We start from the raw sequence: 272,605 nt of genomic DNA on the forward strand, positions 1-272,605 counted from the left end.
AACAGAAAGAAAGGGGACAAATTTAGATCTGAGGAAAACTATTATCAACATTGTAACTGAATTTCAATCGGTCGTATTTGGATCGTGCCAGGGATCTTAGTGGTGCACCTCGTACTCAACAAGTGCAACTTTTAACAAAAATGAAATAAAGTGAACTCAAAGGTAGGGCGTTTGGCCCGTCATACGGGTGTATATGAAGAGATTGGTAGTCTGGTTGGGGTACCTACAGCTCGGCTACACCAGCGACAGCACCGCAGCTGCTCTATTGTCAGTGTCTCAGCACACCAGATGGCTTCACTCAGCCTTATAACCCACACCTCAATCACAATCTGTGCACACCAACAGCAACTGGCCATGCAAACCCAGAGTATTCCAGGTTATAGCCAGTGGGACACAAGAAACAAATGACATCCTTCTATCATTAAACTAGGTGTGAAGATCAGCAGAGGTTCAATTAAAAGTATTATCATTCTAAAGTGCTCAAATAACTTTACACTTAAAGTTAATTTAAAGTTGTACAGATAAATGATAAGGTCTTTTTGTTCAACAATCCTTGAAAATAAAGTCTTGGTCTAGATTAGGGTCATTTAAACTAAATTCTGATGACATGACAGAAGGAACCAAACAGTCTGAGGACCGCTGTCCTGCACAGGTGGACAAACAGAAAGGTGCGTTTACCTGCTACGTAAAGTTCATCCAGCTTCTCGGCCACGTTCTGAGGTAATCCAGCTTCCAGTAAGGCTGGAAAGTGTTCCGAACGGGTCACGGCCGCTGTAGTGTCCATCGGCTCTTCGGTGCCGTTCCCGTTAACGTGATCGGTGGCCATGTCTCCGGACATCTATGTGGACCATAGTGACAGTCATGTAATAAAGCTATTATTACAACAACAGTGTCAAATTGTGGAAGTGATGTTTATTTTGGCGCCATCCTTCAGAACGCCACTTCAGAACTGTAAACTTGGGCCACCGTATTGCGTGTCCACACACGAAAATTAGACAAATAATTGCCAAACGCCAGACTGAGCTGTCGTTTTAAAGGAAAACTGAGCACAGAAATTCCCGGAAACGTATTGCAGTGTCACAAAACAAATGATCAGTCATGTAGAAAAACAGGTATTTACAACAACACCACGCCTCTGGGGGCTAACGGCAGCTAGCTACAGGGTTCGTGTGTATTAAAGGCCGCACTTTGTGGAATCTGGCTGTTATAGGATGTGGTCGGGAGCTACTTTACCAGAACAAAATCCTGGTGGGCATTGTCCTGTAATCAGTCCGAATCATTAACCCTCCCACTAAGCCTAACCAATCTGTTAAATCCATACTCAATGAAGTCGGGCCCATCTATCAAAGTGCCGGCTAACCACATTCACGAGCACCTTAGAGGCTAGCACAGATCTCTCCGGGAACACACTAAACATTAGCAAATGTTGTCTCAACGGGACGAAGGCCCGGTCGGCTTGCTACACACTCACCACGTGAAGCTAAATTTGGAAGCACGGTGTAAGTCCGCCGTGGTGAATGTGGTTTATATAAAAGAAACGTCCACACCGGTGCTTTTCGGGATGGTTTCTGTGCTCCCGGTCAAACAAAATGGCGGCGACGTAACATCGCTAGCTCCGCTTGTCGACTGCTTCTACGGGGTTACCCGAAAGCTCCATCACGGGCTCCTCGGATTTCTTACATCCGGTCAGAATGAAAACAAATTATTTTAATTTTAATATACTGATTTGGCAACAACACAGTTATGAACACAACATCACTTGCAACTTTACTACTGTTTTAACCAGAGCAATTATTTCATTATTTGCTGTGCTGGTGGGTCTTGGCACTTTCTTTGATGTTAGATTTTTCCAAATCGGGACGTGTTTTAAAATGTGACAACAAATGCATTATGCACAAAAAAACCAAAACACAGTACATATTTCAAAATAAATGTGAATCTGGGGAGAATTATAATTGCAACCAACTCTTCATTTGTAAAACCACCACTCGGACACTAGGGGGCGAAATAACACCCACACACCGGAAAAGAAGAAGAGTTGAACGACCCCATTGGCTGAGCGGGAAAATTTAAACGTAACACCGTCGAGAGGAGGCGCATCGAAGCAAAATTAGAATCCTCCCGATAACCAGGTTGGGGACAAATTATATGTAACCACTGATTAAATTTGTCAATGCCACTTTTGTAAAGCACTGTAAAATGGATATCAACGCCTGGGTCGAGTAAGTCAACACTAGCTTGTTATCAATAATAGCCGGTCTGCTACCTTGACTACAACTGTTGCTTAACAATACTTTCGTTTAAACTAGATGTTTTGAAAAAAGGTTGAGCACGTATACGGGAGATGATCCACTGGATCAATGGGATAAGTGAGTACTTTGGCGTCACCGAGGCAGCCGGTGTTTTTACCCCGATGCCATGTCAATGCATTTTAACATAACTTATTCCATGGTTGAGACAATATTTACGCGCGTTGCTTCATTGCCAGGTTTGTAGATTATCTTGAGCAGAGGATACCTGAGGACGACCGTCGTGAGATGTCTCAGGTGTTTGACAGCCTTGTGCAGAGGTTTTTGACTGTTGAGAGATACTCGGACGACATCAGATATGTGAAGTACTGCATCAAATGTGTAAGTGATTGAAATACTGCACCATTGTGCACAGCCGGTTTGCAGAACCATAAACATATATTGTGTTCTGTCCTATAGGCGAGTTTTTACCAGGACCCCACTGCTCTGTACACCCATGTTTACAGTAAAGGGGTTGGCCACAGGACTGCTGCCCTCTACGTGACCTGGGCACAGCACTTTGAACACAGAGGGATGTATGAAGAGGCAGATGCCGTCTACCAGAAAGCTGTGAAGAACCAAGCCCAGCCAGCTGAGACTGTTCTCAATGAATACAGGTAACAGATAAATGTGAATGACAAGAGCTTTAAGCTGATGTTTTCAGCCCATATTGGCATTGAAATGTGGTATTGGATACTTTTTTGGTACTTTGTTATGGTTTAAGAGATATTTATCTTTATGGCACACGACTGTTAATGATTTAGTTTTGGGGGGAAATTCCAGATACATCATTATTGGCTGATATTAGTATCGGAACTTAAGGGTTAGACGTCAGATAAAAAAGGCAATATTGTATCGATCATTCCTACTTTAAATGATCATTTCAGTGCAGCATGGGCCCATACAACTCCACAATCATACTCCAGGTCCAATGAGGAGCAAACATGTTATTTTGTCCCCTTATTTTAGCTACACTGAAAATGGTGACTGACCTAAAAGTAAAAACACATGTCTGTTGCATGAGCTCTAAAGCACCTTTCTGTTCCACGTTACTGTGGTTATGCTAAAATTATTTTTATTTTTAAATGATTTTCTTTAAAGAATACTACTTTCTAAATCACAAACAGTGTCCTGCTATTTCCTGCCGTGATTAATGTTGTTCTGCATTGAAATGTTAATCCGATGCAAAAATCTGATCTGCAGGCAGTTTCAAACAAGAACCAAACCCAAGACTTCAATCTCTGGTAAATGAACTTTTGTTTCTATTCTCTTCTGTGTTGGCCCTATCAAAGTATTTTTCAATCATTCTTTATTAATTTTTCTTAGCAGAAAGCAGAAACCCTTTACAAAATTCTCATGTAACCAATCAGCTGATGTCTCACCAAGAGCAACATAACAAGGTGTTGTTTTGATTTTATTTAAACCATTACATATTCTCTATTGTAATTTTCAATAAATTACTAATTCATGTCCTGTTTCAGGCCTCTGGGGACTGTTCTTTCAAACATCCCACCATTGAAACCATTGTCACGTAAGTAAGATTAATCATTATAGTACCTGGGTCGCCAGTAGATGTGTGATGTGATGACAAGTAACAATAAAAAAGTCGGTGCTTTAATGTACATCAACCGTTTGAGATTTTTCTTCTCCCGAGCTTGGTCTGACTGTTTTTTTTGTCTGTAGAGTTTCCCGCTCTGAGACTTCTGGGACCATTAACTCCAGCCAGAGCTCCAACGTTCAGTTTGTGTCCGAGTACCTGAAGGATGAGCTGCTCTGTGAGGGGTCCGAGTTGTGTTTCGAGGAGGTCCGAGCGGCGAAATACTTCCGTAAACTGGAGGAGCAACAGGATGATCAGACAGTAGATGTTTTGTTTGCAGAAGAGCAGTTTATGAGGGTGGAGGAGGAGAACTTCATGAGCATGAGAGATGCACTGGGGACAATCAAGCAGGCTCTGGGGGGTGTAAAGAGCCACATGGGGCAGACAGCTGTAGTGGAAACATCTGCTGCCATGAACATTAATCCTACTCAGCATTCCACCGGGCCTCCTCAGTTATCCAGTCGGCGCAGCAGCCGGCGCTCGCTCGGTTTGAGGCTGCTCACTGAGCCCACCTTCATCCACGAGGCCCTTGCTGTCGTCCCTGACCAATATCAGGAGGAGAGAAAGGTCACATCCTCTGACCCTGATGAGAGACTGTGTCATCCAGCTCTAACTGACAGGAGTGTCCGGTCACCCACATCTGCACCGACGTCTGCATCTACGGAACCGTCACCTGTTCTTCAGGCAGCTGCGGCAGAACAGATGGCTCCGTCACTGCGGGGGGTCTCATCTACTGAGAAAGTTCTCCTTCAGGAGGACCCAGAGATCAACACTGCTGCAGCCCAGTGAGTCATTATCCTGGTTATACCGTGACAGGGAGGAGAAAGAATCTGGTTATCCTGGGACATGGAGTTTTATATTCTAATTTCTCCTCTCCATCCCCACCCCTCTCTTTAGGGATGTGGCATGTCTCCCTGAACCCGACGACAGACTCAACAGTAAGTACACCAGGTGATCAGATTGTCGTAACAAAAGAATGCAGGCGTGATCAATCGGTCTGTGTGTCTCAGTGTCACAGGGTGGGACCGGTAACCTTTCTCACATTACTCCCAACACATCACTGGGTTTTGTTCAGGCCACACCATCACGGGTGCTGCCGTCTCCCACAGTCAACACACGGGAAGCTCTGGGTGAGTGTCGCCCACTCGCCACCCTCCACGCCCACTTTCTTTTCTCACTGGTTTCTCCTCAGTGCCACCCTGTCTAGATGCTGTGTGTCTCTTCAGTTTTCTCAGTCAAGAACCTTTCTGGTTTTGTGTCATCCAGATGTTATCATGGACATGTTCCAGGCGCCAACCCTCCTCGAGGACCCGTTCAACAAAACATCGGCTTTTCCCTCGTCAGAGGTGGAGGCAGAACCGGCCCCACTTAAACATGGTGATGATACACCTTCTTGTTTATCGGCTAAAATAAAGACCGCTTTTCATTTCATTTGTTCCACCTGTCGATGTACAAACAGACATTTCTGAGCTTTTCTTCAACCAGCCACTGGGAAAACTCAGTGTCTGTAAAAGATTCTTTGTTCCTCCTCAGAAAATTCTGCTCTGTCTTAGGGGAACAAGATAAGCTGAAAAAGTTGAACTGTAAGTTTAATGAAATTGTTCTGTTTTCTGAAGGAGGGGACTCGTATTTCACTAAGCCCCGCGCTGCTGCCTCGTTTACTATCTTCCAGGATGAACAAGACAAAGAAAACATCAGGTAGACTCAATCTTTTAGGACTTCTTTTAGCTTCATCATGAGTGATTCCCCTAAAATCTACCTAGATAACAAAGGTGGAGGTGATGTTATTCTACCACCTCTTACTCCGGTTTATGTCTTCTCCTGATCTTCTAATGTGTTTGTCTCTCTTCAGTGCCGCTGCTCCTCATCCTTCACTCAGCAAATCTAAACCAATCAAAGCTCTGGCTGAGATACGGCAGGTTAAAAAATCAAACGTGAGTGTGAAGAAAGCAGCTGTCTGCTAGTCTTCCTCTGTCACTGCACAGATTAGATGGAGATTTCTAGATCTGGGAGCAATATTTTTGTTTCTGCGATTGATTGAATTTAGGAGACGCCTCCTGAGCTGATGCCGGACGAGAGCACCATGTGGGGGGCCCGCTACAACTCCCTCAACTCCCTGGCGGCGTGTCCCAACAGCACCACCGACTTCGCCATGTTGGCCCAGTGTGTGTCCACACCGTTCGCATTCAAGACGCCTCACAGCAGCAACTTCTTCCAGGATGAAGGTACAACAGGTGATCACACACACACGTGCGTGTGCGAACACGTGCATGTTCTTCATTTCTGACAACTCTTCTCTGTTTTCTGTCTGAACAGAGAACAGCGGTGGTGGTGACGGTGATGACGACGAATTTATGAGACGTCAACCGAAAAAACTCAGGTGGGTGACCTGGCCTCAACCTTACCTGACCCCAGACTCCTTGTAATGGAATGATTGGATATTGCACTCGTGTTTTTACCTTTTTCCTGTTGGTGTTTAATAAAAGGTTAATCTTCCAGTTTAAGAGTATTTTGATGCTGAGCCTGTTTTTGTTTATACGTCACTGCTATTTTCTGATCAATAATAATGGATTTGTGTCCTTCAGCCCCATCATGGAGCAGAGTCCAGCTGAAGAAACTGCCATCAGTCACATGGCCCTGCCCTCTGACAGGCTCGGGACCATTGTAGGTGAGGGTCTTGCCTCAGCCCAGCTCTGCTCGACCTCCTCCACCACCCTGGTGCAGGCTCCGCCCCCTGGTGTGTTGTCCTTCAGAGACCAGACCATCTCCACCAGGACTACATTGGACACAGACCAAGAGCAGCCCCCCAAGTCCAAGAGTCCATTTTCAATCAAGAGAGAACCATTCAAGATACTGGAGGATCTGGATGAACCGGCCCAGAATCCAGTCGGTGATGTTCCCATGAGTCCAGAGGGGACCCTCAAACCTGACTGGCTGAGCATCGGGAGCCCTGAGGTTCCACCGGAAACTGACCTGGATGCTTTCCTGAGCCCATGTCGGCCAAAGCGCGCTGATGTGCCCATGACCCCAGAACCACCGCTCTGCACAGCTGTACCCATGAGCCCAGCAACGGCGCCGCAGTCAGACGGAGGCCGGTGCTTGGACGTGTCCATGAATTCACCAACGCCGGCACGTGCGGCCGGCCCACCACTGGTGTCTGACCCATGGGACAATGATCTGATCTCAGATTTGCTGTCGGCACTCACTCCGCCGCTACCCTCTCACCCTCATTACATCACCTGGTCCTGCAACATGCCCGCCATCAGCCCGCGGATGACCATCACCATGGGTACGCCGGCTCTCGCTGTGAAATCATTCCTGTCGGTTTCCAGTTTAATCATTTTCTTGGTTATAGGTAAAGCATCTCTAAGAGTCGACTGCATCCTTGGAGAAGGAGCCTTCGCCACCGTGTATCAGGCCACCAACCCTGCGACCTTAGAGAAGGTGGTGTTGAAGGTATGAGGGGGCGGAGTCACATGTGTGCATCCAGCTGCAGCAGAGACCTACCTTCAGCGTCTTTGTCCCCTGTCCCTGCAGGTCCAGAAACCGGCCAATCCCTGGGAGTTTTACATCAACACCCAGCTGGACGCTCGGCTGCAGCCCCACACACGTCACCTCTTCAGCAACATCCGTTCAGCTCACCTGTTCAATAACGGCAGCGTTCTGCTTGCTCAGCTCCACAATTACGGCACCTTGCTGGTTGGTATCTGCCGCTACGTCACGTTAATGACAGAACGTTTACTGACTTCAACATGAAATGGGTGCAGAAAAGTTCTGACATCACAGTTTCCACATTGCTTTGATGTGGTGTTCTGGCTTTTTGACTCCGCCCCCAGAATGCAGTGAACATCTACAAAACCCTGAGTGAGAAGCTGATGCCGCAGCCGCTTGTTATGTACCTGGCTACCTGCATCCTGACCATGGTGGAGCAGCTGCACGCCATCCACATCATCCACGCTGACATCAAACCTGACAACTTCCTACTGGGAGAGAGGTCGGCGCCATGTCTCTGTCACCCCCACCGTACAAACCAGCATGAGCTCCCACAGAGGCCGTCATCGTGTTCTGTGTGCTTCAGGTTCCTGGAGAACAGGTGCTTTGAGCCAGAGAACTTGGACCACGGCCTCGTCCTCATTGACCTCGGCCAGAGCATCGACCTGGATCTTTTCCCAGAGGGCACCGCGTTCACTGCCAAGTGCCTGACATCAGGCTTCCAGTGCACTGAGATGCTGAGTGGGAAACCATGGAATTACCAGGTGAAAGCACCCTCCCCCCTGCTAACAGCACCTGTCAGGGAACTGTCAGTCAAGTGTGTGTGTGTGTGTGTGTGTGTGTTTCAGTCGGATTACTTTGGAGTTGCAGGGACGGTTCACTGCATGCTGTTTGGGACCTACATGCAGGTGACAAATGATGGCGGCGTGTGGAAGACCAACGGTGTCTTCAGAAGGTACAACGCATCGCCGACAACAAAACAGCCTCCAAAAATCAAATTATATATAAAGTTTAAAAGGAGTACAAACTGAGTCCTTAAGGTTGTTTATAATTGAGGATGATGAAAATATACTGCTTCTGCAGAATTCCTCACAGCGACCTGTGGCAGGAGTTCTTCCACGTTCTTCTGAACGTTCCGGACTGTTCCGGGCTGCCAAGCCTGCGGGGCCTGCGTGGGAAGCTGACGTCGGTCCTGCAGCAGGACTACAGCAACAAACTCGGCACGTTGAAGAGTCGTCTGGTGGTTCAGCTGCTGGAGCGCCGGAAAGCAGCCGCAAAATGAGCCACACACACATCAACTCAGACTTGTCAGCGGGTCCAAAATAAACTGTCTTTTTGTTTTTTTTATCGGCTTTAAAAGTTTTAGATTCCAGAATGATGAACAGTTTTGTTCTCTTTCAGAAAGAATAAAATGGCTAATTTTCACACATTTAAGTGCATGAACTTTCAGTACATCCCAGCTCTGACACGAATGTTCCAAACACAAAAGGAGGAACTTCATGTTCATGTTTTCTCTCCAACATGTTCAGACCTGCAGCTCCCGCTGAGGCATTCCTCCACGTGAAAGTTCAGTCTCTATTTAAATGCTTTTTAAAGTGTTTTCGTTTTGGTTTTAATGATGAAACCGAACACCTACAAGCATCAGCCATAAAATCACCTCGCGACAACCAACAGATGGTCAGTTTCAGACAGGAGAATGCTCTCTGGTAGCCACGCCCCCTGACAAAAACACCTGGCTTGATGCCTTCACGTGCTGTCGTAAACGTCAACAGCAGGGAGCTACCTGTACGAGATTACGGCACAAATACGTTTGATTTGTTATTTTGGCGTCAGAAAATTAATATTCTTTTCTTATTTATCTGAACGCCAGACCTGGATTGTCTCATTTAATGTGTATCTGGCGTTTTCTTTGGGTTTAGAATATGAATATTAGAATAATATATTCTAAGTAATGACACGCTACTAATCTGCATTGAAATCGTAAAAATTCGTCGACATTATGTAAAATGGGGCTATGAACTATTGAACATATTTATATGCGATCAATTTGGAAATAATCTACAGATTCCACAGGATTTGATCCGAAAAGCATTTTTACGGACAAAACGTGAAGGCAGCCTGGAGGTTTCGATCGGGCCGGTCTCAGAATCATGGCCAGCGGAGATCGACCGACGGACGAGGAGGTGGTCGCTGCCTGTAAAGAAGGAAACCCCGTTACTAAGGTAACGATGGTGCTTTTTACCATCCAAGAGGGTTTGTCAGCTGCTGTTGCTGTTAGAAGCGACACAAGCATTTTGTCTGATGCCTGCGGGCCAGACCTCTGAGGGAATGCAGACATGGCGGCCTGAAGAGCCAAAATAGACATTTGACATTTTAAGATTCAAAATTCTGCTGTCAAGTGATAAAAAGGTCTATTGTGGTGTCAAAGATACTGCCAGTAACAGAAAATAATCTCTGATCTTTGAATTAAAAGGAAGTTTGAGAAAAGTGGAATTCTTTTTTTTTTTTTTTTTTTTTTTTACAAAACTTCATATTTTCTATTGTGATGAGTGTTTTCATGTTGGATTATTGATCAACGATGTCTTTATTGGTTAAACTGATTTATTATGAAGCTCATCAAATGATGGAAAATCTCAAAGAAATAGAATTTTGTCATTTTTCCATTCTTATGGTTCCATTGAATTTTGCATTTATCTGACCGATACTTATTGGTGTCATTGCAGGACTACATGATGCAGCAGACGATGTTGAGGGTTAAAAATCCGGCCGCATCTCTGGACTTCTACACTCGAGTCCTCGGCATGACGTCCGTAATCTCTCAATTTTTCCTCTTTTTTCAGGCATTTCTGTGTGATTTTCTGGGATCAAACCACCTCCAGATTACAGATATAATCTGATATCATCTGAGAACAACCGAACATCTGTTTTCCAGCTTGTTGCAGAAGATCGACTTCCCATCGATGCGATTCACCCTGTACTTCCTGGGTTACGAGGAAAGATCAGACATCCCAGCTGATATCAAAGAAAGGACGGCGTGGACGTTTTCCCGACGAGCAACGTTGGAGCTGACGCAGTGCGTACGAGCACGGAGAAGCCGTGTGATTCTCTACGCTGATGATCAATGCTTTTATTTCTGTGTCTGACAGCAACTGGGGCTCCGAGCTGGATCAATCCTTGTCGTACCACAACGGCAACAAACAACCGCTGGGCTTCGGTGAGACGCTGACAACAACTTTAACTGTCAGGACATGGCTTTTCTGTCAGATGTTTATATTTTTTTTAACATGGAAAGAGCTTTTACTAGTTCTACTACTATTATCAGTGAGGAGGAAAATGATTTAACCATTGTCAAATCAACTGGAGCTCCTCTAAACCTGTGGTTCATGCTGAAATGTTATTTGTTTCAGGTCATATCGGTATTTCTGTTCCTGATGTTGATGATGCCTGTAAATACTTTGAGAAAGAAAAAGTTACATTTGTGAAGAGACCAGATTCAGGTAAGACAACAAAGTTGGCCTCGTAAGTAACTGTTGAATATCATATTTTATTTGCTGGTTTGCCAGAAATGAAAAGAGATTAATAAAGCGCAGTAAAAAGAATCAGAACCAGTGAAGATCAGATTGAACAGAACCCCGCAGAGGTGATACAGGCCTGAGCCAGCAGGGGGAGCTATGGTGCACATGGTGATTGGCTGATGTGGCGCCATCTTCGTTGAGAAAATCACGGAGGGAAACCTTTGTTGACAGCTGCACCTAGTAAAGATGTTGTGTTCGTGTTCTGGTCTCACGCCTAAACTATACAGAGCTGTGGTCATGACATCATTGCTTATGATCTCTCTCAGGGAAAATGAAGAATCTGGCCTTCATTCAGGATCCTGATGGATACTGGATTGAGATCTTAAGTCCTGGCAACATGTTCCCTTTAATGTCGCCATGAGTCGGGCGACCTGACCAGCCGCCCTGAAGCGCGCAGCCATCGCAGCCATCTTGTCTTTTTTCAACAATGCTGTTTCTCTTAAAATGCAAAAACATTTGGATCAAACACTCAATCCCTCGATAAACAAATGATAAACAATAAAGACCCTGCGCAACAGGAACAGCCATCTCCTCTTCCTGCCATGACAACAGACAATTGTTTCGAATTAAGATCAGCATTCCACAGCAAAAAAAAACACATCCTATTAAATAATAACTTCATCCAAACCTGTTGGTTAATAAAGAGGAAGCATAAAAAGACAAAAATTGAGCAAAATTGAGACAAGTCAAAATCATAAACACGTTGTTCGGTGGCGTTTTGACAGCAGGCGTGAAAATGCCGTCTGATTTCAACAATCACAAACCGGTGAACCCTAAAAGTGTTCCAGTACCATGTTAACTTTAGCTTTAGCAACCTGTGCACAATGTTAGCGGAGTAATCAGATTTGAGCTAATTCATGCAGAAACGCACTGATGAGGAGCTGTCAAATACTGGCTAAGCTCCGCCTCCCTCCGTAATCTTTGGCACCATTTGGACCAGTCAGAACGCTCCCACCTCTGTTCCCAAGGGTCTGTAAGGTCTACTGGTGGAGGGGGAAGGGAAGATGGGTAATCCACTCAGGCTGACAGGAAGCGATGTTGTGGGAGAGAGGACGGAGGTGGATGGAGAAGGAGAAGAGGAGGAGGACACAGTGGAGCTGGGCTGGCACAACTCTATCAGCCTATAGGGGGCGCCACCTGCATCAGGAGCAGGAGACAACACATTGGGTCCATACAGAGGGCGAATGACAGCAGCAGCCCAGTGATGTGGGTGGAAGGGGGGAGGCTGGGGGGGAAGCCGGTGGGACGTGATGGTGAGGGCGGCAGAGGTGAGGTGTGAGAGGAGGCGGGCCTGAAGGGGATCACACGCATCCAGGCCTTCCACCGCACTCAGGTAACGTGACACCTCCGTCATACACTCCCGGAATCCCAGAGACAGGAAGTCCAGTGCCAGAGTTTGGACATCCAAGAAACCTGAGGACAGAGAGGAATTACTTGAAATAGTAAACATGAGAAATGACGTAAAGCTTCAGCCCAGCCAAGTCAGAACCAGTTAAGGCCGAAGGAGGCTGGTGAGGCCACCTGGGGGTGCGGTGTGCTGACGCTTTACCTCCTGAGGCCTGCAGAACCTTCAGGTGATCCACAGTCATCTGCAGAATCTCAGCCTTCTCCAGTTTAGCAGAACCCTTCAAATCAATCCAGTTTAACAAAACAATTCAGTGGAACCAGTCAACTTCTCCCCTCTGTCCCAGTATGACCAGTTTCTCCCCTCTGTCCCAGTCTGTCTCACCTGTTTCTCTACCGCTGTGGGGACCAGTCGTCGCAGCTCTGACAGGCTGTTATTGATTCTGTCTCTGCGTCTTTTCTCAATAATCTGACCAGAAATCAAAGGTTAATCACGTGACCAGGCTTGCGCGTTAATGGTGCGGTCATGGACAAACTGACTCCTCTGCGTTTCTTCCTCTCCTTCATCTGTGAGGTGGGAGAACCACATCTGAGGTACGGAGCTTTGATATGGCTGAAAAGAAATAATAATGTTATTCAGCCTTTCCCAAGTTATAATCACGATCTTCATCAATCTACTCAGAAAAGTTTAGCTGAAAGTGTCTGCTACTGAATTTTAATGATATAAAAAGTAGAAAACTTTTTTACTTTTCCGCTGACTGCTTTTGGAAAAAAAACAAACCTAACTTGTGATTTAAATGAAAGCCAGACCTTTGTGTTTCTGGTAAAAGTTGCCGTGTTTGTCTCGGACTGACCCGGGATAAACGCTCTCTCGGCCCACATCGATGTCCTCCACGTCGCTCTCGGCGGAGCTGCTGTCCTCACTGGGCCGCTTCATGGTGCGCGAAGAGCGGCCACGCAGCCTGGAACCCCGGCTGGAGGTTTAAAAACCTAAAAACGTTTATTTTGTCAGAACAATGAAAACCTGAATTTATAGATGCTGAAAATAAAAACAAAAATGCTCAACAATAATCGACTTTCAGTTTCTGCCTCAAAAACGTTTTTCAAAAGTCTTTTCCGCTTGAAAAAGACGTCGGAAGACGAACAAACTGGCCAAAATGATGCATTGAATTAAAAGTTTGTCTGGATGAGCCACAGGTTGTTTCTCAGCGCCGCGTGTCCGGTAAGTCCTGCGGGGCAGGTGGCCCGACAGAGCGCACTGCTCACCCCAAGAGGAGGGCTCCTCTGCTGGAGCTTTCCCCAAGGAGCGCGCACACACGCGCGTGCGCGCACAAGCACAGTGGAAACGCCCACGTGCCTTCACAAAAACTAGAGATGAATTTTGGAACAATGATTTAAAATAACATAGTTTCTTATAAAAAAAAAATTAAAGGCAAGAATATTCAATACAGTGATCCCTCGCTATATCGCGTTTCATCTTTCACGGCTTCGCTGCTTCACGGATTTTTTTTGCGAGTCGTTCATTGCAGTTCTCAAATATAATCGAAGGTGGCATATCCGTTTATAAAAATCTTCTTGCTCAGAAAAAGAAAGAGCGCCAACAACTACCCAAAACAATGTTCTTCTCTCGGAGAAAGACTCCTGCGCCTTCAGTAGAAACAGACGCTCCAGCGGAGCGGAGTCAGGACGAAGAGGCACAGCTGGGACTGAAATACGCCAGTGACAATGTTTCCAACCTTGTATTACTAGATTAAAATTATTGTTTTAAAACAGGCTTTAAAACAGGTTTTGATTTTTGGTTTCATTCTATAGTTCAGTATTGCATTGTAAAATAATTAAAAAAAATAAAGCTGACTACTTCACGGATTTCACTTTTCGCGTGTTATTTTTGGAACGCAACTCCCGCGATAAACGAGGGATCACTGTATATGAAAAAGTTGATTTGTCCATGAACAGACCGATGGATGGATGGATGGATGGATGGATACGTGGATGGATGGATGGATGGGTGAATGGATGGATGGATGGATGGATGGATGGATGGATGGATGGATGGATGGATGGATAAACGGGTGGATGGATGGATGGATGGATGGATGGATGGATGGATGGATGGATGGATGGATGGATGGGTGGGTGAGTAAGAGAGTGGGTGGAGGGATGGATGAATGGATGGGTGGGTGGGTAAGTGGGTGGGTGGATGGATGGATGGATGGATGGAGGGATGGATGGATGGATGGATGGATGGATGGATGGGTGGGTGGATGGATGGATGGATGGATGGATGGAGGGATGGATGGATGGATGGATGGTTGGATGGATGGATGGGTGGATGGAAGGATGGATGGATGGATGGATGGATGGATGGATGGATGGATGGATGGATGGATGGATGGGTGGGTGGATGGAGGGATGGATGGATGGGTGGAACAGAAAACAAAGCAAAAATCACACACAGACAGATTATGGTGTCACTTTGATGCTGACCTTGTATCATAGCAACCATAGCATGCTTACGTTACGTTACGAGTCTTTTCACACATCATGTGACCTCTGACCTTTCTCTCTCTATAAAGAGTCTAGTAGCTCATCAAACCCCCTGAACACCAACAACCAGATTATAATAGTTGAGAGTCATTTCTGCAAACATGAACATGATATAATATGACAATTAAACGTGAAATAAACACAGGGACAGTTATACATTACACCATTAATCCTAATGACATCAGATTTATATCTGTCAACATACACTCCACAGCTTACAGGAAACACTCGTGGTGTGTGTGTGTGTGTGTGTGTGTGTGTTAGATATATCTGTCACCAGTTTTACCCTCTCACATACTTGTCTCACCCACCAACACATTAAGAGTTCTGTCATCTGTCGTCATGCCAACCTGTATTCACCGTCCTGGTCTGTGTGATTCTGCAGCTCTGATTGGTCGAGACCTGTCAGAGGGCCAGTCTGGCTCCACCCACTGTTACCTGGATTTTTCCCCTCTCCTGGTTAGGGTTTTTTTTTCACAAGTGTGTGAATCTGAGACTTGTTTGTGTTGAAAGACATGTTCGTGTTCTTCATCAGCGTCACACACACACTTGTGGCCTCTCCTCACGTCAGGGCTGCTGTTCCTCACCGCAGAGCTCCCACATGTTCTGGTCAGCATCAGCATCACCTCAGGAGGGTTTCTATCAGCTCACACATTCCTGCAGCTTCAGCACACAGACCCACATCAGAAGGTGGGCGGTGACATCACACTCAGGGGGAGGAGCTTAATCAATCACAACCCTGGTTCTATTTAAATGTCAGGGGGATCTGATAATAGTCCTCACACATGCACTCACACATGCATTCACACAAACGCCCTTACAATTGTGCTCACTCATGCTGTTTGTCACTGTTTTAATTTGAGGGGTCACCACTAGTCCAATAGTTTTTATAGTCTGAGAGTGACGTCAAACCTCTGAATTATTAACTGTTTGATAAAAACTGTGGTTGAATTATCTGACAACGTGCTTCTGTTTCTGTCTGCTCCTAGTTCTGGAACTTGACCCTGGCTTTGTGACCTCCCGACCCCACACGTTCCACTGATGTTTTTGTGTATCTCGGTGTGTGTGTCTATGTCTGTGTTTTTGTGGGACATTCTAAAGAGAGAAGGTGGGTGTGGGAAAGACCTGGTCAGCCATCTCCAACCCTCCAGGACACACGCGGTCAGCTGATATCTAACTCCCCCAACTCTCCCAGCACTTCAGCTTTATCTGTATGTGAGCGTGTGTGTGTGTGCGTGTGTGTATGCACGCGTGTGTGTTTTACAATATTTACAGTTTAGCTGTAGCTCTGCGAACTACGGGGGATTATTCCTCCCTTGTTCCCAGGCTGGCTCTCCCAGGACGTTTGACCTGACATCATGCCCTCTTTTGCCCTCCTTCTGCCCCTCTTGATGCTTCCTGCCCCCTTCAGAAGTTACAACAGACTCCTATTGTGATGGAGCCTATGCCTCACACACACACACACACACACACACACACACACACACACACACACACACACACACACACACACACACACACACACACACACACACACACTCATATAGGGCACAAAGTAATCTTTTGATCAGAGTCATTTTGGCAGGTGAGTGCAGGTGTTTCACAGACATTCTTTTTGATTTAGTGGTCCTGTAACAATGAAAGTGGGGGAGAAGCACAAAAAAGGAAGTTGGACAAAAGGAGGAAGAGAATGAAGGAAAGAAACACAAAAAAGTGAGATTTAAGGATGATGGATGTCCAACGCAGAGAAAAGAAGGAAGGAAAGAAGTGTGTGTGCATTCATTTACACGAACAAGCTGGCTGGTTCAGAGAGAGTGAAGGAAGAAAGAGTGTTAGGCCAGTGCTAATGGAGGAGATGGAGAAGTTGAGGAGCGACCAAGACGGACAGGATCAGAATGAGAACATCAGTTGGACATTAGAGGAGGAAAAGCCAGAACTGCCAGTCATACGTGGGTAGAGAGGCCATAAATTCGAGAAGAGGATTGATAACATCTGCAACATCAGGATTGATAACATCTGCAACATCAGGAAGAAATCAAAAGTCATCCTTCAATACATTTTGTAACTGACAAAAGTTTTTGAACGGAGAAACGTTCTTTTTTATCAGCTGCAGCTTGCAGGATCCTAGAAAATAATTGGCAGCGAGCGCCCCCTGTCGACACGCTCTGAGCCCTGCAGTGCCGCTGCCGTCCATTCCTGTCTACCATCCAAGAGGCAGGCTCAGCTTGGCTGCTTTTCACCGGAAGCGGAAGTGCCTTCTGAGTTCGCCGTTGTTTTCCGGAGCGATTGTTTTCCTCTGTTTTAACATGGAGTACAGGCTCATCACGGCGGTCTCCGGGTTCCCGTGTCTGTACGACCGCAGCTCGCCGACGTACCGAGACTTGAACATGCGGGGCGACGCCTGGAGGGAGGTTTCCCAGCTGGTCGGAGTCAACGGTGAGCGGATCGCTGCTGCTCGCAGCCCGGCCGTGTGGTTCCGATCGCTCCAAAAGCAAATATTAAACACGCGTGGCCTTTCATTCACTGCTGAATCCCCTTTTAATTGTATAAAACACTATTTTTAACGGTGCTGCTGCGTTCGTTTATACGTGGTCTGTACATGGTATGTGGTATATACACGGTATAAACACGGTATATACGTGGTGTAGACATGGTATATACAGTATGTGGTGTATATATAGTAAACACACAGTGTATATGTAGTATATACGTGTTATAAACACGGTACATATGTGGTATATACATGGTGTATACGTGGTGTATGTGTGGTATATACAGTATGTGTGTGTGTCCACCGAGTATATGCCATGTTTAAACACTGTATATACACAGGTATATATGTGTTAGAGAGTCCACTTGACTGTCTGCTGGACCTTAATGGATTACTATGACTCGGTTGGACAAGAACGTACATGCACTTTGTGTACGTGCATTAAACAGATTGTGTCAATTGAAATTCCTATAGAAATCTAACCACAGGATATTGTCGTTCCTTTGTATTTTTATAATGAAAACAAATGTGCTATATGACACCGTTGGCTTGATTAAAGTGGCGTCCGTTTTCTGTTCAGAGACGGACTGCAGGAGGAAGTGGAAGATGCTTCGGGACCAGCACCGCCGCGAACGCTACAGGGAGCGAGAGCGACGTGAGAGTGGCGTGGGTCTCCTGAACTATCGTCCATGGAGATACGCAGCCATCTTGTCCTTCCTGAACCCCTTCATTGATGCCAGGGCAGCTGGAACCAACGGCTGGGCTCTGGATCCGCGAACTCCTCAGCAGGACATGGTGGGCTGCAGCATGAACATGGAGATGCGCAGCGACGATGACGACAGCTATGGTGGGACAGGATCCAGCTGTGTTATATTCACAAGCTTCCTCTGGGATCTCAGTTTAAACGCTTCTCTTTTTTGTTGTAGAACATTTGTTTTAGAGGATATGTTAAAACCGGCTCCAGATTCTGAGATTCTGGCTCATTTCCATTACCCTCCTCTCTGCAGGGATTGCAGTCGCCGATGCTACAACCACGACAGCGTCGTGCTCGCCGGGGTCGATGTCAGAGTTTGTGCAGAGGAAGCGTTCATCATCTGTTGGTGCTGAAGATGCCAGACAGAAAGAAGCACGGTTGGATCAGGGCGCCGTGGCCCCTGTGGTACAGCACATGCAGCAGGTTAATGTGAGGGAGCTGTGTGAGACCATGATGCAGGCGGTGACGTCTCTCGCCACATCATTAGCCTCGTCACAATCAGATACGACTGCACTCCACCCCTCGCAGCTGCTTAAGACCGAAGAGCTGGAGGTCACAGATGCCGAGCTGTTGGACCCGACCGATGACGAATACGAGTCGCCCAGGTCAGTTCGATACGGCAGGAAGAACACTGAGGGTCTGCTGGAGGACTGTCCGAAGAGGGGGGACGCCCAGAGGGAGCAGGATGTGGAGCAGAGGGATCACGTGACCCTGTTCTTATTGAGCCTGGCGCCGGCCATCAGGAGGCTTCCTGCTGAGAAACAGTCATGGGTCAAAACCAAGGTTCAGCAGATTGTTCATGAGGCCGAGTTTGGACCCACCAGCTTCCAGTGAGATGCTGTTATGCAGAATTAGTAGAGTCACGCAGAATTTCAAGTTTAGATCATTTAGTTTGTTTGTAAACTATGTGCATACACTTTAGTTTAAAAAGCTTTTTTCTGGTTTACTGACCTGTACCTGAGTAATGGAAGTTGGGGAACAAACATCTGTATTGAACGGCACCAAAGCCTATTTTTAATGGGTCTTAAAGAAGCCCTGTTCCCCCTTTAATTTTGATGTGGAAGAGATGTTACCATATATGTAAGTTACCATAGTGACAAGATTTATGCTGTTTAATGGTGAACTACAGTTATTACAGTCAATGCTTAAATCACTCTTTAACTTCTTTTTACTGTATGTATAAAAAAATAAAAATATTCCATACAGTGTAAGCTTTTTTCTTTGTGTACAGAAGAACACTGACGTGGTCTGAGCAGTACCTCTTTGTATAAGTATGAAATGTTTTTATCAAGTCTATAGATATGCCATTTCTTTTGGGACAATCTTTTCCTCCCGGCAAAGATTTTGAAGCCGACTTCATTTAAATTTCGCTGTAAAGATGTATAATAAAGAATAATCAAAAGCGAATCTCTGCCTCCTGCTGTACTCGCGCAGTGGTGCAGCTCAACATCCGGGTCATGTTGGTCAGCTGATGAAAACACGGAAGTGTTTGGGTTGAAGTGGTCCGCGGGATGCTGGGGCTGCTGGAGCAGACTGGAACCACCTGTGTCAACTGTGAGTTCGTGGACCGAGTCAGAACCTTTGTGACATCACCGTGACAGTGACGTTTGACGCACAGTCGTCAGCTGTGAGTCCTCTTATCTCACTTTCAGTCGGTTCTGTCTGTTCGTCCGTCCAACCTTTAGAGCAGTCTACACTTGATTAACGCAAATGAGCAGAAGTTACAGAGAATTCTGGAAATGTAGTCAGGAGATGGTTGGGAAACGGGCCACTCGGGAGATAGGCCTTCGAGGCATATACAGTATACCTGCACAGGCCCTGAGCACCAGAGCAATAGAGGCCAGGGTCCACCATACCAGACAAGACCCCAGGTGCAGACTGTGTGGAGATACCCCTGAGACAGTCCAGCACATCACAGCAGGGTGCAAGATGTTGGCAGGCAAGGCATTCATGGAGCGGCATAACCAGGTGGCTGGCATAGTGGACAGGAACATCTGCACTGAGTATGGGCTGGAGGTCCCAGGGACCAGGTGGGAGACCCCCCCGAAAGTGCTGGAGAACAAGCAAGATCCTGTGGGACTTCCAGATCCAGACTGACAAGATGGTGGTGGCCAACCAGCCTGACATCGTGGTGGTGGATAAACACCAGGAGACAGTGGTGGTGATAGATGTAGCAATCCCAAGTGATAGCAACATCAGGAAGAAGGAACACGAGAAGCTGGAGAAGTACCAAGGGCTGAAGGAGGAGATGGAGAGAATGTGGGGCATGAAGGCAACAGTGGTCCCAGTAGTGATTGGGACACTAGGGGCAGTAACACCCAACCTGAGTAGATGGCTCCAACAGATACCAGGAACCACACCAGAGATCTCTGTCCAGAAGAGCACAGTCCTAGGAACAGCTAAGATCCTGCGTAGGACCCTCAGACTCCCAGGCCTCTGGTAGAGGACCCGAGTCTGAAGGAAGGAGGCGCCGCCCAGGAGGGCGAAGAGGATTTAAAAAAAATATAAATTGTATTATGTTATTGAATAATAGCATAAAAGTATTGTGAAGCTAGTTGACTTATAGGTTAATAGACTTATAGCTATTAATAGCTATTATAGCTACTTATAGCTAATAGGGCTTATAGCTAGTTGACTTTAAGTTATAAAGTCAAGAATCAATAAAGTACTCTTGAATCTTGACTTTATAACTTCTGAATAAGGTCATTCTGAATTTGTTTTTTACTTTCAGCCTTAAACAGACTTCATTATCGATCATAACTTGAATATTGATCATCGTGGATGATTACTTTTGATTAAAGAAAGAGACCTCGTTACAATTAAAGTGGAGCATTTATCCGTTTATTTATTTACTGTATTTACTGATTTTACTTGTGTTGGCCCAGAGGTTCAGTTGACCGAGTCCTGTCCTGTTACTGTCCAACTGTTGTAGTGACTCTATATTTCCAGCAGGCGGCGCTGCAGCCCGCTGACCATGGTGAAGGTTTTCCGCTGTCCAGCACGTCACGGCTACGCTGTGGAAGTTTCTCCATTCATTGCTAACAGGCTGGCCTGCTCTGCCTCACAGTACTACGGCATCGTAGGTGAGGAAGAGAATGGAATAATCCAGATTAAATTAGATTAGAACTTTTCGCCATAATAAACAGAATGAATGTGGATTTTTAGGCTGCGGCTCCTTGTTGGTTCTTGACGTGACAGAAACAGACATTCATCTGTTGAGACGGTACGATTCTATTATTTCCTCTGATCTGTCATTTGATCTCTTTTCCTCCTTTTCATCACTGTTGCCTCAGATGAGTGTGTTTTGTTGTCTTTGTTAAAGATTTCACTGAGCGTGTGTGTTTGTTTGTGACACCTTAGCTGGGAATGGGGCGACGGTCTCTTCGATGTATCTTGGAGTGAAACCAATGAGCACGTTTTGGTGGCTGGGGGCGGAGACGGAAGTCTGCAGCTGTGGGACACAACCAATCAGAACGCTCCGCTGAGGGTCGTCAAAGAACACACTCAAGAGGTGCATCTCACACACACGCACACACACACACAGGATGTAGAGACTATGTGTGTGTGTGTGTGTGTGTGTGCAGGTGTATTCTGTGGACTGGAGTCAGACCAGAGGAGAAAACTTGATTGTTTCAGGATCATGGGATCAAACCATTAAAGTGGTGAGTATAGTTTATATGGTTTATTTAGGTGTTGGTGGTGACTTCCATTGGTTTATTATTTTCATTTTTAATTGTTTTGTGTGTTTGGCCGTCTGACGCCATGGTGGTTGGTGGTGGGGACCAGGAGGTGGCCCTGGTGACCCATGTCCAATTAGTCCTTTAATTTGGCCGCCCGGATGAACATTGTTTTGTTTGTGGCGAAGGCAGAGCAGGTGAACCGGCTGGTGGAGGCCGGTGTCAGTGTTGGTGGAAGGTTCGAGGCGGTGCTGCCTCTGAGCCAGCCGGCCACCAAAGTCTCCCTGTCCAACGTGCCCCCGTTCATCATGGACGAGCTTCTGTGTCGGAGTTGTCCAGACGTGGCAGGATCGTTTCTCATGTCTGGATGTAAATCTCCACTACTGAAACACAGCTTAAATGATCCTGAATAACAATGAGGATCTAAATGTGTGTTTCAAAATGTGTGTTTGATTATGTCCTGTTCGCCTCATTGATGCACAAGAAGTGTTTTGGCTGTGGTGAAGCGGGACATTTAAATAAAATGTCTCCGTATGGAGCCAAATCGGCTCCGTAGGGCTTGGGAGAGCGGCCCGGGGCCACTGCTGATGGACCTGTCACCAGAGCCGAGGGTCCGTGGGTAGACAGGGCAGCCCCGGTGAATAGTGGCAGGTGAGGGTGAACAGGTGGGGGAGACTGGTGATGTGTGTGTGTGTGTACAGGTGGGTGAGATACAGTAAGTGGCGTACCTGGCAGGTCCGTGGTAGACAATGTCTGCCTCATTCGGGATGTTTTGGTCTCCGGTTCAGTGGGGGGGGGGTGAGTGTTGGTCTACTTTCTTTAGATCAAGAAAAGGCTTTTGACCGTGTTGAACACTGCTTCCTGTGGAGAACCATGGACAGGTTTGGGTTCAGAGCTGGTCTGATAGCCAAGATCCAGGTGCTGTACAGTGACATTGAGAATGTGCTGAAGGTCAATGGCAGCGTGTGCGCTCCTTTTAGAGCAGGGGTCGGCAACCTAAAATGTTGGAAGAGCCATACTGGACCAAAAAAACAAGAAACAAATCTGTCTGGAGCCGCAAAAAATTAAAAGCCTTATATAGGGCTTATAATAAAGGCAACACATGCTGTAAGTGTCTATATTAGCTGTATTAGCCTACTTTCCAAATGATAAGTGGGCTACAAATACATAATGAGCATTCATGATGAAATGTTTATTTTCCCTGCAGCGCATCCTGGAGAGAATGACGCGCCACGTGGCCACTCTGCTGTAGATGGAGCTTTAAGTTTAACTTCCATTATAATGAGATGTTGAAATTAAATATTTACTATACACATTTATACAGCATTGGAAAACTTTAAGAATGTTTGTCACGTTTTTCCTCCTACAGAAATTATATTAAAACAATTACCATTTTCATATTTTTGAAAAAGCTCCAGGGAGCCACTAGGGCGGCGACAAAGAACCGCATGCGGCTCCAGAGCCGCGGGTTGCCGACCCGTTTTAGAGTGTGTAGAGGTGTCCGACATGCTCTGTGCGCTCTCCCTGGAACCCCTCCTCCATAAACTACATTTGAGTGTTGTTTTTACCTCTTTTTAATAGTGATGTGGTTTTATCTGCCTACGTTGATGATAGAAGAACTGGGAGAATGTTGTTGACAAGGTTGAGGAAAAATGAAAGAAATGGAGCTGGCTGCACTCGGAGATGTCGTACAGAGGAAGGGTGCTGGTTATAAACAGCCTGGCAGGCTCGCTGCTGTGGCTCCGTTTGGCCTGCTTAGAGCTGCCACCAGGCCGGCTGTCCCAGATCCAGGCTAAACTGGTTAACTTTTTCTGGGACAGCTACCACTGGGTGGACCCTGGGTTCCATGCTGGGACTACGATCGCTGGTGGAGAGAAGTCAGGAGCTCTGTGGAGGCTCTCTGTGAACCGAGTTCGACCCCAGGGACACCTTCCCTGACCTCCAGCGGAGCCCTGGCCCCGTGGCCCTTTCCTGAACGTCTGCTACAAGTATAAACTGGGCCCCCCTGGAGCAGACAACAAGACTTTTTACTTAAATTAATGCCTGGGGCTGCTCAGCAGAGCTGCCCCTGGGTGGACAGACAGCCTCGGGGGGACCCAGTAGCGGGCTCTGTACCAACCCCCCATCAAAAAAAAGACTTGTGACCTTCAGTGGAGGATCCTGAATGCTTTTATCTGTTTTAAACCGCAGCGTCTCCAACGTGTGTCCGTTCTTTGGTCTGTCTGAGACAGGCTTTCAAGTTTTTACAGAGTGTAGCCGACTCAGGTTTTTTTTTAGTGTTTTATCAGAGCTTTTTAGCCGTTTCAGGACGTGTTCTCTGCTCCAGGTTTTATTGGTGGGACTGTCTCCAAAAAACTGAACGCACCAGGTGTCAGGTCCTAAAGTTTGTAATTGGACAGGCTAAACTCTTACCTGACACATAGGGACCAGATACAGGACGAGTGACGTGGTGGCCATGCGGAGGCAGAACATTAGAGCCAGACTGAGCCCGAGTTCTGCTTCTACAAGGCCACCATGAACCTGGAGGTGTCCCAGCAGCTGTCATGAAGGTGTCCTGTGTTCAGTGTCAGGCAGAGAGAACTGGAACTCACAACCTACACTGATTGAGTGATTCTTTTGATACATGTTTTATTCTGTTCATTATTGTAAATAAAAGTGGTGTCATAAGTCACAAAGTCACTCTCTGTCTCTCTAATCATCTTCCTGCTCCTCTCTCAGTGGGACGCTGCACTCGGCCAATCGCTGACCACGCTCAGAGGTCACGAAGGGGTCGTCTACAGCACCATTTGGTCCCCTCATATCCCAGGATGCTTTGCTTCAGTCTCAGGTGAGCCAATACCCAGACTGAGAGTTCACTCATACCTCTGGACACTTGGTGGCGCTGTTGGTGTGTTTCATTGCTGCAGCAGGAGCTCAGAGGGACTTTGAGCATCAGGTTGAGTCTCAGTAAACTTCAGTGTTTGTTTCAGTTTCATGTTAATAAGTAAACAAATCAGATAAAATATCTGATGTTTGTTCATTTATGTGCACAAAGTCTAATTTTCAGAGGGTCTTTGTAGATTTGCAGATTTATTTTCAGTTTAAATGATGCTTTTTAGAATATATTTCCAAATGTGAATTTTTAAAAAGCATGTGTAGCATCAGTGTTATAACAGTAAAATCAATCAGAACTTTAAACGCTGCTCAGAACACTGAAGGTGGAGATAAAAATCTGACTAAAGAGCTCATTGGGTCGAAATCCTGATGTGATTATTACTGCACTCGAGCTGCTAACATGGTAACATGCTAACTGTTAGCTTGCGGTTCACCTTCATCGTCTCACTCATCATCTGGAATAGTTCTGGAGATCATCCATCATCCACATTCATTCCTCCTCCACTAATTCTCTACAACTCTGATGTGCATCATTTCATTAAATCCATCATTTCCCACCATTCTTCAGTGGACCGTCATTGTGCCTTTAAGCAAAAGGAGACAGAATGATGGCGTTTGGAGAAGGTGTTGGTGATGATCGATTGGTCCCGTCTCACATCTGATTGCTGCTGAAGGCAGAGAAGATGATCAATAATTCTGCTGTGATTGAAGTTTCCTGTGGTGTCAACAGCAAAGTTACACCTACATGCCTGTGTTGGCCGTGGATGGAGCTGGGTTTGAGCTGAGAGGTCAGCTGTTGGCCATGGGGGGGGGTCTGCTATACTGAACTCAACCACCAGGGGGTGAAAACTAGAGAGCAGAGAACCCATCCCTGAGGAGCACCTTTAGACCTTTCTTCTCTGCAAAAGCTGTGTTTTAACATATGAAGCAGCTTTGCCAGAGGAAAAAAAGGTGTGTGTGTGTGTGTGTGTGTGTGTGTGTGTGTGTGTGTGTGTGTGTGTGTGTGTGTGTGTGTGTGTGTGTGTGAGTGTGTGACAGAGAGAGAGAGAGTGAGTAAAGGCTCCTTGCAACACCTGCTGCCGTCAGCAAGTTTAGCTGGTACACACACACACACACACACACACACACACACACTCCTCCACACTTGGCTGGGAAGTCAAGTGTGCGGGTAAAAGAACGAGTGAGGAGGAGGATGAATGAGAGAAGCGGAGGAGGAGGCAGGGTGAATGAGCGAAGCAGGAGAATCTGCTGCAGACAGATTCAGATGTGTTCTCAGATGTTGACACGATTTCACCCTTTCACAGTTCCTGCTGCTCAGAGAGGATTTTAATCCTGTTAATCTCACCGAGGTTGGAGTTCCCCACACCTTCATCTCACACAAAATGTTAGCGTAAGAACTGCTGAGTTTCTGAAATGAGATGTTTGCCTGAAGACTCAACCCGTCTGCCTCTTTCTCCACTCTCATTTTGATATTAGTACATTTAATTTTTGTGTGCGTTCTTCTCTTCCTGGTTTGGGTCCAGACTTCTGAAAGAGGTGATGGATAGTTGGGAGGAAAGCGGTGGAAAAACTGCTGCCAGTGGAATAAAAGAGGAGAGAAGGAGGAGAGAGTGAAGGTTCTGTTTGTCGCAGTGTTGGCACAACCTCAAACATCATCCACGAACACACACTGACTCCAATATCTCCATCTTTACGGGGACTCTGCACCTTTTTCTGAAGGCATGAAAAAGTTGAAAAAAGCTTAAATGTTTCTAACACGATTTACATAAATTTACTGTAAAAATGCGCAAATCTTATCTGCAGGTCGGCTAATGTTAGCATGCTAAACAGCTAGCTGTGTGTATGTGGTCCTGTCGCAGCATTTTGTGTGTGTGTGTTCCTCTCTTCTCTCTCTTTCTTCCCCTCCACTCAGCTCTCCACCAGCTGGAGGCTCCATCCAGTTGAGCCTTAAAAAACCTCTAAAATTTACGGAAGCTAATCGTTGGTCACCACTGGCGGTCCAGTTGGTTCTAGCTGTGGTTACAGGGTGGAACAGGATTATATTATATCTGTAGAACTGTCTCCATAGCTAATGGTTGCCATGACTACAAGATAAGACAGAACAAAAAGCAGCACTTTTGACCTCTGTAGAACCTCTGGACAGTCATTAGTTTGGTTTCTATTTTTTTAGGTGACGGGACGCTCAGAGTTTGGGACGTGAAGAGAGCCGCGTGTCGATTGGCCGTCCCTGCGCACCAAGCTGAAATACTAACCTGTGATTGGTGCAAATATGACCAGGTAACGTCACCGTGAGAAACTGATATGGATTATTCTAATCTCAGAAAATTCGCATAATTCTCTAGAAGTGTGTGTGTGTGTGTGTCTGTGTGTGTGTGTGTGTGTGTCTGTGTGTGTGTTCAGAATATTATCGCCACAGGATCAGTGGACTGCAGTGTGTATATCTGGGACCTGAGGAACGTTCGACATCCTGTCAATCAACTGCTTGGCCACACCTACGCCATCCGCAGACTCAAGGTATACACACACTCACACACACTCACACTCACACACTCACACACACACACACTTACACACAAACAATACTATAAAGGACACTTTCTTCCTGGAATTTAGCTCAGACAGTGTGTTGCAGGGTTGACAGCATCAAAACACCCACTGAAATGGTTCTAATAAGATTTTACACACACACACACACACACACACACACACACACACGCACACACACACACACACACAAACCCTCATAGATTTATTGTTTGTGTTTAAGGTCAGTGATCAGATATCTGTCCCAGTCTAACCATCACATGTCTCTCCTGTCCCAGTCTAACCATCACATGTCTCTCCTGTCCCTTTATAACCATCACATGTCTCTCCTGTCCCTTTATAACCATCACATGTCTCTCCTGTCCCTTTATAACCATCACATGTCTCTCCTGTCCCTTTATAACCATCACATGTCTCTCCTGTCCCAGTCTAACCATCACATGTCTCTCCTGTCCCTTTATAACCATCACATGTCTCTCCTGTCCCTTTATAACCATCACATGTCTCTCCCGTCCCAGTCTAACCATCACATGTCTCTCCTGTCCCTTTATAACCATCACATGTCTCTCCTGTCCCAGTCTAACCATCACATGTCTCTCCTGTCCCAGTCTAACATCACATGTCTCTCCTGTCCCAGTCTAACCATCGCATGTCTCTCCTGTCCCAGTCTAACATCACATGTCTCTCCTGTCCCTTTATAACCATCACATGTCTCTCCTGTCCCAGTCTAACCATCGCATGTCTCTCCTGTCCCAGTCTAACATCACATGTCTCTCCTGTCCCTTTATAACCATCACATGTCTCTCCTGTCCCAGTCTAACATCACATGTCTCTCCTGTCCCTTTATAACCATCACATGTCTCTCCTGTCCCAGTCTAACCATCACATGTCTCTCCTGTCCCTTTATAACCATCACATGTCTCTCCTGTCCCCGTCTAACCATCACATGTCTCTCCTGTCCCTTTATAACCATCACATGTCTCTCCTGTCCCCGTCTAACCATCACATGTCTCTCCTGTCCCCGTCTAACCATCACATGTCTCTCCTGTCCCTTTATAACCATCACATGTCTCTCCTGTCCCAGTCTAACCAGCGCTCTGATTGTTTCCTGTCTTTTGAGCTGTACTGATTATTGATCAGCTGCTGTCCTCAGTTCTGTCCCTTCAGCAGGTCTCTGGTGGCCTCCTGCTCCTACGACTTCACTGTCAGGTGAGTCCAGACTCTGATCAGACCTTCAGGTCATTCCTTTGCTGACTGCAGATTGAAGTCATCAACAGGATTAAATTTGTTTTCTTACTCAACTTCAAAGATAAATGAGAATTATTTTAATATTATTGAGCCTTGAAAAGAAAAGACTCTTCAGTGAGTTTTTAATGTCGAGAACAAACACTCTTCTGATATTCTGTCATCACACTCACACAGGAGGTAAATAAGGGATGGGTGATGGACAGATGGCTGGATGGTGGACAGTTGGATGGAAGGCTGGTGGACAGATATATGGATGGTGGACAGTTGGATGGAAGGCTGGTGGACAAATAGATGGATGGATGGTGGACAGTTGGATGGAAGGCTGGTGGACAAATAGATGGATGGATGGTGGACAGTTGGATGGATGGATGGTGGACAGATGGCTGGATGGTGGACAGTTGGATGGAAGGCTGGTGGACAGATATATGGATGGTGGACAGTTGGATGGAAGGCTGGTGGACAAATAGATGGATGGAGGGTGGACAGTTGGATGGATGGATGGTGGACAGATAGATGGATGGATGGTGGACAGTTGGATGGATGGATGGTGGACAGATAGATGGATGGATGGTGGACAGTTGGATGGATGGAAGGCTGGTGGACAGATAGATGGATGGATGGTGGACAGTTGGATGGATGGATGGTGGACAGTTGGATGGATGGAAGGCTGGTGGACAGATAGATGGATGGATGGTGGACAGTTGGATGGATGGAAGGCTGGTGGACAGATAGATGGATGGATGGTGGACAGTTGGATGGGTGGAAGGCTGGTGGACAGATAGATGGATGGATGGTGGACAGTTGGATGGATGGATGGTGGACAGTTGGATGGATGGAAGGCTGGTGGACAGATAGATGGATGGATGGTGGACAGTTGGATGGATGGAAGGCTGGTGGACAGATAGATGGATGGATGGTGGACAGTTGGATGGGTGGAAGGCTGGTGGACAGATAGATGGATGGATGGTGGACAGTTGGATGGGTGGAAGGCTGGTGGACAGATAGATGGATGGATGGTGGACAGTTGGCTGGTGGACAGATGAACAGTGCAGTGGTGCTTGTGAGAAACGTCTTGCTCCATTGATCTTAATTGACCCGTCCTGTTAATAACAGGATGGTGCTGAGGGGGTCCTGCTTCATTTCTCTGTGATGTTGGACATAATCTCTGAAACTGCTGATCAGGCTGTTGTTCACCATCACTTGGTAATGAGGGAGGGATGATGGAGGGAGGGAGGGATGATGGAGGGAATAATGATGGAGGGAGGATGGAGGGAGGATGGTGGAGGGATGAGGGAGGGAGAGATGGTGGAGGGATGAGGGAGGGAGAGATGATGGAGGGATGAGGGAGGGAAGGATGATGGAGGGAGGATGGAGGGAGGATGGTGGAGGGATGAGGGAGGGAGAGATGATGGAGGGATGAGGGAGGGAAGGAGGATGGAGGGAGGATGGTGGAGGGATGAGGGAGGGAGAGATGATGGAGGGATGAGGGAGGGAAGGATGAGGGAGGGAAGGATGATGGAGGGAGGATGATGGAGGGAATAATGGTGGAGGGGATGTGCTGCCTGTCTCACTGCTCTAACCCTGAATCAGGTCTTTCTGAACCAGACTTGAACCAGTCACATGATGATATGTGACTCTTGTCCTCTCTGATGGGCGGTGCTGTCAGTCATAAACATTCACACCGGCTAAGCTAATGCTGCTATTTAAGTCATCAAACCAGCCAATAATACCAGAGCGGTGAACATACGGCAGCGCCATGGCGACCAGGCCGAGCAGAACAGTTTGAAAACAGCAGCTTTACCGATAATTTCTTCTCCTGAGAATTCAGAAATCACTTTTCAGCTAATTTAAAGATAACGTGATGCTCGTGGCATCTTTAATTTAATCTCACGTTTCCTTTATTGGCTGCTTTACTGTCCAAGATAATCCTTAATCCGTTATTGCCAGGGCGATAAGACCGTTTCAGTGGATTTACTTAAAATTAGCTTGTCTTAAACACCTATTGTGGTGTGTGTGTGTGTGTTTGTGTGTGTGTGTGTGTGTGTGTGTGTGTGTGAGTGTGTGCCATTGATCATCACTGACAGCAGCTCTAATAACGTTATTAGCTGGAGTCTCGGGTCGTTAACGTTAGCATCTTTTCACTCCGTTGATCAGCAGCTTCTCTCCAACTCGTCGTCTCGGCGACTCGGGCGATCCAGATTTGTCTGGATGCACCTGTGGGTGTGGAAACACACACCTGCTGCCGTCGGTCACAGGTCCACATTCAGCTGGAATCCACCTGCACACACAAAGAACATGACTCTTATGCAAATGTGTGTGTGTTCTAGCTGTCAGTGACGCACATTAATCCCTTTCATTCCCCATTTCCGCTCACGGCTGTGGTCATAATCTCTTGCGAGACCAGCTCTTTGAACTCTTCATGTCTTTGTCCTGGTGGAGCAGCAGTCCTCTCCACATTTCCGTGTGACCTTTGACCTTTCCTGGGCCCGCTGCAGGGACGTATCCCCTCAGCCCCTGGTGATGCCACCTCAATCATGTGTGTTCTGGTGCCCTCTGGTGGCAGTTTTCATAAAGCGAGGAAGAACCAGTGCAACAGCTCTTATCTGGGGAGCCTTCCGCTCCTTCACAGCTGTCCCAGGTGTCTTGTTGGCCTCCCTCTTCTTCTGAAGGGACCTTCAGAGACGCTTCATCATCAAGTAACTGTGACTGAATTAGAATTCAGCTTCAAAGGTCCAAACGTTCCAGCGGCGCCTCCGTTTCCATGATGGAAGAACAGCCTTTGTTATCAGCTCCGTGTTCATGTTTGAACTGTGGAGGCTGAAGGTGCACCCAGACCCGTGTTTCCTGTGTGAACCAGCAGCCTTCGTGCGCCGTGTTTGCTTTAGATACGATGTTCTTCCCTCCACATGGTCGTGTTTGTGAGTCTTCACACTCATTTCCTGTGAAGATTAGAACCATCAGTGACGTCCAATCACGGCAGGTCACATCTCTGCACGCCTCTTTATGTTCTCTTCTGTCACTATTCTGCAGCTCCGACTGTCTCCCACTCCTTTATCACACACACACACACACACACACACACACACACACACACACACACACACACACACACACACACACACACACACACACACACACACACACACACACACAGCTGACAGGTGAATGGACCGTTCCACAGAATGAAACACAATAGAACTAAATAATTACCTACCATGGAAACTCCAGACAAAAGAGTGCAGCCTTCATTTCTAGAAATAATGTGGTGTGTTTGTCTAACTGGGACACTCACCCCCCCCCACTACACACACACACACACTCATTCACACACACATACTCATTAAAGTGTAATCAGAGTCACACAGACGTTCGCTCCTTCATGTACACGTTTTTTTGAATTTGTCTAAATTAAACCTGTGACGTTCTGATCGGCTAACGTTCATCACGCTAATCCGCACGTTATTGGAGTGGGTCAGTGTTGTTGCCGCTACTCTCCAGCGTGACCGGAAGAACATTCTTTCCTTGCTGAATGTTTTTATTTTTTATTTTGTTGCTTCTGAAGCAGCAACTGGTTTAAAAATGGCTGCGAGACGATTTCAGCCAAAGCAGCCTGAGCGTGTCGGCAGTAAATCACCTCGTGAAGCTAATCAAGGCTAGCAGCTCGTAGCTGCGGGATTATTGCTGCAGCCTTTCAATGCATCGATGTGACGCGACGCAGATGCCTTCGTTCCAGACGAGACTTTTTATCACTGCTGCATTTCATTAGCTGAGACGCTGCAGGAGAACGATCAGTCCCTTCAGGTGTCACAAACATCCTGAGCTTTGGCTTCTGTTATCTTTGGAACATTTGAAATCGAGTTGGCCCCCCCAGAATCAGTGTGTCCAAAATAAAACCTAATGAATGAGCTGATTTGGTAACTTTTATGTCGAGCAAGCAGCCGCCTTCGTTAGCCAGTTACAGCAACGCTGCAAAGAAAACTACAGTAAAACTGTAATTACATCCACTAACAGTTATTACACAGCAGTGTGTGTTTAGGCTGTTATTGTCTTCTGCCGGGTCTAATCAGTCCTGCCAGGATATTAATATTTAAGTCCACAGCTCCAATGTTAATGAAGCTTCTCCCCACAGAGTTCAGCTAGTTTGAAAACACGTTGGTTTCCCTCTCAAACGTCTCGGCAGAAGTTAAGGAATCAGAATTAAACCGGTTCTGCTAATTAAAATAAACACACACTGAATATGAGCAGTTATTTACTCTAACAACTCGCTCAATACACAATCTCTCGCGATGCACGTCTCTCCCATAACTCACTCCTTGAGTGTGTGCATGCGTGCGTGTGTGCGTGTGTGTGTGCGTGTGTGCAAGAGTCAGAGTCTGCGGTGTTCCCTTCGAAAGTGATTTAATTACTTTTGTAAAGTGGATGAAACTGGTGGGAGTGTTTGCTGCGTCAGGACGTCACACACACGCGCACACACACACACACACACACACACAGGTCTCCGTCAGGAGCAGGAAAAGAAACAGTCATTCAATTAGTCTGATTGGCTGCTGCTGCCTGAAGTCTGCAGGCTTTTATTTTATTGGTTCATTCTGTCTCTCTCTCTCTCTCCCTCTCTCTCTCTCTCTCTCTCTCTCCCTCGCTCTCTCTCTCCCTCACTTTCTCTCTCCCCGCTCTCTCTCTCTCTCATTTCATCCAAATCTCTTTCTGCCGGTTCTCATCCCTCCATCCTCAAACATTTCTCATCTCTCTGGTGTTAAATGGTTTGAGATCATTTGATGTCTTTGAAGGTTTCTTTTATCTGCAAATCTCGTTAGCGTGTAACGAGGGGGCGTTCCTCAGATCAGAGCTAGAATAAAATCCACTCAGGCGTTTTTAAGGTCTGAATGAGATTATTAACAGCTCAGGTTTCAGATGATTGATTATTTTATTCTCTTTGATCAACATGTTCTCAGAGAAACCGTCTCAGGACATCTGGAATAGTGCTACACCTTTTTTGTTAAAGCTTACAGAGGTGTGTGTGTGTGTGTGTGTGTGTGTGTGTGTGTGTGTGTGTGCGTGTGTGCGTGCGTGTGTGTGTGTGTTCTGCAGGTTCTGGGACTACAGCAGGGATCCACCTCTCCTGGACACTGTGGAACATCACTCAGAGTTCGTCTGTGGACTCGACTTTAACCTGCACATCCCCAACCAGGTAACACACACACCTGCATGTTTGTACTTCTATCTTTGTGAGGACTCATTTTCAGAACGAGTTCTTCAGCTCCTCCCCCTCTCACGCGTTGTGAGGCCCAGATGAAGCGTCCCTTCATGTTATCTCTCATGAAAATATAAAACTAACTGGTTAATTAGTCTTTTGACCCGGGGAACGACCCCTCCCGACGCCAATCGCCTCCATCTTCTTCTGCACTTCTTGAAATGAGGCCATCCGTCAATCCGTCTGCAGGCCGACCCACGCGGCCGCGGCGCTGTCCACGCTGACGAAGCGGCGAGCAGAAAAGGGCACTCATCTCTAATTTCTTTAATTCTGCTGATTGTGGACGGGAAGGAACAGGAAGTGTCGACCACGCCGGTCAGGCAGAGTTCAGCTTAATGTCATCAGACCAACGCGTGGGGGACGAGGGACGAAAACATCAGGACACTAGATCAGAAGGAGGAGACGTCCCGGTCGTCCAGGATGTCTCTTCAGGACGTTACCTCTGGTTTGAGCTGTCTTTGGAGGAGGACCGAGAACAGAGCCCTGTGGGACGCCACTCCAGGCTGAATGCAGAGTGGAGGACATCACGTCCCCATGGCTGTCCTGTACGTCACATGTTATTTCTCACGTAAACGCTGCAGAACAAGGGAATCAGCTGTTCTCATCCTCGATCTTTCCATCATTTAAACGGCCGAACAGAACCAGACGTACGCTTGCTGCGCTACGACTTTTCGCCCGCGGTGCCAGAGCGTGTTTCCAGGACGCTGATAATGGCGAGGTGGAAATGTGTACGTGATAACGTCCACGCGCTCGCGGCGTCGCGACAAACACGACAGCAACCAATCAGGCTGATGCAGTAGTGACCTGCAGCTGTGTGTGTGTGTGTGGGGGGTGTGGGGGGGTGGGGGGGGCTCTAACATATCTGATAAAGACAAACACTGACAATACAGCTCATTACCACTGCACACACACGTTCGGGACATTTCCTGTGATGTCACAGATCAGATCTCTCAGTTTCATCTCCACATCATCAGCCGTTTGAGTCAGGACAGTTTTGTGTGCGTGCGTACGTGTGTGTGTGTGTGTGTGTGTGTGCGCATGTGTGTGTGTGTGCGGGCGGACAACTGACAGCTGTGATCTACGGTTACTTTCTCATTGCCGTGATTGGCCGATTCAGCTCTTTCTTCTCCATGGAGACCTCTGGGCCGTGTCAGTGGGCGGTCACACGTGTGCACGAGGCGTGCATGTGTTGAGTTTAAGTTGCTATTGCTGGTTTTTGTTTCACTTGCAGCTGTGTTACCACGGTAACAGTGATAACGGCACTTGAAGGCCATCCCGTCTGGTGACAGACAGTATTAATGTTCAGTCCCTTCCTTCTCCTCTTCCTCCTTCTCCTCCTCCTCCTCCTCTTCTTCATCTTCTCATCATCTTTCTGGCTCTTTGCACTTTACTGCAGTCTTGGCTGCTGTTCGCCATTTTCCATTAAAGTTCGGCTGTTAAAGTTAATCAAAGGCACGTTCGTCGTCTGGGACGCTGACGCACTTTCTCAACGATTTGCTGACTCATCCTGAAGTTCTGTTTGGCTCAAAGGTCCAATCAGCAGTCCAGAATCAGGCTAACACATTTGTGTACGACGTTCCTCGCGTCACCTGTGTGTCCATGGACACCTGTGACAATGCTAACGCTAAACCCTGGAGCAGATGGAGGCAGTGTGTCCTTCAGGTGGGAGCCAGGTCTCCTTCAGCCACCTGACCTGTGGCATGTAGATGGAGCCCCAGCTGGATGTGAGCTTCTGTTCTCTGCTGAAACCCATCAGACCTCTAATCTCAGGGAGGTGACGAAACCATCAGGAGCACCACGTTCTCACCTTCCAGCCTGAAAGTCCCGCAGAGGAAAAAGAAGAAAAACAGAAATAAAGGAGCAGGTTGCAGCTTTTACGACTGGTGGATCGGAGGCTTTTACCTGGATGGGCGGTGAGAGATGAAAGCTGGAGGTCAGATTGCAGAAAATGACGCTCTCCATCTCCCAGTCAACAGTCATCTACTGTTCTTGTTCCTGAAATCTGCCATAAAAAGCAGAAACTGGGCAGTTTGCAGTAATTGAAGTCAAACTCTTTGATCCCCGTCTGGAATGGGACGGCCTGTCTCACCGCCCAGTGTCAGCACTTCACCGCCGGTGACCGTTGGCATGGGAACCGTAGAGAACATCTGGGTGGCTGGTGGAGACCAGAGCTCCAGCTCTGTGAGAAACGGATAATCCCAGAGTCCTGGGTTATTGCAGTACACAACTGGAACCTCGCTGTAGGGGGCAGCACCAAGTTCAGTCTATATAAACTAGTTTCCATGACAACCAGACATTCTAGAATGCAAGATGCAATACTCTTAAGGAACAAGGTAACAATGGTTAGGGGATCCACTTTCTGGTGGTGTGAGAACACGTTTAGAACGTATGAAGAACCCGGTTCTGGTTAAGGTCTTTGTCTTTGTCCTGCAGGTGGTTGACTGTTCGTGGGACGAGACGGTGAAGATCTACACGCCGCCATGTTTGTCTGCTGCCACGCCGTAGAGGCGCTCCCTGTCATCAAAGCGCTTCCAATGGCGACGCGAGGACCGTCCGCAACCTTCACGGGACACACGCCGAGGCTTTTGTTTTGAAGGATGGCGGGACTTCCTGTTTCACTGTCAAGCTAACATTTAAATAAAGTTATTTTCATTGTGTTTCAAAAATTGGTTGACTTAAATTTGGGAGTAAACACACAGACACACACACATAGTAAACTGAAACATGAGGGGAAATAACTCATCTGTCAGTTCTGTTCATCACTGTCTCCTCATGGAATTCTACAAATGAACCCGAATCCCAGTCTGGTCCATAAATTACCAGTTTAATCTATAGAAGCTATATAATGGACGCATGCGTTCGTGTCTTCATGCCTTCCCTCCTGCTGCTGGTTTAATTCCTCCGCTCTTAATCTGCCATGTTAATTGGAAGCTAACGGTCTGAGCTGGATAAGACCTGATCATCGTCCCTGCAGGCCTGGAAACTGATTTCCTGACGAACATTTCAATTAAAATGTTGTTGAGCCATTTTCACGGCCATTAGTGCAGATTCTGAAGTCCCCGATAAGGGACCCCAAAGGAAAAAAAGGGAGGAAGCAGATTTATTTTCACAAACATCTTAAAATAACGACTGGTTAGCCAGTCAGGACTGTTGTTGATATTTACAGAGACAAATAAAATCAGTGGGTTTAATCGGGTTGTTTGTTTTACAATCTGATTACAGCTAATCTGGTCACACATTGCAGGAGATGCAGCTGAGTATCATCTGAGGTACAGATGAGAGGAGACTTGTGGGAGGCCTAAAGTGGAGCTCAGAACCTTCCGGATCAGAACCATCAGCCAATGAACAGCTTCGTTCCTCACAGATAGGATGAGGAACAAACCAGCTGAGTGGCTTTAACTTCCTGTCAACAGAAAATGGAACTTTAACATTTTAACGGTGAAAATCAGAGCAACAAAAAACCTCCCCCCCTCCTCCATCTCTCTCTCCCTCCCTCCCCCCTCTCCCCTGCCCCCCTCTCTCTCCTCCCCTCTCTCTCCTCCCCCTCCTCTCTTCCCCCTCCCTCCCCCTCTCTCCTCCCTCTCCCCTCTCCCCCCTCTCCTCCCCCCTCTCCTCCCTCTCCCTCCCCCCTCTCCTCACCCCCCCTCTCCTCCCTCTCCCTCCCCCTCTCCTCCCTCCCTCTCTCTCATCCCTCTCCCCCCCTCTCCCTCCCCCTCCCTCCCCCTCTCCTCCCTCCCTCTCTCTCCTCCCTCTCCCCCCCCTCTCCCTCCCCCTCTCCTCCCTCCCTCTCTCTCGTCCCTCTCGTCCCTCTCTCCTCCCTCTCTCCCCCCTCTCCCTCCCCCCCTCTCCTCCCCCTCCCTCCCCCCTCTCTCCTCCCCTCTCCCCCCTCCCTCCCCCTCCCTCCCCCCTCTCTCCTGCCTCTCTCCCTCCTGCAGCAGACTCACAGTCTCTTCTGGAGCTCCCTCAGAGGTCGACTTCTCTCTCTTCTTCTCTCTCTTCTTCTTCTTCTTCTCTTTTATCTTTACATTATAATAAAAGTTAGGTCTGAACTCAGTGAGACAGTGAGATATTTTCTTTATTTTGCCCAGCTCATTCGATTTTTTCTCCCCGTGGGGAGCTGAAGTCCCGGGACTCTTCTCTCTGCTTTGTCCGGTTTGTGGAGCTCGTTTCCCGGCCACGGACCTCCGTCCCCGGCGTCCCCTCCTCTCGGACCCTCCGGCCGGAGCGCAACGACCCTCTGTGCCTGAACTGCCGGCTGCTGGAGGCGTGCCGCGGCGGCATGGACGTGTTCCGGAGCCGCCTGTTGGGGATCTCCGTGGCCGTGGCGCACGGGGTCTTCTCCGGGTCCCTGAACATCCTGCTGAAGTTCCTCATCACTAATTATCACTTTAACTTCCTGACTCTGATCCAGCTGCTCACCAGCAGCACCGCCGCCATCAGCCTGGAGATCCTGCGGAGGGTCGGAAAGATCCAGGTCCCGGCGTTCAGCGTGCAGCTGTGCAAGGTTGAGACACTTTGACTCTTTTCTCTGTTCTGATCTCATCTCTCCTTTAAAATATACGTTTAATGCAGAAAATATGTTTGGGTCAACTTTACATTTAGTTTTGATCCGTTTAGAATATTCAACATACACGTCTCTCTCTCCCCCAGTATAACCAGTCATTTACCCTCTCTGTCCCAGTATAACCAGACATTTACCCCCACTGTCCCAGTATAACCAGTCATTTACCCTCTCTGTCCCAGTATAACCAGTCATTTACTCTCTCTGTCCCAGTGTAACCAGTCATTACCCTCTCTGTCCCAGTATAACCAGACATTTACCCCCACTGTCCCAGTATAACCAGTCATTTACCCTCTCTGTCCCAGTATAACCAGTCATTTACCCCCACTGTCCCAGTGTAACCAGTCATTACCCTCTCTGTCCCAGTATAACCAGTCATTTACCCTCTCTGTCCCAGTGTAACCAGTCATTTACTCTCTCTGTCCCAGTATAACCAGTCATTTACCCCCACTGTCCCAGTGTAACCAGTCATTTACCCTCTCTGTCCCGGTATAACCAGTCATTTACCCTCTCTGTCCCAGTATAACCAGTCATTTACCCTCTCTGTCCCAGTATAACCAGTCATTTACTCTCTCTGTCCCAGTATAACCAGTCATTTTCCCCCACTGTCCCAGTATAACCAGTCATTTACCCCCACTGTCCCAGTGTAACCAGTCATTTACCCTCTCTGTCCCGGTATAACCAGTCATTTACTCTCTCTGTCCCAGTATAACCAGTCATTTACCCTCTCTGTCCCAGTATAACCAGTCATTTACCCTCTCTGTCCCGGTATAACCAGTCATTTACCCTCTCTGTCCCGGTATAACCAGTCATTTACCCTCTCTGTCCCAGTATAACCAGTCATCCACCCCTCTCCCAGTATAACCAGTCATTTACCCCTCTCCCAGTATAACCAGTCATTTACCCCTCTCCCAGTATAACCAGTATAATTATGTGTCCCCAGGAGTTCGCTCCCGTCTGCATCTTGTCCACTCTCCAGTCCACCTTGACGCTCTGGTCCCTGCGGGGTCTCAGCCTGCCCATGTACGTGGTCTTCAAGCGCTGCCTGCCGCTCTTCACGCTCAGCATCGGCGTCTGCGTGCTCAGGAACGGCATGCCCTCCATCGGTGTGGTCATCGCCGTGGCGATCACCTCTGCTGGAGCAGCGCTGGCAGGTAAAGATCACCATCATCACCATCATCATCATCATCATCATCATCATCATTGTTCTGTTTAATCCTGGTGTTCCCCTCCTCCATTAATCCGTCAGTCATTCAGACTAAAATCTAATCACCTGAAGTTCAGTTTGGGAATTCTGATGTTCCAGAATGTTTCTGGATCAAAGCTGGTGTCCCATGTGGTTCCTCAGCCAGATTATCAGTGCAGATCTAATGTGATCTGACAGATCTGGATCAGGTGAAAGCTCACAGGTTCATCAGCAGGTACCAGCTCGTTGGGCTCACCTGGGCAGGTGATAAAAGGGGGCGGGGTTAAACTTCATCTGGGAGTTTGTGGTTGGAACCTTTTGTTGTTTCTCTGCTTCCCTTTTGTGGGGTTTCTGTCCTCAGATCAGAAATATTCTGAAGGTTGAACATATTCACATTCATCTGAATGAAACAGGTTTTAAAAGACTTGCTGGCCCCGCCCACCAATGTCGAGAGGGCGGGGCCACTGAGGGTCACCTGGTCTCTGGGGGTCTTCAAACACCTCTGATGTGTTGCAAAATTCAACAGCGTCACAGCAACAGATGAGACACTTGACACTGCTGCTGTTTAAAACTACAGGTGGAGCACTGCACTCTGGGAAATGTAGGCCGGGCAGAACAGTGAAGCATGGTGGGAAATGACAGGCAGAAGGGTCATAAATGAGACAGAAGTGACGCCAGCAGATAATAATCAGGTTGTTGGTCCTGTTCCAGGTGCTGGTGACCTCACAGGGGACCCGTTTGGTTACGTCACCGGCGTGTTGGCGGTCATCATCCACGCCTCCTACCTGGTCCTGATCCAGAAGAGCAGTCTGGACAGCGAACACGGACCGCTGACGGCGCAGTACGCCATCGCCACCATGGCCTCGCCGGTCTGGATCAGTGCAGATGATCAGAGGGGGATGTTGGAGGAACGGTTCTAACCAGTTCTGACGTTGTTCCTTCAGGTTCTCCTGGTGTGCTCCTTCATCTCCATGGACACCATCACCATGTGGTCCTATGAGGGCTGGAAGGACCCCCACATCACCGTCATCTTCGTCTGCTGCATCCTCATCGGCTGCGCCATGAACTTCACCACGCTGCACTGCACCTACATCAACTCCGCTGTCACCACCAGCTTTGTGGGCGTGGTCAAGAGCATCGCCACCATCACGGTGGGGATGCTGGCGTTCAACGACGTAGCGCCGACGGGGCTGTTTATCGGTGGGGTGGTGGTCAACACGGTGGGCTCCATCACCTACTGCGTGGTCAAATACCACGAGATGAAGAAGAAGAGCTTGTATGAAGACCTGGAGGAGGTGGGGAAGGACGGAGCGCTACCTGGTGAGCCCTACACAGAGAAGCCTCCTCTGCCCCAGGATGGACCCTCTCCAGGCAAAAGCGGCGAGTTGAGCGCCGACAGGGAACCAGACGGCGCTCGCTGACGGAGACGTTTGGACAGGAGACCCTGGGGTCAGCTCTCAGGTTATGACAGAACAGGAAGTCCTGGAGATGCAGAGGGAACACCTGCAGAAGGAGAACTGCACCTCCGCTCAGTCCGCCAGCGACAGCTACGTGGGCGTGTGGAGGTCCATCAGACACCTGCAGTTCCTGAAGAAGGAGCCCCTGATCGACAACATGGAGCAGCAGAGTCCGTAGGGACGCTAGAGGAGCCAGCAGGACCAGAACACGGGCAGCATGAAACCAGACCGGCGCTCCGGGTTCTTTCCTTAGTTATGCTTTGATTTTGGACGCATTAACGCGGAACAGCGCTCTGTTCCCGATGAGACTAAAAGAGGAGAAAACGGGATGAAGGGTTTGTGAGAACCTGCCTCCCACCACAAACTCTGCCTCATGGCGTCCAGCGGGGATGAAACCAAGCTCCATTTGTTCCGGTCTGCATCCCAGCTGATTAGCCAGCTATCACAGGGAAGCAGAGCTCGCGGACAAACGCTGGGGCCCGTGTGACCTCAGCAGCCAATCAGGGAAGAGCGTTTATTCCTGCGTGAAGGTGGGGCTGGAGGGAACGTGGAGGCTCTGGTTAAGTATCCTTCCCAACTGGTGGCCGAACTGGTTTCTGCTCCTCTGAGCTTAAACGTGTGATTAGCATGATACAACGGTGGGATTTAAGAATAGCAGCTCTTTAAAAACGGAGGCTGCAATTACAGGTCCTGGCCCACAGGGGGCAGTCACACGACATGACCTTTGACCCCGCGACCCCCACCTCCATGCTCACATTCGTCTTTGCTCTTTAATGGTTTCTAGACTGGCTGTTTGGGACGGGGTCAAAGTTCAATGGGGTCAATTTGATGTCAAACAAGTAAATGTGTCTGACTGTGACAGAATCGAGGTCAAAGTTTCAGTGTCAGAGTAGAAACTATGCGGAGATTCAGATGGGCAATTTACTTTCTGATTAAATCGACCATCTGCGGACTTCCTGTTTAAACACGTTAACGTTTGCTGAAGTTGAAATGTTGCTTTTCTGAACAGAAAACTGTTGTGATTGGAAGAAAGGTTTGTGGTTAGCATGCTAGCTGTCCTGGTAGCTCGCTGTGGAAGCGCTGCCTTTCATTCCCATGTAAAATGTAAAGCTTTTCAGTTTTCCACCCCTAATCTCATGACTTTGCTTAGCCAGTGTTAGCTTAGCTTGTGTCTGCCTCCTCTGTCTCGCTCCCCCACCCGTGTCTCCCCCCACCTGTGCCTTGTCTCCGCCCCTTCCAGGTGTATTTACCTGTGTTTGAGGGTTTATTCTACTGATCTGGTTGTTTGTTCTCATAAATGTGTTAAAGATTAAAAGAGAGAAACTCCGGATATCTGAGGAAGATGAAGCAAATCAGCTCTTCCTCTTCAGAAGCTTCAGGCGGTCCCACTGAGGAGGAGGAGCTGTCAACAGGTGATATCGATGACTATTGATTTTTCTTCTCGCCCTCAAAACTTCATTTAACGCTGCAAAGATCTGACGTCGCCTCAGGAAACCAGAGCTGAGCCGTCGTTAGCTGGGTCGGTTAAAGCGTGAGGTGAGGTCACCAGATGAAAGCACGTTTCTGGAAAACGGGACAAACGTGTCGACGTTTAGGTCCAACTTGGCCATTTCTGGCTGTTGACTGATGCCAAATGTGCATGATTGTGTTTGAATCTATATCGTTTGTGCTTGTTAAGAACCTCTGAGTGAAAAAGGTGGCTTTGATGTTTAACGGCAGCTGACAAAATTTGCTTTGAGTTTTTTACCGGTACTAACAGCAGACTTTTTACAGATTTCCACACAAACACAATAATGTCCATAAATGTTCAGTGTGTGTGTTTAATGTGAGGTGTTGTCTGAATCATGTCAATAAAACTGTTTTCATTTCTACTTCCTGTGTTTTTACCTGTGTGACTCGTGTTGATTCTCAGGTTATTTTGTGTGTGTGTGTGTGTGTGTGTGTGTGTGTGTGTGTGTGTGTGTGTGTGTGTGTGTGTGTGTGTGTGAGTTCAGTTAACGCCATCACAGTCGCGCAAAAAATAAAACCAAAACCGTGCGAAGATGCACTTCAACAAAACTAAATGATATTTTGATTTAAAGATTCAGAAATCAAAACAAGGCAACAATATTCACACATGCTGACATCGAAGGTGTTCAACAAGCCCAGACGTGCTAAAAATGAACCGTATAACGATGGTAACCTTTAAATGGGGTGGTCGCTCAGCCTGTTGGGCGCTGGGCTGTTCTGGTAGGTGCCAGAACGCCTTCAGAGCACTGCCAAGGCACCTTTGAGCAAGGTACCACACCCACAGTTGCTAATATAAGGCCCTGCGAGGACCTGGCGGCTCATCCAGGTGTGGACCAGCCTTCGTCCACTGTGTACCCTCCCTTTTAATTTTTAAACATTCCTTAATTAATCTGTCACAGATTCAAGAAGAAATATATCTCTTCAATCATCAAATTATTAGTATTAATATACACTAAGTATTAATAAACACTCCCCCAATGTGAAATTTTTGACCTGTCAATCATCAAATAACATTTTAATCAACGTGACAACAATGTACCTTTATCTTAATGTTTTTAAAAGTGCAGCATTCTGTGATCGTGTGAAGATGTCTTCTGCCATCTAGTGGACACCTGTAGTACTGCATACACGAAAATGTTTGGTGGGCAGCGACACCATGTGGACAATATTTGTAATGTCCTCAGAAACGACTTCTGTGGACACGAATGATTAAGAAAATTGTTAAAAATTTGTCAAAACGAGCTATAATTTAGTTTTACAAATTTATTACCGGTTTAATGTCTTACTCTATTCACCTTAAAGAAAATAGAAAAATAAACTTGTGCCGTTGATGATAATTAAAGGTCACATTCTTATGTTTAGGACAGAAGAACTGAATTTTCTTTACACGTAAGCAGCAGAGATGTGATGAAAATCTAAACATGAAGAAGAAAAATACTCTAAGTCCAAATTAACTTGATCTCTCCACGAAATCTTCACGAAAAAACTTTATTTGGTTTTTATCTGGATCAAAGCTTCACTAGAAAGTCTCTCTCTCTCTCTCTCTCACACACACACACACACACACACACACACACAGGCTCTAGCTAACGTTCTTGGTGTTTCTCTTCTTCTTCTTCTTGGACGTTTGCTTCTTAGCGGAGGTGTCAGTGGGCGGAGCCACAGTTACGTTTCCCTCTCTTGGCTCTGCTGCTTCCGGGACCTGAACTGGGTCACTGTTCTGGATGGAGACCTCAGGTTCTGCCTCTGGTTTCATGTCAGCTGAGGGATCGGAGGCTGGTTCTGGCTCTACAGGGGGCTGCTGGGTCGCTGCCTTGTCGTCGAGACCTTTTTCCTCCTCAGGCGGGTTCTCCACCTTCTCCGGAACCGAGTCCGTCCTGGTCTGGGTTCTGGTTTTGAACTGCATGAATGCAGAGGAGACCTCATCTTCTTCCAGATCCAGTGTTTCTTCCCGCTCCTCCTCGTGGGCAGGCGTGGAGAACAGGGAGGCAGCGAACTCCTGCAGCTTGGTCTGCTCCTCCCTCAGGCGGCTCATGTCCTCGGTCAGGACCGGGTCCTCCTCCTGGATCTCCTGGATCTCTGTGGGCGTCAGCAGGGCGGACTGGTCGGGCTCAGCGCTGCCCAGAACCTTGGCGTGGGCGTCAGTGTTAGCTTTGCGGACGTCTTTGATTTTGTCGTAGAGGACGACTCTCTCCTCCTGCAGCACCCGACACAACTTCTCCAGCTTCTGGATCTTCAGCACGAACAGGTCGTACTCCTTCCCCTTCTCCGTCCTCTGGAACACAACAAACCCATCAAACGGGTCGTCCCTCTACCGGAGAGGATCCCAGATCCCCCGATCTGGATCGTACCTCCTCCATCATGTCGGTCAGAGCTTTGTTGCAGTTCTCGAACCTGCTCTTCCACAGATTCGTCTCTTTTTCCATTTTCTTCATCTTCTCGGTCATCTGAAACGGGAGCAGAACGTGAGTCTCCAGAGGGAACGCTGCCCCCCCAGGCCTCCGCACCCACCTGGTCCATCTCCGCCTTGAAGCGGGCGTAGATCTCGTTGCTCTTCGCTAGCGTCCCCTGAAACTCGTCGAACTTCTGAGCGTAGAGCGTCAGCTGTGGCGAAGAAGGCAGCGAAATCAGGAGCGAAACAGGAAGTGGCTGTCGACACGCTGCAGTTAGCCGCTGGAGTTAGCATGCTGCGCTAACGGCAAACAAGCAGCTGCTGTATTGAATTGTTGACGTCATTATTAAAGATCCGATTCTCTAATTTCGCAGTCGGCCATTTTGTATAAAATGTGACGATGCAGCACTTTGATCTTCCCCAACAGCCGCACAACAGTAGCAACGAGCTAACGTGTGCGCGATAAAACCATCGACAATTTCACCCAAGTCCGAGATTTTCATCATTTCATCTCAGGAACGTTTGTTTTTTCCCCCACATTTGCTTGGAAACCGAGAATGTTCCGGAAGCGTCCGCCGGCGCTAGCACTAGCCGCAGGCGTTAGCCGCTGAGTATTCACCTGTGCCTGCATGACAGCGGCCTGATCTCTGAGAGTCTGAGCCTGCAGCTTCCACTCTGCGGCCTGAAGCAGTAACTGGTTAAAGAGACACACAGACAGTCGTTAGCCACGCCACAACGCCGTTACCTTCTTCTTCATGGACAGCTCCTGCTCCTTCATAGCGCAGCATTTCTTTGTTTTCTCAATGGCCTCCCTAAGCAGCTACGGCAACAGAGACAGAGGCGATCAGACACAATCTGACGGGGTCTCAGGGTTTGGCTGGATGTAAGGGTCATGTTTCTGCTTCTCTCTCCACATCTGGAGGTCAGAGGTCGGTGCTCGGCCTCGGTGGGGGCGGCGGACTCACGTATTCCTTCTCCCTCTTGTGCTTCTCCTGGGCCTCCGTCAGCAGGGCGTCGGCCTGCTGCAGTTTGGCCTCCGACAGCTTCAGCTGGAGCTCGTGATGCCTGTTGATCTTCTCCAAGCTCTGCAGACACACCGACACGCTGGTTGGCGCCGCTCGCTCGGACTCAAAGAGTCCGTGTTCGCCAAACCTCTGCGGAACGCGGCCCCCCGTCGTCCTGGCTCCTCCCACACGCCCTCTCGCCCCTCCCCCCTCACCTCGTCTCTCACTTCGCTCTGGTTGACCAGCAGCTCCAGTTTGTCGGTCAGGTTGGCGTTCTCGCGGCACAGTTTGTCGTTCCGGGCGCTGTGCTGCTCGATCTGAGCCTGGATGTCCGTCAGCTTGGCCTGGAAGTGGCTCGCCATCTCCGTCCGCCGCTCCTCGTCCTCCCTGCAGCGCTGCACCGTCTCCTCCTGCGGGCAGGGGGCGCTAGCTCACGTCGCCTTTGTGTCATGTGATCGCGCGGGCGTGTCCGTACTCACCCACAGACGTCTGCTGTGCGTCTGCACGTCTTTGCACAGAGTCTCCAGCTTAGAGAGGGTGGCGGCGCCGCGGCGAGTTTCAGCCTGAAGGACGAAGATCTGCTGCTGGTCACGGCGGCGCACAACTACCTGAAAACACACACACACACACACACACACGGGTGTGACCTGGCGCTCCTCAGGGCACTGTTCCCAGGCCCTTCGTTAAGGGAATGTTAATTAAACTATTAATGTCCCACCAGTTCAGCGTGTCTCTGGACCAGTTCCTCCAGTTTGTCCTGTGGTGAAGGGAACCGGTCCAGACTCTCTTTGATCTGGCTGGTTTCTGTGGAGAAACGGGAACTTTAACATCTTCAGCTCAGCTTTTTGATTGGGAGGTTAATGATGATGCTCACCCATCTCCATGGCAACTGCCAGGTCACCTGGTGCCCCCTGCTGGTTCTCCATCTCCAGGTTCTGAGGTGAGAACAGGTGAATGACTACATGGCGACTGACTGAGGCTGCGTCTGGTCGTCCTCCCCCTCACCTGGACGCCGGCGTTGCCGTGCGCGCCGATGATGTCACTCAGCCGTGAGCTGAACTCCTCCAGGTGAACCAGGGAACCAGGGGTCGGGGGAGGGGAGGCCGCGGTCTCCGCCTCGGCGCCGTCTTCCTCGCTGGCGGAGGAGGCGGATGCCGCGGCGGGCTGGGCGAGCACCATCACATCAGCTGACGTGTCCATGGTCAGGGCTCTGGAGAACCAGGAAGTGATCTTTACAGTGACCACATCTGATCATGTGACCGTGTTGCTAACAGTTAGCAGGGGCAGAAACATGGCCGACGGGCCACAGGGGCAGATGTTAGCAGCCCTTTAGAGAAGTAATGTCAAAGTAGTTTAGTAGCTTTTATGTCAGAAAGGAATGTGTGTGTGTGTGTGTGTGGTGTGTGTGTGTGTGTGTGCGTGCGTGTGCGTGGCGTGTGTGTGTGTGTGTGTGTGTGTGTGTGTGTGTCCTACAGCTGTTTCTGCTCTCTACAGCAACATGGCAACTGTTGTTGTGACAAAGTTAAAAATATCATGGAAGCACTCTCTCTCTCTCTCTCTCTCTCTCTCTCTCTCACACACACACACACACACACACACACACACACCTGTTATCACCATTTCTATTCTGAAGACATCCAAATATGGCCACTGTCTCTCTGACTCCACCCACAAATGTACCCCCAACAGCCACACAAGAAATAAACAACAACAATAATAATAATAAGAATAACATGATTGTGACAAGTACTAGTCCTGAAGCAGTAGACCTGTAGCCCAGTACCAGTACCAGTACCAGTACCAGTACCAGTACCAGTACCAGTACCAGTACCAGTAGTACAGCAGGTCAGTCAGGCAATAAAATGTCACATGAAATGACGACGCGCTAAAGTTAAGATAACCTGTTACTTTAAATCAAGAATGTGAGTGAAAACAAACATTTTTAAAAGTTCTTTGTCTTTCGGGTTGATTTTAACTTCTGGAACCGACTTAAAACACGTTGCTTTGATCTGTTGAAGGAATCAAAGCAGCCAGTGAGGGAACGTGTGAGGAGGCCTCGAGGAGCTCAAATCAGAGTAGAAACGTCCTCGAAATAAAAGAAGTTTCATGGTTTAGTGAAGGAAGAGAGGAAGAATCTTACCAGGACGAGTGGAGAGGAGGTGAAGAAGAGACACCAGCAAAAAGTAGAGAGGAGGAGGAGGAGGAGGAGGAGGAGGAGGAAGGTCCAGTGACAGCTGACCCTCAAAATAACCTGTGACTGTGTGTGTGTGTGTGTGTGTGTGTGTGTGTGTGTGTGTGTGTGATTGAAATGATAAAGTGCTGATCATGTGTTGTTGAACACAATAGGAAACAGATTTGATCAGAATCAAACTTTCCAACACTTTAAATCTGTTCAACAAATAATCAATGAAATAAAATCAGAGTTTGACTGAAAACAAATAGAGAAACAAAGTTTCATGAGCAGAAACAGCCTGAGGGGGGCAGCAGAGAGCCGCCAAAGTATCCGACGTGTGTGTGTGTGTGTGTGTGTGTGTGTGTGTGTGTGTGTGTGTGTGTGTGTGTGTGTGTGTTTTCTATCCCTTCAGGTACCAACGATGGTTCCACGCAGCAGAAAATGTTGCTGCAACATTTATGGTCCTGGTCTGGAACCAAGAGTTCTAAAAGTCGACAGAGCAATCTTTCAACCTTGACGTTAGCCAAATATCTTCCGTCATTGCTTTTGTTAGCATCTACTGCAAGAGGCTAATGGACATATTGGTAGATTAATGAGCACAATGAGCTATCAAGCTAATTAAAAGCACTTGGTGAAAGATGGTGCATTGATGATCCACAAAATTCTGCTTAGTAAGTCAAGTGTTATAACATGCTAGCTGTGCACGTGGCTTAGCATTGCAATGTTTGAGGCTATTAAGAGCACTAGCTGACTGTGCCAGTCCGTGCTTATCAACCAGAGTAGCTCGTAGCTTAGCTGATCTACGTAAGTTTTTTGGAGCAATGTTACTTTTTGCTCTCCAACGACAGCCTTGGCAATAAGCTAACATTTTTTGGTTGGCTAATTCCCTCTAGCACTATTCGCTCTGAGAGCAACAGAACTTGCAAACAGATTTCCTGTAGACTGATGAAAAGCTAATTAAATACATTCCAAATGTTACGGAACAATTGTGTCTGGTTTAGCCTAATGCTAACATCAGACGGATGAAGATAATAAGTCTTGTTTGACACTTACAACACAAACGAGGGTAAACTGAGTTTTTTTTAATGACATCATTTGTCTCGCTGTAGATTAGCTGTGTTGCTAACATTTCTCACTGTCGGTTAGTCTCAGAAGAGAATCTGCGAAAGAAAACCTCGTAAATAAATCCTTAAAGACAGACAAATATCGTGAGCTAGGTTTTATAATGACGGATGAGCCGCGGCGGTGTCGCAGCATGCCGGAATATTCCGGCAACTGAAATAAAGCTCATTTTCCTCCAGTAATAGCGGATCGGGAGGCAGTTGCAGGTTCTGACTCAGGTCGGCTCAAGGGCTCTCCCAGATGAGGCCGCAGGGCGGGAAGAGGAAGGGAAACAAAAACCATCTTGGCTCAATCACACCTCTCCCCTCCTCTGACATCCTTCGCTCTCCTCCCTCCACATGCTACGAGCCCCCAGCTACAGTCGTATCCATCATTACTGTAGATTAACTCAGCTAAGCATTAGCGGTGGCTGTCTCTGCAGGCTAACGAGCCACGTTCACGTCTTTATCTCCCACCAGCAGATGCTGCCGCGCCAGCGTCAACCGGGCTAAATAAAGCGCAGGCAGGACGAGTGCGAACGCCGATACTGAAAATTAGCACTTAGCATTTAAAGTGTTTATTAGGAACAAGTGTGCTCCCTGCAGAAATGGATGTTCTCATTCAAAATAAGCAGGTCTGCCATGTGGAAAAGTGCACACGTGCGACGGAACTCAGGCCTGGTGCAGTACCACAGGTGGCCACTGGGGGCGACAGCGAGTCAATATGTAAACCAGTTTGTGGATTTGATGTAGCTAGCAGTTGCTTTTGTCTGCGACCTTTAGCATCAGGGAGGGTTGATGACATGTTATTGATGGTTCCGTCTCTTGCTTCTCTTCAGAGGTCATGAAAAAACTGTCCGAATCTCCCGCCTTAAATAAAGATGATGGATGTTGACGTGGCGCCGCGGCGGCCGAGCAAATCCGGTTAAAACTGGAGCTTGAGCTCTAAAATGTGATTGATTGGAAAGTAAATCGTTGATGAGTCAGGAGGAGGAACCATAAATCAGAGCTGGCCCGCGGCGACAAACAGGAAGTTAAATGGTCAGCGCGACATCTACCAGGTAATTGATTAGCAGCGTTAGCAATGTTAGCTGATCGATTGTGATGGACACTGAACCTCAAAAAGGCCCAAAAAACGACCGCCGACTGACCACGTTTGCTTTGATGGCGACGTTTTCATGGGTTTAACTGGTCTTTGATGTTCAGCCACTAAACTGTGTTGGAGCTCAGACGCTCTTTAGTTGCTGTGATGCCATCAAAGACGTTTGGTTGTCGAGGCAACCACGGTGTTTCTGTTCTGTCAACAGGCCTTGATGACCCTGACATGTTGTTCTGACCAGAACTCGGCGCCTCGCTCTGATCTGCTAAATGTGGCGTTGATGTGAAGAGAGTAATGACGGTGGAGCGTCTGATTGCTTCAGCAAATCAAAGCGAGTGGTTGCGCTCCTGATTAGCTCCGCCCACTGCAGGTCGTCCTGGGGTCCAACAGAGCACAAATAACAGATCAGACAATAGTGATGTCATGAGCGATGTGCCCCCCCCAGCAGCCGACTGGTTCCAGGTGTGAAGAACAAACTCGCTCGTTTCTTCTCCTCTGTGAGAACAAAGAGGTTGAGGTGGGAAGCTGACCTGTGACCTTTGACCCCAGAACAGACAGATGTGACTCAGGTGACTCTTCAGGTGACCCCTCCTCCCCTCAGGTGACTCCTCCTCCCTTCAGATGGCCCCTCCTCCCCTCAGGTGACAGCTCCTCCCCTCAGGTGACCACTCCCTCTCAGGTGTCCCCTCCTCCCCTCAGATGACCCCTCCTCCCCTCAGGTGACAGCCCCTCCCCTCAGATGACCCCTCCTCCCCTCAGGTGACAGCTCCTCCCCTCAGGTGACAGCTCCTCCCCTCAGATGACAGCCCCTCCCCTCAGGTGACAGCCCCTCCCCTCAGGTGGCCCCTCCCCTCCAGTGACTGCCACTCCCCTCAGATGACCCCTCCTCCCCTCAGGTGACAGCTCCTCCCCTCAGATGACAGCTCCTCCCCTCCGGTGACAGCCCCTCCCCTCCGGTGACAGCCCCTCCCCTCAGGTGACCACTCCCTCTCAGGTGACCCCTCCTCCCCTCTGCATTATTCCTTCCACCTCCTTGTTTCCTACAGGTGTCACAAGTGTCGGAGCGGCGCTGCATATTGAAGCGTCTCTTCCTGCCGTTTCCGAACACCTGTAGAATTCATCTGTTTTCCATCAACGTGAAACATGAAACATGAACCATGATGAGGAAATGCTGCATTTATTCACAACAAACGCTGAGTCATGGTCACGAACATGGACGTGGAGCTCCGCCCATTTTCTGATGTGCTGTCTGAGGGTCGTCTGAAGGACCCTCAGAGGTGACACACACACACACACACACACACACACACACACACACACACACACACACACACACACACACACACTGCTACATCTTCAACCCTCTCAAGATCCCTCAGAGGCACCAGAGCACTTTTCACCAGGCAGCGTGAAGAGCGTCAGGAAACCGAGGTCTGGTCCCAGTGTGAGGCCTCAGCTAGCAGATGCTACTGAAGCTGTTTAGCATGCTAAGGTCTTCAGCTCAAATAGATGAAGAGTCGTTGAGTCGCTGGTTGAATCCTGATTGACAGCTGTGACCTCCAGACTGATGAGCAAGGCAGCAGGAGGGTGGAGCGTCTCCTCCGGATTTTCTCCTTTAAATGTTCATATTTTACAAGGTTGGCTGCTGCAGCAGAAGCTAACGCTGCTCTGATGCTAATGAGGGATCTGTTACCATGGTGACCAAACAAGTCATCAAGGTCTCCAAACACTAGAGGATTTTGTCTGTCGCCACGTCACAAAAAGAGAACCTCAGAGAACGGAACACTGCTTAGGAACTGAGAAGGTTCTACAACCCAGAACACATGAGAACCCAGGAGAACATGTAAGAACCCAGGAGAACACATGAGAACCCAGGAGAACATGTGAGAACCCAGGAGAACACATGAGAACCCAGGAGAACATGTGAGAACCCAGGAGAACATGTAAGAACCCAGGAGAACACATGAGAACCCAGGAGAACATGTGAGAACCCAGGAGAACACATGAGAACCCAGGAGAACATGTGAGAACCCAGGAGAACACATGAGAACCCAGGAGAACATGTGAGAACCCAGGAGAACACATGAGAACCCAGGAGAACATGTGAGAACCCAGGAGAACCCATGAGAACCCAGGAGAACCCAGGAGAACATGTGAGAACCCACTCAGACGTGTTAATTGGAGGATTAAACTTATCTGAGATCCAATTTCACAGAGGTGTTGATCCCAATTTTCCTGGTTCTGATCCCAGACTGGCAGGAGCAAGACGCCGTGAGCCTTTAGTCATCGCGCTGACTCTGAAGGCTACAGCGGCGTTCATTAGCGCTGCTGAGCGTCAGCGTGTCGCTGGTTTTAACACCATTTCAGTCAGGCAGCCATGTGGACCAACAGGGGTCCTGAGGCTCTGGTCCAGGGGCGCCAGCACTCCGCCCAGCACGCCTCCCGTAATTGCTCGTTAAGGAACAATTGGTTGAACACGTTCCGGTCTTACATGGCTTTAATGATGTAAACGTGTCTTCAGTGGACCCATGAACATCTCAAGTTCTTTAACTGGGACCAGTAACTGGTCCGGTATTGGTACCGTTTGTCTTTTAGCTCGTCAAAGGCTGAAACATGTAAACAACAGGTAAACTGGGGCGTATGTTAGCTTGGCTGCTAGCATTAGCAAAGGCAGCCAACAGGAACCTCCCCTGTGGGGTCGGACTTGGGTCACGTTTGGAACATCGTTGTAACATTAACGGGCCCGGGTTCCCTGAGCGCTCCCTGGTCCGGACAGCTGATGCTAACACGAGTTAGCTGGAAACATCCGAAAACAGGAGTTGAGTGGCTCCGGCGTTGACATCTCCTCCCGAGTGAGTGTGACGCATCTGAGCCGAGGCCAGCGTGAAACATCTCGTTAGGTTCTGGTTCTGTTCTGAAGGTGTGAGGCGCGTCGTAGCCGTTAGCCCAGCGGCAATCCTCCTCCCCACGGCGGAGCCTCTGATGGAGCTCCAGCTCCACTCTGAAGCTTTAACCTTCACGTACGTGCAGCTACACGCGTGTTCACGTGTTGCTTCCTGGTTCTTCTGCCGGATTTGGTTTTCCTTTCAAGTATCCACCTGAGACTCGGCAGAACCCTGACAGCTGTCCAACTAATGGATCCTGACGTCCTCTGGGTACCGGCGGCAGATTTAAACGTGACATTTAGAGATGCAAACATTCATTAGGAACATCATTTGGAGGGGGAATAAACATCAGCAGCCTGTGGGGAGCTGAGAGGAACTACGCATTATCTTCAGAGATGAGACCAGCTGCCGCCACCATTAAACTGGTGCTGATCCAGAGTCAGCAGGAGGAGCCCAGTCTGACATCTGGATCATCTAATTTCATTGGTGGACACCCCCTAAAGGGATCAATAAAGTACTCTTGAATCTTGAATCTTGAATCTTGAATCTTGAATCTCAACGCCGCCACGTTTCTAACGGATGTTTGGTTCATGCTAAACACGCTGGAACCCCGGAGAACGAGAGGAGGAACAAAAGGGAGACGGGACCGTTTTCACGCCTCTCATGTGATCCGACACATCGGGACCCCAGATTTTCCGATTATGTGTCTGGATCGGCCAAAGCGGCTCCGTCAGAACCTGTCAGAACTTGTTGAAAGGATGAACCGACAGCTGAGGTTAGCTGGAGCTCTTAGCATTAGCGGTGAAGCTGCTGGCCCCAAACGCAGAGGGAACCATCTCCAATAAACCAAACCAAAGGTCACATGACCGAGGATCACATGACTGATTCAACAGTAACCACGACGTCCACGAGAGGTTCTTTAAATGCTCTCAATGATCCAATTAACCTGTTTTTTTTAGCAGAAGTTAGCAGAAATGTAGCAGAGAACATCCTGGACGAGTCCATCAGCAGGAGATCAGCTTCCAGCTTCGTCTCCTCCTCTTCCTCCTCCTCCTCTTCCTCACTGCAACATGAGTGATTTTCTCTACTTGTTGTTCTTCTATCTTTGTGAGGACCCCCCCCACTGCTGACCCTGACCTCAACCTTCAAACCGAGTCCGACCCTCAGAGGGACGGACGTCTCAGGTGAGACGGAGCGCCTGGCGAGCTGAGAACATCCGTCCATAAACATCGTCAGGAGAGGACGCCTCCAGAAACTGGAGAAGGTGGAACGAAATCCTCCAGCTTCCGTTGCTGAATATTCACAGAAAACCACCTCAGAAGGAGAAGACACACACACACACACACACACACATACACACACACACACACGCACATACACACACACATACACACACACACACACACACACACACACACACAGTCCTCTTTTAGATGCTTTGGTTCTAATGAGAAATTCATGAATAAATTAGCATGTCAATGATGAGAGAAGCAACAAAAATCTTGCTATGGATTCTGAAAATGACGTGTGTGTGTCTGTGTGTGTGTGTGTGTGTGTGTGTGTGTGTGTGTGTGTGTGTGTGTGTGTGATACCAGATTTAATTTCGAGCTTCTCAACACCAGGTTTAATTCATAGGGATGCGTTTGTGTGGTCTAATTGATCTGGTCGTAACAAACGTCATTACGGGAGAAAACGAGCTGCCTCCATTTTTAAACTGATGGATCCAAGCTGGAAAATCGTCCGATTCCTGATCGAGGCCTCAGGAGCCAGACTTTGTCCTTGGTGGACGCCAACGACGAAGGTGTGGACACGTGTGAAGGGCCGGTTGGGCTCAATCATGCTTCATACGCGCGGCTGCAGATCAATAGCGTTCCATCTGCACGTAATGGTCATCATCTTCCTCGCCGGCGTTCCTAAACGCCTCATCAGTGACATTCTGGCCTGATCTCCAGGAAAATCTCATCTCTGGGAGATCTCCAGCAGGAAAGCTTCTCTGCCCACAGATGCCACTTAACTGCATAGATGGGGAGCAGATTGGTTCTCTCTCTCTCTCTCTCTCTCTCTCTCACACACACACACACACACATACACACACACACACACACATTCCATTAACGTATTTCACTTCTGCCGGCTGCTTGAGCGAGCATGAAGATGTGGAGGAGCAGCTTTATTAGGCTGCTGCTGATGGAAACATGAATCAGACGGAAAAGAACATCCTTTATCTTTATTGAAGATCATAAAAATATAATCAGCGGTGACGTCGACCAATCATAACAAAGGTCCAAAACAAGAGAGCTGCTTTCCCGTGAATCTTCCGGGGGCGACATAGCGATGCTAGCGCTGATGCTAACGTCGGCTTTCTCAATCAATGCTGACCCAAGTCGGTCATTTTTCGTCTCACGTGTTGATTTGCACCCACAATTATGGGGTGGATGTTAGAGAGGACAGGAAGTCGCGCTGGAGGCGTTAGCATAAATGTTGTTACGTTGCAGCTGCGCACCGCAGTGACAGAAAATCGTTATTTACGTTCATATTTGATGCATTTCAGGACAGTGAAGTGAAGGACGCGGCGACCGTGCTAGCTGCTGGGTGCGACAGCGTGCAATATTAACACAGATCTGTGTAAATAATAGAGCAACTCAGGCAAATATCACACCCTCCTCGTGACAGCAGTTTCATGGATATTAGTGAGCTATGTGGCTAAACTGTCCACCTTGGATGTCCTGAGGTGGTAGCTGCCTGCTGGGGGGGACTGGTTGTACATCAGCATGCTAACAGCTAACATTTGAATGTAGAGGATCCTCCGGGATGGACATTTCTGCAATTTTAATCTCATTATTCCGTAACTTCAGTGAAAGGAACCAAAGTGATGTCATCAGCAAACGTTCTCTTAAGTGTCGGCCGTGCTGGCGGCACCGTTTCTCCTGCTGACAGGTTCAACCTCCTACAGATTAGCTGAGATGCTTTCAGTCTTTCAAGCCACGGATCATTTTGGCTGCAGTTATGCTCAATTACCTCTGAAGAGTGTTGAAAAGGAGAAAGCCAGCGATTAGCCTGATCACAAATATCCACACATCAACACGTGTTCAGCAAACATGTGCAAAAACATGAACCATGAAGCAAAAACACCCAACATGGACCCGCTGAGAAGGTCCACGTGACCAGAACATCACAACAATCACAGGAACACCGAGAAAAAAGTGGCAACAAGCAAGAAAGTGAAGCAGCATCGGGACTGCCGGGGAGGGGAGGATTCTTCCTGCTGACCGGGCTCCGCCCACTCACCTCCAGGTCAACAACCATCGCCTCCGTTGAGGCAACACAAACGTTAACGTTAGCATGCAGCACGCCATGTCTGACGCTACAGGAGTGGCGTGAACGTTGACAAACGTGACATTTACAGACGTCTGTGCTCAGACCAGGTGGACAAATAAAACAGTCCCACGTGTTTTGTTAAAGTTTCTCGAAAATGGCGCGACCCCTGCTGACCTTTGGTCTGAGCGAGCTTCTTCTTGGGTTGGCAGGTTGAAACTGATTTGAGGGGACAGGAGAGCAACAGTCATTCAATCGGCAGAGGCGTAGCCGACCCCCTCCGGCCGCTCCCTGTGCACCTTCATAAAGCCACTTCCTGCCTGGTGGTGCTACCGTTGGCCGCCGAAGCCACGATGGCGGCGGTGGGCGTGGCCTTCTTGATAGACGTGAGGCGGATATGGGAGGTGCTGTGCAGATAGCTGGCCTGGCGCTCTTGGCGAGCGCCCCGGCCGCATCGCAGCTGACTGGAAAAGAAGGAAGCCCCACGTTAGCCATCCCATAATCTGCTGTTAAAGACCATCAGTCAGAAAACGAGAGCATCGACAACAGAAAAAAGCCAACAAAAGCCTCTCTGCATTCAAGCTAACGAGCTAACGTGGGATTTACAGGGAGTTCCGACCTGTTGAAGTGGCGCCGGAAACTCTCGCTGAGCAGGTAAAGAGCGAAGGGGTTGACGCAGGAGGAGGAGAAGCTGAGGACCCGGGCCAGCAGGGTGATGACCAGGTGGGCCAGCGACAGGTCCATCTGGTGGTAGTGGAAGGAACGGTACATGTAGAGAACGTGGTTGGGGAACCAGCACAGGGCAAAGAGACCCACGAACACCAGGACGATCTTGGCCAGACGCTTCCTGGTCTCGATCTGGAGGAGAGAAAGGGGATCGGGATCAGGGTTTGGAGCTGTCCTCGGCCGCTCCAGACATCCTCTGGAGGAACCATTAGATGAGCTTCTTGTTCCAGCAAAGAACAGCTGTTCTGAAAGGAATGGTCACAGGCGCTCGGGTACCTCAGCTACAAGCTAAAAGGTTCCTCTGATGGACGGATGCTCGTCCTCATCAGGAGGATGAATAAGGTCGCAAACACCAGTGGAAACGTCAGCCATGTTCCGCAGAGTGTTTCTCCATGTCCACAACGGCACAGCTTTGACCCTTTGACGTGCGTTTGGACGGATGGAGGCTCCTGGAGGAACCGTGTGATGCAGACAGCAGAACCAGTGAGGCGGAACAAACGTGTTTGTGTCTCCGTGGACCCGACTTCTCCAAACTAAACACACAGTGACGTTACAAACCCTCGTTTATCTCATGTGAACCTTCTTTTAAGCTAAACATGGAACAGCACGGAACGTAGTCAGAGAACAGCACGGAACGTAGTCAGAGAACAGAACGGAACGTAGTCAGAGAACAGCACGGAACGTAGTCAGAGAACAGCACGGAACGTAGTCAGAGAACAGAACGGAACGTAGTCAGAGAACAGCACGGAACGTAGTCAGAGAACAGCACGGAACGTAGTCAGAGAACAGAACGGAAAGTAGTCAGAGAACAGAACGGAACGTAGTCAGAGAACAGCACGGAAAGTAGTCAGAGAACAGAACGGAACGTAGTCAGAGAACAGCACGGAACGTAGTCAGAGAACAGCACGGAACGTAGTCAGAGAACAGCACGGAACGTAGTCAGAGAACAGCACGGAACGTAGTCAGAGAACAGAACGGAACGTAGTCAGAGAACAGCACGGAACGTAGTCAGAGAACAGAACGGAACGTAGTCAGAGAACAGCACGGAAAGTAGTCAGAGAACAGCACGGAACATAGTCAGAGAACAGCACGGAACATAGTCAGAGAACAGAACAGAACGTAGTCTGACTGCACAAACAGACCAGCCAAAGGGGTCCGGTGATCCTGCTCTCTGATTGGCTGCCAGGCTCTGGTGTTTTTCTGAGGACACCGCTCCAGGCTAGTCTGTGTGTGTGTGTGTGTGTGTGTGTGTGTATGTGTGTGTGTGTGTGTGTGTGTGTGTGTGTATGTGTGTGTGTGTGTGAGCTGCTGACTACAGCAAAGCCTCCTGGGAGTTGGAGGCAGCCAGAGACCGTTGAGGTGTCACAGGTGCTGGACCTCCCGGGTCTTCGCTGTCCTTCATTTACAAACAATGTTTTATTTTAATCACAACAACAACAAATCAGCCGGTCTCATGAGGATCGTGGTCTCCACGCGAGCGGCGGCGGTCGGACTGTAACACCCGTGTGTCGGCACGTCTGACTGTTGCCGTGGTTCCACGTGGCGGCGGCCTGACCTGTGTGGAGATTATGTGATCTACTGCTGGGCTGCTGATTGGTGGACGGCTGCTGCAGCCCTGATGCAGGTTCTGTGGGGGGGTTCTGCTCTGGTGTCACGGGTTCGCTCCATAAACGGGGACTGGGGATTCTGCTGCTGTCCCTCCCTGGCTTTGGTCTGATTTCCACTGCAGCAGCATTCATCACCTAAACGTGGGAGAAGAACGTCTCTTTCTGACGTCGGCAGCGAGCGTTGGACCGGCTGAACGTCAGCACACCGTCGCCGTGGCAGCAGAGGGACGAGGAGCAGATGTCAATTACCATCATTTGATTTGTTCTGTTGAATTTTTCTTTCTTGAGCAGATAAAACAGGATGAGACGGGTTTGAGCCTCAGGACAGAGAAATCCTGGTCTCCATAAACGGATCAAGCGCCCCACTGGGTCGTGGTGCATCTGATCCCTCTTCTTTCCTCTTTGATCCTTTGATCTTTAGGATGTTTGTGATTTAAAGCAGAAAATGAGCAGGAATGCTTATTTCTGCCGCTCCCCTCCATCATTTCCACACATTTGACCTCTTCCCGCCCTCGTTTCTTTAAATGCTTCTGAAATCGGGACCATTTTGAGTCCTTTTGCGTTGCAGTTCCTCCCGTCACATCTGATTACGGATCATCTTCTAATCTGACTGTGAGTGCAGCAGATGTTGACGGCGTTCCCGGTGGGACATTTTCCCTCCCTCAGCAGGAGGAATCAGCCGATCTCCGCAGGCGCATCGATGCCGCGCCTGCAGCCGCTGCAATAATTGACTTCTGACCTTCGATGTCATGACAGTTTGATTCTGTGTTGAGAAGGCAGGAACACGGAGCAGGAAGAGGAAGCTGATCCAGGCTGCTCATCACAGACCCTGCTTATTGATCATTTATTGATTTGTCCTCTGCTGATTAACCTGGAAAAGTCAAATCAATTAGCTGGTGATAACTTGCTAATGGCGTTAGCACGTTTTCACAGATGAAGATGTTAACACTCCTCAGAAGAACTTATAAGTGACGCTCAATAACGGCAGGGGTCGGCGCTGTTATCCTGATATCGGCTCTGACTGTTCTGATGGAGATCTCTGAGATCAGGAAGTGCTTCCTAGCTCTTCCCCTATGGGATGAGAACAACAATCAGTCCAGGGGGCGACGCCGGCTCACCTGTCTCCTGGTGTGCTCCTGGACTTCACCCGGCATGTCGTGGGCGCTCTTCATGAGCGTTCGAGCGATGTGGTAATAATACACCGAGATGATGACCAGAGGAATCAGGAAGTAAACCAGGAAGATCATGACTGAGTGGATCTTTGGGTGCATCTGATTGGACATAGGATACGGCACACAGTTCATGAAGGTGGCGTTAGCGCCGTGACCCTGAGAGGGGAGAAGAAAGAAGGTTAACGACTCCTCTGTGGAGGTAGCGAATCACGATTAACCAGGCTAAACTAGGAGAGAAACGCTTCACCTGCATGGAGACAACCTGAGAGAAAACGGCCTCGGGGATGGCGAGCAGGACCGACAGCAGCCAGATGGAAACGGCCTTCAAGCAAGTCCAAAAAACAGCGCTGGAGGTCTGGATGTCCATCGGGTTCACAATGGCCTTGTACCTGATGGACAAACGGAGACAGAAGACCAGACGAGTCACAGAAGAACAGCCGGATCAAGTATCAAACTGCCCATCATTATTTCAAAGGTTAAACTGTGGAATCTGCAATGCATCATGGGTCCATGAACGAAGACGAAGATGAAGATGAGAGGTCTTCTTGTCCTGCAGGTTCTCGCCATGACAAACAGGAAACAGACGGAGTCTTCATGGAGGCATCAAAGCAGGACTGAAGGTCCCTAGAACAGCGTTCTGATTGAATTCGTCCCTGTGATGAAGCGGAAAAAGTGTCCAACGACGTTGTTATTGAAACATTTTCTCTCTTTTCCTTAATGTCCTCAGGACAAAAATAGGGTGACCTCCTTTTTTCTTTCAGAACCTTTGAGGTTCTCCTTCAGGCGATGCTTCTGCGGCCAAGAGCTGAAAAGAAAATCAATGTTGGGTGAAAAGCTCCATTCTTCTGCTCCGCCTCTGCTTTGATTACTACTTTTGCTATTTGGAGACATCTGATCCTCAGCATTCGAGTGGATCTCAGACTGGAAGATCCTTCTGGTTTCTTGTTACGTCCCTGATCCGTTCTTCATGACGAGACGTCTGAGGATTATTCGTCAGTAGTTTGTTTTCACATCACGTGAAGACAGACGGTCTGGTTCTGACCCAAACCTCCAGTTTTCATCAGAATCTTGGCTCAGACATTTGAAAAAAGTTCCCCTTTTAGTGATTATGACAAAAGAACCTTCAGCTCTTTGTCCTGATGGAACATTCATCCTCTCCAGCCGACTGAATCACACTGATTGCAGGATCTGTTTACTTTCATCCCCACCTTGTGTGTGTGTGTGTATTTGTGTGTGTGTGTGTGTGTGTGTGTGTGTGTGTGTGTGTGTGTGTGTATGTGTGTGCGTGCTGCTCTTTCCGCGTGTGTTTTAGTGCCCTCTGGTGGAGATGTCCCTTCTCTTCATGTCCCGCCACAAACTGATGAAGACCCACTGAGGCTGAAACCAAATTTGAACCCTTTTTTGAAAACACCCCCTAAGAAACGAGACACCGCACTCATCACCCGACGATGTCAGCCGGCTGCTACGTCAAAGAGTCAACAGCTGTCGTCAGTAGCGATAGTTGCCATGGTTCTGGTGTTATTCCTGGACCCGTGGCATTCATAAAACGCTGGGTTGTGTAATAATTTTAGCTACGGATGAATTAAATTCTTGTCACGAACAATTTTAAATACCCCTGATGATTCCAATCATGGCTAAATGTTGGCGTGTCGTTGCCGATTATTTAATATATTTGATATTTGATATTTTCAACGACGTTCCAAGATAACTCGCTGACATGAGAAAGCTTGGAAAGTTTCTCTACCCCTTTGGCTTAAGCGAGGTCCTGGTTTGCCTTCATTCCAAGGGCTGTGTGGCCCCGCCCCCCAACCTGAGGGAGAATTATGAACATCAAGAACGTGCAAAACCAGGATCTGACTGGTAGAACTGGGATCAGTCTCAGCCGCTGAAGCTCTCAGCACAGATGTTTCCCTCACTCAGCTCCTCCAACTCATCCTGGACTGAGGAGAACTCCAGAGGTTCTTCAGTCACTCTCAGATGTTTCTGCATCAATCCTTCATGCTGTCTCACACACACACCCACCCACGCACACACACACACACACACACACACACACACACACACACACACACACACACACACACACACACAAACACCTGCTCACTGCTCAGATCAATACTTCAGCCATTATAAGGTCATCAATATTTGCCAAACCACCTCTCAGGCACAGTGACAACAAGGATCTTTTAACACAACAGATCCGTTTGGACCCAAACACAAACTGAATCAAGCTCAGGTGACCTGATCACCAATCAGCACCTGGACTCTTCTGATGAACAGCTGAAGGTCAGAAGATCCATGTGGGGTTTGATGGGCTGAAGTCTTCCTTCGTGCTGTGGTGCTTTGCATTAGCTAAGGTTTGTGCTCAGGTTCCTTCCTGCTGCCTCCAGAGTGAAGCTGCTTCTCCGTTAGTAAAGTCTTTCCTGAGAAAATCCCAACTGTCTGCTCTGCTCAGTCAGACTGAGAAACTCCAACATTTCTCCCTCGTCTTGACTCTCAGGATTGATGAGCTCTGTCTGTTGGGCTCACCAGGAGGCTCAATACTTCACGGAGAATTAGCCCGTTAATTGCTAATTAAAGCGCCATTTTGTGCCTCAGTAGAGAGTTTGAATGGACGGGACGGACAGGTTTCCTGTCTCCACGGCAATGGACACGCGACGATGGCTGGTTCATTAGCATTATGACAGGTTGGACAAACAAACAGCACGTCAGGACCTCAGACCTCCACATCCACCTCAGGTCCTCTGTGTCAGTGTTTTTGATTAAGTCCCCTGTAGGCAATAAAGATGAGCGTAGTGACACACTTGACTGGTCTGACCTTCTGATCATCTTCACGGTGAGATCAGCTCCTGATGGCTTGCGTCCCACCCAGGAAGAGCTAATACATTCATTCTGATCTCCTCAGCTACAATTCTTCTTCTTCTTACAAGATAAAAGAAAATTGAAGATGATGTTTGACTTATTCCTTTGGAGAAGGTCTGACATCAGGTTCCAGCTGAGAACAGATTTATTGCTGATCCAGCACCTTCAGACACAGTAATAACCCACAGAGACGATCGACGCCTCAGGCACCAACTACCGCTGCTCACGCTGACCTTTGACCCCGACCCAGACGACTCTGCCCACATTCTTACCTCAATCAAGGTGACCTCAACACTCGCCTGATGGAGCCAACAACCAACGCTGGTCACACTTACTGATTGAGCGATTTATACCTGTTCCGCCTCTAAACAGGAGGAGACGCTGTTGCGGAGGCGCCCATTAACGCACAATTGATGCATTAATTAAAATTCACCGATTTAAATAATTGTGCTTTGAAGTAATTCAATCACATGCAGAATAATTCACATTTATATGTTTTGTAAATTAAATTTAAGGTTTTTCTGAATTGTTAGAAATTAAACTCAAATTTGAAAATCACAAAAAAAAAAATTACAATTTTTTTTGGTTGAAATGATTTTTTTTCTGGTTTCTTTCTGTAGATCGTTATTCAATTGAATTTTATCTCGTCTCCAGTAATTTAGATATGAAATGTTTGCTGTCATCACAACCTAAAATGTCCGATGATTTATTGATTAAATAGCTCCATATATACTTTCGAAACTCAAAACTGGAGTTGTCCCAACTCCAACATTAACATGAATGTTCTGCTGATTAACAGGGACGCGCGTACCTGTCCGCGCTGAGCGCCGTGAGCGTGAACACCGACACGCCGACCGAGGTGAGCTGAATGACGGGGATGAGTTTGCACGCCGCCTCGCCGAACACCCACTCCTCGGAGAAGAAGCGGAAGGCGTCCACGGGGACGCAGGTGACGAGCAGCAGCAGGTCCCCCACCGCCAGGCTGGAGATGAAGATGTTGGGCACGCTGCGCATGGCGCTGTTGGTGATGAAGATCTTCACCAGCGTGATGTTGCCCAGCAGACCCACGGTGATGATCAGGATGTACACCGAGGTCATGACGCAGCGCACCACCAGGTGCACCGTTTCCGTGCCGCCCGAGGTCGCCCACCAGCCGGGATCCTCCGTGGAGTTCCCCGGGTCCCCGCTCAGGAATGGAGATAAGTCGGACAGCAGCTCGTCGTCCATCGCGGCGCAGCGAAGAGCGGAGCTCCGTGCGTAAAGACGCAGAGAGAGCGGAGGGTTTCAGAGAGGGGCACGGAAAGTTCCTGTGACTGCTCAGACTGTCTGTCTGTCTGTCTGTCTGTCTGTCTACCTACCTGCCTGTCTGCCTGCCTGCCTGTCTGTCTGTCTACCTGTCTGTCTGCCTGCCTGCCTGTCTGCCTGCCTGCCTGTCTGCCTGCCTGTCTGTCTGTCTACCTGTCTGTCTGCCTGCCTGCCTGCCTGTCTGCCTGCCTGCCTGCCTGCCTGTCTGTCTGCCTGCCTGTCTACCTGTCTGTCTGCCTGCCTGCCTGTCTGCCTGCCTGTCTGTCTGTCTGCCTGCCTGCCTGCCTGCCTGCCTGCCTGTCTGTCTGTCTGTCTGTCTGTCTCTCTGCCTGCCTGTCTGTCTGCCTGCCTGCCTGCCTGTCCGTCCGTCCGAGTGTCTGTCTGTTGCCTGACCCACTGTTATCTGTTTATGAGCCTGACTGAGACTGACGCTCAAAAAAGCAAAGAGGCTCTGGTAATGCTACAGTGTGTGTGCGCGCGCGCGTGTGTGTAAGAGAGAGAGAGAGAGAGAGTGATAGAGAGAAAAAGAATATTGACACAGTAACTGATTTAAAATTATTCTGAACTGTGATAACGGATGGATAGGTGGATGATGGATGGATGATGGGTGGATGGATGGATGGATGGATGGATGGATGGATGGATGGATGGATGGATGGATGGATGGATGGGTGGATGATGGATGGATGGATGGATGGATGGATGGATGGATGGATGGATGGATGGACGGACGGATAGATGGGTAGATGGTGTTCAAACATATTTAGCTGTATATGGGGGACAGACAGACAGGCAGACAGACAGACAGACAGGCAGGCAGAGAGAGAGACAGACAGGCAGGCAGAGAGAGAGACAGACAGGCAGGCAGAGAGAGAGACAGACAGGCAGACAGAGAGACAGACAGGCAGAGAGGCAGGCAGAAAGACAGGCAGGCAGAGAGAGAGACAGGCAGACAGACAGACAGACAGACATTGGTTGATGGGGGTTGATGTTGGAGCTGAATAAAAACTTGTCACTATTATTGTCAAATGTGAGCATTAAATGAAATGAGTGTGTTTTTGTTTACCTGATTGTTTGTGTTCTTCTACAGTTCCAGACATCTGTTAAATGTGTTTAAATAAAACACAGTTCTGATCTGTATTTTTTGAGTTTCCTCATTTTCAGAACTTTTGACACCTGTCAGGACGAGACCTTTGGGGGCGTGGCTACAACCCCTGCCGACCAATCAGAACAAACAGATCCTGACCTGGGGGTGGAGCCGTATAGTGGTTAGAAACAATTAATCGTAACGATGACGGGGTTTCCATGGGTGGATACTGTAGACGGTCACCATGGTACCATACCGGGCGTTAATCACCCGCCACGTGGAAGGAAATGACCCTTGTGTTCTTGGTCTTTGGTGCGTTTCTCCAACAGCTGTTTCCAGATGAAAGCAGTTGTTTTGAAACCGTTCTGCTTGTCATTTTTTCACTGACTTAACATTCTGGGATGGAGCCATCTGGAGCTCGTGGTTCTGCTGGTCCAGGAAGAGAAGCAGCCTTCGGAGCCTGACTGATCCGATGGACTTGTGCCTATTCTTCAGTAGCATTTCCTGTTTCATCCAGCTGGAACATGATCAGCAACTTCGGAGTTAAATAAAATCACATCTGAATGTTTTTTTTTTTACTACAGAAAAACTAAAGTTGGAGATTCAGTTCTGGTTGCAAGTTCGTCAGTCATTTATTCAAACAGGAGACCTCCCCAAGGTGCCCACCAGGGGGCGTGTCCGGGCATTTACAGAACAGAACAGTAATAAAAGGGTCGGAAACATTCTCTGGGGAACATCAAAGTGCTGAACTAATGAAACAAAATGGTGGTCACAGACTTTTTCCCCTCCTTTAATCTTTAAAATCAAAGTCAGAGCAAGAGCAGAGATGCCAGAGCTCTGTTCTGATGGTCAGAAACACCTTCATGTTCTGTAAATGTCAATAAATAAAACAGTCAAAGGAACACTGAAAGAGTTAGTTTTATCCATCGCAACAAACCAGTTAAACAGGAAAATCAAAACTGGATTCTAGAAATGCAACGTTGATTTTTATTGTTGGACTTTTCTCAGACCGTCCCAGTGACACCTCATCCTGGGAAACCTCTTGGACGCAGCTCCAGTTTGGGATTTAATTCTTAAAACATGGCGCAGAGCTAACTCACCATAGTCTTCCAACCTGATTACAGAGAAGCACTTTTGCATACAAAATTTCTCTTTATCTTTTTAAAAACGGAACCCCCCTAGTGACTCAAATTGACATCAAATGTTATAACCACATAAAGCACAGACTTAACTCTTAGTTGACAGTGTAGCAAGAAAAACTGGGGATGTGGTGACACATTTTAAATGCAAAGATCTAAATATGCAGTTTATTATCCACAGATTGCTATTACTAACCTGTAAACGGTGATCAGTGACAAAAGCTCCGCAGGCCTGGTCACTAAGCTAACACGAATACTAGCTAGTTTATGTGTTGACCCTGAGGAGCTGGTGGGCTATGGATCATGCTATTCTGATGGTAAAATCACAAAGGATTCCTCAGATTATTGTTTTGAATCGACTGAACTCAATTAAATTAGCATCGACTTGAGAGCTTCTATGGTTTCTGCGTGCGTAAGGAATAAAGTACACAACAAATTGCATCAGAGCAGGAAAACAGGAGGTAATCAGCGACAGTTGATGTATTTCACCAGCAGAAAGTAAAGTTTAGCATTTTTATTCTATAAACGAGACAAAACAGTTGCAGGAAAAGTTAAAACGACAGTATCAGAACACAAAGTCCAAGCACAGGAGTCACACACCTATCTCAGACCTTCTGAAGGCCTTCAACGGTCTTTCTTTGCCTCTGAGATCAGAAGGTCTACAGAAAAACCTTAAAGTCTCCAAGGATCTGAAATAAGGTTTTGATCCACTTTTGTCTGCAATGTATGCATTTTAGTACCTGAGATGATAAACACATTGCTGAAAACTTGGTAACAAAAGTTGGATGGATGTCTGATAAGAAGTACAACTTCACAAACATGAGAGGTAATCTTCGTTAACCACGGTGACATTTTGTGTATCGCGTGTGAAGCTACGAGCTAACATGCTAACGCCCTGATGAAGGACCCGACGTGGACAAAAACTCATGTTAAAAGCAAAGTGAATGTTTCCAGACTCAATCAGCAGCTATGGTTACTGTTCATCCACAAAAGAATAGCTAGAAAATAAACCGAACTGGGCTCCGAAATGAAAAAAAAAACTATCAGATTTTTCATCCATCTGTTAAAATAATCAATAACGAAGCGATCTTGCTAGCCTGACCTCTGAATAACATGCTACAATCGTTGATAGCTGGTAATTATCGACAGTTTTCCTCAACATTCCCTTCGTTAAGTATTAGTCCTGATTCCACCAGTTTTATTGATTGGTTGATTTTGGATCTCCTCCCTCAAAGTCACAGACGATACCTGAACCTTCACAAGCTTATCGCCTCCTTCTCGAGGCTCTGACCCAGTTGGGCTCTGACCCGGTCGGGTTCGACCCCGGGGCCGGCGCCAGCGAGGGCCAGCGGCGGAGAGCAGGACGTTGTGTTTGGAGGCAGCAGCACACGCAGATCAGGAGCAGGAGCGTCAGGAGCAGGTCACGCGTGCTCGGGTCCAGTTTGTGGGTCACATGTGAGTAGCACCTGTACAGAGTCTGGGGTCCACCTGTACCTCACACACCACCATGTGATCATACTGCACTGATGAAATCACGTGTTAAAACTCCAGTTCTTCCAGAAGATTATCCCATCACGGGACGAAGGTCAACCTCCAGGAACATGGATTTGATAAACCATCTATGAACCAGACTTACCTGAACTCTAAATCATCATAGTTACAATAAGTCTTTCAGCCATATTGTAGAAAAAAAATCTGATTAAACTTTGTCCACCATGTTCATACAACACTTGCTGACACGGCCAATTAAGACCTTCTGACACCTGAAATACAACCAGAGATGATCCGTCAGGAATATTTCAGACTGTTAGCTGGAGCCACAGACTCATGGTGGACCAAAGGTGAAGTTCTGCTCTGACGTTAGCCTCCTCTTTGGTAAAAGTTCAGCGTTAGCTAACCGTGAGCCGAGTAAAGTGTCATGTTTTCACCTTTTTCGCACGTGTCCGTTCGTGTTGTCACTGGTTGTTGAGATAACCGAGCCGCCGACAGAGTATCTCAAAGATCTCAGCGACACAGAGAAGTATGGTGATGACAGTGAAGGTGTACATGGCACTGAGGAAGATGGTCTTCTCAAAGTGTTCAGGAACCATGCACTTGGTCACATTAAAGGTCTTTTCCAGAGCACTCGCGTCACACATGTACAGAGGGTGGACCTGGTGGAGAAAACACAGGCGCAGGGGTGAAGGCACGTCTCAACAATGGTGAGGTTTGGATGGAACCAAATGAAGGTTCTTTAAATCTAAGTCAGGACAGTTGCTGTCTCCTGGAATCTCTACCAACCTGGAAGCCAAAAAGGTGGCTCTGCAGCCAGAAGGCAATGACTTCCAGAATGATACGCAGAAGAACAGAAATTATGTAGAAGACGGTGTAGATGGGCCGTTCCAGGATCTCCTCCTGGTCAATGTTCTTACAGGCTGCATAGAGGTGAAACACAGCTCCAGGAACCAATACTGTCACTAACTGTAGAGCCCAGAACACCTGGAGAAGGAGAAGAAAGACTGGGGTTATGACGGAATAAAATGGAACATTTACAGATGATTAAGAGCAACGGGGTCTGAAAACAGCAGATCTTCTCAGTGGACATCTTCCACAACACTGAGAGGGACTCATCTGCCTCCAAGCATCCACATATATATCTTTTTCTGGGTGGAGCTTTAGGGTTCTTTGCTGTATCTTGACAGCTCCCAGGGCTGGACTCTCCTGGGTCTAGATCTTTGTTCCTGGGTTCTGCTGGAGCCACTCGTCCAGCTTGGGGGTAACAGCGCCAAGTGTCACTGACTGTCTTCACAGCTCTTTCAGGTTCTCCAGTTTCCTCCAGGTTGTTCCATCTTCCTGATGGTGGTGTCCTTCAGGACGACCACCTCTATCCCTGCAGCCATGTTCTCCTCGTTCTCCACCACTACGATGTTCACCTGGATCACCATCACCAGTTTGTCTGTATCTGGAAGTCCCACCAGGATCTTAACGCCCTTGTTCTCCACCGTTTCCAGTCCAAATTCGTCATTTCTGTTTCACCCATCTCTGGTGAACGTTAGGGTCCGACTCTTTATTTTCCTGTAATTCTGTCGCTGAAAATTCTGCCAAGTTCTGCCGTTTCCTCACAGAGTTCTAAAGCAGAGTGACACTTCGCTAACTAACGTTCTTTTAATGACCTCCTTCTTCTCTGCTTCTTCATCATTTAGCAGCGAGCAGCTCATTACTGCCCCCTGACGACTGTCAGCTGCCGTTAAAGAGCATTTTCTGGCTCCCGAAACACAAAAAGCTGATTCCAGAACCGGCCCCCGGGCCCAGGGGTGCTGCGTACCTGAGGCGTGATGGGTCTGAACTGGTTGTAGCAGTACAAGTTGAGTTCTCGGCGGTCAGGGTCACAGCTGAAGTGCAGCGCCTCATTCCCGTAGACGGCAAAGCCGAGAACGCCCAGGAAGAACATCCGTACTGAGCCGAAGAACAAGGTGTGGAACTGGCCTATCACAGTAGGAGGCCTGAGCTGGAACACACACACACACACACACACACACACACACACAGAGAAAACAGCTTTTGTCAGTCAGATAAATGCAGCAGCTCTGAGCTCCAAAGCAAAACCCCATCAGGTGAAACATCTCCGTGTTTTCCGCTCCCCGCCGACACCGACCAAAGCTCCAGACTCTCCCGACTGTCCCGAGTGGAAACAGATCACACTCGTTTGCGTTGGCGCCGCCGGACTGTCAGGAAAGTCTGAAGGTCAAACAGGGTCAGCAACGGCGAGCGTCTCCGCTCAGGTCTACTCACGCATCCTTCATAGAAGTTTTTGATGTAGTTTAAGGACATGTCTGGCTTCTCGCTGTCCCCTGTTTAATTCCGGGGCTGTTCTGGGCCCTCATGGCTGGTCGGCTGCTGGCACCAGTTAAAGGCCACCGACGGGAGAGCTACTGGATCTCCAGCTGACCCCCCCTCCCCCCCCCTCCCCATCTATCCTCAAAGCCTGTGTCAATGCATATTTTTGCCTTTTATCCCTCCATCAATTGACGTGCTCAGTAGAAAAAGGACAACAGAGCTGTCTCTGGGCGGCAACAATGGCCTGGTGGGGGACATGTGGTCAGTGCATTATAATCCCTGTAGAACTGTGTCAGCAAAAAAAACAACCTCCAGTTACACACAATGCAGAGAGGGAGATCACAAACATGCAACAAAATACAATGCTGCCAGCCGGGTTAGGGAGGACTATCGGCTTCTCCGCTCTGTTAGCTGAACTTGAGAGATTTTATTGTCAACAGAATCCATCAAATCCAATCAAATCACCTGTTTGTCAAGGTAAATAGAATCGCAGTTTCGAGCTCACACTTTGTTCACACATGAATAAATAAATAAAAAAGAAACGTGAAAAGTGGAAAAGAGTGATGACAACACACCCTGCACTGCAAATACTTCTGGAAGAGCATTGACGGAGCTGCTGTTGTCCCAAAATACAGTCAGTCCCGTTGGCCAGCAACACAGACAGAAAGCCCGAGAGTAACGAGTCAAACTCCAACAGCCAAAAATCGGACAAAGTCAAAGAAAATCAAGTCCACACACCAACCGTAATCCAGGCGGCGTGTTGTTCATTCCCCCCTCTTTTTCCACTCAGGGATCCTAAACTCATGCCAGTTTGCGGTACCTTGCGGGACAGAGTGCAGCGATTAAGATACAGAAAATGCAACTGGATCACCTCCTGTCGCACCTTTCAAAATAAACCCAGAGAGGAGCTGAGGGCAGAATGAACCTGTTTCTGAGAGGCTGTCAGCACACAGACAAAAAGTGAAAGTGACCTCAGAGGACCTCGTAAAAGTGTAAAACAGATAGTAAAAATAGACTTTAAACAATGGGTGACATCATCTCCTCTCATCACAGACAAACCCTCCGACAGCAATTTGGAAAGCTCTCGTCTCGTTGTCGTACTCCGCTGCTTTTATTTTGAAGGCTCGGTGCCGGAGCTTCCTGTGTCAGTGGTGTGGAACTCCTCTTACTTGACGAAACCTGATGGCAATGCGTGTCCTGGGAATGTCAGTGTTCGTCTTATTCAAACGTCAGTCACAGTGATCACGCATATCACACACACACACACACACACACACACACACACACACACACACGCACACACACACACACACACACAGTGTGCATGCATACATGCATTCGAGATGAAGCCAATTTACCAAACCAAAGCAAAACTTTAAATTGGAAGGATTTTGTGAAAACAGTTTTGTAATAAAAAGAATAAAAACGTTAAATCAGCTTCTCATTTCTACTGCTACAACAGAAATAAACTTTGCTAATAAATAATGTGCTTGGATTATTTAAACATAACAACATATGAATATCAATTTCAAAGCTTGATGTAACCACGAGGAAGGGCCGTGACGTCACCCGCACGTATATCCGGCCACCTCTATTGGCTGCTAATGCGGAAGTGGAGAGAAAGACTCGCTAACAACAACAGTGTAGTTTTAGCCGGTGTGTTTTTTGGCTACCTGTAGAATTGTTGAGGCCGACATGTCTTTACCGCCTCAGTTCAAACCCATACAGCACCACCTGCGAACGGCCCAGGAACACGAAACGCGTGACCCGGTGGTCGCGTACTACTGTAAGTCTCAATGCTCTCGGCAGTGTTAGCCGCGGCTAGCATGTAGCGTTAGCTTTGTTTACCTGAGCTTGTTAATTTGTGAGTCCAAGTTAAATCGCTCCAGCAGTGAACTGCTTTAGGTTGACACCAGTCAGCCCACTGCTGTTATCTCTCTGTGGTTAGCTTTGGCTACCTTTAGAATACTCTGGAATTTGTTGACTTTAGTTTGGGCACATGTTCACATGTCCTGATGGTTTTCCAGCAGAAGCAGATGTGCTTAAGTAACTTCAGTATCATTGTTACTGGGGTGACACGGTGGTCCAGCCTGTTCTTCAGGATCTTGAAGTCATTGATCAGTCAGACTGACTCAGCCGTGAAGGAATGAGCTCCACCCTGCTGCCCTCTCCCAGCCTCTGATGTCACCGTATCCATGGCTACGTCATAAACCATGACGACACAGCTCACAATATCGGGTAGACTTGGTGATTAGGACTTTGGACCAGGACCAACAGCTGCAAAGAACAATTAATGTTTAATAATTGTGTTGTGTTGATGATGTTTGACACCCTTTGGTGGTTTTGTGTTACCGAGCTAGAAGCTTTGCGGTTTTGCTGTCTTTACTATTTTGAAACTGGTGCTATAATCTTTCATCAAAAACTGTTTAATAAAAACTGCATGGTACAAGTCAAAGTTGGAAGATGGAGTCTGAAGTCAGACACTTGTCGCCTATAGATGAATAACTATAAAACAGTGGACATTTGTTTGTCACTAAATACCGTAGTAATTAATAACGACCGTCTTGCTTCTCGACTGCAACTGCAAAGCATGATGGGATACATTGCTTAGTTAGGGGCATGGGTTGAAGCACCTTGCAGAGTGCATCATGGGATGCATCGAGTACATTAGAGGTTATAGGAACGCAGTTGTGGATTAAAGAAACAAACCTCTGACAAATTCTGTATCTGTGAAGACACACGGACAGAGATGGGGGACAGAGTTCCGGCTGTGGGAGCAGACCAGTGGGGGGGGCACGCTAGGACAGGGTACAAAATTATTACGACTCCACAATAGTGAAACTGGTTTCATTGTGCTTTCGAGTCCCCGACTCCCACTGACCCCACAGAATCTGGCTTTATAAGCCATTTGTTGCCTTTTGCCCGTATTTCCTGGTTTTTCCAGGCATATACATGCAGCCCTGTGTGAATGTGAAGTGGAGCTGTGGGACTTGAGTGCAGCAGGGCGGACGTAGTGACCCAGTTGAGGTCTGACATTGTGGATCCACATAAAGAGACAAACCTGTCAAATCCAACCTGGTTTCAAAGGGACCCGACAGCTGACTGGGACTTTGATTCCAGGCAACGCTGGAATAAAGGCGGCCACCACATCTCTGCTGACAGCATACGGCCTTACCCGGCTGCTGTCGAGGCCTGTTGTCAACCCTGACGTTAGTGGGTCGTTAGTGGGTTTCTTCTCAGGGAGGAATCCAAGAGCCAGGTCCAGACTCCACACCTGAGTTTTCAGGCAATTCACGAGAGAGGGACCTCAGTCCTTCTAGAGCTTTAGTTCCGGAGCCGTATTGCTGTGAATAAGAGTGCAGCACATTTGCCCAAACATGTAACACACGCCCCCTTTCTCAGCCAGCAGCATGTCTAAGGCCATTCTATTCTGCATCGCTACCATAGAGGCTGCTGACAGTTGCTCAGCAGGTCCTACCGCATCCCTGGTCAGATTTGCTAATCTTTGAACATTATAGTGCACATAACTTATCCGGTCCACATTCGGTGGCATTGGGAAGAGCATTTGGATTGCAATGATTGGAAGATTTTCAAATCCAGCCACCACTTGATTAGCTAATTTATACTCCTCTGGAACTCCCCTAGGGACTCTTATTGCATCTATATACATGGGACAGATTCCAACGCAGATGAGCTCCTCCTCCGTAGGACGTGTCGTCGGCGTTAGGCCTGCTGATGTTGGTCTATTCGTACTCATTGTTTGGTTGCATCAATCCTCCGCAATCTCCCCATATTTCCCCAACTTTCCTGTGAAATCAAAGCACACATACCGGTTTGGTGCGCCCCTCCGTGGTTTGAAAAGTCCTGCAGTGGATTTGTTGCTAATTGGTGGGTAAATAGTAGCCAATTATGTCCAGTTTATGGGAGTGCTTTCTCTAGTTAATGCCATCATGCACTGACATCCCCAACTGTCATCAAAATGCAGAGGAGCCGGCTCGGTGAAAAAATGTGCTCTCCGCTAATTTTATCCTTTGCCTCCCTCACCAACCAATCTAGGCAAATATTGTCAGTCCCCGTTCCCGTGCTCAGTTGTATCATGTCTATTGGTTTTAGAGCCGAATAGTCAAGAGTTCTTACCTGCTGGGAGGAGTTACCCGATAGAGTACTCCTTCTTTTCTGGTATTGTGGTGGTGACATTAAGTGTATTTTGATCAACCCCATTGTGCGAGCATGAGAATTGAATAGGACCAGGTTCATAACGCAAGTAGACATCATACCTTCTCCACGACAGTCGATGACGTCACGTAAATCGAATTGAAAAGAGGTAGGGGCCCCCATCGTGTATTTCAATGTGATCGCTGCGGGGCATTCTCGTGGTGTGTCTCGCTTGGCTCGTGGATGACCCCAGAGGTTACTAGCACTTCCCCTGTTGCATGTTGGGGGTTTCTGACCTCGCAGACCCCTTGCTGCTCCCTTTCATGTCTGCGGTTTTCGGTACCTTGGCCCACTGCGAGAGGTGGTACCAAGTGTCGCCCTTCCTTCAAACCGGACCGCTGTGTCAGTGCGCGTTGTCACTCCACGTGGGCCCGTCCACCTCGGTTCCTGCCACTTCCTCTCACGGACCTTCAATGGCAGGTACTCCTCCCCTGTGAGGTCTGGTCTCTCCTGCGGTTCTGGTGGGATCTGGAGGGAAAAACTTGAACACATATCATTAAGTATTTTAAACAACACCTTGTTTGTTCTTAAAACGAGATCCATTATCGGACTGGATTGTTTTGCCCATTCTGCCTGCGCTTGCGCGTGCCCCCACTCTTGGAGTGTGCGGGGTCTTAAGTCCTCCATTTGTTCAGTCTCCACTGTCTTCATTATGTACATCCCAGCAGATCCAGTCCTGCTGCCTCTTTTGCAGCGTTATCTGCAACCGCATTTCCCCTGGAGTGAATGGTCCCATCACACTTTAATTACTGCCTAGTTAGAGGGGATCCGATCCACAAATTTTCATCTATTTCCTCATGTCTAGGTGGGACCCCTGTTACTGTTCGCCATCCGTTTCTCTTCCATGAACCCAGATCTCTATGTACAACAAAATAACCAAAAGCAGAATCAGAATAAATATTTACCGGTCTGCCTGGCGCCGCTGCCAGCGCCTTTTGCAACGCCACCACCTCCGCTCGCTGTGCTGATGCCGGCTCAACTTTCCCTGAGACCATCTTGATAACGTTCTCGCCTTCTCTCATCACAACTGCAAATCCTGCTCACAATCCCTCGTCCGCTTTGTGACAGCTTCCATCTCTGTACAAGTCTCCGGCACCTTGGATTGGACTTGCTTTTGGGTCCGACCTTGCTTTCGCCACTTGGGTCAAGAATGATGCTGTAATAACCTGGTACCATCCTTTCCCCCTGTTCAGCAGTGGACGTCAGATGTAGCTTATTTCTAGGAACAAACATCACTTTTTGGCTTTCAAGACATGCTTTCTATTACAGGGGAGCATTAAAATACGGCAGGTGATGGAATATTTTTAAAAAAAAACAGTAAAAGTGGTGACGCGGTGACGCTGGTGATTGATCACACACAGCATCGTCGGGGGATCTGTTCCACTGGAACATCAAGAAGGTCAGACTCTTGTTTGTGTTCTCATACTTAGTTCCTTATTAAGACGTGTCCTGGGAAGGGGCGATGAAAGAAACCGAAGATAGCCACAGGCAGGACAGGAAGTAAACACACACATAAACACAAAAGCTCCACAGGAAAACACGCGTTGCTACTGGGCCCTGCTCAGATTTTCCTTCTATAGCTATCAGAGATGATCACAAGGGTCTGACGTGAACGATGTTGTCATGACGGCCTTGCTCACGTACTTGACTACAGCAGCTAAAATATTCAGTTATGATCACCATGTAATGCAACACCACTTCACCACTGACCCACCATTGTTCTGATGACTACATCCGGACCAATCGGTCCAGAACCAAGACAATAGTCTACCACATCCGGACCAATCTGTCCAGAACCAAGACAATAGTCTACCACATCCGGACCAATCTGTCCAGAACCAAGACAATAGTCTACCACATCCGGACCAATCTGTCCAGAACCAAGACAATAGTCTACCACATCCGGACCAATCTGTCCAGAACCAAGACAATAATCTACCACATCCGGACCAATATGTCCAGAACCAAGACAATAGCCTACCACATCCGGACCAATCTGTCCAGAACCAAGACAATAGTCTACCACAGCCGGACCAATCTGTCCAGAACCACGACAATAGTCTACCACATCCGGACCAATCTGTCCAGAACCAAGACAATAGTCTACCACATCCGGACCAATCTGTCCAGAACCACGACAAAAGTCTACCACATTTGTCAACTTGTGGTCACTTCTCGGTCATAACGGCCAAACGCCTCTCTTTACTCGTTTTTTTTCAAATTTAACGATCAACACGGTTCACTTGACATCATTCAGCACTTTCGATTTAACAGGCAGCGCTCCCCTCTTTAGTCAGGCCTTTTCCGGATGATGCCAAGGACTGGTCGATCTGGACCTTCGACGTGCGCGCCCGTCCTACTCTCCTCTGGAGCAGATCACGTCGGGGTCACCAAATTGTCCGTTACAGACACGCCTGCTGTCGCGCTGTCCCGGGGGCTCCCTCCCCACCCCAGCATTGTCTCTTTTATTGAAACCGGCATGATTACATGGCAGGAGGCGTTTCTTTAGTTCCATAGTTTGCATCAGCCGAGTCACATTGCCCATATTTGACCATATTGAAGCGGCTCTCGGCCTGCGCACAGGTGCACAGCCGTGAGAACCCTAACCCAAGCAGATATCACACATTATTGTTTTGTCCTCCTCACAAACACGCTCACATACAGTTCCCCCAGTCCACTTTACCCCAGTTAATCCTTCTCACATTATCCATGACACTCCTCTACTTTTATTAAAATAGCTATAGCATAAAATGCAATTTCACAACAGGAAACATCGACTGCAACCGTCAAGGCCACTGGAGGTCAGCATCATCATGTGTTTAGACCGTGTCTGGGTGAGTGAGTGTGTACCTGGTGTGTGTACCTCCCAGCAGCAGCTGGCACACACAGAACTTTATTGATCGTTGTTGGATCTTCAGTAGCCACTCTGGGATTTTGGTAAACTGGGGCTCATGTTGAATTAAAACAATTCCAGATTATTCCCTCATGTCGGATGCAGATGAATTAATTAAAACTGAACATACGAGTGGGGATGATGGGGGGGGCTCTCTCTGGGAGCTTTTCTGATACACAAGGACTGAGGGTTATTACCCATGATGCCTGGGTGACTGAGACGGTCTGCTGGATTAATGTTTCAGCCCGTGTTCCGTTTCAGACTAAATAACAGGAACGTTTGATTTGGATCTGCTTGTCAGCCTTCTATTGGGGGCTGGTGGGGTCGAGCTGTTCGAGGGGTCTGCAGCCTGCAGTACCACTGTTGGACAGAAGGGGGCCCGTGTTGTCCTCTCTGCCCCCAATGCTTGTGTGTTGCAGTTTATTGTGCCAAAAAACACAACCGCTCTTTGTCTGTGGGCTCACTGACCGACTGTTTTACTGGTTTGGCTGCGTACATGTTCACATGTGTGTGACGCCAAGTTGCCTGCGTTGTGTTGATCGTTTTAGTCGGTCAAACTGTGAGCCGCAAACACTCAGTAAACAGCTTTCGAGACAAGCTGGATTTAAATGGAACACAAACCTGTCCCCGGGGTGCCTGCATTACCCGGATCACATTAGTGGAGACGCCCCAGGAAGAGTCACAATCTGCTCCTTTGATAAACTCACCAGGACCTTCCAAACTCAGGGCTTCTCCTCCAATTCTGATTAATAATGCAGACGTGAGTCGCACCTGTAACCTGCTGGTCTGTTGTGTCAGTGCTGAAGGAACTAAGCAGTGAGGGATTGTGGGAGTTGGAGTTCATCAGAATCCTGGCTTTTATTACATCTCAGAGACTACCGTATTTTCTGGACTATATGTCGCTCCGGAGTTTAAGTCGCACTAGCCAAAAAATGCATAATAAAGAAGAAAAATAGAAATAGAAGTCGCACTGGACTATAAGTCGCATTTTGGGGGAACATTTATTGATAAAATCTGAGACCAAGAACATACATTTCATCTTCAAAGGCAATTAGCATGGATTAGCAATAGGGTTACGGTATGCTAACGTAACAAATTCAGCTACATGACCCACAACGAACGAGTGAGTACGTGTCTGCTTTGTTAACGTAACATATTAACAGTTATTCAGATAACTATAGCATAAAGAACATCCGAGCAAGTTGACCAAACAATCAAGTCTAAGTCCATAGACGAAGCACCGCTTCTTCTTCTGCATCGCTAGAGGAACTCGCTCCTCAGGTACACATGCCTAGAGCGCCCTCCTGTGGTTGTCAGTGTGAAAATAACGAACATGTGAAATTCTGTAATAACGTATTTATTTAAGTCGCTCTGGAGTACAAGTCGCACCCCCTGACAACTATGAAAAAAAGTGCAACTTATAGTCCGGAAATTACGGTAATTGATGAGGATTTTTGTAGAATGAAGGTGTTAATGTGAAGCTCTGCCCCCCCCCCCCCCCCCCGGCAGGTCGACTCTATGCCATGCAGGCGGGCATGAAGCTGGACAGCAAAAGTCCAGAGTGCCGCAAGTTCTTGGTGAAACTCATGGACCAGCTGGAGTCGGTGAGTGAACGGCAGCCGTGAGGCCGTCTTTGTGTTTCCCAATTCATGACCCTCCTCTGTTTGATGATGATGATGATGATGATGATGGTCGAACATGTTACATGTTGAGGAGTCGGAGTTTACTGTTTACTGTTTTGATCTGTTATTTCACTCTCGACTGGACAAGCACACCACCCTGTTACACACTGTTACATGACGGGAGCTGCTTGTCAACAGGAGCCAAACTAATGAGCTTTTATGGAGTTGTTATGATGGGGAGGGGGGGGCAGCGTCTCAGTGGGGGTCACATAATGAGCTGGACATCACTGTCCAATCACAGTCCTTCAAAGTGTTCTCAGGTGAAAACAAGCAGGGGATGCTTAATGAATTGACCTGAGATCAGTTTGACATGGTGACGACAACACACACACACACACACACACACACACACACACACACACACACACACACACACACACACACACACACACACACCAGAGCTGTGGTTTTAACAGTAGCTTCAGGGATCTTCATTACTGTCACACACTCGTATCCGCTGCTTTGAAGTGTGTGTTCCTGTCATTTACACACACACCCCCACACACACTCTTCATGTTACTGTTGCTGACTTTTAACCCACATGTTTTTTTGTCTTTGCTAATTTGAAGTCATCAACCCACCGACCAACCAACCGACGTCTAATGAACATAATGAATCTCACTGTTGTGATGATTTCTGGAAATGTTTGCTTTATTTATTCTTTGTTCCTGCAGAATTTATACCGCAGTAAATCTGTGGTTGGGACTATAAACAAGCTTTAGGGGAATTTTCGGACACGTTTCAAGATGTTTTGGGGGAGGGTCACCTTCCTGCGCTGCTGTCTTCATCAGCCCAGGTTGACATGTGAAGGAAAGTATAATATTTAAATGTTTTCACGTGATTAGACGGGAGCTTTTATTCCCCGATGAGACAGAAAGGAGTATTTCTGTTGAACCTTGAGGTTTCCGTCCTGTTTCTTTATGAACTGCTGCTGTGACTCATTTCCACTGATCGAGCGAGTCAGCACACAAACCACAGCAGATTCTCTCTCTCTCCCTGATGACCTGGCTCGTACACATCGTGCATGTTGGACTCATTAATTCTATTTTCCAGCGCTGGCTCTGCTCTCTGAGGCTTCCCTCTCTCTGGGATGGTGGAAAATCTCTGCTTTAAAAGCAGTCGCAGGAGACCAGCAGCTCCACGAGCCGCTGCTCCGCTCAGCTCAGACGTTCTTTAATGAACTGGATTTTTGACATTCCTGTTTTAGCTTCTGTCACAAACGTGCACGCTGTTTCCTGAAGGTCATCTTTTTACCCGCCGTCATCATGTCGCGTTTTGTTGCCATGTGTGTAAGCAGGTTTGGGTTTGAAAATTCAGTTTTTCCAAATCCTTCAAAGGTCGACGTTCAAACTTGAAAACAAGACAACATAAATCTATAAAACCAGTAAATCAAGAAAACAAACATGTACTTCAACATTTCTAAAGTAATAAGCAACAACATCAGCTATAGTTTCTCAGGATCTCACCATGTTTCCATAGTTTGACTTTGGTTAAAATCACTTTTCTTTTGGTTATGTTGAAAGTCATTAAAAGTCATTAAAAGTTTGGGCTTAAGTCAGACGGAGATTCGTTTTGATCCCAGATTCTTTTTATTCCCTCTGTACATGTGATTCTGTGGTTTTACATTACACACACACACACACACACACACACACCACACACAGACAGTGAACAGTGTGTCTATTCAGTTTGGTCAGTTTCCACCTGCTGGAGGTAACCACGTGTTTGCTTTAGTGGGTTTTTACCAGAAACCTGAATCCCTGTAATAGACACACACACACACACACACACACACACACACACACACACAGTTGTCATCTTCGCTGCCGTCCTGCAGTAAACACAGATGGATGTTGCTTCTTTCCATTGTCTGATAAATGGAGCCAAAATAAGCTGAAATTAGGTTTTTGTCATCCAGATGACCCTCCGCTGACCGGCTGCGGCGGAGTTCAGAAGCTCCGCCCACTCTCTTAGAATAGAAAGCATAAAACCTGAAAGTACATTCGATTAACCTTTTACCATTCTCCCCCCAAACAGAGCCAACGTTTTTATTCTCTTGAACGGGACGTACGGCGACCATCTTTGTCTGACAGCCATATTTAAACATCGTGTTAAAGATTTGGTCACGTTTGCTTTGCAGATGAAGAAAGAGATGTCTGACAACGAGTCCATCACCCAGGAGGTGGTTGGCAACGCCCACATCGAAAACTACGCCATCAAGATGTTTCTGTACGCCGACAACGAGGACCGTTCGGGACGCTTCCACAAGTAAGAGTCTCTGCTCTCTTTATTCTCCTCCATCCGCTCCTGAAGCACCTGATCTGGTCTGTGGTGCTCCTGTACCAACATCTTCTATACATGTTGGTACAGGATCTTCTCTTAGCAACAGGTGATGAGCAACTGTTGCTAAATCTGAGCGACAGAAGCTCTGATGTTCTTTAAAACGTGACAGCGATTAACTTGAGACAGAGACAACGCCACGGTCACGTGTCACACGTCTGTGGAGCCTTTCCAAAGCCGTCTGTGTCACCTCTGTGTGCTTCAGCGTTACCATAGAAGCAGGTTCAGACAGCATGATGGACAGAAGTGGACAGTTGGCTCTCTGACCAAGGTTGCTGTCAGGGTTCTGCTTCTTCTGTCCCATGACTGTGTTACTGAGCCTGAGGTCTGCAGACGTCCTGCTGCCTTTAAACGGACTCATCTGGAAAAGTTGGCAGGTTCCAGGTCAACGTCGGTCCGTGTTTTTCCCGTCTTCAGCAGCTCGGAGCCTCCTCCACAGGCGTCCTCATATCGTCAACATGTGATCCGACCGTATTCTGGAATGTTCCCCCTCTAGACTGGGTGTGGATTTAATCCTGTTGAGGACTTTCGTTTAGTGATCCAGACTTCATTAAGCTGAATGTTTGAGTGTGAACGTCACAGCCAGAGGCACAACACAAAACACATTTTCATGTTTCATGCAGCTGAACTCCTGACTCATCACACCTCAGGAATAAACAGGAGTGAGTGTGTCTGTCTGTGTGTGCATGTGTGTGTCTGTGTGTGCATGTGTGTGTCTGTGTGTGCGCGAGAGCAAGAAAATAACCAGCCTGAAGATAAACAAATCTGCATTTTTCCAGTAGCTTCATAAAACTGAAAGTAAACAGTTAGCATGGCTAAACACCTATAAATACACATTAAATACACACATGCACACAAAGGTACACACAAGTATGCGCAGGTACTTAGAAGTATCCATATGTACACAGAAGGTCCCATGTGTATACAAGTGCACACACCTACCTAAGTGTGTGTTTGTTGGAATAAGAAACTTCCTCCAACATGTGGAGGCTCCTGCTGACACATTGTGCAACAAGGAGCCTATTCATCATCCTTACGTGTGTGTGCGCGCGCGTGTGTGTGTGTGTGTGGGTGGGTGGGTGTGTGTGTGTGTGTGAGAATCTGGACTGTGTCTTTTGGTTCTCATTTGCGCCCAGGTTTGTTTATTTATTTACTTGTGTAACCTTTATTTATGTTTCTCATTTACACTGACCCTGCCTGGCACAGAGGCATTACAGGTCGTCAGTAAGGACACGGAGACAGTCGGACCCCTACGACGTGTCCTCCGCTCCTGGACACACTAACAGTGACATATGTTGATACTGTTGATTACTGAAGCAGAAGCAGGACTAACGGCAGTAAGGAGACACTCGTCTGTCAGAGCCAACTAATAACAATGTTTTCCTCTCCTCCTCCTCCCCTTCTTCTCCATCCAGGAACATGATCAAGTCCTTCTACACGGCCAGTCTTCTGATGGACGTGCTGTCAGTGTTTGGAGAGTTATCAGAGGAGGTAAGATCAACTCTGTCAACACCTCTGACACTGCAGTCAGTCAGTCAGTCGCTCTCTCTCCTGGTGTGTGTGTGTGTGTGTGTGTGGTTGGAAACAACCTCGGCAGTCTTGTCTGGTTCAGACAGAAGATGGAGAAACACTGGTGGACCCGCGCAGCTCAAAGTTCTGCTGAAAACACCAAACTGGTCCGAACAGAGTCGAGTCTTGACCCGACCAAACATCTGCTGCATCATGGCTGATCCACATCCCCTGGAGCCCCGCCCCTTTTCACCTGCTCAACACGTTTATTAGATGCTGTTTCCTGTTTACTTGGTTAACTGGGAGTTCAGTGTGTGTGTTGGGGGGGGTATTATCACCAAAATGTTTCAACCCCAGCTCGAGGGTGAAATTTACATTAGTCCTAACACTGAGCTGACCTTTGTCCTGGACAATTAACAGCAGAGTTGAGGAGGGAAATGCTCTCACAGAGACGCCGTTTATCTCAATAAGCTGGAGCTGGTCAATAGTGCTATTGATCAGAGCCCTCAGTGTCGTGTGTGTGTGTGTGTGTTAATAAAGTTGTAAAGCCTCTTTTTGTGTCTGCAGAACATCCAGCACAGGAAGTACGCCCGCTGGAAGGCCACCTACATCCACAACTGCCTGAAGAGCGGCGAGACGCCGGAGTCTGGGCCCATCGGCATGGAGCTGGACATGGAAGCAGGTGGGGCGCGCTGATACGGCCCCGCTGCCATCCGCTTCCTCTGTTGCCATGGTTTCTTTGTCCACTTGTAGCTGCCAGTGTGAGAAGTCTGCATTGTTTCTTATCGGCTGTGCTGGTGTCGCAGGAAGAGCTGGAGGAGCGGCGCCAATAATGTTATTGATGTTCGATCGGGTTCAGCTACACCAGGGCAGAACTTTATTGATCAGTAGTTTGAAATGATCTTTCCAATGTCCTCAGCTGGTTGGAGGGAAATGATTGGTGAAGGATTTGGTATTTGAGTCTCCTGGTGGTGGTGTCACCTCTACGTCTCTGACCTTTTCCACATCGCGCAGCTCCCACTTCTCGCCGGCGTCCAGCCATAAAACACTAACCTTTGGAGAAAGAAAGCAGGAGGAAGTTCTTCAGAGCCTGAACGACCCAGATGTTTAAAGTTCAGCCCGAACAGGAAACAACCTTTTTGTTCGGTGTTTCATCCCGGGGTTCAGGGTTTAGCCGCCCGCCGCCAGCTTTTGTGACGGCTGCTGACCTTCTGAGGGCTCGTTTCTGCCCGAGTGGTCCGTAAAGAGCTTCAATCTGGATGATTTCAGAGGGTGAGGCACTTCTTCTGACAGGCGCTTCTTGATTTTGATGTTTGCCTCCCTCCATGATGGCTTTATAATCGTAGGAGTCACTTTTTCTGTTCCCGAGAGGCTGAAGAACAGATCTCCTGATGTGCGGAGCTCTTCCTGCCTGCACTGTTTTGTTGTCTATATTTCTGAGCAATACACAGAGATCTGACACCCATTTTACTGCCTCCTGCGGCTCCCAAGGGCGACGCCTCACGATCTTTGGTGGTTTTACATTTGAGCCTCACCCACCAGAGGGAATCAGCTCAGGTCTGATCATTATCAGAAACAACAACAGATTGATCTGAGGTGATCGGCCTAAACTGTATTGATCGTATCTGCTGACGTCCTGGCGTCTGTCAGGACCGGCAGAGCCAGATGGATCTCTATGCTCGCCAAATGCTGTAATAACATCCAGCTGTTGGCCACACCCACTCACACACATCTGGGCGTGTCTTTGACCCAAATGTCACCCAGCGCACGCACGCACGCACAGTGTGACTCTGGCGGTGATGACCTCATCAGGGATTATCCCCATGAATGGAAGGAACCAGCAGATATCGCTCACTCAGCGGGTGTGTGTGTGTGTGTGTGTGTGTGTGTGTGTGTGTGTGTGTGTGTGTGTGTGTGTGAGTGAGTGAGTGTGTGTGGGAGATATTACAGGTGTTTGTTTTTGGAGGCGTTATCACTCTGGCGGAGAACGTTTCTCTCCGATACGATCGTTGAAGCTCGATTTTGTCACTTGTGTTGACACAACATGATTACTGAAGCTGGAGACAAAGATTGGATTTTCCCACCTCTGTGGCGTCCGCGGCTTTACCGCCACGGTGGACGCACAATCGTCCGGCGGCACACTGGTCTGCCGTTAATCTTAATCTGACAGCAGAAAAACCTCCAAACCACTGAGAGAACCTTCGTCGTCCAGCTGATGTTTACATCTGGGCGAGATGTGATTGAATGAATATAGACTCAGCCGTGTTCCCTGAATGCATCATCCAAGTAAACCAGACTGGTTTCACACCAGTTAGCTGCGGCAGGTCTGAGGCCAAAGGTCACGTGATACCAGCATTTGTTATTCCGCAGAAGGGAAATTAGACTTGATTCATTACAGTAATGGACCATCCTGCCCTCAGTAGCACTCCCCTCAGGCCTGAAGTCTGGCTTCACTTTTTATTTAGAGTACACACACACACACACACACACACACACACACAGCAGTGCAGAAAGCTAGACATGGAACATACAGAAGAGCATTGTCTGGCAGCGCTGCGGTCTGATTTTCCATTGGTCAGGAGGAGACGCGTTTAGCAAAAGGAAAGGTGTGGGGGCGGGGCTTAGAGAGGAGCGGGCGAGCCCATCCAGCATCGGTGTTTGATGGCAAGTCAATTGGATCCTCGGACGTATTTCTACAGCGTAAATCAAAGGCACTAGAGAGGACATCAAAGCAGAGTGGACTGTAAATGCTCAGAAACACTAGCAGACTCCAGCTAGAGCTGGTTTGAGCAACTGGGATGTTTCAGTCAGTAAATGTCACCACTGATGTAGCGAACCAACAAAGCTGATGCAATTTATCTTCTCTTTGATAAGATAAGCTCCACATTTGGATGAGACAGGCTGCTGACAGCGGCTCTGGAGCGTGTCGGGTCAGAACCGGCAGACACGTTGTGAGGTGATCCAGGGTAGGAAGACGGCAACGGCCCAGGCAGAACAATGTGTTGGAGCGGGTCGGGGAGCACCGAGTGTTTAACATGTGTCCCAGTCACATGACGTAAGGGGGGAGGAGCCTCCAGTTCAGAACCGAGAACATTCCACCGTCGTCTCAGCAGAACCGTCTTTACATCTGGTTTGAATGTAGAATTCAGCTGTGTGTAACCTGACCCGGTTTTATTCACTTTCCTCTGAGGTAAACTTTGTTTCTCTGAGATTCTGCTGTTTACTGGTTCCTTTTAGTGCAGGTGGTGCCGGAAGGTCCAGTTTCAGGAAGGCTGACCACGGGTTTTCTTTAGGAGGAAGCTGCAGGTTCTGGTTGAGTCTGGGTGAGAGTGAAGCTAAGCTGTACCGTCTGAACGTCTGTGCAGATGTGGAGGGAGCTGAAGGTTACTCAGGTCTCGCTCATGGAGGCTCCTTCAGAGCTGGGCCGGACTTGTACACTCACCCGGACCAGGGTCAGAACCCCGCCCCGGGAATCGGCTTCACACCCGGTCCAGAATCAGGACCATCAGGTGCTCCGCCCACTACCAACTTCAACAACATCCACATCCCACCAGGGGCTCACGCGCCGGCCAACACCCCTGCCGAGCTGGCTCCGCCCACAGGTACTGACCCAGGTGGTCCCGATCAATAATCTCTTCAATAGTTAACGTGTGTGTCATTATTAGGTCATGATCAATCAGAATATTTGAGTTCTTCTTCAAATCCGCTTTATATTGATGCTGTGTTGACCTGTGTTCTCTCGGACCTCTGTAACCAGCAGAACCAGTGAAACCAGTGCCTCTGCCCCGCTCGGCGCCCACCGTGGACCCGTCACTGCTCAGCGCTCAGCAGCAGGGTGAGTCTCATCCTGACCTTGGTTCTGACCCGCGAAGAAGCTTCTCCTTCACTAATAAAGTTATGGAGTCGGGGTGTTTGGATAGAAGCGATTTGATTAGCGGAACCAGTCCGTTTGGATCCTCACATCTGCCTCAGGGGGAGCTGCTGAGCAAACGGTTGAAGGACCACAGGTTCTGACCGCGTTTGGTCCTCAGTCCGGCTAATGTGCTGCTCTTACCCCAGCTCCTCCTGGTTCCTGGGGCTCCTGCTCCCCCCTCTCTTCCTGCCTCTCCTCTCAGCTTTGGACATTCTGTCACTTCTGCCTCTGTGGAACCAAATGGGTTTGATAGGGGGTGAAGTCCTGGTGGAGCGAGGAAGACGATGGACCGACACCGAGAAGAAGAGTCGCATCAGTGTTTCATTACTGGCGAAGAACGGACCCGGATAAAAAACAGGAAGTGAGAAGTCTTTGGCTTCCTCCAGGAAATGCTTCAGTTGAATGTCAGAGGTCCGTAATGACCTGATGGACAGATAGAAGAACGAGTGGAAAACAGCGGAATGTAAATGAGCCCGGAGGGTTTGACCCACGGCCGTCTGAGAAGATGTTGGACTTCCTCCGGGGAGCTGGACGGCTGGACACCACAAACACACACCTGCCGCCAGCTGCACGCCAGCGGCGGTTTAGAGGGATTCTCAACCTAAAGGTGTTGCTGGGGCAGGTCTGGAGAACAGATGTTTGACGTGTCACATGACTTTTTTCCCACCGTGTGACCGTAACCGTGGTGATTTCCCTCTTGGTTCAGATCATTTTGATGACCATCTTCTTCTGTCCTCGCCGCAGGTGGCGTGCAACTCTCAGCAGAGGACTTCACTAAGGCGCAGAAGTTCTGCAAGTACGCCAGCAGCGCCCTGCAGTACGAAGACGTAGGCACGGCCATCCAGAACCTCCAGAAAGCCCTGAAGCTCCTCACCACCGGCAAAGAATGAAGCCTTTTGTCCCCTGGCCCTTCCCCCTCCTTCCTCCTCAGCACCGACAACAATGGCCGCCTCTGTCCAAGGAACCGGCCAATTCTTCATATTAAAGGAACGCTTCACCACAAGTGACAATCCAGTCATCATCTGCTCGTGTCGACGGAAAGTCCAGGCCGACCTTTCTCTGTTGCTAACACTGCTAACGCCGCTAATGCTGTGCTCTCTGAGGCTACAGTGAAACTTGTTTGAATTCACGTTAAATAAAATTTCTTGTCCTTTTCATTTAAAATCTCTGTGTTGGTCAAAGCCACAAAGTTTTTTTGGAACGTTTTTAAACTTTTCCTGGTGAAAGTTCATCATCAGAACTTTTGCTCTTTTGAGACGACACTCCGCTGGGGGGTCAACAGGGGGCGCTACTTTATCTCTGGCACGACACGTCACTTTCTTTAGCGGGATTCTTAATTTCTCGTTTCTCACAATTTGTTTCACTGGAAATTTTTAATGCAAATTCTGTCACTGATTAAACAGTTTGAATAAAATATGTGAAATAACATCTGTTTCATCCGTATGTTTTGTTTTTTAAGCGAATGTAAATGACCTGATACACCTGATGTCTGCTAGCGCTGATGTCGTTAGCTGCACCCGAAGCTACATTTTAGCACCTGTTTAAGCTGCTGCCGTGTCATTGTTTCCTCCTGCTGTCTCATCACAGCCGATCTTCACGATGCAAATCCGACCGCTATTCTCGGAACGTCAGTCCATGTTCCTGCTGATAAAGCAAATGAGACGCCCAGCATTCATCAGGAAGTTGAGGAACATCTCACCTCTCCAGAGGAACACGTGGTCCTTCTCATGTTCCTCCCATAGCTGTTAGCCTGTGATCATTCCTCATTTCTGCCAGTTTACCACCATCTTTCCTTTATAGGTGTTTGGGACGGTTTTCCTGACAACAGGCCCGTCTTCGAGGTGCCAATCAGGCCGGGTTCTGTTAGGAATAAACTTTATTTTGGGGTTGGTGGGGCAAATGTTTCAGGGGCGGGGCTCTAACTTTTAACAATTTATGACCAGAAAGTGTTGAATTATGGCCAAAAGAGGGAGGTGGTAAAACAAACACGCCCCTGCTCCTCTCTCTCTCTTTCTTACTCCCTCTCTTCTTCCTCTCTCTCCCTCTGTCCTCTTGTCTTTCTCTCTCTCTCTTCTCTCTGCCCCCCCCCCCCCCCCCCCCCCATCTCTCTGTCTCTCCTCTCTCCCTTTCTCTCCTCCCCTCTCTCCCCCTCCCTCTTCCCCCCTCTTTCCAAACTTTGGGCCACTTCCGGCCCGCAGTCACTCGTCTTTAGTCGGAACTTTAGCTCGGGACTCTGGCCGGACCGTCGAGGACCTGACCCAGCGGGGGGTCCGACCGCGGCTCCACTGAGACATGTGAGTGCTCTTGCTGAAGATGTTGATGATGATGATGAAGGTTTTATCTCTCCTTTACTCCCTGAAGTCAACTTTCATCAACTTTAAACTTGTTCCTTCTTTTATTGACTAACATCGCAGTCTCGTGAGGATCCAGTGCGCTTAAATAAAAGTAACGAATTGGCCCGTGACGTCATCGGGAGAGAAGGCTAACTCAAACTTCTAATTCTAAAATCATTCTGTATAATCAATGCTGCAGAAGTGTGCGCGCGTGGGTGCGCGCGTCGCTGCTGATTTCAATGGAACAAGTTTTGTGGGTTTTTTTCAGATTTTTTTCTTCTGATTTCGAGTTTTTGATTTACATGACGTCATCTCACAGATATATGATTCGATTACCGATAAGGTTAACTGGTTAAGACGGAAGATATTCATACACAATCACTAAAATGATCAGTTTAACGTTCACCAGGAGACTGAATGTACCGGTAATTGGTCAGATTTGTCTGGATAATGACTATTTTAGGAATATTTCTCCGTGTTTCTTGAGTAGTTTTAGGAACAAAAGTTTTATTGACAGAAATTAATATAGTCTTTCGTATAGAACCAAAACTTTTGCAAAACAGTTGAAACGTTTTATCAAAGTGAACGGACAGAAAGTAAATGAAAATGTTCTCATCATTTGTTACTGTTAAATTATTTATTCTAATTGTTTTTAACACAAAAAAGTGAGTCATGATCATGGAACAAGTGTAATGATTAGATTTAGTAGACATTTTTTATTGTATTTAACGTAATATTAGCAGTAAACTCGAGCTTATCGTTAATAAATAACCACATTTAATTTTATACGCATTTGTTTATTGAAACTTAGCGCCGCTTACAGGAGTCCGGGTGGAACAGAACCTTTACGTTATGAAAAGTCCCACGTTCTTCCAGAACAAACAAAAATCTTTTTTCCATCCTGTTTCTCTGCTGCTGTAGGAGTTTGTTTCCAGCAGAAATTTAATATTTCATGGCTCCGCATTTTCCACCGAAAGCTTCGGGTTCTTTAATGGAAAGACTCCCTGCAGAGCGAAACGTTCCTGTAAACAGAAACAGACTCCCCATTCCAGATAGAACAAAAAATACCAACTGATCCCAGTTCTGATGGAAGAAGCGCTGTTGAGCAATACTGCAGCCAACCACTGGGGCAGACGGGAGAGGTTTGCTCATTTGGGCAATCACCTGTGTGACTGATGCTCCGCCCCCTCGTTCCTGCAGGGACTCCAACACCGACGGATCAGGAGGAGGGTGGAGACACCTTCACATCGTCTCTGTGGTTCTGCTGTGGACAAGTGTGCAGAGGAACGGTGAGATGCTAAAAACAGTCTTAAAACGGAAGCAGATTAAAGTAAAATCATCTCAGATCCTTCAGGGGAACCAGAAGGTTCCACCTGCAACCTCAAATAGATCATCTGGAATAGCCGAGTATTTCAGAGTTTTAATAAAACAAAACGGGAGCAACCCGAGTTTTCAGCACATCTTGTTTTTAAAAATCTTTACAGTTTAAAAACTTCATTCAAAGGTGACGTTAAAATAAACATTACAGAAAACAAACATCTGACTTCAGACTGGCTCATTGTTAGCTCTGCTGCTAACCTCACCTTTAAATGAAAGTCTTTGTTCATCTTTGATTCCTTTCATGTCTCATCCTTCTCCTGTCTTCATCTGCCCATTAACATGAACATCATGCAGCAGAAAAAGTCTCATCAAAGCTCTTTCATCATTTTCATCCATTTTGATTCAATTGTTCATTTTGCTTTGATGATTTGATGCTTTGATCTGGGAATTCTTTTCTTTTGCTTTGATTAATGTCGATTGACTTCGTAATGAAGCTACGATCAAAATTTCCAAAAAACTCCAATATTTGTTTGCGGCGTCATATCTGTATGTGTAAAAGTGATGGAATATTTCTGTTCAAATTGAAAAATATTGTTGCGCTGAGACGTCATCGGGCAGATTTGGGGTCAGAGGTCACAGCTTTGAACAGACCAGAGGGGGTCTAACTGGTCAACTGGTCAAGTTTCCGGAACCGGTTTTGTTGGGTCACACAAGAATCTGATGGGAGACAGGCCAAAGTCCCATAAAACTGAAGACTGTGTGTGTGTGTGTGTGTGTGTGTGTGTGTGTGTGTGTGTGTGTGTGTGTGTGTGTGTGTGTGTGGTTTCATACCGCTGTCAACTTTACGAGCATGTGTGGACCGCTAGCTTTGGCCTGAGGCTGCTGGTAGGGTATGGAAAATGCATTAACCCCCCAACACACACACACACATACACACACATTCTGCTAACACACACACATGCACGCACACACACAAACACACTGCTAAGAGTGAATGTGATGGGTTTGAGTTTTTGCTTCAGTCCAGCTGCTAACATGCAGTGGGCAGAGCTTCTTTGTCCAGATGTTTGTGTTGTCCTCATGGCGGCCATCTTAAGAGAGTCTCAAACCTCAGTAGGACGACGGAGATTTTAGTGATATCATCGGGGCGCGTCCTAGCTGGCCTATCTCTGCACAGACTAATGATGTCATAAGTCAGTATTGATATATTGAACCTGGTCTGAAGCGTTTAACCGTTCACTTTGTAGTTATTTTTTTACGCGCTGGTTGAATGTAGGGAGAAGGAAAATTGTTAAAAAAAACCCCAGCATCTAACATTTTCATCACCTGATGCTTTCCTCATTCCTTCATTCACATACCAACATCATTAATCTGTTGGTGACAGACACAGAGAGGGAGGGGCTTAAACACCTGCGTGATCACCTGGGGGGGGCGGGGGGGGGGGGGGGGTTGAATCAAATGTCTGAGCTGTTTATTACCTTCAGTTATGTTTATGTGACAATCTGTGTTTGTTTGCAAAATAACTAAAAGAAATAAAGTAGTTTTAATGAAATTTTCAAGAAATGTTGACGTGAAGGAAGCTCCCATTAAATTCAGTGATGTTCTGAAATCCAGGACTTGGAAGATCAAAGAACAACCTCCATTTTGTTCAAGACAAAGATAGATAATAAACAGGAACTCTGGATCTTATCAGTCAAACCTTGATACCAAAGCAGCAGCTGGTGATTCGTGTGTGACTGATCCTCAAACTTCTGGTTCTTGTTGATGTTTTTCGTTGTCACAAACTTGAATAATAAATGTGAAAAAGTCAGTTTGCTGCAGTTGAATGTTGGGATTATTTTGCCAATTCTGAACAAACATTCGCTGTAAACAAACAATAAAGCAGCTGATTAAGAAACTCCTATTTCCCTTTGATGGGAATCTGTCTCTGGGCTGTGAGGACTTTCTCTACAGTGGAGATGATGCTAAGCCAGATGTGAATTCAGTCACATTTTACGATGGAAGAATCACAGAATTTCTTCGAGAATGCGTCTTTGTCCTCACACAGGCCACAAAGAAATTCTTCCATCTCATCAAAAGCAGAGAAAAAACTGTTTATTCCCTCAGAGAAAGGAAAAACAAACTAGGATGAAGAGAGTGGTGGAGATAAGGACAGTTGAGTGAGAGGAAGAGAAGAAGTCATCATGTTTCACTTTAAACCTTGAATCAATTCGCTAACACAAAATATGGTTTACCTTCTCAAACGCAACCAACAAATGTTCTCATTTTCTCATATAGAATAAAGATTTTTGTCGTTTTCTTAATTAAAGTTCGGTTTAGAGACCTTTTAGCTTTATGCTAAGACTTTAGCTACATTGTGGCAACCAAATGTTGCTGTTGGACCCCCTAAATGGGTTTTAAATCCATTTTCACTGAATCATCTCACAAAACATGCAAGAATCAAGGAAGGCTAGCCTGAAGGTCTTGTTGATCGCCACCTGCTGGTGTGGAGGATAAATAAATGAAGGCCTGAGGTCTGTTTTGTGGAGTCAGAAAGTCAGCAGAAACACGTTGGGATGGGATGGTGGGAGCCTCAGCTCGCTCTTTAAGCGTTGCTGCTGCATTTTAAACCTGACGCTGTGGCTGACGCGCTGCGAGCTCCCACGTCAGCTGAGCACAAAGAGGTTCTGTTTCCCCTCAATGGCACAAACGCACGTCTGGCTCGTTGCCGCTGCATCAGCATGTTGACGTTCTGAACCTCTGCTGCAGAAGCAAACGTCTGCTGCTCTTCTTCACGAGCTGCACATATAGAACGTCTGCCATGGACCACTCACTCCTCTTTAGATCCTCCGTTTGCTTCAAATCCAGGTCGGACGTGTCAGAGGTCAGGAGAAGTACGAGTGTGTGACCGTTCCTCATCCAGGAAACTGACCTTTCACTTCCTGTCTACCTACAAGGGGTCAGAGTTTGAGGAGCCCACCGAAGATCCTCCTCAGATTGGTCCTTTGACCTCTGAGGTCACAAGCAGAAGTTTTGATGTTTGCTGTGAATCTGTCACTGTTGGATCGTCAGGTTGAGGCTGGAGATTAGATGTTGTGCCGTTGTTGTCAGGACCGTCCAGTAGGGGGCGCTGTTGGCAGCTCCGTTTCTGCTGGTTTGCTGTGGTCCAGCTAATGTTGGGTCATTGTGAGTTTCACTTCTTGACGTTCCGTGTTTGTGGGAAAAGGTTCTGTTCACATACGTCCGCTAAAATATCGTCCTCTCTGTCTTCTTTTATTCGGCGTTGTCTTCACGTTCTAGCTTCATGACCCAGAATGCAGCTGTGGGGGAATATAAATACACGTTAATAAACACGTTTCATTAGCGTGCTGTAATTCGACACCTCATAAAAATAATTAACTTTAATTAAATTCAATTTGACTCGGCTTCGATTTCCACTGAAATCCGATTAAGGAGCAGGAGACGAGTTCCTGTCCTGGGAGGAAACGCACAAATTCCGCCGCTGCTAATCGACAGGATCCAGGAGCTGCGAGCTAATGAATTAGCACAGTGCTGCTGCTCAGGGCAGAGGGGGATTGTGGGTAATGTTGTCGGGTGAAGCTGATCTGCTGCTGGACTCTTTGTGTTCTGTTGATTGTTATGAGGGTTGTGTGTAAAATTCTGTGAGACCAGAACATCATGAGTGGGACCTTTGAGATCTAACAGGGAACCTCTGAGTTCTGCTGGAGAACCTTCAGGTTCTGCTGATGGGTGTGGGAAAATACTGAGGTTCTTGTGGGAAATGTTGATGTTTCTAGGCTGGTTCTGGTGGAGGCGGAGCCTCGAATGAACACGGGCCATTGTTGCTGGGAGAACCGCCATTTGTTCCGCTTTTCATTCAGCTGTTGTCTGTTCATCTTCAGCAAATTTAGTTCTTTTTGACAAAAAATGGGACAGAACCATAAAACAAAAAGCATTCCTTTGATCCATTCAGCCAAAATCAAAGAACTTCGGGGTTTCACCTCCTAAAAATCGAAACTTTCCTCCACGACTTTTTCTGCTGAGCACATGATCTCTGAAACTTTGTTCACCTTCGGTTCTGGTGACATCAGCCCCACCAACGTGGGCCCACATCAGTCGTAACAAACCAATCGCCTCTTTCTGACTGGCTGACAGGGTCTTGGGCTAACTGCATGACTTGTCCTGTCCTGGAGTGCTTCTAAACTTCTTGCATTCTTCTTCCAATTAAACCTCTTCTGAAATTCCTCTGTTCTTCAGAACTTTCTGTGTTCTGTAAATCCTCTGCTGGTCTCCAGGGGCCAGCAGCCATCTTGGATGCTCTTATTGTGAACAGAATCTTCTTGTCCTCTTTAAAGTTCTTTTGTCTCCATCTTTTGCTTCCTTGGTCCTTGTCTCTCAGACCTGCTGAGCTCCTGGTTCTGACCTTGTCTGGTATCCAGCCCCTTTTTCGTGGGTTGGGTCTCCTCAGCTGCTCTGCACTGTCCCCTCACATCCTGGTCCTCCCTTTAACAAGCTTCTCGTCCTGCCGTCACATTCAGCTCTGGCCTGCAGCTTCTCCAGCTGTGACCTGGTGCTGACGGAGGCCCAGGGTAGCTTCACGTCGCCCTGTTACCCGCAGTTGTACCCCAACTCCCAGTCCTGCACGTGGATCTTGCAGGCTCCAGCTGGCTTCATCATCCAGCTCACCTTTCTGGACTTTTACCTGGAGGAGGCTCAGGGATGCATCTACGACCGGGTGGTGGTGAACACCGGCAGCGCCGACGTTAAGTTCTGCGGCCCGACGGCTAAGGGGCTGACCCTGAACTCGACGGGGAACGTGATGGAACTGCTCTTTACCTCCGACTTCAGCGTGCAGAAGAAAGGGTTCTCTGTTAGCTTCAAGCACGGTAGGTCTAGGCCGACTGTGGCTTTAACCGGCTCTCCACAGGTTCCTCCTCAAACATCAGCCTGGGCTTGAGCTCGTTCCCGTTAAACTGATAACGAACGAGTTTTCTGGTTAATCAGTTATTGATACATGAGCAATAACAGGGCAGTGGTGCGGAGCTTCTGCTCCTGTGTGGGACCTCTGCTTCCTGGAGCTCCCAGGCCTGGATCTGTCCTGTGGTCCCTGTTCTGGGGATGGTCAGGGAACCGGAGGAGAACCTCCTTACTGGGCAGCCACAGATGGAGCAGCTGAACTTGCTCCTGTGATCTGGGTTTGGGTTCAGGCGAAGTTTCAGTGACGTGTGAAAGACAAAATCCATCTTTTTCGTCCATTTCTTTGCTTTTCCATCTTTTATCACCTCTGCTTCATTTGCTCATTTTAAAATCTCTGACTTTTCTTTCTTTCTCTTTATTTTCTCAAGTCGAGTCCGGTTTTCCTCTTTTTCCTGTTGTTCCAGTGGCTGTAGCTCTCAGGAACCAGAAGGTCCTCATCAGCGGAGGGAATAGTCACATCACCGAGGTTTCAGACTCTGTTTCCTTGCCGACGCTCAGCCAGTTTACGTTGTGTTTTGAGGTGGAACGTATCACCCAGAAACAGGTGAGAGCTCTGAGGAACCATCCACACCTCCTGGTTCTTGTGCTGTTACCCACCACCGTTCCCTGGGTTCTCCATCAGAAAGAGTGGATCTTCACATACTACGACAGCGGCAACAACGAGGCGTTAAGCTTTGGCGCCGATAAGAGCGGGATGCAAATGATCATTGATGGCGTTTCCTGTTCCATTGACTCCATCATCTCCACCGCTGACATCACTTCCTCCATGAAGCTGTTGTGCTTCCTCTGGACTTCAGCTGACGGTCAGGTGGCCGTTTACAGTGACGGGAGCTACGAGGCCAAGACCTGCTCCACCTCTACCGGTCACACGGTGCCCCCTGGTGGACGGTTCAGGTTAGGAGGTCAGTGTCACATCACGGAACAACCTCCTTTAAATGGCATTTCCTGTTATAAGATAAAGGTTTATCAGATTAAACCGGATTCACATTTGATCTGAACTTTGAGGCAACTTTGTTGCTGCGCCTAACAGCTAATTTCACCAAACTGATGTGGAATCAGGACCTGTGTTGGTTTGTGTGTTGCGTTCAGGCCAGCACAGCTTTGACGGGAACATCTACAACCTGCGGCTGTGGGACTACGCCATGACGGTGCAGCAGCTCAGTGCCTTGAGCTGCGACTCGGTGGGAAACGTCATCGACTGGGACAACGGCCATTGGGACATTCCCAGCAGTCTGGCCCAGACTGATGCCACGCTCAGCTGCAGTGAGAAAAGTTTAACCCAGAGGCGATTTTTGAACGTAAAAAATGAGCCAACGTTGACATTATGATTTTTTTTACATGCTATTGTTATGTCATTGCATGCTAACAGACTTTTTAGGTAACGTTCTGTTCCTATAAGTTGTTGGTTTGTATCTATAACTTGTGGACGAACCAGCGACAAATGACAGCTAAAGTTGTTTTGCCATAGCCGATGTTAGCTAGTTGTGGCTAATGATGATCCTTAATGCAAACGGTAGCTTTGAGATCAAGATGCCAACAGTGCTAAGCTAACCCTCAAAAACTCCTGACTACTATAACAGTTTTGTTGGATTTCAGCTCTGAAAGTTTCTCAGGGTGGAAATTTGTCTTTAGTTTCATCACATTTTGGCTGCAGCTGCTGAAACTGAGCTTTGTGATTAAATCCCTGCAGGAAAACACACAAACACACAACACACACACAAACACACTCAAGGCACACAAATACACACTAACACTCAACACTTTATAGCTCATTTGTGCAAAACATCTGAAATATATTAAATGACCACAGACTCTGTGTGAGTGTGTGTGTGCGCGCACACGAGCGTGCACACGTGCATATGTCTGTTCAGACACTAGTTCTGCTGTACTTTTTTTTTTTTTAAAGAAAAGCTCTAAATCATTGTGTGACCACAGGAGGGCCACAGTGGTTTCACTGAAAACTCTTGCCAATGCCACACACACACACACACACACACACACACACACACACACACACACACGTGCTCACACTCAGACACAGACACCACACATGCTCACACATTCACACACTCACAGACACACGAACACACATGCATCCTTCCATCTTTGTGAGGACATAAGCCAGTCCTAACTATCCCAACCAATACTATGGCGCCGACCTTGTGTTAAACGCAGCTTCCACGTTAACTCACGCAGGGGTTGTCAGGACCAGACAGAATCCCCTCAAATGAAAATCAAACCTTAAACTTTCATGTTTTCCGATATTTGTTGCTTTACCATATTTTTGCTTAAATGTCTGGAGCTGCGCTGATGAATGTATTTCTGTGGCTAACCTGTCCTTCTCTTCACAGTCTGCTCCCCTCATTGCATTCGCTTTACTACTGCTGCGCCATCTAGTGGTGAGTGCTGCTAACAGCCGGCTGAACTTTAGCTTCCGCTAACAACGCATGAACTCTGACGTGTTGGTCAGACTGACCAGCCGGTTGTCTACCCGCGACCTCACCTGCCAATTGCGACATTTTAGCTGGTTCATGAAGCTAAACTCATCGTTTATTTGCTGCTTTAAGTTTGTCCAAAACATTAATTTCACATTTGCTAACATGTTAGCTCACCGCCGCACATGTTGACTTTTGCTAATCGGAAGATAAAACCGCATGTAAAGAGAAACGACATAAACGGCTGAAGCCTCTTTCCTTCCGACGGTGGTTGTTTTCATCCATGCGTCTCCACAAGGTCACCAAAGTTTTTATAGTCGGCTCTAATAGCCTCGCTGCCTGTGTGATTGAGGGCTTAGCTGGGGGAACTGATTGGTGGCTACATCTTTAAACGAGTGCTGCACTCATTTTTTAATTCAGCCCCTCTTTGTCACTGAAACTGGTCTTTGTTTTCAACTGTGGTCACAGCGTTCCCAAGGCAACGCTGTCATGCACACGTGAAATATGGAACGGGTCCTTTCATTTACATTGAAAACTCATAAAGGTGGCAAGTGATGGGGGACGGAGGGATGGAGGGAGTGAAGGAGGGGAGGAGCGATGGAGGATGGAGGGAGTGAAGGAGGGGAGGAGTGAAGGAGGATGGAGGGATGGAGGGAGTGAAGGAGGGGAGGAGCGATGGAGGATGGAGGGAGTGAAGGAGGGGAGGAGTGAAGGAGGACGGAGGGATGGAGGGAGTGAAGGAGGGGAGGAGCGATGGAGGATGGAGGGAGTGAAGGAGGGGAGGAGTGAAGGAGGACGGAGGGATGGAGGGAGTAAAGGAGGGAGGAGTGATGGAGGGCGGAGGGATGGAGGGAGTGAAGGAGGGGAGGAGTGATGGAGGACGGAGGGATGGAGGGAGTGAAGGAGGGGAGGAGTGATGGAGGACGGAGGGATGGAGGGAGTGAAGGAGGGGAGGAGTGATGGAGGACGGAGGGATGGAGGGAGTGAAGGAGGGGAGGAGTGATGGAGGACGGAGGGATGGAGAGAGTGAAGGAGGGGAGGAGTGATGGAGGGCGGAGGGATGGAGGGAGTGAAGGAGGGGAGGAGTGATGGAGGACGGAGGGATGGAGGGAGTGAAGGAGGGGAGGAGGTGAAAGATGGTCTTGTTTTTTTCATCTGCTTTTATCTTCCTGCCAGCTGGTATCACTCACCTGAACACCATGACAAACATTCCTTACTCTGTGTGTGTGTGTGTGTGTGTGTGTGTGTGTGTGTGTGAGTGTGTGTGTGTGTGTGTGTGTGTGTGTGAGAGAGAGAGAGAGAGAGAGAGAGAGGGGTTGTAGAAATCAAGCTTGGGTCATTTTGACCGAGCGGCATCAGAAACATATGATCTATCTATCTATCTATCTATCTATCTATCTATCTATCTATCTATCTATCTATCTATCTATCTATCTATCTATCATCCGTCAGCCACAGTAGCTGAATAAGCCCCGCCTCCTGTGGTGGAATGTCATGATTGACAGCTGGAATTATTAACTTCCTGCTCCCGACTGTGTTTCATCCTCATTTCTTACTGACGTTAGCATCCATCTGAGTAATTAGCATAGCTGTAGCAGACTTTTACACAATAATTATTTTTATTTTACGCCATGTGCACGCTGCCCAGATGCTGACATGCTGAATTCAGAATTACAAAAGATTCCGGCATAGTAAACCAAAACGATTGGCTCTTTTTTAAGCTCTAAAAAGTCTTTACATTGTTCGGAGACTTTGTTGATTTTTTTTTATATAACAAAGAGTCCATGCTAACCGACCCATTAATGAAGCCCCGCCCCCTGATCATCTAACCTAATGACTCCATCTTTAACTCTTCCCTCCTGAAGGTGTCTCCCCACCCACCAACACTCCAGTACCCACCAGCTGTGACCCCCCCGGAGTGGGTTGTCCAGGTAGGAACAATAACACGTCGTCTGTCCGCTGGTCAGCTGTCGGGAACGTTCAGACTAGCTTCCGTCGACACGTCTGAAAAAAGGGTGGTGTTGACCTTGTGTTCCGATTCCTTTGATCTTCTGTATGGGAACATGACAGTTGTAGATCAAAGCAGCTATACAAAAAGCTAACACCCAATTGGTCCTCTAGCTAGCCAAATAGGTTAGGATATTGGAGTCTCCGACCACTTCTGCTTAGCTGATTGTCCCAACTATCCCAGTACTGTCATCCTACCCGCTGAGTCATGTCTCCCGGAACCAGAGGTTGCATTGTGATAATGGTAAGACTGTGGCTCCGCCCCCTTTAAAGGTCAGAAGCCCCAGAATGACATTCTTCTAAAGGTCATCGTTGTAGAACTAAATCTGCCTCAGCATGTTAGTCAGAATATAAAGTAGGACATGGTGGTCATAGGCCCCTCCCACATGCCCGGAGCCCCCTCCCATAGGCCCACAGGCCCCTCCCACAGCGGTGGATCTATGCTTGGATTTGATTGGTTGATCTGAAGCCCAGAGTGAAGCAGCTCTGATGCTGTGGTGCACACCTTTGAAGATCTGTGGAGATCAGGATGTTTTACTGTGTGGAAACATTGGTCCACTGAAGACGCTTCATCATAACAGTCATCCTCATCTTCATCCTTGTCTCCCATCCCTCTATCCACCCTGCAGCTGCTTCATCCGCTGCTCCCACTAACACCATCCATGCTACTAACACCAGTGGCCACGGTAAGAAGCCTCCTCATCATCATCCTCCACCTTCATTCCTCCAAATTCCACCCTTCCTTCTACTCATCTGTCCTCGTACCCTTACTTTCTTCCCTCCTTCCTGCCATTGAGCTTTAGAAGTTCATTTAATTATATTCTATTTTTAAGCTCAGGTTGCTTCTCTAAACAACAAATAAACCAGCAAAAGTTTCCATCTCATGATGCTAAAACACAACTTTCTTAGCTCATCGTGTTTTTCCATCTCCATCTTTGATTTGTCTTCAGTCCATCCCTCTATCATGTCTCCTATCACCTCCACCATGTCACTAACCTCATTCATCAGCACCAGCATCACCAGCACAACCAGTAGCACAACCAGCTCCCCTTCCTCTGGTAAGCGCTCACTAGCCTCCCCGCTATGAGCTCGGAGCTTTTCCCAGCCCTTCCTCTGTGGTTGTGTTTGTGTTACTGACACGCTAACATTGTGCTCATCAGTTGTGCCTCTCATTACCACCGCCAGCAGCACTGCTTCCTCCACCCCCCTCGCCGCTAACGCTTCTCCATTCAGCTTTTCTGGTAAGATTCATGTTTGTTGCGCTAAAATTCCATTTAGCATCTCAGCCCGCGGAAAAGTCAAAATGTTAGTGATTTGGCCACCCCAGCCGTTAGCTCTCAATGCTCCGGTTTAAACTTCTCCATGTGTTGAGAGGCTGTTTGTCTTTCCTGCTGTTTAATCTGACACCCGTTAATCCATCATCTGTGATTGTTTAACCCTCTTTTAGCTCCGCAGACCTCCGGCTGCTGCACGGCTCCATCCAACACTACTGACCTCGCTACTAACCTCAGCACGCATGGTAAAGCCAGCAGCATCTAACGTCCACATCACCCATCCATCCATCATCCATCCATCATACATCCATCCATCCATCCATCCATCCATCCATCCACCATCCATCCATCCATCCATCCATTCATCCATCATCCATCCATCCATTCATCCATTCATCCCTCATCCATCCATACACCCACCCATCCATCCACCCATCCATCCATCCATCATCCATCCATCCATCCCTCATCCATCCGTACACCCACCCATCCATCCATCCGTCCATCCATCCATCCATCCATCCATCCATCATCCATCCATCATCCTTCCACCATCCATCCATCCATCCATTCATCCATCATCCATCCATCCATTCATCCATTCATCCCTCATCCATCCATACACCCACCCATCCATCCACCCATCCATCCACCCATCCATCCATCCATCATCCATCCATCCATTCATCCATCCATCCCTCATCCATCCATACACCCACCCATCCATCCACCCATCCATCCATCCACCCATCCATCCATCCATCCACCCATTCATCCATCATCCATCCATCATCCATCCACCCATCCATCCATCCATCCACCCATCCATCCACCCACCCATCCATCCATCCATCCATCCATCCATCCATCCATCCTCTTCTTGTTGTGGTCTCATTACAAACATCTTTCTACTATCTCGGCTGTCTGCAGTGAAGAACCCAATTCATCTGAAACTTGATTTAATTCCTTATTATTTCCACCAATCAGAACAGATCAAATTGGATTAGATCCGATTAGATTGGATTAAAAAGTGTCTGCGTCCAGTGAAAGGATCCTTTAATGATGTTAAACCTTTAACACGAGACGGGAGTGAACACTAATGACATTTTAATCTTTTCATTAAATCTCAGGTTTCATCTGTATTTTACTTTTTTTAATCAAATCTGTTTTACCCAAAATGGCGTCTGTGTGGATGTGGGCGGGGCCATCAACAGCGATAGGCCATATTCCTGAGACACGAAGGACTCTTCAGAAATCTGCGTCCAAACCCGCAGGCGCTGATCCAGTTGCAGTGACTTTGAAACCTTGGGATACTCCTGTATCTCCAAATATTTGGATGTCCAGACCTGTAGCCACCATCAGAACAACCAGGACAAAATTCCTGCCTGTAAAATCCTCACGGCACACAGGCTTCTCACCCAAGGACCCTGGATCCAAACCCAGACCCCTTGCTCCAGATTCCCCAGGTCCTCCAGTACCTCTCCTTGACCCTCTCCGTGGGTCCTCGAGCTCTCGTAGCACCAAGTCCTCATTAGGATTCATCTCCACCCCGTTGATCTGGCCGGGGAGGAAAAGGCCGAGTAGAGGGAGTCACCTGTTGACCACCAGAGTACCGGTCAGGCAGGTGGACAACATCACAAAACCCACCAGAAAGCCAACCGTCGCACCACATAAACACTTGGCTGTCCTTGCTATGCAGGGGTTTGCATATACCCCTCAAACCACTGAAGACCCCTCGGTCTCAGGTCAGGGGTTCGAGCAGGTGGCACCACCTCTACCATCATCATCTGCAGTCAGCAACCGAAAGAACAAACCGGCTCTACCAAAGTGGCTCCTTGAGAACCAAACAGTTGACGGTGGGATTGTGGATGATGATTACTCGTCTCTGCTGGAGCAATTGGTCCACAACATGAGCAGGTTCAGTGATGGGGAGTTCAGCACCACCTTCTCTACAGAAGAACCCGCCAGTGTGAGCTCAGGATATACCGACCCAGGAACCAGTAGGCTGCCCTTCAGCAGACCAAACGAAGGAACCCGACACATCCTCCATGGTTTGGGGGTCCTCTTTCTGGACTCTGGTGTAGTTAGTCAGAACCTTGCATCCGTCATGGAGATGTCTATGTCCTCAGATCTTCAAAATACCTTTGAGGTGACAGGAGATGCCGGGGTGTTACTTGCTGTGTCCATGACTCAATCACACGCGTCCGTTGTTGACAGGCTGCTGTCTTCTGACGGGTCCTCTGACACCAACACGGAACTGCAGATGTTCTCAAGAACTGTTGAGCACCTTCAGATCTCCTCAGAACCCCCTGTCTACTCAGAGGCCGTGTCAGACACTTTGTTTGAGGGATTGCCAGCAGAGTCAGTCAACATCAGCATTGGCGATGGGACCAAAGACCCGTTGCCTTTGGTAGGTGAAACCACAGTGAGCTCTTTTGCAGGTGAGGCCTCTGAGGTCCTCTCAGAAACCCCAGCAGTCTCAGCTGTGGGTGTGACCCCGACTCTGACGAGGTTTGACCGCCCTGACACTTCAGGCTGGGATCCTTCCTTTATGTCGACATGGTTTCACACAGGTGGCCCCCAGCCTTCCACGGGTGTGCACCCATCAGAGCGGACCCTTCCTGATCATGTGATCCAGACCCACCCAGTTCCTCTGTGTCCAGGTTCTTTCTGTCTCCCTCAGATGCTCCTCACTCCTTCCATTGAGCCTTCTTTTCCCCTCCCTCTCTCCGCCCCGCCTCTCTTGTCTTTCATCCCTTCTCTCCATCTCACTCATCATCACATGTCTCTGGACGCCCCCAACGGTACTCCATCCCTTCCTGACGTCCGTTCCTCCGCCCCTTCGTTTCCTTCAAACCAAATTTCTGGCCTGGATTTATCTCCTCCCACTCCAAGATCCAGATTCTCCTGTAGCTCCACAACCCGTGATCTTTTCGTGGTTAAGCTCCTCCCACCTGCTGAGAGCACCAAGCAATCCACTGACACTGTGGACTTTAAAAAGGTCCCCGTGTCCAACAGAACTAGCTGGACAACCTTCAAAGACTTGACAAAAGCTAAAAACGCTACCGCAGAAGCTGCACATATGGAGGAGCCTCCGGTGGCCACGAGAGAGAGCGAAGCAGCGGTACATCCCGCCATGAACGTGGGAACAGCTGAGCGTCCAACACCATCCAGGCTGGACTCAAGACCTGGTCAAAGTCAGGACTCATGGACCGGGTCTACAGACCCACCTGATGGTCTTGTCAGAGACCTTTTCCTGACCTTAGCGGCACTTTTTGACGAGCCCCATTTTACCGCCACGACAAAATCCAGGTTCCCAGCGGTTCCTATCAAAACAGTTGGTGATGATAGCGGCTCCATAAAGGACACGGCACCCCCTGTGCCTGGATCTGGAACAGCTAAGCACTCGCTGAAGTGCCCATGTAAACAACGCTCTCAGTGTCAATGCGGACTGTCGCCAGGCAACAGTACGTGTGACAAGCCACCAAAATAACCAGTAGAATGGTAGAAGTAGAGTCAGCCGTCTGTTAGCATGCACTGTAAAAAATCATTCAGCTTAAATCTGGCCTAAAGTATGTGGACACCCTCCTCGCCATCGCCATGGTTTACAAATAGCGTCAGATGTATTGAGGTTGTACCCACAGAAGGTGGATACGGGCGGAACCCTTTACCAGAAAGCCTCTCGGTTTCAGTGTCCTCAGACTTTTGGCCACATGGATTTTGACTCGTTTATCTGAGGTCTGAGATGATTCTCATGGTTCTGTGGTGATCACGTGCCCGTGGTGGTGGTTTTAGCGTTCAGAGTTGTAAATACTATAGCTGTAGGTATCGTCTGTCAATCACGTTGGTAGTGTGGTTCTAGAGGGTTCTGGAAGTATGATGCTGATTTTTCTTTCTTCTCTCCATCATTAGAGGATCTGCTCTAAATGTTTCATGTGGACTGTCTTCTTAATCATGGTTTTCGGTGGAGATTCTTTGGTGTTCTGGACTTGCAGGGTCGAAACGACTGGAGCCCATCAGAAGGCACCTGACTGACATCTAGTGGTCAGTCTGATGTAGTGCAGGAGAACTGAGAGCCCCTGACTGCTGCAGGACCCCAGAAACCAGAAGTCTGTCACATTGTGACCAAAATTCCCATTTTACCCAGAATTCAGCAGAAAACACCCAAATTCTCCTGTTTCAGATGTACAAAGGTCATTTTTGGTGCATCTGAGGAGGAAATGTGAGGTTTCTGTCCGCAGACGCTCAGAACCGGCTCAGTGTTCCTCCTGCCCTGGTTCTGACCTCAACACTGACTATTTCCTCTTCCCCTGCAGAGGGGTTTTTCTACCGCATATTCTTCATGATGGATGAGGTCAGCGCGGCGCTGACCCATGCTGATGTGGAGCGAGCCGCGGCCGTCTGGGTGAGAAGAACTGACAGGTTTAATATAAAGATGAGAAAAGAAGAGAAGAACCTTCCATGATCCGACTTTTAACCTGAGATTTCTGGAATTCTGCTTCCAGCTGAATCAAACCTTCCAGAACTGGACTCATGCCGTCACCCTGGACCACATCAGGTAACACCAGGAGTCTGTGTTACTTGTTATTGCTGTTTTATAACAGCTTGTTTAGGTGTGTTTTGACGTGTGTGTTTTGTCCTGGTGTCACTGACGTTTTTGACTCCTCAGGGTCCAGTTGGCGTCACAGAATCCGACCCGGTAAGTTTGTTTTCCCATGTTTTCTTCTCTCTTTTATTGTCTGACCTCTGACCTCTGTCTGGTCTCCAGTTATCGCTGCCAGGCTCTACTGGTTTATTACTACACCACCAATCAGACTCTGAGCGCCACCGCTGTTTCCGCCAGAATGGCCGCCAGCGAGGGGCAGATGGGGTCCGGTCTGCAGGTTCAGCCCGCCTCCACTGATGTCACGCTGATTGGTGAGAACCTGGTACAAAGCAAACATCTCAAAATCTGAGGCGCCCCCTGCAGGCCAGAGCCCCGCAGCACAGGAGCTTCACATGTTCTCCTCACCTTGTTGACGACTGAAGCAGAAATCCAGACAACTTTAGCAGGATTTTAAACCCTTCTGGTTTTTAACTGGGTTTTTTTTGTTGTTGTTCTGAACAGAAAATTGTCCAGAGGAGAATCCGCTGCATTACCGCTGGCCAGAGAGTCGACCCACAGTCACTCAGAACCTGCCCTGTTTCCCCAACAAGGATCAGAGTGCCTCCAGAACCTGGTAACCAACTCCTACCAGAACCAGCACCATCCACCGGCATCTAAGATGTTTCCAGTTTGAGCCAATTAATCAGCTGACTGAATACTAACAAAGCCAGCTAATGTCTGCTATTGCAAACGTTAGCATTCGGAGTTCGCTAATTACCAGCCATTTCCTGTTGTGCCATGTGCCAGTGCTAGCAAACTTCTCCTTCTTCAAGCTAATGTCTTTACGTTTGTCTTTATTATTGCTACAGTTTGATCGACTCCCTGAATCTGTCATCCTATTGGTCGCCAGCAGACCTCAGTAACTGCACAGACATTGACACCATCAAGGTGTCCGCAGGTATGTTCCATCAGCAGCCAATCAGGCGCTGCGGTTCATCCCAGCTGAGGTGAGAGTGAAAACGATGCTGACTGGTTGTTTCCATGTGTAGAAAACGCAGCTGAAGTGGCCGATCAGCTCGCTGACATCACCAATAATGAGCTGACCAATGAGGAGGTTTGGACACGAGAATGTGTACGTGTTCGTCTGTGGTGATGAAGGTAACTCCTCGCCCTCATCTTCCTCCCTCACAGGTCTCGAAAGTGGTGATGAAGGTGAAGCAGCTGGTGAACGTTGCTAACATTAGCAGCTCGTTAGCCTCCACGGTGGTCACCATCATCTCCAACGTGCTGAGCAGCTCTGAGACGGCGCTGGCCCCCACCTCAGAGACGTACGTTCCTCTCTGCTTGGTTGTGGTTCTGTTGGAGGTTCTTGGTTGCTGATTCTGCTCGTGTGTTCCACCTGTCACCCTCAGTGCTCTGAAGACCGTTGACGAGCTGGTCCAGAAACTGGAGTTCGAGGGTCCGTCCATCAGCATCACATCCAGACACCTGTCGGTGGGCGTGTCCTCCTTCAACACCTCCACCTTCAACGGATCGTCCTTCAGTGCCTTTTTGGTGCCCAACACCTCTGAGCCTCAGGTACCAGCAGGTTTCCTCTCCAGGCAAAGAACGTTAGCTGGGTCTGGGTCCACCTGAACCCATCTTCTCGTCCCTGCAGATCCATTTTGAGTCGGACCAGATGAACCCGCTGGCCCAGGTCACCCTGCCAGCCTCTCTGCTGTCTGCCTTCACCCTGACAGAAGCTGAGCTCTCCTCTATGTCCAGGATCAACTTCATGTTCTTCAGCAGCACCAACCTGTTCCAGGTGGGTCCACACGTCCCCGCAGAACCAGGTCCTGATGAGGACCCAGACTATACTGACTGTCTCTTGCTTTCAGAGCGAGCAGGCTGGACACCCATTGATCAGCTATGTGGTTGCGAGCAGCGTGGGGAACATCTCCATCAGTGACCTGACAGAACCGATCCAGATTGAGATCGCTCACCTGTCTGATCAGGTGGACGCTCGCCTCCAGTCTTTGGTTCTCATTTGATCAAGTATGGGTCATTTTATAAACCGGGATTTGTTTTTGTCTGACAGGCGGTTCTGAGTCCAGTCTGCGTGTTCTGGGACTTCAGTCTGAGTGGTGAGTCTCTTCATCTGCTTTTAGAGGTCAATTATTGATGAGCGACTTTATGTTTTTAAACTGTCCTCAAATCGTGAACGCGAAATTCGAATGTTTCACCGCTAGATGGAGCCGGTGGCTGGAACGGAGCCGGCTGCCGCGTCTCCAAGGAGTCCAGTTCCAACAGAACCATCTGCTTGTGTGACCACCTAACCCACTTTGGGATCCTCTTGGTACGGCGTCACAATGATGTCTTCTCGCTCTTCCAGACAAAAATTTTAGATGTTTCAGAAACTTAAACATTAGCCTGAGTGAACCAGACGGCCAGAAGAGGGCGCCAGATGTTCAGTCTTGATGTTGTTTAGCTTGATATACTGGAACATCTGGGTGTTGCTCTGGTTCACCAGCTCCTGGACCTGCAGGTCAATGAAGGTTCTATTTCTCCATCTGTTCAGGACGTTTCTGGGGCTTCTACCCTCTTCGACCCAAAGAACAACAAGATTCTCACCTTCATCACGTACATCGGTTGTGGGATCTCCTCCATCTTCTCCGCCGCGACGCTGCTCACCTACATCGCCTTCGAGTGAGTCTGCGATCTTCATCGTGTCAACGATATCAACGTCCGGTCCCAGTTGAAGGTCTCTCTGATCCGTCCCACAGGAAGCTGCGGCGTGACTACCCATCCAAGATCCTGATGAACCTGAGCACATCGCTGCTGTTCCTCAACATGGTGTTCCTGCTGGATGGATGGTTGGCCAGCCTGGACCTCAACTGGCTGTGCCTGGCCGTGGCCGTGCTGCTGCACTACTTCCTGTTGACCTCCTTCACCTGGATGGGCCTGGAGTCCATCCACATGTACATCGCTCTGGTCAAGGTCTTCAACACCTACATACGCAGATACATCCTCAAGTTCTGCATCGTCGGCTGGGGTAAAACCGCCGCGTTGAAGCTACCGTCAACAAAATTCTCCCGTTTGTTTAATGCTGAACACGAATAAGTGAACGTCTGAAGGTTGAGCGGAAGTGAAGAAGGATGTTTGTTCCAGGACTTCCTGCCGTGCTGGTCGGGATCGTGGTGGCTTCGGATAAAAACTCCTACGGTCTTCAGAAATACGGCACAGCGCCATCTGCAGCCTCGGAGTTGTAAGTACAACCAGCATGTTGATGTTTCTGCCACATGTATTACAATCTCTTCACCCATCTGAGGTTGAGTTGCTAATCTGCTAATCAGATTATAATCTGGTGTCCGTCTGCAGCTGCTGGATCCAGGCGCCGCTGGTCTTCTACACCACCTGCGTCGGTTACTTCTGCCTGGTATTCCTCCTCAACGTTGCCATGTTTATCGTGGTGATGCTGCAGATCTGCGGGCGCAACGGCAAACGCAGCAACCGCACGCTGCGCGAGGAGGTCAGAGCCTTCGTATTCCGGAAGCGTGTATATACTTTAGTTTAGCTACCGTGTCTCACACACAGCAGCGGTCGTGGCGGTCGTGGCGTTCCTCCTTGTAGACAGGTTCTTCTCTGGCTCCTCTACCGCTGCTGAACCTACTGCTGAACGGATCAAAAACAGGTTTCACGCATTCTGACAGAGGCTAACTAATGTTAGCGTTGATGCTAAACTGTGACAGGTGCTGCGGAACCTTCGGAGCGTCGTCAGCCTGACCTTCCTCCTGGGGATGACGTGGGGCTTCGCTCTCTTTGCCTGGGGGCCCGTCAGCCTCGCCTTCATGTACCTGTTCACCATCTTTAACTCACTGCAGGGTAAGCCCACCTCTCAGGAGCAAAACCTCTGTGAGCGGAGGAAAGATCAAAGGTGTCTCTTTGATCTTCCTGTGCAGGTCTCTTCATCTTCATCTTCCACTGTGCCCTGAAGGAGAACGTGCAGAAGCAGTGGAGGAGGTTCCTCTGCTGTGGACGCTTCCGTCTGTCGGAGAACTCAGGTAGGGTCCTGCTGCCTCCCGTCCGGTCCACAGGCTCGGAGCACAACAGCAAACTGGTTCCAGTTTGTCTGCGGGAATCTGGCCAGGTTCCCACATCAGCAGAAAAAAAGCTTTATTAAAACATAAACCGCGGAAATCTCCGCTTACTGCTTCATAAACTTAATTGTCTCTGATTGGCCGGAGAGCCCGTGTGCTGTTCATTCCTGGCGTTCCAGGTGAAAGCGGGTTCCAGTTCTTCAGTACAGACCTGTGGAACATCTGTGAGGTGGATTCCTATGTGAACCCGGATCACGTTCCGAACGCTCCCCCTGTAATCACACGTGATGCAGGTTGGATTGGATTTAATTCAGGGAAAATTCCGTCAGCGCTGAGGTAGAATCTGTCCGACCCTCATTTGGGATTATTGATTTTTTGGAACTTTGGAATTCTGGAACTCCTGAAGAACAGTGGTGTGTGACCTGAGTCAGAGGCCCCGCCCCCTTTTCCCTGCCAGATACCTTCCCAGTTTTCCACATCATTAAACTGGGCCTTGTTGCGTGGGAAGACGAGGGTGTTCATGTCCAGCTGGAGCCTCACGGGAACAGAGAACCAACAGAACATCAGGAACAGCTTCTCCAGGTCGCACCGGAGGTCAGAGTTTCCATCAGGAGACCCCGACATGAAACGGATTCCGTGCGGCTGAACGAACAGCCAAATTGTGTTGGAGCTGCGGCAGGTATCAGATTACAGTTCAAACACACCTGCGTCTCCGCAGACCTCCTGGATTATAATTGATTTAATCCCAGCAGCGTTCCCACACACGTCTGTGTCCACCACACTTCCACAGAGAAAAATAAAGTTTGACCCGTTGGAACCTCAGTTTATCCACCCCAGAACAATAAGCTCCTGAGCGGCGCCGCCAAGGCTGATCTGGATCTGCAGCTGGGCACAGGAGCAGGCCAGGTCTTCTCTGGCAGCGGCTCCCTCAGGAAAACAAGCTGCAGGGAAGAATCTGGGAGAGGAGACGGGAGGTGAGTGGGAACTGGTGCCACCAGGAGCACCAGCTGGAGAGGTGAGAAGAAGGGACACCAAGAGGAAACAAACGCTCAGAAAATCTGAGGAGCAATGACCTGGTCTGGTTCTGGATCTGGATCTGGATCTGGATCTGGTTCTGGTTCTGGTTCTGGTTCTGGTTCTGGTTCTGGTTCTGGTTCTGGTTCTGGTTCTGAGAGATCCAAAAAGGATTCAAAACAGGTGAATCGCTGGGACTGAGGAAACCCAACGATTGGAAACTGGCTGGTTATACTGGGACAGACGGGATTAACTGATTATTGATCCAACCATTTTGTTTTAAGGAATTCTACAAGAAGTTCATAACATTTTAATTATTAATGTCAAATTAAATAATTCCGTTTCTGAACCTTTGATTGATCAGCCTGCTGACTGGCTGTTGCTGTGTTGCAGACTGGAGTAAAACAGCCACCAACAACACCAAGAAAGTCAGCTCTGACAACCTGGGCAAGTCGGTGTCCTCCAGCTCCTGTGGGTCCAGCGCCACCAACTGGACCAGCAAAGCCAAAGCAACCCTCAACCCGTTCAGCAAGAGACACAGCACCACAGGTGAGGAGGTGGAGCTTCCCGTCTGTCACATGACTCTGCCATTAGTTTGAAAAACTGGATACAGAGATGGCTGACATGAAGCGAACCCTGGCCCTCTAGTGGCGGGTTACTGCATGTGTCGATGCCCCTCCCCCGTATCTGTACTGTCCTTCGCACAGCCTCGGTTTGTCAAAGAAATACATAATTGATAATGTCTTTGTAAATATGTTTATAGTATCTTTATTACCCGGTTTATTACTGGCCACACTTCATATATCTACCTCTTTGTTTGATGTGTAGAGAACTCCTCCAACCAATAGCAAGAGGGGACACCTGACGGAGGTAATGCTGACTGGGTGCTTTAGCGTCGTGTGTTCCTCTCTGTTTTTCCCAACATGTCTGCAACAAACTAAAATCCTTCAAACCAAAAGCTAAACTAAAGATTTCACAATTAAAAAAATTTCCAGCAGACATTTTGGGAGAACAGCCGCTGCGTGTTGTGATCGGCCGGGTCACTATGGCGTACAACATTCACACCCTGCCCAGCCTGAAGCCCGCTGAGTGGGCGGAGCATCCCTATTCAACCATTGGCGTGACTAAATCTGTGTCTCCACCCACTCAGCAAACAGCAGCACAGCAGCACCCAAGCTAACATGTAACGGCTAAGCTAACGCTGATCCATTCCTCATTCATGAAGGCTGGAGCTCTCGCAGCCTCCATCTACCGAACACTGAATATTTATGCCTCCAGCTCCAGTGAGGAATAATCATCTGGAATTGTATCTCCTGGTCCATTAACTTCTAAAGGAAAACATGTGTGCAAAAGCTCCTCCAGATTTCTGATGTCATTGTGTTGTTTGGGACATGTGGGTCCAGTTGGGAAAGCTATGAGCCTGACACTCCTCTCCTGTGACCACCAATATTCATTTTTCTAGGCCCCTTGCTTTTCTTTTCTGCAACTTTGTGGAAGCAGTTTTTCAGTTCTGAAAGTATCTGAACATTCAGGCAGGTTGAATCCCGCATGGTCGAGGGAAGAGAGCCAAGGATCCCATCTTTTGAACAGTCAGAATTATACCACAGTTCCTAAAAAAGACGTGACGGAATGTTGGGCTGAGCCGTGAGCCTCAGGTCAAAGACACCTGAGATGAACTATGACTTTTGAGAAGAAGGCATCATCTGATGTTAAACATCTGGAAGTGATTCCACGAGATCCCAATAATGTTCCTGACTGATGGGAAGAGAATGAATTCCTTTTTGTGGGAAGTATCCGTCCAACAATATATATATATATATATATATATATATATATATATACACACACACACACACACACACACACACAGAGTTTGCAGGGATCCTCGGGGGGGTGCTTACAGGATTAAATAAGATTAGATCTGGTCTGTGATGTTCTGGGCAGGAACATCGTAAACAGCCAGAACTGCAACAACGTCCTCAAAATTCAGCCTGTTCAAACAGGGAATAGAATCTCCATGATTCCAAATTCTCTTCCTGCCTGGTTTCCTCTCTAGAGGGTCGATTTGGCTGCTAGCATGACTGAGCTCTGTGGCTAACTCCCTATAGCATTCTGATTTACTGTTACATGGCGCCGCCATGGCTCAGTGGTCCACACCGTCTTCTCATAACAGCTGACTTTGATTTCCTTTGGAGGTGTTCTGGAGTTCCTATATTCTCCACGTGCCTGTGAGTGTTTGTGGAGCTGGTTGGCAGAACTCCTCCAGAAAGTGGCAGTGTTGTTTTTTACCGATAAACTGTTCTGATTAATCCACCTGAACACACCTCAGATCATCATCCTCACCGTCCTCGCCGTTGAATCCAGAGCCAGTAAACATCTGAGAAGCTCAACATCAAACTGGCCAAGCTAGCATTAAAACTGGAGACCAGGTGAAACTCTCCCGTGGGCAGAAACTCTGGAGCTGATGATCAGGAAAGGTCATGTTGCTAGCATCAGCTAGCTTTATTGATAAGCTTGGACCTAGGACCAGGAAGCTACTGAAAGGATTTTTAGATATGCTTGTTGTTCCAGCTTTCATCCTCTGAGGAATGATTCCAGGATCTGGAAGCTTTTATTTAAGCGTTCCTGAGTGTATATTATATTATATTGTTGCTATTCTTTGATCTCTTCCAACTTCTGCTTTTGGCGCTTTCTCGCCATTCCAGGGATAATTCTGTTCTTTCCTCATTGGCAGATCAGAACCTTCCAAAGAAAACTGATCAGAAAACATGAGGATTGAATATTTTTGATTGATTTCCGCTGTCATTTGGGCTTAATGGATGGCAACAATTGAAGTCAATGCTTTGAAATTGTCATTGTTATGGCCAGTTCTCATGACAACAGGGCGGTAACTCTGATGGTTGCAAAAGTACCCATGATGCACTTATACACCCTCCCACCGTCGATGCTTCAGGATTAGAAACAAACTTCTTTAAAGAGATGTTTTTGCATTTTTCTTTTGATTAATTTTGTCTCTTTGATTTGTTTGATCTTTCCTTTTAAATCCGAGAAGATGCAGATCAAAGATTTATATTGCAGCACCTCTGATGAGTCCAGGAGGAGATGGAGAGCCTGGAGATTAGAGGCTAGCTGAGTCAATGCTAGTTAACTAGCTGATTCTGCTGATGTAACTGTTCTTCTCTGTCTGTTGCCTGGTTACAGATAAACGGTTTTCCAGCCAAACAAACCCGAAATCCTCGTCCACGTCCTCTGAGGTCCAGCCCAACTCCTCCTCCTCCTCCATCCTTCCTGTCAGCCAGATGATTGACAAGGTGAAGGATTACTGTTCCACTCGCTCTGACAACTTCTACAAGAACATCATCATGTCGGACAGCTTCACCCACAGCACCAAGTTCTAGAACTTGTCATGAACGCTTGCATTTATGGAACTTCAGCCAGTCATTTTTCTCCTTGAACTGAACCGAATGATGGAGAACCCTTCCAGAACCCGACTTTCACACCAGAGAACCAAACTTCTGCTTCATCACTGTTCCTTTAACATTTTAGAACATCTAGAAAGGAGAACCTTCCAATCTGCGATTATGTTTTTGCTCAACAGTAGACACTGTTGTTGTTCCGGATCTTTCCCAGCTGGGAACGGTAATTCCGCCACATTCCGCCTCGTGGCTCCTGTTGGAATTCCAGACGGCAGAATCCAGGCGGCACTGAATCATCTCTTGGACTAAAGAAACAGGAAGTGGGACGGAGAAGGGAACGATTCTGAGGCATTTTGAACTTTCCTGAAACTGTGATGTGCGTGTAACGGTGTGTCCGGCAGTTTCCTGTGTAAATATCGTCTGTACTCTCACGTGTGGTTTTCTGGACCGTCTTCAGAAGCTCTGCAAACACTCCAGCACAGGTTCACTGAAACGCTACGGATCCAATCTACAGTCTCCCAGTTGAAAATCCTGCTTAAACTCAAAAAGAGGAACGAAATCTAATGGTTCTTGAAAGACGAAGAGTTCCTGACAATCTGGAAAATATGGAATTATTAGCACAGAAACTGAGGCTAGGTTTTGGGGGTTTCTTGGGTTTTTCCGAACGCTCTTGTCTGCCTTTCCATAAAGCTGCAGCAGACCTTCCTTTAATCTGCGGAAATCTGGATTTGACTTTTACAGGTTTGGTGTCCGTGTTGCACGTTTGCAGCATGGATGTAAATGATCCCAAAACAGATCGACGAGCGCGCCCAGATTCTGAACTGTAACTATTTTATTAGTTTCTTTAGTTTAGACTCAAATGTTTAATCTTATTTAATAAAGTGGATGTTTGTTGTCAATAATCTGCTGTTTCCGGCTGGTTGTTGCATCATCACAGCTGACTCACCTGTCAGCAGGTATCAGCTACTCACACCTCAAACGTGTCGGGGACTTAACACCCCCCTAGTATCTGGTCATGCCTTTGGTTAAACCATTTCCAGGTCAACATTGTGCTGCGATACTCAATAGTTCCTCTTTGCGTACAGCGATATTCTCATCTTTTCCGAAAAGGCGAGAGGAACGCATTCACCAGTTCCGACTGGTTCTCCAACAATTGCTAGAGAACAAGCTCAGACCTCATCAGTCCCTTGTCTCGGCTTCATCATTCAGCAGGGAAAACTGTCTCTGGCCCACTTCTTCCTCCCGGAAGCAGCTTCAGTGTTTCCGTGACTTTGCAAACTGCCTCCAAGACTACTGCAAGGTGATATCCCCTCCTACCAGTCTGACATCCACTCTCAAGCCTGGTCTGAGAAGGTCGAAGCAGCATTCAGATGTCTGAAGTCCCGGTTCACCCCCGCCCCCATCCTGTCCCATCCTGATCCCAGTCGCAGTTCATTATGGAGCTAGATGCCCCTGTCATTGGGGTCAGTGCCTTTCTTTCTCACCTGTGTCTTGTTCAATCGGTGACTGGCACCGGCCGAGGTAAATTACCACGTGGGAAATCAAGAACTTCTCGCTGTTGTTCTGGCCTTTCAGGACTGGAGACCCAGCCTCACCCTCACCTACCAACCAGGCTTGTCCTGTCAGTTCTCTCCCAACCCTTCCTGTCCAGAACCTGGTCTCATCCTGCCTTCTTTCTGTATTGCTGGTGCTGCCTCTTCACTGGTCAAGAAGAAGGTCTGAAAGGCGCAGTTGACTGAACCGAGTCCACCGGGAGTGAGCAGATTTTTTCTGCCCTAACTGGACTACACTCACGATTCACTGGTGTCAGCCTCCAGCAGGATGTCCCTTTTATGGCCTGCCTTGGATATCAGCCTCCTTTATTTGATTTCAAGGAGGACGAGGGGGTGGGGCCTTGTGTGAAGGCTAATCAATGGCGCTGCAGAAGTCACGCCAGGCTCAGAGGCAGGCCAATTGGTGCAGAACTCCAACTCCATCCTATTGGCCAGGCCAAAGGGTGTGGCTGTCCTCAATGGACCGTCCTCTCCAAATGAATTTTCGACAGCGTGCACTGTCTGACACATCCTGGATGTCCGTTGGCTGGTTCCTGGTTGACTGGGGGGACCCTTTGAGGGGTAGGTACTGTCATAATTCTGTATTAGGGGATGTCCAGATCACCACTGCACGTCTAAGCCACACCTGGACTTCTTGCTTCAGAGAGGGGGTGGGTGGTCTAGTTACACCCGGACAAAGGGGGAGATAACTGGTTATACTGGTGCAGAGGTGGTAGTTAGACTGGTTTTACTGGGAGAGAGGGTAGGTGGTCTAGTTATATCTGGACAAATGGGGAGATAACTGGTTATACTGGTGCAGAGGGGGTAGATGGTCCTGCCACTCATGCCTACATCTTAGGACATGAATAACTGGTTTATAGAGCCTGCATACTTCCTTTTCTTCCTCTGGATCAGCTATCCTGAGGATGGAGGCTCATCTGATCTTAGGTCAGTGAGAACAGATGTCTGAGATGATGTTTTTTGGAAGCAGCAGTTCCAAAAAGTTGTAAATTACTCTTCTATTTCCATCCAGAGCTTGAACAGACGTGTAACATTCCTCCTCAGGTTGTTCTTCCCACAGTTTGATCAGCTTCATCCTGCCTTCACGTCTCCTAAAACAAATCCCAAAAAAAACAATCATCGAGGAAGCATCAGTCTGGGATCATCAGCAGCCGTTACTCTTCTGCTCTCAACCAGAATAAAATCAGCTGAACTCTTCACCCTGACTGTGGATCCCCCAAAATCCCCAAATTGTAAGAGCGGAGTTCCTAATCTTTAATAAAGGATTGGGATTACAGACGGGATATTTGTCTGGACCCCTTTTGATCCGATGAATCATGGACCAATGTGGGTAGTTGAGGTTGATCAAACCGGTGCCATCTCACAGAGGTCCGGAGCCGTCAGGGTCACATGACAAAAGTTTCATTTCCTTCAGAGGGAAATCACTAAGCAAATTCACAGAGAAGATCTGAAATATCCTGACTGGAGCCTCCGACATCTCCCTAACTTCTGACCAGCTGCTTCATCTCCTAATTTGAAGCCTAAAGCTAATTAGCCTAGCTCAGAACCCTGACAGTGAATGTTTGCCTGGTTTGTCTGGACTTAGGTTGACGGGTTGCAGATCAATGCCATGTGGCTTCTCTACATTAGGAATGAAGATTTTCCATCTTTGCATAATAAATGTCAGATTTAAGGTTTGTTGGTCTGAGCAGCCATTCGATATCCTAGCGTGATCAGGCCTGCCAATGTTCAGGATGTATAAGTGAAGTTACCGACCAGTTTTTTGCTGCCTCTCATCAAAACTTTCAAAGATCCTTCAGCCCCCAGAAACAGCATAATTCAGTGAGAGAACCTGTGAACCCGATGATATGACCTGATAGGAGAACAATGTGCAAGAGCGGAGCATCTGTGGATGGCAGCTGCCTGACCGATGCTGGAAGGAAGACACATAAAGACTTCGTAAAGACAAAAGAAAAGAAGATGAGAAGAGAGAAAAACAGATGCAAATGAAAATTAACTGTCCAAAACCTTTGATCTGTAACACTGGCTAAGAATTCTGGGTTGTTCCTTTGATGTGTAGAATCCTCTCTCCTCCCAAGACAGAGAGCTCAGCTTTTCAAGCTGATGGTCAAACAGGTGATGTCGGGATCAGACGGTCATGTGACACCCCTGCTTTTCCCTCTGTGTTCTTTATTTTCAACTCCTCTGTGTCAGTGTTCAAACCGACACTGAGGTGCCATAAAAGAGGGAGGAAGGGTGAGGTTCAGAGAACGCCACACTCATAAAACCTAAAACCTGTGGTCGGAAGGAAGCGGATCCACGTGGAGCTGAGGCCGAGGGGCCACGGGAGGTGACGGAAGTCTACGGGACAAAGATCTGGTAAAACTTTTCAGTTCAACTCTTGCACGGTGCTGCTGTGCACCCCTTTGGTTAGCAGCTTCCTTTAGCTTTAGCAGACATTAGAATGCAGCTTTTGGAGTTCAGCTGTGAACCTTCCTCATGGAACAAACACACGTGTCGACCTCGACAACAAACAAGGTGCTATGGGGATGATGGAGGAACAAAATACTTTCAATTTAGTCTGAAATAGCTTAAATACAGATGTCTAACATCAAAGTTATTTACACAATAACAGCACACTTTAAATGGAGGTCCCAGCAGCTGCTTGTCGCTCTTGTTTGGGGAAGTCTGTTTTTGTGGGATTGTGACTTCAGACCAGCAGCCATCGTGTGATGTGGTGGCTTCTCCGGCGGAATCCCCTCGCCTCAAAACACCAGTAGCCAGAAAACGGGAAGGAGCACTTCCTGGATCAGCACGGGATCATTCGAATGCTTGAGGCTAATTACAAAAGTCCAGATGGAACGAGACGACCGCAGATCTGTTTTGAATTTTTGCTAACATGTGTTGCAGATGTGATCTGCACGCTGCTGGGTGAGAAAAGGCTGTGAGGACCTTCAGTGAGGAGACCTGAGTCCCTGGACCTCCATGTCACCTGGAACACCTGGTGATCCATGCCGAACTGCTCTTGTATGCATCTATGAGATCTGTTTCCTACAGGTTTTCATGAATGAATGAGAGGTGGTTTTGTTTATCATATGTGAAGTAAAAGATTTCACGTTTTCATCAGAGGGGCTCAGGAACGCTGGTCCAGACTGGACAGTAAATTTGGTTGGATTTATGGAGGACTGAGCATACTTGCCAGTGCTTCCCTACTTTATTAGAAAAGTATTTCTGCAACATATAGCGTTAGGAGCCTTAAAGATAAAAGAAGAGGTCATCAGTGAATATATACCGTATTTTCACGACTATAAGGCGCACCTAAAACACTGAGATTTTCTCAAAAATCGACGGTGCGCCTTATAATATGGAGCGCCTTGTGTGTGGACTGAGTTCCAAAATCTGCTGTGCACCTTTGGTGGGTGCACTACGGTAAACGCTCCGCCCATCGATTAGCGACACATCTACGTGTAAGGATCCCCTAAAATGGCGCCGGTCAAGGGAGACGCGTATGAATGAGGCTTACTTTAAACTGCAGGCCATCGAATATGCGGCTGAAAATGGCAATCGAACAATCTTAGTGTTTTCGCTTTATGAGGAGGCGGCATCTCTCCATACGCGCGAGGGCAACTGTTGCGCAGCGGCTGCCCGCGGATTACCAGGACTGGGTGGCAATCTTCCGCACCTACACCGCGACAAGATAACCGTGGCGATACGCACAACGGGGCACGAGAAGTTGTCGTTCACCGCGGTTCTCGGCTGCCACAGAAGCGGACAGAGCGCTGGATGACGGAAGGCGAACACTCCTTCACAAAGACTATGAGGCAGCGGCGGGCAAGTTATGCCACCATATGCGGGTGGATTGTAGACGCATGGGCTATGATACCGTCTTCATGTATTGTAAGAGCTTTCACAAAATCAACGCTGAACCGGAACCGGTCGGTGAGTCTGATTCAGATGATTAAGAAGAGGAATTCGGGATGTTGGACATTGAAATAGTGCAGCTGTTTAATTTAGATACAGAAGATGAAAACTTTGATGGTTTTGTGGCGGAAGAATGAATATTTTGTTCAATAAATGTGTCGAAACTCATCGTTTTACTTCCGTTGTCATTTTTACTGCATGTTTCAGCATGCGACTAATAATACGGTGCGCCTTATGGATGTTTTAAATACAGAACTAGCACCCATAACTGAGACTGCGCCTTTTAATACAGTGCGCCTTATGGTCGTGAAAATACGGTAGTTTGTTTGTTTATTTGCACAGATTTTATCAAGACAAGAAGAATCTATAAAAACACCAAATATTTGAGCCCTAAAAGTAAGAAGCCAGATATTTTATTTGGAATTATTTTACTAATGATACATCAACAATGACTGTTCAATAAAAAGCAAAAATAATTGGACCTTTAAAGATGACAACAATGTAACTGACAGAAGGTAATTTGGATTTAAATGTCTCCCTAAATAGGCAAACGTGACTTTACTGTTGCATGTAAAGGGTTCCACATCAGCCTGACGTAACGTCAACAATATTTGCTGATTTGGTCGAGTTGATTTGGAGTCCAGTGACAGCGTCTGCTCAACTGCACAAGTTCTTCCCCTCCAGATACTTCCACCAATCTAGAAAAATCAGATTTAACCCAATTGTCTTCTGGCGGCTCCAGAAGCACAAACATGTCCCCAAATACTGCAGACAAGAAAATATTGTGAAAAGAGTTTACTCCGCAGTAGAACTGCAGCAAGACGGAGGCCTGAGTCAATCAGGGTCCGTCCCTGGATCCCCCTGGATCCCCCCAGGATCCCCTCCATCACTGGGCTCCCTTTAGTTAAGTCAATTGATAGCTGCTTTGCTGGGGTCAGGTCCTGGTTCCTGGGGAGTCAAAATTAATGAGACCAGAAAGGAAACCAACACGTCCAACAGTCAACAAAAGTGGCAGTTTGTGTTTAAACACCTGAAGTGATGAAGATGGAAGTTTAAGGGAGTTCCTGCCTGGGACCAAGGGCAAAGCAGATGGCTGAATGGTGGAGAATATCCAGTCTAAGGGCACGTTTGGAGGATATTTCATAGATGACGTAACCATAATCAAGGATATAGAACATGATCGTCTTCAGACTGTGTTTGGCCTTATCATGGTGGAGAAACCCCAGTCTGGCCTTAACTGGTTATTAATGTGAAACTTCAGAGAAACCACAGACCCCGAGTGGTACAACCAGAGATCCGGAGTGGTCCAACCAGAGACCCCGAGTGGTCCAACCAGAGACCCGGAGTGGTCCAACCAGAGACCCCGAGTGGTCCAACCAGAGACCCGGAGTGGTCCAACCAGAGACCCCGAGTGGTCTAACCAGAGACCCCGAGTGGTCCAACCAGTGACCCGGAGTGGTCCAACCAGTGACCCAGGTCTTTGTATGAGCTGACCAACTCCAGGTCTGAGCCGTCAGGACTGGTAAACTTGGGGGGGCGTGTCAGTCAGAGTGATGGGCTACAGCCAATTAGGTGGCCGTGATGATCTGCATAGACCTGACCTGCTACGTTAAATGATTAAGTAACTCCACTTCCAAACACGTCATCTGGTCGTCCAAGTCTGACAAAGAGAAATTAGATTGTGTGCTCCACCTGACCTGGTCTGGTCCTCCTGATGATTTAACGGGTTTGTTGTGGGCTTCTGGTCACTTGCGTCTTCTAAGGGATGTTGGAGGAAGTTTCTGTTAAGACTCAAACCTGACGTGTAAACCAGCTAGCAGGTGTAGGGAGTGTTGACATCAGTTCATCATGGAGGAAGTGGTGATGGTTTCATGATGCAGGAATCTGCTCAGGTTGATTCAGTGTTGGGATCAAATCCAGGTTCAGACAGATTGTGTAGGTCCAAAGGAGGCCTTCTGGCAGCCAGTCAGTCATTCCTGTCTGGACCTCCTGACATCCGTTAGCATTTGCTTTTCTTCCTTTGGGTCCTATCATGACACCTTTAAAAACACCAGATGGTTTTGCTGTCCTTGTGAGGTCTCTGCAATGTCTCACTGGACTGAGTGACTAATGTGAACAAGACACCATCTTCTTCAGACACTTTACCAGGCGATCAAAGACCTTTTTAGTGCTCATAACGTGAGAAAGCACCACAAAGAGGGTGACGACCAAATAAAACACAAACATGTCAACAGGTCCAGTCAGGGTTCTTTTGTCAGTTTGGGACTGAGTGCTAGAACGTTGGTCATGAGGCACCTGGTCGAGGAACAGGTCAGTTAAAATGGTCAACCTGTTCAACCTCTTCAGTTGACTTTGTTGATGGTACAAGATGAGAACAATTAGCTTAATCCCAACTGTAGCCATAGCAACAGTTGTTGAAAATCATTTTGAAGAGGTGGAGGAAAATTGGGACTACGAGCCTGAGTACAAATTGAGGTTTGACTTCCAACAAGTCAATACGTGTAACTGTAAAATCTGCTCCACGTCCCCTTTAGCAGTGTGTGTGTGTGTGCGTGTGTGTGTGTGTGTGTGGGGGGGGGGCAGTCTGTTTTCATGAGCTCACATTCTATAATTCAGCAGTCATGCATTCCACAGATTTGGAGCGTCTCAACCACTTGACGGTGTCCAATTCCCTCGTCCGCTGCCGAACCTGCCAGTGTTCACACAGCTTCCTGTGTGCCCGGCCCATCGCCATGGATACGATGAATGGATCTTCCTCCGCAAACCTGCCTCTCCTCGTCTTGTCTGACCTCCGTCTGTGCTTCTGTGGGTTCCTTTTCCCAGTCAGATGTGTTTCTGCCCCCTCGACGGAGCGTCGCTCATCGCCTGACTCCAGATTCCATCCAGGTTCCAACATCCCCCCCGTTATTTAACGTTCAAGGCTTTTCCATAACTCAGCAGCAACATTTCACCTCGAATCTGTAGCTTGTGCTTCAATGTTAAATTTGATGTCTGTGAAAACTTCAGTTCCCGTCCAACTTTGGATCCAGAGAAGAACCAGATGGATGAGATCAAAGGACAGATCAAAGCACAAGATGCCAAAGTGTGGAAGGTCGGAGCGCCTTCACTGTCTCATTGCCAGCGTTCTCCTCACCCTCCCCAACATTACAACAGCCTTGCTATATTTCTGGGGATCAGCAGGATAGGTTTTCTTTTCCTTTTTTATGTCCTCCGTCCATGCCCATCCATTATAGATGTTATGGGATTAAGTCTCAGTTGCCACGTGTTTCCTAATTTCCCAGCATGCACTCTGCAGCAGATGTTCCCTGTGGAACTTCTAAAACCAGCCTTGTTCCTGTGAAAGGGAACCTCTGCTGCTCCTGGAGGGTCTCCTGGTGGAGCCCCAGCTCAACCATCATTTCCTCTTTTCTTCCACTATTTCTCCATTCATTCGTGTGTGTGTGTGTGTGTGTGTGTGTGTGTGTGTGTGTGTGCGTGTGTTTATGTGTGAACTTGACTTTTAATCCTCCGTTGACTTTTCACCTAATTGCATCGACTAATTGATTAGGGAATAATTGCTTAGGTCTATTGGGGGAAGCTGATGAAGGATCTCCATCCAGGTTCCTTCAGCACTGGGATCCAACTGGACTCTCATCTTTCAGGAGTTTTTTGTACTGGTTCAGACGGGACATCTGGGTCAGGGCAGTCCTTCCATTCTGGGCCTCCCTGATATCAGCAAACATTCCCGTCTTCCTCCAGGTCCTATTTTATAAAGACCAGATGGTTCAGCTGTTCTTGTGAGGTCTCTGCAGGGTCCGACTGGGCTGTGCGACTAATGTAAACAGGACAACATCTCCTGAGTCTCGCTGCACCAGAGGATCCGACACGAGGCCTCCGGTTCCACAGCAGCGTCCCCTCCAGCAGGTGACCTCTGAGGAACGTTTCCTGTCTTTCACACATGTTTTGGCAGATCTCAGTACTTTGTGTCAGACGCCCCAAACGGAAATTCCGGAGACGAATCTGGAACCAGCAGCACCGGGACAGTACTCCACCACCGGTGCACGTGGCCGATTATTATATATCAACAATTATAATAATGACCAAAACCCTCTTCAGAGTCAGACCGGAAGGTGGTGAAGGTTTGCCAGGGTTTAGTTTGTAGCGGAGGAGGCGTGATGCGGTGTCCCCCCGTGTCCTCCTCCGCTGGCTCCGCCCTCGCTCTGCGCTGCTCACCGCGTTCTCCAGCCGCGCTCGGCGCACTCTCCCCGGACACCGACTCTGCACCTGCCGGCCTGGACCATGAGCTGCTGAGCTCATCCGGATCGCAGCCAAAGAGTTTTTGACTTTCGAACCGCTCACCAGGACGCCAGGATGGACGCCAACTACGTTTGCTTCCTCGCCGCGACTCTCTTGTTAATCCATCTGCATCAAGGTAATCCGACTAGAACTGCCGGTACAGGCGGATTACATCTAGATTTAAAAAGGTTTCATAACGAAACGAGTTAGAAATGTATTTGAATAGCGACATGTAAAAGAAAAAGTCAATATCAAATAACGAAAATGTGGGGTTTTTTTTATTTCAACATTTATTTCCTAATCAATCAATTAGTCGATCAGGTGAAAAGTCAGGAGAGGATTAAAAGTCATGGCTGGCACACACACGCACACATGCACATACGCACGCACACACACGCACACATGCACACAAGTTGGGGGTTATGTTGGTTTTAATGTCCCTTAAAATTGAATTATCTGTCCAACTTTTAGTTTAGTTTGGTCCTGGTCGGTTTCACATGTTTTTCCTTAATAAGGTTGATTAAACTGCGCTTTGATCATTTCCAACATTCTTTATCCAAAAATAGGACAAATTAACAGCAATGGGACATTTTTCATCAGGCTGCATCAACTGTGAGTTTTGATCCTTTGGTTATTAGGGGAAACTGTTTCGGTTCTGTTTCCCCCAGTAATCCCACCTGCGTTTAGTGCCCCCTACTGGCAGAATTTAGCCTGCCAGTTCTCCCACTTTCACCAGTCCAAAACCCACATGTGTCCAAAAAGAGAGAAGATCCAAACATTTTCATGACTAAAACTGCGTTATTTTCCTTCTGCTCCTCCTCCTCTTCCTCTCTTAGGCCTCTTTATTAGACCACACCCAGTACAGGACCAGTACAGTCCAGTACAAGACCAGTACAGGACCAGTACAGTACCAGTACAGTACCAGTACAGTACCAGTACAGTCCAGTACAGTACCAGTACAGTTCCAGTACAGGACCAGTTCAGGACCAGTCCAGTCCAGTACAGGACCAGTTCAGGACCAGTACAGTACCAGTACAGTCCAGTACAGTACCAGTACAGGACCAGTTCAGGACTACTAAGCACATTCAAACTGTTGGTGAAAAGTATCTGCATGTTGTGATTGCAGAAGTTCGGAAATTTGCGATCTCTTTTCGTGGCTAATCCGTCTGAGCTAACAGGAGTCATTCTTCATTTTATGTCGTCCAGTCCCAGTCTCACATCTGAAGACTATTAGCGCTCGCGCTGAAGACAACATCACATTATCTTTCCCCAAACAACCCCAAATAAAAGCTAATAGCCTGTGGAATTACAGGAACGGCTCACTGGGCTGGAAATGTGGCTACAAACATGCCTGTTTTCTCGATCTCATCCTCTTCTTTAAACAACAGACATCAAAGCACTTCGTCCCCTGGAGATCAAAGCAACCACGCCTGCACCTCATGAAACCTTAAGAAGCATCACCTCATTTTTCTGACCTATCTGAGCAGCGCTGTCAGTTATTAAATATCCTTGTTTCCAACCATTTTTTGGCTTTTCCCCCTGTGTCACAAAGTCTTTAAAAGATGAAATTGTGATCCAACAGTGATGAATCCACTTTCTCGCCGCTCTTTTCACGGCTCTGAATTTGCATAACTGTATGTGACAGACTGCCAGCTAGCTGTGGGAGGTATTAGCTAGCTCGGACCTTCGTTGGCTAGCAGGGACGGAATGTGTTTGTAAGCTTCCAAGCTGAAGTATTGAAAAAACCTTTAAGGGAATTATTATTGAGAAAGTTTCCTGAGCTGTCTGTGATGTCCCCCAGTCCCAGAGAGCCCTAGCTTGGCTGCTGAGGCGCTGAAATTCAACAAACCCCACCGGAATCTGAGAAATGATTGAAAACGGTTCTTGAACGGCGATTTGAGCCTGCTCAGATTTACTCCTTGTTTGTATGGTGAAACTCTTCATCGTCCCCAGTTTGGTTTGACCAGTTTCCCGCTCCTCCTCATCGGGGCGATGGTTAGCGCTACAGTTTGGGATTAGCATAAGCACGAGAATTCCGGCTGGATCTGGTCTGCTGCTGTGAAAAAAAGAATTAAAAACAAACTCCAGCTCGGATTAATGTGTTTTTGAGTTGGAGCGCCACCGAGACGCTCAGGACGTCACAGGGAACTCAAACAACCAACAAAAGTAGAGTTTGAGGAAACGGTCCTCCTGTTCTGGATCCCATCAGGACCAGGCAGGGCCGTTGGGATGTGGGTGTGGCCAAGCGCGTGACCTGTGACATGTTGAAGGTGAACTTCTCCGTTCTGTCACGCTCCCGATGTGTTTGTCTTGTCCTGCGCTGACGTCTCGACCAACTACACAAGAACTGGACCCACAAATCAGAACTGGACCCGTTCAGGATCTTAAATCCTGTCGTGACGGTAACATGAGCGGGCCTCCGGGGTTAAGGTGCGTGTTGGGAAAACACACGTGAGGGAGGCAGGATTCTGCAGAACTCCCAACCGGAGCGACTCCCTGATCCGGTTCCTGACCGCGCAGGAATTAATTATCGATTATTTTAGGTTAACATTTAGCAGATGACTCCTCTGGCGGTGACCTTCTCCCTCAGAGGTCAGCAGAAGATCTCACGGAACAGTCTGGATCTACCTGCTCGCTGACACGGACCAACCCAAACAGCAGCTCAGCGTTCCTCAACTGGTCCAGGACAACCGATCAGGCCTGAGCCGGAGTCTCCAAACATGGACGTCAGCTCTTCTTTGGCTCTTCTGGCACCCAGAGTCACCTCCATCGTGTGTGTGTGTGTCAGTGTGTGTCAGTGTGTGTATGTGTGTGCGTGCGTGTGTGTGTGTGTGTGTGTGTGTGTGTCAGTGTGTGTATTGTGTGTGTGTCAGTGTGTGTCAGTGTGTGTCAGTGTGTGCGTGCGTGTGTGTGTGTGTGTGTGTCAGTGTGTGTGTGTCAGTGTGTGCGTGTGTGTGTGTGTACGTATCAACATAAAGCAAATCCAAGGAATTCTGGGAGTCAAGAAGTTGGAATATTGCCGTAAAAACCTGTTTTTGGCATCTGAGCGGTCCATTTTGTGCCAAGTTCTCTGTGGTGTGTTTCAGTTTGGGTCTGATATTTTTCACTCTCATCTCTGGACGCTCTGGACTCGCCTGTCTGTGGATTATGGATCTTCATACCTCCTGTCCCCCCGTGAACACCGGAGCACCACAGGGTTGTGTGTCGAGCTCCATCCACATTCACACCTCCGACTCGGTCTCAAACATTCGTACATTCTGGGACCAGCTTGATTACACTCGTAAGAATTTCCTCAGGAGGAGGACTCCCTTCAACATCTGGACCTGCTGTCAGTGAGATGATGTTTGTTCTCCTGAGGGACCTCCTTCCAGACCTGCAGCAGGACGTCAGTCATCACCTGGTCATGCATCATAGTCCCAGTTGTGGATGTCAGGCACTCGGGGAGTCTGTGTCCGACAAAGGTCACAGGTCAGATCCAGCCTGGGACCGTCAACCTTCTCTAGTGGATCAGTTCTCCAGGCCAGATGAACAATTATCGTACATAATTGATCCAGAACAGCTGAGCTCTTCGCGGTCTCGTCGCCTCCAAACACAGAAGCAACCTGTCAAACGTTGTTTGAGGGTCCACAATGCTCTCCTGGCTTCAGCTTCGACAAATGCTTCCACGAGTGAATTTCCAGGATCACATCAGAGGAGTCGTGTTGCGTTAGTTCCACGGGTGAAGCGTTAAGATCTCACTCATATTCATGCGTGTTCAGCTGTGGCGCGTTAGCATGGTTGTTCAGCTGTGGCGCGTTAGCATGGTTGTTCAGCTGTGGCGCGTTAGCATGGTTGTTCAGCCATCCACAGGTTCGGCTGAAGCACGTGAGGTCAAAAACCAGGTTCAGATCAGGAAGTCACCAGACTGCATGAATCGCAGCACCAACGCTGCCCCCTGGTGGTGGTTGCAGTTTGCCTCCCAGGCTTCGCCCCTTTGGCGTGTTTTTATTGTTTTAAATAAATGTTTCTTCTTCTGTCTCCAGCCCCCTGCGTCTCCATCATGAGTCCCACAGCGAGGGACGACCGACCAGAGCTGGCCCACGTGGGCCAGCGGCGAGAGAAGCGCTGCTCCTGTGAAAACCAGAAGGACAAAGAGTGTATTTTCTTCTGCCACATCGGCATCGTCTGGGTCAACACGCCGAGGTTTGTCCCCCCCCAAAAACCTGCGTTTACAGGAAAAAGCACGAACGAGAAATAGAGCGAAAAGCTTTTCTTTGATTTTCTGATTCAGGACTTCCTGCTTGCACCTTCATTCACAATGAAGGAGCCCAGTTAGCATACCCGGGTTTTAACTGGGTTTGGGTTATTTTGGTTTGTGGTGGCGCTAATAAGAAAGAGCACCTTTCCTAACGAGGGGTAATTTCTGCCACCTTTGCTGCAAATTCCTCTTTTAACCCTTTAAAAAAGCCAGAATGACTGTGGTTCCCCACAGAATCTGAGTCTAGTTCTGCTGGATCCAACCAGGAAGACGAACCCACATGAACTTCTGTTATTAAATATTCACCAGGACCAAAATCTGTTCCTGAACACCTCGTCAACGTTTCTTCATGATCACAGATATTTCTGCTAAATCTGGAAACTTGGGGGTGATTCTGAAATTGGTTCCAGGCATGAACTAAAAATATCTCCTGTGGTTCTGGAAGTGTCTCACCTACCTCCAGATTGTTGGTTTAGTCTAAAGTTAGCAGTCTGGTCCTGCCTCCATCGTAAAAACTGCTTCCCGCCATCAGCACCAACCGCAGCAACAACGCAGCGGGTGCCTAAATGCTGTGGGTTCCTGAACGCATCTGGTCCCTCGTACACTGTGGGTTCTTGAACGCATAAGGCCCCTGGTACACTGTGGGTTCCTGAACGCATCATGCCCCTCGTAGGCTGTGGGTTCTTGAACGCATAAGGCCCCTGGTACACTGTGGGTTCCTGAACGCATCATGCCCCTCGTACACTGTGGGTTCCTGAACGCATAAGGCCCCTGAACCCTGTAGGTTCTTGAACGCATCAGGCCCCTGAACCCTGTGGGTTCTTGAACGCATCAGGCCCCTGAACCCTGTGGGTTCCTGAACGCATCAGGCCCCTGAACCCTGTAGGTTCTTGAACGCGTCAGGCGCCTGAACCGTGTGGGTTCTTGAACGCATAAGGCCCCTGATACACTGTGGGTTCCTGAACGCATCAGGTCCCTCGTACGCTGTGGGTTCCTGAACGCATCAGACCCCTCGTACGCTGTGGGTTCCTGAACGCATCAGGTCCCAAATGATATGGGTTCCTGAACGCATCAGACCCCTCGTACGCTGTGGGTTCCTGAACGCATCAGGCCCCAAATGATATGGGTTCCTGAACGCATCAGGCCCCTGTATGCTGTGGGACCCCCTGAATGCTGAAAGCATTCGCAATAAAATCTGAACTGAAAGTATTTTATCGGTCAGAAATCAAACTTCTGAATTAAAATGTATTTTAATGCAAATATAATAACAACTGCTGCCTGCTGGTGTCACAGTGGTCAGATTTTATCGGCAGATAAGTTCCAGATGTTTCACCTTTCAGTGAGGTCTTTAAACAATTCATCACGTTAAGCCGAGACAAAGTCAACACGGGGCTCTGACAGTGGCCCCTGGGGGCCCGTTACTTTGAAATGTGCCTTAAAAAAGATCCTTCACTGAAAAACTGTCGACTTCTGAAATCGAAAAACCCTGATTTCAAACATTCCTGTGTTCAGCCACTTGGTTCCTTATGGCTTTGGTTCGGTCCGACTCAGGAGGAACCTCAGCCGCTGCCTGTGCACACAGACCGAGGACGCCAAGTGTTTGAGCTTCTGCTCCTTCCAGTCAGAGTGAGGACATGCGCACGCACACACACGCACACACACACACACACACACACACACACACTTACCTGGGGACGACAGACTATTGTCCTATGTTTTATTGGGTTATTCTCATTTGTAATTTAGTATTTTATCTTTATAGTTTGTTTTTTTATTGTGCCTATTTTACTGGAAAGCACTTTGGACACCTTAAAATTGTGCTTTATTAATAAAGTTTAAACATTGGTCAATCAAACTGGATCAAACCGGATCCGATTCTTTTTCTTCTCAGTGGAGAAAACGACGCGGTGAAGAAGAGGACGGCCGACAGGTGGAAGAGGAGGTACCGAGGTGCATTCTGGGAAAAGGGAGCTGGGACAAGCTGAAGGTGAGGAGCTGAGGCCGAGGGAGAGGAGCAACGTGTAGGGCCATGATGGACGGTGTTCACCTGAGGATGCAGCCCATCAGAGGCCTGGTCACAGCTTTTTGCTCTTTTAATTCCAGAATGTTCCAGTTCACTGTCGCTCAGCTCAGAACCGAAGATGCTGGGCCACATTTGAGTCACTAAACAAAAGAAAACCTCTGAAGCTGTAACTCCACAACAGACGAGAACAAATGTGACGTGAGATGAGTTTACCTCAGACAAGCAGACAGTTAATGCTTCAAACTGAAGTTTAGCTCCACAACATTAAAAAGACCTTTAGCACTGTACTTTATCTGCTACAAACAAAAGATTTTAGAACTTATTTGATGCTCCACCATCTAATCTGAGACCTAAACAAAGAAGGGAGCTGCATCCCCGCTTCCTCTGCAGAACGGAAGCTCAAGCTTGTTGGGTTGATGAAGATGATGACGATCAACATGTCGATCCATAAAAGCAGATCTTTATTTCCTCCAGACAGGTTTGGGTGGAACAAAAATCTCAGTTTGGCCACGAAAAGCAATTTACTCACAAAAGTAATGACGAATCTAAGATATTATTTTAACTTTGACCTGCGCTGATGGAAAAATCACAGTTGTTCGCCAAAAGTGATCATTTATGTAAGTTTAAACTTTCCAGTTTTAAAGTCTCATTGGATATATTTTGAATGTCTACAGCCCAGATCAGATGTGTCACGGTTTGGATCGTCTCATGCAGCAATAAATCCCCGTTTAGCTTGTTCACACCGCACTTCAGTTTCACTCACACAGATGTATAGCAACGTGTATTTTATTGTATTTATTTTATTAAATATTTTAATTACCCGAACAGCTCAGCGTGTGTTTTATTGCGTTATTGTTGGCTTAGTGTTTTATTTCACAACTTTAATTTTTATTTTGTTTCTCTTCAAGTCCAAGGTAGTTTTCTATGTCAACTGGACTGGGTTTCTTCTCTTGATGACGTTTCGCCTTCTATCCAGAAGGCTTCTTCAGTTCTGGATAGAAGGTGAAACGTCTTCAAGAGAAGAAACCCAGTCCAGTTGACATAGAAAACTACCTTGGATACAATGACCTGGATGACTGAGAATCTACACAGACTTCTCTTCAAGTCGTAACTGATGTCAAGATGAGCAATCATTTTCCAACACTGCCCCCTGGTGGAACAACTGCATTACCAGTTCATATCATTTTTTAAAAATTTACTTTAATTCTTCTTTGTTCAATTTCTCCTGTACAGGTTCTAATGTTGTAACTCTAAACTGTACATGTACTTGAATATTTATCTGTACTGTGAATACTAATGGTTAGACGTTAGTGAAGCTGCAAAAACGTCAAAAGGATGAAGTTAAAGTAGATGGTCAGCAATCGCTTTAGAATTGTGATATAATCTATATTACATTTTAAATACTACGTATGTTTTCACAATTTTTTATAGCGACATCTATGGCGTATTACAAGTAACATTTCGCGCCAAACCAGCTTTCACGTTTGCACTTCCGGGGCACAAACATGTATTTCCGGTATGAACTTCCCGTGTAAACAATGCGCCTAATTAGCGTTAGGATAAACACGCACGAACACATTGGTGTGTCGGGCTGTTCCACGTTGTAAACGCTGGTTTATAGCGATGGTAACAAATTAGTCCGAACACGCGAAACCTTTTCTCGTTATCCGAAGACGAAGCTGGAGTCTCGGAACCAGAGGGTAAAGAGTGTTTAGATTCCCTAAAGATCCAGACAGAGTTCTGCAAATAATAATGCTTGGCTGGTCTATACAGGCAGTGTTTTTAACGTTATTTCAGCAGACAGTTATATAACAGGTATCTAATTCTCCATGACTCTTCCTGATGGATCATTGGTTGCTCAGGTGTTGCTGGCTGTGCAGAGGGAGATGGACAGAGGTGAATCCCAGTTTATTGGGGACTGCTTCTTGCCAGTGGACATCTCTGTTGGTCAAGTCCGTCCTGATGCCACTCCTGTCATCAGGTTTGAGTCCACTGATGAAGAGGAGGAGAATGATATCAAAGACGAAGAGGGCATGTCATCTGAACCAGAGGTTTGTGTTTTCCCACAAGTCTATCTTTGATAACAGGCGTCACACACATGGGTACTGTTCTCTGCCGAGAACCCAGAAATGTTCGGGCGAATGTCAGGGAGGAAAAAACAAGCCAAAGTGTTTTGTTTGTCTCCTTCAGGGTCTCAGCAAAGCCCCAAGAAAAGGGTAAGAAACAGCGCCACGTGGAAGACGTCCACGTCTGTCCTGCTAATCTGTGTTTTTAATCTCAGTTTTCCTCTGACTGACAGGACTACGATCAAGCGGTACTCCAGATCAAGTGAGAACATTAACAGTGGAGTCAGTTTCAGACGCATCAGCATGCTTCAAATCTTCTTTTAATAACAAAGTGTTGCCTCATCGTTCACTAATGTGCTTGGATGTCACCATTGGCCGATCACAAGCTCCCAATTCTCAATTTAGCTTTACTACACATTGTTGTGTCAAATATGCTGTGATGGTTTCGCTGACTATAAAATCCAAACGCTAACTTGGTTGTCCAGAAATGTCTCTGCACCTGCTGACCCGCCGGTTCCTGCAGCTGATGCAGGAGGCCCCCGGTTGCTCAGTGGATCTCACCCACGTGACCAGAAGGCTTCAGACCCACCGCCGAAGACTTTATGACATCACCAGTACGCTGTACGGCATTCAGGTCATCGAGAAAGAGTCCAAAAACAGGGTCCGCTGGATGTACGTCAGGGAAAAGGGCGTTTCTGTGTGCACGTTGAGCCGCCTGTTACTTGTTCATTGTGTTAGCAGAGATGTTGGTTTGAAGCTGTTCTGATTCTCCTTCTTTTGCCTCCACAGAGGAAAACATCCAATCTCAGTGTTCCTCTCAAACAAGTGTACAGAGCTGCAAAGGCTAAAGCAGGTGGAGTCCACCTTAGATGGCCTCATCAAGCGTTGTGCCCAGCAGCTGTTCGACATGACGGATAACTTGAAATACTCCACATATCCTTGGGGACGCTTGTCATCCCTCTTCATTCATTGGAAGAGCATGAAAATTTTCCTTTACCTTTTATTCACGTGGGCCTACGTGACCCATGAGGACATCAGGCTCCTCCAGACCTTCCAGGAACAGACAGTGATAGCGGTCAGAGCTCCAGAGGAAAGCAAACTGGAGATCCCAGTTCCAACTGAGGTACGCAGCCCCACGCAGGCCACGAGAGCCCAACACATGCCCCGCCCCTTCCTGTAGCCCCCCTCCATGTTCTCTTGCGTCTGGGGCGTATTGTCTACGCTAATACTTGCTACGCTTGCTCGCACATCGATATTTGCTTGATCTACTTCTATATGAAGTGATTTTATATCAGTTGAATTTGTGATGGTGCTAATGGAGGAAGTGACATCATTCCTCTGATGCTGTGCTGCAGGACAGCATTCAGGTCCACCTGACGGCGAATCGGCAACCCTTCATTGTCCTGACCTGTGAGCTGGGTTCAGGTCATGACGCAGACGGCAGCGCCTGCTTCTTGGATCTGGAGGAGAGTCGGATCAGGACAAAAATACAGTCAACAGGTGTGAAACTGCTACTCTGGTTATTTAGCAACACCTTGCTAACTAAGCTAAAGTCTGCAATTGCCACTTCCTCTGGTGTCATCTTGAGTCTGGAGGTGTGCAGGAGTCGCCCCACAGTTTCAGTCCCCTCCTCACCTGTTCTCAGTCTACTTTAATCTGATCTGAAACTATCAGATAACAATTAAAAAGCCCTCACAAAGTTAGTTTGAACAACTGTTGCCGTGGTGACGACACAAATCATCGTCTCTGCTGACTTCATGAGGACGCTGTTTATAACACGTGTTAATAAATGTGTTATTTCCTAGATTCTCGCGGGTCTACGCAGGATATGTTGCCACTCCGCCACCAGGAGGCCCCGCACATCCTCACTTAGAATCAGCAAACTGCTTGAGCTGGTTTGCAGGTATGGATCACATGACTAAAACAATGCGCCACATCCTGTCAGGATGGTCCTATTGGGAGGGGGTGATCCGCTCTCTGCCAACCTCCGGGTGAATTGCTCGGCCTGATGGGAAATGCCCGCACGAGCCTTCGCAGTGAGGCATGGAGAAACTTGTCTCCATCTTCACATCTCACAGAGGGAGGATCTAATGCTCTAAATCAATCTTTATTTATATAGCGTCTTATACAATCAAAATTGTTTCAAGGCGCTTTCCAGAATCCCAGGGCCTGACCCCAGACAAGCAACAGTGGCAGGAAAAACTCCCCTTTAACAGGAAGAAACCTTGAGCAGGACCAGGCTCATGTAGGGGGGCCCTCCTGCTGATGGGGGGGCTGGGTAGAGAGGAGAGGAGAGGGAGAGGAGAGGGAGAGGAGAGGAGAGGAGAGGAGAGGAGAGGAGAGGAGAGGAGAGGAGAGGAGAGGAAACCATGACCCAGTGGGGTGACAGAGGCCTGTCAGGTGATCATGTTTCTGGACCCAAGCAGCCTTGGCCTATAACAGCATAGCTAAGATGTGACCTAACGATTAGTCGACCCCCTAAGTATGATAATTTGGCTGTCTATGATAGTAACTGGAACTAATGAATTAGTGATAATAAGCTTTTTCAAAGAGGAAGGTTTTAAGTCTGATCTTAAAAGTAGCAATGGAGTCAGCCTCCCGTACCTGGACAGGGAGCTGGTTCCATAGCAGGGGGCCTGGTAGCTAAATGCTCAGCCCCCCATTCTACTCCTAGAGACTCTGGGGACTACAAGTAGACCAGCATTCTGAGAGCGGAGCGGTCTATTGGGCTGGTAAGGTGTCACTAGCTCCTCCAGGTAGGATGGAGCTAGGCCTTTACAGGAGTTATGTGATCTCTTTTGTCAATACCTGTCAGAACTCTGGCTGCAGCATTTTGGATCAGCTGGAGGCTTCTTAAAGAGTTGTTTGGACGCCCTGATAATAAAGAGTTACAGTAGTCCAGCCTGGAAGTAACAAATGCATGAACTAACGTTTCAGCATCAGGCCGCGTCAGTAGCTTCCTGATCTTTGTGATGTTCCTCAGGTGAAAAAAGGCACTTCTAGAGACTAATTTAATGTGTGAGTTGAAGGAGAGATTTTGATCTAGATTCCCTTCCCTTCAACAGTTGGACTCGGACCTGATACAGCCATCAAAGCTCAGATCCAGACCACAGGATTTGGACACGTGGTCCTGATTGAGTTTGGGGAAATTCCATTTTTGCCCCGAAGCCCAGCATTTATTGGCTGAATGTAAAGGGTTGAAGAACTGATCCCTGAAGAATGCCATCTTACAGCCACAGGACTGGATCTGAAGCTTCAGATGATCACAGCACCAGTTGAAGCTACTGACCTGTGTTGAATCTTCTGACATTTGAGTCGTTCCCAGGTGGGGTTTTTATTCTGGCTCTGTGGTTTCTGTCTGACATTGGTTTGAATTAGATTAAAAGAGGTTTTTTAAGGATGTAGCGAGCGTTTGTGTTCCTGCTGATGCTGCCGCTCTGGCTCTGCTCAGAGGTGCCGCCGAGGCACACCTGCATTCACCAGCGCCTCCTCTGTGCCCGTTCATCCACCTGGCAGGTGTTTCATCTCCAGATGCAGATTAAGCCTGATGAGACACGTGCACGTGCGCAGAACAAACACTCAACCGTGCAGTTTTATCTGTGGAGGCCCTGCGGCTGCACGCTCTCAGATAATCCTGCACGTTCTGCCGGTTTCATCCCCCTTTTTGTTTAATCAGAGCGTTTAAATTCCCTCTAAAAAATGATGATTTCTCCAAATGTGAAATTAGTCTTTTATTCAGCTCCATGAAAAACAAAAGGAGGAAAAGAGAAAAGTGCCACCCAAAGAAAACAGTTCCACCAGTCCCTTCCTGAAGGTTCCCTTCTGAAACTCCAAAGTCTTAAACCCAGCACACACAATAACTTAACTGTATAATTTAAGGTCATTCGATAGTATATGGTTGTATAGATTCTATAGGCACTCAGAACCAACATAATGAGGAGTTTCCCAGTGTGAGACGACTGGCAGCAGGACATCAGGTTATTCATGGTCTCCACCTTCAGCCCCTGGTTGGGCAGGAGACCCCCGTCCCCTTCAGACCACAGTACCCATCAGGGATTTTGTTCAGGTACTGCTGGTGATAATCCTCAGCGTAGTAGAACGGTTTGGCTTCTGCGATCTCGGTGGTGATGGGTCCGAAACCGCTCTCTGACAGAACCTGAGGGAAGAACAAAGTTCCGTTTATCTCAGCATGAGCTCAAATGAGCTGAGCAAACCCGGGGCGGCTGCTTTGTCTCTGCTCGTATATTCAGACGAAGCTTTAGGCTGCTGCACATGTTCTGGCGCCGCCGTCCTTGTTTAGAAGCTATTAAAGTTTCATGCCGCTTTATTTACTGCCTGCGCGGCTTCAATATTGAATGCGCCATGTAATTTTTATGACTGCGGCTCTGCAGGAGACGACGACCCAGAACAGGATGTAAAGACTCAGTCTTTCCTTCTTCTTGCCTGCAGTGATACAATATTTATCCGTGCACGTATTTTGTGTTTGTGGCTCGCAGTTGTCCTTCTGCGCCCTCACTCCACTGCACTGCGGTTTCCAGCCACCAGAGGGCGCTGCTACGGCCAGACCGGCTTAACGTTCAGTTTTCCATCTCATACAGAAGCAAAAAGAAGCCAGCAGCTCTTCCTCCTCTGACGTGGTGTCCATGGTGCCCAGTTAAGCTCCCAGCATCCCCGGCGCTACAGCGATGTCCAGGAGTTATGGATGTGTGTTATTGTGACGTTATCACCATCTAAATGCTGCCTTTGTAGGTTCTTAAGGGGAATTTAAAAATGTCTGCACACTAAATGGGGTGACGGTTCTGTTTAAAGGTGCCTTCCAGTAAAATTAAAGTGGTGCTGATGTTAATTCAACCCATTCAATCAAATGTGAATCCATCTTTTTAATTTAAGCTGCGTTTACCGGCTGTTTCAGCTGCAGTCATGAACGCCGCTGACAGGTTCAGTACAAACTGCACATTAAGGGCAGAGCAGCACCGTTGAGATCCACGCGCTACCGTCAGCCGTGGTTATTAATATAGCTGCTGCTGCTGCTGCTGCTGCTGCGAACACATCCCCAGTTTGAGTTGAAATACAAGAAAGCTTTGGTTTATTTATAGAAAGACGAAGAGACCGGAGGTGGTGCTGTGTAATTTCACACACTGATGCCTCCAACAGTTAGAGGGGTAATTGTTGCCAAACCATTTTAACTTCATTGACGTTGGCGCTCGAAACTCGTTAAAGGAAATGTCAGCAAACAAACCTGATGAGTCAGAGATGCTGTGTAAGAAAACACAAGAGCAACATAAAACAGCTAATATTAGAGACTTAATGGGCAGTGGTCGCTCACTCACACACACACACACACACACCTAACGTCCTGTGTCAACATCACAAGGACAAGAATCTGATCCACCAAGAATTTTAAACCGGCATTTGGACCCATGTTATGACCCCAACGACTCTTTCCAACATCAGAACCTCATTAAAGGTCAGTAAACTGGTGAAATCCTTCCAGAACCACCTTCAAAACATCCCAGATAATAAATGCTCCATATTTCTCCCAGATTCCACCCCAAACGGCTGGTTTTCCAGCGTCTCCTCGGTCTTCCAGAGTGGCCACGTTAGCAGCCTGCTAAAAATGCATAATTTACATCCTTTCATTTGCATGTCAGAGACGGAGATTTCTCATTTGAAATGCAAAATACCTTGACTGCACTGGTAAAGCAAAGAAATGTGAACAATGCTGATAAGCTGCCATGAGAGGAGAGGAAATATTTAAACAGGGAAGAAACTGACACGTTCAGAAATACTGGAGCCAATGGTTCCAGACAGCAGAGACAGGAAACAGTAGACAGACATGAATGTTTGAAAAGAATGTTTATCAGGAAGAAAAGATGCCAGAGAAATGAGCACTCTCTCTCTCACACACACACGCACACACGCACACACGCACACAGTGTTTTACCTCCACCTGCCATTTTGATGCAGTGCTCATCCTAATGATGGGCCGAAGGCAAAAGAAGAGTAGGGTGGAAACCACTGACATCAACAAGATAATGTTCTGTTGTACCTTAGACACACACACACGCGCGCACACACACCCTGAAGATCACTCCCTGTGTGAACAACACAATCAAGCCAGGCAGCTCAGTGAAGCTCATCAATACTCTGACACCACCTTAATCTCTCTCTCATCACTTCACCTCTTTCTCATCTGCTTTTTTAACATATCAAATTTGTCTGGAATGGAAAGAAAAACATAAACAGCGCGTTGACGCGACAACAAAGAAGAGCTACAGAGGAAGGTAATAAGAGTTGGTCCCAGAGGACAACGTCACAGTCCAGGCTAATGGTGAAGACAGCTTGGTGTAAGATCATCCATCCATCATCCCACCCACCCACACACACCCACCCACACACACACACACGCAGAACCAGAGAAACGGACTCCAGTGAACACACTGACAGTTGCAGTGTGAAGACGTTAGCAGGAACAGAAAACCTTGTCTCCACAGGAAGGTTTATGGGAGCAGGTTTACACACGTTAAAGCTTCAGCGCAAACAGTGTTAGAAATGTGAGGGGACGGACGTTTAATCTGAACACCAGTGAGGCCCAGTTTGCAACTAAAGCGATTTCAGCAGAGGACAGATTTAAGGCCCAGATGGTTTGGCATAGATTGTGTTTGCTATAGGCCAATGGCACACACACACACACACACACACACACTCACACAGATGGGAGAGGGTGGGGAGAGACAATCTGGTGAGAAAAAAAAGATGACGAAGGAAAGCAAACCTAGAAAGATTGAAGGAAAGATAAAGAGAAACAGTATCGACTGTATCTGTTGAGCAGAAAAACACAGATTAAAGAGGCGAAGAGCAAAAACACACACACACTCACACACACTCACACACAGCTACATGTCATCATCTCTGGGAGCAGAGCAGCTGCTCTGGTCTCAGTCAGGAGGCTTTGCTGCATCTCTGAGGTATGGAACATCTCATCAGAAATATCAGTTTGGCCTCATTTAAATCGGTGAGATGAGACGTTGATTGTTGTCTTCCTGCATCCCACCACCGGGGGGCGGCTCACAGCCAACCTTTGGTTGCCTTAGGTGCCTAATTATAAATATTCAGATGATGAATGAACAGTTTTCAGATCAAGGAGATAAAGATGCTTCCCAAGCTGATGGTGTAACTTTTTTAAAATGTCTGTGTTAAATTATTAATTTCTATGCATTCTAATATATTTAAAATGTATAAAACCAAATAAATGTTTGTTCTATCCGATCATTTGTTCCAGTTTGAGGCTGAAGAAACGATGGATGTGAAATAGAGAGAGCGAGAGAGAGAGACTTCAGGATTCTGATAACAGGAACAAATATTTGGACGGATAAGGAGGGACGAACAAAGGGAAAAAACTGGAAACTAGAGAATAAAAGAGAAACCTCGTTCTCAGTTTCTATGGTAACGGCTCTGTTGGTGGGTTGGTGGTGCAGAAGTCTCAGCAGGCGAGAAGTGAGCAGAGCGAACGTATGAACGTTTGTTTGCACGTGTAGACTTTTAAACATATGGGCACGACTGAGCAAAAGAGGCATGCTGGGAAACGTAGTCAAAGAAGGGAGGAAGGAAAGGAGAGCACCTTCTGGTATTGATCTTTGGAGGCCAGAGCTTCCTCCAGCTGCTGCTGCGTGTAGGTGTAGATGGCGGAGCGATATGTGGTCCCCATATCGTTGCCCTGCCGCATCCCTGAACACACACACACACACACACACACACACACAAACAAAGGCTTTAGTCCTTTGCTGGCAGGAGAACATCTACAGCTGACGATGCTTCCAAACACATTCTGCATCTCTGTTGGCAGAACAGTGGCTGCATTTTCAGCAAGTGTCCTGGTGTTTTTATTATCCGTGTCTGCTCGTCAGCCTGTCAGCCACCATGTTTGCTAAACTCAAAGATCTGAGAGCCAAAATCTGCATCTGTTAATCCTTCTCTCGGGAGCTTATCTGCTTTTGATCACAGCCTCGGTGCTTCTGCTCACGGCTGCGTTTCAGCTTCAGCTTACATTCATTCCTGTCTCTTCTTCCCACACTTGCACGGTGGATACATGCTAACGTCATTCACCCATCGTGTTTTATACGTCACCGTTTTGGTCCGATATCCTGTAAACGTAGATCTGATACTGAGGGGTCAGAGGTCATTGTGGAGCCCCCCTCTCCTCTATCAGTGCAGGCTGACCTCTGACCCCTCAGTTTGGGATCAACATCCTCAGGGTAGTGGACCAATAACATGGGAGGGCTGTACCTTGAGTCGGGTCGTGACTCTCCCAGAAAACCTTCAGCAGGTTGGCAAAGCTGATCTTGTCGGGGTAGAAGACGACTCTGACCACCTCCGTGTGTCCTGTCATGCCTGCAACATACAACATCTGTGGGTTCTCCTGTGTCCGCCGGCGGTGGGTTTGTCGGTGAACCCCGCGGCAGCCACAGAGCTCGTCTGGGCCGCCGAGCGTCGGGACCAGAACATTTTTCTTTTCAGCTTCAGTTTTAACCGTGAATCCAAACATCCGTCCTCAGTCAGCAAACAGTCTGCAGCAGGCCTCAGTAATGAGCGTGACCCGTTCCTTCACCTCGACGTCTCCCTCTGTGACTTATTCCTTTTTTAATATAAATAGTTCTGGATTCTTACAGCAGATATTGCTGAGCGGAGCCAAAGCTGCGCTCGATATTAAACAAATGCCTCAGTGAGCCGATCTCAGAGGAATAAATTGATCCAGGACAGGACGAGGCATGAAGACGATGCTGGAGGCAGAACAGAGACATGAAGACCTGCGACGTGTCAGCCAGAAGAACCTACTCAGAGGAGGGTTTTTATGTTGAGACTGTAAAGCTGTATATTTCATCTTGGAGTTCCTCCATCTTGTGGTGTGTGGAACGTTTAGCAGCTTTAGCTTTAGCATTGTTCGGCTCGCTGTGATGGCGTCCCTGCTAATCTAGGATCTTTCAGAGATGTTAAACGGGCGGCGCTGCAGGTAGGACAGCATCACTTTGTGCTGACCAGCTGGAGGAATCACTGGGAGGTCTGGACACTCATCACACCCCATCACACCATCAGGGCCTGCTCCATAGTCTTACAACAATAGGACCTGGGGGAAATTATTCAATCTCTTTATTAGGTCTTGATTTTCCACACTGTACCGGCTCTCTGTGGGCAACACGCAGCCAATATTACTCTTTTTTTAAAGCAGAAAAAAAAGTCTTAATTTATCCCACCGTGCAGAAATCTGCTGCATCAAACTGGCCTCCGGTAAAACGCATCACTAAATCGGTGATTTAAATTAAACACAATCAGCAGCTGCATTGTAACAGTTGCGGTTTTATAGACCTGGGTGGATCCGCAGCGTGAGGTATGCATGTTGTTACTTGCTGGTACCGTTCATGATCAGTGAATGAATAAATGCTAACAGCTTAGCTGACTATGTTACTCAGAGAAACATTGTGGCTCTCCAGGACAAATGATTCTCTACCAGCCCTGGAACTGCTAATGAACTGCATCCCTCTCATTACATATGCATGAATTCAGCATATTTCAGGTAATAAATCATTAAGGAGGAGCAGAAGTGGTGTGTAGTGTTGGCCTCACTATCTCACTACTGACTTGGTTTTTATGCTGCTGCCATAATCCAGAGTTGGTACTGTTCTGATCAAAGGAAACTGAAACAGCGTATAAAGTTAAAGCCATATTCAACAACCAGTTTACCTTTGTAGCTACAGCACCTACCTGTACAGACTTCTTTGTAGGTGGGATTAGGTGTGTACCCTCCTGAGTAGCCCACCTGGGTGGAATAAACTCCCTTCTCTCTCCAGAGTTTCCTCTCTGCACCCCAGAAACAGCCCATACCTTCAAAAACCATGAGAAGACTGTTTTTATAATGCACACACTGACACCAGTCCAGAGCTTTCAAACGCGCTGATGTGCACGGGCTGTGGCCGCAGCATGCAGAAGGCCCGAACATGCACAGGAGGAAGAGTCCAACGTACCAAACATGACCATCTCTGTTCCCTCTGGGAAAGGCGGAAGAGTCTTGTTGCCGTTCACGTCATGTTTGGCTGCGAGGGGATGACAAACGAGGAGGAGAATTTAAGATCTGCAGTCAGTCATGAGAGACGACCCCAGATAGATCAGCTCACAGTTGAGGGCAGTCAAAGCTTCCGTATTTAGCTCCAAACATGAGCTTAATCAACCTGACACCAGGTGTAGATGAAGACAAGTATGTGTGTGTGTGTGTGTGTGTGTGTGTGTGTGTGTGAGAGAGAGAGAGAGAGAGTGTGTGTGAGCGTGCTTACAGATGGCTGGATCTACAATGAATCTGTGGGGGAGGGAAATGATTTCAACTAAATGAGATGAGGTGGAATGAGAATGAACCCAACAGCTGGAATCCTCCAGCCCCCTCTGCAACCCCCCCACATGCATCACCACAGACGTGCACACGTGCACACTGGTGTGGCCTTCACTAACTAAGCCTACATATCTGAATCTGCCCAGATCAAATCCTACAGATTATTAGAAAAGGATGAGACCGTCCCGGCGCTCTACCTGCGCAGGTGTCTCCATTAGCTTTAGCTCTGGGGTGCACCTGATGGCGCTACAGCACCAACCTGCTCAGGCACCACCGCTATCACCGTTTGTGAGCGCACGAGGCCCGGCAACACGCTACTGAATAATACAAAAATAAATGCTGAAAAAAAAAGGGTTCCGTTCTTGTAGGTTTCGTCTCTGAAGTCAGAGCAGAACTGAGGACAAGCATTTAAATATGTATTCAGTTAAGACGAAGAACTATATTTGACACCTTTTCAGAAGCGCTCATTAATATCCTGTGGTTATCTTCGCTTTCACACAAACCCTTTCTGACGCTCGGGACGTGTGGAGTCATTATTAAAGTTCTGACACACCTTCTCTCTGAAGCTCTTATCACCCCGCAAGCAGACAAACACCTTCTGTTGATTAATTGAAATCATATTCTTACACACAGTCCAATAGAGCCGCTAGAGGATCGGTCGGTCGCTCGGTCGGTCGGTCGCTCGGTCGGTCGCTCGGTCGGTCGGTCGGTCGGTCGGTCTGTCCATGTTTCTGCCTGCTAATTCATTATCTTTTATTTGGCAGAAACAGTAGTGAAAGAGGTTATAAAACACTTCAGGACACTTCACCTCAAACAGAGTGTGTGTGTGTGTGTGTGTGTGTGTGTGTGTGTGTGTGTGTGTGTGTGTGTAAAACCAGTCACCCTCCCGGTCCTGAAATGCTGTCAGAATAATAAGCTCGATCACTGAACAGGCCTTTATCCAGGTCGACACATCTGTGACACACACACACACACACACACGCACACACACACACACACACACACACACACACACACACACACACACACACACACACACACACACACACAGCTCCATTAGTGCTGCTCTATTTCGGCTGAGGCCTACATGTATGTGATGTCAGGCTGCTGCTCTTTCATCTTTTGTGCGTTATCACGCTTGAATATTTCAGCAGCAAACAAAGTGAAACACACCGAGGACGAAGCAAAAGCAGATCAATAATCAATAATCGATGGAGATGATCCGTCTCCCAGTCCTCCATCAGCAGGTTCTGAGTCTCTTTGTCCTCTGCTCCTCTCCTGGAGACATAATCTGCTGGATCAGACCTGCGTCTCTCACCGAAGCTCCTCCCAGAGCTGACAGTGATAAATGAAAGGGTGCAGCTAATGTGAGGATAGGGGATATTGAACAGTGTACACACACACACACACACACACACGCACACACACACACACACACACAAACACACACATTGAAGAAATTGCTCCAACTGCTCTGCAATTAGATCTACAAAGTAAGCTCCCTCCACCCTCCTCCAGCATCTCGTCCCTGATTGCCTGCTTTCTTCATCTTCCTCCTCCTCCTCCTCCTCATCTCTCCATTTCTTTCCCTCTCTCACCATCTGAGCCCCTCAATCAGCTTCACTGATTGCCGTCCTTGTGGGGTTTTTTTTTATTACGTCGGCTCCTCATTACAGGCGATGGCGTTAACGTCTGCGGCTACATCAGCCTGATTTTAGGGATCTGAGGGCCGAGGTTGTTGAGGAGGTGCACGTGAGGAGGTGCACGTGAGCAGGACAGCTCGTTGCACAGAAGCAATTCTGTCACCATCAACCACCGCCGGTCTCACTGCACTACTGAGGACATTAGCGTATGCTCACGTGGAAGGATGCCAGATGGAAAAAACGGGAGGAACCATTATTCTTCGGTGGTTTTGGGGAAGCTTAAAGCAGGTGAACGGTGATCCAACGCTCCGCTGGCTGAGCAACAGCAGGAGCCCAAACACCCTCTCTGAGGTCAAGTAAAGGTCAGAGCTGGAGCTGACCGACGCCGCTGCGGGAGGATTCAACTCCGATTTTACTGAAACTAACTTAAAATCTTTAAAAAAAAGAACGCATGTGTGTTGGAGGACACACACATAGACATGGGGAGGTTTTGAGTTCAAGCCCCCGGAGACGCTACAGGGGAGATTCTCCTGGTCTGCATGAGATGTTACAACCTTCGCTCCTCCAGCTTTGGGCACCAAACTGGGCCAAAGGATCCAGGAAATAGCACAAAGGTCGAGAAGTGATGACGGTTGTCGATCTGGAATTGATTCTAATTCTGATGTCACAGGAGCCACGAGCCAACAGCTCTGCGATCTGGGATGGAACAGGCGACCTGCTGGCCAATACCAGTTCAAACTATTTCCCTCCTGGTTGGCTCTTTCACAAGCACAGAGACCTTGAAATGAATCAACAGAATTCTGAAAGTTCACTGTCTGAGTCCAAAGTCTGGCTCGGTCGACCACCTGAAGCAGCTGCAGCGATGCTGCTCCAGCTCTTCTGAATAACAGCTTCACAAACCTCTGGGACGGCGGCGTTGGCGCGCAGACGATGTTGGTTCCTTTAAAGAAGCTACAGCCTGTTGATTCGGTTCAACCTACGTGGTCGGTCGGTCCGATGCTCAGGTCCAACGCGTCTCAGGCAAAACATCCTTTAAAATCTGCTTTTCTGTCCTTTTCACAACAGTTTTCGCTCGCCCCAAAAAAGCACTTTTCCTCTCATCGCTCTTGCACAAGCAGAACCTGTCCCGGTCCGGCACGGCGAGCGCCACCAGCGCGCCAGGATGTGGCGCCGCAGCCCTGATCCAGTTAGACAAAGGAAGGAAACTCTGCCAGTCCTCAGAACTGAAGGCTCGTCCACTCTGCTCCCTCGCTCTCTTTCCACCAGCATTTCTGTGATCTTTGGCGATGCTCCAGGGTGTCTGATGCTCTCTGCAAACTCTTCCCCCATCTTCTTTTGTATGTGGACCCCCCCCTTCCCTCCAGTCCACCCCATAAAGCATACTGGACACCCTGGGACATTTTAAATCTCCAAAATAAACCCGTCCTCTTAACGCTGGCACCCATTTTTCTTACCTTCTGGAGAATGTTGGGGGGTAAGGAGTGATTCCGTGTGTGTGTGTGTGTGTGTGTGTGTGTGTTTTGTGCCAATGCAGGTCTGTTCATCGTGTGCCAGATTTCTGCCCCCTCACTTGTAATCAAGAGGGGCAGATCGGTGCCAACTGCTCTGCCTGCCAACTCTTGCTGCCCTGTGTCCGTTTGTTCACGCACTAAAGTCACAAAACAGGTGCGGCTCTTTTACACGCTCCCAAAAAGAGCTGCCATCATATTTGAGGGTAAACACAATCAAGCTGCAAGTATTTACCGCTGGCGCCTGAAATACTGCGTTTCAGGACACTTTGGTAAACAAAGTTCCAAGAATATTTTGACTATAAATGGTCAGAATTCTACTTTTATTAGTTTGGACGACCGGAAAAGCAACCCTTCCAATCCTGACACCTCAATGTCAAAATAAAAACCATACAATTCTAAGACACCTACTTATTTACCGTTTTCCTGTCTTGGGACGGATAAACGTCTTTAATGCCGCAGCCGCAGGTCATAGCATAAGTAATGCTAAAAGCTTGTTCACCACACATTTTGTCTGAAGTTTATATTTCCTGATCGATTTCCTCACAAAATACCAGTCGACGGTTTTCCGATTCTGCTCGGCTCTTCTCGGCAATTTCCGGAACTGTCATCAAAACTATTACCAAAACTGAATTTACAGTGGGATTTATTCTACAGCTGTATGGAAGATTGTGTAACGATGGTACTTTAACCTTCCAGAAACCATTCGCATCTTTAAACTATTTTTATGACTCTATTCTAAGACTCTATTATCCACCTGCGGATGGTTAAACTTCCCCCGCTTTGCTAGGCTAACGTTAGCATTCTACGCTAGCAGCCTGGTTCTTACCGGCGACGTTCATGCTGTCAGCCCGGCCGGAAAGAGCCGTTTCTGGGGTGGGCAGCTGAGCTTTGGAGGACATGTCTCCCATTCGACTGTACACCAAATGACGAAAGATGAGCCGCAGCCTGGAGGGAGTAAGCATTGGGGAGCGGCCACCGAGGCTCAGGTCGTCTCAGCTACGTAACATTGAAATGTAACAGTTGTGTAATTCTCCCACGTGTTCATGAACTATAAACGCGTCAACAACAACAACAGCTTCCCTGAAATCATTGATTTCAGGTCTGTTCAACCGTAATAAACATCTAACCTGTCCTGTATAGATAAGAAAACGCTTTGAGAGTTATTACATGTGGTGGACTGTAAAGTAAAATTTCAAACAAGACGTGTTTGTTATTATTTTTCCGAAATGAGTTCAAATTACAACTGCAACCGCAAGTTTTACCGTGTAAAATTTATAAAACACAAAAGACAAATACCAATCAAGGAAAGTCCATATTTAGTTATTAAGCAATACGTGAGTTTCAACATTATTCCTTTGTGTCAATATTTCCGTTGAATTAACACATGAGGAGAAAATGAAGAAATCTTAAGTGACTTTCAGCCTTGTTTTTGCGCTGAGGGTTTACTTTAATTCCATTTATCCAAATTAATGTTTTGTTTTTTTTAAATTATCATTACTTGGCACTTTAACATTCAATAAAAGAGTCAAATAATGTTAGACTGAAACAAGAGCACCGTTGAGGACAGTGATGGTGGTTGGTGTGGCGGTAACGGTCCGGTCCAAAGAGACCATCGATCCAGATGATGAGCCACATGAAGGCACCCAGGATTGAAGCTGCTCATGATGGAAACCTTATCTTAATTCTCAGATTAAGCCTGCATGGAGGTGTCAGAAATCAGCAATTCAGCCTGTGCATGCTTCCACGCCAGCGCTGCAGACCACATCTGTCATCAACAGCATCATTCTGCTCTCCTGGACCTGAAAACATGGAGGTCAGTGAACAAAAAGCTCAAAACTGAAAGTTTGTCCGGAAAAAAACAAGATTTTTTTAACTGGAAATGTCATTTAAAAGCGACACCTGTGCTGGTGGGGCTGATTCAGCTAATCACCGACAAGCAGCTTCACACAAGCTGGAAAATGTGATGTTCTTGTTGCACGGCTAAGGTCCCGTCGAATACTTTAACGTGTTTATTTATTTGTCTTCAAAATGAAGCCAAATATCAACATTTCTTTTGAAAGAGCCTCATTGCTAAACTAGCTTAGCATAGTTAGCTTTGCCTCTGGGCTGATGTGTGTTGAAATATCTGGCGTCTTGAGCAAAGAGCAGCATTAGAAAAGACCAGGTGTGTGTTGGAGAACACGGTTGGGGCATGTCCACGGAGCGTGTCCTCCACCCAGGGAAGATGGGATCCAGCCCCGGGATGAGAGGCCCCCCTCCCTCCCAGGATGCTCTGCAGCAGCATCTGGACCGTTAATGGCAGCTGAGCTGGACTGGACCCTGGTTCACCATCATCGGGCTGGAGTTGAGCTGAAGATGAAAAATAAATAAATAAAAACGCCCCCCCCCCCCTCCCTCTCTCCCTCTCTTCGGTGGATCTCCCCTCCTCCTCCCCCCTTCTCTCCCTCTGACTGCGCCCAACTTCTCTCGCTCCATCCATTCAGCTCCTGTATCCCTCCCGTTTGCACGCACTCGCGCTCAGAACGCGCTTTTTGGCGCTTTCGGGACGTCGCGAGGCTCCGAAACTCTTCTGGATTTGGACTATTTGTGCTCGACGGCCTCGTCAGCGTCAGGCCCGTTGTTTTATTTCGTTTGATCCGTTTCCGCTTCGGAGGAAGGACGATCCGACCTCCGCGTCATCCTCAGCATCCATCTGCATCCTCAGCATCCCTGAGCGGAGCTCCAGCGGACCGGGCTGCGCACTCACACCCAGCCGCTTCACAACCTTCTGCCAGCGGTCCTCCTCAACCTCCGTCTGCGTGTTTTCACGCTGCATTCGATCGGTATTATTTAAAAAGAGAGGGAGGGAGACCTCCAAGCTGCGCCATTTATGCTGCACCCTCCACAGAAAGGTATTGTCTGTCATTTATCATTTTTCACCAACATGAAGGCCTCGAGGTTTCACTTTAATCCCGGATTATTTCCGGCCTCTTTCTTGCGCGCTGAATCCGCTCCTGCAGCAGCCGCAGTGCATGTGCGCTGCGGAACCTCTTATTGATGCTTCTCCTTCAGATGATCGGGAAACACACCCAAACCCTGTAACACACACACACACACACACACACACACACACACTCGCGCGCGCGCGTTGATTACATAAAACAGCAAACTAAACCGTTGGCGTTAGATTATTGTGATCCGATATCCTTCCGCCTGCTGAATTTCATATTTGATTCATTTAGGATCCCAAACAGCGCGACCCCCACAAAGGACCCCCCCCCCCCCCCCCTCCACCCTCTATGCATTAGCCTACATGAGCTATCTGGGTCATTAGCATTTCTACGGGTAATGAGGCTGCAGATGGGTCCATCTCTCCATCATGACTCTGCCGGGGAGCCTCTGAGCAGCATCTGTGCTCTAAGGTGTTAGAGAATAAATGTTGTTTTTTTTCTTTTGGTGGTGGTGGTGGTGGTGGTGGGGGGGGGGGGGGGGGGGGGTGCTGCGGCCTCTCGGGGGGTAGAAGCATCATCTTCAGCTGCAGCAGCCGCATGTGTCATTAATGCAGTGCTCCATAAGAACGCGCATTACGGCTGCTGCTGCCTGATAATGGAGGCTAATGCTTTAATGGTCTGCAGTGCTGCCTGAAGGAGCATGCTGGTACACCCCCCCCCCCCCCCCCCCCCCCCCCTCCACCTCCACCCACAAAGCTGCGTCTTTGCATCACTTTAAATCGCTGTCCTCCTTTAATCCTCCAAGAAGCCCTGAACGGTGTCACTTTCCTCTCCCGGAGCATGAAAATGAGCCGAGCCGCTCATCCTGGTGAGCATCATCCCGGAGCACAAACATCAAAGAGGTTCCAATTCTGCAGGAACCCCGGAGAAACTGTCAGACGTGCGTGACCAGCGCTGAACGCAGCAGCAGGGCGCCCTCATCCACCTGCAGCCGTCCGATTTGGGCTCTTTACAGCTTTTGTCCTTGGAGGTCAGCAGGAGACAGTTAATAACAGATGACACGGACGCGCGCGCGCGCGCACGTCCATACCTACACACTCTGACAGAACACTGCAGCTCAGAAACGAGCTGAGGAACATGATGTTCGGGCTGTAGCTCAGCCTCTAGAAGAATCTGAATCATTTCCACCTGGCTAACGTAAATGTGTTTGGAAGTCAACTCGTTACAGGAAGTCAATAAAGCGGATTTTGGCAGGTTTAGAGAAGCAGAGAATTCCAGAATGCACCAGGTGACGACAGCTGGTCTCTCCTCGTGTTCACAGCGGACCTTGATTTAAATGTCCATACAATTAAGGCACGCGGTGAATGCCAAGAGAGCAGCTGATAGACAGCACGTCCTGGAGGACAACTTCCACATTCCCCGTTTTTATGTGAGGAAAGAACGGCAAGAGCCTGGCGTAGTACCGCTAACGGCCACCAGTGGCCGCGCCTTCATCCCGTTTGAAGTTCCTTCGGGATTTTAAAAGATCTTTGATGTTTGTGTTGTTTCTGGGTTTGACGTTGAATATATATAAACCCCGTTTGAACAAAATAAAGATCTTAAATGTCGGTATGATCGTCCATCCTCTCACTACTTGAAAGACTGTTTCCTGTTTCATCAGCTCCAAAATCTTCAGTTTCTCTCACATTTGTTGACTTTGGGCTGATGACGGGACTGTTCACCTTCTCTGTTCTGTTAGTTTAAATTTAAAATTGGAAACAGAAAAGACACCAACACACCTTAATAAATTATTCCTGTGCAGTTTTTAATTACCACTGTCTTCCACCCCTTATTAAGATTTCATCTGGAATCTGTCTGAACTGATTATTTTACTGACAAATATGATGCTACATGTAAACAATGCTCATAATGTATGACACCTTGTATTGATTAACTGTTATTGAGATTTTGTATGACGTGACCTAAATAAAGAAATGTATGTTTTTTTATACGTATATACGTGTGTGTGTGAATCTTGGTTTAGTATTGATGTTATTTATGTGTTTTTTCCAGTCATGTTATCTTTGATGAATCATAAAATAAAGCTTCTTTATAAACTTGGTGTGAAAAGTTTACTCCATGACCTAAAATATTAAATTAGTTCCAATTTCCTCCACCAAAAACAAATTTCATAATTAATAAGGATTAAACTTTCACAACTGTATTTCTTGCTTGTTTGTTTTTTTAATGTGTCAAATTATTTAACATTTACCAAAAATCACTTTCAGAAAGACACAAACACACTGAAATATTGAAATGTCATGAATCATTAGACATACGAATAGTTGAGAATCTGAGAAAAGTAGGACAGGAAAACATTTACTCACAATAAAAACATTTATTTTCTTCAATCTGAAACTTTTTATATGAAATATACAAACACAACACCAACAAATAACAACGCTCAGTCAAAGGAGAATCTGGAGGCTGGCAGGCCGCCACACCATTGGCTGATGAACTCCAGGACGTCCTGACACTCCGGGCTGTGATTGGTCTGCAGGGACGACGGACACAATCACCAACCAATCAGATGAGACAATAATCCACCGCCACTAAGGTGGCAGCTTTAATGTTGTATCAGAAGTAAAACGACAACATCTTCCCTTCTGAAAGTTTGGATTCTCACCTTTGCGGCCATGAGGAACTTGTTCCAGTCTTCCTTGTTGGCTGCTGCAGAGGACAGATCCACCTTGTTCCTCACAACTGGGTAACCTGAACACAGGAAAAAGGTCATTCAGAAATATAAATCAGACAGCACACATACACACGTGTGTGTGTGTGTGTGTTACCAGTGATAATACAGGGTGGAGAGCGGAGGCCGGTGTTGGCGTCCACCAGTGAGGCTTCGTAAGATTTCCTCTCATCCTGCGGTAGAACCTGCTCCAACCGATTGTCCATGGACACCATCAACACCCAGTCACGGATCTCCTCCCGCTGGGCATCCTGATACACACACACACACACACACAGAGTTTTCTCTTGTCTGCCCGACTGACCTGATGGTCACAGAGGTCTTACAGTGACGCAGAGTTTGGTGGGAAGGGGAACTTCAAAGGGGATGTCGGTGTCTGAGAAGTCAGAGTGGTCCATGGTGTCCAGCGTCCCCTCGTCGATGGCCTGTTGACAAGAACCAGTTGCTGATGCGACGTTCCATCATGCTGGTCAGACGGACGGATGAGATTACTCACGTCACACAGATCCAGGAAGTGATTGAGGAAGACGAAGGCCATGTTCTCCCAGCCAACAGCCTGTCAGGATAAAGAACGAGCTGATACACTTTTTTCCTCCTAGACAACGAACTGCGTCTCCCTCTCTGACCTTGCAAGCGAGCCCGGCCTCATAAAAGGCCCTGTCTGCAGGAATGAGCATGGTGTGGCGCAGGAGCGACACCGACAGCTTGGTTGCTATGGTGACCTGCAAACACACAACAGAGGGAAGGAATATTATAAGAGCAGAAAAGATAAATGTTCCATCCTCTTTCTCTTCCACGTACCAGCTGCTCGACCCCTTTGGCGGCAGATCTGGTGGCGTAGTAGTGAGCGACGAGCAGCATCTGGTCAAAGTCCTCGTGAGCAGGAGAGTTGGCCTCCGCAGACCCAGACAGGTTCTCGCTCTAAGAACGCCACAAACGGCAGAATTACTGGGAGAAGATGTCATCAGGAACGTGGGAGAGCAGATGGCGCTCATACCAGCTTCAGCAGGAAGTTGCGTAAGTCGGCCCACATTCGGAAAAACTCCGGTGCGTCCGTGTTGGGAAGGTTGATCACATCCAGGAAAAGACGCTTGTAGATGTTAAAGTTCTAAAGAAAGAAAGAATCACCACAATTGTTATACAAAATTCATCCTGAGTGAAACAGAAGACAACCAATTCTTTTTGTAGCTGAGTCATTATTGTTTCCTTCTCAATAAATGATTAAATAGCTGGGGGGCAGGCGGGGGTGTATCGGCAGGACCTGAGGGTTAGGTGGCGCTCCGTGCTGCACGTACAACTGCAAGGCCTTCAGAGGCTCCTCCTCCTTGATGAGGTGCGAGGCGTAGAGAGCCACGTACTTATGGAGGACCTTGTAGTTCTGGGAGGTGGCAGCATGTCGTCAACAAACCCAAACTTTATTTAAGGTTTTCATACTCGTGGGTTGGTTCTGTTGCGAAATCTCCAACCTGATTATAAGCCGTCTCCAGACATTTGTCCCACTGGCCTCTCTCTGCGTACATGTCCAGAGCTGCCATCACGTCCACATCCACCAGCTACAGTTGTGAAACTCAGTTAGATGGAACCTGCTAAACAAGGCTGGAACGGCTCACAGTACTTACGGAGTCCACCTTGCCCTGGTTCTTCAGGTACTCTTTGTACTTGTGGTCCACGTAGTCCTCATACCTGCCGGACATCAGAGCTGAGACAGCTGGGACTGGAAAGTGTGTGTTGTCACCTGACCGTGGTGTAACCTTGGCTCCAGCTCCTTGGCAACTCTCTTAGCTTTGTTCCACTCCTCGCTGTCGATGAAGACGTCGATGGCCTCCTTGATGAGGTCCACGCTCAGGTAGAGGTCAGCAGCCTGAAACGGGCCAGACGGACTCAGCAGAAGCTCGGGGGCTGAGCCTGACCAGCGTGCGTGTGCAGGCACTCACGTCGCCGTGCTTCCTGCGCTCCGCCAGTCGCGGTGCGACCGCTCTGACGACCTCCGCCGCCTGATCTCTGCCGAGGAACTTTATGGACAAATCTGCTGCCTGAAAGGTTCCCAGGATTTAGGTGAGACGGTTTCAGATCGACTGTTACTGAAGCAGCTTCATCTACGAGGCGTCACCTTCATCCAGCACTTCTCCACCAGAGCGGCGTCGGAGTCGTCCTTCACCTTCAGGTAACACTCCACAGCTCGGGAATACTCGCAGGACTGCTCCCACTCTCTGGCCTGTTCCAGGAGGCCCTCCACCCCCCTGAAAGCAGCACAGCGTCCCCGCAGGTGAGATCTTTACAGCTGTGTGTTTTCGGCTCCGTGCAGCGAGATCTTTCACCACTGCAGGAGTCCAACACGAACACTATCTCTGATTTCTCATTAGCATGTTGGTAGAGGGAGAAAAATATGCTCCTGTCATCTTAATGAACTTCATTCCTACTTTTATCACATCTGTTTGCAAACATCAGTGTGTTTATGCCCGTTTAATCCGCTCATCTGGGGGAATAATTCAGTGCTTTCTCAGTTTAACGTCTCCCTCGTTGGTTTTCACCAGCACCAGTTTGAGATGTTTTTCTCTGAACTCATTAAAGAGGCACGAGCGATGAGACGAGATGAGACGTGCTGCTGGATAACTAACGAGCTGTTTTCATTAAAGCTTCGATCTGCTGCAGTTTCCTACGCTGAAACCCTTCCAGCAAACGTGTCGGTGGCATCCTCCCTCCGCTCCGTTCTCACCGAATTCCTTTCCTGGAGGTCTCCATCTCGTACTCCTCCTGGAGCACTGACAGCTTGTTAGCCAGGTACTCCTTACAGATCCGGATAGCATCGCTCCACATTCCTGCCTCCTGTTCAGCATCAGCACCAAATACAGAAAAACAAGACTGTTAAAAGAGCAGCTACAAGATTTATGTCTTCAGTTACCTGTGATCTCGATTGAACCGAGACCGCTTTACTGACCTTGTAAAACTGGACGGCCAGTTCTGGTCTCTGTGCTCGGAGCAGGAGAGCTTCGGACTTCTGGAGCTCATTCTGTTGGAAGCAGAACTTGGCCTGCTCCACCAGAACGTCACACACGCTCTCCGGGTCGTAGCCTTCAGCCACCCGCTGGGCACCGGCCCAGTCCTTGTTATGGACGTGCCTGAAACACACACACACACACACACTGAATCACTCCTTACCCCCCCAACATGAACCTCTTGATGAAACTTATTTGCATTACGACCCACATTAACACAGCCTCTTTGGGTTTTCCTGCTTTTATGAATTCCATCTCGGCCTCGGGAAACTTGCCCTGGAAGAACCACGGCAGCATTCAATCAGTGAGGTTCTGTTCTGAATTTTATCTTATTACTGTTATTGGACGTTCTGATTTGAGTGCAGCGTGTGTGTCAAAGCATGAGCGGGTTCACCTGATCCTCCAGGTGCATGGCGTGTTTCAGGTGGACCTCGGGAATCTTCTCTTTACATGCCAAACGGGCCAAATCGAAGGCGAAGCTGAACAAGCTGTCAAGCAAACAACAGGACTTTAGAGCCCGGTCACTTCCCATCGTGACCAGTCTGGACATCAGAGACGCAGAGGTCAGAGGGGACATCAGGAGTGGACACGCTCACGCGCTGCCGTGACGCTCACCATTTGTTTGAAGCTGTTTCGATGGCGAATTCCAAGAGGCCGAACTTGTTGAGCAGCTTCACAGCAGCTTCTCCTCCCAGACTGTGGGCCCACAGGTAGGCCACACGCTTCTGGGCCTCTGGGTCTCCGTGGCTCTTAGCCACCTGACACGCGCACACACACGTGCACACACAGATCACATTCAGGAATAAAATGTCAGGTTTGAAACATTTCCTTAAAACAATCATCTGAATGGATGTGTCATGGACCACAGCAGAATCAGAACCGCCAACATCGACGTGTTCTTAGTAACCTGTTGTTCAGGAATATATTTGAACGGAGATTAATCATGATTAATCAACAGGATTTAGCTGATCAATCGTCTCAATTATTGGGCAGGACTAATAAAGATATTAGATGAAGACGTTGTTGTTGTCGTGAAGCTACAGTCTGGAGAACATGGAGAGCATCTACCCTGTGAGCGTCCTCCCACATCTCTATGGTGCCGTACATGTGGACCGCAGCTCTCCATTCGTCAGCCTCAACTAGGTGGTGCTCGGCCTCGGAGAAGCGGGACTCGTTCTCCAGCTCCTGCAACAGTCGTGGTTATAGACACGCCACTCTGCCAGCAGGACAGATCCAGCAGCGTACCCACCTTGGCCAGGTGCACGTGGGTCTCTTTGAGGAACTCGGGGTGATAGTTGGCCACCAGGCGAATGACATCATCAAACATCCGTTTCTTTTTGTACATGGTGATGGCGAGGTCTAGCTTCTTCACCACCGCGAAGAGTCTACGTGCACAAACACCGAGTTTTCACCTTTTTGTTTGAAAGTGATGGTGTCGATAATATGAAAGGAGACGGCTGTTGGAGTCTCCGCCTCTCATCGCTCTGCATTAACCTCTCTGCCTCCTTGTATTTTCCATCCTTCTCCATCTCCTGGGCCCTGCTGATGTACAGAGCTGAGACCTCCTCCGTGGTCATACACTTGACTGCCAGCTGCAAACAGCACAGCAGAGAATCCCTGTTTCATTTAGGACGTACGCAGTTTGGGACTTTTACCCCCCGACTCATTCGAAGGCTGAGGGAGCGCTGACCTTGTGTGCCCTCTCCCAGCTCCCTGCTGCTGTGTACATGTCAATGGCATCTTTAATGTGACCTCCTTTGACAAACAGCTGCTCTGCCATCTGCAACAAACAAAGCAAGACCAAGACTGAGGAGGGTAGCTTCCAAATATCATACTGGCATGTTTATAGCATCTGTGCTAATGTTGCTAACGTCAGCCACGTGTGGAGCACCAAGTTACCATTGACCCAGGAGCCTCTTCTGCCTCCAGATAAAGTCTGGAACCAGCTGACATCAGTCAAATGAACTAATCTGCAGCACATATTGGGGGTTTGTATGCACGCGCGCGTGTGTGTGTGTGTGTGTGTGTGTGTGAAACATAGCAGAGAGAAAAACTCCTGCAAGAGTCACGTGAAACCTGTAATAGAATTTGGGAGAAGCAGAAGTGTAAATAGATTTTTGCCACTTAAGAGAAGAATTAATATTACAGCCTGAATCAGCGCTGTCGCCAAAGCAGCTAACGCGCGTGTGGGTCTGTCGTGACAAAAACTCGCAGGTGTGAGCGTCTTTCGTTGTTTGACTTTGCAATGAATCATACTTTCCCTGCAACTTCCCCTAAGTTGGACAGTAAAGAGCTTGTTATCTTAATTGCTTTCTGTGAATTCGCCCATAGAGCAAACAGAGCGAAACGCGCTGCTATTTTCAGAGGCTGGCAGGCTGTTTGGCTCAGCTGAGCTCATCAGAACCAGCCGAACACGCTGTGCTCTGCCACCGCCGTCCTTGTCGTCATCGCCACCATCATCTCTCGCCTTTCTCTGTGTAATTACACCAGATTTTGCTTTTTCTTTTCCTTTTCAACAGGCCTGATTTTCTGGTGATTGAGCAGCTACTATTGGAAGCATCCAGCCCAAATGACTACTGCAGGAGCCACTCTGGCAACCATAGCTTTACTGAGACCACATCCGCACTCTTCTGTGGTAATGCTTGGTTCCCTTTACCTGAGTTTTTTGAGCTTGGATGTTTGCTCGTCTGCCTTCCTTGTTAGTTTTTACTTGCCCCAGCTTTGTCTTGTTTTTTTCCCCATTCCTGCAGCTCCTGGTTCACTGCTGCCCAGACCAACCTCACTTGCCGGCACACTGGCCACCTATTGCACCTTTATTTCTTTGTAACTTTTTTCAGAATTAAACCTTTTTATGGTCAGGTTTGTCTGTCTGCATTTGGCTTCACTTGACGTAACGGGTTCCCTCACTGCTGCTGTGCTCACTCCCCATGTCAAGATTCCATAATATTGAACATCAGTGGATACTTGTGCGTTTTTGCCGCTAAATGTGCTTCAACGGCCTTTTATCTTCATCCTCTCTAACCTCGTATTCCTGCATGGCAGCATAGTGCTGCGCTATCTTCACGCAGTAGGTTGCAACCAAGGAATCTTCCTGTAACTCCAGGAGGTGAACGGCTTTCTTCCACTGGCGAGCAGCGATGGCTGCCTCGATGGCTTTAAGGGAGCAGCTGAGAGAGAGGAAGAAGTCAGTTTAATGCATTTGTGTATAATTACACACATGAACTAAATATCAGCCGTTGAAGCTAAAGCTGCACGTTCCTGAAAGCAGAACTGTCTAACTTCAAGTTAATGTGAATTTTGTGTTAAATGTGGAAGACCAGATGATCAAAATCAAACTTTCCTGGCAGTTTCTACAGTAAAAATCACTCTCAGATGCTTTTTTTTCATCCTGAACTGAATAAAAATCTGGGCGGCTATGACCAAATTTAAGTGGCGTTTTTGGGTAATGAATATAATGGCTAAAGATATCGCCTCTCATCCACCCATTTTGGCTCTGATAAATAACTGTTGGCAATCTTTTTTGGGATTGTTTTTGTTTTCAGAAATCATCTTTCCTGCTCTCCATCTGTCCAAATCTTTGTTTCTTCAGTCCACACACCCAGCTTCAATGAAGTGGTTGATGGCGGCGTCCATCTGTTTCTGCTGGACCAGGTAATCTCCCCAGGACTCCTCCAGTCTCACCACCTCAGCAGGGAAAGCAACACGGGCCAGTTCCACAGCTACAGGAGGCAGAAACTTGATGAAATCTACAGCGCGTTTACACCAAACCTAACTACAGAACAACGTAAACGACGCATCTACTGCAGGACAGGATAAAAGCTAACAGCTACAATTAGTGATTCCCAGATTACCTCACTCTGAGTGCAATTTCAGGTAGGTATAAATTCTAGTTTAATGCTAATCAGGGAGGATGATGCTGGTTCAGTTTGAGCCATAATTAAATATCTAAAATAAAAACATTCTGTCCCCTTTATGAAAGCTGCAAATAAGAGACGCAATGGGTAAACTGCATCACTTCAACTATTCACTATCGTCCCCATCTTAGCATGCTAACAGTTGCTAATTATCTACATTGGGCTGGAAATGCATTCATGAAAGATTCACCTTTCCTGAAAGCGCCACCTTTGCAGTAGTTAGCTAACGCTCTCTCGTTGTTTCTGAGCTTCTCATAAAGATCTCCAGCCTGGAAGACAGAGAAAGGTTTGATAAAGACGAGTCAGACAGTCATATAGAATGCAAATTTAGTGACATCAGTGTAATATTGTAAGTGGGTTTCTGGGAGCTTATGTCTCTGATTGCTGTGACCTTGTGTATGAAAACGCAGCAGTTAATTAACCTGTTGATTTGAAAGGGCTTTTTAAAAAAACAAACGTAGCCCAGACCTTAGCAAAGACTACGAATGCCTACTCTAATTAACTTTGAAGGATCTTTACAACTGGAAGAATCTTTTTCACTGCGCGTTTGCTTCTCTTCCTATTCCAACCGTCATGTGAGGACAGATGGCTGCAGGAAAACAGTCACTCAAGCAGTCAAGACAGAAACAAAGACAAACTAGACAGATGGACGAAGACAAAGAGTAAACATGAAGAGCCTCAAGAAAAATGTTCCATTCTCCTTCTGTTAAAGCTGCTTAGAGCAAGAGAAGAGAAGGGGTCCACGTACCCTCTCATAAAACTCTCCTTTGATGAGACTGGCCACAATGCGGCCGACGCTGTCACTGTTGCTGCTGATCTCCGGCTGATCTATGGCCAGCCGGGCTGCTTTAGTCGGTAGTCCAGCCTTCAGGTAGAGGTTGACGGCCCCCTGAAAGTCCCGCTGGTTCTCCTTCACCGCACCGGCCTTGTTGTACTGACCCGTCTGGATCAACCACTCAAAATAGTTCTTGCGGAGGTTATCCAGCTCTGGGTGCCCCTGGGATCAATGACACGAGATGTTTAATAATGAGCCAGCAACTTCCTGCTCTGCTGTCAACAGCCACTGCTCAAAAACACTTCTAGAAATTTCCATAGGACAACTTGTGACCTTTACGTGTGTTAGGACACCTAGACCTTCTCCTGAGCCCAACAATGGTCTCCAAGCAGACCTGCAGTAGGACAGTGAGTCGTGCTAGAGATGGAAGCAAAGGCGACCCACTGGAGCCAGGCCAGCACCCACTGCACCAGCATATGGTGGGACAGTGGGTCCCAGGATCTCATCCTGGTACCTAACAGCAGATATGGTGCCAGTGGGAATCTGCTAAATATGGTGTTCTCAGGCCAGTTGAGCAGCACAGTCCTGGGCTGTGAGCACTTGTGGACATTTGGGTCCTGATGAAACCTGAGTGGCCTCCTGCAGGTAGGCTGCAGGACTGTTGTAGTGCTCCTTCTGTTCCTCCTGGCACAACAGAGCAGACAGCAGTTTGGCTGTGGGTTGTTGCTCCTTCTGCCTCTCCTGGTGTACTGGCCTGTCTCCTGTTATCTCCTACACGCCTCGACACTGTGCTGGGAGGCACGGCAAACCTTCTGGCCATGACAGGAAGCCAAGAACCAGCCAGAAAGGATGAGCTGTGATCGTGGCGATGGGGCTGCTAGAGGCGATGTTAGCATTCTGGGGTTAACAGAGGATGTCGCCTCCAGGAGGAGTTACTGTCAGTTACACGGCACTTATACAGCAATAAAGAAGACTCATTTCAAAATTTAATGATGCAAAAATAGGTAAAAGCGAACAATTTGAAGATTTTTGAAGATCCTTGTTATGTTATGTAGCCAATCACAGCTGCCCGTAAACCTGTGCCATATTAAAACTCCACTGTGGGGGCAATGGCTACTGTTATTTTACCACTGGCATAGTCACAAGAACACATTTAACCTTTTTTTTTTAAACTTTGAATCATTACTGAGGAGAAGGCCTGTTCTTCAGCCCTCCCTAAGCTGACAGGGACTGAAAAAGCTGCAGAGGAGTGTTGGGGGCTTTATTACCCTGGCTTCTGCCACTGCGATGCACTCGTCCCACATGTGCAGCTCCAGGTACATCTCTATCACCTCATCGACCGCGTTCTGCAAAACACAAACCGATGACAGGCCGACGACTTTATAAGGTGTTTAGGGTAAACACCAGTTCAGCATGTTTATTCCATGACCAACAGAAACAACTTTAACAGACGCGAAGCACTTGAGCCCAGCTTGGCTGCAGTAAAGACGACGAGAGCCCAACCTGCTCCAGGTAGTGCATCTCAGCCAGTTTAAAATCCCCGTTCAGCATGGCCAAGCGGGCTTGGACTTCAAATGATGCTGTTCCGTCTCCTCCCTGGCAGAAACGTGCACAAAGGTAAACACAAACATGAACAACCCGAGAACAGTATCGACATCAATAAACAGAGGGGAAAACATTTATTTTAGCACCAAATATCCCTTCATTATGTTTGTGTGTGTGTGTGTGTGTGTGAGAGAGAGAGAGAGAGACCTTTTACTAGCAAAGTAAGGACATTTTAGCTGGTCCTCATGACCTGAAAGTCATGCTTGAGAGTTAAATCTTGGTTTCAATTAAAGTTAAGGAGTTGGAATTTGTGCCTGTGTGTGTGTGTGCGCGTGTGTGTGAGAGGATACAGAACACACACCACTCCCTGTGAATCTTTGTCAGCAATCTGGTTTGTCTGCTGGAGGAAACGCAGCGTCGAAACATCCCCCAACGCTGCAAAACACCTGGAAATACAAATAAAGGTGAGAAATCAGGAGGAAGGGCTGAAATTAGAAGTTTAAAGGTCTGGAAATCAGCCTCTTCTTAAGGAACTGCAAAAACTCCGGGTTTTGTCTGATTAGCCTTTAAAGATGCTGCAGATTCAGGGACCCAGAGATGAAAAGGCAATTTATTAGCAGCTCTCTGTGAACAGTTGCATCAGATTAAAACTCTTTCTCCCCCTCTCATTAACATCACAGGCATTCACAATAAAATGTGTCTTTCTCCAATTTTATGATTTATGTAAATGGAGCTGACGAAAGATGAACCCCATATAAATTATTAATGATGCAGAAACAAAAGGAGAATGCTCAATGCTGCGCGTGTGCGTACGTGCGCTCACCTCTCTGCGATGTGCAGCTGCTCAGCCTCCAGAGCCAGCTTGCTCAGTGTCTTCCACATAGCTTCAGACTCTGGTGACATCTCCAGAGTCTCCAGGAACGTGACGGCTCTGTGAACACACATTTGACTGGTTTAGCTGGTTTGTGTAGCAGCGCGGCGCCTCACCAGCAGGGCTGCAGGTAACCCAGCAGCATGGGAAAGAGCTGCTGATGGGATGCTTCAAAGCCATCGTGTCAATGTTGACAACAGGAAATATGTTGATATCCCAAGATCATATGAGCACACAGCCGCAACACGGTGGTGTATGAAGGATGTGGCTTCTGCTGGATTAAGAATGAGTGGTGATTAACAGCAGATGATGACACATTCAGCAGCAGCCTCTTTTCACAGAGAGGAAGAAAAACGTCGGTTTCAGTGAAGAGTTCAGCTGCTGCTCGTCCACATTCAGGGGTCACTTGTGGCCTCTCATTTCTAAATGTGTTTAAATCACAACAGAGTGAAGAAATTACAGATTAAACCTCCCAGCTGGCCTGAACGGCGAAGGCACCCTTGAGGAGCTGCTTGAGGAAGCGGTGGGATAAAAGGACATCTGGTCGGTTCTGAACAGCCGGCCATCGCCGCGGGCCTCCTGCGATGGCAACAACCGACGCACACCGGGAAGGACGCCGTCGCCACTGACCTACCTGTTATAATCGCCGTCGTCGACCGCCGTGCCAAACTCGATGAGACCTTCGTCAAGGGCGTACGGCACCGCGCTGACGCCCTCCGCCACGATCACGACGGTCTTCCCGTCAGCTCGCTGAAGGTCCACGATGTCGCCCTGGCGGTAACAAAAACAAGGCCAAAGGTCAGGTCCACCTGCAGTCCGTTTAATTCATCAACACAAGACAGTCGTGCCACTAGACTCTGCATACAGGTGAGGTCAGTGACCCCTGTGGCTCTAGACCTGGATGCTGTATAAGACCAACCCATTAATCAAAGCCCCCACCTTGATGGGGAACATGGTGATGCTCTCTGGGCTGTCGATGCTGTACCAGATGCAGAGGTTCCCTCTGTTCTGCGCCACCACCACGTCGCTGCCGGGCACCCACTGGACATACTGGCAGAAGCTCAGCAGCGTGGCCTTCACGCCGCTCTTTATGTCGTACAGCTGGAGCTGGGGGGGGAGGACAGACACCGGGGTTCTTCATTGTTGTCTTCATCAGCCCCCGCTGAAGTCAGGGAATCAGCGTGGCAACCTCACGATGCCTCAGCAGCCTGGAAACATCGCCGTCTCCTCGGATTCGGCCTCTGTACATTTTGCTGAGCTGCAGTTGCCCCCTGAAGACCCCCCGCTGTTGCAATCAGCTGTGTTAACACCCCCCCCACCACCACCAGCAGCATTACCACCTCCGTTTTTAATAAAGCTCCTCCGTCTATAGTTTTACCCTGGAGCTCCGCCGGCAAAGTTTTTAATAAAGACCGGCCTGTTGATGGAGGCAAATTTCAATTTGAGAGACATTTATGACATAAGTTGACTCTTTATGATTTTTAACTGCTGAGATCTGCTGTGAATCTGTGTTATTGACGTTAATACCCCCACATTTAAAGCGCCGGAATGATGATAGACAGACAGCTACTTAACTCTCTGATCAAAGTATATTCTCCTATTTGGATTTGACTGAAAGTCCTTCACAGAGCATGAAACATGAGGAGAATGATTGGGTCTGATCTGTTGCACAGTAAACTTTATTCTTATGCCTTTCACCCCTGGTGTGCAGTCAGGATGACACCATGGAGAGAGTTCCAATTATCAGATTTTCCACATCTTTGCCCCGGGGATTGAACATTAGATTCTCTTAACACCCTGGGGCAACAACTGACATCAGCTTCCTGCCACCATCACCAGCACCCGGCTGCCGCAGGGTGAATTCAGCAATAAAACTCAGCTGCTGTAAATCTTTTCAATACAGAAAATTAGATCCAGTCTACCAATTCATTACCAGCATTTCATCTAAGCTAATCAGCCGAGCACCACACACTTTTAAAAAAAGGGTGTTTGTATTGTGTGGATCAATGAAAAGGGGAATTATAGCCAACTGCCCATGCTTTTGTTAACTACCCTACCACTTACCCTTTCTTTGTCATACACATGCACTTTTTCAACTTTTTTTCATTTTTCTCTCAAAACTTCTCCCTTCCGATACGTCAGGGTGCTGCGGTTCCACACTCACCCGCTGCTTCTTGTCCCTGAACAGCAGTTTGCAGCCGGTTTCATTAAGCTCCAGCCAGTCGACCTTGGAGTCGTGGCCGATGGTTCCCAGATTGTAGCCCTTAACTAAATCCACTGAGGTGACGTGTGGAGAGAAGATAACAGAGTCAGCCTGACCGTCAGCAGGTTCACATTTTTGATATTGTGCTTTATGTTGAAACTGTCTGGGATTAAATAGCTTCCATTAGCATCCTCGGCTGCTCATCAATCACATTCATCAACTAGGTGTTGATGATTCAATTTTATTTTGCCAAATCCTCATAAATACTAAAAATAAACCTGAAAACTGGACAATTCAGTTAACACATATCATCTTACCAATAGCTATGGTCTTTAAGTCAATCAGATATGCGATCTTCTTGTTGTCTTCGACCCCCCGCTGCTTCCTTTCATTCAGTCTGACACTAAAACACACATTTGTAACAGACTGGTGACGGTGACCACGCTCAGACTCACAGTGATGCAGATGGGCATTGGCTCAACTGTGGCCGAAGTATCACAAAAGTAATGAACAGGAAGGGAAAGTTGTCGAACTACAGTTCAGCTGGAGGCGAGAAGCAGTCAGAGCTTCTCCAGGAACCTTTTGCACCTCCTGACATTTCTGACAGCGCTGAATATTTTAAATGCTGATGTGTTCTGACTGCAGTGACAGCCTGTCTCCTGCCCCGAAGGCTTCAGCGACAGAGGCTCTGCACGGCTAAACACCCCCACCTACTGGACACAACACGTATCGCAGAGAATCACAGCCACACCATGTGGGCATAATTGATTCAGAATTAGAGATTAATATCGGGAGAGAGCCTCGATTCTCAGAATTAAGAAAAAAAGGAATATAAATCAACTCTTCCTTCAGTCCTGTGAACTTTATTAATCCATTTTTTATTTAATCCATTTTGTTTGGCTTGTGTAAGTGGACCCACCTGATGAGGTGAGGGTTCATAAATTCGGTTCTGACTGACCCCAGGACCTCATTGTTGCCGTACTCCACCAGACTCAGCTCCCCGGCATTAAAAATCATGCAGACCTGATGGCGACACAGAACAGCAGGAAAAATGCTACAGGCCAGCATGAACCTCATGAAGTGAGTTAAAATTCTTAACTGCTCACAAAACAGGTTTCAGAGAGATGACTGCCTGTTGACGTACTGTTTCATTATCAAAGTAAAACTTCTCGTTCCCCCCTGAGCCGGGCCAGGAAACCTGAAGACCAGGAAAAAGGTCAACATACAGGCATCTGGCAGGAATGTGCGAGTAACTTTAATGTCAAGATGTGTTCAAATAGGGCTTTAAGTCATACCTCACTCAGTTTATTGGTCAGCAGGTCTCCCAGCAACAGAGTATCAGAGGTGTGAGCCACCAGGTAGCAGTCTTTACCCATGATTTTGACTTCTTCGATTTCATATCCATAATGTGACTTGAGGACCACCCGAGTTTCTGTAGAAAGGTTCTTCACTAGGACCTGCATATCAGAAACATTGACGGCGAAACAGAGAAAAAGACCAGTACAGAAATCCTTTATTCTGTCTTTTTCCACATTTTGAGCAACAGCAGCTTTGGTTTTCCTTGGTGCCTTTACCTGATTCAGACTGACATAGGTGATCTCAAACTTGTTCTTGTAGTTGGTTCTCCGCAGGCAGCAGTCAAAGAGCTCCACTCCTCCACACAGTGTTCCCTGGCACAGAACAAACACATAAACACGCTTCAGCAGAGTCTTGTAGTACCGATTGTCGCCTCAAGAGGTGATAATGAGCCAGTTTGTCCCCTCCACAAGTGCAACATGAGGGAACAAACTAAAGGCAAGTGTTTGGGTTTAAACAGGGAAATGTTAGAAGAGATTAAAAAGATTAAAAATATTAAAATTAGAGTCCCGGCCTCGCCATCCTATTCCATTCTTACAGAAATATGCTCTCCATGCAGAGTAAGTGTTTGTTTATCAGCGAGAGTATTGGGAAAAGGTGTTTACAGCACAGAGGCGGGACCCATCCTTCTTCCAGCTCAGACTGGTGATGGTGTACAAGTTGGGAATCTCTTTGGGTTTGGCTTCATCCCACACGCCTCTCCTGGGAGCCCAGTTATACACCCGCAGCCTGTCAGACACACCAGGAAGAGCAGCTCCTTAATGCGCGGGTATCATGGTGCTGCCATGACGACCAGCTGAGAGTGCGTCTACCTACCTGTCGAAACTGCCGAACACAATTGACTGCCCAGTGGGGCTGCCGCACGCCACGGTGAACTCCTTCTCCGTGGGGTCGCGGCTGTAGTCAAACGTCTGCAGAACGTGGCCGTCTCTGCTGTAGGCCACCACCTTCTTATTGCAGCCGCCCACCATGATGCTGTTTGTGCCCCAGGCCAGAGCATACGGGGGGCACGGGTGTTTCAACAGCTCCCCCTGAGGCCAAAACACACACAGCCCCACTAAACCTCTGCCAGAATAATCCCAAATATCAGCACAACAGAGATAAATACACAAGAAACCCAAAACATTAATTATGGCACATAAAAGCGCGAGTTAGACTGGGACAGAGAGGCGACCTGCACTGGTTTTCATGTACTTAAGCACTTTTCTTGAATATAGTTTTGTAGTCAATGATGATCTGCGAGTACCTGCGACTCTCTTGAACCTTCGCTGTCAAAGAAGTAACGCACAACTCGCCCGTCAGCGTGCCCAGCGAGGAAGCCTTTCCCAGAAACACTGACACAGAACAGACAAAAACCACAGAAAAAGAAACCCATCAGTTGACTTTTGCTACTTGAACAGGTCCAGTCAGTAAACAGGCGCGCATCTTCCATCTGCCGGCGATAATAGTCGAATACTTAGTTACTTTGAGGCCAGTGAGGTGACACACGACTCGGTGGTGTAGATGCTCGATGACTTGTTGGTGTGCGTGTTGGCTAAACGAACCTATGGGAAAAAGAATAATGATGTGGCGTTGAGAGCAACCTTTAATCAGGCACCTGACTAAACTGACCGCCTGCTGGAATTCCAGTCTCAGTCTATCACCAATGATAATAACCATAATCTGTTTCTGTGGGGATGATAATACATGAGAACACGTTCTGGACATACCTTTCCTTCCAATAATCCATAAACAATTCCAGTGTCTGAAGGCCACAGGAGGCAGGTAACAGCAGTCTGTAAAACAGCCAGTAAACATTTTCCCCCAAAAAACATAGGAATGACTAAAACATAAGCCCAAAGTAATTTAATTAAGTAAGCAAATTTATCATTGATCTCTGATCATCTTCATCCACTGAAGGTCGTCAACTTTTAGCAGGTTTCAGACACACACAGCTTGATCGTGTTTACTCACCATCTGAACAAATTTGTTGCAAATGGTTTTCTTGTCCCCCCTAAAAGAGAACAAAGTGTTTACAAAACCTGTCTGTGTGCAAGGAATGATCCTGATTGAACAAATACGAAAATGTTACCAGTCCTCTCCAATTCTGTAGACAAAGATGACGCTGTCGGACTGACCAATGGCGATTTTTGTCGAGTCTGGAGAAAATGCCATGGCTGTAACCACATAACTCTGTTTCCCATACTGGAATAGGAACACATGTGTTTCTATTATTAATAGCAAATAATCATTTTGATGTCTTACAGACTAAGAGCCATAAGTATCACACAATGATACAGTCACTGTGTGATACTTCTGGTCAATGTAATGCATTACACTACTGTAGATACTTAATTATATTGCAGGAGAAATTACTCAAGGGTTCAGATGCAACATTATTGTTACCTTGGAGGCCGCAGGCTTGGTGGAGAACTTGTCCCTCTTCTCTCCCTGCTCATCATACAGCAGCACCACTCTGTCAGCCGTGCAAACGGCGAGTTTGCAGTTATTTGGTGCCCAGGCCATGCACGCCACTTTGGAAGCATGAGCGTCCTGTTATACCAAAGAAAGATTGCAAAAACTCAAGAACTGTTTACTAGCTGAGCAACTTGCAGGACAGGTGTATCTGAAGACATTCTTTAGGTCCTGCACATCACACTTCTAAATAGGATAGATGAAGTAAAGTTAGTGATAAACTTCACGGGATGTCTACATTAAGTCCGAACATCGAACTGCATTTTAGCCAAATAGTTTAGCTTTGCAACTCATCAAGCAAAGCGGCAATCTAGGTATTCTTGTTGAAATACGTTATATTGTTGGTTTATTACAATTAAACATTCTACTATAGCATTAGCCAGCACAAGCTAACTCATCATCGAGCTTACCTGGGGCTGTAACAACGTTCTAAGATACTTCAGTTGCATTTTTGCTTTATACTACAATTAATGTTAGACACAAAATAGCTATAAAGACTGTAGCAGTCGGATCCTTTGATGTTTAGACTTGCACTTTGGTTCCAGGAAAACATAACAGCGGTAGCTAACAGCGAAAAAGGACATCTTTCTAGTAAACTATAACGATCTCCTTAGTTACCGCTAGGGCGGGGGCTTGTGGTGCATTCAATGGTATAGGAAAAGTCGCAATTGTAAATACGTAAGTTTGTGTTTAAATTAAATCGAAAGTTTCGAACACAAGGGTGCGATATGTCAAAAAGATTATTTGTATTCTACAATATAAATAGAAGCAGGCTTTAACAAAAGTATCTTTATGTATCCGTGTTTCTGAGGTCGCCAGGTTGGAGGGAAAGAAGGGCAAAAGTTGGAGATGCCGGGGATTGAACCCGGGGCCTCATACATGCAAAGCATGCGCTCTACCACTGAGCTACATCCCCTCGTTAACCTCAACGCATCCTTTAAGTAATAAAAATAATTATTCCGGCACATATTTACACTACATGGATATTATCACATTTTATCTATTTGACAGTATTTTCTGCCATTTGATAATAAGGACATTCATTACAAAATAAAACACCGATCTAACGTCAGAAGTTATTAAGTACGCCACGGTGACGCTTGGCCTACGTCGATATGCATAAAGTTTTCGTCATTATATCGGAAATATGATATTTCGGCTTCAAATTAAGGTGAGTAGCAGTGTATAAAGTTGAATGGGGAATAAAATGATCAGTACGACAGGTTGAATAATTGACATAACAATGTCGTACCATATTTCAAAAAAGCTCGTCAAAACCAAGCCTCATAAAAACATAAAAATGCTTTATATTCAGTTCACTCTACCAAACACCGTTCCTGGCAATATTCTTCCTAAATGTTCAGCTGTTAAATATGGATTTTTTTTAATTCAATGATTTTCTGTAATCATGTTTTACTTTCCAAAAATCCACATTTTTAACCGACCCGTCTCTGATTATTTTCAGGATTGTCACTCATTGTTCACGGTTCCACGTTGTGTCTTTTTATTTTGAAAATACTTGGCGGATGAAGGAAATTCGCCCGGGTTAAACCTGCAGGTCCGGGCTTCGGCTCGACTTCCACACTGCTGGCAGCGTGTGTGGAACACCTTGTTCCTGTCTTCCCGTCCGTTTGATCCGAAGAGATTGAATTAATTTTCAATTAGGCTCCATCACCCCCCCTCAATTTCATCGGATACCCCAGAACTGCGGTAGGAATTCGCCCTGCTGCTGTTGGCGAGGTTTTTGACTGATTTTTTTCGCGCAGCGTGTTCTTCACGTGGAGCCTCTCGGAGCTGTGAATCATCCATCAGTTTTCCGGTTGGCGCACAAGTAGAATCTCATTCACTATTTGAGGAAAAAAAACATGTCAAAAATGGCGAGTTTGATTCTGGAGGACGGGACGACTTTTAAGGGCCTCCTTTTTGGTGCAAACGCGTCGGTGTCCGGAGAAGTTGGTGAGTCGTTGGAACATTTTCCACAATTTTAATTTCTCATGTATCCTTTATTGATCCCATCGGAGCTGTTGCAAGTCGCACAATGCTGCAGACGCACTCCGTTATCTGTTTCAATAGTTCATAATTAAGGTTCGCCCAGATGTGCGCTTATTTAGTTGTAAAGCGCCTAAACTCTAATAACTGATCTCTTCTCCAGATACACACTTCATGTATAAACCTATACGTTTATATTTAATGGTGCGTACGGTATATGTCGTGGGGATATGTTCATGTTAACTACGTGTATAATTAGCTTTGATGACGGTGGACAGATTTGAGATATTGAAACCACCTCCGGATTCTGTTTAAGATTAGGCAACAGTTATTTTTGCTGACAAAGTAGATGAGAAAATGCATTTAAGAAGAAAAACACTGATTGCATAAATCATGTCTCGTATCCCTGAAGTCGTGCACAGCTCTTGTTGTGAGCCTTTATATTGTTGGAACCAGTTCCTTGTGTGCACAGTGATGGTCACCTATCATGATTCTATGAGTGAAACCCTTTTACATACAGTAGGTGGACCACCAGATCTGTGGGTGTGCACTGATGTGCACAGAGCAGCTTATTAAAAATGTGTGGGGAAATGATTCTGTGAAGATGTGGGTGCACATCTGATCGTCTAGCGACCCTGTTGAGGGCATGAACTTTCTGTGTGACGTTAAACTGAACTGGACGTAAAGACTGCTGACTGTTTTGTGTGTCCAGTGTTTCAGACGGGCATGGTGGGCTACCCAGAGGCTCTGACTGACCCATCCTATCGCTGCCAGCTGCTGACCCTCACCTACCCACTCGTGGGCAACTATGGTGTACCAAAGGATGAGGAGGGGGAGTTTGGACTGAGCAAGGTGGCTAGTTACTTTCTTTCTGTCACACTTTTCTTTGAAAAGGTAAATTTGCCATACCTACCGGGTCGTGTTTGTGTGTTTATGCTGCTTCTCTGTGTTTTGTTTTTTAGTGGTTCGAGTCGTCCCAGATCTACGCTGCTGCTCTGATCATTGGAGAGCTGTCAGAGAATCCCAGTCACTGGAGTTCAGTCAAGTCGCTGGACCAGTGGCTCAAAGAGCAAGGTGTTCCGGGATTACAAGGTCACGGACATCTTGATTATGACTTTACTAGATTGTAGGATAAAGTCCAACAATTAAAAAAAATCACACAAGTGGTTGAAAACGAAAAAGAAGCAAATGTAGCTTTTTAAAAATGTTGTATTTTGTAACTGCAGGAATCGACACACGCAGTCTGACAAAAAAGATCAGGGAGAAGGGGACCATGTTGGGGAAGCTGGTCGTGGATGGAACACCTGAGGAGACAGTTCCCTTTGATAATCCAGATGAGAGGAACCTGGTCCAGGAGGTCTCAATTAAGGTTTGTCAGCCAAATCCTGATATTCAAATCGATTATTAAAATCCTAGGTTTTCTTAAATAGGGTGAACTGATTGATTCAATTGAGAAACTTCGGTTTCTTCTCCATTGATCATCACCAGGAGCCCAGAGTTTTCAACCCTAGTGGAGGTTTGAGGATCACAGTGGTGGACTGTGGCATCAAGTACAACCAGATCCGCTGCCTGGCTCAGAGGGGAGCCCGTGTTACCGTCGTACCCTGGGACTACCCGCTGGACAGCGCAGGTCCGACAAACTGAAATGAAAGCTGCTTTGAAAAGTGCCCTGCCTTTACTGCGCACAGCTCCATCACCTTTGCATGTTTACGCTGTTGTTGCTTGTAGAATTTGATGGTCTGTTCGTCAGTAATGGTCCCGGGGACCCCCAGCTCTGTCAGGCCACCATCAACAACCTGAAAAAGGTGGTCTGTGTGGAACATCCAAAGCCTCTTTTTGGTATTTGTCTGGGACACCAGCTGCTGTCTTTGGTCATCGGATCCAAGACCTACAAGATGAAGTCAGTACAACTTTGAGGGGTTATTAAAGTAATGCTGAGCGTGCGCATGAAGCTAGTTATTTCTTATCTGGAACAATTTTACTGATAAATAACAAAACTATAAAGAATCAGAACATAAAATTAAACTGCTTGTTGAATGACATCATCTGTAGTTGTAGTTGAATTAACTGCGAGGTTTATCTCCTCTGTTACACCAAGTTGGCATTTTATTGTGTGAAAAAATGAAGCAGTCAGTGGTGAAAATCAGGCCTTCAAATGGGAAAAGTCAGATTGGTTTATGGATTTTTAGAATGAGGTTGAACTATGCCCTCAGTGACCCGAGTCAGGGAAGCTCCGCTGAAGTTGTGTAGGACGAACTTTCATGCCAACAGCAGCTTTGGGAGCGCGGTGGTGTGAACTCCAGAGCTTTGCTGATCTCAGCTGTCTGGGATCTCCTGTATGAGCAGAGTGCTGCAGTGTAATCTGTCCCTGTTGTGAAAAAGACTGAACAAACAAGAGAGACAAGGTTGCTCCCTCCACAGTCACATCTGTGGGGGGGGGGGTCTTTTCCCCTGAGACTCATCGGAAATTTTATCAGGCTCAGTGTGAAGGTCACAGTAGTCAGACACTGTTTCCCCTGCCCTGCTGGACTGTGTATTTGATGGTGTCATTTCAGCGGGATCAAAGAGATCATCACATTGTATTTGAGTAATGTGCTCCTTCACGTCTCTGCTGTGGACAAATTCATTAAAAATGTATTGTGGGCGCAGATGTTGAAAATCACATCCAGGTCTATGGGTCCCACCAGCTGAAGTTTTTCACCACTTGTTCAGGTACGGGAACCGTGGCCACAACCAACCGTGCATACACAAGGGAACAGATCGCTGCTTCATCACCAGCCAAAATCACGGCTTTGCTGTGGACCCTGCCTCACTGCCGGAGGACTGGGACGTCCTCTTCACCAACGCCAACGACCACACCAACGAGGGCATCATACACAACACAAAACCCCTGTTCAGGTTCAGGCAGCTGGCTGGATGAGTCAACAAAAAATGGTTTGTTTTTCAGTTTAATTTGATATGCTGCTTTCCTCCCCAGCGTTCAGTTCCATCCAGAACACAAGGCCGGCCCCACAGACCTGGTCAGCCTGTTTGACGTCTTCCTCAGCACTGTAAAAGACCACAAGGAGGGCAACGTTTCCAAATCCGGTACCCGTTACAGTATTTCAAATGCAGATCTTTGATTCATTTTATTATAATTTTTGTAGCATTGTTTCTTTGCAGCCCTGTAAATTCATTAGCACCATCATCTCTTTGTTGTAACATTTCCTGCTGGCAGTTGTCTCTTACAGGAAGAACAATAAACAACAAAATAACACCTCTCGTGTGTCATTTCATCAGTGAAGCAGCGTCTGATGGACCACCTCGTTTACCCGGATACCTTGAACCCTAATGAGGTAGTCCGACCCAAAAAGGTCTTAATCCTGGGCTCAGGAGGCCTGTCCATTGGCCAGGCCGGGGAATTTGACTACTCTGGCTCTCAGGTCTGTCTGGAATCCCCTCTGATAAGATTACTGCAGTGTTTTTGAAATGCAGGGAACAACTGCATGTTATGACTGGTTGGTTATAAATGTTCAAATGTGCATCTACAAGCTGCTAAATTTAAAAAAAACAAAACTAAAATATGATCATGAAAGAGCTTCAAATGATTGTGTTATTTGTGGTAGTTGATCTAATTTTGTTTTGTGTTTTAGGCTATTAAAGCTCTCAAGGAGGAGAACATCCAGACAGTGCTGATCAACCCCAACATCGCAACTGTCCAGACTTCTAAGGGGCTGGCTGACAAAGTCTATTTCCTGCCTATCACACCAGAGTATGTCACCCAGGTACGGATAGACTCTTTACACACGCTTTAAGTGACAAACATTTTATCTGGAAAAAGCACCTGAGATACAACATAAACATCTGCGTCTACTTCTTATATCCTGCCTGTACAACGTGCAAAATACACAAAAAGCTCTGCGAATGAAGCCGAGAAACTACAAATGTCAGTGTACAGTAAAGAGCTCTGAGTAATGCTCACTCACCTCAGTTTTGATTCTATCCCATTCTCAGATATCACACCTGCCCTTCCTTGTTCTCCTCAGGTGATAAAGAATGAGCGACCTGACGGTGTGTTGCTGACCTTCGGTGGTCAGACGGCCTTGAACTGCGGGGTGGAGCTCACCAAGCAGGGGATCCTGGAGAAGTATAAAGTCACGGTTCTGGGGACGCCAGTGGCCTCCATTGAGATGACCGAAGACAGGAAAATCTTTGTGGAGAAAATGGAAGAGATCAACGAACATGTGGCTCCCAGTGAAGCAGCACTGTCTGTGGAGCAGGTAAGGAGAAACAAGCTGGTTTATAACCTTTGCTCATTCTTCCATCAATGTTCTTCTGGAGCTCTGTGTTTCTATCTGTCCTGACCTCTGTTGTAGGCTGTCTCTGCCGCAGAACGTCTGGGCTACCCTGTTCTGGTCCGTTCAGCATTCGCTCTTGGAGGACTGGGTTCAGGCTTCGCCAACAACAGTGAGGAGCTTGTCACTTTGGTGACGTCAGCGTTTGCACACACATCACAGGTCCTGGTGGACAAATCACTCAAAGGCTGGAAGGAGATCGAGTATGAGGTTGTTCGAGATGCCTACGACAACTGCGTCACCGTGAGTAAAGACTTTAAAAATGACCGAGTTTGGAGAGTATCTGATGAATTTAACTTTTTCATGTTCGGTTAGATTAGAGGGTAAACACTGAGTAAAATCCTGCACATTCTGATTGCTTCTTCTCATTTAGGTGTGTAACATGGAGAACATCGACCCTCTGGGAATCCATACGGGAGAATCCATTGTGGTGGCGCCGAGTCAAACGCTCAATGACTATGAATATAACATGCTGAGGAACACGGCCATCAAAGTCATTAGACACCTCGGCATTGTTGGGGAGTGTAACATCCAGTATGCTCTGAACCCAGAGTCTGAGCAGGTACCAGCACAGAATAAATAACATCCAGTCATTCCTAATCTGCAGATTATTTCAAGTCTCCCTCCCCTGTTCGTAGTACTACATCATTGAGGTGAATGCTCGCCTATCGCGTAGCTCGGCCCTGGCGAGCAAGGCCACGGGTTATCCTTTAGCCTATGTCGCAGCTAAACTGGGTCTGGGCATCCCACTGCCCCAGCTGAAGTATGTCGTTATATCTCTTTACTTGTCAGTGCAAAGATTATTTTCTTCTTTTATATATTTTCCTGGTTGTTATTTTATTTAGGAACTCTGTGACCAACTCGACAACAGCCAACTTTGAGCCGAGTTTGGACTACTGTGTGGTGAAGGTGCCTCGCTGGGATCTCAGCAAGTTCCTCAGGGTTTCCACCAAGATAGGCAGCTCCATGAAGAGTGTTGGTAAGAGACGGTGACACATCAACACTCCTGTCTCCACATTTGCATAAAATCTATTTGATTGTGGACAGGTGAGGTGATGGCTATCGGCCGAAGCTTTGAGGAGGCCTTCCAGAAAGCTCTGAGGATGGTGGATGAGAACTGTGTCGGCTTCGATCACACCATCAAACCTGTTTCTGAAAAGGTAAATTAGTCTTAAGGCATCATGAATCAACATGACAGCATAGTTACAGGACAAACATGCTGCTTACAAATATAGTTATTTTGCTGCAAATATTGATTTTAATATCTAAATGTAATAAAATAATGCTATCTGAATAATTGTTTGTCTCCCAGGAGTTGCAGACGCCAACAGATAAGCGCATCTTTGTCCTGGCTGCAGCCTTCAGAGCTGGTTACACCGTGGACCAGCTGTACGAGCTAACTAAGATTGACCGCTGGTTCCTGCACAAGATGAAGAACATCACTGACCACGAGCGCTTGCTGGAGACTTACAACCAGGTGAGGCTGATCGTGTGTCGCTCATTTTTAATGTCCTCCTTACACGTCCCTTCTGTAAGCAGGACGAGAGCGCCATGCCTGCAGAGGTGATACTCAAAGCCAAGCAGCTCGGCTTCTCGGACAAGCAGATAGCGCTCGCTGTGCAGAGGTAACATTTTCTAATCATCTGCTCATTGCAAACCCGGTGTGAGGAGCTTCACTTGTCGTCCCCGTCTCCGTAAGGCCGAGTATTTTGATTTCACTTGCTGTATCGTGTTCTGGTTTGCAGCACTGAGCTTGTGGTGAGAAAGCTGCGTCATGAACGGTCCATCCTGCCCGTGGTGAAGCAGATCGACACGGTGGCCGCCGAGTGGCCTGCCTTCACCAACTACCTGTACCTGACATACCACGGTACAGAGAACGACCTGCATTTCAACGACCAGCACGTGATGGTGATCGGCTCAGGCGTCTACCGCATCGGCAGCAGCGTGGAGTTTGACTGGTGCGCAGTTGGATGCATCACTGAACTCAGGAAGGTCAGCCCACACAGTCTGGCTCAAGATCACATATACGGGGCTGAAGAGGCCCCAGAGCGAATCCCTGAGGTACACCCGTTTAGGGTGGTGACAGTTAGTGATGATTATTTTTTTCTTGTTGCCTTTTTTTGCAGATGGGCTATAAGACCATCATGGTGAACTATAACCCAGAAACTGTCAGTACAGACTACGACATGTGTGACCGTCTCTACTTTGACGAAATCTCCTTTGAGGTAAGACCTTACAGCTAGTTAGCGTCACACTGAAAAGAACCATTGTGAGGCTAGGACAGATTTTTAAGATTTCTGTGCTCAGGTGGTGATGGATATCTACGAGAGGGAGAATCCAGATGGAATAATCCTCTCTATGGGAGGCCAGCTGCCCAACAACATAGCCATGTCTCTGCACCGCCAGCAGTGCCGCATCCTGGGAACCTCGCCAGAGTTCATAGACAGTGCTGAGAACAGGTTTAAGTTCTCCCGCATGCTGGACACCATCGGGATCAGCCAACCACAGTGGAAGGAGCTCTCCGACACTGAAGTCAGCATCTTTGTTTTAGACTATCAACACTAGACTATCAAGCAAGTTTCTGCATCGCGTTTGTTCTCTCTGCAGTCTGCCATGAAGTTTTGTGAGACTGTGGGTTATCCATGCCTGGTCCGGCCCTCCTACGTTCTCAGTGGTGCAGCCATGAACGTTGCCTACGGTGACAGTGACCTGGAAAAGTACCTGAGCAGCGCTGTGGCCGTGTCCAAAGAACACCCGGTCGTCATCTCGAAATTCATACAGGAGGCCAAGGTTTGGAAAGGCATCTTTGAAAGTTCCTGCTGCTGAGGAGCTTTGGGAAAAATGATTTCCCTTTTCAGGAGATCGATGTAGATGCCGTAGCCTGCGACGGGGTGGTGATGGCCATCGCGATATCGGAGCATGTGGAGAATGCCGGCGTTCACTCGGGAGACGCCACTTTGGTGACGCCACCTCAGGACCTCAACCAGAAGACGATGGAGACGATCAAGATGATCGTCCACGCCATTGGTCAAGAGCTGCAGGTTACCGGACCGTTTAACCTGCAGCTGATTGCAAAGGTAAAAACAAGAGAAGGCTTTGAGAGGTTTTGCACTTGTGTTTTGACCTGTGATTTTCTGTCCACCAGGACGACCAGCTGAAGGTGATCGAGTGCAATGTTCGAGTCTCTCGCTCCTTCCCCTTCGTATCAAAGACCCTGGGTGTGGACCTGGTAGCTATGGCTACTCAGGCCATTATGGGGGAGGATGTTGAGCCCCTGGGCCTCATGGCAGGAAAGGGGATTGTTGGAGTCAAGGTAGGTGATCTGCCTGACACGGTTCACTCACTCAGTAGAGAACCAACTTGGAGCTTATCCAGCCACCACTCTGTGTGCCTCGTGTTCTCCAGGTTCCCCAGTTCTCCTTCTCTAGATTGGCTGGTGCTGACGTGGTGCTTGGTGTAGAGATGACCAGCACTGGGGAGGTGGCCTGCTTTGGGGAGAACAGATATGAGGCATATCTGAAAGCCATGCTCTCTACAGGCTTCAAGATCCCCAAAAAGAACATCCTGCTCTCCATTGGTAGCTATAAGGTACCAGCATGTGTTCCTCATTGTAAAAGCTTGATTTTTGAATAATGTCGCATATTAGATGCATTAATTGAAACAGACCTCCAAAAAATGTTTTATGATGGGTCTCTTTTTCTTAATGTTTTGCTTTTACTCATAATAAAAATCTCAGATATGTATTTTTTAAGATATTTATTTTTAATCTAAAGATGTATTTTGTTGATTTACATTGACAGAACAAAAGTGAGCTGCTGCCCACCGTTCAGGCCCTGGAGTCTCTGGGTTATGACCTGTACGCCAGTCTGGGAACTGCAGATTTCTACACGGAACATGGCGTCAAAGTAAAATATGCCTCCCGTAGAGTTGTTGTCCACACAGCAGCATCAGTCGTGACATTCACTGCATCAATAACGCGTTGAACATTAGTTTAGATGTTTAAACGGTTGAATCTGTCTGGTTTCAGGTGACAGCAGTCGATTGGCCGTTTGAGGAGGATGACAACGGGTGTCCGACCAAAGAGAAGCAACGCAGCATCATGAACTATCTGGAAGAGAATCACTTTGATCTGGTCATCAACCTGTCCATGAGGAACAGCGGAGGTCGGAGGCTCTCCTCGTTCGTCACCAAAGGTTACAGGACGAGGCGCATGGCGGTGGACTACTCCGTCCCGCTCATCATTGATATTAAATGCACCAAGCTCTTTGTTCAGGTCAGTTATTGACTGGTGACCAGTCCTGAGTCACTGGTTGGGATAGACTCCACCACCTCTGACCCCGACCTACCACGAATCTGTATGTTTTCAGGCTCTCCATCAGATCGGCAGTGCTCCACCAGTCAAGACTCACATTGACAGCATGACGTCTCAGAAGCTGGTCCGTCTGCCTGGTGAGCCATCAAAACACTATCAGAAGGCTGTTTTGTTGACGCTAAAAATATTAAATTTAAACACTTAAATAAATTGACAAGCCTACATTTTAAGGAATAACTCAGAACTGAATGTTGTGTTATCTTCAAATAACATTGAACTGAGTCTAATTAAAATGACCAGTTCTGATGACCATTAGAATCAAGATTCGCATCTTCATCTACTTCCTGTCTGGAGAAATTAGTCCCAGAATGATAAAATCTTTTGCGGTTGATTGTTAGGTCTGATCGACGTGCACGTGCACCTGCGGGAGCCTGGAGCCACACATAAGGAGGACTTCGCCTCTGGTACAGCAGCAGCTCTGGCTGGAGGAGTGACCCTGGTGTGCGCCATGCCCAACACGTCCCCCGCCATCACTGACCCCGCCACCCTGTCTCAGTTTCAGAAGGTACACACTTGTTTCGCTGCTAAAGTCTCTTTCATTTAGGGAAAAAAATTAACAGTGAAGCTGCATGTTTGTGGTTTTAGTTGGCCAAAGCAGGCAGTCGATGCGACTACGCCTTGTATGTGGGTGCCGCCTCCGACAATGCCGCCATCCTGCCGTCCATCGCCAGCCAGGCTGTTGGCCTGAAGATGTACCTGAATGACACGTACTCCACCCTGAAAATGGACAACGTGTCTCTGTGGATGGAGGTAGGTTTCCACAGTAACACAAAAGAAACCGAGACATCAGGTTGTCTTTCTTGTCTTCAGCTTTTCCAGTTTTCTGTGCTGCTTCATTCCGTTAAACTGTTGTTTTTTTTTTTGAAGCACTTTGAGATGTGGCCCAAGCACATGCCCATTGTCGCTCACGCCGAGAAGCAGACGGTCGCTGCCATCCTCATGGTGGCTCAGCTCTACCAGCGGCCAGTCCACATCTGCCATGTGGCCAAGAAGGAGGAGGTAAAACCAGATTTTCCTGGTTTTATGGTGCAAGAATGATCACAGATATCACAGATTTTCCTGGTTTTTCACAGATTTCAATCATCCGAGCGGCAAAGCAGAAAGGCATCCAGGTCACATGCGAGGTGGCGCCTCATCACCTCTTCCTCTGCGAGGATAATGTGGTGGAAATTGGCAACGGGCGAGCACAAGTGCGGCCCATGCTGGGCTCACGCGAGGACATGGAGGCGCTTTGGGAAAACCTCGACATCATCGACTGCTTCGCCACTGACCACGGTCAGCCAACGCACCACAAGAACCCACCTGATTAATAGTCCTTCAGACTGACTGTTGGTGTTGTCATTATTTGTGTGGCCTCTGTAGCTCCCCACTCTGTGGAAGAGAAGAACAGCAACAGTCCACCTCCAGGTTACCCTGGCCTGGAGACCATGCTGCCACTGCTCCTGACCGCTGTCAGCGACGGGCGTCTCACCCTGGACGATATCATCAAACGTCTGTACGATAACCCACGCAGGATTTTCAACTTGCCTGTCCAAGAAAACACTTACGTGGAGGTATGCGCGCTAACCTGGTGCTAACGCAGGGATGAGAGGATGTTATGAAATACTAACAACAGTTTGTGTTTTTCAGGTGGACCTGGAACAGGAGTGGGTGATCCCTCAGGCCATGCAGTTCACCAAGTCAAAGTGGACACCTTTCCAGGGGCTGAAGGTGAAGGGAAAGGTCCGCCGCGTGGTTCTGCGTGGAGAGGTGGCCTACATCGATGGCCAGGTTAGCAAAGAAACACAAAAGAGCACTTTTTACAGTTTACATGAATTTTTTTTTAAATTGTAGAACAAGTTTCTCATTCTTTGTGTCGGTTTCAGGTGTTGGTACCTCCAGGTTATGGTGACGACGTGAAGACGTGGTCATCCGTGCCGATTCTTCCTTCTGAACCTGTCAAAGAAACTCCCAGAGTAAATATTAAATGTCATTAAACAACAACAAGTGTAGAAGGCAAGTCACAACTTTGTTTTTGTCTGTTCTGTATGATGAAGACTCCAGAACGCCCTCGCCCGACTCCTCCCAGAGAAAGCTTGATCCGGACGAGAGCTCCCAGCCCTCGACGGGAGGGTCGCTACCTGCTGACGCCTCGCATCCACCGCTCCTCTGATCCAGGACTTCCTCCAGGTTCCACCTCTCATTTTTGTCTAGTGAAGTTTTAGTTGTTTGGTGCTGAATTACATCATTTCTCGCTCCCTGCAGAGCTGCTTGGAATTTCCCAGGCGATGGTCAGCGGTGGCGATGGGTACGGTCACCCTCCTCCTCTGTCCAGGCTGTTGTCCCCACAGTCAGGACCAGGACCTGCAGCTGTTTTGCAGGCATCCCACTTTCAGATGTCCCCTCTGCTGCACCCACTGGTTGGCCAGCACATCCTGACAGTCAGGCAGTTCAGCAAAGAACAGGTGCAGAGCACAGCCGGCATTACAATGCTCCATATTTGTGAGTGGGTTTATACGTTATTGTGCTGTTTTGTTTTTTTAAATTCCAGATCTCGCACCTCTTCAATGTTGCTCACACTCTGCGTTTGCTGGTTCAGAAGGAGCGGAGCCTGGACATCCTGAAGGTAGGCCATCTTTACAGGACTCTCCAGCAGAGGGCAGTGATGCACCATAACCCAAAACTTAATACAGTGGGACCTCTACTTACAAAATTAATTGGTTCCAGAAATTGTTTCGTAACCTGAAAATTACGTAAGTAGAGACGCGTTTTCCATGTAAATGCCCTAATCCGTTCCAAGCCCCCAAAAATTCGGACATAATTTTTTTTATAAATCATAAAAATGCATCAAAACATGTAACAAATACATGTTACAATTAGATTACCGCACAATAAATGTAGGAATTCAGTGCAAGGCTTCTCCAGGAACAAAATGAACTCTATTACAGGCTAATCTTACATTAGCCGTCAAAACTAGTAACGAACGTTAACACTTGTGGTAACAGCGCCATCTAATGGACAAACATACGAACACCCACAATAAATCCCGAAGACGACGAAGGCGACGCTGGGATACACACAAACGTGTACATATTGGCGTCCCTCCTAGCCAATGGGATGACGGGAAGATGCTAGGCGATAGCCAATGGCAGAGCAGCTACTAGCATGTTTGCATTCGCTAAACTCCGCGAGCCGCGAGTAGCAGTGGTAGTGTATTTTTGCCTTTCGTATCCTGAAATTTCTTTCGTAAGAGGAAATATTTTCCCGTTGAGACGTTTCGTAACCTGAAAATTCCGCATGTTGAGACGTTCGTAAGTAGAGGATCCACTGTACAGTATTTTATTATTTACCGGGTTACAGATATTTGATGTAATGTTAAATTTGATAAGTCACTGAAACCCCCATGCTATATAAATATAAGTTCATCCCACTTCACTGTCCAGGGTAAGGTGATGGCTTCCATGTTCTATGAGGTCAGCACTCGCACCAGTAGCTCCTTTTCAGCAGCCATGCAGCGACTGGGAGGCTCGGTGGTTCACTTTAGTGAATCCACTTCTTCCTCGCAAAAAGGAGAATCTCTGGCTGACTCTGTCCAGACCATGAGCTGCTACGCCGACGTCCTGGTGCTCCGACACCCAACGCCAGGAGCTGTAGAGGTGAGTGTCAGCATCTGTCTGCTCTCGCCAGGGTCCTGTAGTCGTTAATGTTAAAGTCTAAAGAGCACGAGGACAGATTCTAAGATTTTTGACAGGATCGATGTAGTTAATTTAGCAGTTTACTGTATTTGGATTATTACACTGAATACAGTCTTGCACCGCCCTCTACAGGCAAAAGTGTGGAATAATGGATCACTTCGCTAAAATTTTGTTTCTTGTGATTTAAAAACAGAATGATTTATCTTCTTAACTCTTTTGATGTGTTGTTTTTGTAACAGCATGGCTGTACTGTTGTCTCTCTGTGTTCAGAGTGCCTCACGTCAGTGTCGTAAACCGGTGATCAATGCTGGGGATGGCGTTGGGGAGCACCCAACCCAGGCGCTGCTGGATGTCTTCACCATCAGGGAAGAGCTGGGGACGGTCAACGGAATGACTGTGGGTGAACAGAGGATCCCTTAAAGTTACCCTAATTTCACAACAACTTATGTTGTCACATTGTTTCTGCGACAGATAACTATGGTGGGAGATCTGAAACACGGCCGTACTGTCCACTCCCTCGCCAAACTGCTCACACAGTACCGCATCACGCTGCGCTACGTGGCTCCCAAAAACCTCCATATGCCAGCAGAAATTATTGACTTCGTGGCTTCAAAGGGCATTAAACAGGTGTGTGTGTGTGTGTGTGTGTGTGTGTGTGTGTGTGTGTGTGTGTGTCAATTAGTAAATAAGTGATAGTGGGCAACCTGCACAGTGCTTCTCTTGATTTTGTTTTTGCGTGTCTTCTTGTTGCAGGAAGAGTTTGACAGCATCGAGGAGGCACTGCCTGAGACCGATGTGCTCTACATGACAAGAATCCAGAAGGAGAGGTTTGCATCTGAGGAAGAGTACAGGGCTGTGAGTAAAGTTTGATACAAGCTGTAATTCCTTGCAGCCCCTTTAGCTGCTAACTGATTCGATTAATGGTAATTTTGTTCTGTGATTCTTCTGTAAAGCCTGAACTATAATTTTGCAGTTTAATTTCTATAAATGTGATCACACATTAATCTAATCTTTTTGTTCATTCTCAGTGTTTTGGTCAGTTCATCCTGACTCCTCATATTATGACTGTTGCTAAGAAAAAGATGGTGGTGATGCATCCACTGCCCAGAGTCAATGAAATCAGGTGAGCTGACATCAGCAGCATCAACTGGGACACTTGGGTAGAGCAACATTAAATTGTTATTTTTATATTCTGCAATAAAGTTATTGTATTATAGTTGTTGCATGAGCAGCAATTCCAAAGTATTCCAAAACTCTTTAAAAGTCCCCAGTGTTGTTGACTTAAATTCAGTTTCATTTTAATAATATTTGCTATTTTGTCAGTTGGTGTTTTTGGAGAAAAGACTTGACTCGTCCTCTTTTCTTTCTTAGTGTGGAAGTGGACACAGACCCGAGGGCGGCTTACTTCCGTCAGGCAGAAAATGGGATGTATATCCGTATGGCCCTACTTGCCACCGTTCTGGGCAGATAGACAGACGTACACGCTGCAGACACGACAGGCAGCTTATCATGTGTGGAGTGATCTGTGTGGGATACACCGGCATTCCACATCTGTGGACCTTCAAAAAGTTATAAAGCTGTATTTAGTAACCTCATTTATCAATTCATTCCAATGTAAAGGTTTCCACCTTGGATCAGATACTGTTTTCTAAACTGACTTTAGATATGCTCTTTAAACCAATCAAGATTGTTTTTACTCTTGATGTTAGGGAAGCTTTGCCAGCAGCTGATGATCTTTTGTTACTGTCTTCACTACATGTTACAGCATCAATGTCCAGAAAACAACCAGTAACTGAAAATGGACCAATATACCTGGATTTTGGTTTAAGTGTACTTGTTGTTGCTGTCAGTGATTTGTGTTTTATTTTCCTATAAGAACCAGATGTCATCTAATTGTGGGTGAATATGAAGAAAATAAAGGAGGGACAAGCATTTCAGGTGGTGTTTTCTGCAGTAGCAGCTGTGTCAGTGTCACATTACCTAATTTCTGAATTGGTAAGAAATAAGTGATGCAACTATGCACATAAAAAGTTGCTCTGAGGGCTAAAAAAAAAAAGCTTTACCCTTGAGATTGTATCTGATTTAAATGGAAAGCTACCTTTACCGGATGACAAATTGGATCTTCCCCAATTCTTAATATTCTTTTACCTTCCTAATCATCTGCTGAACATAGTTTACTTATTTACAACCGTCTTACAACTTTATGGATAAATGATTTGTTTGTTTTGTTCATCGTCTGGTTGTTTCCTCGGAAATGGGGGATTTTTGGAAGGACCCTGAAGGCACCGCAGCTTCCTCTTTCACTTCCGGGAAGAACTCGGCCAATCAGCGCGCGCGTCCTCTGGCAGCGTCCGCCTGACGCGAACGCTGAGAAGCGGTCTGGTCAGCCGGTGCCGCTCGGCTAATATGGGCCTTAAAATTGGGAATTAAGACTTCAAACCAGATTTCTCTATGATCCAGACAATCATACGGCGAGATCTACACTGTTCTTTTCCAACAAGGTAAGACATTTCCACAAAACTTAAAGTAGTTAGCATGATGTTGGCTAACCGTGTGGTTGTCACAGTCGTGTCGGCAGAACTCCATTCATAGAACTGTCGGGTTAAATTTAAGAGTCCTAAGACGGTACTGATTTACTACGGGCCAGACATTAAATGAACATAAGCATTGTGTATATGCAGGTTTTAGTGCGTGTCATTATAGCGTTGAATAAAAGCACAGCGCTACATTATAAACAGGGCGGTGGCGTATTGTTGCTGCCCGGGTTTGTCCTTGTGTCGGGAGAAGGGCTGAACCCGCTACTGGTGTTCCGAATAAACCTTAGAATACTTTAACCTTTTGGTTTAACCTAAGGTAGCCAATAAATCGCCGTAACGATTAATTGAATCATTTAAAAAGAGCTTCAGTCTATTTTCGGCGCTACCGGGGCTAACAGGTTAGCATGTAGCTCGATCAGGTGCCGACGTGCGTAATTCTGAACATTTAGTCAGTCCAAAACCGCTCTGAAATGTTGCAATTCTAAACTATTACCGGATCTCATTGCGTCCACTATTAGGACTATTAGCAGGATAGTCTGGATTAGGAAAGAGAGACGTAACAAGGGAAGCTATAGTCGGGAAATCTTGTTTAATAAGGCTTAAATGCTCCCGGTAATATTTATTTATGAACGGACGACAGTAAAATAGGAAGAACTGTGGGTGCGGAGAGATTAGCGAAGGATTACAGCTCCACAAGGACAGACAGACGCCCATGACGCGGCTTCGTCCTCCCGAATCCAGGCCTGTTTCCTCCCGGACCTCCATCCCCGCCACAGGTCGCAGAAACGGTTCCAGACTGACCCCGAACCCCCTCAGGGGGTTCAGTGAAAACGCTCCTCGGGTCAACTCGGTGACCGCAGTCATGAGATGATGAAGATGGTTGCAGCATCAAAGAAACTTGGTTCCTGTCTTTGAAGATTGCTGCAGCATCAAAGAAACTTGGTTCCTGTCTTTGAAGGTGGCCGTAGCATCAGACAGTTGACTCCTGCCTTTCATGGAAGCTGCAGCATCAAAGAAATTTGGTTCCTATCTTTGAAGATTGCTGCAGCATCAAAGAAACTTGGTTCTTGTCTTTGAAGGTGGCTGCAGCATCAGACAGTTGGTTCCTGTCTTTCATGGTAGCTGCAGCATCAAAGAAACTTGGTTCTTGTCTTTGAAGATTGCTGCAGCATCAAAGAAACTTGGTTCCTGTCTTTGAAGGTGGCTGCAGCATCAAAGAAACTTGGTTCCTGTCTTTGAAGATTGCTGCAGCATCAAAGAAACTTGGTTCCTGTCTTTGAAGGTGGCTGCAGCATCAAAGAAACTTGGTTCCTGTCTTTGAAGATTGCTGCAGCATCAAAGAAACTTGGTTCCTGTCTTTGAAGGTGGCTGCAGCATCAAAGAAACTTGGTTCCTGTCTTTCATAGTGGCTAGCACAGCAACGTCGCTTCTTGTTCCTGACACAGAAGGAGCGGCAATAACGTCTGAGGACGTTGTGGCCATCATCATTAACTCCAGTCCTGCCAACCAGATGGGTCCATCTTGTAAATTAAAAAAGAGTTCCACGGGAGTTTAATCCACAAACGTTGGTAGTTTGTTTTCCTTTCTGGGAATGTAAAGTAATAATTGTTCCAGCCTCTTTCTCGCTGATTTTAGTTCAGACTTTATTTTCATCTACAATTTAACACTCAACAACACAAACCTCAGTGAAATTGTATTTTTAGAGTCGACACCCTCAGTTCTGATGAACCTTTGCTAATTTGTGTATTTTTAGCACCGATCTGATCAGTCAGGCCTTTGACGTCTTTAAACGTGAAGATTCCTTTCTAAAAATACTCTACCAACTGTCTAAATATGGACCAAAGTAGCAGAAATAGTCCTTTCTTACTGGTCTTTATGGTTGGTTTGTCATATATTGGGGTCTCAAACTGGTTAATTGTGAGCAGCAGGGTTTTCTGTGCAAGATGAGCACAATGTTCAACAATATGTGAGAGCTGATAAATGGAGTTGAATATGTGCACTTGGTTACCCTGGAAACAGTCAGGATGATGGTGAAACGTGTGTGAATGAGCTCTGCTGCATCTGGTTGGTGCGTTACTGGGCTTCTGTCTTCAGGTGAACCAGAGGACCTGTCAAATCCGGTTTCAGTGGACAAATGATGGTGCTGCCATACATGATGGTGCTGCCTTAAAGCTGCTGGGGGCTCCTTGTTGTCCAACAGGAGGCTCTTCTCTAACTGGCCGTGTGAATGATGCAAAGCTGCTTTTCTGCTGCTCTGCTGACCTGCAGGTCAGGTTTTCCACGGCTGCATAAATCAAACACATGCCAGGAGCTCTGGAGAAACGTTGAGTATGGATACGTGATGGGCTTCTGCCTCACAACCTTCTGCATTTGTGCTTTTCACCTGGAGCTTTGCAGACTTTATATATATTCTTTTCAAGCACCTTCTTAAGAATGATGATTTAATATATCACAATTTATGACTGTAAGGCCGATCAAAATGAATTATGATCACTTATATTTAAAGAGTATCTTGTGTGTTTTTCATGCAAAACTCCAAACTTCATACTAGTGGACTCAAAAACAGACTGAAAAACGTCCGACTCTCAAGGATTTCCTGGGATTTCCTTTTCTCAAGGGTCTTTTCCAGCTCCGGTTTAGGAATATTGGCAGTGTGACTTCATCACATGTTGTGAGCACATTTGTGTGTGTGTGTGTGTGTGTGTGTGTGTGTGTGTGTGTGTGTGTGTGTGTGTGTGTGCGTGCGTGCGTGCGTGCGTGCGTGCGTGCGTGCGTGTGTGTGTGTACACAGCTCTCTCTGGTAATCTGTGAGATCAGCAAAACATAATCTCCTTTAATCAACGACCCACACAGCATTATTGGTATGTCTGAATGTGTGTCTGACACCAAAGTGAAAAGATTTAGCTTTGATGTCACTGTTAGTGGCGAGGGGAAATAAAAATAATAATAACGTGTGTGTGTGTGTGTGTGTGTGTGTTAGTTAAACAGGGCTGAATTAGGAATCCTCCCTCTGAGCTGTGGTTCACTTGGGTGATGAAAGAGGAACCGTCTGGCCTCTAGACCGATGCTGTGGGTTTAAATCCACTCTGAATTCATTCTTTGCTCATAAATTTAATCTTTGGTCAGAATAAAGCTGCCTGAAACACAGCCAGACCACAGACACCAAAATGAGCCGTCGGTAATCTGAAGCAAGTCAGCACATAAAAATCAGCAGATCTTCCATCGCTTTAGCCCAGCAGAGATGGCGTCCAAGTACCTGGTCCAGGACCGTTTCTAGACTCAGCACACTCACTCACACTCACTCACACACACACACACACACTCTCACACTCTGCAGTGCCAGTGGTTTATTCAGGGATTAATGCTTTAATCCCAGAGGAGGCTGAAGGGACAGAAACCATCTTTCTTCTCCTTCTGGAGATTCTTGAGCTCCAGATCATTAAAGTTGTGTATCAGACCTAAACATTTTTCCACATCCGCGCTCTCAGATTCCACTCATTTGGACTGAGACAGAAGTTCTGGGCTTTGAAGCTCAGTTTTTCCACCTTTAAAGCCTTTTTTTTTTTTTTTAAATCTCTGCACAATGGTGTCAGGCTGCTCCTGTGGTCAACAGCAGGGACGGTCCACTCATGCCAAAACTGTCCAATTATGTCGGTTCTTCTCCGCTGACAGAGGTGAGCCATGGCTGAACCCAACGCGGCACGTCCCCAGAGGAAGATGTCCACGGCTGGGGAGAGCGTGTACAAGGTGCTAGGCCTGGAAAAAGGTGCGTCGGCGGAGGACATCAAGAAAGCTTACAGGTGTGTGTTATTAGCTCCTCCCCAGTGGGCCGGCTGGCCACGTTCCTGCTCTTTCAGTGTTTTCTAAACCCCCAAATCCTGATAAAGTCTGGACAATAAGTAGAGGGACGCATTCCTCAGCATTTTTCTGCCTGCACGAGAGGAGACAAGTCAAACAGAACGGAGCTGCTAACCCAGGAGACATCTGTCTTCTGTTCCGTTAAGCTAACGGTTGTCTCTGGCGTCTCCTCTCACTTTCTCTTTACAGGAAGTTGGCGCTGAAATATCACCCGGATAAGAACCCAGACAACCCAGAGGCGGCGGAGAAGTTTAAGGAGATTAACAACGCCAACTCCATCCTGAACGATGAGGCCAAGAGGAGGATCTACGACGAGTACGGCTCCATGGGCCTTTACGTGTCTGAGCAGTTTGGAGAGGAGAGCGTCAAATATTACTTCCTCATGTCCAAGTGGTGGTTTAAGGTGGGTCGGGGCGACACAACACAATATTAGATCTCTAGTGCTCCTCTGTTTCCATGGAAACTGACAGAAATGCACAAAACATACAGAAAGCGCAATCAGGGTGGATTGTGGGATGTGGAGTTCTGAAGTTGTAACTGTGCTGCAGGGCCTGGTTCTCTGCTGCACGTTGTTCACGTGCTGCTGCTGTTGCTGCTGCTGCTGCTTCTGCTGCGGGAAGTGCAAACCACCCGACGACGACGAGAACTACCAGTACGTGGACCCCGAGGACCTGGAGGCCCAGATCAGAGCAGAGCAGGACGATGGTGAGCTCCCGTTTGGGCCGCGTGACGCGCCCTTTCGATGACTCGACTGTTGTTGATGGTGTGGCGTTAGCAGCCGTGGCCGAAGGCCCCCGTTTCATAAGGGCAGCACAAACACGTGCACGTGGGGCTGAAAGAACTATTCAAGAAGGAAGATTTCTTCAGTTTTCCTCCAGGCCACAAAGGAGACGAAAGTGGAGCCTTTAAATGCTTCTGTTGCTAATCTCGTTCTTCTTCTCTTGTGTTTGATTATCGGAGCACGAGAACAAGTGCACGTTGGTGTTCTCTCTAAAGCTGCCGGCAGAAACACCAGTTAAACAGACACATCCGTCCATGTAAATGTGGCAGGATGTGGGTTACAGCTCAACAAATCCTCCTTTTGTCTGCCACCTTGTTGAAGTTTACCTGCTGATCACTGGGTGGCGCTCATAGAGCATTGGAACTACACTACCCACAATCCCACAGTGTGCAGCTCAGGCTGTGTCTCCTCACTCGGACGTGGGGAGTGTAGTTCTTTGTGAAATGGTGTTAAAATCCTCCTTGGAGGGTTTATTAACTGTATCCTGAGCAGCTTCCTCAGAGGTCAGAGGTCAGGTTCTCAGGGTGTTTTCATGCTCCAGCAGGTTGCACAGTTATCATAGACCAGCCTACATCTAACGTGGGCCTGAACAGCCCAGAAGGTCAGAGTCAGCCGATCCCGCTGGCCATGGTGGCGAGCAGCCCTGCAGGCGAGGAGCACTCTGGAGACGCCCTCCCAGAGTCCCAGTGACTCGTAAGAGCCCCCTCCTCTAATCTGAATGTCCTCCTCTTGTTGTGCCTGGCTCATCTCACGCATCATCATAACCCGCCCCCACGCCGCCGCCGTCCAATCATCCGTCCCTGTTTGTTTTGTCCCGGTCACGTGACCGCTCAGAACCCGAGCATGGCCGAATGATGGATGCCGTTCGCCTTCTCGCGCTGACCCGACGAGCTTCTTCTGCTTTAACATCTTCATCCACTTCATCATCGTCGTGTCACTCACAGCCCGTTTAGCTTCACCTTAACAAGCCCGGCGATACTTTAGAACCTCACGGAGCCTCCGGGTTCTGTGGGTTCTAGAGGGACTGGAGCTGTGGGAAGGTTGAACTCATTGGCTGTCGTTTGTTCTCCTCCAGGAAAGTGACCACCTCCATGTTCCTGGAGCAGCAGAAGCAGGTCGGTGGCCGCTGGGATGTTTCAGACGCCGTTGTTGCTCCAGAAATAACCTGACCTCCACCTTCCTTCCCTCCTTCCTTCCTTCCTTCCTTCCTTCCTTCCTTCCTTCCTTCCTTCCTTCCTTCCTCCCTCTGCAGCTCGTTATGATCCAGCCACCCAGCCTGCTGCCAGAGCCACGGAGATCCAGAAGCCCCCAGTCGGGGCCCACCCCTCAATCCTGACCCAACAGAACCCACCCGCTCCAGCCACTGGACAGCGCCTGTAAGCATCCCTTCAGCTTCGCCTCTTTGGGCCCGGAGCAGAAGAAGGACTCGCTGTCCTCCTCATCCTCCCATTAACACCAGTAAGGATGTGATTCTGGACCGAGGGAACCCAGAGTGGGCAGAATCCGGCCCCCAGCACCCCGACCAGTCTTCCTTTATTTAACTCTGCTTCTCCTCACAGGAGCCCTTTTCTACATTTCACCTTGTTTTGTACAGAGACCTTTGTCTTCTCCACAGCTGGGCCCTGCTCCAGCAGCTGGATCCAGTTCCTGCGTTAGGACCGGATCAGTGTCACATGACCTCCGTCTGGTTTGAACCAGGCAGGAGGAGGAACCTTCTGTTGTCCTGCAGAAACTCATGAGGTTTAAAGTTGAACCTCACAGATCCGTCGGTCCCCCCCCCCACTGTACCGCATGACACAATACCCTGATCCGGACCCAACCCGGGGTCTGCACCAGTACCATCCGGAGAACCCCCCACCCCGCCAGATGCCACACATGCCAAAATCATGGGATCTATTTTCTGCTGTTGAGCTGCAGACCTGAAGCAGCTCAGTGAGCCTCCTGCTGTCGGTGGTTCGGTTCTGGTCCATCATTCAGGTCTCTCTTTAATTTTAAGCCTCCAGTAGAGCCCAGAAACAATATTAAAGGACTTTTAATTTATTTGGTCTAGGCCCTAAGATTTTACCGTTGGAACCAAGAGTCTGGTCCAGGGGTGGTCTTGGTCCAGAACCAACTGTGACTGTGTGAGGAACTTTGAGGCCCAGTTTGGGCTACTGGTAATTTAGAAGTTTAAATTCAGGAAGCCCAGAAAGCTCTTTTCCTACTGATATTTCAGTCTTGAACAAACCAACCAGAATCCTGGTGTCTGCTTAAGGTACCAGAACCATCCTCCAGCTATTTAAGGCCTAGTGGCGCTGATGGACCAGCTTCCTGAGAGCAGCCGGTTCCACCGGAGTCCTGGTCATTTCAACCTCCTCCGCTCCACCTGACGCTGACGTGCCTTCACTGTCCGTGTTGTCGCATGCTCTCGGGACACCACCTGAACCTGGATCAGCCGAACCGGAACCACCAGAGAGCATTTATGAGGAACATCTTTTCACCTTTTTGCTAATTTGCTGCGTTAATTGAAGCTAAATTAAATCCATGTCAGCGTCACAGGCTGGTTGGAGCCTGATAACGAATTCTGGTGGCTGGTTTTGTGGGTTTGGGTCGCAGGTGACCGGTTGTTGGAGTGATGGTTCTACACCAACACTTTTGACAGTTTCTTTTTCTAATTCTGAAACACAACATGAATCTGCAAAACTGCGTCCACCAGATCGGACCTGGGGGCCATTCTCTGCTACGCTAACTTTAGCAAATCTCTGGACCTGGGTTTTAAAAAGTTCTAGTTCTGATACACAAACCAGGCGTCGGCGTCAGACCAGCAACCAAACCAGCTCCCGTTAATCTCCATTTTTATCTCTCACTCTGCATGTTCCCGACCTGGAAAGATCGGACTTCTCGTTATCACAATTCATCTTTGATTTTCTTACACATGTGAAATCCACCATGGAAGACTGAAATAAAATTATTTATTATTTTTGTAGCTCTTCTAAATGATCCTAAAAGAGGAAAATGAATCCTGGTTCTTGTTTGGTTAACTCAAAACCTAAGGCTGAACATCATTTTTTAAAAATTTGAATGACAGAAATATGATTTTAAATGTGGCGTCACGGTTTGAATGACCTGCGCTAACCTGTTAGCTTCATCCTCAGTTTTGTCAGAGCAGTTAGCATCGAGCTAACGGAGGCGCTCCAACAAAAGTCAACATTTCTGTTGTGACTGCCATAAAATGTGAACTGTGCATGTAGTGATGGAAGTTCTGTCGCTCACCGCGGTGGTTCCTGTGGACCACCTGTAAACAACTGTTGTGAAAAGCAGCCAAATAAAAACGGGGGATTTTTGTAAAGTTCCTGTCTTCATTTGTCTTAAATGAACATTTCTGCCTTGACATATTTAGGACATATGAGCAGTTCATTTTACTGTTTCGTCGTCAACAAATTGCTGAACATTTTGTTCGGAGCAGAAAAATGTGACCTGTTTTCTAGAAACCTGCCGCATTGTTTAAAAAGAAGAGAATTTCATTTGTTCTGTCAAGGTCTTGACCAGTTCCAGGAACTTGGGTCCAGTTTCAAAGGGCCTTTGTGGCCTGTCATGGTCACGGTCACAGGGCGTTGGAAAACCTGCTGCAGGTCTGCCTCCCAGTGTTAAAGACGGGTGTCTAACGGGGACACTGGCGTTGGCGTGAACCTGGTCAGCGCACATGAGCAGAAGCCTGAGTGCCGTGAACAGACCCGCATGCTGACTCTGCAGCAGGAACCCTTAAATAGCCTCATAATCTCATTAACATCTTAGTCTGATTAACTGCCGCCTCGCCATCGATTAGAGGTTCTTTCACCAGCAGGTGACCTGAGCAAGTCTTTATGCTGAAGGTCAGAGGGCGAGGACAGCAGGACGGGGTCAACGGGTCAGAGACGAGCTGTTTCATTTAAGGAATCTGAGTTGATAGGTTAAGTTCGAAATAATCTGATTTCCAGTCATGTTTTGATTTGACGCTTTTGAGTGATGCGTCTGGGCGTCTTTAGCGCCCCCCAGTGGCGGGGTTGTGCTTCGGGTGAAAAGTTTGCAGTCGGTGTGTGGAACATTAACGCCAGACGTTCAAACGTCCACTGATGTCCAGCAGCTCTTGACCTGAAGGTGATGCTAACCTGAGGGGGCAGAACCGATGACTGGCTGAGCGGTGCCGCGTGGACGGCTCAGTTTCTCCTGTTGTGACACAGTTAGAAAATAGACGAGCAGTTTGTGCTGATGACCTCAGAGAGCTTGTATTCATTAGGCCAACTCCCTCCTGAGTATCAAACTTCATATCAACAATCATTTGAACCCTGACTGACGACCTTCCTGGTCACCACGGAAACTGACAGAGAGCCGAGAGACCTGGAGCGAGGAAGAGTGAAAATGTTTGATCACATGTCCAGTGACCTTTTCTCAAACGAACGCCGTTTTGTCCGGGTCCGAATCCCCAGAAACCCACAGCTGATACCCAGATCCATCCACATTTCCAGTTCAGGCTTTTCTCATAAACCAGCTTCACTTCAATAATTTGACTCCTCGGATTTTTCATATTTTCACACATTTTTTCCCTCATTCTGACTGGAACTTCTGTACTTGTCGTTCAGGTTGATCCCCATTTTCTAAAATGTTTGTTACAGAGGTTGTTTTGTTGGGAAATTCCTCAAAAACTCATTTTTTAAATTGTACCAGGAGCTTCCATAGTTGCTCAGAGTTCAGTTGACAGAGTAACTGAAGCCATCACAAACTGCGGCGGAGCTAAAAATAGCAGCAGTCAAGTCTGTGGCTGCTGTGGGCCTGGGATGGGGGTGTGGGGGGGCTTCAGACACGCAGCCAGTGGGATTAAGGGATGAACAGCTGGGAAGAGTCCGCCTGAAAGAGCCACAATTGGAGGGGCAACACACAAACTTTTTCAAACAACCCAGAAAGAGGCTGAAGGACGGTTCCCCACGTTTGACCCGACAGGCTGAAACGTCCCCGGTGGCCTGATGAACTTTGCTCTGGGCTGCAAGCCTCCATCAGCAGGCAGTTCTGGCCCCGGCGCCGCCCGAGGAGCCGCGATGGAAAACCTGGAGAAGCAGCTGGTGTGTCCGGTGTGCCTGGAGATGTTCTCCAAACCTGTGGTCATCCTGCCCTGCCAGCACAACCTCTGCCGCAAGTGTGCCAGCGACATCTTCCAGGTGAGATCCTCCATGTTTACAGTTTTAGGACATGTGTGTTTACAAAAGAGCGTCATCCGTACATTCCCACACCTGCAGCAGGTATATGCAACATAACTTTCTTGTTATCTCCCAAAAAAACTTACCTCGATGTTATTTCAATTAAAAGAACAGGAAAAAAGATTAATTTTGTATGAAACTGATCCCTTTACACTTAAATGCGGACTGAAATTTGATGGGGAAACTTTGACCACCAGGGGGCAGAATTTATCAATCAAACAGTTGGAAAATATTTCACCAAAGAAGAACAACACTCAATTAAACAGAAATATCTGGTAATGCAATAAGGCTTTAAACCCGTCACAGTATTGTCAGTTAAAATGACACAAACAGGCAGGAAATAATTTTCAATAATGAAACTCCAAATGGATTATTGGCCATTTTTAATCATCAGGAAGTTTAAACCGGAGAGGCCAAAATTTGACTTTTCTCTTCTTCCAGGAGGCCAATCCCCTGGGTTACGCTCGTGGTTCCTCCGGTCTTGTGGTCAGTGGAAGCCGCTTTCGATGTCCCTCCTGCCGTCACGAAGTGGTGCTGGACCGCCACGGCATCTATGGTCTGCAGAGGAACCTGCTGGTGGAGAACATCATAGATCTGTACAGACAGCAGGAGACATCCAGGTGAGGAGGTAGTAAAGACTGAAAAAAGGGAGGGGGTTCTGTTAAAACACTAAAAAAACAAGTTTAGTTTCTATGCGAGAGGCGCCAGGAAGAAATATATAGAATCTGAAACGAGGCTCGTGTAATACAGGCAACTGCCGACAGGGGGCAGCGCAGCGCCGTGAACTTCATTTTACTCAGTTTCATTTCGTTTATTGATTAAATAAACACAACCTAAGTCTTAACAAACAAAACTTAAGAAAATCATTGATATGTTTGATGTATTTTTAACGTAACCGTCCTTAGATTAAGTCTTAAATTCTGCAATCGGACCAACCTATATACTGTATATGTGTGTGTGTGTGTTTACGTATATTTAATATGATCATATATTCAATGTGATCATCCGAAATGTTAACTTTATCTCTTACAATCTGGACAAGAAAACTGTGTTTGATTTTGTTGGATTTTATTTTGGCTCCAGCCCAGCAGCTGATGAAGATGTTCGCTAGAGACAGATGGACTCTCCTCCTTCTCTGTGGGGGCTAAAAGAAGTAGAAAAATGTTTTGTTTTCTGAGGTGTGGAAAGTTTTTGTCGGGCTTTACTCATCCTGTCGCTCCCAGACGCCCACGGCCAGTTCCAGTTGGACAAGGTTTGCGCTGTGTTTGTGGGTGACAAATGTGAGGAAGATGCACAGGTGATGAAGACGAAGCTGTGTGTTTGCTGTGCCTGGTTTGAGTCGTCACACACCGATCCTGGAATCATAGCCTCATCTGCTGACGTCACAGCTGGATTTCTGGCAACGACAGCGAGGCCTTGTTTGTCCTGAATACGATAGCAACGTTAGAATGATACTTTTGCTCTGGTGTTTTCAGACTTCTGGCCATGAAGCCGGAACAGCCGCAGCAGCTGATGTGTGAAGACCACGATGACGAGAGGATCAACATCTACTGCCTCTCCTGCCAGACGCCGACCTGCTCCATGTGCAAAGTGTTCGGAAAACACAAGGACTGCGAGGTGGCTCCGCTGGACAGCGTCTACACCCGGAAGAAGGTACGAGTCACCCGGAGCTCCCCGCCTGCCTCCACTTTCATTTGGTCCCCCGACAGCTACCGGATGTTCAGGGCCACCAGGTGGTCAAATCTGTCCCACCTTCTCTTCTTTCCTTCTCTTTTCCGGCTCGCGTTCCTTCTCCCTCTCCACCCGTCTCGGTAAACAGATCCCAGCATTCGTCCGAGCTGCTGCTGAACACAGTTTGTAAGTTTGGGGGCAGCAGCAGCTTCTTTAAAGGTCAACGAACCCTCCAGGAGCGTCTAAGCTCGGCCGTGGCCTTTACCTGCTCTCTATTTTTTAATTCCTTCTTCCGTGGCCGCTTTGTCCCCCCAGAAGAAGAGTGAAGCGGACAGATGTGACCGCAGATGTGCTCGGTGGGATGGATCCTAATTTTCAAAGAGAAAAGATCTTTTTTGGGGGAAGTTCTGTACCCACTCCACGGCTCTTCACGGACGCCGCATGTTCCATTATTTTTGAAGCGCTTCATGTGATCCCGTCACACGTGTGGACCTGCTGGCAGCGTGCGGCCGCCTTCTGAGCAGTTGGCTTCGCTGGCGTTCGGCCACCATCTCCGACATCTCTGATTCACTCATCTGAATTTCAGATGAGGTTCGATCCTCCTTCACGCCAACGTTCACGTGGACAATAGTTTGTGTTCCTTTAGCAGCGCAACGACGAGAAGCGCCGGTGATGTCATCGCCAAACAGGTGCATTCTGGGTGACTCGTGTTGTTGTGCTGATGACACAGTTCTGCCGCTTTGCTGGAAGGAAAATGATGTTTCCAGGCAAACGTTGGCGCTTGGTTTCACGTCGACCCTGTTTGCCGTGTTGCAGGTGGAGCTGAGCGACGAGATCGCCATGCTGGTCGCCAGTAACGACCACATCCAGGGGCACATCTCCCAGATGGAAGAGATGTGCCACGCCATAGAGGTGAGCTGCACGGGAAGCTCTGATTGAGATGGAGGCTGATCCTCCCTCTGACCTCTGACCTCCGACCTCAGGAGAATGGAAAGCAGCAGCGAGAACAGCTGGCCGGCCATTTTGACCGCCTGGTGGCGACCCTGGAGGAGCGGAAGCTGGAGCTGGTGGGGCTCATCAGCAAGGAGCAGGACCACAAACTCAAACGAGCTCGCTCGCTCATCCAGCGCTACGGCGACGAGCTGGAGGCCGCCGTAACGCTGGTGGAGTCGGCCATTCGGTCCATGGAGGAGCCGCACATGTCTGCCTTTATTCAGGTGGGTTGTCGTGGTTACTCAGTTGCCGCCAGAGACTTCGTATAATGTGGTCATGGCTAATGTAGAAGCACTACAGCCACCGAGGGATCAGTATTAACTTTAAAATTAGTGTGCTTTTGATATTATACATCAAAAACTCAATTGAATGTATTTTATCAGACTTCTGACAACAGATTTTAACAGTTTGATACTCACGGCCTTTAATTGTCACCTTAGTGTGAGCATGTTAGCTTAGCGTAGCCTGAAGTTTTGCTGAGTCAGAGTACTTATGCAAAAATCTTTACTACGAGGTGAAACAACAGTGGAGAATTACCTCCCAGGTCATTTTAAAGGTGCAGAGGGATTATTTTTTTCCTGAAAAATTGAAATTTTTAATTTGACAAAGAGAAGTGTGTTTAAAAGGGTCCGAGAACGGAGCTTTTTAACATCACAAACTGTCGATCAAGCACCAACGTCTCCGTCCGTCATCAATAATCTGATTGTTTGCTCAGTTTTATTCTCTTTTTTAGTCTCTTTAGGCTGCTTTTTCATCTTCTGCCTCTTGCATTTGGAATGTTTATGTTATTAAATAAAGCTATGTAATAAAGATGGTGATTGACCCACGATGATGCATTTGCTGGTTACCACGGTAATCTGATCAGAGTAAAAACAACTTTATATTAATTTCACTGAAATATATTTGTAGACTTGACTGAAACCTCTGTTGTTATTGGTCTGGGAGCATCAGGTGTTTGACGGGTTTATGGTTAATGGCAGCCGAGCTATTAAACATCAAACTGGTTGTTTTTTATTTTCTGGGTGACATTTTTGACTGATGTGGCTGGAAGAAAACTCTAAAGATGTCATGTCATCCCGGCAGAACGCCAACATCATTCTGGAAAGGTGAGCGAGCTGTGATGCGGCACGTTTAATCTACTTCAGAAAGTGGCCACTAATGTTTATGTTTCTGAGTAATTTTGGAGTTTTGGTTCCATGAACTGGACACACACACACATACGAACACTCTTCCTCGCTCCTCCTTCAGACTCGGGTCCTCTACCAGAGGCCTGGGAGTCTGAGGGTCCTACGCAGGATCTTAGCTGTTCCTAGGACTGTGCTCTTCTGGACAGAGATCTCTGGTGTGGTTCCTGGTATCTGTTGGAGCCATCTACTCAGGTTGGGTGTTACTGCCCCTAGTGTCCTGATCACCACTGGGACCACTGTTGCCTTCATGCCCCACATTCTCTCCATCTCCTCCTTCAGCCCTTGGTACTTCTCCAGCTTCTCGTGTTCCTTCTTCCTGATGTTGCTATCGCTTGGGATTGCTACATCTATCACCACCACTGTCTCCTGGTGTTTATCCACCACCACGATGTCAGGCTGGTTGGCCACCACCATCTTGTCAGTCTGGATCTGGAAGTCCCACAGGATCTTGTCCTGCTTGTTCTCCATCACCTTCGGAGGTGTCTCCCACCTGGACCCTGGGACCTCCAGCCCATACTCAGTGCAGATGTTCCTGTCCACTATGCCAGCCACCTGGTTACGCCGTTCCATGAATGCCTTGCCTGCTAGCATCTTGCACCCTGCTGGGATGTGCTGGACTGTCTCAGGGGCATCTCCACACAGTCTGCACCTGGTCTGATATGGTAGACCCTTATGGTTGACCCTGGTATGGTAGACCCTGGCCTCTATTGCTCTGGTGCTCGGGGCCTGTTCTTGTGCAGCCATGATTAGTGCCTCTGTGCTGTCTTTCAGTTCGGCCTTTGTCAGCCACTGGTATGTTTTCTCGATATCAGCCACTTCCTCAATTTGTCGGTGGTACATTCCATGCCTGGGCTTGTCCTTCCATGATAGCCCCTCAGGTTCCTCCTCCTTGGTGGGCTTTTGTTGCCTGAGGCATTCACTCAGCAGTGGGTTAGTCGGGGCCATCTACTTGATGTATTCTTGGAGGCTTGTTGTTTCCTCCTGGACAGTAGTTCGGACACTTACTAGTCCTCGGCCCCCTTTCTTTCGCTTTGTATACAGCCTCAGGACACTGGACTTAGGGTGAAACCCTCCGTGCATGGTGAGGAGCTTCCTTATCTTGATGTCAGTGGCTTGTATCTCTTCCAGTGGCCAGGGTATTATGCCAGCAGGGTATCTGATTACTGGCAGGGCGTAGGTGTTTATGGCCTGGATCTTGTGCTTACCATTCAGCTGGCTTTTCAGGACCGGTCTTAACCTCTGCAGGTATTTGGCTGTGGCTGACCTCCCAGCTGCCTCCTCGTGGTTACCATTTGTCTGCGGGATCCCCAGGTATTTGTAACTGTCCTGCACATCTGTGATGTTCCCTTCAGGTAGTTCAACCCCGTCAGTTGCCATCACCTTTCCCCTTCTAGATATCATCCGCCCACATTTGTCTAGCCCGAATTACCTCCCGATGTCTTTGCTGTAGATCCTAGTGAGGTGAATCAGAGACTCGATGTCACGCTCGTTCTTGTCATACAGCTTGATGTCGTCCATGTAGAGGAGGTGGCTGACGGTTGTTCCACTTCAGAACTGGTACCCATAGCCACTCTTGGTGATGATCTGGCTGAGGGGGTTTAGGCCTATGCAGAGCAGTAGGGGGGACAGAGCATCTCCTTGATAAATGCCACATCTGATGCTCACCTGCGCAATTGGCTTTGAGTTGGCCTCCAGAGTCGTGTTCCACAGCTTCATGGAGTTCTGGATGAACTCTTAGTGTCCTGTTGATATTATACAGCTTTAGATACTCCAGTATCCATGACATTGAGTCAGGAGATATATATATATACACACACACACACACACACACACATCCATCTGTGTTTTAATTCTAATTAAAAGCCAGAAAATGAGTTGTATGAATTGGAGCTAACGAGGCTAACAACGCATGCTAACAGACCGTGACGATTCATCCGACTGAAGTTACTGTAAAATAAATAACTTTAACCCTTGTGTAATGTTCATATTGTTGTTACTCAGCCAGCGTTTGTGGGTCTGATGGACCCGTTGCATTTTGTGGCTTTTAATGCCTCACAATCAAACACTTTTATATTAAAATACTGAACAGATGTTTACCTTATCCCAATCACAAGCAGTATAAACAAGATATATGGTTAATATTTGCCCTTTACCTTTGTTAGGTCACATTTATAACTTATTATTTAAAACATAATAAAAAAATCAATTAAAATCAAGAAATGAGTGGAAACAAATTTATAAGTGAAGCAAGGTTTTTCAAAACTACTGACTTTTATTTCTTTGAACTTATTTTTATTACTTATTTTTATTTCTTTTAATAAAAAGTGAAAACGGGTCCCACACACCCGAACACCACACAGATTCGGCGTTTAACCCTTTAAAACCTTTTTATGCAGTATTTTGTAGATTTGCATCGATCGGTGCCATCATTCAGCTCCAAACCTGCTGATCTGTGTGAAAATCAAGTCTGAATGTGGAACTGGTTGTCTGCAGGATGGCGGCCACGTCCAGAACCTCCAGCACAGAACGTCCAGAACTTGGCTACGAGAGCATGAACCATTTCACCATCGACGCCAGCGATGCGGCGGCGGCGCTGATGAACATCGACTTCTGCTCCGGTTGGTTTCGTCCATCTTCATCACGTCTGCGGCTGAATCACCTCTAGAAGCTTCGTACAAACAAGCTTCAGTTTCCATTCAAACCAATTTATTCCCTTAAATATAAACGCAGAAAGGTCCTCATGAACGTCACCCTGATTTCCTCTGCGTGTGCAGGTGTCGCAGATGATGAGGAAACTGAGGAGGAGTCAGAGGTCGACTTCACATCCTTCTAGAGGTCAGAGGTCGCTCTTCTTTTGACCCTAAATGTGTATTTTCTTATTTTATCCTCATTAATAAATGTGGATTAAATAAACCAACTGTTTAATCGTGAACTTTGGAGCATCAACCATTAGAACAAACCCATCTTCCTTTTCATGTTAAAATTAATCCATATTAACTTTCCTTCATCCCTAAAACAGGAACCTCTCGGGTTTAAGAGATTCTCCGGTGGGCCACCAGGGGGCGCTGTCACGGGGTTTGATCATTGGTTCAAATTTAAATTTGTTCTTTCATTTGTTGTGAATGCAGATGCACATTGATGATGTATCATTGATCTTTAAGCTTCTCCTGTAGGTGGATACAGGCTTAGCTCACCTCAAGAGGCTGCTGTAAAAAGTCACCTAAATACAATTTTCCTTTCAAGTCCTGGTAGAAAACAGGAACCGCAGGAAATATTTTGATTTAGCTTTGATCAGACCACATAAGGAGAGCAAAGATTCTCAGTCTTCCCATGATCCTCTCTGTTCTGTGTATTGTCACCAATAATCTGTGGATATTAACAACATCTTTTTATTCCAGGTTTTCACGGCTTGCAGAGGAAGAGATGCACTTACAGTCCTCCAGGAGAACCACAAGAACCCGACAATGATCTCAAACTCGTCCTCCTTCACCCTCCTTCCTCTTGGACATGTCGACTCCCCTTTATTCTGCCTTTTGTTTAGTGTCTCGAGTTTGTCCGTAGGAGGAAAACTTATAGGTTCTCTCTTCTCTGAGGATACAAACAAAGACTTCTGGACATTTAATGTCAGATTTTATATTCACGGGCATGAAACTGCTTTTGAAAGTAGAATAAAAGCTGTAGTACGTTTGCATTATTGCTTGTTGTCCTGCAGATGATGCGCGGGTGCTGGTTTGAGTAGAGCCATAATGAGGAGGCTGTGGCACCAGGTTCAGTCAGCTATAGAGTCGTTTAGCTAGCTACAGCAACAGTTAGCTCAGTTATATCAAACAAAAATGATTGTTATCAGTCTCACAGAGGTGCAAACAGCAGCCGTTTGATGGGATGGGCGCCCCCTAGCGGTCACTACCAGAACTCCCCTCAGCCTGCTGCTGGGAGTCTGAAGCTAAAAGCAGGTGATCGGCACCTTTTCTATCCAGTAATAATCACAGCAGTGAGTTCCGTTTTACTTTGACTTTTATTAGAAAATATTAACAGCAAAAAAAAGCTTTTGTTTTAATGATGACAGACAGGGACATTTATGGCAAAATAAATATTATTTTAAACAATAGCATGCTACAGTCGATACATTACAGGTGAAAGTGCCTAAATAAAGGCAATGAGAAATCAATATTTATGCTTTGTTGAATCGACCAGAATGATTCAATAACAGCGAATCAGCAAAAACAGGAACTTTTTTGGTACAGTTTTCTAATTTTACTAATTAATAACTCTTGAGTAAGTTGAAGATCAACATTTTCAGACAGATTAAAATACCGAATATCAGGATTATAAACGATGTGTAACTAATTCAGAACGTTTAAAGTCGCTGATTGATTGTTCAGAACATTTGTCATTAATTTCATCTTCTTTTCATCCGGGGTTTGGGGGTTTTGCCATGTTTAGGAGGGGGAATTTTGAAAGATTATATAGTAGAGGTGGCTCGCACCAACTGGCGATCTTAGAATTCCAGTTTTACTTCCCGAATTCGTCCAATAATTTGCGGTTGATCAGCTCCTGCTCCTTCTGGTTCTCCATCTTGGCCTCCTTTATCATCTTCCTCAGCAGGTGGAAGGTCAGGTCGATGGACAGCGGCGGCTCCTCGCTGCGCTTCAGCACCGGCCGCGCCGCCTCCTCCTCCTGACCCACTGGAAGGAGGTGCAGAAGCTCCGGACTTCTCCGCTGGAATAACTTTAGGAGCAGGTCGTCCAGGAGCTCCGAGGCGGCGCTGTCTCCAGCCGCGGCCGCCTGCAGAAGCATTTCCTCCAGCTGCTGCGTCCGGAGGCGGCCGAGCTCGTCCGGCCAGCTGGGGAGGCTGCTCGGTCTGCCGGCGGCGGGGCGGAGGAGCGAGGAGAGGAGGAGTGCAGAGAGGAGCAGGAGAAGAGGAGTGGGCCTCATGTCCTGGAGGAGCAAAAGGAGCAGAATCACGAAACCAAACTAGCATCAACTCCGAGTTCAGTGAAGTCAAAGACGCTGCTGTCGGCAATCATTTGATCGATCCTGTAAATGAACTCCGTCAACATCCCAGACATGTTAAAGATAAAAACATTTCATCCTGGAAATCTGGATTCCTTCCGCCTGCTCAGCATCAAATATCGAGATAATTGGCTTTATAAGTGTCACATTCGTTAAAATAAAAACTTTGGAGACGCTGAACCTGTTAACTAGTCACGTGAACGACGCCCACACGGTTCTCTATCCCGCAATTTCAGATCCAGCCAGAACCAGAACCCGGTCCAGCGATCGGGTTAGAACCGAGCGGAACTCACCGTTTCAGGTGCAGAAGCGGATCTCGGTGGTTGGAAGTCTGGTCCGGGTCTGAAAGTCTCTGTGAGGATGGACGGTTTTATCCGTCCTGACCGCAACTCTGACGTCAACGCGCGCTCGTGCTGTTTCCAAAATCGAAGAGCGCGAGACGAGAGCGAACAGGAAGTAGAGGAGGAGTTTAACCAGGTAGGAGCCCCGGGCCCCCCTGGGCGGCGGTAGCTCAGTCTGCAAGGGACCTGGCCTGGAAGCGGCAGGCCCCGGCCCCAGCCCAGACCAAACGCGGCACCCCCGAGCAAGGCACCAAACACACAAATGACCAGATGAACCGGCAACTCATCCAGAAGCAGACATGCCAGGTGACACTCCCCAACACCGACACTTGGATACAACTTGTTGAGGCTCATGAATGAGTGTGACATTCTCCAGTGTAGCTTCCCTCCACAGGCATCACCAGAGACAGCTTTGATTGTGAAGATGAATTTAATTTGACAGCAAACATCTTTATGCCATTTACAATGTAGTAGGAACCAAACAGATGAAAACAAATCACATTTAAAACTCCCAGTTGCAGTATACAGGAAATGACTTTGATGTGTCTCAGTATGAACACATTTACTGGAATGCTGGCTGAGTGCCTACGTAAAATAAAGATGCTAACATTTAACAAATATTATTCAGTTTATGAGAAACGAAAGTAACATGCCTGTTGTACCACCGTCGGCCACCAGACGGCGACAATGACGATACTTCTGAACGGTTCTGAGATCAGTAAGTGGACGAAGCAGCGGACGAAAGTCAGGATCTTAACATCAGTTTGCAGAACTGTAAGGTTTATTTTTCAGAAACATGTGGAAATATTCGGGTAAACACGTCTCGCAGAACAGAATGCACTGCGACCTGTAACAGACCGATCATATTCGCTTCACGCGTTTTAGACCGATGTCAAGTATAAAGTCAGACTGAAGATGCATAATCTGTAATTATTACACGATTGTCAAGTCGAAAATACCGCTGCTGCTAACAACAAATACTGTAAACACCACCGTTCTGCTGACCAGAATGTTACTGCGCGACATCACTTCCATAAATAAACCCTTAATTTGACTCTTTAGTGTGAATTTGTCATTCAGAGTAGACAAGTTTGTTCTCTCGCCCTTTGTGAGTCACTCTGTGACGGTTTGACTCACAGATGAGTGTCAATATCCTCAGCAACAGCTCGGACTTGTGATCAGCGCTCACATCTTGTTCGCCTTCCAGGTCAAGTAGGAGTTCCAACCGACGGCGACCACCTGGACAACCGCCAACCTACAACCGGGAGTTCGTGTCATGAAAGAGTTTCTCCTAAGACCTGACACCTGCTGTGTTTAAGTAGTCTTTTTACGATCAAACAGCGCGTCTTTTCTTAGCTCGTTTCTGTCGCAGGCGTATGGCGTCATCAACCGTCGCCGCTCGAAAGCGCACGACGCGTCCAGAAAGTCGCGCGACGGTTCGCGCCCGACTCACCGATAATGCAGCGGGACGAAGTAGAAGTTGGCGATCTGGACGGGAGGCCACAGCTGGCAAAGCAAGAGATCAGGGGTTCAAGCTCCGCCGACACCGGGCCAAAGAATACACCGGGGAGGAAAACTCACGTAGTAATTTGAGATCAGCGCGTCCGTGTAGTCCTGTCAAAAACAATGAAGATATTTGGGGGTAAAGATCGATACAAGAGTGTGCTGCTGTTCACGAACCGTCAGTCAACATCATTGTGGATACGATGCTTTCAAAATATTTCTGCAAATGTATTGGATTCTAAATAAATAAATAAAATGATCTTTTTGTTAAAATAAATTTATTAAGGGAAACTAAAATGACCAATGCTATTTAGGCTGATTATAAATTATTTGAATGAAAACTATCACTCTAAATATTCATTATGTCAGAATTTTAAGGGTATTTATTTATTTATATACAAACATGATTTCATGGTTATTTACACCCACACACAAACCCTCTCCACCCTGTATTAAAGGTCAGCACACGTCTGGATGTATAAAAGAAACACTTTTTTGTGGGTTCATCACCACCAGGGTCACATTTATAGACTAAATCTGCGCAATAGAAATGTCAGAACCCTTGAATCCAGTTTTTACAGGGTAAAAAAGTATTTCATTGTCTGAAATAAACTGAAGATTATATCTGGTTCACAGCTGTGCAGGACAGACCCAGGCTAAACATCCATCTACTTCCAATACCCGGCGTCGCCACGGTGATGCTGATGCTTGGCCGTAAGAGAGTCCCGAGTCGCGTACTCAGATTTTAACGACTGTTTTTCCCCCAAATAGAGAAGATGTGAGCTTGATTACGTCAAAGAGAGATTGGAGAATGTTTCTCCAGGTTTCCTGACGTCGTAACAGCACATTTGTTTCCTATTTACTGTCCTTCCTGACCAGTTTGGCCTTTCGGCTCCACGCCTCTCCTCCTGTAAATAATTGATGCTGACCAGGTGCATCCTGGGTAAGTAAAATGGCCAAAGACAGCAGAAGACCACAGCGAGCTCTGACCTGACACACAAATACGTGCACGCACACAGGCGAAGGTCCGACTTATTCCGGCTGACAGGAAATAGATTCTAATAATAAAAACGAGGGGCGAGCGCTGGAGGCCAGGCAGGTGAACTCTCATTCACCTGAGAAAACAACCCGCCCACTTCAAAGCAGATCAAAGACTAAAATCAGTGTGAATAACATCGCTTTTGTTTCTAAAGACGAATCAGACGCCAAAACTTTGCCTCATTTTAAATGTGAAAATCTCCATTAGCCCCGCCCCTGCTCTGCCCTCACCTGCATCTGGAGCTTTGCCATTTTAAACAGAGCTAGAGCTCATTTTTGGTTGTTGGGAAAACCCGAATTATTTAAGTTAAAACTGAATTCATTTCTTGATATGAACCTTTTTTTTGACTCTTTCGAAGTTTATGATTTCAGTATTGGAATTGAGGGGAACTGCGTTTCATCGGTAAACATCATATGTTCGAGTCTCACCCTTTTTAGTTTGCGGACATTCTCCTCCAGCGTCAGACCGTTGAGGGAACCAGAGACGCAGAAAAATGCTGCCAGGAAACACGGAGCGAAGCACAGCTGCAGAGGAAAGGCGGAGGTGAAAGGAGACATGCACAGGTGCACAACAAGTGTTCCATTAATGAGAGAAAAGCCAGAACAAACATAGGACGAACACGTTGAAACAAAATGTTTTACATTTTAACTTGAATTGAACAATAAAAGGTTGATTAAGAACAAAAGATGAGTGAAAGCCAAGATTGCTTGATTGTTTCCTTTTTTGGTACCAATGAATAAAAATTATAAAGTGCTTCTGTGATACTGTAGAATAGTGAAGTGAGGATCGGAAATGTTTTATAATTAAATGGAAATGCTGATTTTGGTTTTTTTATTAATGAAACCTACTGAAACTGTGTCCAGGTGTTCCAGAACTTCAGTCACTCAGATCTTCGCTCCAGTTAATAAATGAGCACTTTGACTATTCATAATTAACCCTCTAAGTGTTACAGCAGCTGGTTCAGGAGGTTCTCTCACCTGATCGACCAGCATTTTCTTCATGGCGGCACTTTTACCTCCACCAACCACCAGTCTGTCCAACACTTTGTACCAGCTGCCGATCACCGGACCCTTAATCCATCACAAATAATCATTACAGCTCAAACAGACTCGAGGTTTCTTCGCACACACTCGGCCACGTCTGCAGTGGAATGTGACAACGGCTTCATCGCTAGCCAAATCTTTTGAACTATGATCATCAATGGGCCGTAACCATGACAACACAACTTACCACAAAGAAGAAACCGATACTCATCATCTTGGCTGTGCGCTGCATGTTGTGATGGGCCAATCCTCTCCTCTCAATCAGCTGTTGGGAGATGACGTCACCAACACCCACCAAAGAGCCTGCAGACAGACAGAAGATGCATTCAGTTTCCTCTTAAAGTGTGGGACCTTTTAAACTTTTAGTTCTTAAATTACATACAGCTCCCTGTCCAGGTACGGGAGGCTGACTCCATCGCTACTTTTAAGATCAGGCTTAAAACCTTCCTCTTTGAAAAAGCTTATTGTTGTTAATTCAGTAGTTCCAGTTACTATCATAGACAGACAAATTATCATACTTAGGGGGTCGACTAATCGTTAGGTCACATCTTAGCTATGCGGTTATAGGCCAAGGCTGCCGGGGTCCGGAAACATGATCACCTGACAGGCCTCTGTCACCCCCCCACTGGATCATGGCTTCCTCTCCTCTCCTCTCCTCTCCTCTCCTCTCCTCTCCTCTCCTCTCCTCTCCTCTCCTCTCCTCTCCTCTCCTCGTAGACTAGTAATGCTATTTCCTGTGTAGTTTTTCTGCTCCTCCCACTTCTGTATCCATTTACAGGTATTGCCGCCTTCAGAGCTGTATACTGACCTCCGACCCCGCTGACCCACTCAAGCAGCAGCTTTATTCAATTCAATATATTGTATTTTTGTATGTATTTCTATGCTCTATGCCTCCCCTGGAGCTGACTTGAATATTGATTTGAAAATATGTGGCAGGAACAAGGATGTTTAACTGTCAAAGTTGTATAAAAATACAGTATATTTTCAGTATTATTATATTTTACATTACTGATATTTTCAACTTTTAGCACCAGAAACGCATGTCTCTAGAGGAAAAAACTGCATAATGTGCATTGCTTATTATATATTTATATTACTGAGACTGTGGCAATGTCGATTGTTGCTGTTTAAATAAAGTTGATTTGAATTGTCTCGAGTTACACGTCTGATGAGCGTTGCCTCCACCTAGCGGCGATTATTCGGTACTGTAGCATTTAGAACAAGCTTAAATTTAAAATGATTGCTTTAAAATAATGATTTGCTTCAATTCGATTATTTCAAACGAGCTATTTTAATGAAAAACAATTTAAGAAAACTTGTACTTAACAAATAAGGTTTTTATGTTTACTGGAACGTTGACTCCTTCAGTCTTCCCAACTTTGTTTTTTTGGTGTAATGTATTCCGTTGATTTATGAGAAATATTCTTATTTTATCAAGCATATTATTTAATACAATGACTGTTATTGGCACACACAAAGAACAATTTTATTTGTTGTAAATTTCTTAGTCAATCAATGTTATGATTTCATTTTTTGTGTGTTGGCCACATATAACCCTCGTAGCTCCTTTTGTTAAAATATTAGCTATGAGGATTATATGTATCTAAGAACCAAAATAGAATAAATTAAGAATATTGATAATAATGAATTCTTGTCATGACCATTACAAAGATGGAAGAACAGAATCATAAAGCCTTTTTTAAATCCGGTAAAAGAGCGTGGACTCCTGACATTTCTCAGCTGAAACTGATCTGATTATTTTGGTCAAAGTTCTCATTTCTGGCAAACTGAGCAGAAGCAAAGGTCGCCAACTGAAGCCACCAGTTTAAACCCAGCACGAACAACAGAGTTCAGAACAGCAACAAGAAAACTGCTTGGTGACTTTTCAGAGGGCCATTAAAGTTCAGAGGGGCGACACAGATGTCAGACAGATGTGCAGTAAAGTTATTCTCCTACCAGCCGTCACTATCTGCACCGTCCACGGGTACCTGGACATCAGGGATTGGTACGCTCTCCAAATTCCTGCCATTCTGTCACCAAAGAAGAGAAACCGATCAATCACAAAGTTCTGATCAGGAAATAAACAGGCAATTTCTCCACCAACCATCCCCGCCCACCATCGTGATTCCAATCAAGCGACCCCTGATGAGAGCCGTCGTGTTGTTCATTAAAGCTTGAAAATCGAATTTAGGTTTCTGCTGAGTGCAATCTGGTCTGATCAATACGTTTAAACCCAACCATCCTGTAAACGTTCAGTGGAACATACAAGCAAATACTTGGTCCCTTTATTAAAGCCCATCCTTGCCCAACTAAAGCAAATCTGCACTTTATGTCAGATGAGTGTATAAACGTGTATGAAAATCATTTGACACACAGGAAAAGTTGCAAACAGCGGAAACTTTGAAGCCATCGACTTTGGTTTTTAGGCATCACGTGGAGTCACGTTTATTATTTTTCTCGATTCGGGTAAATCTTCACTCCTGATGAACGAACACGATACAACCGGTGCAACAGCGTGGACATAAACCTGCAGGTCAAAAATGGGTAGATGAGACCAAACTGCATCATCGCCCGCATTTTAATGGCAGCTGCCATTTCTGTTTGACTGCACGTGGGGGTGATAAAACTACGGCGTCGCGTCCTCGGCCGCACACAACCACATAGTTTTAAAACATTTAATAGTCATAATACTGACAAGTGTTGCAAAATAAAAATGCGACGCGCCTGTTTATGATCCCGGCGAGGTTCCACCGCTGATGCATTCACGGCTCAGCAGACGCTCGTAAAGTTAAAGTATTTTATTGATTTGCTCTGGTGAGACGGTTAATGTTCGGTGTTACCTGAGGCCAGAGACTAATTTGTTTAACATTAACATTTTTCTTTAATGCATACGTAACATTAAGTCTTTTTCTTCATATTCTATTTTGTCTACTAACGCCCCACAGATGTATGGCTGCGCCTACTAAACCTTAAAATGTTAGACGTGAAGGACTGAATGTAGGATTTATACTCGCCAAAATATTTTTTATCTTCTCTAAAAAAAAAAAACCTAATTAAAAATGCTTTTGGGGCTCGTAAAAACTGATATCTAGTAAATCTAAATAAAATCCGACAACCCTCAAAGGCGGCACACCGCTGGTCGGGATCGTCACTTCCGTTGTAAACATAAAGCGCAGCTATAGCGCCCCCCCGTGGAGAAACGAAAATATAAGAAATTAAGAAATTAAACACTGCAGCCAACGGCAGAACATTGATAATAAACACGTCTAACCTCCATCACGTCTGGAATTCACCTGTCTGAGCTCCATTTTTATCTTAAAGTATCTTTGTGAGTTATTTAACAGAGCAGAAAACACATGACAGCATTTTGTTCAACTTTTTAAAGGAATGTGTCATCAGTGTTACATTTACAGGAAGGACATTTGGCCAGAACAAAGACAAAATATCTCATCAACATTATCTTGCCATGACCCTTTTTTCCCCTATTTTTGGAGCAGAAGCATCATAACAGACCACAGAACTGCAACTGGAGGACTGATGGGCTTTTATGGACAAAGATCTTTCCAAAAATGATTTTTTTCCCCCTTAAAAACCCAGTTTTTCCTCCAGGGAGGACAGTTAAGGGCTCGTGACGTCACTATCTCTGATGTTTTGAGGCACATTTCCAGTCTGATCGCACCGACTGATCTGAGTTTTACTTGCAGGGTTCAGAAAAGTCTTGGATTGAAAGGATTGTACCAGAAAAATCTGAATCCTGTTTAATGATTGAATTTTGAGTGTTAATTCTGAGATTAGTGGATCAATAAGAGGAACGTCACTCAAACCTGCAGTTGTTCTAAAAGGAAAACATCTGTTCTACATGCATCAGCGGCCCCCATCGTCTCCATGGACACATGAAGTAAAAAATACACAAAACAGGACTTTACAACATGAAGCAAACAAATAAAAATAGAGTCTAGAAGCAGCTCCCATATGAAGTGAATAAGAATGAGTCAATGCCTGTTGGCAATGTTTAACATCATTTTATTAGCTGACCAAACAAACAGCTAAAGCCAAGAAAACAAATCTTTATGATATGTTAAAAATAATAATAAGTTTTCAGGTTTTCCCATTAATAACCTTAATATAAAGGCTTCAACACACCCTGTAACCTTCCATTTTGTGGGACGTAACAACTAAGCGTGATGAACGCTTGAACAGACACCAGCTAAAACAGAGCTAACCTGTTCTTTTCAGCCAGTTGTTCTTCAAGTATTAATGATTGTTTTTCAGTCATCTGAGGTAACACTCTAGGTTTCATCTTCATTTGTAACAAGAGCAACGGGAGCAGGTGGCTGGTCGGCTGTTCTCTCACCGTGAGCCTCTGTTGTCATAGTGATGCTTCTCTGTCAACCATGAAGAACACAGCTCAAAATCCTTTGATCTGCAGATATTTGTTCTCTTTCAGTTTGGTTTAATGTTGACCAACAGGAAAACCCTCCAGTATTTGTCACATTATAGTTGTTCTCGGTGGGGACGGCCGGTAATGTGGATGAAAACTACTAACCTTCATGCTTTTGTGCAAAGAGGAATCGAACTGATCGGATTAGCTAAGTGACCGATCGATTGATCAGCGGAGCCCACTGGCTGAGAGATGAGGATTATTTCAGCTGTGCAAAATCCTGCAGGATCCTAAAATCTCATGTCGAAGCAACACAAGTGTTTCTGGCGTCATTAACATGTTGGGTAGAAGAATCCGGATTATTGTGAACAACATCGATGCCAGCCTCTTCAAGTAGTGAGGGGTAATGGCTCCTCCCCCAGTTCCAGGGTGCCCAGCCTCCCTGGAGCATCACTCTTCAGTAGTCCATCCCTTCATCACTCTCACACCAGTCTGAGGGGGCGTCGGTGCCAAAGTAACGATCCCCGAAATTCCCTTTGGGAAAAGGCAAATGTGAGAGGGGTAAAAACAGAGATGGATGGATGGACAGAGCTCAAACTGATTTGGTTTAACCTTTAGAATATAGTCCCTCACAAATCACATCATAGTTACTGTCAGAAATCCAGCATTAATCATAATTCCTGGTTTAATCCAAGAATGTCTTCTTCCAGATTTAGAGATTTAAACTTGCTGTTTGCTAGTCTAATGTATCCACAACGCGTCTGTGCTGAGGTTTCAGGTTGTGTCCTCACCGATGCCCGGAATGATGTGGAACTGGTCGTTGACCTCCTTGTCCACGGCGGTGGTGATGATGCGGACTCTGGGGAAGGCGTAGGCCACGGAGTGGACGCCCATCTCAGCCATGAGCAGAGACAGCAGGAAGATCTTGTCCTCTGCAACGTCGTGGTCCTTCAGAAGACGGCAGAGACGGGAAGGAGGGCTTCAATCACCTTGTCAACATCTGGATTCATGCTTTTATTTGAACCCTGTGGACCCACCAGCAGGACTCGGATGGCCATGAGCGCCGCAGCTCCTGTGGAAACGGTGCTGTCCATCAGGATGACGTAGTCTTCGCTGATGTCTTTGGGCAGGCGAAGGTAGTGAAGCTGGGGGGTGGCAAATAACAGACAGAGATCAAGACAAAGGTGACCTTTGACCCAGATTACAGAGCACTTTTCTAAAGGGTTTTCAAATAACAATAATTTATTCTGACAGAACGTTGAGTGGAAAACCTGCATGAACCTCCAAACCCCAGATTATTCTGCTTGTACTAAAATACATCACATGACCCCGCTGACCTCTGGTTCTCCTGTGTTGTGGTTGGTCTGGATCAGGATCTTTCCCAGCCGGATGTCCTTGCAAACAGCCATCAGAGCCTGCTCCATCGTCTCTCCTGCCCTGAGGATGGAGACGCCTGTGATCTACACACACACACGCACACACACACGATGAAAACAACTGAAGGATGGATGGAAGTCAGTGTAAACTCTTAATCAAGCCTTCATCAATGACATTATTGCTTAAATATGCTCACTGTGCTGCAGACCTGAGAGGAAAACTGAATAACTACAGTTTTTACAGCGGTATAAAAGTACAGTCACATTGCAGGAACAGCAGAATCATCATTGTTGACCTGCCAACACCTTTAAAACTTCTACACCTGCTTTTACTGCCAATTAAATTGCAAATCAGGTTGTTTGTATGTGGGCAATATTCTCCCTCCCAGTAGGGGGCGCAGTCGCGTATTTGTTTAAACCCACTTACTCTCTTTCCACTGAGCCTTTTCCCATTATAGACGCCACCCTGAGGCGTCTCCACGGATACGGACTGGAGAGAGAGCAGCAAAAAGTAAGAGAGGAGAAAAGTGCTGCTGCAGGTTAGTACACACACACACACACACACACACAGACAGACAGACACACACACAGACACACACCTTGAGAGGCAGGAAGGAGAGGGCATGTTCGATCAGAAGCCTCATTAATCTCTTTGAGTAGAAAATAAACTCGTCTCTGTTCGTCTCCTTGTTTCTACAGGAGGAAACAGAAGTCATGAGCAAAGACAATCATTCAAAAGTGTGTGTGAGGGTGTGTGTGTGTGTGTGTGCTGACCTGATGATGGTGTGCATGCCACGGACCTGCGGCGTGCTTTCCATCACACTGAGGGTTTCTGGGAGGGGCTGTCCCTGGTGGGCGGAGGCCAGGGCCGATCTGGAACGTGGAGGGACGGATGCACTTCAGATTAAAGGATGAGCGTCAAAACTGAACCACATCATGAAAACAACCTGCCCCTGCTGCAAAGATGGCTGAAATCTGTGCACGGTAACCAACAAGACCAAGCAGACGTGCCAGAATCTGGTCTTCAGCTTAAGCAAATATCTCAGTCCACAAAGATCATCTCAGCATCTGCCAACCTCAACACACAAACCAAGGGAAGCTAATCTGAGGCTAGCAAACAGGAAATGGTGAAAAGTGTTCAAACACAAGCTTAAAAAGGTGGAAGAGCTTCTGCTGCATGCTCGGCTTTAAAACATGCGTTCCACTTGAAGTGAAGTTTGTAAAATACAGCCATGGTTTGTATGACCAGAATCTAATCTGTCACCTGTCTGACGCGGCGTCAGTGTCGGATCCGTTACAGCTGCCACATCAGAGTTTTGATTAAACTCTAACTTCCTGTTTGAGATGCTTTCCTGGGCGTTAGCTCTCATGTGCCCCACGATAACGTAAACATGCGTCAGTGGCATGTGATGGTCAAAGAAAAAAGAAACTCAGATGGTGGCCATATGTTACAAATTGCACCGTCGTCTTGGAACTCGTTTAGTCAAACAATCATTGAGAGCCTCACATATCCCAGCGCAGCTTCCTCTGACGATGACCACGCGTCATATTTTCAACGGTCAGGATGGAGAGGTCAGGAAGAAGACAGAAATATGAAGAAGAGAAAAGTGTGATTAGAGATTTACTCAATCAGGACCGAGGAGCTGACCAGTTTATAGAACCTCCAGATGAACCACCCTCCAACAGGAGGCTGACGCTGCTTCTACTGCTGCACATTCAAACTCACCCGAGTATTCCCCCTTCTGGCAGAACCTTTACACCATAAACACACCAGCAGTTTGGTTGTTTTTATTTATGTCATGGTCAGTGCTTGGCTTAACCTTCATCACCATCAAAAGGATGTAAATCAAACTACTTCCATCCATCAAACCACATCTTCACCCAGCCTCTGAACTTCAGTGAGGTTTCACCTCCTCTTAACACATGTTTGAAACTCAATTAGTATTTAAGGTTAATTAAAGTGGGAATGACCTGAGATCTCTGAACTACTGCCACACTGTTTAACCACAGAACAGCCCTCCGATATAGAAAAGAGTGAAGGGTGTCAACGTTATTGAGGATCTTTGTTAAATGTAAAGGCATGTTAGATTTAAACATAAATAATGTTATTATTTACAGAAATGTAAAACAGAAGGAAGAAACAAGTATGCTGCATCACACACACACACACACTCACACACACGCTGATTTGATTCAGATGCTTTGGGTTCTCTGAAAGAAGCAGACAAGAAAGAAAAGGTAGAAAAAGTGTAGTATAAAATGCAACAGTCGTACCTCACAGTGATCTCACGCTGGAATGGTTACACAGCATTCAGCCAGGCAGGGGGTTGTGTGTGTGTCAAAGAGGCACGTGTGTGTGCAAGCACATGGGGGGAAAAACACAAGAATAAGACACCTCATACAAGGGCAAAAGTTGTTTGCTTAAAGCCTAAGTGGGGTTAATTTAACAACCTTAGGGTAAATGTTCCAATTTTCAGTACATGACACGATATATTAAAGGCAGAAAGAACCATTATTGTGTGAACATAAATGTGTGAGCATACATGAGTGTGTGTGTGTGTGTGGACTCGTCAGCGTGTTAAATATTTTCTGTGGTGTGTTCACCTGTTTTACCAGCAGAGGGAGCAATTGTGCAATCAGTGACGAGCACGACCCAGGGAGGGTTTAATGAAGCTAAACTTTTAATGTAAATTTTTATCCTGTTCAAACAAACGATGAGTTCAGGAAAACCCGGGTTAAGTGTAGATAACTATCTGTACCACAGATCTGACTAATGCTGAATTTTAAACTCAATTTTAATGGAGACTCAGCCCAGAGCATGTGTCAAGAGGACAAAGGTATTTTTCTGGAGCTTCTCTAAACCAGATTTTATTCCCAAAGCACATTTCGATCAACTAGTCTGACCTGGTTTGTTGCTGCCTTCTGTGTGAGTATTTTTGAGGGTTATTCTGACATCTGTGATCAGCATCTGTCCTAAGCCCTGAGAGGTTTGGCATTATAGAAAGCACCCCAGGACATCATCACATCACCTCACAGCAGCATGGGCTCTCTCTGATGACAGAGATGAAAAAGGAGCACATGCTACAGAGAGATTCTTCTAAAACCCACAGCAGCACCAGTTCCCATCGCTTTGGAGGCTGAAATCACCAGAGTTGCATGTTTCCTACCTTCTCCAGCTGACTGTGAACATGCTGGACAATCAGATCCAGAGCTACGAAGTTTTCTCCACCTGCGAGACCCAAAAGCAAAAGGGCTTCATCTCAGACGTGCTGGCTGAGAGAGGATTCCCAGTTGTACCAGTACAGCCCACACTCACCTCTGGGCACCACGATGTCAGCTGACTGCACCGTGGGCTCGATGTACTGCTCAAACGCCGGCTTCACAAACTTATTGTACTGTTTGATGATGCCGCTGATGTTCCGCCCACGCTGGGAAATGTCCCTCTTGAGCCGCCGGATCAGACGGATGTCAGAGTCCGTGTCCACAAACACCTTCATGTCCAGCAGCTGGCTCAGGAAGAGGAATATCACCAAGGAAATGTTAGCAGAATGCTACATTGCAGTTAGCATCCCCACTTGTTCAGTTGATATTAATATTATTATCATCATTACTGTTCATATCAATATTAATGTAATTTATTTTCATAAATATGTTTGTTGTGTGGGGGATTTAACATTTTTCTCCTTTTGTGGCTAAAATGTGGCGACGGGTGTCGTTGCAGCTGAAATCAACGAGGCAGAATCCACGAAGCAGTTGGAAAGACTGGAAGCACCGCCGACACTAGGAGTGTTTTAGAGGACAAGAGCGCACGGCTGCAGCCATTACTCAGCTGCACAACCAGCGGCGGTAAATCTGACACGCTGACCAACCGGAGCACGAAGGCACAGCTGTCGGCCTGCTGCAGGACGGGAATGAGCGCCGTGTTGTTCCCAGGGGTTAAAGAGCAAAACGGAGGCTTTCCATCATTTTTCATCCTGACAACAACCAGCTTCTTTGGAAAATGGCGGGATTTTATTGAAGTTTGGACGGGTTTTCCTTTGAATCTGACAGAGCGTCAGGCTGTCATCTCCTCAGACCAGATCCCACCTTCAGCTGCACTAACGGACTCCAGGACATAATTAATCACAGTGGACGCTGGGGGTAATCAACTGATTCAGAGGGTAATTACATGCACAGCTGGCTCTCAGGGGAGGCTCTTATCACCACGCTCCAGCACACACACACACACACACACAAAGAGGAGAAAGCAAAGTGAGACCACCCACACGTGAGGGACTCTTACCTTCAACAGCTCTTTGTTGGCAAACGCCAGGATGCCCTCAAAGATGACCACGTTGGCGCCGTACACGGTTTTCTGCAGGCAGAAATGGAAGGTTTTCTTTCACATCAATCAAAACTAAACTACCTCCTGTGCATGTTGGGCCACTTTCTCAAGAGAGAGAGAGAGAGAATCGTGAAGGTAATACGAACAGGCGACAACCAGACGTTACAGGCCAGCCTCGCGCCATCTTCAAACATCCGCATGAAACATTGCAGCTACGTGGGAAAATGACCTCAGAAAGATTAATGACTGTTAGAACCACAGTAAATGCTGCTGAGAACATCACAATCCTATTATCCAACATTGCTGGACCCAATAGACTGGACACACTTATTGATTCTGTACGTGCACACGTGTGTGAACGCTAAAGAAAAGACTCCGAATGAATCGATTTGTTCATTTCCACCTCGCAGAGAGAAGATTTAAAGGGTCTTTAATGTGTTTAAGAGACAAGGTGACCTACTCTTATTCACCAGAGAAGAAGAAACAACCAAAACTGCTTCCTACAGAAACAGAAGAGAAGTCCGGAGGACTGTTCCCAGCACCCTCAGAAACTGGAGCGTTCATTACATTCACCCCCTACAAAAGGTCCAACAGACAGGCTGGGCCACGTGTTACGGTGCTGGATTCCCCATGCGGACCTGCGCCTTTCAGCCATGAAATTACTCTGAAAAAGAATCAGAGGAGGTGTCAGGAGAGACACAGCCCGATTGATTTCTCACATGGCTTGAGGAGGGAGAGTTGGGCTCTTTCCAGGGTTTAATGTCCAGCACCCTCAATAATTAGCCAATTAGCAGAGATCTCTAGAGTAATCCATCCTGGGGGGGGTGGGGGGTGGCTTCACTGATGCCCAACTGTGGTGACAGTTTCCACCAATCCCAGCTGAAAAAAATGCGGTTTCCATGGAGATGCAGGATATTATTAATTATTAATCAGTGACCTTTTTAGAACCAAAACTGCATCCAGCTGAAAAAAAGCAGCGTTAAATCTTTCTTTGATTAAAATACAGGCGAGGTTCCCGACAGACGGCGAGCCCAGTCCTCGCCGTGATCTTACCCATTCTTTGCGCCTGCAGTGAGACGTGAAGTCATAAACTGGCACTTTGACGCTTTTCCCCTTCTTCAGCTTTCTGAGAACGTTGACCAGCAGCTCAAAGTCGAAGGCATCGGGGTGGTCGAAGTTATACTCGTTCTTGGCTGCAAGCTCCTCCTCCTCTGGATTCAACACCTAGCACACAAACATAACGTTCACAGCCTGTTTGGTGATCTCGGAGCCCGTCTCATGAAAGGTTCTAGGCTCCACATGAGGAAGCTAACGTGGTGTTCCAAGTTAGGCAGCGGTGGGTGTACTGTGAAGCCTACAGGTGACCACCAGGGTGGTGCGGGCCCCTCCTGTGGGGCTTTATCAGGCTCCAGACGTTAAAAGATACTTGTACCTTGTAGAAGGAGTCCATGGAGAGCAGAACCACCCAGGGAACGTCCAACGCTTCAATGATCTTATTGGCTACTGTGGTTTTACCAGATGCGCTTCCGCCACAGAGACCTGCAGCAGATTAAATGATGATGACACAAACAGGTTCTGTAGAGGAACTGAATCGCTACAGAGCTACTAATGCTGCATAAATCACACTTGGCAGATGCTGCTGCTCAGCTGCTCACAAACAGTAAAAAATACCCGATAAAACCCACCAGCACATAAAGAATTCACAGCAGAGCTTGGCTACTCAAAGACTTTGTTACGCAAAACAAAACTCTCAATTAGCTATAAAAGGAGAGGAAGCAGGAAACATCCTCTGGCATCCGCGAGGCTTCGGCCGAGACAACAGGCTGAGGAACCACTCTGCCCCTCAGCCTGTTGTCTCGGCCTCATCTCTGCAGAGAGGCTAAAACCACGGTGGTCCTGGGGGAGCAGAAACAGGCCGGTGTGGTTCACAGGAACCCTTGAAGAACCACAGCTCCCGTCGGGCTCCCTTTCCCATTGCTGTGACTCATCCTGAGTGAGATTAGCATCATGTGTGAGGGTAAGTCAACATGCAGTCAACGCTGAATACGCTGATAAAGTGATCCCTGCGGCCACTGCTGCCTTTAGCAAAACAGCAAACTGGTCTCAAACCCTTCAGACTTAAGGGACACTAAACAAAAACATCAATGGAACACTTCAGTTTTTTGCTCCCATTTTTCATGAGCTGAACTCAAACTCTTTTTCTACGTCCAAAAAAGGTCTTTTTCTCCCAAACACTGTCTAAATCTGTGACCGGCAGCATGAGTACAATAAAAGGCCTCTAAAATGTGCAGTTGTAATCACAGCCACAGATGTTGTTCTGAGGGGGCGTCTGGCTGCAGGAACGTTCACCAGGACTGCTCATTTCTCCACCATCAGCCGTCTCCAAAGGTGTTTGAGATCTTAGTACATCCAAGCACAGACCAGGTGTAACCCAGGAGCTCCACGTCCAGACTGGCCACCCACACAGCTGCTGCATAGCCAAAGAATTTAGGCACAAATCATCTCAGGACTCAGATTCACCACAGCTTCATTTCCAGTTCTAAAGTTCTCATTTTTAGGGTTGTAGGGAATGTAATGGCAGCCATATAACGTGTGTCCTGTGTGTCTGTGTCGGTACGCCTGCAGCTGGGGGCTTCTGTGCCTTCTACATCCTGTTATTCTCCTTTAAGTCAAATGACTATATTCCCCTTTCTGCTGACACCAGCTGGTTATTCTTTCATTCTCATCTAAATGTGTGACTTGTGACCACAACATTTTACTAAAACAGCAAATAAACAAGAATAAGTGCTTGATTTTATGGGTCGGCATACAGTTGAAGAGTGTCCAACAGACCCTCCTGCAGCTTGTGAGCAGAGTCAAGAACAAGAAAATCTAGAAGGGGCTCAGGGACTCCTCCACCCAGGACAGCACCGCTTAAACCGATGCCCTCAGATTGGACAAACGTAAAGAAAATTCCTGCTTTAAAGCAAACACATTAACCTACATCTACACAAACCTCCATGATTCAAACAGGTATTTAAGCCTGAGAGGTGCCGCATTGCATTTTACCGTGCGTGCACAATGACAACGAAGGCTTTATTCTCAATCAATACACCCAGAGATGTGCTGCCTCACCGATAACAAAGGCCTCTTTGAAGGTCGTCCCCGTGACGTTGTACCACGGCGGTCTGCCAGCAGTGTAGATGGTCCGTTTGTTCGTCCGCAGCAGCGGAGGTTCCGTCTTGGACTGGCTCGTGGTGCGTTTTGGTGGCGAGAGGGACGGGGTCAAAGGGCAGCGGGGGGCATGGCTTGTGAGGCCGTCCAGCGAATCATCTCCGCTCCCACTGAGGTTAAAGACAGCAGGGGAACACACAGTGCCATCACTGCCAGGACCTTCAGGCCTTACTGACAACCAGGACTTTACATGGCTGAGTCTCTGGTCGCACCACCTCAAAGGTCACACAGTGCACCTTCATTTTCTTTACTCCGGAGGCCATCAGATTTGCCTTATAAGCTCAGAACTGTTCCCTCACTGCTGCGCCACAACAGGCATTTAACTCAAGCATCTGTCCTGCGGAGAGGCGCCCGAGAGAGCCCAAACTTCAGTATCTCTCTCAGATCTCGTCTCTCCACAGGGAGAATCTGCTGTCGGTGTGGTTGAGGGGGAGGCAGGGGAACTTGCCAACACTCCCCAGGAAATCACATCGCTGCCCTGGACACAACAGAGATGGGCCAGCTTTCACATGAGTAAGGCTGTCATCACATGGCCGGACACAATATCTGGAACACTTAAAGATGAAAACACCCATTCTTTCAGACCGCTGCAGGTTTTTCCCAGGCATGGAAGGTAAACTGCACTGGGATTTACACTATGATGTTGAAAATTAGCCTTTTCCACCCGGGTGTGCAGCATGGCTGTCAGCCACCTGACCTGACCTCCTCGGAGTTTATTACTGATTATGATTTAAAGGAAACTCTGGCAATAGGTTAGCAATAGCTGGCCTTAGCTGACGAGACTGTAGGCTGTGCTGCACATTGTTGCACAGGAAGTAGGTTGGTGCATGATTGATTTTGGCCCATGAGGCGATGCCAGAACAAAAGCGAAGGCTGCCAAACACGTTCGGGTCAAAACCCGAAGCCCAGCAGGTCAAACCTCGACTGGCGTGACGTTCGCTTTTAAATGGCCTGGGACGATAAAAGAGCCAGAAAAAGCAGATGATGTCGATAGGAGAAAAGGCTGAACAAAAACGCCTGGAAAAGATTTTTAATTAATAATCCTTGAATTTTTCTGGGCTCAATCTTTGTTATGACGTTTGCTGCCCAGCCACGCGAGCAGTTCTTAGGTATGACTGGCGGTGCTACCTAGCTAACGCGATTAGCCAGCTAACGGTGTCCCGCTCCGGCGTGTCGCCCAGCTGCGAGCGGTACCACGAGCATCGCATCCTTCAAATGTACCTGTCGGTCCTGGACGTCGACGTGTCCGCTCCCATCCCATCATGTGCCGGACGCTGCTCCGCGTTGCTGTCGTTCATTATTGCTGCCATCTCAGCCCGGCGCCGCGCGGAAACCAAACAATGCGTGCGTCATGACGTCAGACGACGTGCTGCGTTTAAGGTCAATGGGAAAATATCGCTCACGTTCAATATCGTTCAACTTTTGCAATCAGATGTGGAATCGACAGCACGCGCTGTTGCTATGACATCACAGATCTTGAATTTAAAAAAGTACATTCGTTGTGTTTTGCGTTTGCATGCCTTCCTATAAATTTAGGCCCAAATCGGTTTTATTTCATTGCGTATGAATTTTATCTCCGCTGTGAGTCAATTATTTATAATTGTAATGTTTCATTTTAGTGGTGTGTAAGTGCAAACAGTAATTAAATACATCAACAACCAGAACTCAATAAATAGAACACTAACATTGAAAGTTGCAAAAGATAACATTTACAACGAACAAAAACAGGGTTAACACCAACCTGAACCCAGACACACTGCCACAAAGCATGCTGGGAAATTCCCACACTGACCCTCCCCAACACGCTAAATTATTTAGGAATATAGCAACATTTTAGTATAATAATCAGGATTTTTGATTTTACTCACCAAAAATCCTGATTATTTCTACACAAAAATCCAGCCTTTTTTTTTTTACTCAAGATTTCAATTACTCTGTTGTGCAGATTATCCGTGCGTTTCAGTTCCATCAAGAAGTCCTTTTCTATCGCTGAAAGTCGAGCCTGCCCTGTCGTATTTCTGGCATAAGTTTTAATTCGCTTTAGGGCTGAGAATGTCCGTTCAACAGAAGCAGTAAACACGGGGATGGTCACCGCCAAACAGTCTATCAGTCTTTTTAACATTTCCCTATTTTCTTCACCTTTTCGTTGCGGAGCTCCGTTTCCGTAAAGGTCAACTGTTCTCTCCTGCCCAAGATGGCCGAGGTCGTCATGCATGGCCCTCATGACCATCTCCCGGAACTCCTTTGGCAGAACCATCTGACCGACTGTCTGTCCAGAGGATCGTTTACTGTAACGGTACAGCAGTCCATCTTTCATGGAAAGCTTTCCAGCCTCTCGCTTCAACCTTGTCACCGCTGGGCTTAGGTTTGCTTCACTTGGCCAGCATCCGGTTTTAAGAGCCTTGATGGCTGGTCCAATGACCTCATCTTTCTCTTGAGCACTCCTGAGGCTCGCCTTTCTCAGGAGTTCAAGTGACTCCATGTGTGTTGGACAAGCATAAACATCAGGAACGCAGTGGGAAGATGCGCCAAGTTGGGCAACATAAACAGGTGTATGGCGGTCAGTCTCTGGGACGCAGACTTTCTGACAGATTGTCTTAACCGCAGACGGAGGTATAGTCACCCAACCATCACCATACGCACCTAGCATGTTTCGTGACAACAGGTCAGCATCAATGTTATGGCGACCAGGGCGATATTGAACGTCAAACTCATATGTCGATAGAGCAGCTAGCCAGCGATGGCACACTTGACACACACACACACACACACACACATGCATACAACACACTTACACACACACACCCACAAACAAGCTGAGACAAGCTGAGACATGGCTGGGCACCGAGACCTGAGGCGAAGGAGACGCCACCTTTGGAGGCCCACCAGGCCGAGGGAGGTCACGGTCCGTGACCACAGGTGGTACCGCCACCCCGACCCGGACAGACCGGAGGCTCCATCGCAAAGCAGAGCCCCCTAACCACCCAGGCCAGAGTCGACAATGGGACAGCACCCCCAGCGGTAGACCGGAAACATCTCCCAGCCTGGCAGGCCCCCATGAGGAAACACCATGAGGAAACACTGGAGCTAAAAGCTGAAGGACTAAAACAGTAAATGGGATAAAAGGTATAAAAGCTAAAAACTGAGAAACTAAGAACTGAGGGAGTAAAACATTAAAAGTATCAAGTAGAATAAGGATAAAACATAACAAAGCATGAGAACATAAGAGAAATTAAAAATAATCAGAAAATCAATTAAAGACCTGATTGAAAAGGTGTGTCTTGAGCCTCTTTTTAAAAATCTCAACAGTCTCTGTGGCCCTGAGGTTCTCCGGGGACCAGTCGGGGACCATAATAACTGAAGGCCGCTTCCCCGTGCGTTTTAGAGCTTACTTGTGGAATGGTTAAAAGGCCGGTGCCGGAGGACCTCAGAGTCCGCAAGGGTTGATAGAGTAAAAGCAGGTCGGATAAATAAGTCGGGCCAAGACCATTAAGACATTTAAAAAGTAATAAAAGAACCTTAAAATCAATTCTGAAACGCACGGGTAGCCAATGCAGTGATTCTAAAACCGGTGTGATGTGCTCCCGCCCTCTGGTCCTCGTCAGCTGAGTTTTGTAATAATTGTAGGTTTGTGATGCTCTTTTTTGGAAGACCAGAGAGCAGGGCATTACAATAATCTAAACGACAAGAGATAAAAGTGTGCATCAGCACCTCCGTGCTGGCCTGAGAGAGAAACGGGCGGACTCTGGCTATATTCTTCAGGTGGTAAAAACCTACCTTGGTTATGTTTTTGATGTGTGGAATAAAACTAAGCTCAGAGTCAAAGATCACACCCAGATTTCTTACAGATTGAGATGGTTTAAAATCCTTTAATTTTGGTAAAAGTTTCTCTCTCTGACCTTCAGGACCAATGACTAAGACCTCTGTTTTGTCCTGGTTGAGCTGTAGGAAGTTTTCTGCCATCCATGACTGGATATCTAGAATACAGATAAAAAGGGCATCAACTGGCCCTGTGTCATCAGGAGCCACGGCGATGTACAGCTGCGTATCGTCAGCATAGCTGTGGAAGCTGATGCCGTGGCTCCTGATGACGTCCCCAAGAGGAAGCATGTAAAGATTAAAAAGGGTTGGACCTAAGATTGACCCTTGGGGAACCCCACATTTTGTCTCATGGATTCTCGAGGAGCATGTATCCATACTTACAAAGAAGCTTCGATCAGTAAGGTAGGAGGTGAACCAGTTAAGAACAGTACCAGAGAGGCCGACCAGGTTCTTCCGTCTATACAATAAAATATGGTGGTCTACTGTATCAAAGGCGGCGGTCAGATCCAGCAGAACCAACACCGTGAGCTTTTTGTTATCTAAGTTACACCTGATGTCATTTAAAATCTTTAAAAGGGCTGTACTCTGTACTGTGGTTCATCCTAAAACCAGACTGATGCCTCTCTAAAATGACGTTTGAGTTTAAAAAAATCATTCACTTGGTTAAAAACAAGTTTTTCTAAAATTTTACTTAAAAATGGTAAGTTGGATAGAGGCCGATAGTTATTTAAAACGCTGTGGTCAAGATTGCTCTTCTTCAGAAGGGGCTTCACCACCGCCATTTTAAAGGAGGTGGGGAAGACACCCGTCTGAAGAGAGCAATTCACCATATATAGAAGATGTTCCTCAAAGAATCCATAAAATGTTTTAAAAAACGGTGTGGGAATTGGGTCTAAAAGGCAGGTTGTGGGCCTTACTTGGGAGAAAACTCGACCAAGTGTCCTCGCATCAACCAGGACAAAACTCTCCAGTGTCTCCTCAGGTGAAAGCAATGATCCAGGAGTGTTGTTGATTAAAATTTGTTGTGATAAAAGACTGGATCTAATAGCATCGATTTTACTCCTGAAATGGTCTGCAAAGGTCTCGCAGAGGGTGTCAGTTGTTGTTGTGAGACACCTATTAAAATTACCATTGGTTAAAAGCTCAATTGTGTGGAATAGAAATTTGGGGTTGTTTTTATTATCGGAGATTAGTTTTTTGAAATGAGAGGTTCTTGCCTGCTTGATTGTGTTATTGTAGGTTTTGAGGTGTTGATAAAATATTTCTTTATGAGGATTTCCTCCACCTCCTCTCAGCACTCCTGCAGGTTCTTTTCAGTTTTCTAATTTCTTCATTTTTCCACGGTGGTGCAAGATTTGTTCTTACTGTTTTTGTGACAAGTGGAGCCACAGAGTCCAGCGTTGACTTGAATTTATTTTTAAAAGTGTCAACAATAAAATCACATGGTGCTGGTAAAATTTCTGCAGGAGTGCTCTGTAAGATCTGGATAAAATTTGCAGCCACTTCAGGAGTCAGGTAGCGTCTCCTCACCGTTCTCACAGGGGCCCTCCGCTGGTTAAAGCTGGTGATATTAAAAAACACACAAAAGTGGTCAGACACGGCCAGATCCACAACAGAGGACCCACCCACGGACAGGCCATAGGTTATGACCAGGTCCAGGGTGCGCCCCCTGCTGTGGGTCGGCTGCGTGACATGTTTAAAATCCAAACTGTGAAGGAGGTTTAAAAATTCTCTGGACACTGGGTCCGAGGCGTTGTTGAGGTGTAGATTAAAATCACCAGTTATTAAAATCCTGTTGTATTTAGCGTAAATGATTGATAAAAATTCCGAGAATTGACTAATAAAAGAGGTGGAGTATAGAGGTCTGCTAAAAACAAACGCATGATGCTCAAATGATGGAAACTTATCAAAAGAGACCTCGCGTGATGACATTTCGGTCCTTGTTATTGAAGCGGTTCCACCTCCTTTCCTGCCCCCCCTTGTAGAAAATAAAAAGTTAAAATCTGGGGGGCAAGCCTCTGTGAGAACAGCAGGTGCATCAGTGCCAAGCCATGTCTCAGTAAGGAGAATACCATCGAGTTTTCTATCTAAAATTAAATAGTTTATTATAAAAGATTTGTTTAAAAGTGAGCGCACGTTCAGCGCAGCCATCTTTATGTCCGCGCCGGACGTGCGCTCATCCTGTCTTTTTATGGGAACAATAAAAGCACTGTCACGTCTGGAAGCAGTCCTGGGTTTCTGTCCGTATGAAATGATGGTTTCAATGGAGTGAATGACCTGTGATGATGGCAGACATGGGAGTAGTGGTGGAGAGGCATGTATGGTGCAGCGTGCGGGGGGTGAACGTATATGTGAGTGCGAGTGGGGGGCAGAGTGTTGGTGTGCATGTGCTTTAACCAATAGCTCAGTTTACGACTCGCAAACGCAACTGGTCTCAGACCTTCAGGGGACTCTTGGTTTAATACAGCACCGACACCCTTCAAGCTCGCATCCACATGGAGGATGTATGGCTTTTGTGGATCAGCGAATGCCAGGACAGGGGCGTGGGTCACAGTGGATGATCTGGTGGAATGCATCTGTGCAAGATTTGTCCCACCCCACCTCTCTCCAAAGGGCTCTGATTCTTTCAAGTAGACTTTGTCTACATCAGGGGCACGCTTGAGGTGAAGCATAGCCCTTGGTGAGTTCAGTCAGCGGCCTAACAATGGCAGAATAGTTCTGTACAAATCTGCGTAGTAGCCGCAAAAGCCAAGGAAAGACTGTAGCGTCTTCAGGTTTGTTGGCTTAGGCCAGGAGGTAACGGCCTCAATCTTGTCTGGATCGGGAGCAACACCTTCGGCAGACACAATATGCCCTAGGTACTTGACCCTTGGCAAGCAGATCTGACACTTATCCACTGAAAGCTTCAACCCAACTTCTCCAAGGCGATCCAAGACCTTGAGGAGTCTCTCTTCGTGTTCTTCGAGCGTCCTGCCAAACACAATCAGGTTGTCAAGGTACACCAACACTTGCAAGAGGTTCATGTCCCCTACCGCTTTCTCCATCAACCTCTGAAAGGTTGCTGGAGCTCCCGTAATGCCCTGCGGCATGCGGTCAAACTGGTAAAACGGGCAAATAAACGCTGTTTTTTCTTTGTCCTCTTCGGACATAGCTATCTGGTAATATGATCCCTGCTTGAAGCAACTCTTGTAAATGCTTTCGAACATCTTTGATGTCTGCAGGGGCCAGTCGGCGGGATCGTTGACGGAAAGGCCGTGAATCAGTGAGCTGGATTTCGTGCTCCACACCTTTGGCCAAATCCATGTCCAACTCATGCATGGAGAACACATGAGACTTTTGAGCCAGTTTCTTTCGTAGTCTGTCTTTCCACTGTTCGGAAATGGGAGACTCTCCAAAGTTAATGACACTCTCCTCAAACTCTGAGTGGGCAGTCTTTTTGGGGGGAATGGTAGTGACAGAATCAATGTAATACATACCACAATCACTGCCCCCTCAGGTATGGATGTTTCTCTGGAAGACTCATTCTTGACTAGTACTCTCAAGCTGTTGACATCCAATGCCCTGCTGGGCATAACCATGGGAAGGAGAAAAACATCAGCAGGTAAGGCAGCTTTTCAGGCTGAACCTACCATCAGTATTTCTTGTTCAACAGGTTTGTTCAACTCCACTTTACAAACCACCTGAGTGTCCCCATCAGGGGATAAGATCAAAGGGCCTGGACCCATCCACCTGACCCGGCCAGCCTCATCATCACTTGCGGGAACAGCCGTCCCCTTGAGGGCAGGCCGACCCTCTTGGACACTACTTGAAACCCAAGTATTTTTGTGACATCAATGCCTTCCACAATGCATTGGTTCACCAAGCGTCTGACATGGCTAGAGTTGGTGCCCACCACCACAGATGCCTCATCTGATGTCCTTGGGCTAGGGCAAATGAGTGCAAGGACAGTTACAGTCTGGCTTGTCCCCAGCACCTCCGCTGGATACTCTAAATCAACCACCACATATCCAGTCGCACTCTTCCACCATGAGCCGTGCTTGACCCAGCCAGTGATCAAACTGTTCTTCTCCAGCTGGGGTGGGAGATATGCCAGAGAAAACACGTAGGCAGCGATAGCTTCCATGTTCACTGGATGACTTGGATGTTTTGTCCAGCAAATCACTCACTGCTCGCAGTATAGCCTCGGTTGACTTGGCTGCAGCGTCTTCTGCAGGAAACAATGTGCTGAGGTTTTCCACGGGCTGAGCTTCAGCTGGTGACCGCCCAGACACAGGTGCTTTTGGATCTGTGGTAATAACGGGCCATGGCCCCCCACCCCGAGTAGGAAACACTTCAGGAGGAACCATGTCACCTTTCACCTCTTCCTTGCATTCACATCAAACATGGTACTTGTTGTGTTGCAGGTTGAAGATTCGACCTCTGACGCGCACACGTCCCAAACACTTCACTGAGTGCATCGTCTCTTCAATGGTGTCCATGGATACATCTTCTTGAGTGATAATCATGACCACATGAGCCTCATCTAATGTCTCGCCACGGCACCATCCCTTTAGCGCTGATACTAACCCAGCTTGAGTTCCCATTTTAACTTTAGTTAGCACAATTTACTTAAAAATTGCCAATTTTCCTTGAACACATGCAAAAACCCAACCCACAGTAGAATCACACAGTAAAATTACAAAAATCCCAGCGGTGCCTCCATTTTATGTAGCGCCTCTCTAGTGTATTTTACTATTTGAGAGGTGGCTAACCTGAGCTCTTTCTAAAATATGAAATAATGAATAAGGTTTCTGGAATGAACTTAATCCAAGGAATTCAAAGACCAACACTGTTTCAGTGGAAAATTAAATAAAAAATAAATAGATTCAAGAAAATAGATTCAAGAAAATTAACATTTGTAAACAGGCTTCGTTCACATATGCAAAATATGCACAATAAACCGTTACTGTGGGGCCCCCAATAAAATAAAATAGCCGGCAATACTTAAGTTACCGTAGCAGGCCTGGTTGCAGCTCGGGTACCGTGGTAGGCTCAAACGACTGGCTGCTTCACCTTACAGGGAAAAACAAAGGTGTAGCTGTGCCTCAGGTGTTACCTCAGGTGAGAAGAATAACTGCTGAAGCAGGGGAAGGGAGGATCCAAAGGAAGGTAAGAACCTCCGGACTCAGCTCACTCCACCGCGGTCCACACTCTGCTCGGCTCTACCAGGTTGCTCGCCGCCAGCTCGTTAGCCAAGTTCAGGGTTAGCAGCCACTTAGTCAGCAGCTACGTGCACTCTCCTCTTCGTCCGTTTGTCGTATCGAGTTCTCCACTCAACACTTGCTTGAAAGTCACCACTCAGTCTTCAAAAGGAGTTCTGGTCGAACACTAGAATGACTATAATGACGAACTTCTATCACACTTGATCAACTTTTCCGTTTTTCGCGCTCCTCTCTCCCTCCTTCCTCCGACTCCCCTCACACCTGCGCATCGGCTTTTCAAAATAAAATACATTTTGTTCCACTTGTCTATTTCTTCTGTTTCCCCGGGACATTAAAACATATACATTCACAGACAACGCATCAAACATGTAATATGCATCTTGGAAAACACATATACTACATAGAACTCACCCCCTACCGCTAAATCACTCCGTCATACTTTTAATCTGAAGTGGCCTTTTAATTACTAACTTATCATGAACTGTTTCTTTTTAGCCCTAACTGCTATTTATTTCTTTATTTATTCTAACTTATGTCTTTTTTTTTTTAACATGCCTGGTTTTACCCAGGGCTACATATAAAACAATAATGCTGAAGGCCATTGAAACAATTCAACCTGTTTGTTTGGTTGTTTCAATAATTATTTCACAGTGTGTATGTTAAACTAATTAGAGCCTGGGGCAGATAATGATTTTACATTTTATTTTATTTTATTTGAACATGGAGCGGAAATAATAAACGAACTTCTGTTGTTAATTTGCGTTTAATCGTATAATCTGTGCAACATTTTGCTGAGGCTCCTCTGGCTCAGGCTGCTGCAGCTGATCGGCCTCTTTGCTGGAGGCTGCTGTTATATTGGAGCGCCCACAGCAGCAGCTGCAGTCTTGCGCTCCTAGTTTGTCGCTGCGGCTTCGCGACCGATGCTGAACTATAGCCTCAGAAGAAACCGCGTACGTGTGCACGTTTCCTCCTTCTGCGTCCTCGGCATCGCGATGAAAGCTTTTCTGCGCTGTTCGGGACATTTCCCAGCAGACTGAACGACTTTCCCCGGCATCCAGTGAAAATCCGGACCCGGACCTGTCGATTCTCACCCGCAACTCCTGCAGCATCCTGAAACAAGAAGACCAACAGTTGATCAAGTCCTCCAGACATTAGACGCCCGGCTGGAAAATGGACAATAAAGAAAACAATTCGGAGAAATCTCAACTGGTCCTGGAGAAGAATGCAAAGATGTATTCTCTGCAGCTGCAAAGGTGAGGAGATGTGCGCGGCCCCGAGTGGCACGTTGCATTCATTTCAAAGCTGGTTTAATAAATACGGATTTACAATACGGATAAACACTAAAAAACAAAAACAGAGGACGGACATATTGTCTCTGGATACTTTACATTTTATTTCGGCAGTAAAATCACTGATTTTGAGATGGAAGCCGGCGCTGCTGTTTTAAATGAATGAACAAATTCATTTCCATGCTTGGCTTGTTTCCTGACAGCCATGAGACAAATGACCCCGGACCCCAGTTCATTAAGCAGCGGATAGAAAACCCATCATCGGTCGGAGGCAGGTCCAGTCCGATCAGAACCGAGGACGGTGTCTGCGGGTTAGAAATAACGAGTGTTTAGCGCCCTGTGAAAAGAAAATCTGTCACTAAAATAAGAAAAAAAACCAATATTATTAATATTATTTTTTATATTTTAGAATTGAAAATTTATGAAGAATATCAGAAAAAGTACCAGCCATCGAAATCGTGTTAGAGTTTTTCTCAATCACTTTGGTACATTTTTCCAATCATTCTTGCAATTTGCAGAAGATCAAGTGCATTTCTCAAAACAGTTTGAACAAATAGCAAAACACCGTGGATCACCTGCAAAAGCCAGTCTCTTGCTCAAAATCTTTAGTCCATCCCTCAAAAGCAAGTTTTTGTGTCAACATACTTGTCAGTGCCATCAGAATGTTTAATCATTGTGTCATTGTGTACGGATAAGACAGTCAAATTCATTAGTCATGTTGGCAATTGAATAGTGCACTTTGAAGGGACATGTTGATGTAAAATGTGGTTTAGGTGTGATGACAAGTGTTGTACATTTGACCTCATATAATGTATATGTGTAAGATTGATTGGAAAAGACAAGATTCACATTTACAGAATGACTTCTTTATTGGCAAACATCGACATTGCAGTGCGTAAAGAAAAAAAAAAGACAGCACTGCACATAACAAAGGTGAAATACAATACGTAAGTAAACATAGGTCAAAAATATAAACATAGGTCATACAGTAGGTAAACAAAAAAATATGAACAACTCCCCAAATTCTAATCTCAATCCTGATCTTCAGCTTCTTCCCGTTCCTGTCTGTTAGGCCACAAATTCTCATCCACGTCACACCTACTTGTAACTTTCTATTGTGCTCTGGTTACCTATATACTCCCCAGTAGATTGTTCATGAGATGCTCCCTTGAGCTCATTCAGAAAACTGTCGATCATTGGTTGATCAACTCTTTTCATTAGAGAAAGTCTAGATTCACCTGGGAGGAATTTACCAATTTAGATCATATTTACAGACAAATGTCTTATGGAAATGTATATATGCTTGACATGTTATGATGGCTTGGTAAATCATTTTGCATGTGAAGACTTATATGATGAACTATAGCCTAAATGTTTTGGGGAAAGAGACTATTTGATAGATTCCTATAACAAAGCATTTTGATTAGCATGACAAAAGCAATTGATAATGTACGAAAAAACTGAGAATTGTACACAATCATTTGCATGGATGGACAAAAGCATTTGCAATTTGTTCAATGCAATGAGAAACTGCCTTTTTCATCTGCACAAATGGCATGATGATGTGACAATTGAACAAGAACTTTTGAGAATTTCAATTCTGATGTGAGAAATGTACCAAACCAATTGAGAAAAACTGTAAAAGCATTTGATTTTTCTGCCTTTTAAATCATTTCTCTCCTGATTTCCTCGATGATTTTAGAATCACGCGGGCCTTTACAGCCGCTTATCAATGACCTGTGGGCTGATCTGATCCGTCTGATCAATAACTGTTCGCTGGGACCGAAATCTGTCGTGATCTGTCGTGATCAGCTCACACATCAATCAGCCGACCCAGCGCACGCACGCACACTCACGCACGAACAGGCCTGAATAGCAGCTTCATGTAGAAATGATCTCCCAATAAAAGGAAGGACTTTATCCGTGCACGCGCCTGAGCGCGTGAGTGAGAGGGAGGGATGTGTCCATATGGCAGCACATTTGGGGTTTCACACATCATTTGTGATGAGTGCGTGTGTGCGTGTGTGCGTGAAGCCTTTTCCGAGCTCGAGGTCGTGGGGAAATTATATGAATTAAATTTCCTATAAATGTGTTTGATGCGTGAGCAAATGTAAATGTTTATTGTCAATCTTGAATCAGGATGGAGTTGAAATAGTAACGCAGGATCGTTTAGTAGAACATGCCTATTTATTGGATGTGGACCTGAGATAATGGGCTGGTCCCAGTTAAACCAGTGCCTGAGTGTGTGTGGAGACCCTCTCAGGTGAACGTGGCCCTGAGGGACGCCAGCTGACAGCTGGGAGACTTTTCATTTTCTACACGCGAAATTAAGTTTCTCTGAGCTCTCCAGCAACTTTCTGCAGGTCCCAAAAATGGATTAATTAGAGACGCAGAATAAGAAAGTTTGCTCTGAAAATGTCCGATTTTTGGGCGGAAAACAGGTCACAGGACGTGACGAGAATAACTCACAGTAAGGAATGTAGATTAGTTCAATATATCTAACACACACACACACACACAAAAAAAAAAAAAAATGTGTATACACACGCCCATGTACATACGCTGTATGTGTATGTATGAATGTATGTATGTATATATATATATAGACACACACACACACACACACCTTTTTTAAACCTTTGGAGCTTGTGACGCATTATGACGCATCTGGCTAAGAAGACATTTTGCTATAAAGTGTTTGTTGTATCGTGATAACAACATGTTTAAATGTAGAATTATGCTGAAGCCTCAGAGTGTGAGAATGTGTGTTAGCTTATTGATTATGGATGTTGGGATGTTGGGAGTGTGTAATTGAAGAGAATCTGCTTTCTGCTTGGGTGCCTCCGTTCAGTCTGGACATGCTGCATTATATCTGTGTGTGTGTGTGTGTGTGTGTGTGAGAGAGAGAGAGAGAGAGAGAGAGAGATAAAGGCCTATAATGCTACACTGGCAATCTCCCACGTGAAGAGTGTGACATTAGGTGGGTGCATGTGTGTGTTTATCTCAAGCCAGCCCAAATTAGGTTTTTCCAGCTCATTGCCTCCATCATGGCAGCTCTCCCTTGCAGTCACCGTGGTGCCTTTGTGTGCCTAACAAAGTGGCCAGTCAGCAGTTTATTTTGTTGTCGTGGTTAAAACCCAGCTCAGTGGATTCTGCCGTCGAGGTGAAAAGCTGTATCGGCAGGTTGCCTCTAGATCTGTACAAATATGAACCAGTTAGTAAAGTTATGCTATATTATCACATGCTACCATCTCAGCTGTGTGCCATCAGTCCCCAGATGAGGGTGTGAATATTTAAATTTTTCTAAACCCAAATGAAGGATGTATTTTCTGTACGTCTGCAGCTCCAGTCCAGAACTAAAAGACCAGTGTTCCACCTTCTCCATAAAAAATGGTGGTGTGGCCGGCGCCATGGAGCGACCGGGAGGCACCCACTGTCACGGTCCCGGAGCTTTGGTGCGTGAGGACAGAGGGGACAAGCATCTGGCCAAGAAGAAACTCTACATGGCTTCAGCCGTCTGCCTGGTCTTCATGATCGGTGAAGTCATCGGTAAAGACACGCCTCCTCCTTAAATCAAAAACATGCTTCCTGTTTAGGGTTTTGATCAAAGCCTCAGTCAGCAGCTGCTTTAAACATCTTCCTAATCGGGACTCCTCCTGGATGGGTGCCGCAGTTGTTAGCATTGCTAGCGTAGCTTCCTGCCATGAACGGTCTGTCTGGTAAATACACAAACATGCAAAACAAGGGGAATTCAGCCATCACGAGAGTTTGAGAAAATATTTACAGACGCCCTCGAGTACTTCAGGGATGATAAACAGAGTGTTTTCCTTCTCCTTGGTTCCCGTGGTGGACCCTAACGCTGCTGTGGGTGTGGTCTCCTGCAGGGGGCTACCTGGCCCACAGCCTGGCTATCATGACCGATGCAGCTCACCTGCTGACGGACTTTGGCAGCATGATGGTGAGCTTGTTCTCCCTGTGGATCTCCTCTAGGCCTCCCACCAAGTCCATGACGTTTGGCTGGCACAGATCAGGTGAGGGCGATTGTGGTTAACACGTTCTAATGACCACGCCCCCTCATGTTAGCATCTGATGACTCCTTCAAGCATCAAACTGATTCTTTTTCTTCTCGCCGCAGAAATCCTGGGGGCGTTCATCTCCGTCATGTCCATCTGGATCGTCACGGGTGTTCTGGTCTATTTAGCCATCCAGAGGATCGTCCACAATGACTACGAAATCAACGGCCACGTGATGTTAATCACCTCCGGCTGCGCCGTCATCGTGAACATAATGTGAGTGTTGCTTAGCACCATAGCTGCTGACGCGGTGCATCACGGTCCTCCCAGCAACAGCAGAAATGTGGTCCCTTCCTCAGCATGGCCTACATCCTCCATCACTCCACCACCTTCAGCGCCCAGGGCACTGGCTACCACCAGATGGACGAGAGCGGCCTGAGTCCCGTCGCTCACGGCCACTCCCACATGCTCGGTAGCCATGACAACGCCAGCGTGCGCGCCGCCTTCGTTCACGTGGTGGGAGACCTGCTGCAGAGCGTCGGCGTCATGGTCGCCGCGTTAATCATCTACTTCCGGGTCAGTTGAAGTTATCTGATTACAGCGGGGGGAGACTTAACCTGTTAACTCGTCCCCTCGTGATCTGATTGCATCATAGTTTAGAAACGTGTGTGAAGGAAGCACAATTTCAGGTTTTAGTGGTAATATTCAGCTTCTTCTGTAGCTTTTCTTCTGCTTTTCTGTCTGTTGCAGCCAGAATATAAAGTGGCCGACCCCATCTGTACCTTCCTCTTCTCGGTCTTTGTCCTCTGCACCACCGTCACCATCCTCAGAGATGTTTTCCGGATCCTGATGGAAGGTAGTCCAGATAGACGCTGAACTGTCCAGCTGAGCCCAAGCTGGGTTCAGGCGATGTCACAGATCTCTGTAGGCCTCAGCAGGTGGCAGACCTCTTGTCCAACCTTTCACCCGTGCAGCTCAACGTGCAGTTTCAGGGAGGAAAAACAGCGCAGATGTTGACATCCATTTGAATTCCTATTTTGTTTTTCAGGTTCTCCTAAAGGAATAGAATTTAACTCGGTGAAGGAGGTGCTGCTCTCCGTCCAGAAGGTCAAGTCAATCCACTGTCTGCGTCTTTGGTCCCTGTCTGTGAGCCAGGCACTGGTCTCAGTGCACCTGGCTATAGGTAAGGTCACATAGGGGGTGGGGCCTATTCTCTTCCTCCAGTTAGCCAACATCAATACTTCGCTGCAACGTTTATGTGTGACTGAAATCACAGAGAAGCCCCCCTCCCTGCTTTCTCATTCCACACCAGAGGAGGGCGCCGATGCCCAGTGGGTGCTGCAGGAAGCTACCGATCTGCTCAACACCAAATTTGGGTTCTACAGTGTTACCATCCAAGTGGAGCTCTACTCGGAGGACATGAGGCACTGCTGCCAGTGCAAAGACCCCAGTGAGTGATGAAAGCACACAGAACTGGGTCTTTTCCCTTCCCCTGAGATGAGCTGGGCCAGGGAGAACTGCACTGAGGTTCTCAGTGGTGTTCTTCCTCGAATTAGACATTAATATCATGTATGTGTTGGTGCTAATGATGGAGCTCCATGCTAACAAAAAAAAGGCATCAGTTGGTCCAGCAAGGCTGCAAACCACTTCCTGTAAACAAACCTGATCAAAGGTAAACAAACAGACCTGGAAAACGAAGGATTTAATGAATGAATGTTGAAGGAATCGACACCCAAAGTAATGCAAATATATTTATGCAATTTTCTGCACGACTGCACCTGTCGATCACGTCTCAGTACCAATAAAACACTGCCTAAACTTCCAATAATTCATGGAAAACTGCCAGGTGATAGAACCATGTGTTCTACATCTACCGTTCCTTTAAACCGGCACCATATTTGCCAGCATTGTCAGCGGGATCAGAACCTTTGTTCAGGAAAATCTTAAGGCGCTCTCACAGCAACTGTTGCAGTAAATATCCGTCAACCTGGGGCGGCTGTATTTGTAGCACCGTCAACGTGCAACAGCAGATTCCCACAATTATCCCACATGCGCAAATAGCTTTAATTGGTTTCACTGAGACTGTTTTAGAAGTAGAACAGCTGATTTAACCAAATGTGCTTCGAGATGCATCAGCAGAATCTCACGTTGACCTGAAATCGCATCCCTCTGCTGTCAGCCTGTATCGTAGAAGCCTTCCTACATGTTAGCATGGAGCACCTGATGCTACCAGGAACGCATCCATCACATTGGATCAGTTGGTTCACCCTTTAAAACTCCTTCATCTGGCTTAATACCCTGATCAATCACCCAGAGCCGTCTGACAACTGCTCATAGAACCAATACAGGGACTCTGGCTGGCTGACCTGCAGACAGTCCCTAAGCTCAACTCATCACATTATGTTTGATGTTTGGTTTGGTGGCGCGACGTCTGTGATGATGGATGGAGGAAAGGTTCAGATGTCAGACTGAGAAACGAGTCCAGTGAGCCGTCACACCTAAAGGCACAAATGATGGTCGGCCTCAGCTCCTCAGTCTCTGTTCCTCCTCTTACCTAATATCATCGTAGTGTACGTTTAGGAGATGGAGCAGTTATGATGAAGCGCCACAACGTAGCCACACCAAAGCAGAGCGCTGATGCTGGCGGACACTGACGAAGCAGCCACGCCCGAGCGCTGGCCTCCGCCTCTTCACCGAGCCAGCGCACCTGCTTCCAGCTTCAGCTCAACTTTCAGCCAGTCTGCTAAATTATCATTGTCGTTGGTGTTCCTGGGGACCACCAACGTTTAAGGCATGTCTCTTGTAAGCTTCGGTGAGCAACGGTGAATATTTTTTTATTCCGGCTGAGGACATTTTTTCCCGGTCATTTTGCACATGTGATGATGCGACTGAGCGCCGCGCATGTGTGCGACCACGTCATCAGTTGATGGCGGTTTGTGTTTTTTGGGGTCCGTTCTGCTCCGAGTCTCGCATGGTTGTTAACTGTTCGATGTCACGTAAACTTTAATGTCCAACTGCCAGTCAGAAGGTGTTGACGCGTCACGCTGGTGATGAATCAAAGGAAAAAAAGTATATTTTCAGCATTTTTTAAAAAAAAAAGAGATTCTGTATATTTAAATGTGTTTTCATTTTAAAATGGTGCAAAATGAGAATATGAACGGTTCCAACAGCTGCAAAAGGCAAAAAAATTTGAATGTATAATCAGAAAACTTGTTTTCTTAGCTCAGTTTTGATACACGCATCACGCCAGGGAACCACAAGCCAAGTTTACCTACGGGTATAAATAAAGTAACCTGGACCTGAAGTCTCACCCGGAAATGTTCTGTGCTGTTCTTGTTCTCTGACTCTTGTAGATGTTTTCTTTGTATGATTTTTGTACATGTGAGGAAAGGTTTGGCTTATTTGTCAATGTGTCCTTTGATGTTGCATAAATGTTGCATAAACGTGTGATGAAGTTTGATTTTTTTTTCATCTTTTTTACACGTGAAAGTGGAAATGAATGATTTTCATTTGTAAGTGGGGCCCAGACCCGCAAACCCACCACATGCTAACTGGCACAAACCAACCGATGTAACAAGGTGACTTACAGAATGCACTTTAATACTGGAATATTTGTTACAAAAGCATTTATTTAAAAACAGCTGTAGAATAAACCCAAGTCGGAGCTGTACAGTTTTTGAAAATATAGCAACAAATTTCCATGGAAGCTAACGCTATAATGCTGCCAGTCAAATTTTACATATCTAACTAAATGCAACAAAAGTGATTAAATCCCTAATTAAACTTAGAGGCCAAATGTTTGATGAGATCAAAAATTTCAGTTGAAACACTGAAAAATATTCCTGGTCATGTTTCAACGCTGCAGTTTTAACAAAAATAAAATAATCACGAAAAAACCCCAAAAAACCCACATAACATTGAAGCGCTGAAGTTATAAAGAAACTGTGAAAAGTTGTTAAAGATCTCTGTACAAACTATCCACCAAAAGGACAGTAAAAAAAAAAAAAATTCAAGTATTTGCTCTCTGCCGCAACCTGAGTTGAGAGGCTGAAAGAGTCCGCGTGATTGGTCCTCCGAAGCATCAGGTGATACGAAGAGAAGAAGGTGTGAAATGAAACCTCTGGTTCTGCAACTGTCGCAACCCCCCCATCACCGCTTCAGCTAACGCTGCTACAATATTCTTCATCCATGAAGCGTGGCTGAAACGAGGATCGGGGCGAATTAACGCTCACGCGCTTTCAAGACGCCGGCGTCTTCTGCTGACTGCCCGCTAGTCATGTGACCTCATCCGTCAGCAGTTTCCCGCCTCCGGCTCCTTAAACGAGTAGAGAGCGTGGAAGTGAGCCTCGTTCTCAGGTGTCATGTTAAGTGGAGTGCTGAACATCCCCCTGAGACAGTGGAGCCTGACGAGCCCCGCCCGGCCCCCCGACACCACCCAGGTGTGGCAGCAAAAGTTGGGACTGAAACGAACCTGAAGAGGAAGCAAATTATTAAGTAAATGATGTTTATGTTGATGCTGTTTGTAGATCTTGAACAAATCATCATCCCAATTGATTTAAGTAGTTTATTTAAGCTCATGAAGACTGACAGTGGTCCAAGTCTGGGCCCCTGAGGAACTCCTCATATTATTCAAGTATTATTGCTGCGATTGCTTTTCCATTCTATTGCTCATCCATACCTTCCATTAGTGTCAATCAATTCTCTTGTCTTTCATTCAATTGTTTACCCATTGGACACAAAGAGCCAGTGTTTGCTCTCTCTCTCTTTTTTAAGAGTGTGTCCCGTGAAGGAGCCGTCCATCATCTCATCCCAGAGGGCGCAGTACCGCCCTCCACTCCAGCGCTCGTAAAATTAAACACATCAAGAGCTGAAATCGCTGCTCTCCATCTCCCACCTCCCCCCGTTCAGCAAGGGGTGACATCTTTCTCATTTTACACATCATTACATTCAGGACTTTACACGCGTGTCCATCAGAGAGGAGAAAAGGACAAGAAGAAGCTCTTCTGCCACCTCTCACCTGATTTCATCCTTCATCTACTAGTGTTTATTCCCCCCTTCCCTCCTCCCCTCTGAGTTGATGAGACATCACACGTGTGTGTGTGTGTGTGTGTGTGTACCTTGTGAAGTGCGCCCAGAGGGGACTCGTCCAGGTTATTCTTGGCCTTTGTCTCCGTGTTTTTCATGCGTTTCCACAGCGCACATCTCTCCCCTCCTGTGAAGTTCCCCTGAGGTCAGGTGACACTTGCGTTACTGATGGTGTCACACGTTTCGTGCACACACCTGTGTTGAGTGTGCTGCCTCATGAATGTGCTGGTTTTTGCGCCTGCGTCCACCCACCACGTTGTTGTCGGACAGCTGCAGGTAGTACTTCCTCGCTGCTTCTTTGTAGGTCTGGATCTGCGGGACAGAATCCTTCCCAGCTGCTGCTGGACTGCTTCCACTTCCATGACTCCCTCCGTCCGCTTCCACCTCTCCTCCTCTCTGTTCTGCGGCAGCACCTTCATCCTCCTCCCCCACTCCCATCTCGTCGTTATTTGCATCATGAGGCACCAGCGATGTGAAGTAGACGGGCTGAACACAGAAGGAAGAAGGTGACTGTTGGCTTCTCGTCACATCCCATTAGCAAAGCGAACGTTAGCCTTCGCCATGGCAACTGAGAGGCATTATTTAAGTAGTCACATTTCCTGTGTTTGCAGCAACTGAGTCATAAAGCTGATCAGCATCAACATCGGAAAGCTGACGGATCTTTGTTGTATACTTACAAAACGTCTCTCCAGTGTGCGTTTAATGTACTGAGGTGTGTGGCATATCTGAGGTAAGACAGCCAGGATGACCTCGCCCAGGCTGTCTGATGTCAGCACGCTGTTCAGCCAGTCGGTGTAGGATATGGACTGCAATGACACAACAGTCACAGCACTAAAGGTCACGACCCTCAGTGAAAATATATAATCAGAGACTAAACCTGTCGTCTGTTTTCAGTTTGGAGCGAGCAGACTAGTTCATTTAATAGTTAGTTCATTAAACCCACAAATAAGCAACAATGGGGGGGGAAACTCCCTTTAAAGGGAGGAAACCAGGCCCAAAGACATGGACACACTCACCCACATGGTCCCCGTTCTTGGTACTGCGAAGTAGGTGCGAAGGTTCAAGTCAATATAATGGACTCCGTGTGAAGAGATCCTTAAACAAACATTCACACTCTTCAAACTTCACAGTGTTTGATAATCGGTTGAAACACTGTAGACAAGCAGGTAAGAGCTGCCCCCTCAGCGCCACAGGTGTTTACTTACGCCGTGTAGACGTTGTCCTGAGCCATCATGACGCCCGGCGCGTTCAGCGGCCAGTAGATTTCATTGGTCAGGCAGCGTTTAAAGGCAGTGATGGGGTTAAACAGCCTCCTCAAATCCCACGTCTTCACGAAGCGGTCCTCTCCTGCTGTCACCAACAGGTGCCTGAGAGTCAGACAGGTGGAATGTGAGGAAAACTCTGATGGGACGGATGGGAAGAGGCTTTTCCGCCAAACGTCTTTTACCCACATTTGAATTGGCTAAAACCACCAAATCCACACTGCTGGAGTGTAATAAATAATGAAATGACGTCCGTTGTCTCCCAGTTTTCCAACTTTTGGAACATTTAACCTTGGGGGTGTGAACCTACCTGGAGGCGGGGCAGAAGGCCAGCGCTCGGACAGCGTGGTCGTGTGCCAGGATGCATCGGTACGGCAGCAGGGAGAGTGACTTGTCCGCCTCTTGCACTCGCAAAAGCGTAGATTTGGAGGTCAGATCCCACAGTCCAACCACACCTGGAGAGAGCGGAGACGTTTATCATGTCAAGCCTGTGAAGATGGCTGGAGATGAGCTATCAGACTGTTGATCCCGTTCAGCCACTCTCACCATCATAGAATCCCACCGCCATGATATTGTGAGGTTTGACAGGCAGCCAGGCCATGGACAGAACCTGCCCGCTCCTGTCGAGGCGAGGGTCTTTAAAGGAGCCCAGCTTCAGCGTCAACACGGCGTCGGTCTGCAGATGACAACAGCATCTCCTCATCTCCTACTGTCGACTTATAACATCAAGCTGGGAGAATTTGAGATAAACGCACTGAAAAAGAATATACCTTGTATACGGGCATCGGCCGGCTGCCTGTGGAGAAACAAAACTCCGAATATTAAAGGGGAAATGTTGAATCATGATGATGTGTAATTAGAAAAGAAGAGACGACGTTACATTGTCACATGCTTTTAGTGGAACAACAAACTGAACATGAACACACAGAATGGCAGCCTGGTGGTAGATCAGCTTAGCTCAGCGGTTGCCACGGCAACAGCAGTGTGTCCTGATGAAGGCTTGGTGTAACGCGCAGGAGAAGTTTCTTTATGACCCGAATGGTGGGCTCAGGAATAATAGCCAGATAAATCCACCAGAAAATAGGTTATAATGCCTCCAGAACTCTTAAAAGACGCTGCGATGTTAGCTAGCTTAGGTGCTGATGAGGTCTCTGCAACGTGTACATTCAGAAGGTTCTGCCTGGGGTTAAAACCACCTCTGATGAGCAGGCTCGGATGCTAGCATGTTAGCATGAGGCTGGAGTGACTGAAGGGAAGATTCTGGCTCTCTGGACGTGAAGGGAGGAGATATACTGAATCGTGGATGACAACGACGCCGTTCATCCTCCTGCGTGTTTAAAAATGATCGCACGTCAAGCACCACTTTCACCGTGATTCTTCTGGGCTTGCCTTGACAATCACTGCTGTATCTAATGGAGTAAAATCCAATAAAAATAATAAAAACAGGAGTCAGTGGGTTCCACATCATTAATTTCCTCTCCTTTAATTTAGATCACTGCCAGTTTAGATCAATACAGTGTCTTCCTCACTCCTCCATCACATCCCCACAGCCTCAGAAAAACACACTCACACTTGAGAAACAGCCTTAAACCTCCTAAATCAAGTCCAAACCGATGTTTAGAACCTGACTCAAACAGAACTTTCTGTCCAGACATGCACTTGTGGTTTAACCACAGATCATTTTAATTTAAAGTCTATTCTATTGTTGTTTGTTTTAGGTGAAGACACAGTGGTAGTAATGTGGAGTTGGGATCCTTGACTGGAACAAATACAGACCTGTTTGTTATTTAAAATGAGCCTCATCTGAGCTGTAACTGTCTTTGTTAATCAGCCTTAAAGCGCAAACCCGTGAGCCTCCATCCTGGCTCACATACAGGAGGTGTCACCTCTTCGGCTCCAAATTCATAGCTTCCAACACTAACAACTGGCTCGGTGATGCATCTTCTTTGTCATTTCAATTATAGATCCTTGTCTGGAGAAGCACGCTGTAAATTATGTGCATTCCCTCCTCTCTTCGGTCTCTCCCCGCTCTCCACACAGCACCTCTGCATCTCCACCCCACCCCTTCTCTATTCTGCAGCTTTTCTAGTCTTGTTCTCTACATTTACTCACTCATTCATTCTAACTCCAATACAGTAATCTGTTGGAAACAACAACAGACAGTGAGGAGACGGTGAGTCGGGGGCCCAAAGGCCAGTTTTTAACGTTCCACACAAGGTGTTATAGCCATCCTAAATACAGAGGATTGAGCCAATTCAAGTTGTCTCATCAGACTGTAAAATTATAGAAACTGCAGGATTGGTGTTTAAAGTCACTTTAAAACTGCAGTGTTCCAATAATCCCAACTATAACCCTGCTCAGAACTCAATATGAGCCAGCCTCCAACATCTGCAGTCAGCATTTGTGAGACCGTATCTTCAAATGTGAGCGCACTGCAACCTTTCTATCCAATAACTATAACCTAGTGTTGACGGGAGGGGCCGGAGAGAGAAGGAAACGGGACCCAATGACCCATACGGCTACAAAATAAAATGGAAACCAGCAGCCATGAAGCAAAAAAGAATGGAAATGTCAGGTTTTATAAGGGGTTTAATGTCCAAACTCTGCACGACATTCTTCCTAATTGTGAAAGTAAGCCAAGTGTAGTACGGCAGACCTGGTTTTCAGCAGGATATATGTTTCATTTGCATATAACAGGCTAAGGCCTGTACACCAGTTTCTCCATCTTGGTTCCCTTTAAAACAATGCAAAGGCAGCAACACGTGATGGAAAAATGGAGCTGATTCTTCTATTTGATTCAAATTAGAGCTCTGCTTTGTTGCATATAATATGGCCCACACACTCTAATTTTCTGGGTACGATGAATGTGGCAGATAAGTCAGCATTAATCTCATTCTCAGTCTTCTATCAGCAGAGACCCAGAGGCAGCTGACACACTCTGAATGGACTGACCGCCGCTGCCAGTGCGGTTGAATGTCAGCAAACAGACTGGAGAGCAGCATGTGTGTGTGTGTGTGTGTGTGTGTGTGTGCATGTGCATGAGATAGATAGAGATAGACTCGCAAGCACTAAATCTTCACCTTCACACCATATGACAAGGGTCTTTATGGATACTGCCCCTCTAACTGCAGTGCTGTTAATTACAATTGTGTCCAAATGACGGATGAGAGGCCATAAGATGCAGTCAGTCAGATTGTGTTTATCAGTTGTCTCTAAATGTTCATACTCGTGGAAGCGAGGCTTCAAGCGAGCGTTTCTAACCGTATTGCACACAGGATGTTATTGTGGTGTGTGTGTGTGTGTGTGTTGGGGTGCAGCTGGGCTGTTTCCAGTAAAAATGTAAAAACAGTGTAGCTGTAGCTGGGACACGAAGACGGAGTGTGAGCGCTCAGAAGGCAACACTGCCCCCTGCTGAACACAGGAAGTCATTTTCCTGCTGTCTGGCTTCCCAGCTAAATTACAATACCTGCATCCATGCTGCCGTTAGCTTCCCTCTGGCTGGAGCGCAGAGCTTCGGGGTGGGGCAGGCTGTAAATGGTGACCACACCAGTGGAGGTGGCCACTGCCAGAAGACCCAGTCTGGGCATGAAAGGAGCCTGTGGGATTTGCTCACATTTCAATATTTTATTCATTCCAAATTGAACCTTGTAATGGCTCTGATAACAACGTACCTTTGCGCCAGAGTTGGGGGGCTCCCAGGCCCCCGCAGGACACCATTTCAGATCCCAGATGAAGCCTTTGTCCTGGGCCAGACCGTAGGCCAAGGTGGGCTGGGAGCTCGGACTGCACAGCAAAGACCAAACGACGATTCATTAACGGTGACATTTAATCACACACAGTTTCTGACTGAGGATTTTCTATATTCTACTGGTTGGTGTTCCACCAGTACCTGCTGTTGAACGTCAGACTGCCCACATCCCACAGCTGAACCAGTCCAGCTTCTGTGTACACTTTGTTGACAAAGTGCTGGTCATCCATGCCTTGATGGCAGGCCAGAGCGATGTACTGGGTCGCCTGGGCTGTGTCAGGCGTGGGACACCACTCCACGGCCCAGACGGGTCCACCTGCAAACAGGGACATGTCCCAGCGATCCGGGTGAGGGGGGGCTGAGGTGAACCTGGTCGGCCACACACAAGCAGAGAGCATGCCACATGAAGCTACAGAACCAAGAAGATTAGAAAAACTTGTTTTTAGCAGAATGAGTCAAACCTGCCGAGTCTTTGCAGAGGCTCGTCCTGCTTCAGGCCAGATCTGGACACTTTAAAAGCAGCTGAGTGAAGTTCCTGAGGCAGATATCTCTCCAGATCACTGACAAACACACAGTACAGATGCAGGTTAAATAATTGGTGGGAGAAAATCCTGCTTGATTATTTAGTATGCATGAATCAAGCAATAAGTGGGTGGAAGGGTCAAAGGTGAAGGGACACAGCTGTCAACGTACAGATATATCCAACCGTGCATCCCTAGTACTACAGATGGAGGTTAAAGGTTATCTCTACCTCTGTGGTACTGGAACCCAGTGGTGGATGGAGGGGCGCCACGTGGGAAATACCCAGCTGCCGTGGTGCTCCGCTCGGCTGTAAAACACAGGCGTCACCCTCAGCTCTTCACTCCTGTTCTCTGCTGATCTGATCTGGTCCAAAATCTGGTGTCAGCTACTTACAACTTCTTGGTGGTCTCGATGGCATCCCACATGGTTTTCATGATGTTGGAGGAGAGCCCATTGGAGGATTTTAAATAGCCAAAAGGCTGCAGGAGAGAGGTGTAACTAACCGGTGCTGTTACAAATGCTCCTAAATTCAGTCTTAATGTACTCACAAATGCCCTGTTGCTGTTGGGGGTTTGACTTTTTCCAATTGTCCTTGAATCCAAGTCCTCTGCGTTGTCATCATCTTCCATGTGCTCCAATTCCTCCTCCTCTTCTTCTTCAGCATCAGGAATAAAGTCCACGTCTTCTGCCGGGTCACTATCGGAATCGGTGCGCTTCCGCTTCGCACCTTTACGGCCTGCAGGAACAGAACGGAGCCATTAGGTCAGGATAATATCATAATTATTAACATATCATCAAACCATAGCGGGTTTCATAATCGGATATCAACATTGCAAGAATCACATGATTAATATGTATATTTAAAGGATGATTAGGACCAATTTGGAGTTTCAATAATTATAAGTTTGAACACTTTTTTTAAATGAGGATCAAAGAAAGTTTAAAGGGAATAAAAGGGTTTCTCAAAGAAAGCATGAAATCTTTATACATTAAAATCTGGACCTTTTCTCCCTTTCACGCTCTTTGGCTCTGCGCCGGCTCCTGGGCAGCTGCCGTCCTCATCAGCTGCTGGCTCTGAGCCGGGTTCCTCGGAGTGGTGGCAGAATACTTCTTTAGCCAAATCACGGAGGTACTTCAAAGCCCTGCATGGAACCGTCACAACATTTACGGAAAAATAAAGCAAAGGTATCGGAGACACAATTTTTACGCTAATGTAAAGTTAACTTAAGTGGGTAGAAGGCATTTCACCATTGAATAGAACATGTAATAACACCTTACTTACGCTTTAGCTGCGCTTCTCCTGCTGCGTCCTGCAGGTTGCATCTCCTCCTCGGGTTCTGTCTGAGCCTCTGGAACCAGTGAGTCTGGTTCCATTACCTGTGTCGGATGCCTCCTCACGTACTTCCTCTTCGGTGTTCCATTTTCCTGCTGTGGAGGATTTCCATCCCCACCTCCCTCAGCTGGGAGCCCATCAGGGTTGACCATCTTTCCGGCTACAGGTTTTCGACCGGGTGTCTTTCTCGGCCTTCCTACCTTTCTAGGAGTTTCCTCCGAGATGTTTCCAGCAGAATCTTGAGCCGTTTTTGCATTTCCATCTAGATGACCTTCTGCAGACTGCAACTGCAGTGGAATCTTAGAGGAAGAGGACGATCTTCCTCGACCTCGGCCTCTTCCTCGGCCTCTTCCTCTCCCCCTTCCTCTCCTTCTTTCTCCTTCACTCCTTGGAGGTGTTTTTTGGCCCTGTGGTTTGTCTTGTTCAGTCTCATAGTCCAAATATTTAGAATTTTTCTTACGCTGTCTTGCTGTGGGGCTGGTCATTAATTCAGCAACCTCTTCTGGTCGCTTCCCCTGACCTGAAAGGAAACATGGTTTGTACCTTTGTAAAATCCAACATATCTGGAAAGGTTTCTTTTTTAGTATTAATCAAAGATCATGGGTGCAAACAACAACCCCACCTTCGATCTGAAAACAACATTTCTGTATTTTGGAGCAAATATTTTGATCCCGATATGCCGGCACTGTCCGAGCAGTGGGGTTTTTAGAATCCTTCATACCTTGACCAGAGTCAGAGGGGGGAGTTGTGGGCCCATCCATCAGGTTGGTTGTGTTGTTGCTGCGTTGTCAGGTGTCTCTTCATATGTTGATCAGTATTTTGTTGTCGACGGTGTTGTCAACTGTTCAAGCAACACGCAGAAATCAGGATAATTTTCCAGCTCTAAGATCTACTGTCAAAGGCATCGAAGGAGGCAAAAGAAGCCAGATGTTCAATTCTTTACCTGTTGCTTGAATATATAATACAACACATATGGATTTACTTATAATTGGGTTCCTGGCGTGTATGGTGTGACTTCAAATCTTGATTTTAGTGCAGATCAGACATAATTGCTGACAAACAATTAGACAACAAACATTTTGCAATACGCCGTCACATATTTCTAAAATGGATCAATAATATGGATCAGCAATATTTCATCATAAGTGTCTTCATCCTCCTCCTCATTCACATATCAAATCGCTTTCACTTCAACCAGATTACGCGCTGTCAAGTGTAAATGAGAAAAAGATGAAAACTTAATATCTACGTGGCGCTTGTAAAATCGACGCGTAGTTCAAGTGCCATTCATAAAGATTAGCTTAACATTTAAGTAGTAAACTTCTCTTTTATTGAGCGTTCTTCTAATCACCGTGGAAGCTAATGCCACATTAGCTAAGGCTAACTGGCTAAAGTAGATGTAGTTTGCGGAACTTTCCTGGGTGGCGTTTATGACCAACCTACTTTATAAAACCATATGGTACCAAAATGTGACCCAGAAAAGCACCGGCCCCGTTAAAAGCTCACCCTGCTCGTCATGGAGACTTTCTTCCCCGGTGGCGGAGGCAGAACCGCCTCGTCAACCAAGCCGAGGAGGCAGCAGCCGGTCACTGAGATCGAATCCCAGACTCTACTACCAGGAAAGACCCCGTAGAATATCACCGGTGATGTGGATACAATTACATTCCTGCGTTTTTCTTTACCTGGTGTGAAAATACAAACGTTCCTGTCTATGTGTCACCGGTTTCAGGGTGCTGAGGATCACATTCCGCTAACAGCAGACCGCCATGTTTACTGTATGGGGACGCTGACCACACCGCCCCCTATCAACAGCGCCTGGAATTACACCAATGAACCGACGCTGCTGCGGGCCCAGGGCCGTACACAAGGGAGCGGGGTCAGGGCCCACAGAATCCAGTAATATTGTAAAGACTAATGCTTGTTCTTGCAAAAGAATAATCCTCTAAATATTAATTGTAATTTCCAAGTCCCTGTTTAGCATAATCTCAGTGACAGACTGGGCTCATCGTGAGTACTTTTCTGACATTTTTCCCTTAATATTTCTGGAATAAAACACGTCACATTAGCTGTTACAAAAGTTTCCACCTTACAGTATCTGAACTTGTGGGCACAAAAATTGAAAAGAATGTTTTCCCCCCAATATTCCGTGGTTACAGCAACACTGCTGGCACTACCAAATAGCAGCATATTCAATGTGCAGGTTATTAAAGTTGGGCTGGCAAAGACCAAGTGGAACATTAGGTGGTTTATTAACGTCTTCACAAATGACACAAGACTACTGACTCTGCCTATGTTCAGCAGACATTATATATGGTACGCTGTCTAACTAGCAACAAACAGGAAGTGAAAATTCCTCTTTTGGCACTAAAACACTATAATCTGACCTTGTATAATTATCATTAATAAATGAATAAAGAAGAGACTTCTTGTAGTCTTGTTGTCAAGGTGATGATGCGTGGCAATATGTTAGGTTCCTTAACTGTTGAGATCTACTTTTTTGCAGTCTGGTAACTGTGACACTGGATTATAGACAGAAGAGAATGCTAAACTGCACTTGTGCCAGTTTAAAAATGAAAAGTCTTTCCTGACCACAGTGATGTAAGAGCAGGAAGAGACGAGGTCAGAGAGACCCTGGGAGAACTGACCACTAGCTATCACAGCCTACGAGGAAACCGGACATTTCAAACATTACCTAGCTAGAAAATGCACAAAATTAATTGTACATCAAAGAGATGTGAAGTATGAAGTTACACATACCATAATTGAGGCACAAAATCTTTTCAGACATTCTCACTTTCTAAAAAAAAAGAAAAAAAAGGGAGAGTTGCTTCCTCTTTAAATGTTAACATAAGAAACCACAAAAGGTTACTCAAGACACGTGGGGAACACAAAAAAAAAAAAACACGTTTTCCACAGATCAGCACACAAACGGCTCTTCTTCACATCTTCGTCCTTCATCACTGAAAAGGTTTCCTCATTTAAAAAATAACTGCAGTTACTGTGTTGGCGAAGCTACTAAAATATGCATAAATCCCAATAGCGAATATTCCCAATATTCAATCAAAAGATTGTTTATATTTCTGATCTTTTCATTAAGATCTTGGTCAATAAATCTGGCCATGCTGTAATCCCAGCTTCTAATGTAAATTCAATTCTAATTCTACACCCGTTGAGCTAATTATTAGAAATTCAACTTGTTTTTGCCCCTGATAGTCTTTTTGTTAAATGAATAAATGATGAAATATTACTGAACTCTGCTGTAATGAATTCAGACACTGAAGACTCGTGACAACAACACGGTCTCCCTCAGTTAACATCTGCACTGGTGCATGATGGGAACTCAGATCTATTAAGCATCTCTGTGTCGACCTGATGAAGGTCAGTTGTTCAGGTTTCCACTGGTTGATCTGTCGCTGCCTCCGATTGACCCGCTGAACCACCGTCGATGAAGCGAAATGCATCCTTGCTCTTTTCCTCAGCCTCCTCCACCTCCCTCCTCTCCTCCAGTGTCGCTCCAGGGTCTTCCTCAGCCTTCTCCATCTGCTCTGGGTCGTACTCAGGCACCAGCTCTTCTTCTTTCTGGTTCATTTCCACCCACACGGATCCAGGTGGAGGCTCTAGCTGGATGTAGTGGAGCAGCTGCTGCTGGGGCTGGGCGTCCACCAATGGAGGGGGGTTCTGCTGATCCTGATGGAGATACTGGGTCTGGTGCTGGAGGTGATGCAGCGGCTGCAGGGGTTGCTGGAGCTGCTGATGGTGGGGACAGTGGTGATGCTGAAGGTGACTGTGGTGGTACCGGTCCAACCCCTGCTTGGCCACATTATGCACAAAATCCCTGGACTGGTTCTTAAGGAACTTCTCAAACTTCTTGAAGGCTTTTTTGTTCGTCACAAACCAGTCCTGCATAGGGCAGAAATGCAAATGTTAGGAGAAAAACCTGCCGTGCATCACAGGACGGCGAGCAGAGCAGAACATCCGATACCTCCGAGTGGATAGAGTTGATGTGGTATTTGACTCCACTTTCAGAGTTGAACTCTTTATTGCAGATCAGACACCTGTACTTTCCTGCCTCAAATTCACCCTGAGATCACAGGAAATACCATCACTCGGAATGTCAGCCACAAAAAATGATTCATCAGACGTGTGAACAATCTTCAAGCGTCCCAGATCTACACCAGGCAGTTCCTGCTTCTGTCCACAGACCAGGGTCACTCAGGGATGTTTCAGAGTTAAAGAAAGATGCCGACGTACCTTCGTACACAGTCCCAGATGAGCCTTCAGCCCCGACACACTGGTGTAGGTGGAGCAACAACCCTGCAACAGTTACCAGCAGCTTCAGTTACAGAAGGAAATAACCCCAAAAGAAGACATTTTTAGAATATCCAGAAGATTATAAACTGACCATAAATAGGTCTTTTTGTTCCATTAACGGCACACATTAATCTGCAGTTCCACTGTCAAATGTTGGGAACATGTGATCAATAACTGATCACTGTTGATTCTCTGCATCAGTCTGTGGTCCAGCTCATGTTGGCAGACTTATCAAGTCCAGTAAAAAGAACCCTCCAGAGATTTTGTGCGATGTCATCATGAAAACATGTGTTTCTTCCTAACAATGACTGTTTTTAGACTGCCAGATTATAATAGAACGTTTTAGGCAGATTATTTTGAGGGTGTCTGTGGATCAATCTGATTAATCACAATTCAGACACGGGACCCAGCAATTCAAGTGTTCTTCATTCACATCAGAGATAAATGAAAGGTGGATAAAAGGTGGATGTACTGTGCACATTTCTGTACAGCAGAGCTCCCAGGCCAGACTGGAGCCTGCAGGCAGCTCAGGGGGACTTCAGTGAATACCTGCTCCCTCTCTTTCCCACTTCCTAAACCCCTGAAGTGGGTCAGCAGCTGTAATTTTCTGTCACTGTTCTTCCATTAATGCATTTATACATTTTTTATGGCCCTTTTGAGTTTAAGATGAAGCATCTTCTACCTGGTTGGGACATTTGACCTTCCTCCGCAGCTTCACCTCATTCTTCCACTTCCTCAGCACATCTTGGCTGAAGGCGGGCAGGCCCGGCCGGGCGTACTTCAACTACGAGACATAAAAACGTGAACGAGCACAACAGAATGTCCCGCGTCTGTCCTTCCAGATGTCCTCACCTTTTTATCATCAGGCACCAGGTCCGACTGAAACTTCCTCTTGGGCCAGTCTTTGGGCAGCTCATTGTTGGCGATCTCAGCCAGGTGAAAGTTGGCCACCTGGGCCGAGGCTCGCTGCACCCGACCACTGGCCGTCCTCTCCGGGTTGGCCTCACTCTGAGCATTCTGGGCCTCATCTTCATCGCTCTTCAGCGGCATCTGTGAAGGTGTTGGGTGGAAGGAGAAAATAGCATCCATACATTATATCATTCTCATTTGTTACTTTATATTCACTGTTTTTTATAATGTTGTGTTGATTAGGTAAATACTGTCATATAAAAAGGATATTTTGTTACTGGCATCACTTATTTCACTATCATTTTACGGCAATTACCATCTATAACACCACTTCTATTGCTGTTTTAATTGTAAATGGTGGTAGAAGTGGTGCAAGTAATGACAGAAACCCGAGTTGATGTCATTTAAATTGGAATTCTCACACTATATTATTACTTATCTTTCATGCACTTCTTGGACCTTCAGTCCTCATACCTCCTGCCATACCTCCTACAGAATTTATTTGGATTACATACATTTGGAAATAAGCAGAGTCCTGCAGAGCGCTGACTTATTATTATTCCGTTTACAGGAATCACTGAACTACTGCTCATAAGTAGTCAGATCTTTGTAACTGAAGGTGAAAATCCCATTGTGACGTCGCTGACCTGGTCTTGAAGCTATTTGCATGTGCCTGAGAGCACAAGTGGCGTTGGGTGCTGTGACTCACAGGAGCGTGCTCCGATCTCAGGTGATACTCCAGACCCGCTTTGGACTTGTAGGGTTTCCCACAGTGGGAGCAGTTGAGCAGCAGCTTCTCCAGCTCAGACTCCTGCTTCCCACACTTCCTCATGTGGTACACGTATCCCATGATGCTGCTGAATGCCGCGTTGCAGCCCTGACAGAAAAGTTGAAGGTTGGAGCTCCTCATCCTGATGCATCTCACCACAAACAGCTAGTTTACCTCTTTGGAGCATTTTAACTTTCCGAGTCTCTTCAGGATTTTGCGTAGTTTCTCTTTGATCACACGATCGTCCAGGTCCTTGGCGTCATTTGACAAGGGCTAAAACCAGTTTTAATGAAACTATTAGGAGAGAAAGAGTGAAATAGAAGAGGTCTGGAGGTCTGACGGTCGTTACCAGGTGGCTGTGGTCGGCCATGATGTGATACTTCATCCCTGTGGACGACTTCAGCTGCTTCCCACAGTGCTGGCAGGTAAAAGGTTGCTGCACATCAGGTTAAATAAAAGACAAACTTAATCACCAACTAATTAAATCACCAATTCTTTAAAAGGCCTCCCTAAAAAGGCCTTATTTGAATAAATGTGGGCTGATGTTTGTGTTAGCGGCTCAAGCTCTGATTCTCTGTAGTGTTTGGCTGCTCAGGGCTCACCTGTCTGCAGTTCTCCATGTGCTTCTTCAGACCTTCAACCGTCTTCCTGCTCACACTTTTACACTTTGGACAACTGACTCTGCCTTTGGCCACAATCTGGATTTGCCAGCGCTCCTCCTCACTTCCTGGAAAAGTAAAAAGGAGAAAGTTGTTTTTTGAGCAATAATGTTGGGGTCATTTTTGGAATTCGTGAAGTCGTAACACGTGTTCCCTCTCTCCACCTGCAGGGTAGGTAGGAGGATCCTTTTTGATGGAGCTGACGGGGGGTTTCTGCTCATCGCTCCGATGCAGTGTGGACCCTTCACAAACACCGGCTCCATGCAAACCTGAAATAACATACCGATCCAGTTCCTGTCATTTAATCTAAAAAATAAAAGCATGTGGCGAGGAAGAAAAAGAAATAACACTGGTAAATTCAGATTTTTTTTTTTTTTGCTCAGATCAACTTTATTGTCCAGCAACACATTTATATATTCTTGGATGGCTTTCACATGACACACATGTGAGACTCTTTTCATGTGTTTGTGTATGTGTGTGTGTGTGTGATGTGATGAAAGCCATCCAGGTGTTTTCTGTGTTTTTGAGGCACATGACATGTCTACTAATGATGGTGGGATGGTTGATGACCACCAAAGCAATCAGGACAAAACAGTGAGGGGTTTTACTTACGAGGTTGTCTGACCCCTGGAGGCCAAGAGGAGTCAGGAGGGGGGCTCAGCTCCACAGATCCTCTCTGGACTTTCTTCATGTTCAACTCTACACAGAACAAACAGAGAATGAGGTCACTCAATGAGCGTTGGACCAAAATACAGTTTGAAAACTATTTATTAATCTAGAAGTCTTTCAATATGAAATGCGTGATTGATAAGAGCCCACCAGGTCTCCATATGTGCTCTCGGTCTCTGCTGGTCTCACTCCAGGTTTGGTCCTGGTTTTGACCGGATCCCCAGACCTGCTCTGTCCCCGAGGAGCCCTGACCCCCTGCTGGATCTCTGTCTGCACCCCAAGCCTGATTGTGGCCTTCGTCTCCATCAGATACCCAGTCCTCCACAGGACCTTGTTCCTGACACACCACCCATACTGTTTCCACTCCGTCTTGTTCTTGGCTCCTGCCAGGAATCCATGTCTGGTCTGGAGGGAAGTGACCTACCCGGTCCCTGCCGGAGTTCCACATCTGGTCCTGGGTTTGATCTCCACCTGTGGCCACGGGGTTCCTCCTGTCCTTCCTGATGTTACAGTTCTTACCCTGAGGCAGGTGCTGCTTTTTGCTTGTCTCTGGACCCTGAGTCCACACATTTTTTGCCCTCAGTCTTGGAGAGAGCCGCGGAGTAGGTGGAGCCATTGACCCAGGGTCAGTCCCATTAGAAAGTCCTCCTGATGACTTCACCGAGCAGCTGCTGGTGGGGTGATCTACTGCTTCTGTGGCAAGATCGTTGAACCTGTTTCAGAGAAAATGGATCCATTATTTTTATTATTGTTTCAAAGTTATGAGGTGACTTCTTGAAGTTTCTCACCTGAACAGTCTATCTGCGGCTCATCAGGTGTTTCTTACCTTTTTTTGCCGTAAGGTCTTTTCATCTTTAGAGGCTCGTGGGATTGAGGCTCATCATTCTGCAGGACAGAAATAGATGATGCCTCTAACCGGCCAGTTTCACAACAGCAAAACAGCATATTCAGTGAACGGGTTCATCCTTACTTTGACTAATCCAACTGAATTCAGTTCACAGGTTCTCTGTGGCATCCGTTTAGAAGCTGCAGGAGAAACTAAATTGACGTAAAAAGGGAAAAAAATACATGTATGAAAACTAACGGTTTGATTACCTGGACACGGTTCACCACTTTTAGATTGTGACTTGACACATTTCTTCTTTCTGAGCACATATAATGGTGACATATCCTCCCCGCTGTGAGAAGGGTCCATTCCAGGTGCACAAACACCATGTGGAAGCTATGGCTGTAAAAACAGGACAGAAAACATCGACATACGTGACCTCTTCTGCTGCAACAGATGTGCTCTTCTGCTGACCAGCTGACAGAAATAAAATAAATATAACACATGCAACCCTTGATTTGTCTCATACTCGTTATTTTTAAGTTTTCCTGTCACAACGGGGAAAAAAATCTACAATTTCCACGAGTAACTTTCAACAAACACAAGTGAACTGCTGTATGTATATTTTCAACTTTTGTTCCTGTTTAGAATCAATGTTATTTATTTATAACTTCTGCACAGAGATTGGTTCCCGAAAAAACTGTGTGAAATATTACCATCACGCAGGACGTTTAACTGCAAATCTATCCGTGGGGAAATCACAGAATACACAAGATGAGGACAGAACAGTCAAAAGAGAAGTACTCGTTTTTGCAGTATCCCCATTAAAACTGTTATTCCCGAGCTGGAGCGCACACACTTGAATCCACCATCATTGAAAGCGAACAAATTGTTATGTTTTTTTTTTATGACGTCAGACATAAAAACGAGTCGGACACTGCAGTTTAAACAAATCTGGTGTTGGTTAGTTAACCTGCTGCTCCCTGGTTTCCATTGTTTCCTGGCGGTTGGAGAAATACAGTGGTGACCGACGAAGCCTACCGTCCTACAGCTCACTCCCCCTGGAAGCACCCACTGCCTCCATGTCGTTCAGTCTGGCCTCCTCTGTCGCCTTCCCTTCCGGCAGCGAAACCCCCTAGGAGAGGCTAACGTCCAGGAAGGCCCGGGGCGGCTGTTAGGAACACTCCGGCGTTCAAGTTCGTGTCGATAGGAGGCAGACGAATCTCCACGCTGCTTCTGGCTGATGTGCAGCAGAATACAACACTCTCCCTGCTGCATCTGCTGTTGCCTTAACGGTCTGTCGTTAATTCGGCCACTCTTCCATGACCGACGTGGTTTCAACAAGTGTGAGGCGCAAGAAATGGAGGGAGTACTGGTAGGAATTACGTAATTTTTTGTAAGGTTATCTGTGCATGGAGGGATATATATTCATCTGTGGGTGGAAAATTGAAACCTCTTAAAAAGTGAACTTAGAATATCCTGAAATGTAAGCTGCCGTTTTCCGTTGGTTGGGCCCTTTGCAGCTAGACTTGTTTATCAGTCAGTAGCTGGCAAAGCGACGTAATAATGCAACGTCACAATAATGCGACGCAGTGTTGAAATGTTTCATGATGCAAATAAAGCACAAGTCGTCTCTCCTCGTGTGTAATTTGGGCTTGGTCGCATTAGAAAAAAAGCAAAGATTATATTCAGTGATCAAAAATACGAGCAGACGTTGAAGGCAGCAGCAGCCAGCAGGTGGGCGTGTCCTCCCGCGAGCAGTCTTCCGGTGAGAGGTCGACAGCATCAGCGGGCAGGTCAACATTTTCATTAAAGTGATCCAACTTTAGCCAGATTTCAGCACTATTGAATACGTTTTTCATGTTTAATTTCTACGAATTTACCTGTAATCTTGGGCCAAAAATCAACGTGAGTGGTTTTTAGATTTAATAAAAGAAGGGTTTTTTTTATGAAAGATTATTTTCTCTACAGTCTATTGCTTGGCAGTTTTAAAATTTTGTTGAATTTTATGCTGTCATCCTCCATCTGTGTTCATGTTTATCATCATTGCACTTACTCTGTAATGTCATCAACAGGAAAGTAAAGGCCAGTCACATCCAGGAAGGAGCTCTGTTTTCTCTGGTAAGTGTGTGGCAGATCAGCCAGGAGGACTTCAAGGACATTATCATCCAGGAACGTAAGTAAAAATGATGAATAAAGACGTGAAACCCTTGTTGGTGTGAGGCTGTAAACGTTCCCGTTTTTCTGTTTAGTTTGGGATGTTTCTGCTGTGTTGTGGGTGGGACTCCATGTTCTAGGGCTGATGTTCATGTTATCTCTTCATTTAATTAAATTTGCCTCCATCTTTTTTTTTGTCTGTAAACAGATGGACCACACCACTGGTGAGCGCACAAATCATTTCATAAACCCACAACATACCAGCTGTGATGCTTTAAGTATACACAGAATAAAATAAAGCTCCATTACACCTGAAGATAAATGCAATGTTTTATGTTTGTAATATTATAAATCAGCTTTTAGAACACGAATGACAATGAAAACTGAACCTCCTCAATAAAATCATTTTCCTGTCAAAACTAAACTGACATTTTAGTTTGAAGCAGACACGGGGGGGGGGGGGGGGGGGTGACATTTAGGATGCGTGTGTATTCTTGAAGAAAATAATGAGCAAAAATCTGTGTTTTCCAAAGCCTCACCGCTGCATCTCACATCCAGCCAAACGGCCTTCTCTGTTTTTAGTGACTTGGAAAAAGTTTTATGTCCACCTGGCGGGCTGCACTGGTGGGGCTCATCTTCACATTGTGGACCTCCTGAAACAGCTGAACCAGAGTGAGGTTTTCTCTCCAGAAGAAAGTGATTACATCGTGGTTTTCTGTCCCGTGAGGTCACACATTAGGACTGACATCTCTGTAGCCTTGGAGACTGTTCCAGGTAACCCTTCTTTCTGTCCTGCTCCTCTTATTTGTATGATTTTCAACCAACAATTTGGAACATTGTGTGTTTTCTTGACTGCGAAGAGAATAAAACCTGACCGTCTGCAACTCCTTCTTCCTTCCAGCCTTGAAACCGACAATCCTGGTTTTGCTGCATCACACCTTTGACCCTAATTCTGTTGAAGCTGACAGCAAGAGGCAGGTGTGCAACCGCCTCCCAGACCTCCTGCTCAGCCTGGACTGTCTTTTCAACGAGGGCAAACTCCTCAGCAGCAAACACAATAAAGCGGCTTACATGGAGATCATCAAGCTCATCGCCACATCTTACCAGGGTTACGCTAACAAGGTAAAGATGGCACATTTCCTGCCACTGTCTCCTCTTAAATGCTTCTGTTTCACACTAATCTTTGTCCTCCGTACTCCTGCCTGCTTTCTGGACATCACTCTTTATGGTAAGCCATGAACTCCTTAGTCAGATAAATTCAGTCACTCTGGATGTAAATATTGAAACAGCATTTCTTTGGATGTTGACAGTCTTTAATCCATGTACTGCATCAAACAACTCTAATTTAGCTATTTTTCCACTTCATTTTAGGGTTGCCATTCAACAGAGGATTAAATTTGTGATTTTAGTTACTATTATAGCTGTATTTTTTGTTGTTGTGATTACTTTATTAGTACTTGTTTAACAGTTAGCTAAACGGATCACAGCTTCCCTTAAATGTGTGTAGATTAAAGGGAAAATGCTGCGCACAGACCTTCATTAAAACTGGAGCCACAACTGTCGAAGGTTGACTTTAATCAACTGTTTAATGGATTTTGCTGCAAAAACGTTAAACACAAATAAATCGTCCTGATTATGTCATGATTGTGTGAACTGTGTGAACATTTTTTTCCTTTGTTCAAACCAGCAGCTCTATTTTCATTATTCTATTAGATTTAGATTAATGACCAAAGGGATATCTGGCTCCCTCCTCTGGCAGTAGCAGGAATTACAGCTCTTTTCATGAAATACAAAATTAAGATTGTTTTTCTCCCCTGGCGGTAATAGCATGGCCATCCAAACATCGCCTGTCTTCCAGTAGATGTAATTGTTTAAATTTATCCTGTTTTAAACGCGTTTCAACGCGTCACCTCTGATTCGCTGGCCGCTCCTCTTCTTCTGTGGTGCCGAACGCGCCTCCAGCCGTTAAAACGAAAGTGAAAGGGTCCTCTGCAGAGATCGAACGTGGATTCGTGTTGCGTGAGTACAGAAAGTCATTCGTAAACAAAGTAAGCGTTAAATTAATTTACTTCGATCCGAAAGAAATCAGATTATTAAGATTGATTTGATAATTCTTATGTGTGAATAAGACATGACTGGGGGCAGGAGACCCTGCAGGACCTCACTTTGGTCGTCTTGGGCGAGGTCACTTGCAGAAAACTTACTTTCTGTTTTTGAATCGTGGTTTCAGGGATCCTGCCCTCTGATCATTGCTCCTATTTTCTTTGCCAGTCTAAGCTTTTTCAGTAGCAATCTCACTGGTGAATTATTTACAGGTAGTTTTTGGAGCTCAAAATTCTTGGTTTTGTTCCTTTTCTGAGCTGATTGCGTCTTTTCTTTCCCCAACGGAGACATGGAGAATCTTGGTGAGGAAACCCTTTCAGCTCGTAAGGTTTTAAACGATGTGCATTAAATGTCATGAATTGAATCATTCTGACTTGAAAATGTATCTCTGATTTGAATACTTCATAAGAGAACATGTTTTCATGTCACCTATATTTAACTTCTATCTTTGATTCTAATGAGCGTTACACTAACTTTTAAACACTGATTAACTATATAATGATTCCAGGCATGAACAAAATAATCAGGTCAAAGGCCAAAGGTAACGGTTTAACATAAGAGTGGAGGAAATGTGATTTTTCTGCTACATGGACAAATGTCAGGTGGTTTATAGAGACTTTTGAACAATTTGGTATTTTAGTGATTGTGATGTTTGTGGACCAATTTCAGTTTTACAAATAATTGCATTGCTTGTTTAAAGTTATTTATATTTACATTTGACTTTTAATTCAAAACTACATTTACACTATTTCACCTCAGTCTAAACTAAGTGTTTCCCACTGGTTCATGTCTGCATGATTTCCATCATCAGGTGAAAGTTCAAAGCTGCTCAGGTTGATTTTCCAATAACACACTTCCTCCTTTCTCTCTTCAGTATCTGGAACAAAGTTCTTTGTCTACGTGGCTTCAGAAACAAAAAACGCTCACATGGAATGGGTTTCCAAAATGAAACGTGTTGGACACACTGAAGTGAACATTCCGGAAGATGCAGATTATAATTTGGTTTTCTGTCCAGTCAAATCCCGAATCAAAACAGACATTGACGAGGCCCTGGAGGGACTCCCAGGTAGCAACTTAAGTGTGAATGTGATGGAACTAAATGTAACATGAAGATTCAAAGTTGTTAAAGCAGAAGTGAAAGTGAAACTTACCTTCCTGAGTCACCCTGGTCTTTTCTATGTCTCCAGATAATAAAGCAGTAATTCTGGTGGTGATGCATCACACCTTTGATCCTGATCTGGTGATTGTAGAGAGCAGATTACAGGAGCTCCCTAGAAACGTCCGCCTCACTGTCGACTCCCTGTTCTATCAAGGCAGGCTCCTCAGGTGTAACCGCAACGATATTGCCTGGAATCAGATCCAAAAAAGTCTCAACATTCCTATTCCTGAAGTAAACACAAAATGTTGATGAAGGTTGTGCAGGAAGTTGTCTCAGTCCATTAATAACGCTATTTTTGTCATTTCAGCCATCCTGGACGAAGGCAGTGGTTGACTGTGAGTATTATTTATTCCTGGATTCTCATACCTGAACGTCCCTCTGAAGGCTTCACCATGCTGCTTTTCTTTATCCAGGTTCGGTGGACTATATGGGACTGATGGCAGGTATCGCTGTTGGTTGTGTTGTGTTGGTGATCCTTGTCATTGTTATTGTCAAGTACACGGCTGGTAAAGGTTAGACGGCCGGTGGTGTCTGGAAACGTCCAAACCTCTTTCAAGGACCAAAGGACTGTGAGAAGAATTATTGTAATTATTGTTGTTATTAGTATTATCTTTAAATGCTGTGATATGTAGATTTTGAGTGTTTGAGGAATGTTGACAGGAAAAGAAGAACATGAGAATGTTTTGTAAAAGTGCTGAAGTTGCTTACAACCAAGCCCAGCACCCAGATGTATCCTGTTGGTCAAGATTAGAGAAGTTCGTTAAGATGGGAGAAGATGTCAGAAGGCAATGAGTTATGAGATCCTGTTTAGACACCCAAAAAGAGCACCAATAAAAGAGGCTGTTTGCACCAATAAAAGAGGTGAGCGAGCAGCAGACGAGCAGAGTTGAGAGAGGAAGCTTGAACTGCTGCTCAGCTCTCCCTTGCAAGGACTCCAGTTGTTTGCGTGGTTGATCTGAGTCTAGTGAACGAACAGCGCGGGTGATCAAAACTTCACCCTCACAAAATTTGGTCCTTCGAGCCGGATCCCAAGACCTGGAGAGGAGCGCCGTGGGACGACCGAACGCCGAAGTCTGCGCGCAGCCGGAGTCAAAAAGACGTCCGAAGTGAAAGACCTTTCATCACGAGTTGACGGAAGGCCGGTCTTCGTCCTCCCAGGGCAACCATCTCCAGTGACGGGAAGAAGGCACCAAAACAACTCAGAGAGAAACCATAGAATCAACGGAGTGAGTATAAGACATGAAAAGCGCTACACGGAATATACCGCGGTATTACCTGCCTGGTCATCGGGACAGAAGCAGAGGCAAGATACACCCGCCTCCTCGGAGGTAGAAGCTTGGTGGATACTCTCCTGATTAAAAAAGAGGGGTTATAAGGCCATGGCGGAGGGACTGAACTAGATATCCAGTAGGGATTGAGGGTTGTTCAGTCGGAGACCAGAAATCTCCACCCAAATACATAAAAACTGATAAAATAAAGTGCAAACATGGGCAACCAACATTCCACAAAAGGTGCTGAATTCGAAATCCCAGCATCATGTAAACACATGGAAGACAAATATCCAGGTTCATGCTCATATGTTTCAACTGTGGGTGACTAAGTTCGATTGGGACGGTGACTTAGACAGGCCAGGCAATATTATAAAATTAAAAGAAGATTTAATAGAAAGAAACATCCAAAAGTAAATGTGGGGTTGACACAATGACTCACTGAATCAAAATATAGAAGCGAAAAACAAAATCAAGAAAAAGAGAAACGAAAAAGAGAAAAAGAAGAGAAAAATAAGAACTCCTTATACCCATCGCTGAGTGCGTACGTGAGAGCGGAGGACAATGAAACAGGAGGCAGAAGTCAATTGATAAATGTGCCTCCTCCGTATGTTCCTCCACCTCCTGTTCCACTAGCTCCCCCTCAGGCGGTCCCATTGGACCCGCCCGGAGCCTTAGCTCCCCTGCTCCAAACACTAATCCTTTTTTGTGCCCCTCTCCATCGGGAGCCCAGTGCAGAAATGACCATATGCAGGACAACACTGTGCAGATGTACCCAATGATCCAGGTTGCAAATCCACAAGCCGGTGTGCAGGGTCAAGATCCTACTATCTTGGTGTATAGAACCTGGACTCCAGAAGACTGTAAAAAAGCTTGTGATGACATAACCTTGCCCCAAATGGACGTAGAGTTGTGCATCCAAGACATAAGACAGTTACTAGGAAGTTACCATACTAACGGTACTGAAACCCAGCAAGTCCTCATGTGCGTTAATGGCAAGAAATGGGGCACTGTCAGAGGAGATTGGGTCCCAGTGGATCCAGCCAATCAACGACCATGGCAGCCTGGCAGCCAAGAACTAAATGACAGACTCGACAGACTGTACGAGCGCATGCAAACTGCTTTTACTAGACGAGCTGACTACAGCGCCATTACGGCCACGAGACAAAAGACTGACGAAAGTTTTGAAGACTATAGTGTGAGAATGATGTGTTCCGGAAAAATAGTGGAATTCCGTATGCGGAAGAACCAGAAGGTCCCTACCAACAGCAGTTAAAGCAAGCTATACATGGGGGATCGAAACCAGAGATAAAAACCTGGGTAGAGAGACAATTAGTTGATTTCGGAACCTGTAACCCAAACCGCTATGAACAACATGCTATGCATGCTGAAAGACAATGGCAAAAGAGTAAGAATCAATTCCCAGGCATGTTTTTCAATGCCAACCCTTTCCCAAGCCGAGGCCGAGGGCGTGGGCGAGGCCGAGGGGGAGGAGGAGGCAATTCCCGTGAAAATGATCAGTGTCATTATTGTCAAAATTATGGACACTGGGAACGTGACTGCAGAAAGAAACAACGTAACCAGAGATACAATAGAGGACAGCAGCAAGGTTCTAATCTACCCTAGCAATGACTAGAACCGGAAAAAGATGTCACAAAAATTAACAAATCAGGGCACAAAATTTGACCAATTGGAAAAAGATGACTTAGAAGATGTTTTAGACTTAGAAACCATCTTCCTGTTTGCTGAAGGCAAACCAGAAATACAACTGACCGTGTTAGGCAATTCTTTAACATTCTTAGTGGACACGGGTGCAGGTAAATCAGTAATTAGAGATCCAATAGCCCTAAAGCCAACCTCTACACAGATTTTTGTGAGATCAGCAAATGGTCTCGTAACTAAAGAAAGAATATCAGTCCCTGTAGATGTTTGTGACCCTGTATGTTACGCTCGAGAGGACTGGCGGTCAAGTGTGGCGGAACCCCAAAGAAGGCAGACAGACACGGGAATTAAAAGTAAACTCAGACGGTTTAATGAAGCAAAAAAACAGGAGGGAAGAAACTAAATGAGGAGAGAGGCCGAGACAAACTATAGGTGCGTGATGCGGCAGACGAACCAAGTCCGAGATCCAGGGGCGAGAGTCCGTGGGGGAGTCCAAGTGTCCAGAGGCCAGGAGAAATCCGTCCGAGGAAGGGGAAGAGGTCAGAGGAAGAGGGGCTAGGAAGGTTGCAGAGGAGCCGGGGGAGACGCTGGAAGACGCAGGGAGTCGCTGGGGAGCCTGGAGAGATGCTGGGTCGACGGGAAGTGTTGCCAAAAACATCAGTAAGATCAAGCACTGGCCTGAGTGCATAGGGGCCTTTTATGGGTGCAGAGTCGTTTGGGCGGATTGGGTGCAGCTGAAGGAGAGGGCCCAGGTGGTGGTGATTGAGCTGATTGCCCAGGAGGAGGTGGGGCCAGAGTAGGAGTCACAACACTGTAAGTGGAATCACACTTAAAGCCCCTTTTGTGATCTCCACCACGTCCCGTAAATCTATTAGGAAGAGATCTTATCTCTCAGCTCCAGTTGATGATTCGTACCACAATCAAGCTGACTTGCATGTAACCATGCACGTGGAGCGCACTGGTGGATTCTGTAAATTAGACTCACACGGCACACCGAGCTATGCAGAGCAGTTTGCTAAACTTAAAGATCCACAAATGATTGTAATTATGCATCTATATGTGTGTGGTCAGACAGCTGTCTGCACGGCAGGAAGTTTTTCCGCCGAAGCAGCAGCGCTATTCAAAGTGTCAGGCTCTGTACCACATGTTTCTATTGCTAAACCGCTTAAGAAAAGATGGCAAGACATGGGATGTGACGTAAAACACTGGAGCAGCCTGCCCTATAGGCCTAAGGGTGAGGTTGATTTTAATGATCAGTTCCAGGTGTGGCGCATTCCCCTTAAAACATGGTTGCTGACTCATCCAGCAACGCACCTCACAGACCAGAGTTCATGAGAAGAAAACATCTTCCTCACGCAGGAGGAAGAGGAGAAGCTGAAAGAGCTTCCCCCTGAATTATGGTCGGAAGGACCTGCGGATGTAGGTCTTATAAAAGGAGCAGAACCTGTAAAAATAATCCCTAAATCAGATTATAGATCATTTCAGAGACAATATCCCCTTAAGATTGACGCACAGGAGGGTATTGTTCCGATATTTAACTATTTAACTAAAGCAGGAGTTATCAGAGAGTGTCCTGAATCCCCTGTAAATACACCCCTATTTCCAGTAAGGAAGTCACCACCATCTAGTGGCTGGCGGATGGTGCAGGACCTGCAAGCTGTAAACGCTGCAGTGGTCCCTAGGTCTCCCTTAGTCGCAGATCCATACACCCTGCTGAATGATTTAAACCCTGAACATCAGTGGTACACGGTGATAGATGTATCCAATGCATTTTTCTCTGTACCAGTACATCCAGCCAGTTTCGGTTTGCATTTACGTTTCAAGGACGGAGGTACACCTGGACAAGGTTACCTCAGGGCTACTGTGAGAGTCCCACAATCTTCTCTCAGGTAATGATGTCATCATTAGCTAAGTTTAAACCTCCGTGTGGAAGTCAAATCCTCGTCTACGTGGATGACATCCTCATGGCGTCAAAAACAGAGGGAGACTGTTGGTCAGACACGCTAGCATTGTTACACTGGCTAGCCTCACAAGGCCATAAATTAAGCAAAAGCAAACTGCAACTGGTGAAGCAGAGAGTGGTTTATCTGGGCCATGTTCTGACACACAATGGAAGAGCTATTCTCGAGTCGAGGAAAACAGCAGTGCTTGATGCTCCGAAACCAAAAACAAAGAAGCAGATGATGTCATTCTTAGGACTAGTGAATTTTTGCAGATCATGGATCTTAGATTATGCGAAAATAACTGCCCCTTTACAAGCATTGATGTATGATAATCCCTTAGCAATGACTGATGTGTTAACATGGACCCCTGAAGCTGAAGAAGCATTTCTGTACATAAAACAGGCCCTTGTAAGGGCTGGAGTGTTAAAGCTGCCAGACTATCAGAAGCCTTTTGAGCAGGTTGTTGACTGCAAGGGTGATTTTATGACTTTAGTTTTATTGCAGAAGCACGGAGATAAGAGGCAGCCAGTGGCCTACTACTCCCACAAGCTAGATCCCGTAGCTTGTGCACTGCCACCATGCGTTAAAGCAGTGGTGGCAGCATCTGAGGCAGTAAAAGCCTCCGCAGGAGTGGTGCTATACCATGAGCTAACTTTGCTAGTGCCACATGCAGTGTCAATACTGCTGCTACAGAGTAAGATAGCGTTCCCGTCGCCCGCACGTCATCTTTCCTGCATGGCAGTGTTGCTGTCTCAGCCGAATCTGACGATTCGTCGCTGCACGACCTTAAACCCAGCAACGCTGCTACCCACCGCAGAAGAGGGACACCAGCACAACTGCCTGGATGAGGTCTCCATTGCGGTCCTGCCGCGACCAGATCTTAGTGATGTCGCGTTGACTACAGGACGGATACCCTTTGTGGATGGATCATCGAGAAAGGATGACTGGACGCACTACAACCGCATATGCAGTAGTTACAGCAACCGAGGTGGTGGAGGCGAAATCACTTCCCTCCTCCTATTCTGCTCAAGCTGCAGAACTCGTCGCACTCACACGTGCTTGTGAATTAAGCAAAGGACAGGATGTTACCATCTACACAGATAGTCAATATGCATTTTCCACACTGTTTGTGTTTGCTCAACAATGGAATTTGAGAGGGATGAAAACGTCGACCGGCAAACCGGTCATGCATGCAGAACTGCTAAAAAAATGATTGGCAGCAGTACAGCAGCCACGTAAAATAGCTGTATGTAAATGCACTGCACACACTAACAACACAGACGCAGTCTCACAAGGCAGTGCCTTTGCTGACAGAGCCGCAAAGGCTGCAGCAAATAACAACACACTTCTTGATAATGATGAGGAAGAATCATTTAGCCTAGAACCTGCAGATAATGATATTCTAAAAGAAATGCAAAAAAATGCTCCAGAAAAGGAAAAGGCCACGTGGAAGAAGCGAGGAGCCAAACTGGACGACAAAGGACTGTTAACCATAGGCAACAAGCCAATCCTTCCCCGGAATATGCATAAATGGGCAGCATTAGTGAGCCATGGGCCATGCCATGTCTCAACAGGAGGGATGGTACAGATGGTTAATGAACATTATTACACTATAGGATTTCACACATATTCAAAAAAAAAAATTTTGTTCACAATGTGCTATTTGTGTAAAACACAGCCCACAGGGAGCCCTTAAGGCTCCTGCAGGCACTACACCATTACCAAATCATCCATTTCACACAGTTTTTCTAGATTTTATTCAGCTAACACCATGTGAAGGTAAACAATATTGTCTAGTAGTGTTAGATGGATTTACTAGGTGGGTAGAAATTTTCCCCACGGCAAAAGCAGATGCACCAACAGTGGCAAAAGTCCTATGTAGAGAGATCATTCCCAGGTTTGGCATCCCGAAGGTCATCTGGAGCAACAATGGAAGCCATTTTGTAAATGAGGTAGTGAAAACTGTAGGAGTAACTTTGGACATTGATTTGAAGAACCACCGCGCATACCACCCACAGAGTGCAGGATTGGTTGAAAGAGTCAATGGTACTATTAAGAACAGACTGAAGAAGTGTATGGACGAGACAGGAAAGAACTGGATGTTTTGTCTCGACCTGGTGAAATTATAGATGCACATAACACCACACAAGAAAACAGGCATCACACCTTTTGAAGCATTATATGGGCGGCCTTATTGCCTACCATACTTTGCAACAACAAATGAGCTAGAACATGTTGAGGAAACAATAGCAGATTATCTAAAAAAGGTGTTACTCAACCGATGTGTGAATGCTGTAAATCAGGGGTGGGGAACCTCCGGCCTCCGGGCCGTATACGGCCTACGAGACCATTTCTACCGGCCCGCAACTCAATAAGATTTTTATATTTTATATGTGCACTTATACAGTGGGACCGTTCGCTAAACTCCGCGAGCTGCGAGTAGCAGCGGTAGCGTATTTTTGCCTTTCGTATCCTGAAATTTCTTTCGTAACGAGGAAATATTTTCCCGTTTTCTGAGATAAAACAGACGGTTATGTTATGTCCGAGTCAAGGTCAGGGTCAGTGAACACAGCATGTGAGGTACGTAGTGGGCTGGACTGATTGACACGGACGAATAATGCCTAGCGAAACACGCTAAACTCGACGAGTTGAAAGGACAGATGAGTTTGGATAAAATTAACGCTCTTCGCCGGAGTTTGGAGGCTCAACAAGCAGCTTTCACACGACCATGTACCGACAGAATATTACGCGTGCAAGTTTTGTGGTGAGTGAATTAATAGTCACGAAGCTGAAACCTCACGCCGAACGAGAGTTCGTGAACGCGCCTCGTAGCCGCCGCTGAGGCGCTCGCGCCGGACAAAGTAAAATTGTTTCAAAGCGTGAATTTCTTTTCGTGAATAACTATTGAACTAAGACATATATCGTTATGATTCCAGTGGCTAACGGTATGTTTTTATGGTCAAGGAATCTAAATATGTAGTCAAAGTATATGTGGGACTAATATTTATGGTGGAAATCACAATATGCCAGGAATTGTTGCGCTTGGCGGAGGTCTGCGCTCTCCGAGTGCTTTCTAGTTGTTGTTGTTGTTGTTATTGTCTTTATCTTTCTTTCTTTTTCATTTATTTTCTTGATTATCTTGTTGTATTGCAGTTTTTGTGAGTAGAGGCCTCGAACAGGCCCTTACGGGTCTCTTGCCTCAACTCTGCACCTCTTTTTATTTTGTATGATCATGAAAACATATTTTACTTGTCATTTTATTCTATTTATTTGGTGATTTTATATGCATGTGTGCTAAATAAATAATTCAAACTCAAATGCAGCAATCATGAGACTTAGTAACACAGTGGTTATAGACTCTTTTTTTTTGTCTTTTTTTTGCATCCCTAGGTATGTGTTCATAATAGTATGGCCCTCGGAGGACTTTATAAAAATTGAAATGGCCCTCGATATGAAAAGGGTTCCCCACCCCTGCTGTAAATGTTCTGCCTAGTCCTGTGTCTTCCACAGATTCCACCCCCCAGGAACCCATTCAACCGGGCTACTATGTGTGGGTGAAGAAGTTTGTGTGAAAGAGGTGGAACACGCCTAGATGGGAAGGTCCTTATCAAGTACAGCTGACCACAAAGACTGCAGTTCGAGTGGACAGGAAACTGTCGTGGATACACCTTTCCCATTGTAAGAAACAGAAAATTCTTCCAGGTGAAGGCGAGGGAGCAGTGGCGGTTAATCTGTAAACGGCTGACGGCCTGTATAGGTCCAGCAATGGCTGAACCCCGTCGGAACCTGAGAAGGAGAGTTAAAAGGAGATGAAGTTGTTCTTCCTAATTGTGGTGAGTGCTGTGACGGCAGGACTCGTGAGTTTTGGCCTGTGGAACTTCCGACAGGAGGGAGGTAATCAGGGACAGAAAGATGCTCTGAGACAGGATGAGAGCTACATGCGCGCTAAACGCACCGTCGTTAGCCACTTAGGACATTCATGGTTAGAACAAGATCCAGAGTCCAGAGAATCATTCTCGTTGTTACATTTGTTCTATGTTACCAGTTTCCGTGCATACACCGCGAGTAACTGCTGAACCGATGACAGGGAGTGTAGGACAGTGCTTTGTCCTAATAGGGCTAAGCCGTGGCACGAATTTCACACTGAAGCTGTTGGATGGAACGTGGTTCGCTCGCAGCAATTGCACCCAAGAGCCACTGCGGACAATGGCAGGGAAAGCCAATAGATTAAGATTCCCTGTGCTAGGTGCGACAAACCACACATACTGTTATGTTACCTGTAAAGTTGTTTATATGGCATGCACACTGGGAATCAATGAAGATGTGGAATCAAACTCTACAACTAATCGGTATTATCGGAAAACGTGTTTACAGCAGCATAAAAGTTCCGAACAGTGCGAACAGGAGTGTATTGATGACCCCCGGCACCTCTGTGGTTTATTTACCTTCGATGAAGCAACACAGATGTGTCCAGAAGGTTATAACTGTACATGTAACTATCCCACTTTCACGCCAGAAGATAAAGGTACGCAATTAGTGGATAAGGGATGGTGGTTATGTGGACACAATGCGTATGCAGACCTACCAGCAAACTGGTCAGGAGTGTGTGCTCCTGCACATCTCAAAGATCACACAATTATAATCTATGCCAACAACACCAAGAACACAGCACACAAGCGTTTTAAACGAGATTTGAATGAATACGAGTTCAAACCGCACGACTCAGTGTGGGGCACAGATGTACCACAAGAGTTTAAGCATTGGTCAACCGGAGATAAAGTGACCTTGACTCTCTTTCCGTGGATAGGAGTAGGAAAGAACATATTGAGATTGGAAACGGTTGATTATAGGCTGAAAGTGTTTACTAATTTGACAAAAGTTGCTCTCACAGGAGTCAAGGAAGAAATGACAGCGCTAAGACTGATGACCATGCAGAATAGGATGGCCTTAGATCTCATAACGGCCCCCCAGGGAGGAGTTTGTGCAGTGGTAGGAGATTACTGTTGTACGTTCATCCCAGAGAATGATGCGGACGGTCATTTGATAGATAGCGCATTGAGAAATGTAACTAAGCTACAGAAAGCTATGATTGACGATGGCAGTCCTCCACCAGACTGGCTTACAGAAATGCTGTCGGGGTGGAGGGAACTGTTGTTCAAGATAGGAATGATGATAGGGATAGTGCTGCTAGTATTAGCCATACTAGCTTGCTGTGTAGTACCTCTTGTTCGGGGATGCATTGGCCGGCTCGTGGGATCAGTTGTTACTAGTACTTTGCTGCAGGTGGAAGAACGATCTCTACTGGACGACGATGAAGAGGAATCAGAAGAAGAATGGACACATGTGATGCAAGATGTAAATGAACTGTTTAAGATGTCTTAAGCTGTACACATATTGAACTCTGAGTGTAAGAAATGTGTTTCTAGGAAAATGAAATAATGCATTTAAATTTCATGAAAATGTAAAGATGTAATACTGATGATGAGAATCTAGACGCATTTAACGATAAACAGGAGGGAAATGTGAGAAGAATTATTGTTATTGTTGTTATTAGTATTATCTTTAAATGCTATGGTATGTTGATTTTGAGTGTTTGAGGAATGTTGACAGGAGAAGAAGAACATGAGAATGCAAAAGTGCTGATGCTGCTTACAACCAAGCCCAGCATCCAGATGTATCCTTGTTGATTAGAGAAGTTTGTTAGAGAAGATGTCAGAAGGCAATGAGTTATGAGATCCTGTTTAGACACCCAAAAAGAGCACCAATAAAAGAGGTGAGCGAGAACTTAAAGGTTGTTCAGTTGTTTTAGGTCACCACCGTTCCGAGGAGCACTTCCTTGGGTTTGGCTTGGCACTTTGTTCACTGGCGTCACCATTGATAGCACGTGCACTGTGTAAATATTTTGTAAATAAACTGTAGATCACCGACGTGGCCTTTGTCTGTCTTCTTGGGTCCCTGATAACAAAGTTTTATTGTCCTGTGCTCCTCCGTTAAACGTGTTGCTGGATCTCCTCACAATAGTTGACCTTCCACTGAACTCCAGATACGTAGGTCGGGTCTTTCCGGGCCACTTAAATCTCTTATCTGCAGAATCTCCTTCCTCTGGGTGGCTGAAGGCCTCTAGTTTTAGCTCTACATATTCAAACATCCCCTCTGATGCTGGAGCACCTGTGGTGATTCTACAGTTGAGTCACTTAGAAAGTTGTTACTGATTAAAAGGAGAAGCTGCGCTTCATCGTGACGGTTCAGGTCAGGAGATGAAGATGAGCCCATACTGAGAATAAGGGAATGATACAGTTCTCAGTAGTTCCTCACAGCTCCGCTGCTGTCCACATTCATCACAAAACTCAATACATCAATAATAAACTGGGGGGGAAAAAAGGAACTCAAATCTGTCGAAACCTTAAATGTTTTCATCAGCAACTATGTTGACATTTCCTCTTTCTCTCAAAAGTGTGAAATTATGCCATGAAAAGCTGACCACAGATGGACACAAATTAGATGCATTGAACTTCTGCTAGTTGTTTTGGAAAATTAGCTTCACAATTCTCAACATCAGTTCAGGGAGGCGACACTGTGGAAACCACAGAAAGCTGCTGCAGTTTCAGCACTAAAGGAAGTCAAATGAAGAGAAGTTCCAGAAGAAAAGGAGACGATAACATGATGGTCGCCTTCAAATGGATTCATGCTTTTATATTTCTAACATTCATGCTTCAATATTCAGGTGAGAATGAGTTCTAATGAAAACAGATTTAAATCTTCCCAATAAATAGCAGCATTTTAATTGTCTCACAATAAATGAACAGAAACAAAGACATTTTCTACCTGTGAACAGATTCTTGTTCTTTTTTTCACAGATGCCAACAGAAAATATCTGACTGCACATCAAGAAGTAACTTTGAGCTGTGAAAACCTGATAAAGGATCAGAAGAATTGTATCTATACTACATGGATATTCGTTCCCAGTAATCCACAACCAGCAGCAATCGAGCTGATTACTCTTGGACAGATTAAATCTCATAAACCAGGCAGACTGAGTCTATCTGAGAACTGTTCTCTGACCATCAAGAACCTCAGAGGTGAAGATTCAGGTCGTTATACCTGTCGCCAGTTTAACAGCTCAGGATCACAAACAGGTCCAGATGCTGTAATTGATCTGTCTGTGGTCCCCAGTGAGTATTCCCATCACATAGTTTCATCTTCACCTGAACCACAACGATCATTTCAGTGAGGAAGATTGTGTTGCTGCTGTTGTTGCTCTGTTTGCTCATGTCTCTGTTCTCATGTTTGTTGTGTTGTGTTCTGATCTGTTCTGGTCTATTCTGTTGTGTTGTGTTCTTTTCTGTTCTGTTTTGTTCTATTCCATTCACTTCTGTTGTGTTGTGTTTTATTCCATTCACTTCTGTTGTGTTCTATTCCATTCACTTCTGTTGTGTTCTTTTCTGTTGTGTTGTGTTCTATTCTATTCCATTCACTTCTGTTGTGTTGTGTTCTATTCCATTCACTTCTGTTGTGTTGTGTTCTTTTCTGTTCCATTCACTCCTGTTGTGTTGTGTTGTATTCTGTTCCATTCACTTCTGTTGTGTTCTGTTCCATTCACTTCTGTTGTGTTGTGTTCCATTCACTTCTGTTATATTGTGTTCTGTTCCA

General features: G+C 46.9%; 26 protein-coding genes, 1 long non-coding RNA gene and 2 other non-coding genes across 74 annotated transcripts in view; 15 read left to right on the forward strand and 14 right to left on the reverse strand.

The window, feature by feature from the left end:
* LOC101072348 (heterogeneous nuclear ribonucleoprotein Q) overlaps positions 1-1,630 on the reverse strand; it is a 7,249-nt gene extending 5,619 nt beyond the window's left edge. For all 4 annotated transcript variants that reach the window (XM_011611796.2, XM_011611795.2, XM_029849415.1 and 1 more), the window contains exons 1-2: positions 1,472-1,630; positions 679-838 (exon numbers count right to left, since the gene is read on the reverse strand). In XM_011611796.2, coding sequence (XP_011610098.1) covers positions 679-838 — 160 coding nt within the window. In that variant the 5' untranslated portion in view covers positions 1,472-1,630. The remainder of the gene's footprint in view (positions 1-678; positions 839-1,471) is intronic.
* A 425-nt stretch (positions 1,631-2,055) lies between these two features.
* On the forward strand, positions 2,056-8,806 carry bub1 (BUB1 mitotic checkpoint serine/threonine kinase). 4 transcript variants are annotated; one of them, XM_011611791.2, is made up of 22 exons: positions 2,056-2,222; positions 2,310-2,369; positions 2,489-2,630; positions 2,709-2,905; positions 3,492-3,532; positions 3,615-3,688; positions 3,770-3,819; positions 3,972-4,670; positions 4,783-4,823; positions 4,896-5,015; positions 5,152-5,262; positions 5,502-5,583; positions 5,738-5,819; positions 5,933-6,119; positions 6,202-6,265; positions 6,471-7,174; positions 7,241-7,341; positions 7,423-7,584; positions 7,722-7,879; positions 7,964-8,141; positions 8,226-8,332; positions 8,461-8,806. In XM_011611791.2, the coding sequence occupies exons 1-22, from the start codon at positions 2,200-2,202 to the stop codon at positions 8,657-8,659; spliced, it is 3,582 nt and encodes a 1,193-aa protein (XP_011610093.1). In that variant the 5' UTR covers positions 2,056-2,199; the 3' UTR covers positions 8,660-8,806. The 4 variants fall into 4 exon arrangements, with proteins under 4 accessions (XP_011610093.1, XP_011610095.1, XP_011610094.1 ...); XM_011611793.2 differs by having other exon boundaries at positions 5,933-6,110; XM_011611792.2 differs by having other exon boundaries at positions 3,618-3,688.
* Positions 8,807-9,388: 582 nt separating this feature from the next.
* Positions 9,389-11,473, forward strand: LOC101077121 (lactoylglutathione lyase-like). The gene is made up of 6 exons (XM_011611789.2): positions 9,389-9,599; positions 10,101-10,183; positions 10,310-10,450; positions 10,524-10,591; positions 10,785-10,874; positions 11,219-11,473. Exons 1-6 carry the CDS (start codon positions 9,528-9,530, stop codon positions 11,311-11,313), a joined length of 549 nt encoding a protein of 182 aa, XP_011610091.1. The 5' UTR covers positions 9,389-9,527; the 3' UTR covers positions 11,314-11,473.
* Positions 11,474-11,892: 419 nt separating this feature from the next.
* Positions 11,893-13,289, reverse strand: hey2 (hes-related family bHLH transcription factor with YRPW motif 2). The gene is made up of 5 exons (XM_011611790.2): positions 13,151-13,289; positions 12,837-12,909; positions 12,682-12,765; positions 12,502-12,577; positions 11,893-12,365 (listed from the first exon to the last, which is right to left on the reverse strand). The coding sequence occupies exons 1-5, from the start codon at positions 13,231-13,233 to the stop codon at positions 11,893-11,895; spliced, it is 789 nt and encodes a 262-aa protein (XP_011610092.2). The 5' UTR covers positions 13,234-13,289.
* A 3,779-nt stretch (positions 13,290-17,068) lies between these two features.
* Positions 17,069-19,299, forward strand: LOC105417519 (uncharacterized). The gene is made up of 3 exons (XM_011611788.2): positions 17,069-17,279; positions 17,915-18,181; positions 18,342-19,299. Exons 1-3 carry the CDS (start codon positions 17,150-17,152, stop codon positions 18,920-18,922), a joined length of 978 nt encoding a protein of 325 aa, XP_011610090.1. The 5' UTR covers positions 17,069-17,149; the 3' UTR covers positions 18,923-19,299.
* Positions 19,300-19,559: 260 nt separating this feature from the next.
* pex7 (peroxisomal biogenesis factor 7) lies at positions 19,560-36,348 on the forward strand. Of its 6 annotated transcripts, none has more exons than XM_029849370.1 (11): positions 19,560-19,715; positions 21,021-21,171; positions 21,254-21,311; positions 21,449-21,599; positions 21,673-21,750; positions 24,484-24,592; positions 26,810-26,916; positions 27,040-27,153; positions 28,337-28,392; positions 33,520-33,619; positions 36,116-36,348. In XM_029849370.1, exons 2-11 carry the CDS (start codon positions 21,063-21,065, stop codon positions 36,185-36,187), a joined length of 954 nt encoding a protein of 317 aa, XP_029705230.1. In that variant the 5' UTR covers positions 19,560-19,715; positions 21,021-21,062; the 3' UTR covers positions 36,188-36,348. The 6 variants fall into 6 exon arrangements, with proteins under 6 accessions (XP_029705230.1, XP_029705231.1, XP_029705232.1 ...); XM_029849371.1 differs by having other exon boundaries at positions 21,038-21,171; XM_029849372.1 differs by having other exon boundaries at positions 21,041-21,171.
* Positions 36,349-37,961: 1,613 nt separating this feature from the next.
* On the forward strand, positions 37,962-42,797 carry slc35d3 (solute carrier family 35 member D3). The gene is given in 5 exon segments (XM_003971414.3): positions 37,962-38,186; positions 39,187-39,397; positions 40,141-40,298; positions 40,374-40,845; positions 40,847-42,797. Coding segments are annotated over 5 exon segments (1,284 nt in total). The 3' UTR covers positions 41,065-42,797.
* A 1,048-nt stretch (positions 42,798-43,845) lies between these two features.
* txlnba (taxilin beta a) lies at positions 43,846-47,969 on the reverse strand. Its single transcript, XM_029849376.1, has 13 exons — positions 47,932-47,969; positions 47,730-47,800; positions 46,797-47,001; positions 46,666-46,726; positions 46,510-46,595; positions 46,271-46,399; positions 46,007-46,201; positions 45,753-45,872; positions 45,533-45,607; positions 45,407-45,469; positions 44,907-44,999; positions 44,747-44,842; positions 43,846-44,670 (listed from the first exon to the last, which is right to left on the reverse strand). Exons 3-13 carry the CDS (start codon positions 46,989-46,991, stop codon positions 43,978-43,980), a joined length of 1,806 nt encoding a protein of 601 aa, XP_029705236.1. The 5' UTR covers positions 46,992-47,001; positions 47,730-47,800; positions 47,932-47,969; the 3' UTR covers positions 43,846-43,977.
* A 7,291-nt stretch (positions 47,970-55,260) lies between these two features.
* On the reverse strand, positions 55,261-64,129 carry nmbr (neuromedin B receptor). Its single transcript, XM_003971412.2, has 5 exons — positions 63,542-64,129; positions 60,116-60,257; positions 59,815-60,024; positions 56,983-57,221; positions 55,261-56,827 (listed from the first exon to the last, which is right to left on the reverse strand). Exons 1-5 carry the CDS (start codon positions 63,955-63,957, stop codon positions 56,665-56,667), a joined length of 1,170 nt encoding a protein of 389 aa, XP_003971461.1. The 5' UTR covers positions 63,958-64,129; the 3' UTR covers positions 55,261-56,664.
* A 2,614-nt stretch (positions 64,130-66,743) lies between these two features.
* Positions 66,744-70,918, reverse strand: gje1a (gap junction protein epsilon 1a). 5 transcript variants are annotated; one of them, XM_029850037.1, is made up of 5 exons: positions 70,820-70,918; positions 69,566-69,748; positions 68,542-68,739; positions 68,190-68,414; positions 66,744-68,024 (listed from the first exon to the last, which is right to left on the reverse strand). In XM_029850037.1, exons 1-4 carry the CDS (start codon positions 70,880-70,882, stop codon positions 68,217-68,219), a joined length of 642 nt encoding a protein of 213 aa, XP_029705897.1. In that variant the 5' UTR covers positions 70,883-70,918; the 3' UTR covers positions 66,744-68,024; positions 68,190-68,216. The 5 variants fall into 5 exon arrangements, with proteins under 5 accessions (XP_029705897.1, XP_029705896.1, XP_011610087.1 ...); XM_029850036.1 differs by having other exon boundaries at positions 66,744-68,414; XM_011611785.2 differs by having other exon boundaries at positions 66,744-68,414; positions 70,816-70,918.
* Positions 70,919-71,661: 743 nt separating this feature from the next.
* On the forward strand, positions 71,662-88,055 carry vta1 (vesicle (multivesicular body) trafficking 1). 2 transcript variants are annotated; one of them, XM_011611784.2, is made up of 8 exons: positions 71,662-71,863; positions 78,695-78,789; positions 81,008-81,135; positions 82,623-82,698; positions 83,284-83,398; positions 86,082-86,318; positions 86,477-86,551; positions 87,374-88,055. In XM_011611784.2, exons 1-8 carry the CDS (start codon positions 71,773-71,775, stop codon positions 87,517-87,519), a joined length of 963 nt encoding a protein of 320 aa, XP_011610086.2. In that variant the 5' UTR covers positions 71,662-71,772; the 3' UTR covers positions 87,520-88,055. The 2 variants fall into 2 exon arrangements, with proteins under 2 accessions (XP_011610086.2, XP_011610085.2); XM_011611783.2 differs by having other exon boundaries at positions 71,663-71,863; positions 86,474-86,551.
* Positions 88,056-88,784: 729 nt separating this feature from the next.
* On the forward strand, positions 88,785-114,947 carry adgrg6 (adhesion G protein-coupled receptor G6). 10 transcript variants are annotated; one of them, XM_011611781.2, is made up of 34 exons: positions 88,785-88,923; positions 90,163-90,251; positions 94,800-95,147; positions 95,643-95,782; positions 95,861-96,140; positions 96,328-96,501; positions 97,590-97,637; positions 99,539-99,604; positions 100,310-100,366; positions 100,631-100,738; positions 100,841-100,921; positions 101,128-101,199; positions 105,271-105,359; positions 105,460-105,512; positions 105,624-105,653; positions 105,723-105,871; positions 106,062-106,173; positions 106,409-106,497; positions 106,589-106,653; positions 106,731-106,867; positions 106,952-107,117; positions 107,197-107,343; positions 107,417-107,533; positions 107,617-107,662; positions 107,768-107,874; positions 108,097-108,224; positions 108,302-108,570; positions 108,687-108,783; positions 108,897-109,047; positions 109,268-109,400; positions 109,478-109,579; positions 111,023-111,178; positions 111,458-111,499; positions 113,831-113,965. In XM_011611781.2, coding segments are annotated over exons 1-33 (3,828 nt in total). In that variant the 5' UTR covers positions 88,785-88,921; the 3' UTR covers positions 111,478-111,499; positions 113,831-113,965. The 10 variants fall into 10 exon arrangements, with proteins under 10 accessions (XP_011610083.2, XP_029705708.1, XP_029705710.1 ...); XM_029849848.1 differs by lacking the exon at positions 111,458-111,499 and having other exon boundaries at positions 113,831-114,947; XM_029849850.1 differs by lacking the exons at positions 100,310-100,366; positions 111,458-111,499 and having other exon boundaries at positions 113,831-114,947.
* On the reverse strand, positions 89,828-90,631 carry LOC115253040 (uncharacterized). The gene is made up of 3 exons (XR_003891358.1): positions 90,546-90,631; positions 90,127-90,226; positions 89,828-89,984 (listed from the first exon to the last, which is right to left on the reverse strand). It is a non-coding gene; the product is annotated as an uncharacterized lncRNA (long non-coding RNA).
* An 8,668-nt stretch (positions 114,948-123,615) lies between the features above and the next one.
* Positions 123,616-130,858, forward strand: LOC105417514 (endothelin-1). 2 transcript variants are annotated; one of them, XM_011611777.2, is made up of 5 exons: positions 123,616-123,909; positions 127,796-127,955; positions 129,523-129,636; positions 129,902-130,031; positions 130,114-130,858. In XM_011611777.2, exons 1-4 carry the CDS (start codon positions 123,849-123,851, stop codon positions 129,993-129,995), a joined length of 429 nt encoding a protein of 142 aa, XP_011610079.1. In that variant the 5' UTR covers positions 123,616-123,848; the 3' UTR covers positions 129,996-130,031; positions 130,114-130,858. The 2 variants fall into 2 exon arrangements, with proteins under 2 accessions (XP_011610079.1, XP_011610078.1); XM_011611776.2 differs by having other exon boundaries at positions 123,618-123,909; positions 129,902-129,997.
* A 674-nt stretch (positions 130,859-131,532) lies between these two features.
* On the forward strand, positions 131,533-136,964 carry LOC101075758 (transcription factor E2F6-like). Of its 2 annotated transcripts, XR_003891354.1 has the most exons (11): positions 131,533-131,733; positions 131,896-132,084; positions 132,224-132,249; positions 132,333-132,361; positions 132,585-132,771; positions 132,889-133,032; positions 133,108-133,222; positions 133,455-133,599; positions 133,905-134,002; positions 135,165-135,424; positions 136,698-136,964. XR_003891354.1 is itself a non-coding variant. In XM_011611774.2 (10 exons), exons 2-9 carry the CDS (start codon positions 131,920-131,922, stop codon positions 133,970-133,972), a joined length of 879 nt encoding a protein of 292 aa, XP_011610076.2. In that variant the 5' UTR covers positions 131,533-131,733; positions 131,896-131,919; the 3' UTR covers positions 133,973-134,002; positions 135,165-135,502. The 2 variants fall into 2 exon arrangements, 1 of the variants encoding a protein (XP_011610076.2); XM_011611774.2 differs by lacking the exon at positions 136,698-136,964 and having other exon boundaries at positions 135,165-135,502.
* Positions 135,816-146,606, reverse strand: msraa (methionine sulfoxide reductase Aa). Its single transcript, XM_011611773.2, has 6 exons — positions 146,458-146,606; positions 142,119-142,187; positions 141,859-141,978; positions 140,386-140,490; positions 139,721-139,827; positions 135,816-136,255 (listed from the first exon to the last, which is right to left on the reverse strand). Exons 1-6 carry the CDS (start codon positions 146,591-146,593, stop codon positions 136,097-136,099), a joined length of 696 nt encoding a protein of 231 aa, XP_011610075.2. The 5' UTR covers positions 146,594-146,606; the 3' UTR covers positions 135,816-136,096.
* A 3,253-nt stretch (positions 146,607-149,859) lies between these two features.
* mir124-2 (microRNA mir-124-2) lies at positions 149,860-149,937 on the forward strand. Its single transcript, NR_105348.1, has one exon. It is a non-coding gene; the product is annotated as a microRNA mir-124-2 (primary transcript).
* A 981-nt stretch (positions 149,938-150,918) lies between these two features.
* On the reverse strand, positions 150,919-168,019 carry ift172 (intraflagellar transport 172). Its single transcript, XM_003971408.3, has 48 exons — positions 167,817-168,019; positions 167,338-167,484; positions 167,024-167,136; positions 166,906-166,945; positions 166,662-166,727; positions 166,417-166,496; positions 166,199-166,286; positions 165,769-165,983; positions 165,558-165,681; positions 165,171-165,266; positions 164,892-165,053; positions 164,741-164,794; positions 164,516-164,619; positions 163,914-163,999; positions 163,558-163,670; positions 162,333-162,500; positions 162,028-162,164; positions 161,346-161,453; positions 160,884-160,968; positions 160,481-160,573; positions 160,246-160,323; positions 158,951-159,199; positions 158,393-158,471; positions 157,887-158,007; positions 157,311-157,455; positions 155,979-156,068; positions 155,783-155,880; positions 155,538-155,673; positions 155,357-155,473; positions 154,904-155,046; positions 154,683-154,776; positions 154,500-154,564; positions 154,231-154,411; positions 154,009-154,118; positions 153,403-153,532; positions 153,227-153,325; positions 153,044-153,153; positions 152,912-152,975; positions 152,759-152,845; positions 152,554-152,670; positions 152,290-152,400; positions 152,094-152,213; positions 151,919-152,014; positions 151,789-151,848; positions 151,619-151,717; positions 151,390-151,543; positions 151,227-151,312; positions 150,919-151,094 (listed from the first exon to the last, which is right to left on the reverse strand). Exons 1-48 carry the CDS (start codon positions 167,853-167,855, stop codon positions 151,005-151,007), a joined length of 5,247 nt encoding a protein of 1,748 aa, XP_003971457.2. The 5' UTR covers positions 167,856-168,019; the 3' UTR covers positions 150,919-151,004.
* A 231-nt stretch (positions 168,020-168,250) lies between these two features.
* Positions 168,251-168,322, reverse strand: trnaa-ugc (transfer RNA alanine (anticodon UGC)). Its single transcript has one exon. It is a non-coding gene; the product is annotated as a tRNA-Ala (tRNA).
* Positions 168,323-168,975: 653 nt separating this feature from the next.
* cad (carbamoyl-phosphate synthetase 2, aspartate transcarbamylase, and dihydroorotase) lies at positions 168,976-183,707 on the forward strand. Its single transcript, XM_003971392.3, has 44 exons — positions 168,976-169,362; positions 170,108-170,247; positions 170,358-170,487; positions 170,622-170,764; positions 170,884-171,025; positions 171,124-171,295; positions 172,108-172,293; positions 172,373-172,482; positions 172,675-172,817; positions 173,028-173,159; positions 173,421-173,654; positions 173,751-173,972; positions 174,103-174,291; positions 174,368-174,492; positions 174,575-174,708; positions 174,777-174,889; positions 175,042-175,206; positions 175,269-175,354; positions 175,475-175,721; positions 175,856-175,954; positions 176,037-176,261; positions 176,337-176,519; positions 176,588-176,806; positions 176,875-177,042; positions 177,135-177,317; positions 177,530-177,634; positions 177,757-178,002; positions 178,097-178,178; positions 178,440-178,606; positions 178,687-178,851; positions 178,969-179,100; positions 179,175-179,376; positions 179,464-179,654; positions 179,731-179,871; positions 179,967-180,056; positions 180,138-180,270; positions 180,346-180,545; positions 180,632-180,706; positions 181,524-181,736; positions 182,046-182,171; positions 182,247-182,402; positions 182,529-182,630; positions 182,804-182,898; positions 183,147-183,707. Exons 1-44 carry the CDS (start codon positions 169,272-169,274, stop codon positions 183,244-183,246), a joined length of 6,702 nt encoding a protein of 2,233 aa, XP_003971441.2. The 5' UTR covers positions 168,976-169,271; the 3' UTR covers positions 183,247-183,707.
* Positions 183,708-184,093: 386 nt separating this feature from the next.
* dnajc5ga (DnaJ (Hsp40) homolog, subfamily C, member 5 gamma a) lies at positions 184,094-192,279 on the forward strand. 5 transcript variants are annotated; one of them, XR_003891355.1, is made up of 8 exons: positions 184,094-184,276; positions 187,985-188,112; positions 188,360-188,573; positions 188,719-188,875; positions 189,493-189,644; positions 190,027-190,066; positions 190,204-190,409; positions 190,511-192,279. XR_003891355.1 is itself a non-coding variant. In XM_011611771.2 (7 exons), exons 2-5 carry the CDS (start codon positions 187,994-187,996, stop codon positions 189,639-189,641), a joined length of 639 nt encoding a protein of 212 aa, XP_011610073.2. In that variant the 5' UTR covers positions 184,094-184,276; positions 187,985-187,993; the 3' UTR covers positions 189,642-189,644; positions 190,027-190,066; positions 190,204-192,279. The 5 variants fall into 5 exon arrangements, 4 of the variants coding, with proteins under 4 accessions (XP_011610073.2, XP_003971440.2, XP_011610074.1 ...); XM_011611771.2 differs by having other exon boundaries at positions 190,204-192,279; XM_003971391.3 differs by having other exon boundaries at positions 189,496-189,644; positions 190,204-192,279.
* A 1,464-nt stretch (positions 192,280-193,743) lies between these two features.
* Positions 193,744-201,995, forward strand: trim54 (tripartite motif containing 54). Of its 3 annotated transcripts, none has more exons than XR_003891337.1 (10): positions 193,744-194,122; positions 194,603-194,781; positions 195,637-195,814; positions 196,649-196,744; positions 196,816-197,049; positions 197,909-197,931; positions 200,506-200,630; positions 200,787-200,847; positions 201,032-201,087; positions 201,411-201,995. XR_003891337.1 is itself a non-coding variant. In XM_029849814.1 (10 exons), exons 1-8 carry the CDS (start codon positions 193,931-193,933, stop codon positions 200,843-200,845), a joined length of 1,086 nt encoding a protein of 361 aa, XP_029705674.1. In that variant the 5' UTR covers positions 193,744-193,930; the 3' UTR covers positions 200,846-200,847; positions 201,032-201,059; positions 201,411-201,995. The 3 variants fall into 3 exon arrangements, 2 of the variants coding, with proteins under 2 accessions (XP_029705674.1, XP_003971456.3); XM_029849814.1 differs by having other exon boundaries at positions 201,032-201,059; XM_003971407.3 differs by lacking the exon at positions 201,032-201,087 and having other exon boundaries at positions 193,745-194,122.
* An 18-nt stretch (positions 201,996-202,013) lies between these two features.
* On the reverse strand, positions 202,014-203,753 carry uts1 (urotensin 1). Its single transcript, XM_003971390.3, has 2 exons — positions 203,319-203,753; positions 202,014-202,950 (listed from the first exon to the last, which is right to left on the reverse strand). Exons 1-2 carry the CDS (start codon positions 203,733-203,735, stop codon positions 202,525-202,527), a joined length of 843 nt encoding a protein of 280 aa, XP_003971439.2. The 5' UTR covers positions 203,736-203,753; the 3' UTR covers positions 202,014-202,524.
* A 24-nt stretch (positions 203,754-203,777) lies between these two features.
* mpv17 (mitochondrial inner membrane protein MPV17) lies at positions 203,778-209,765 on the reverse strand. Of its 5 annotated transcripts, none has more exons than XM_011611769.2 (8): positions 209,676-209,765; positions 208,908-208,981; positions 207,139-207,254; positions 206,886-206,978; positions 206,337-206,432; positions 204,948-204,980; positions 204,820-204,872; positions 203,778-204,621 (listed from the first exon to the last, which is right to left on the reverse strand). In XM_011611769.2, exons 1-8 carry the CDS (start codon positions 209,711-209,713, stop codon positions 204,552-204,554), a joined length of 573 nt encoding a protein of 190 aa, XP_011610071.2. In that variant the 5' UTR covers positions 209,714-209,765; the 3' UTR covers positions 203,778-204,551. The 5 variants fall into 5 exon arrangements, with proteins under 5 accessions (XP_011610071.2, XP_011610072.1, XP_003971438.3 ...); XM_011611770.2 differs by having other exon boundaries at positions 209,647-209,712; XM_003971389.3 differs by lacking the exon at positions 209,676-209,765 and adding an exon at positions 209,479-209,621.
* Positions 209,766-210,953: 1,188 nt separating this feature from the next.
* LOC101075096 (uridine-cytidine kinase-like 1) lies at positions 210,954-221,664 on the reverse strand. 3 transcript variants are annotated; one of them, XM_029849246.1, is made up of 15 exons: positions 221,467-221,664; positions 220,147-220,355; positions 218,465-218,571; positions 218,086-218,256; positions 216,991-217,062; positions 216,025-216,214; positions 215,876-215,937; positions 214,216-214,235; positions 213,483-213,581; positions 213,308-213,401; positions 213,136-213,198; positions 212,670-212,792; positions 212,370-212,477; positions 212,124-212,280; positions 210,954-211,866 (listed from the first exon to the last, which is right to left on the reverse strand). In XM_029849246.1, exons 1-15 carry the CDS (start codon positions 221,553-221,555, stop codon positions 211,790-211,792), a joined length of 1,641 nt encoding a protein of 546 aa, XP_029705106.1. In that variant the 5' UTR covers positions 221,556-221,664; the 3' UTR covers positions 210,954-211,789. The 3 variants fall into 3 exon arrangements, with proteins under 3 accessions (XP_029705106.1, XP_029705107.1, XP_029705108.1); XM_029849247.1 differs by lacking the exon at positions 214,216-214,235 and adding an exon at positions 214,983-214,999 and having other exon boundaries at positions 211,725-211,866; positions 221,467-221,661; XM_029849248.1 differs by lacking the exon at positions 220,147-220,355 and having other exon boundaries at positions 211,725-211,866; positions 221,467-221,620.
* A 7,422-nt stretch (positions 221,665-229,086) lies between these two features.
* On the forward strand, positions 229,087-238,030 carry slc30a2 (solute carrier family 30 member 2). 2 transcript variants are annotated; one of them, XM_029849255.1, is made up of 8 exons: positions 229,087-229,215; positions 233,901-234,106; positions 234,442-234,588; positions 234,693-234,846; positions 234,930-235,146; positions 235,321-235,426; positions 235,619-235,753; positions 235,883-238,030. In XM_029849255.1, exons 2-8 carry the CDS (start codon positions 233,968-233,970, stop codon positions 236,026-236,028), a joined length of 1,044 nt encoding a protein of 347 aa, XP_029705115.1. In that variant the 5' UTR covers positions 229,087-229,215; positions 233,901-233,967; the 3' UTR covers positions 236,029-238,030. The 2 variants fall into 2 exon arrangements, with proteins under 2 accessions (XP_029705115.1, XP_003971454.3); XM_003971405.3 differs by lacking the exon at positions 229,087-229,215 and adding an exon at positions 230,002-230,521.
* A 119-nt stretch (positions 238,031-238,149) lies between these two features.
* On the reverse strand, positions 238,150-248,129 carry gtf3c2 (general transcription factor IIIC, polypeptide 2, beta). 2 transcript variants are annotated; one of them, XM_011611764.2, is made up of 20 exons: positions 248,027-248,129; positions 247,242-247,361; positions 246,470-247,040; positions 246,190-246,329; positions 245,736-245,923; positions 245,581-245,666; positions 245,417-245,494; positions 245,127-245,225; positions 244,807-245,034; positions 244,589-244,700; positions 244,384-244,513; positions 241,688-241,713; positions 241,464-241,593; positions 241,228-241,372; positions 240,861-241,022; positions 240,672-240,750; positions 240,333-240,461; positions 239,908-240,141; positions 239,688-239,795; positions 238,150-239,041 (listed from the first exon to the last, which is right to left on the reverse strand). In XM_011611764.2, the coding sequence occupies exons 2-20, from the start codon at positions 247,279-247,281 to the stop codon at positions 238,862-238,864; spliced, it is 2,865 nt and encodes a 954-aa protein (XP_011610066.2). In that variant the 5' UTR covers positions 247,282-247,361; positions 248,027-248,129; the 3' UTR covers positions 238,150-238,861. The 2 variants fall into 2 exon arrangements, with proteins under 2 accessions (XP_011610066.2, XP_011610069.2); XM_011611767.2 differs by having other exon boundaries at positions 247,242-247,412; positions 248,027-248,118.
* A 617-nt stretch (positions 248,130-248,746) lies between these two features.
* LOC101074422 (zinc finger protein 512-like) lies at positions 248,747-255,844 on the reverse strand. 3 transcript variants are annotated; one of them, XM_011611761.2, is made up of 16 exons: positions 255,705-255,844; positions 254,933-255,065; positions 254,808-254,863; positions 254,664-254,722; positions 253,988-254,550; positions 253,781-253,867; positions 253,333-253,437; positions 253,112-253,236; positions 252,859-252,945; positions 252,684-252,782; positions 252,450-252,617; positions 251,684-251,881; positions 251,514-251,615; positions 250,772-250,834; positions 250,503-250,601; positions 248,747-250,420 (listed from the first exon to the last, which is right to left on the reverse strand). In XM_011611761.2, the coding sequence occupies exons 2-16, from the start codon at positions 255,030-255,032 to the stop codon at positions 249,908-249,910; spliced, it is 2,424 nt and encodes an 807-aa protein (XP_011610063.1). In that variant the 5' UTR covers positions 255,033-255,065; positions 255,705-255,844; the 3' UTR covers positions 248,747-249,907. The 3 variants fall into 3 exon arrangements, with proteins under 3 accessions (XP_011610063.1, XP_011610064.1, XP_011610065.1); XM_011611762.2 differs by having other exon boundaries at positions 255,637-255,776; XM_011611763.2 differs by lacking the exons at positions 254,933-255,065; positions 255,705-255,844 and having other exon boundaries at positions 254,626-254,722.
* A 15,101-nt stretch (positions 255,845-270,945) lies between these two features.
* Positions 270,946-272,605, forward strand: part of LOC115252916 (uncharacterized) — a 4,536-nt gene continuing 2,876 nt past the window's right edge. Inside the window, exons 1-2 of one of the 3 annotated variants that reach the window (XM_029849284.1) lie at positions 270,946-271,679; positions 271,813-272,127. In XM_029849284.1, the coding sequence (XP_029705144.1) occupies positions 271,580-271,679; positions 271,813-272,127 (415 nt within the window). In that variant the 5' untranslated portion in view covers positions 270,946-271,579. The remainder of the gene's footprint in view (positions 271,680-271,812; positions 272,128-272,605) is intronic. The other 2 variants (XR_003891207.1, XM_029849283.1) reach the window with 2 other exon arrangements.

The sequence above is a fragment of the Takifugu rubripes genome, chromosome 16 (genome assembly GCF_901000725.2).
Source record: "Takifugu rubripes chromosome 16, fTakRub1.2, whole genome shotgun sequence".
Lineage (NCBI taxonomy): Eukaryota > Metazoa > Chordata > Actinopteri > Tetraodontiformes > Tetraodontidae > Takifugu > Takifugu rubripes.

Coding starts and splice junctions, on each gene's coding strand:
- bub1 (XM_011611791.2), top strand. CDS start 2,200: ATGGATATCAACGCCTGGGTCGA. Junction 5,263..5,501: donor ACCGGCCCCACTTAAACATG/GTGATGATACAC, acceptor TGTTTTCTGAAG/GAGGGGACTCGTATTTCACT. Junction 5,584..5,737: donor CAAGACAAAGAAAACATCAG/GTAGACTCAATC, acceptor GTCTCTCTTCAG/TGCCGCTGCTCCTCATCCTT.
- LOC101077121 (XM_011611789.2), top strand. CDS start 9,528: ATGGCCAGCGGAGATCGACCGACGGACGAGGAGGTGGTCGCTGCCTGT. Junction 10,184..10,309: donor ACTCGAGTCCTCGGCATGAC/GTCCGTAATCTC, acceptor TCTGTTTTCCAG/CTTGTTGCAGAAGATCGACT. Junction 10,592..10,784: donor CAAACAACCGCTGGGCTTCG/GTGAGACGCTGA, acceptor TATTTGTTTCAG/GTCATATCGGTATTTCTGTT.
- hey2 (XM_011611790.2), bottom strand. CDS start 13,233: ATGAAGCGGCCCAGTGAGGACAGCAGCTCCGCCGAGAGCGACGTGGAG. Junction 12,910..13,150: donor CGAGAGAGCGTTTATCCCGG/GTCAGTCCGAGA, acceptor ATTTCTTTTCAG/CCATATCAAAGCTCCGTACC. Junction 12,366..12,501: donor GGTTCTGCAGGCCTCAGGAG/GTAAAGCGTCAG, acceptor CTCTGTCCTCAG/GTTTCTTGGATGTCCAAACT.
- LOC105417519 (XM_011611788.2), top strand. CDS start 17,150: ATGGAGTACAGGCTCATCACGGCGGTCTCCGGGTTCCCGTGTCTGTAC. Junction 17,280..17,914: donor CCAGCTGGTCGGAGTCAACG/GTGAGCGGATCG, acceptor TTTTCTGTTCAG/AGACGGACTGCAGGAGGAAG. Junction 18,182..18,341: donor CGACGATGACGACAGCTATG/GTGGGACAGGAT, acceptor TCCTCTCTGCAG/GGATTGCAGTCGCCGATGCT.
- pex7 (XM_029849370.1), top strand. CDS start 21,063: ATGGTGAAGGTTTTCCGCTGTCCAGCACGTCACGGCTACGCTGTGGAA. Junction 21,751..24,483: donor GGGATCAAACCATTAAAGTG/GTGAGTATAGTT, acceptor CTCCTCTCTCAG/TGGGACGCTGCACTCGGCCA. Junction 24,593..26,809: donor ATGCTTTGCTTCAGTCTCAG/GTGAGCCAATAC, acceptor CTATTTTTTTAG/GTGACGGGACGCTCAGAGTT.
- txlnba (XM_029849376.1), bottom strand. CDS start 46,991: ATGGACACGTCAGCTGATGTGATGGTGCTCGCCCAGCCCGCCGCGGCA. Junction 45,000..45,406: donor CCGCTGTCATGCAGGCACAG/GTGAATACTCAG, acceptor TCTTCGCCACAG/CTGACGCTCTACGCTCAGAA. Junction 44,671..44,746: donor TGACCGACATGATGGAGGAG/GTACGATCCAGA, acceptor GTTGTGTTCCAG/AGGACGGAGAAGGGGAAGGA.
- nmbr (XM_003971412.2), bottom strand. CDS start 63,957: ATGGACGACGAGCTGCTGTCCGACTTATCTCCATTCCTGAGCGGGGAC. Junction 60,025..60,115: donor CTCAGGTTGTCTCCATGCAG/GTGAAGCGTTTC, acceptor CTCCCCTCTCAG/GGTCACGGCGCTAACGCCAC. Junction 57,222..59,814: donor AGGAGCACACCAGGAGACAG/GTGAGCCGGCGT, acceptor TCTCTCCTCCAG/ATCGAGACCAGGAAGCGTCT.
- gje1a (XM_029850037.1), bottom strand. CDS start 70,882: ATGAGTTTAGGATCCCTGAGTGGAAAAAGAGGGGGGAATGAACAACAC. Junction 69,749..70,819: donor AACACGCCGCCTGGATTACG/GTTGGTGTGTGG, acceptor TGTGTGTTCCAG/CTCAGGCCTCCTACTGTGAT. Junction 68,740..69,565: donor TCAGACCCATCACGCCTCAG/GTACGCAGCACC, acceptor CTCCTTCTCCAG/GTGTTCTGGGCTCTACAGTT.
- vta1 (XM_011611783.2), top strand. CDS start 71,773: ATGTCTTTACCGCCTCAGTTCAAACCCATACAGCACCACCTGCGAACG. Junction 78,790..81,007: donor TCATGGACCAGCTGGAGTCG/GTGAGTGAACGG, acceptor TTTGCTTTGCAG/ATGAAGAAAGAGATGTCTGA. Junction 83,399..86,081: donor GGAGCTGGACATGGAAGCAG/GTGGGGCGCGCT, acceptor ACGTCTGTGCAG/ATGTGGAGGGAGCTGAAGGT.
- adgrg6 (XM_029849848.1), top strand. Junction 105,654..105,722: donor GCGTCACAGAATCCGACCCG/GTAAGTTTGTTT, acceptor TCTGGTCTCCAG/TTATCGCTGCCAGGCTCTAC. Junction 109,401..109,477: donor CATCTTTAACTCACTGCAGG/GTAAGCCCACCT, acceptor CTTCCTGTGCAG/GTCTCTTCATCTTCATCTTC.
- LOC105417514 (XM_011611777.2), top strand. CDS start 123,849: ATGGACGCCAACTACGTTTGCTTCCTCGCCGCGACTCTCTTGTTAATC. Junction 123,910..127,795: donor GTTAATCCATCTGCATCAAG/GTAATCCGACTA, acceptor TTCTGTCTCCAG/CCCCCTGCGTCTCCATCATG. Junction 127,956..129,522: donor GTCTGGGTCAACACGCCGAG/GTTTGTCCCCCC, acceptor TCCTGTGTTCAG/CCACTTGGTTCCTTATGGCT.
- LOC101075758 (XM_011611774.2), top strand. CDS start 131,920: ATGGACAGAGGTGAATCCCAGTTTATTGGGGACTGCTTCTTGCCAGTG. Junction 133,223..133,454: donor AGATCCCAGTTCCAACTGAG/GTACGCAGCCCC, acceptor GCTGTGCTGCAG/GACAGCATTCAGGTCCACCT. Junction 133,600..133,904: donor GACAAAAATACAGTCAACAG/GTGTGAAACTGC, acceptor GTTATTTCCTAG/ATTCTCGCGGGTCTACGCAG.
- msraa (XM_011611773.2), bottom strand. CDS start 146,593: ATGCTTACTCCCTCCAGGCTGCGGCTCATCTTTCGTCATTTGGTGTAC. Junction 141,979..142,118: donor AACAGAGATGGTCATGTTTG/GTACGTTGGACT, acceptor TGGTTTTTGAAG/GTATGGGCTGTTTCTGGGGT. Junction 140,491..141,858: donor CTACAAAGAAGTCTGTACAG/GTAGGTGCTGTA, acceptor TGTATGTTGCAG/GCATGACAGGACACACGGAG.
- ift172 (XM_003971408.3), bottom strand. CDS start 167,855: ATGCAACTGAAGTATCTTAGAACGTTGTTACAGCCCCAG. Junction 164,795..164,891: donor TGACCAATAAACTGAGTGAG/GTATGACTTAAA, acceptor CCTGGTCTTCAG/GTTTCCTGGCCCGGCTCAGG. Junction 152,846..152,911: donor ACCAGGGCAAGGTGGACTCC/GTAAGTACTGTG, acceptor TCACAACTGTAG/CTGGTGGATGTGGACGTGAT.
- cad (XM_003971392.3), top strand. CDS start 169,272: ATGTCAAAAATGGCGAGTTTGATTCTGGAGGACGGGACGACTTTTAAG. Junction 176,262..176,336: donor AGGAGCTCTCCGACACTGAA/GTCAGCATCTTT, acceptor TTCTCTCTGCAG/TCTGCCATGAAGTTTTGTGA. Junction 177,318..177,529: donor TCTCCATTGGTAGCTATAAG/GTACCAGCATGT, acceptor TTACATTGACAG/AACAAAAGTGAGCTGCTGCC.
- dnajc5ga (XM_011611771.2), top strand. CDS start 187,994: ATGGCTGAACCCAACGCGGCACGTCCCCAGAGGAAGATGTCCACGGCT. Junction 188,574..188,718: donor TGTCCAAGTGGTGGTTTAAG/GTGGGTCGGGGC, acceptor ACTGTGCTGCAG/GGCCTGGTTCTCTGCTGCAC. Junction 188,876..189,492: donor CAGAGCAGAGCAGGACGATG/GTGAGCTCCCGT, acceptor TTCATGCTCCAG/CAGGTTGCACAGTTATCATA.
- trim54 (XM_029849814.1), top strand. CDS start 193,931: ATGAACTTTGCTCTGGGCTGCAAGCCTCCATCAGCAGGCAGTTCTGGC. Junction 194,782..195,636: donor AGACAGCAGGAGACATCCAG/GTGAGGAGGTAG, acceptor TGGTGTTTTCAG/ACTTCTGGCCATGAAGCCGG. Junction 197,932..200,505: donor GCCAACATCATTCTGGAAAG/GTGAGCGAGCTG, acceptor GGTTGTCTGCAG/GATGGCGGCCACGTCCAGAA.
- uts1 (XM_003971390.3), bottom strand. CDS start 203,735: ATGTCACACTCATTCATGAGCCTCAACAAGTTGTATCCAAGTGTCGGT. Junction 202,951..203,318: donor CCGCTTCTGCACCTGAAACG/GTGAGTTCCGCT, acceptor TTGCTCCTCCAG/GACATGAGGCCCACTCCTCT.
- mpv17 (XM_003971389.3), bottom strand. CDS start 209,546: ATGGCAGCTGCCATTAAAATGCGGGCGATGATGCAGTTTGGTCTCATC. Junction 204,981..206,336: donor ATGTCCGCAAACTAAAAAGG/GTGAGACTCGAA, acceptor TGTTTTTGACAG/GACTACACGGACGCGCTGAT. Junction 204,873..204,947: donor CGCTGATCTCAAATTACTAC/GTGAGTTTTCCT, acceptor TTGCTTTGCCAG/CTGTGGCCTCCCGTCCAGAT.
- LOC101075096 (XM_029849246.1), bottom strand. CDS start 221,555: ATGGCAGCAATAATGAACGACAGCAACGCGGAGCAGCGTCCGGCACAT. Junction 213,402..213,482: donor GGCATGCACACCATCATCAG/GTCAGCACACAC, acceptor TTCCTCCTGTAG/AAACAAGGAGACGAACAGAG. Junction 211,867..212,123: donor CCACATCATTCCGGGCATCG/GTGAGGACACAA, acceptor CTTTTCCCAAAG/GGAATTTCGGGGATCGTTAC.
- slc30a2 (XM_003971405.3), top strand. CDS start 230,439: ATGGACAATAAAGAAAACAATTCGGAGAAATCTCAACTGGTCCTGGAG. Junction 230,522..233,900: donor TATTCTCTGCAGCTGCAAAG/GTGAGGAGATGT, acceptor GTACGTCTGCAG/CTCCAGTCCAGAACTAAAAG. Junction 235,427..235,618: donor TTTCCGGATCCTGATGGAAG/GTAGTCCAGATA, acceptor TTTGTTTTTCAG/GTTCTCCTAAAGGAATAGAA.
- gtf3c2 (XM_011611764.2), bottom strand. CDS start 247,281: ATGGATGGGCCCACAACTCCCCCCTCTGACTCTGGTCAAG. Junction 245,495..245,580: donor ATCGAGACCACCAAGAAGTT/GTAAGTAGCTGA, acceptor TGTGTTTTACAG/CCGAGCGGAGCACCACGGCA. Junction 241,594..241,687: donor GGCCGATGCCCGTATACAAG/GTATATTCTTTT, acceptor TGTCATCTGCAG/ACCGACGCCGTGTTGACGCT.
- LOC101074422 (XM_011611761.2), bottom strand. CDS start 255,032: ATGGACCCTTCTCACAGCGGGGAGGATATGTCACCATTATATGTGCTC. Junction 253,868..253,987: donor AGAGCACATATGGAGACCTG/GTGGGCTCTTAT, acceptor TGTTCTGTGTAG/AGTTGAACATGAAGAAAGTC. Junction 253,237..253,332: donor TCCTCCTACCTACCCTGCAG/GTGGAGAGAGGG, acceptor TTACTTTTCCAG/GAAGTGAGGAGGAGCGCTGG.